This window comes from Mya arenaria, chromosome 2 (assembly GCF_026914265.1).
Source record: "Mya arenaria isolate MELC-2E11 chromosome 2, ASM2691426v1".
In the NCBI taxonomy this organism is placed as follows: domain Eukaryota; kingdom Metazoa; phylum Mollusca; class Bivalvia; order Myida; family Myidae; genus Mya; species Mya arenaria.
Window position 1 is genome coordinate 55,246,938 of NC_069123.1, and position 244,131 is coordinate 55,491,068.

A 244,131-nucleotide genomic window follows, 5' to 3' on the forward strand; every position below is an offset into this window, starting at 1 on the left:
TCATTGTACTAAAACTGGGAACAACCCAAGTGTGATCATCAAGTGTCAAGCGTACAGTCAATGGTCAAAATTCCATCTAGTTTGGTTTGTCCGGTCACACACTGGCGATGTTTTAATGCACCATTCAATTTTACAACGCCTCCCTCAGATACGGGTAATAGCGGGGACTTTTGTCCAGCCAATCAAAGATAATATCCCCGTCCTGTCGGAACAAACTGCTGGTATCCCTAGTCACCGCTATTTTCGTCGCGAAAACAAAATTACCGCATTCACCCGGCACAGCGGAGTCACCTGGAAGGTAAAAACACTACTTCCATACTTTCTCAAATAAGCCCTCATAAAAGAGCTGGAGCCACTGTTTCGCATCTGTGTATATGTGTTGCAACAAATTTTCAGCAACAGAATCCAGCGCGTAGAATGCAAATCGGCTCTGCTTCGGTGTGAGGTATGGAACGCGAAATTACTACTAAATCAAATTAAAAACTTTTTAATGGATTTGAAGAGGTCTCTTCTTATTTGTTGCTATCATTATGAGCGTAACAAATGAATTGTAGGTAGCTCGAATTCCAACATTTTGTAATTATCTATAATTTATTAAATCGATGATTCTTTTTATAACTGAGCTTTTTCATTTCACAAAAGATTTTTATATTGTTATATTAGTGTAACATGCGCTTTGACAAATATTAAGCACAGGATCTAAACGACGCAATATCACGCACACACACATTACACACATATTGAACCTCGCATTCATCATGAGCATGTTATGCGACTCGACTGGTCTTTTCTGCTCTTGGTTGAACAGGAAAGTTGTCTTGTATTTAATAATCGCGCATAATCGTGCAGATCAAATATCGAGTGGGTATTCCAAACTGAATAGCGAATTTTATAGCAAGCCAACCAATCATGCAATCAATAGTGATTTATTTCTAATACATTGTAAAACATAAGGTCACCGGCCCAAAATATCTTACAACGTTCAAAAGAAGTATGGTGAAAGAAAGAAAGAAAACTATTTTGATCTTTTTTGATACTTTGAAAATAAATGCCCTTAAACAGTAAAAGAAATATGCCGACACAAGTACGCAGCACCATGTCACCCAAGGATGTCGTTCAACAAATGTCTGTACCCACAAGAAGTGTCGAGCTAATTTCCAGTAAACAAAAAATAAAAGACCGAAAAATGAAACGACGACAAGTGCGGTCACGACAATGGACTGATACATCAGGTAAACCAGAACAACAGGTACCATTAACGACAGTGCTATTCCAACTGCCAACGGGTGCTTTTATAAATTCTTTAATTCTTAACGGCGTGAAACGTTTCGAAATGTTTTGCTGACAACAACTTTAAAGATGACATAGACAATCACTAGCAACATTGTAACAATACTGAACATTCGTACATGCTTCACTTAATATAACACAACAGCACGGCTGCTAAGAACATAACAATAAATATTGTCCGTTTGGTTGAGAGTTCAGTTTCTGAAAACACTTAGACAAGCCCTTTTACAAAACTAAGGACTGCCAAAATAGTTTTCTGAAAACTGGTTTCTCGAGGTCTTTGATGAAACTAATCACCTTATCAAACTGCGGTAATAAAACGAAGGTGCGGGGCTCTTAACGCGGCATAGACTGCACTTTGTTTCAATTAAATTTTTGTAGTAAAAGAAAAGTTATTTTTAAGTTTTTTTAATACTCCCGACGTAGAATATATGACGTAATTTATCACGTGACAAACACACACTGAATATGCAGCCAATATGAAGTAATAGTAAACTGCACAAGATTGGATATTGAGTGACAAATATACTGACAAAGTTATTGTTTCAATTTGGCGACTCGACACGTATTCTTTGCTCTTGGTTGGACATGGAAGTCGTCTTGTATTTCATAATCGCGCAAAATCGTGGAGATCAAATATGGAGTTAATATTCCAAATTATATAGCAGATTTTATAGCAAAGCCAACCAATCAATAATTCAATAGTGATTTATTTGTAATACGTAAGCCCACCGGCCAAAAATACAAATCTTTAATGAACAAAGAGTGATGTTTGTTGTTCACAAACTTTAAAGAGAAGCAATTATACAATAGATCTAAACATAACACTTCACAATTTAAAATCAAGTACATGTATATCAGTAAGTTCGTACATCATTATTATTCATAGTGTTTAAAGAAACATGTTTCAACAAAGTCTCCTTCAATCGTCTTTAAGTTTAGAGCTACAAGATATGATATAGTCGACAAAATATCTTACAACTTTCAAAAGAAGTATGGTGAAAGAAAGAAAACACACTATTGTTATATTCTTTGATACTTTGAAAATAAACGCCCTTAAAGAGTAAAGGAAATATGTCGACACAAGTAAACAGCACCATGTTACCCAATGGTGTTGTTCAACAAATGTCTGTATCCACAAGAAGTGTGGAGCTAATTTCCTGTAAACAAAAAACAGAAGACCGAAAAATGAAACGACGACAAGTGCGGTCACGACAATGAACTGATACATCAAGTAAACCAGAACAACAGGTATCATTAACGATAATGCTGTTCCAACTGTGACTCCCCAACGGTGTGCTTTTAAAAATTCTACAATTTTTAACATTAAGCGGCGTAAAACGGTTTGAATTGTTATGATGACAACACCATTAGAGATGGCATAGACAGCCACTAGCAACATTGTAACAATACTGAACATTCGCCACACGTTTCCTTTTACATAACACAACAGCACGGCTACTAGAAACATAGCAATAAATATTGCCCTGGAAGGGTATTTCTGGATGATGAAGTCTTTCGCGATTCGCAGGAACTTTTCCATTGAACCTCGACTAGTGAGACTTTCGTCTGAAGGGTTCGTAGTCTTATTCATTCTGCTTTAAGGTGGGCTAAACAAAAACATATCTTCAATCGTTAATATTTACAATATGTTTATCATTATTTAAAGTAATTTGATTGAAATGTTAACAGTTATTGATGAAATTAATCCGACTTTTGTCTTGTTGATTTGGCAAACATGTACAAGGGGGAAAAGCAAAAGCTAAATGTTAAAAATAGTTATTTGGTACCTTTGTTAGACGTGGAGGTTTTCCTTCCATCTGATTGGCGCGATATGGAGGTTTTTCTTGCTTCAGATTGGCACGATACGGAGGTTTTCCTTGCCTCTGATTGGCACGATATGGAGGTTTTACTTGCTTCTGATTGGCATGATATGGAGGTTTTCCTTGCTTCAGATTGGCACGATACGGAGGTTTTCCTTGCTTCTGATTGGCACGATATGGAGGTTTTCCTTTCTTGTTATACACGTTTTTATAGGCGAAAATATCAACGCTCAATATCCATCGAACATTAAATTATTTACAAATGAGTGTCAGTTAAAACAATGTTTGAATTTTCATTCGGTTAGAATACGTTTAACCACTACGGGTATTAATAATGCATGTAATCTGATATGAATGTGCATACAGTGGCGGCGGAACGGGTGGGACCGACTTGGTACTGTACAGAAGACACATGTGATACACTGTAAAAATTATAAACAGGTAAAGGCACTGTACAGGTAAGACAGAATCCATGTTAGACACAACTTAGACACGGTAGAGTTTATACACATGTTAGACATGGTATAGGTTAGACACAGGTAAGATACCGTACATGTTATATACAGGTAAGACACCGTATAGGTTAGACACAGGTAAGATACCGTACATATTATATACAGGTAAGACATCGTATAGGTTAGACGCAGGTAAGATACCGCTCATGTTGTACACAGATAAGACACCTGACAACTTATACACAAGTGAGACACGGTACAGGTTAGGCACAGGTAAGACACAGTAGAGAGTACTCACAGGTTAGACACGGTACAGGTTATACACATGTAAGACACCGCACCTGTTATACACAGGTAAGACACCACACCTGTTATACACAGGTAAGACACAGTAGAGGTTATACACAGGTAAGACACCGTACTGATTATACACAGGTAAGACACTCTTGTCGCGAAGAACGCCAATTTCTTATATGTTTCATGTATACCAATTATGTATGGTATAGTTTTCATTCCCGCCCAGAACCATTTAAACATCAAAATCTTTGTACTTTGTATTTCCGTCTGTAAAGGCTGGAGATCTCTCCGTCTGTAATGGACGGATATGTATCCGTCTGTAATGGACGGAGATTTCTCCTTCAGATTGGAGATCTGACATAATTATTATGCACGTGTGCTTTCGTGGGATTCTGGGCGGAGATGGTAAGACTACATATATGACAAGGTGGAGTTGTTAAAAAAACTTAACTTTGCTTAAGAACCTTGACTTTACAGAACTTTACATTACTTTATTTGAAATTACTTGGATACACATCTATTGACGAATTACATTAAATATTATGTACATTGTAACAAATACATGAAATTAAAATTACTTAAAGGTTATTCTTTCTTCTTTATTCATTACAAGCTTTCCAAAGTTACCATACAGTCCAACTAAATAGAAATGAAACATCACCACAACTGTACAGGTAATGCACAGGTAAGACAACGTACAGCTTATACACAAGTTGGACACGGTATAGAATATATACAGGTAAGACTCAGTAGAGGTTATACACAGGTAAGACATCTTACATATTATCCACAGGTAAGACACGCTACATGTTATGCACAGGTTTGACACCATACATGTTCTACACAGGGAAGACACCGTACATGTTAGACACGGGTAAGACATCTTACATATTATTAACAGGTATGACACGGTACATCTTATACACAGGGAAGACACCGTACAGGTTAGACACAGGTAAGAAACAGTAGAGGTTATACACATGTTAGACACCGTACAGGTGAGACACAGGTAAGACAGCGTACAGGTTGTACACATGTAAGACACAGTACATGTTTAACACAGGTAAGACACCGTATAGGTTTTAAACAGGTAAGACAATGTTGAGTTTATACAAAGGTTAGACACAATGCAGATTATACACAGGTAAGAAAGAGTACAGGTTATACACAGGTAAGAAACAGTACAGGTTATACACAGCTTAGACACAGTAAGGGTTATATACAGGTGAGATACGGTACAGGTTATGCACATTTAAGACATTTTACAGGTTATACACAGGTAAGACACCGAACAGCTTATACACGGGGAAGACATCGTACAGGTTAAACACAGGGAAGACACCGTATAGGTTATACACAGGTAAGAAACCGTACACGTTAGACACAGGGAAGACACCGTATAGGTTATATACAGGTAAGACACCGTATAGGTTATACACTGGTAAGACACCGTATAAGTTATACACAGGTAAGACAAAGTAGAGGTTATACACAGATAAAACACCGTACAGGTTATATACAGACCAAGACACAGAAAGGCTAGACACAGTTAATACACCGTACAGGTAAGACACCGTGTATGATAGACACAGGTAAGATACTCTACATGTGAGACACTGTGCATGTATATACAGGTATATACAGGTTAGAGACTTTACAGATTATACACATATATTTAGTATTAGTGTGTGGACAGGTCTTTACTCGAAATTAAGGTGAATCCCCAGTAAGTCATAGTTTCTTTGTGAAGGATAACATCTATGGACATGACGTTAATTGTTCGGTATGTGTAATCACCGTTATATGATCGTGTGGATTGTGATAGCAGGCACATAGCTGACTGTAAGCATATACGCAGTTGCGTAATGAACTTTTGACGGGTCTGAGTTTTTGTCATACCCCTAGCTATGCGCCTGAATAGGTTGATTTAGTTTAATGTTGTGTAGAAGGGTTAATCTGTGCTGGTGATAGATGTTGCAGTACAAGAAATAGTGCTCAATTGATTCAATATGACCACATTGACGAAATGGACTTGAAATAATATTGTTTGAAAACAAAATGTACCTGTAGGGAACCCTGATTTGCTCTTCACGGTTTGAATATCATCTAACAACATCACCATACAACATGCATGGCGTATACTATTATAATGACTCTTCCACAAAGTATACAGACTGTGGCGGATCCGTGGTCTAGTGATAATTGTTAATCCAGGGGTTGCAGGTTCGATTCGCCGCCATACCACTATACTAATCCTCTTCTGAGAGGGGCGTTCATGATGATTCCCTATGACACTGCTTAATACTGGTGCGCTTAAAAACGCCAAGGTAACTCTAACCAGGGTAACGTTCTGTCTGTGCTCTGGGCTCCAAATACCACAATGACTAACAATCTTATCGGAGCACTCGCCGAATGGGTCTTACCCGAGTGCGAGTATCATCAGTATGAATAAGCTTACACAGCACCAATATACAAACTCGTGCATTTTAAACAACATTCTGTGTGTGTACGGAAAACGGGGTGTTATTGTTTATGAAGCCTAGTGGATTTCATTTTTAAAAACACTAATCATTCAAAAATCACTTCTATAATTGATAAATCACAAGGTATCAATTAAATATTCTCTAGACAAATGGACTCCGGCAACTGATAATAACCATTATGATTTACCAAAGAAAGCTGTTAAATATTTAATAATCGTGAATATGTTTTCCTTTCTACAATTGTCCTCGCCATAACAACAAAACATTAAACTGTTTTATGTCTGAAATTGTTTAATAGATCAGTTAAATGATAACGCTGATCCTTCGTGTAAATGGAATCGTTTTTGAACGGAAAAATGAAATTCTTAAAAGGGATATTATATTTAACAATATATATAGTTTTCTGGGAGTATAAACACACTGGTATATACTTATTTCCGTGTTTTTGGTATTTCAATAAATTAAATTGTTTCCGTTTTGAAGGGACTGAATGAAACTGATGTACATGCATATAAGTTGAAAAGCACAATAAAACAGATAAAATGTATCGCCGTTATATCAAAAGGCACATCTACTTACATCTAGTTATGTAGATCTACGCGTATATATACATCATTACATAAAGCACTGTTTCCAAGCAAACAATTTAAAGAAAGTTTTTTATTCAAACGGTTTAAGCTGCGTAGGAAGATTGTGTTTGTCCACCCAAACCTTTTTTTCTTTAGAACATTGATAATATTACTAGTAAATATAGCATACTTGAGTTTATATTTATGACTTTTTCCAGAGGAGCAGCAATTAGAGCTTGTACACTGGGAGAAACCCGCGCTAGGACGTACCGATGGTAACGTTACCCTTGCAACAAAACTAGCGGAAAACTTCGCGGTAGGAACAGTGTTCACGAAGTTAAAAGCCGTAAGTGAACCCGAAGAGTACATCATCACGTATGCAAGCGTTCCAGACACGTTCAGTGTGAACAACACAGGACACGTCACCGTGGAATTTTCAGCTGCCCTCGATTATGAGTTCGTGCGATCTTATGTTGTTGCATTCGAGTGAGTCAACTGTTTATTATTGTTTGTTTTACGATAAGTTTCTGGTGTACTTAAAGGGACTCGCTCAAAGTTTGGCCCATTTTTTCCGTTAATGCATCTAAGAACACTTACATTATTACTAGTTTACTCTTTGATACCGAAATTGCAGGGAAAATACACTTGAGGTATAAACCAATATTCTGGTTTTAGTGAGGTACAGACCCACGCCGGTACAGTCAATGAAACTTGAAAACTGACAAGATCAAAGCGCTGATAGCGCTGTATGAACAGGGTTTTATACGGGTTTTCACCATTATGATTTACGATAATAAGGTGCTGATATGTTGCACAGTGAATCTAAGAGTCCGAGTGTAAAACAACCATAGGGACCGCCCCAGGTTTATTGAAGCATGATAGTAAATGAAAAATTAATATTTTATTGACAATAAAATTAATATCGCTGTGTAAGAAGGCAAACAATGATGGAGAACGTAACCAATCCGAGCAGAACTCCATCATATGGTGTTACATATGAGTATATATATACTAAACTTTACTCATTAGAAAGAGTTTGCCTATGTTATTCACAAAACAACTTCGAAAATAAAACAGATTTAAGAGAAATGGTTTCTTAATTAAAATGATGAAAAATTAAATAATTGATTTCAAACAATTGTAGATATATATACATCATATAAAGTTAGCATAAAATCTTTTATTTCAAAACTTTTTTTCCTTCATTGTCTATATGGTCAGAAACTCTCTTCTATTTCTTTATCGTCAGGTAACTCGTCAGCACGTTAGCACGTTTGTTATTCCCACGTGGGCTATCACGTGATGTTTTAAGCAGGGAAACTGTGTGATAATTAAGATCAATGAGACCATTGTTGCTTTCTAGGTCATTCGAGGTTTTAAGATGGGAATACATTTGTAATTCCTAAGCGAGGGTGGGTCTATATGTCCAGGTTACCATATGTAGCAGTTAAAATTCAAACAACAAACACAGTGTTCTTCAATATCTCTATATTCAACATTATCGAATGTAGATATAATATCGGAGCGTCATGAAAATATAAATATAATCAATCATAAGGTAATGAATAATAACATGTTTATAAGTTAACATCGTAAATAGTCTTATATCTTATACCAGGTATGTTTTAATCGTGTGCAGTGGCAGATTAAATGGCTAAAGCATATAAAACACACATATAATACAAGCGATTACATCAACCGGTACATCATAAAACAAATCATTGACATATAACTTACTGATTTATGGAATCAAACACTCCTACTCCCTCGTACACCCATGGTGACTTCTGTTTTCCATGCATGTTATCATCAGTGACCAAACCCACATATATTATTATATGGAAAGAGGCTAAAAGAATATCACGGAACTGCCATTCTCGGTTTAATTACAAAATCTGCTGATGTCGTAAAAATACATGACAAAACTAAATAAATGCAGCTGAATGAAATAATGATCATTCCAATCCATTGCTAATCCAAGACAAACACAAAAGACTACAAATGCAAATCAATACTAACCATCAGAACATCAGATTCAAAGTAAAACAATCAGGTTTTCTAAAACAAAGTAAAACAAACATCTCTGTAGACTTCGAATGTGCACGACAATCAATCAAGCTTGGATTTCCCGCTTCTTCTTTACAAAGGCAAGGCAGTGAAATCTGATTAACTTACTGCATTATCTCATTATAGGATTATCTCTCTTCGACTGTAAATTCACTTGGCTTCATCATTGCGTCACGTGATTGAATGATGCGCTTAGAGTGGATAGTAATTCTTTGTTTACGTTTCGATGTTCATTCATCTTTTGGTGCAGGGATATTACTTTAATGTTATCTTTCAAGTTCAACAGATTAAATTATTTAAACAGAAATTGCGTTATGATTGCTTCTTGCTTTGTCAAATCTATCTTGGTTATTTGAATCATAGCTTGCAATTAATATAGTCTGCACTTTCTCAAACTATATTTTTGGTGGTAAATCGGCTGGCGACATTTGTTACTATTAATAGGAATTTTCTGTTGTGAGTGTCGAGTTTGTGGCTACACAAACCTCACTCCCACAAGGACTCATACGCCAATAGAAGGATGACTTAACCTTTTAAATCGCGTTACAACGCTATTCAAAATCATAAGTCTGGGTTCCAAGTCATCATTCGATATTTTTTGGAATGCACCATTTTCTGCTGTTACCATGGAGATGTTCAAATTGGCGTACACACAGTCAATATTCAAACTAAGCTTAAAGTGATAATAACAGATGGCTGCCATGAATTGCCAATTCAGTAAAAATGTAATGTTTAAATATAAGGGTGAATATTCGCATGGATATCACTAGCGGCTTGAGAGCAGGGGGCGCACCCTGTGCGCACCCCCTCTAGAATCGTCCAAGTTTTCTTTATTTGTTCAATATGAGTGAAAAGAAGTAATAAAAACGCCAAAAATAGCACCGTTCCCGACTACAAATTGTTAACATTTTCTAAACGGCGTAACCTCTAACCAGCATACAAATAGCTTATGTCATATATACTTTCGGTTCTGAGATAGGAGAGTATGCCAAAGGTTTGCGCCACTAAGTTACGACCCCTCTCACGTAAATTGATGGAACCGCCCTGAACATTAGTTAGTTTAGTTTAAACATATTAATTTTACAACGATTGTGAAACAAGTTATTACAACATTATATTAATCACTCTCGTTGGCACGATTTTACGCGAGAGTGTGGTCTTGTGTTGTGGGGGAAACCGGAGAACCCGGAGAAAACCCACTTGTCCGGCTTGGTGACCACAAACCAAACTCACATGCGCCAAAGCCGGGAATCGAACCCGGGTCGCCTAGGTGAGAAGCGAGTGCGCTAACCACTGCGCTAACCGGACAACCATTAGTTCTTAATGTACTTTAAATTGACTTAATAACCTTAACTACTTCAAGGTCAATGTCAATTTTATTTCAAGATCAAATAATAAAATTTACCGAAAAAATAAAATTTTCCTGTTATACTGTTGTTGTTGTTGTTGTTGTTTTTGTTTTTTTATATATATGCGTAGTTTTGGTCAAAAACGGATGGCAGAATTTCAAATGGTATGTTCCTTCATTTTAAACAATACTTCAATGTAGTGGTTTAATGTTTTTTTGAAACCGCCAAAGTTGATTTAAACTTATTTTATTCAACATATACAAACAAACTACACAGAATATGCACACACACATTATAATATTGAAATGGATTGGATCGAAAGCATAGCTTATAAAGTTCTTCTCCATCAAGACTACATGCCATTACAAAGTGCTTAAGTTGGTCTGAATATTGAAAGTGCTGTTAGAATCTTGAATCTAAATGCATATGCATGCGTGTATTTCATAATGTTTTTCATGTTAAAATGCATTAATTATCTCTTCATTGTCGAGGTCAAGTTTGTTTCAAGGTCCAAATACAAATACAAAATACGCAAAAATGGGGATATCTCGCTTTTTTCTCTCTTTTTAAACTTTACCAACGCATGCTTATTTACAGCATAATTGCAGAACTGGTTATCATGAATACATATATTTTCAGTGTCAGAGTTTCTGAAAACAGGTATCTACACGTTGCATAATGGAAAATTAGAAATTGGCGTTTTCATGACTTTAAATATACCTATGTCTAAATACAAGCAGTGTTTCATTTTTATGCCCCCGAAGGTGGGTATATTAAAATCGCACCGTTTGTCCGTCTGTCCGTCCGTCCGTCCGACTCAATAAATCAGAATAGTATGGACATATTTTAAAATAACTTGCCACATGTGTTCGGCATACCAAGACGACGTGTCGCGTGCAAGAACCGTGTCCCTACCTCTAAAGTCAAGGTCACACTTAGTGTTTATTCACAATGGAATGCTGCATATAAGGACGTAGAGTATAGGTTGCCGTGTCCGGGCTGTAACTTTCCCTTGTTTATAATACACTTACAGTTACAACTTAACCCACATAACAGAGCAAATTATGGTCAATATTAAAGTGATTCTAGGGTTATGATACAGAATTGTACCTTCGTTATTATAATAAATAAAAGGTTGTCGTAGAAGTAACTATTATAAAGCCTACTTTTCGAGATCGCCCGTCTCTAAAGTATGTCAGACCTTGACCTTGAAGTGATCAGATAAGTAAGTCAACATGAAGCAAAGAATGAAATAGATACATGTTGTACATTAAGATATATACACATTACTTTAGTGTAACACTAGCACAATTTGCCATAAGACTCATACAGCAATAACAATCTTGCTACCTCCTTTAATTGGTACCTTGTAAAGGTATGAAACCATTTGCGGTGGCCGTTTCAAAAAATATAAAATAAAACCAACACCCTGAAGTATTGTTTTAAATGAAAGAACATATACTTTACTATTCTCTCCACGATTTTAGACACATATTTAACGTAAATTTAATTGAAATTTGAAAAAGGAACAGCGGATAAAACTTTATTTGGGGTATTTTTCATATCTTGACCTTGAAATGACCATGACCTTGAAAACGGCTGAAATGAGCTTGAACTTGACATGGAGAGGTCAGATATGTATGTCGGCATAAAGAATATTATGAAATAGATACATGCCATGCATTTAGATAAACCTGAGAGTGTAACACTAGCACAGTTTGCTATAAGATTACAGCAATACCAATTTTGCAACCATCTTTGTCCAGCTGTTATAGTATGGAACCATGGCGTTTTCAAACAATATAAAAGATTAACTATAAAATATTGTTTTAAATGAAGAAACAATTTACAACTCGGTCACCACATTTAGAAGAAAACTAAACATAGATTAATTTTAAAAGAAGAAAAGTAAATAGGAAAAATCAAATTTCTGGGAAGTTTTCATACTTTGACCTTGAAATGACCTTGACGTTGACCTTGAAGTGCTAAATCTCATATCTCAATTTGATGTACATTATGAGAGAAGTAATATACATGTGAATAATCACTCTTAGATATTTAATGAAAAAAGCCATATTCGAACATAGTATTTTTGCTGCAGGGCAATTGATGGCGGCCATTTTGAGCGCCATCTTGGATATTTCCATTTCGCAAGAGCCGCCAAGTGCCCAAACTCATTTTATTTTGTCATACAAAAAGTGCATTTTACAACCACATGAGTGAGCCCCATTAAGAATTCAACAGATATGTAGTTTTGTCTTGTGTGTATTAGAAAGTTTATAACTGGTAGATCTGCACACGCAAAATGGTTGAGGTTACTAGTTAGCTATTGAGATTCTCAATTTTTCCGATTTGCTTGAAACCAAATAGGCACCAGTAGCATTCACTGTTTATCTAAAAGAAGTTGAACAGCAATCCGGAACATGTTTAATATGCACTAAATCTCGAACTCCAATTTTAATGCTGCCACCAAAATAACCGAGTTGTATTAACTTAAACGCAACAGGGCCCGTAACTCTGTTCCGTCGACGGTGACGATGACGATAACTATCGAGGTTGAAGACCGTAACGACAACGCGCCGATGTTCTCCAACAACCCCACCACCGTCTATATTGCACCGGGGCTCGGCAAAGTCAAAGGTGAGAAGGACTAGGTAAAAACAAGACTTGGAATACCAACTTTAGTTTATATAACTATTTGGACTGGAGACAAAATAGCATTGACGTATAATCTAACGTGCTGCACCACTTTAGTAAAACTCACAATTACACGTTACAGATGGAATGATATAACCAAGAAGACAGAATCGGCCAGAGATTGTAAAATGGAAATCACAATATAATACCAGGATTATTGATTGTGTATATTATTACATATAGTTTTTCATCAAACAAAAAACATCTCGACCAATTGTTCAGATTTTTAAAAAAACAACAACAACGATTTAAACATAATCGTTGTTTACTTTAAAATCTTTACCACATTCGAATTCATATTGAATCACTTGTGATCTGCAGTATTTCCATGATTACACTTGTGATCTGCAGTATTTCGATTGTTACACTTATGATCTGGGATATATCAATGGTGACACTTGTGATATGCAGTATTTCAATGGTTACACTTGTGATATGCAGTATTTACATGGTTACACTTGTGATCTGCAGTTTTTCCATGGTTACACTTGTGAGATACAGTACTTCCATGGTTACTCTTGTGATCTGCAGTATTTACATGGTTACACTTGTGAGATACAGTACTTCCATAGTTACAATTGTGATCTGCAGTATTTACATGGTTACACTTGTGATATGCAGTACTTCCATGGTTACACTTGTGATCTGCAGTATTTACATGGTTACACTTGTGAGATACAGTACTTCCATGGTCACACTTGTGATCTGCAGTATTTACATGGTTACACTTGTGATATGCAGTACTTCCATGGTTACACTTGTGATCTGCAGTATTTACATGGTTACACTTGTGAGATACAGTACTTCCATGGTTACACTTGTGAGATACAGTATTTCAATGGGTACACTTGTGAGATACACTACTTCCATGGTTACACTGGTGAGATACAGTCCTTCCATGGTTACACTTGTGAGATACAGTATTTCAATGGGTACACTTGTGAGATACAGTACTTCCATGGTTACACTGGTGAGATACAGTCCTTCCATGGTTACACTTGTGATATGCAGTATTTCCATGGTTACACTTGTGAGATACAGTATTTCCATGGTTACACTTGTGATATGCAGTATTTCCATGGTTACACTTGTGATCTGCAATATTTCCATGGTTACACTTGTGAGATACAGTACTTCCATGGTTACACTTGTGAGATACAGTACTTCCATGGTTACACTTGTGATCTGCAGTATTTACATGGTTACACTTGTGAGATACAGTACTTCCATGGTTACACTTGTGAGATACAGTACTTCCATGGTTACACTTGTGAGGTACAGTACTTCCATGGTTACACTTGTGAGATACAGTATTACCATTGTTTTACTGGTGATATGCATGCTTTTTTTTTAGTTTTTAAAAAAATGTTCACGCGTGTATGTTTTGTTTAAATGTGATCACATAATGAAAAGGTTTACTATGATTTTGATAACAACGTTGTTAACTTGAACACATTTGTGAACAATCGGCCGACTTTGCTTTGGTAACACAAATATACTATATACTTTTTGTTTTGAATGTCTTACAGGTTCAGCGGTGACCACAGTAATGGCGTCCGATGTTGACGGAAACGTAAACAATGACTTGACGTATGCGATTCAAGGTAAGCCAATGCTATTGAACACAAACAAAAGCATAACCCGTCATCTTCGTTCACCTCCATCTACCATCATCGTCAAATTATTTTTCGAAGGTGATTAAGCTTCGTGGTTTACAAATGAGAACCCAGAGGAGTTCAAATTATTCGATTTTTGTTTCGGATATGTAAAAAACATATTGCTTTTTGTTTGGATTTTTTGCTGAAAATGGGAAATTTCAGAGGCTAATTTTGAAAAAAGGGTCCTTGTTTTCTATTAACAGTTAACCAACGTTTTCCGGTTATAAGCATACGCCACATACATTGTAACTGGAGAGTACGTGAGGCTCGCACGTGGGTAATTATTGTCTATTAACGATATATTACTGAAAACAAATCATATTTTAAAATAAAAAGTTTGCACTTAAATATATTTCCTGTGTTTTGAAAGAACGTTATTGCTTAAAAAAGGCAATTAGAAGTCACTATTTAGATTTTTTTATTTCAAAACTTCATCTCATTAGTGCTTAATTTCTACAACATTATATAATAGGCACAATAATTGGTCTACAATCTAAGTCAATTGTCTTTACATTAAGGTCAAAACTTAGGTTAAGCGGATATTGCCAAATAACTACCTTTCCAGCATTTAAAAGGTTATACATTACTAATTAACATCCTTATACCTTCTATGCAAATAGACAACATTCATATACATCTGCTTTATTTTGTAACAGTTCAAATAAATACGGAAATATCTGAACTATGACGGATTTACCAAATTACAAAATGAGGGCTATTTTTTTTATTGCATATAATACCTGATAATACGAAATAAATTCCGAATTTTACATTTATGTTGCAAATTTTACTCAGTAGTATAATTTTAGGTGAAATATTTCAAGTTACGGTATAAAAACCCTGTTTTAACCATACTTTGTTTCAAAGAATATGTTACAAACATTTTTGTGACTTCCCAAGAGCATACAGATCGGTTCCCCATGTTTAATTAAGTCATATATTGACCCATAAAGTAGTCTTAAGTTTCATCCTTTAACCAAATGGCTATCTTATTTTTTTCTCCTTTAAAATATATTTCTACAATTATGAAACAAATAATAGAAAACTCATTAAATTGCTTTGCTTGAGTACAGATAATTATGACAAACACGCGCGTACCTTTCCCGCGTATACACATTACGGAATACATTCGAAAATATAATTGATTATATTTACTGGTTTATGGCCGTTCCTCTGCAAATTGATAATTAAAGTATCGTAATTTAAAGGTTTTGCAATTCAATCTGTATATAAGGTTCAGGTCACATAGGACTAACAAGTTCTTGGTTAACTCTGCTGATGGAGACTGTACTATTGTCGAACCGCGCACACTAGAAAACAGCCTGGAGCGCAAAAGTGCAAGGTCAAAATAACAACAAAGAACATCAACAAGGTAAAACATCCGGCTTCCATTCAAACAACTCTGCTCACAACCTATTTGTGTGTGTTTTCGTGTGGGTCAAGGATGAAGGACATGTCTCTTGAATATAATTATGTACATTACTATACTATATATACTATAATATTTCAATGGCTGATACTTCTTATAAAGGATACACAAATTAATGTGTTTAACTACGATCTATATTTATGTACCGTGTATGCTGTTATATTTACTTGTTACATGAAAATGTATATTTATTATCCTACTGTTTGTTTTGAATATAATTCACATGCGCATATTAATATACAGTTTTTTCACTGTGCAAATATACATATTACTCTACATATGCTATTTATATCAATGCATAAACAATATTGTTGATATTGGATATAACTAAGTCAAGATGTCGTCAGGAGAGGCAGATTAAAATATGTCCATGGAATGGCAAATACTGTCATATTTTATTTGATATACTGATAAATATACGTGTGATCATTGTGCGAAACAATATTCGAAAGGTTCCATGGTATGCATAAAATACTGGCGAAAACGAAAGTAAAAGTGTAATATTAATAACAATCACCAACCAGCAGTACTTTCAGTACCTTGATTTATCAATTGACATTATTTTTCCTTTTAGCTCGTTTATTTGTTTGTCGTTGTTTTTCGAATAAAATGTCAATATAATGGAGCCTTGGTGTCAGTACACTTGTTTGCGGCGGTGTTGATGTTCTTGACAACGAGATAAAAACTGACAGCGCTCTTCTTTAGTCCGATCTGATCGTATTTATAATTAATTAACATTATCATCACACTAGCTGTAGTCATTAAAAATGATTGCGTTTATAATTTCCCGCTTAACCTTTAAATAATTCATAAATGATTTATTTCAGCCACATTATAGGCTGAAATTTGTATATCGTAGAAAACATAGCTTTACATTGCTGTGGCAGCTTATGCATGTTTATCAGCAAATCTGATTTTGGTTTTATTTCGAAATAAATAAATTCTTTAAATGTAAAATTAGCAAAAACAACCTATATTTGCTAGTATCGAATCGATCTCGGGAGCTCTACATTGCAAAACCAGAGTGGGGCCGCTGGATAACTGCGGCAACTGTATGCCATAATTGCTTTCCCACAATTATGATTATTCCAAATGTTGTCAAAACTTTGCAACTCAACTTTATTCGTGTACACACACAAATATACTGAACAAATCCTTTAACGTGTTTCATGTTGCAGGTTATACAGGTTGTAAAGTTATTAACACGAACGTTCAATTGTATACTATTGTTTTTATTACTTTGTCATCTTACAACAATCACTCTATTAAAAACATCACGATATTTTTTTTATATATATTTAATGACTTTAAACCGTAGCCTTTAAAACAGTTGATATGTTTTCAGCGGGAGACGACACGACGGCCAAGTTCGCTATCAGAATGTACCAGGGTGTTATCACAACAACAGGCGTGGAGTTTGAGCGGGACAAATACACCCTGGTGGTAACGGCGGTGGACGGGGGTACGCCGCCGCTCACTGGCTCCACCACAGTCATTGTTGACATGGGCAACCGTCAGAAAGGGCTTCGGCCAGGCCCGGTCGCTTGGATATTTTGTGTTGGTCTTATTTTAGGCATCAAAGATTGTATCTTAGGAATTTAAGTTTCATTCCTTTGTCCATATGCCGGTTTTTTACCGCTACATGAGTAGACGTGTTTTGTTGTGTGTATTCGTAGGTATTTTCATTAATTGTGTTCTCCATGACAGAACGTTTAATTACATTTGGAACGAATTCAAGGAACTTGGTCGCATTTCGATTTCGTATAGTTATAGCTATCTCTTATTAAGATTTTTTATTTCCGTATTGATGGTATATAAATCGGTTAGGTCAAAGCTACACTCGCAGCGGAACTCGTGCCTAATTTTGACATGTACCTATACCATGACCAAGATCTAGGTTGGTGGTTTGACAAGATCACTATGCATTTCTAATGATTTCACAGTAGCTACTCCGTATACTACTTTGATGTTAACAATTATAAAGCCCAAATCACATTATATATACGATTGATCGTCGACTGACGACAACAAAAGGTATTATGGTTAAAAAGGAATATAGTGTTCAGTGCCATGATTGGATCGGCTTGATCCCAATTTCGAAAAAAAAATATTGTTCCAAGTCCCGATTTTTGATTATGTTGTTTAATCAAATAGTATGTGCGACAACCCTAAGGCCTGGTCTTAAGTTTACGTTCGTATCTTTAGTACAGCGAACATTAGCAACTCATCGTCAGTCAGTTAAAAAACACTATTCGTCAAACGTCCCAAAATCTAATATCCCGCTGACCGCTACTGTAGTCAAGGCTAGGCGAACATATTCTATCTTATCAAGGATCAGGTATAAACAGGAAAACACAAATAGTTGCCTTATATGTAACAGCCGAAAGGCAACAGTAGACGCAGGTTAACGTCCCCCCACCCCCTCTCGGTGTCATCTTCTTTACACTTTGAGTTTTTGAAGCGCAATTTCGTTATTTTTCTTCGATAAATCGATGAGTATTTCCACAAACTTGCCTTCAATTGCACGAGCTGTCGGCAATTAATCCTCACTAGCTGATGTGGGGGGGGGGCACACCTGGCTTGCGCTCCACTAAATTTACCGATGTTTACTTTTTATTTCAATATAGGAGAAAAGAAGTAAAGACGTACGCCAAAAAACCCATTCTGGATTAGAAAGTGTTAACATTTTCTTGGGGGAGTACAACCGAACCCCAATTTCAACATTATAGACTAAATTAATTTTGGTTCTGTGGGAGGTGCGCAAGTCAAAAGGTTACACTCCTTAGTTACGCCCCCCTATAGTATCAAATCCTGGTCCGCCCCTGAAACTAATTTTATGGCAACGAAGTAATAGGTATCTTTAATATGCCAGTCTCTTTCCAGTGTCGGTGTTTTGCTTTCAAGTGTTTCATGTGTTGTTTCTGAGTGGGTGTCTGAATTTTAAAGGTTCTGCATACTGTAGTTTCTTTTGATAAGCGAGGCTGTTTGTATTAACACGGATATGTTAGTGCTATTATTTGATTATATATATATATATATATATTCAAACAGCATACTTTCAACTTGGTTGAGATAAGACCTATTGAGTATTTCCTGAAAAATGTTATTGTTGTTGCTATTACCCATTCTAAACGTATATATTTGAAATGGCTTGGTTATTTTGTTTTCCCTACACCAAATTTTTCAAGAGATAACATTTTAGCCCAACACAGTCTATAGCAGCGGCGTTACTAGTGTTCTCTTTGTAAAGTGTACACGTGCCAGTGTTCTGGTGATACGTCACCATGACGCAAGGTACAATGTGTGAGCACTTGCGGCAACATGACACGGCGTTTATGACGTCACTGATGGTGGAAAGTAGGTCGAACCCTGCCCTGTCTGATGTCAGCCGCTCATATAACGTTCCATTACCTGCAATCGTGAAATCTTTCTGATAGAGCACACTTATGATTATAGTACATCGGTATGATTAATAATGAAGTTATAATAGTGGTCAAAACATGAGAAGAGTTTGACTGTTCAATAAATTTATTCGGTAATAAATGGAAAATACAGTCATGAGCAATACCGTTAGATCGGTTATAAGGTGTATGCTTTGAATGTGGCAGACATATATCACGAGAGTGTGCTTACAACGAAATCCTGCCTAACAAGGCCTCGAAGATTGTCTGGCCATTTCTAGCTGTGGAACCATCAAGCTATCGCTAAGGCCGTGAGAAAACTACAGCAACCAAGAACATAAAGTTGTTTACCGTCCAAGGATGGAGCGGCAGACGGCTCTGTTGTTGTGGGAACTGTTGTCAAGGTAACCGTTGTTGTCGTTACTGAGCTAGTACTGGTAGTAGCAGAAGCTGTAGCTGGCAGAGAAGCAAGCTTGTTAAGATGGCAAAAGTACGACGAAATTGTACCTCACTCTCTTGCAAGTTTAAGTGTGTGTTTTTTAGATAAGCAATATTGCTATAAAGAAGCCTAAAATGAAACAGGTTCTAGCATAACGTTGTTATACTTGCCAATGGCAAAGGACACGTTCCCATCATAAATTTTTATCATAAAATATATTGGTTTCTTAAAATCGACCGTTAAAAGAATTCGTTGGAGGCAGATACAATTTCGCTGTATGTAGCGCAAGCAAATGCTATACAACTAAAAGCATCAAGCGATGGTGTTTCATACAAATAACAAGTCGTTTGGAACAAGCGAAATAAAAGCAAGAAAACGTAGAACAAACCGGCAGCTGCGGAACTTACTGGTTGTTGGCTGACAATTATCTACAGTGACGTTCAAATCTGAAAAGAAAGAGCCTTGTTTTACAATAATTGAACCATTTCCTAGTAACAAGCAATAATACAACCAAGGGGACATCTTGTAAACACTTTCACTTGTTTATAAATCAAAATTTGCTTCAAGCCACCTCAGGTCTTTGTTCCCTTACTGCCAAGTAGCCAAAGATGAAAAACGAAAAGTGAAATACATGTAACTGTAAATATTCCAGACTTAGAATGAATCGAAAACTGACCAAGGCAGCTGTCTGGTATGATATATACCTGAGCATAGTGGTATGTCACAGTAGCCCCATGTGACGGCGGGGTCAGTGGTGTAACACCAGGGCTGTCCTTTGGTGCCACCGGGGTCGCGACAGTGAGATCCTCGACTTGACTCTGCAATAATGAAAAGAGTGATGCAAAATCATTAATATGACTTAAGTACTCGTATGTTTAAAGCTGCACTCTCACAGATTTACCGGGTTTTTTTCAAATTTTTAAAAAAAAAATGTCTTGGAAATTGCAATTTTTGCATAAATATCTGCAAAACAGTGATAAAAGACTGCTGACAAAATAACAAATCGCAGATTGTCATATTTTCATTCCAAATTTAATACGTTATGGATTAAACCGTTGCTAACGGTTTAAGAAAATTGCATAAATTATAACTTTTGGGGCGGAAATATGAAAATCTTCAATCTGATCGTTTGTCATCAGTTTTCTATGGTTGGTTTGCAGATATTACCGCAAAAATTTGCTCGTTCCAAGACAAATAAAAAATGTTGTCAAAACGTTCAATCTGTGAGAGTGCAGCTTTAAAAGAGTATTGTCGGATATCCGACGAAGTTTGTCAAATCTTGAATGAAAATAATGGTGACTTGATTTACATATAACGCTTTAAAACTAAGTAAGACTGACCCGTTGTGTCCGGGAAGAGCGCGAGGTCCGAGTACGAGTGTGTGTGTGGCGACTGGTCGGACCATGCCTGACACGTGAAACCATGTTCTGTGCAAGATCGCCGCCCGGAGTACTGCCCTGACTGGCCGGTCGTGTAACATTCGTTCTCTGTTATACAAACATTATTGTTAAAAATGATAAATTCGGAACACTTTGGGCCATTTTCCGTCGAACACAACCTGGGTTGTATCCCGGTACATCAGTCGAAGTAGTTCGATTTTTTTATATAATAATATTAATAAACTGTCGTGTTTCAATGTGAATTGTGTAAAGCCAAGTTTTAATTGAATACTAATAAAGTGTATAATTGCATAAATAAGTATCATTCTAGAGTGTAAAGTCATTAAGATTAACTGCTAAATTCAAATTTCTACGCGATCCATTTGCAGCGTAGTCAAATGAAAATATTTCTGACATCATTAACCTTCAATATACGTCAAGGTTGATTTCACATTGAACATGACCGATGAGCTCCGATTGAAAAAAGACATTAACACTGCCGCTATGAACGACGAAGCCTTACGGGAATGGTGAAAGTTTCTGAATTAAGAGCAGCACTGTCTTTATAAAGTCAACTTGAATTATGTTTGTATTCTTTTGTTAAGTTGGAGACCGGAATTTACCCTTAATAGAGCTATGCCCGCTTGTCTTCCATTGACATGTGCTGTAATTAACCGTCGACACGAATAAAACAGCTATTTCCTATACAGTAAATAGACTAAATACTATATGCTTAATGAGATGTATTCGTCATTGTAATAGTGAGTATTTAAAAGAACTGAAGCTAAGTTTCCAATCCTGTCACCTGCACACGAAATAGTAACGTGTGTCCAGTAGAAATCTGTATGACAGCGACGGGTCGGGCAGTAGTTGATGGTGGACATGAAGCCGGACAGTAGCGCCGCGCACTTGTACGTTACCGCTGACCCCAAGTATCGCGAGTAGCCGCTTTCGAGCGGACTCACCTGGGCGCACAAGTTGTCCGTGCCAAGCATGCTGGAGAAATCTCCACAGTAGTCTACGGAAAACAGTTAAAAATCATCGAAATAAAAAGCAGCATAAAAACAGTGGTTAATCCGCACGATATTCAAATGTTTAAATCTCAATATATATATATATATATATACATGTTTACACACACAATTATTTGAGCGTGGAAAATTGTACTATCATTATAGTACATGTATCATCAATCATAACGAAGTGTACGTACTGTTAGGACATGTACCCTGGCCAACATCCATCACTGAAACACCGAACATAGAGTTAGCAAGTGGATTCACGGCCTTGGCGGTTTACGAAAATCACATTTACGTTATTACATTAAGACCCAATTTCATTAAAATCATATCGTGACGTCACTGCACAGCGTAACATGGTGAAGCATGTATCGTGACGTTCACTGCATAGCGTAACATGGTGAAGCATGTATGGGGATATGAGATATATGAGATTATTGTAGACCAAACCAATGGCGGAGAGAGGTAATGTTCGCGCTTAGCTATCTCCTGCATCATAATTTAAAAAGATGATGTCTGTTTAATATGTGTTGTTGTGAGGAGTTGTTTTCATTACATTTACATGTTTTAACTAGAACAAAACTAAAAAAAAACACTCTACCGGAACAATCCGGAATGCCGCAGAACTCCCATTCCGGAACGGCGTTCGGATCGGTCAAATAGCACCACGGCTGCCCCTTAGTGCCACCGGGGTCCCTGCAGTAGCTTCCGGCCGACGACAAACGGCCCGTGCAAACAACCGGAACCAAATAGTTAGAGTAATATAATAATATGACAATAATTATTTTGGTGCAAACCATCAAGGGCTTCACGAAAGTTATTAGGTACGGTTAGATCATTCTTCAGTTATTTAACGAGATCAAGTTCAGCACGACGATGTTTTAACTGCTTTACTGCCTTTAGCATATAAAGCTCATTACTATTTAATCATATCTAAATTTAACCACATATATCCTCTTGGTTTCAACAGTGTGTGTATACCACGTGATAGATTACGCCACAAATGCTCAGTCGGAAGGCAACATTTTGCTTCAAAATATGACTTTAACAAAATAACTTTATAATTCATTATTTGAAATGAAACGAGTTTCACTGCTACCAAGTGGTGATCAGTGTATGGTAGGGGTTTGTTGACTGTGTGGAGATTTTGAATCGGGCTAAGCTAATAAGGAGGTCTAGTGTATCTCCAACGCCAAAACAATATATACCTCCCGAAAGCTTCGATTTTGTGGGGGATAAATAAATCATAAATAGGAGCTTAATGTTGGTGATTATTGATTATATCCTATCAAAATCGATCATAATGGTTAATGGAATGTTGATGGAAGTAAATCATCATAAAATACATATACTTATCATCATGTGTTCAGTCATACATGTATGAAAATAATCCGACCTATCACTACCATGAAATGGTTTCGTACAATATTTTTGTAAGATTTGACCTAGTGACCTAATTCGTCGTCACATGTGACCCAGTTTTCTATTGTTTTATCACATGTGACCCAGTTTTAAACATGTAAAGAAGTTCATCAAGGAAAATATTCTGATCACATTATATGAATATTAGACCATACATAATGCATATAATATGTTCAAACGATTTTTATAAGATTTGAGCTAAGGGTCTAGTTTTTGACCCCAAGTGACCCACTTTTACAAGCGGTCCATATTTCATCAAGGGGTACATCCTGACCGAGTTTAAACATAATCTGAATAGTCATTACCATGATATGGTTCAAGACAATATGGACAAATTTTTCTAAGATTTGACATAGTGACCTAATATTCGATCATATGTGACCCAGTTTTATATTAATTACGTTTCATGAATATTTGAACATATATAATGCCTCTAATTTGTTCCTAAGATTTGACCTAGTGACCTAGTTTTTGACCCCATATGACCTTCTTTTAGAAGTGTTCAAGATTTGATCAAGAGGAACATTCTGTGCAAGTTTGAAAATTTTCTAATCAATGCCTACCAAGATATGGTTCCGGACGAAAGGACGGGCGGACGTCCGTAATGACGGACGGATGGAAAACGCCAAAACAATATCCCCCTCCAGAAACCTTCGATTCGGCGGGGGATAACAAAGGTTAGTCTTGCCCGGTTAATGAGCCCCGCCTTCGTTCTATTACCAAATTTCGATTAGGTGATTAGTTCCCTCAAACACTTCGTCAAACCTCTTTCCAAACTAATGTTTTGACAATGTCATATCAGACAGCGGTAAGAAGCTAAACTCTCAATGAAACTCTTGTAAAAGACCGAATGCAGTGCTATGTAAGCGGGGCAGACTTACAGGCCCCTGAATCATTGTCACTAAAATGTTGATAAAAAATCATTTTTAAATTGAACAGCATAACACACAGAAATATCAAAGTGATTTTATACTATTGTGTATAGATAATACAATTCTATTCCGAAATATCTCATAAAAACGAACCTATAGTGCTGTTCACACGGGGAAAATTAAAAGTTGGAATTTGCTGCACAGTTTTCGACTTTAGAAAAAGACGAGAATTAGACATTGATTTTTACTTGTTCGTCTTAATACAATAGTGTTTTACCAACATATCGCATACCATCTTAACGGAAATTAACTCATCGTTTCAAGGCAGTAATTAAAAATAACAAGTTCTATATGGATTAATAAAAACAAGAAAAAAACTGGACTCTAACGTGAATTCCGGTAAATTTGAGTTACATTGTTTCTTTTTTGTATATCAAAGGCACTAGACATATTCAGATGTGTTGTTTATCTCACTATGCGTACCCACAATGATTTTTATCAACATTTTGGTGACAAGCAATGATTCAGAGGCCTGTGGGTAGACTGGGCCTGTGGGTAGACTGTGCCATGGTTCATTTCAAATGATGAATAAATAGTTAAGATACCTTTGTTTCAAGTATTTATTTGAAGCAAAATATTGACTTCCGACGTTCAAGTCCCAGTAATGTAAACTTTATATCGCAATGTGACTGTTCTTTACCTTTTTGGATACCACAAGAATGATGAAATGCTGTTTTCGTAATTAACCAACACGCAAATATTTTACTGATAATGCGAACATAATTAAGCGCATAGTACGTCAAATTAGTGTTGGGCAGACGATCGATTATAATCGAAAATTGATCGGAAAGGCCTACGTCGGCAACAATCGAAAGTGAAATTTGAACAATCGATTATGGAAACAAGGAACGTAGCTGCTACCGACTACCAGTATTTTTGTCACAGAATGTTTTGGTTCTGGTTAATGCTAGTCGTTACAATGTTAAGTTACCTAGTAATGTTCTTATCAAGTCAATAAGTCACTACAGCACCTTATTACAAATGTTCTTTGTAATTCAACAGCTAAAAGATTCGTTTTCAACCCCTCATGTTTGTGGTTTAAAAGTGATTTTTAAAAAACATGTTACCGTTTACTTCTTACCATGTAAGAATTTAGTTTTCTTAGTTGTCTGAAAGAAAATGTCCTTGTAAACATATAGAATATCCAATTGCTTGTTGTACTTGTTACTGACTGATTATCAAAAAGAAATTAATGTCTTTCGTTTTGTTTATTTTACACAATCATGCATACACTACTAAATATAAGACAAAAATTGGAGCCTGTGGTCTCATGTTCTGTAATAGTAACTTGTTAACACTAAAGGACAGTTGCGTTCTGAAAAATAATGTAATTTATACAAAGAAATGTACAAACAATATTGTAAGGGAATATCGGTGCTTAAAACTGGTGTATGTAATGTATGCCTTAAAAATGACGACCAAAGATAATTAAATAACGATTAAATCGATTAATAATAGATCATTAATCGGTTTCATAAACCGATTATCGATAGTGTTTTTGCTGTCCGATTACCAACGCTATTTCAAATTACCTTTAGTGTATCACAGGGATTACGTACGCATTGGACACCAAATTTCGTTATATACCAATGATTTTCATAATTTAACTATAAAATAATTTGTTTGAATATTTTTTAAACAAAATAATCATATTAATATGTGCAATTTTATTTTCATAAACTATTTCAATCGAAAGCTTAATTTTATTAATTTGAACAAAAGGGGGACAATAAGACAATGATACGGCCATGCGTATTACCTAGATGGGTTAAGACAATGATACGGCCATGCGTATTACCTAGATGGGTTAAGACAATGATACGGCCATGCGTATTACCTAGATGGGTTAAGACAATGATACGGCCATGCGTATTACCTAGATGGGTTAAGACAATGATACGGCCATGCGTATTACCTAGATGGGTTAGGTATAGCTAAAGAACTTCAGCGAACACGTCATATATTACCTTTTTGGACGTGTTAAGTGTGTAGTAATCATAAAACAAATAGATATCATCATTAAAGTTATGGAAGTCAGAACTAGGTTAGGTACAGTTCCTACATTAAGGCATTATGCAATCATCCCGGGAATACTTCGATTTAAAAAAAATGATTATTTTAAATTGCCAACAAATAATGTTTAGTTAAAGAATAGAGGCCAAGTATAAATAAAAACATAACCGTCATTACATAGCGTAAATTTATATGACCCGTATTCAATAAAATAAGGTAGAGTAGTATGCTGACGTATCTTCAAGATGTGAAATCATAAAAAGTACTGGCTGCTTCCCATCTTTATCGCAACGACATGTTATCCGAAAGATTTAAAGCGGGATTTACAAATTTAAAATGTCGACTTAAACCACATTTATTTGATGGGAATTAACTCCTGCTTTGGTGTCATTTGACCTGTACAACATTTAGTGACATATAACCTAAAATATCTAAATAAAATTCAGACTTATCAAAGGGGTCACTCCTACCAACTATCTAGCATAAAATAACTGAATTACTGCAGTATTACAATGTCCGAACATCTCGAAATGACTAAATTTAAGCATAAATTTCCTTATATGAGCAATGCCTTCTAATGTATAAGATCTACAGTTGACTATATTTGAAGCCATTACATATGCAAATTTAAGTAGCTTTAGATATTATGTATTTCTAGTTATGAAAGATTCACTTTACATTAGACTGTAATATAAAAAAAATGTTTGGCATTAGTATATATAGTACAAATACGTAAACTATATATAGTACAAATACTTAAACAGTTTTGTGCCTTATTTATTTACTTCAGATAACCTTGAAGTTTTACCATTAAACTAAAACTTTCGCAATAATGGACGTATATTTGTAATGAATGATCATTGCTTTTTTAAGTTTACCCATTTATTGATATTCAAACTAGTTTAAATAAGGAAACCATCCTACGAAAGCTTTTTCTGAGCTTAGATGAATCGGGTCCAAAGGTCCGTAAAACAAGCTTGAAAAAAAACAAAACAACCTAGCCTACGAGTTTGGGGACAAATTATTAAAATCCCAATAAATGTGTCCAAATATTTGTATATATAATGTTTTTGTGTATCTTGATGTTTATTTTTTCTTCAAGCAGTTAATACAAATGTTTGTTCATAAAGGATTTTTTTATAAAACATTGTTTATAGTTTGATTTTACAATGATAAAGTTGGCTGGTCCATTCTGATTACGTGACCCGCCTGGAATGGCCCATGGTACAACTTGGAAACAAATTCATATGGACACATCGTCAACAATGCTGACATTTAATTCATTTTGTTTCGTCCGATTTTATTTTTATACCGTACTGTATTGTTTGATTCAAAAATATACGGTACTAGCGAACGGTAGACATACATTACAGTACAAACTATTATCCCTACACGAATTTTATTTTATTCATATGAAAATAAATAAAGATGTATAGTCTATTGACAAACTAGATAGAAGAAATGCATATATTTCAAACTGAACAATAACTTCAACGCATTAAATGAAAATGTTACCATGGAATGTTTTTAAATAATTCTAGATTTCGGTGTTGTATACATAGAGGTTGTACATACCTTGTGAATTTATCCATCGAATAGACAACAGAATGCATATCAGACGGAGACCCAACCCAAGCATTATTAAATGTTTCTATAGAGGATGGTGCTTAAAACAAAATTTTCTATATTAGTTCACTACTTTATGTATATCCAAGCCAAACGAGGTAATAAATGCAATATGAATACATCTCAGATGTTGTTCGATTATTCGCAAGTTTCTCGTGTGATGGAAAAACGTTGTGACGCCAGTGTACCGTGCTCCAACTTCCTTTCGTCACATTCATTCGAGCGTCTCACGGCTCGCTTCCGTACAAAGACTTTCTTCCAAGATGAAATTCCTAGAATGTAACACTCTTTGAATAGAAAATTGTGAGAAAACAAGATCAGCTTGACTGGTATGGCTCAATGTGCTGGTAAAACAAAGGACAATGTAAGAATGCTGTGAACTGTCGAGTTTTAATATAGTGTTTCATTGCGCTGGGTTATGAATGGCGCAAAGAAACTGTTGACTGCTGCTCTACAGGGCTACCAGATACCATTTGTTCCCAAGGAGGAAATGTCTGAGGAAATGATTGATGGTAATACTAAGAAAGAGTTTGCACCCACAAGACCGGCTGTTTATAGACCTAATTAACGCAGATCAAAGTACAATTGAGAACTACGTTTATCAAATTAACGCACTCTAATTAAAGTGTGTACCTAAAGAACAGAATACATGCCGGAAAGGCGATCATTCTTAGGACTACTATATTTCTCATGTATGAAAATAGTCGTCTCAGTTTGACATCAATGTTAATTGGAAATCTGTCTACGCCACCCAGCGGTTATTTGTATACAAAAAGTCAATGCCTATCGTATACCGGTATACCAGTAAAAGTAGTTCGTAATATTTGAATAATAGAATTAATTAATTGTAGTGTTTTAACGTGTATTTAAGGAATATTTACACTTCAACTTCCAATCCTTAAATGAACTGCATTTCGGCAACGCAACATCTTCGGATATGTTCGGATCGCAATTCATCGCATAACACAATACATGATCTTGTTATTGTTTGTATTGTGTTAGCAGGTCCCGTAAAATATAAATCAACATTTAAGAAAGTGCTAAGTTATTAAATTTCAAACGTTTTGTTGCCAAAAGTGTTTCAATTTTATGTTTAAAAGCGATTTCAAGTGGTTGAACTTTTCCCGCGTTATTGTGACGTCATTTGAAAAAAGTGTTTCCGGTAACAGTCGAGTCGTCCTATTTTCAGAATGGGTAAGAAAGGAATACTGAAAGTTAATCTTAAATGAAATGAAGTATTTTTTAACGTTTCTTGAATAAAATAATGAACTATTGGTGTAAATATAAGGAATGAATTGCGGTGTTGATGTCATTATCGGGGATATGAACGCGATTGGGCTGGTCAAAGTACGCGTTGAGTCCTTCGGACTCGGAAACACTTTACCAGAGGCATCTGGAACCTCGCCGTCTTCAAAATACCGTCCTCCTGTCCGCACTAATAGCCCTGACCGTGACGGCAAGTATCACCCGTTAGTCATGGTTGACTGTAAGGTTATATAGAATACTATAATGTATAGTATCAGTGTTCATGCATGGTCTTCCCTAGTTGTTTTGTCCGTAAAAGCAATCACCTGCCTATAGATTTATCAGGAACGATTTGTTTATTTGTACATGAATGTACCTTATAAACAAAATACAAAACTTTTAAAACACCACCTTCTTATTGATATGATACGGATACACTTTGGATGACGTCACCCTCGCTGGAACACTCGTTTGTCCCGTTGGCTTGGTTGGTGGCCGAAGCTGTGAACATAAGGGGATGTTTTTTGTGGCTATGTGCAGTGTGTGTATACCACGTGATATATTACGTCATAAATGCTACGTCGGAAGGTAACATTTTTGGTTCGAATGATGTATTAAAACAAAGATAATTTTTCTTTTTTTTTCACCATTTTAAATAAAACAAAGGGGAGTGTATGTCGCTTTAAAAGCTCCACCTTCGTTTTATTACCGGAGTTCGATCAGGTGATTAGTTTCCTCAAACACTTCGCCAAATGTTTCTTAATAATTTTGTGACAGTGCTCCATCAGGCGGCGATTTTGTGAAAAACGAATGTCCTTTTAAGAAACTAAACTTAAGCAAAGTCTAGTAAAATACCGATGGCGGGGCTATGTTAGTGGCGTAGACTGCGCCAGGTTTAATTTCAAATGGTGACTAAATAGGAAAGTTATCTTTGTTTAAAGCTTCTTCAAAATATTGCAAATCAACACAGCATTTATGATGTAAATTATCACGTGGTATACACACACACTGGTTGTGGTTAAAGAAGTCATGATCGTGTCGTTTGAAGGGATGGACAGTATAGAGGACCGTATTCATGTAGAGGATAATTGTTTGTCTCAGTGCGTAATCGCGACATATTGCACCGAGTGAGCACCAAATCGCATTTCACCACTGACATAGCTACGAGTGAAATATTTAATATTGGTGTTCACGAAGTGAAATATATGCGATCGTACACTGAAACCGTTTCCTATTTATCACATGCATAAAAGGATAAGGTGACAGGTACTTGGAGTTTGTTTGTTGTTGTTTGTGTGTTTTTTTTTTTGTTTTTTTTTTGTTGTTGTTGTGTTTTTTTTGTTTTTTTTTTGTTTTTTTTTTTTTGGGGGGGGGGGGTATATTAAAAACACGCCAACTTATATACCAAAATATTGTAAATCGGGAAAAGTCGCCATTAAAATTGCGCCCCAGGTCACCTGTATGTAACAGTGAAATATCAATTAATTATTCATTTGCCGGAAAACATATAATAACGTATAAACATGCGTGATCTATAAATGTAATATGCCTAAACGTACGTCGTGACTAAGCACTTACATTTATTGAAGCGCTGTCATTCTGGAAAAAAAACTTGAATAATAATGATAAAACTTTATAACGCGACTTAGATATTTATCATTTATTCGTCACCTTAGTGCAATAACTCAATAACTGCATAAAGAAATAGAAGCAGATATTGCGTTCTTGCACTAAGGTGACGAATTGTTCTTCCATTAAACATTATTTGATGATCACGAATCCGTACCAATTGTAACAACAAACATATTGTTTTCGTAGCCGCTTGGTCTCCTTAACATGTAGTTGTTATTGCTTGGCCGTTCGTGCCAAACACTCATCTAGCAACGACGGACACAAATAAATTCAGAAATACAAAATATAATTATCATAAATTTGTTCATTTTATTTTATCTAAAGTAACAATGAGATGTTTGTGGAGTACAAATTATATTCCGTTATACCGGGAACGCTTTCAATGAACGTGGGCGTCATGACGCCATGAAAGCGTTCGTACGGTCCTCCACTGTAGATGCGCCATCTCGATCCTCCACTGTAGATGCGCCATCTTGTTCCTCCACTGTAGATGCGCCATCTCGATCCTCCACTGTAGATGCGCCATCTCGATCCTCCACTGTAGATGCGCCATCTCGATCCTCCACTGTAGATGCGCCATCTCGATCCTCCACTGTAGATGCGCCATCTTGTTCCTCCACTGTAGATGCGCCATCTCGATCCTCCACTGTAGATGCGCCATCTCGATCCTCCACTGTAGATGCGCCATCTCGTTCCTCCACTGTAGATGCGCCATCTCGATCCTCCACTGTAGATGCGCCATCTCGATCCTCCACTGTAGATGCGCCATCTCGATCCTCCACTGTTGATGCGCCATCTCGATCCTCCACTGTAGATGCGCCATCTTGTTCCTCCACTGTAGATGCGCCATCTCGATCCTCCACTGTAGATGCGCCATCTTGATCCTCCACTGTAGATGCGCCATCTCGTTCCTCCACTGTTGATGCGCCATCTCGACCCTCCACTGTAGATGCGCCATCTCGTTCTCTGTTATATACATGTCACAGTGGAGGCGGTTCGTTATTGACCTGATGTGAAAAGGCAATACGATAAGTCATATGTGTATTCTTAATGATTTGACACATTTTCAGGCACCTTTTGTTATTCAATACAGTAACGACTGGTTGCTTAACCTTCTTAAACCGAGTTTACAGGTTAAAAGAATTATAACAATAGTTATTTAAATGTTAGCTATTTTAGTAGAGTGATTGGATAAGAAGCTGGTCATTTCAATTATATCCACAACGCAAACTGTAAAATCATACCAACATTTTTGTAATCAACGGTGCCTGAAGAAAAGTCATGCGTAATGGGTACGGACATTAATAGTTTGTTATCCGCTGAAGTACGAACGTACGATAGGTAAGGGCACATACAAGGTGAACACGGTGGCGTCATACAGAGTAAACATGATGGCGTCCTACACAGTAAACACGATGGCGTCATACACAGTGAACACGGCGGTGTCATACACAGTGAACACGATGGCATCCAACACAGCGTACACGGTGGCGTCATACACAGTGAACACGGTGGCGTCCTACACAGTGAACACGATGGCGTCATACACAGTGAACACGGTGGCGTCATACCCAGCGAACACGGTGGTGTCATACACAGTGAACACGGAGGCGTAATACACAGAGAACACGGTGGCGTCATAGACACAGTGAACACGGAGGCGTAATACACAATAAACACGGTTTGCGTCATACACAGCGAACTCGGTGGCGTCATACACAGTGAACACGGTGGCGTCATACACAATGAACACGGTGGCGTCACACACTGTGAACACGGTGGGATCATACACAGTGAACACGGTGGCGTCATACACAGCGAACAAGGTGGCGTCATACACATTAAACACGGTTGCGACATACACAGTGAACACTGTGGCCTATTACTGTGAACATTGTTGTAATATATACGATGGACTTGGCCGTTACGAAACTCGTATGGAAGACGTGATGCGTGGCCTTGAGAACAACATCCACGGTGGTATATCTTTTGAAGGTGTGGATGACTTGAGGCGTGTCCTTGGGAACAATATCCTTAGTGGTATGTCTTTGAAAGGTATGGATGACGTGGTGCGTGTCCTTGTGAACGACATCCTTAGTGGTCTTAGGTAGATTTGTATGACGTGTTGCTTGTCCTTGGGAACATCATCCTTAGTGCTATGTCTTTGGTAGGTATGGATTACGTGAGGTGTGTCCTTGTGAACGACATCCTTAGTGGTCTTAGGTAGGAATGGATGACGTGTTACTTGTCCTTGGGAACACCATCCTTAGTAGTATGTCTTTGGTAGGTATGGATGACATGAAGTGTGTCCTTGGGAACATCATCCTTATTGTTATGTCTTTGGTAGGTATGGATGACGTGGTGCCTGTCCTTTGGAACATCATCCTTAGTGGTATGTCTTAGGTAGGTATGGTGACGTGTTGCTTGTCCTTGGGAACATCAACCTTAGTGGTATATCTTTGGTAGGTATGGATGACGTATTGATTGTTCTTGTGAACATCAGCCTTAGTGGTATGTCTTAGGTAGGTATGGTGACGTGTTGCTTGTCCTTTGGAACACCATCCTTAGTGGCATGTCTTTGGTAGGTATGTATGACGTGAAGTGTGTCCTTGGGAACATCATCCTTAGTGGTATATCTTTGGTAGGTATGTATGACGTGAAGTGTGTCCTTGGGAACATCATCCTTAGTGGTATATCTTTGGTAGGTATGGATGACGTGTTGCTTGTCCTTGGGAACAACATCCTTATTGGTATGTCTTTGGTAGGTATGGATGACGTGATGCGTGTCCTTGAGAACGACATTCTTAGTGGTATGTCTTTGGTTGGTATTGATAAAGTGAGCATAGTTGGTTTTATTGATATTTTCGAGGTACGGACGTAGATGTGACAGGTCTGAATCACCTAAATAAAGATAGGAAATGCCGTATACGTCTATTAACCGTTCTACCAGCTTGAACTTTGTTTTGTTCGCTAACAAATCTCGACAAAATAGGGCAAGTCCATCTTGAACATTATCGCAATTTAAGTCGCGATGGCGTCATTTCATAATCTGGCCATTATGCAGCCAATAGGAGCGGGCCAATTTTGATAAAAACCTAAATAAACAAACACAAAATTACGTATTGCATAATTCGGCTATGCAGCATTCGTCATGATGCTTGCTGACATGTGTCATTCATGTTAATATTTGAAAAGAAAGTTAGTCATTAAGTATTAAAGCTATAAAAATAGGTAATTTAAAGTAGAAACATACTTATGAACTCTGAATATTTAACTCAATTATATCTGAGTTTTATGACCTTATCGATAAATGATCGCCAAGTAATTAAAAAAACCTACGCATGCCATTCGGAACTCCTCGGCCATTTTTATCAAAAAATGTTTTTGAGTCAAAATGGCCGAGGAGCTCCGAATGATACGCATGCAAAGATATGCCATGTATGCATGAGCAAACGTTGAATGTCACTTTGGGCCAGCCAAGAACTTTCACAAAGCTAGCAATACAGATGCCTAAATAACGAATAAGAAAGCAAGTTGTACAAGTTAGAATACAAGATGTACAAGTCAGAAAACAAAATACAAATACGAATGCAAGATGTACAATTCAGAAAAGCAAAATACAAATAAGAAAGCAAAATATCCGAGTCAGAAAGCAAGTCAAAAAGCAAGATGTACAAGTCAGAAAGCAAGATACATTTTTTATTTTATACCTTTCAATTTCCAAATACTAAATGCGATGTTAACAATTTGAAACGCAACCAAAAGGGAAACTTTTTGACTGAACTAGATGTATGTTTGTACATTCCCCTCTGGCAGTTCTTATCAAAAAACGTAAACGATTCGATTGATGAATACATAAATATATTGATACATTATTATATCATGCATTTATAGAAATAAATTCAGAAGTGTTTCATTTCGTGTGGAAAATACAAGTTTATGGATTGCATACTTTATCCCCAAAAAGCTAAAATGAAGGTATGTACATGTATAGCAATTCTTCTTCTTCTTATCATTATTATTATTATTATTATTATTATTATTATTATTATTATTATTATTATTGTTATCATCATCATTAATCATCATTATGATTTTGATTATTATGTTTGTAGAAGTAGGTAGTGGTAGTGTTAGTCGTAGTGGTTGTTGTTGTTGTTGTTGTGGTGTTAGTGGTGGTGGTGGTGGTGGTGGTGGTGGTGGTGGTAGAAAAATTAACAGATACTTTGTGGACAGGTTGTAAGCAATGAATGCCGAGACTTGGCGGGCTTGTCTTAAACAATGGTAGTCGATATTCCGTGAAAAGGTTTAAAAATTGGGGATCGAGAATTGGTAGGTGGGTTTTGTTCAGTCATTCCGAGACTTGGTAGACATGTGATAAACAATGATAGATTTTGAATAATGGTTGCCGTAACTTGGTTTGCGGAAGATGAACAATGGTTGGCGAAACTTGGTGGGGAGGTTTCAAACAATGGCTGCTGTGACTTGGTGGGCGATTTTGAATAAAGTTTGACGTGACATGGTTGGCAGGAGTTGAACCATGGTTGTCGAGACCTGTTGGACAAATGTTTAACAATAGTTGCCAACACTTGGTGAGTAGATTTCGTACAGTGGCGGTCTCGAAACCTTGTGTGCAGGTTTTGAACGATGGGGCCGCGGGACAAGGTTGGCATGTTTTAAACAATGGTTATCGAGATTTGGTGGTCAGGGTTCTAAACAATGGCTGCCGAGACGGACTTTGTTTAGGGGTTTAACACTAGTTGCCAAGACTTGGTGGGCAGGAGTTGAACAAAAGGATTCCGAGACTTGGTGGGCAGGTTTTTTACAAAAGGCTACCGCGACTTGGAGGTCAGGTTTCGAACAAACGCTGCAGAGACAGACTTGGTGGACAGGATTAGAACAAAAGGCTACCGAGACTTGGTGGGCAGGTTTTTAACATTGACTGCCGAGAACTAGTGTGCTGGTTTTTAACAATGGCTGCCGACAAAAAAGATCGCAGATTGTTATATTTAAGGTCAAAAATTGATGTTTTATGCATTTTTCTTAAACGGTTTAAGCCATAAAACATTAATTTTCATACGGAAATATGAAAATATACGATCTGGTCTTTTGTCAGCAGTCTTATATCACTGGTTTGCTGATATTTACGCAAAAACTTGCTCATTCCAATACAAAAAACAAAAAAAAAGCTGTCAAAACGGTAAATCTGTGAGAGTGCAGCTTTAAACCACTCAAATGTTTGCTTTATTATAACCAACGCAAGTTTGGTCTTTATTTAAACTACATACAGGGCATATTGCTTGATTTTATTGTATTCATTGCATATATAATCAAGTGTGTGTAATGTGCATATAAAATGGATGTAATGATGCCTTTTATCTCTCCTTGAATGCTTACAAATTGCACCAATTTGATTCTAATTCAGAACAAAATCTTTGAAAAAAAGTTTTGTTTTGCCTAGCTACGCCCCTGAGCCTGCATTGTTATATATTTCAAAGCGAAATAAATGAAAGCCAGAATTTCGTTACTTAGCAACACGGTGAATTTTTTTATGTAACTCCGACATACAAATGAATTCATCTTACCCCTACAAAGTAGAATCAGATACATATTTTTACTTAAGAAATCCTTAAATAACTGAACGTCTCAAACAATTATTTAGTGGTAACATGGACCTGGTTTATAGGTCCGTGGTGGTAATGGTCCGAGCGATTTGTACGCTCCTAAGAAATTCTGGGTGACTACGTGTATTTTACGACGTAGCAAGGAGTATCCATATCGAGGCGGGGCACGCTTAGAGGTTCGGTCTTGTCAGGTTGTGATGCATAGCGCAACATTGGTTTGGACCATCTCCGTTTTTAACGCGCGCCACTGTATATGCATTATAGCGCCCTCTCGAGAGGCTGGTAGAACATTTGTTTGTGATGCGAGCACATGCTAACCAGTGTCGCCTGTGATAACAGAAAATCGCTTCTGGATCACTGATCCGCCTTAAGGGATTCTATAATGAGCCTAAAATATATAATTTGAACGAACAATGGGTGCGGCAGGCTTTCACTTGAATACACGTTGAGAATGTGCTTCGTCGCAATGAGTTTTCCAATGAATTATGACGCAAAACAGTCCATGGCCAGAGGCTTTTGGTTTTCAATATATTCGAGTTTTCCTCATAACTTAAACTGATCAATACAAAATAGTTCATTAATTCAATTCATTACATCGTTGATTTGAAATCGTAAACATATCTATGTTGGCTTGTAATCCATAAACTTGTATTTTCCACATACAGTAATTTCGGTTAAGGCTTATCAGTACACTGGAATATATCCAAGCGATGCAGGTTAGTACTAACACATTATGTGAATATAATGCTTTAGGTATTACAATCTTTATTTATCCTGCTTTTCTATATTTAAGCAAAAAGTTCGATATTAAACTATACTAACTTTTTTGATCTCATAATTTGATACTTATTTTATATTTATTATAGTTTTATATATTGTTTTATATTTACTCGCATGAACACATAACGGGTGAATATTAACTTCAAAAACAAGATGAAAACACCAACTTTGAAAGTGGCCGATAGATTAAGAGTGTTGGGCAAAAAATGTACTACGTAAATTTTTGTAAGAGCCTCGTGTCCCGGAGTTTTGCAATTTGCATAATTTTTGCGGATCGGTTTAATCAAATATGGCATGTTTTTCGATAAAATGCCTGTGAATTTGCATATGGACGTATTCGACGAGTATGAGTTCTGATAGTCCTTTAATTCAGAAAGGACGGGACAGCGGGAGACAAACATGATACCTGTGCTTATAGACAACCGACACTTACATAACATGTTAAATTTACATCGCAATCTTGAGTAATAAATATATTAATATGTTTACGCAATATGTAAGTTTGTTTCACAATAAACTTTTAATAACGTTGCTTTAATTATCATACAATGCCATTTGTATGATTGCGTTCCTATAGTAACACCCCTTACTGTTACACTAACCTTTGAACATCAGCAAAATGTTTAACTGTTTATAATTCATAGAACGATATTAAAGTATTATTGACCGTTATTTTGTAGACAAAGTTTTTAAGCAAATGTAAATCACACAACAGTGCGGTTTGGCGCTCGCTTCTTTTATTGGAGTTAAAATACACAAGCTTTCATTATAAATGTTAATAGCAAATTTTGAATGCACTGGAGTGGAATACGGACAACACAGACAAGTCGTGCGGAGCTCGTTTGTTTACCATTTATAATACTCGGGGATGTCGTAAGAAGCACGTAAGGCAAAAGTAACGCCCCCGTGTAGACATCGCCACTTCTCCGCCTGTTGTCCGATGTGTCGTACGGACAACGTTTACCGTGCATGTACCCGGCAAGCTCTACGGGGCTTCGTGGTGTTCCAAATTCACAAGGTCATCGTGCGATGCACGAACAATCTCCACCGGGGTCCTCCCGAGCTTCTCCCGACTTCGAAATTTTCTCCGATTTCGGCGAAACATTTCCACCGAGTCTCTGAGTCTTTTATTAGTTTAAAAAAAACTCGTACAATTCATGCAAGAGTCAACGATATCCGTACAAACACCGTGCGATTTTGCCCAAAAATATGTCTAAAGGGGTGTTCTGTAACCTTTGATAAGTTTAGTTTCTTCCCTTTACTAGTGAATACCATTGATTACAAAGGTATCATTTTACATCTCTAGTGAAATATTTTAGTGTGTTGAACTCGAAATCAACATTAAAATCCAACAAAATAAGCTGATGTTACTAGTTAAACATTAGGATTTACCATTAATCAATCCGCCACTGCCCTTATTTAGACAACAGACAAATATTATGATAACTATTTTTACTATTATTTTCAGGTTCATAGAAAGAATTCCAGGCAGATACTGGACCGTTTGGTGCTACTGGCGGGGGTTGCCTTGTATCTCACATATCTTCCTCAGGCTGGAGCATGTTAGTATCTTCTTAACATTGGAAATATAAATACATGAATGTACATGTATATGAATACATGTACAAAATGTACTGTATAATTATGTATGTACATGCTTAAAATTTATTGGCGATTGGGCTATTACTTGTTACACAAGAAACCATTTGGATAAGATCAGTTAAGCTTACCTGGGCTTAACATGCTCTAAGAATAGTTGGATGTGCCACAGTGCTGACTCTGCAGGGCTTTTTCACCAAAAATTGTGAAGAGGCCTAGCCTTTTCATTTTGGGAAATTAAAACGCGTGGAATTCTGCAAATTGGGAAATTTAAATGCGTAAACATCTCGAATTGGGAAATTCCACATATGAGGATTGAAGACAACTTTTAAACAAGGGTCAAGGTATTCATATGAATCTTGGAACTCATGTTACAAAAAACAGGCTCATATCTTACATGTGAGTCTATTTTTAGCTGATTTTTTTTCAAATATGACTTTTTTTAATATGAAATGTGTACAAACACTCCACAGGGCCAAGCTTGAAAAGTCTAAAATGTATGGACTTCCAATTAACACACATGTAGATCTTATTGGGGAAGAAATCATGTCTGTGACTTCCCATTTTTAACATGATGCAATGACAAGAGAGGGAGAGAGTTTTGTTTTAATTTTTATAGAGTTGATTCTAAATCGACGGAAAGAATTGATAACAATATACGGACTAGATGGTCCTCGAATAACACTTAAATTATACAGCATTCTTTTTAAGTTAACTTAAAAGATAAACAGAATACGGTAATTTGCGCAAACAGAATATATTTTTATTGTAAATTTTTGAAGTAAGATCTTGCTTTTTGGGAATTGAAGTAAGATCTTACTTTTTGGGAAAAATATCTGAGAATGGGAATAATTTTATCTGGAAATTCGGAAAATATGCCATTTTTCCAAATTGTGAAGTACCCTTATTTCAGCCCCTAGCAAAGAAGGCGAAAAAACCCTGCTCTGACTCCTGTAATTCAGAGAGTATGCGAGCTACATACATGTATGTGTATCCATGCAAGAAATGGGTCCAGGCCTCCTGAGTTTGATCCCATGGACTGGTCTTATTCTTTTTCTTCGGCTCACTCGGCTGTGACAAAAGGCGTCTGTCATGAGACTGTGGCTATTGCTCCAGTACAGGAGTGGGATTGGGGTTATTGAGAGAGTCAAGAGCAATCACTGACTTAAGGATTTTTAATGAACAAGCCAGAATTCTTATACACATACATGCCATATCCCCCGGCGGGGGGAAAAATCCCCAGGAATTTCGATCCATCCCCCGGTCTCCCGGCGGGAGATAAAAAAAACCCGGAATTTAAAAAAAAAAAAAATTTTTTTTTTTTTTTTTGAAATTTTACATCAGGCAATAATGACAAAGTGAAACCACAGTATGTGAGTGAAACTCTCCAAAAGGAAACTTTTACAACAAGTGATCAATTAATTTGTAGTAATTATCAAAGGCAAAGAAATATTACTCTTTTGGAAGGAAGAAATTAATAATATTAATTCTATTCCCTTATTGTCTGAAAGTCATCAAAGCTGATAGAATTAAGCACAATTTTTTTTAAAGACTTTGGAGGAAGGTAAATTTCATTTAATTGTCTCGAAAACATATTTTTCCAATGACATATTTTGGTCTGCAAGTGCATTACAGTATGACATGACAGTGTATCATAAAAATATGATAAATCATGACATAAAATAATTCTGTATAATGAAAAAGTTAAGAGGTTTTCAAAGCAAACTATATGTGAAAACATTTTTTCATACTTGCGTCTAAAAATACTTTAAAATTTCGCCAACTTAGACCTGCTAAAAAAATCACCCTGAATACAATCAAAATCCCCCTGAATTTTCAGCCTTTTGAACAAATCCCCCTGAATGGTCTCCAGAAAATATGGCATGTGTATGTATACATTAGTGCTAGGCATAGGAGAAATCAACAATCTATGCAATGTACAATAAACAAATTGAGTTTACCAGTGCAGCTTGAAGGATTGACCTTTTTTCGACCTGAGCTGGTTATATATGCTCCAGTTCCAGGGGAGGTTTGAGCTAGTTATATATGCTCCAGTTCCAGGGGAGGTTTAAGCTGGTTATATATGCTCCAGTCCAAGGGGATATTTGAGCTGGTTATATATGCTCCAGTTCCAGGGGAGGTTTGAGCTAGTTATATATGCTCCAGTCCCAGGGGAGGTTTAAGCTGGTTATATATGCTCCAGTCCCAGGGGAGGTTTGAGCTAGTTATATATGCTCCAGTCCCAGGGGAGGTTTGAGCTGGTTATATATGCTCCAGTCCCAGGGGAGGTTTGAGCTGGTTATATATGCTCCAGTTCCAGGGAGGTTTAAGCTGGTTATATATACTCCAGTTCCAGGGGAGGTTTGAGCTAGTTATATATGCTCCAGTCCAAGGGGAGGTTTAAGATGGTTATATATGCTCCAGTCCCAGGGGAGGTTTGAGCTGGTTATATATGCTCCAGTCCCAGGGGAGGTTTGAGCTAGTTATATATGCTCCAGTCCCAGGGGAGGTTTGAGCTAGTTATATATGCTCCAGTCCCAGGGGAGGTTTAAGCTGGTTATATATGCTCCAGTTCCAGGGGAGGTTTGAGCTAGTTATATATGCTCCAGTCCCAGGGGAGGTTTAAGCTGGTTATATATGCTCCAGTCCCAGGGGAGGTTTAAGCTGGTTATATATGCTCCAGTTCCAGGGGAGGTTTGAGCTAGTTATATATGCTCCAGTCCCAGGGGAGGTTTGAGCTAGTTATATATGCTCCAGTCCCAGGGGAGGTTTGAGCTGGTTATATATGCTCCAGTCCCAGGGGAGGTTTAAGCTGGTTATATATGCTCCAGTCCCAGGGGAGGTTTGAGCTAGTTATATATGCTCCAGTCCCAGGGGAGGTTTATATGCTCCAGTCCCAGGGGAGGTTTAAGCTGGTTATATATGCTCCAGTCCAAGGGGAGGTTTGAGCTGGTTATATATTCTCCAGTTCCAGGGGAGGTTTGAGCTAGTTATATATGCTCCAGTCCCAGGGGAGGTTTAAGCTGGTTATATATGCTCCAGTTCCAGGGGAGGTTTGAGCTGGTTATATATGCTCCAGTTCCAGGGGAGGTTTGAGCTAGTTATATATGCTCCAATTCCAAGGGAGGTTTGAGCTGGTTATATATGCTCCAGTCCCAGGGGAGGTTTAAGCTGGTTATATATGCTCCAGTCCCAGGGGAGGTTTAAGCTGGTTATATATGCTCCAGTTCCAGGGGAGGTTTGAGCTAGTTATATATGCTCCAGTCCCAGGGGAGGTTTAAGCTGGTTATATATGCTCCAGTTCCAGGGGAGGTTTAAGCTGGTTATACATACTCCAGTCCCAGGGGAGGTTTAAGCTGGTTATATAAGCTCCAGTCCCAGGGGAGGTTTAAGCTGGTTATATATGCTCCAGTCCCAGGGGATATTTGAGCTGGTTATATATGCTCCAGTTCCAGGGGAGGTTTGAGCTAGTTATATATGCTCCAGTCCCAGGGGAGGTTTAAGCTTGTTATATATGCTCCAGTCCCAGGGGAGGTTTAAGCTGGTTATATATGCTCCAGTCCCAGGGGAGGTTTGAGCTAGTTATATATGCTCCAGTCCCAGAGGAGATTTAAGCTGGTTATATATGCTCCAGTCATGGGGGAGGTTTAAGCTGGTTATATATGCTCCAGTCCCAGGGGAGGTTTAAGCTGGTTATATATGCTCCAGTCCCAGGGGAGGTTTAAGCTGGTTATATATGCTCCAGTCCCAGGGGAGATTTAAGCTGGTTATATATGCTCCAGTCCCAGGGGAGGTTTGAGATGGTTATATACGCTCCAGTCCCAGGGGAGGTTTGAGCTAGTTATATATGCTCCAGTCCCAGGGGAGGTTTAAGCTGGTTATATATGCTCCAGTTCCAGGGGAGATTTGAGCTAGTTATATATGCTTCAGTCATGAGGGAGGTTTAAGCTGGTTATATATGCTCCAGTCCCAGGGGAGTTTTGAGCTGGTTATATATGCTCCAGTCCCAGGGGAGGTTTGAGCTGGTTATATATGCTCCAGTCCCAGGGGAGGTTTGAGCTGGTTATATATGCTCCAGTCCCAGGGGAGGTTTAAGCTGGTTATATATGCTCCAGTCCCAGGGGAGGTTTAAGCTGGTTATATATGCTCCAGTCCCAGGGGAGGTTTGAGCTGGTTATATATGCTCCAGTCCCAGGGGAGGTTTAAGCTGGTTATATATGCTCCAGTCCCAGGGGAGGTTTAAGCTGGTTATATATGCTCCACAGCCAGGGGAGGTTTGAGCTGGTTATATATGCTCCAGTCCCAGGGGAGGTTTGAGCTGGTTATATATGCTCCAGTCCCAGGGGAGGTTTAAGCTGGTTATATATGCTCCAGTCCCAGGGGAGGTTTGAGCTGGTTATATATGCTCCAGTCCCAGGGGAGGTTTGAGCTGGTTATATATGCTCCAGTCCCAGGGGAGGTTTAAGCTGGTTATATATGCTCCACAGCCAGGGGAGGTTTGAGCTGGTTATATATGCTCCAGTCCCAGGGGAGGTTTGAGCTAGTTATATATGCTCCAGTCCCAGGGGAGGTTTAAGCTGGTTATATATGCTCCAGTCCCAGGGGAGATTTGAGCTGGTTATATATGCTTCAGTCATGGGGGAGGTTTGAGCTGGTTATATATGCTCCAGTCCCAGGGGAGGGTTGAGCTGGTTATGTATGCTACAGTCCAAGGGGAGGTTTGAGCTGGTTATATATGCTCCAGTCCCAGGGGAGATTTAAGCTGGTTATATATGCTCCAGTCCCAGGGGAGATTTGACCTGGTTATATAAGCTCCAGTCCCAGGGGAGATTTGAGCTGGTTATATATGCTTCAGTCATGGGGGAGGTCTAAGCTGGTTATATATGCTCCAGTCCCAGGGGAGGTTTAAGCTGGTTATATATGCTCCAGTTCCAGGGGAGGTTTGAGCTGGTTATATATGCTTCAGTCATGGGGGAGGTTTGAGCTGGTTATATATGCTCCAGTCCAAGGGGAGGTTTGAGCTGGTTATGTATGCTCCAGTCCAAGGGGAGATTTGAGCTGGTTATATATGCTCTAGTCCCAGGGGAGGTTTGAGCTGGTTATATATGCTCCAGTCCAAGGGGAGGTTTGAGTTGGTTATATACGCTCCAGTCCCAGGGGAGGTTTAAGCTGGTTATATATGCTATATATCCCAGGGGAGATTTGGGCTGGTTATATATGCTCCAGAACCAAGGGAGATTTGAGCTAGTTATATATGCTCTAGTCCCAGGAGAGGTTTGAGCTGGTTATGTACTGCAGTCTTCTCATATGTGTTTAAATGTCATAAAGTCCTCTTTAAGGTCAAAATTGGTTCCCCTTTAAGCACAGTGGGGGAAATTGGTCAATTAGGAAACAAGGGTCCCTCTTTCATTGTTTCCCGATTGGGATTTTTTGGTCAATTAATTGCCTTATTTGGAAACAAAACAACCTTTATTCATGTACCTTAGTAAAATTGTTATATTCATAAGAAAATTTAGGCTATTATCTAGAACCTTGGTTGTGTACTAGTTAGAAATATTACCTCTCAATTTTTTTTAAATCCTCCACACTTGAGACATTGGGGTTTTAATACCAATAATAAGGCAATTATACAAAACTGACAGATATGTTTCCTGATCAGAAAACACTGAGTAGCTGTTTTCACTTCCTGGTTGGATTTGCTTCCCAATTTGTAATTAAGTCCTTCCATATCAGGACAAAACTTGAAAAATCGCAATATCTCAAGAATGGGAAAATTAAAAACATTTCTGAATAGTAGGATTTTCAATCTCAGGCTTCTTTGTTTTTCGGATCAGGCGATAAATTAACCCATAAAAAAGTTTCCAAGATAAAAACTGTAGGGGAATGCTCTTGTTTCCTTTCTGTTGAGTGACACCTGTGTTACATGGACTGTATACATCAATAAACTTTGATAATTCTAATTAACTGAGAAGCCAAAAAAATCAATATTATTATGAAGCATTTACTCTGCCCTTCTGGTGTTGTACTGAGTTGGTAACATCCTACTTTTTGCCTCATATCACAGGATTTTAGACCCAATGCCAATTTTTTGGCCAAGATGAGTTAAGGATGTTATATTATAGTTCAATATATAGTACATTTTGTGATTTTTCCTTTCAAATGCAAGGCTTGTGACTTTGGGCTGATGAACCCTTGACCTGACACATTCAGGGATTTGTATGAGGCCGGACCTGCACATTCATTCCCTACTTTCATTGTATAGATCAAAACAGGTTTTAGCTAACAAAAACAAAACACTTCAGATTTTTGGAATTCATTGGGCCATCCAATTATATTTACGCCTCAACTTCCATTCTTTAAATGAACTGCCTTTCAGCAATTGGGTTTATCAATCGATGAACGCAACATCTTCGGATATGTTTGGATCGCAATTCATCGCATAACAATATACATGAATATTTTTATCTTGTTATTGTTTGTATTGAGTCAGCAGGAGCCGTAAAATATAAATAAACCTTTAAGAAAGTGTTAAATAATGATATGTTAAATGTATCGTTGCCAGAAGTGTTTCAATTTTACCTTTTAAAGTGATTTCAAGTGGTTGATCTATTCCCGCGTTATTAGGATGTCATTTGAAAAAAATGTTTCCGGTTTCAGTCGTGTCGTACTATTTGCAGAGTGGGTTAATAAAGGATTACTGAAAGGTTTTCTTAAATGAAATGAAGTATTTTTTAACAATTCTTGAATGAAATAATGAACTATTGATGTAAACATAAGGAATGAATTGCGGGGTTGATGACATTATTGGGGATCAACCCTGCAGTTCATTCCTTAAATGTTTTTTAAGTTCTTAATCCAAAAGATACATTCAATATTTTGTAGAATTAAATTATCCTGCCTAGCTTCTGTGATATACTTTCAAGTACTGCTTAATGTTAGAATTTAATCTAATGTACTATGTTTAATTGCAAATTGTATACTGAGTGTGTATTAACCTAAATAATCAATCAATCAATCAATCAATCAATATTTATTGTTTTTGTTATTTCAGTTCCAATATGTTATGGAAACATAGATGTAATATTTGTGATGGATGCATCATACAGTATTCAGGATGAAGACTTCATGTTGATCTGTGACCTGACGGCTAAGTTATACGGCAAACTCCTCACCGATGTCAGTGACAACCTTCGAGCTGGCTTCATCATGTATGCGTCCTACGTGTACAATGACAGTCTCATTACCCTCAACAATTATTCATCTGAGACTTTCATACCAACGCTCAAGGATTTATCAAGAGTAAGAGAAGTTATTTTGTATATGAGACCTTGCCAAGAAGGCCTTGTTTCTAAGCTGTCCTGTTCAGTGGTATATTTGTAAAAATAAGGTATAAATTACATTTGAGTAGTGATAAAACGATTTTTGAGTACAATCGGTAAAACGTCACTGACATCGCTATGTAGGTGACAATCGATAGTGGTTGTCCAAAATCGATAGTGGTTGTCCAAAATCGATAGTGGTTGTCCAAAATCGATGTTGCTAATGTTACTTCTGGTATTAACTACGTATTTTTTGTTGTGCTGTAAAACTAGAGTAAATGTCATTTTTTCCTTTCCGGTAAACTCTTTTTTGAGTTCATTTTAACAAGGGAGGTCACTCTCTTACACAAATGCGGTGAATGTAAACATTTTGCTCAAAAACGTACAAACTCTCCCAAAATTACATTTTTTTCAATTGTTTATATGTGTCATAAAACCTAAATAAACCTGTCTCTATGGTGTAGTGGGTCCGGTCTTACTTGCAAATACTGGGGATCCCTGTTCAATGCATTTTGTTTTTGAAACCTTTTTTTGTATCATATGTTATAAACAAATATACTTTTGGTGAAAGTATTATGAAAATAAAATATTTTGATGTAATCATGAATATTATAGGTTATTGAATGTTAAGCTGGTTCACAAAATTTGAATATGCTTTTACATGGATAAAATGCTAAGGTAACTTACTTGATGCGGTGTGCATCATTTTGCAATTGATGTGCATTTATTAAGTATGTGTTTTGTTGTTATGCATACTAACTTACTGTTGCAAAAAGGATGACTATAGCATCACGAGTACGGATTCCAGGTTAAACCATTAAATGATCATGATGATACTATGTGTAAAGAACGTATTCCTTACTTACTATTATGTACTTTCAATTATTGTCCAAAAGTAAATCGAAATGCTTGGTCCGATTCGATTCGATTATCGATAGCAAATGGATTCCGATTTTCAAACACTACAGTTGGGTAGTAAATTAATGTTCACAGTAAACTTAAAAAGTTATTGTAATAACATCAATAGATGGCATTGTTTTATATATTTTGGAATATTTTAAAATAAAATGGGACAATTTTTTGTTATAAGACAGCATATCATCTGTACCACCCATTTTTGTAGGTCAAAGGTCAAGGACTCAATATTCATTTTTTTTTGTATTTTGGTTTGCCTAGATTGTTATATGACCATACAAAGGGGGGAGGGGGGTATAATACTCACAAATATTCACCATGAGAAGACAGCATGTCATGTGCGTGACCCATCATGTCTGTATGATGAAGGTAAGGATCACTCTCAATGATCATAATTTGGCTTGTTCCACATCGCTGTCTTGCATAACCATAATCTTCCCAGCAATTACATTCAAGGTTAAAGAGCAGTCTTTCTCAAAACGGTTCAATGATTGTGACAGTGCAGGCTAGACACTATTGGTGTTTTATCGACTAACATCCAGCTTCTTGGACTTTTGCAGGATATGCGAAACATCAAAACCCACACAGGTTTGGCGCTGCAGAAGGCTTGGGAGATTATTGAGGACCAGGGCAATGCAAACTCTTTCACCTTCGTGGTTCTCATAACTGATGGTAAATCACTTATCTATCAAGCATTATTGATGGTGATGCTATTGCATCTCTGGCATATCATCAATCTAGGGAGAGAATATTGTCTCAATTATGTGTAATTTATTTTGGTATGATTGCCCCTGATGAAGTGGAGTTATTGCTCTTCATTTATATCATTTTGTTATGGAATACATTCACATAGAAAGGATTGGCTTTAAGTGTTTAACTACTGGTTTCACTCATTTTCATTTTTACTCTTCTTGTCTATAACATTTATGTATATTATTCAAAGGAGGTATATCTTTGTATCTCAGGCCAGCCTAATGACCTTACTCTAGCGGTAGACATGGCAACGAAGATCAAGAATTGGGGAGCATTTGTCATGGCAATTGGAATGAAGGTCACTGACCTTGTAAACTTCAATTTTCTGAACCAGCTTGCCAGCTCCGGCATGATGTTTGAGCAAGATGACATCAATAATATCAACGACGAGTTCCTCTATGATGTTTCAAAGGCATTGTGTAAAGGTAGGTCATTCTGGCCCATAATGTCAGGGTTCTTATGTTGTCATGAACATAAATGTCAGTGTCTTTATCATGGTGGGGTAAAAATACAGATTAATCCCAAAGATATGCACATACAACTTTGTAATATAATGAAAATACAATAACTCATATAAAAACTATGTTTTTATATACAATAACAAGTAACAACAACAGGATTGTAGCATCAACTTCTATGACCCTAATATTCAGGGAAAACTACACAACACTTGAGCAGATAATAAGCTGCCATTGGGACATATTCATAAAGCATCTTAGTGACAATTTTTCACTTAAATAAAGTTCAAGTTGATTTTAAAGAAAACTAACAATGTTTGTACACCAATAATATGAAACTAAGCAAAAGAAAGGTCGGAACAATATATGCATATGAATAAATTTGCTGAAAAGTAGAGTATTTAGTTAATCTCTGTTGAATCTATTCACTGAGATGCTTTATTTATTCTGTCCTAAGGTTGGTTTTTCTGTGGGCTAAACTTTTGCTTTGTGAGATGTTGATGAATAAACCAAATTAGTCATATTTCAAAAAATAAAATCTTGTGCACAAATAGTCATTGACTTTTGATCATATCCTTAAAGTTATATTTGAATAATCAGTTATCTTTTAATGGGTGATTAGGCACAATCATTACATTTTGTTCATTTCAAATGGCCGAAATATTTCCTCAAGGCTATTGTGATATCTTGCATGATAATTTATGTAGTGATTAAGATCTATAAGAATAATCTGAATCCGGAATGGTGAAAGTCACATCACAGCATTCTTGTATTGCACTTATAATTGTAATGAGTTTTGATGGCATCAAATTATACCACAAGTTTTATGATTATAAATGGCATTGCTTACTGAATAGTGCTATATTTTTTATCATATAACATGATTGCCAATGGGAGTCATGTTTTCAGTCATTTAAATATTTTTTTATAATTTTGATTTTTCAAAAATCAAAACACAATGATGTATTGTACATAGGAATTGTAGAACTTTGAAAGAATGTTATGTTTCAGAGACGCAGTCTGAAAAGATTAACCCAGTAATTCCACAAGACAATGTTGCCTTTGACCTGTACTTCCTGTTGGACGAGTCGGACAATATTCTGTCGCAGGACTTAGAAATTGTTAAGCAGATGATGATAAACATACTGCAAACGTAAGTGGGTAGGAAAGGAAAGGTTTTTTTTTTAAAAGTGATTTATTTGGGAAAGTACAGAAAATTTATAAAGGCTCTCACTTAATTATGTAAAAAAAGTATATCATAAGGTAAGGAAATGTTTTCAGAAAGTTCACATATTCTCAAAATTTTCTTAATGTCACCAGATTATTTACCTTAATTTATCAGGTGTAGGATGTTGACTTGATGTAAGGGTAATGGCCTTTTCCTAGCTTGTTGAAGCAAACATTTGCTGACTTGAGGCGGCCTTTATTGGCATATGTTAAACATGTTTAAATAGCGCAGTAGTTTAATCTTTTCCATATCAATGACAGGGGAGTAAACTAACAGTGAGGCGTGCATACAGTCATCACTAGTTTCGGTCTTTCCATTGAAAGACTGGTTGAATGCATAATCCACAAAAAGGGATTTATACATTCAAAGTCAAGACTGGGCTTAAGACACAGAAAAGTTCATAGAGATACTGAATTGACCAGCATATATTTTTCAAATAACACTAAGCTCTTCAGTCTACCTTTAATATTTTAACTCGAAGCTGTATAAAAAGGGAAGTCTTATCACTGAGCTCCTTCCCGCATGATTACCAACAGTCTCAAGTCCAAGTCGAGACTCAGACTCAGGATTTAAAGCACTTTTATTTAATTTCAAGGATCCATTCACTTTACCAAAATAATTGTGAACAATTGTACAATTTCTAATAATCATAAAAGTCAGCAAATTTCATTATGAAAACTCAACTAGAAAGAAAGTTTCATTGAAATGAAGATATTGAGTTTTGGCAGTTGAGTTTGAACTCAGACTTAAGACTGGTTGTAATCATCGCCCCTGCTCATTCTATAAGAATAGACAAGTCCCAATATTAAGAGTGGAACCATGCATTAAGAATTTTGAAATGATGCCCTTATTTGATAACTCATTATAGTTCAGCAAAGGAAAAGATGAAACGCTGTAAGTAAACCTGGGATAAACATAAACAAATCTAAACAAACTTGTATGCTTGGTGGTCACAATGCTCAACAAATGGGGGCTTTCCCGTTGCTCTCAGGTTTCCTTGCAAATGAAAAAGACACATTTTACACATCATGCCAAAAAATGTGACTTTATAATAGCAGAAGTTAAACATTACTTTCCTCACAATCTTTGTAATTTTTGTGATTTTGACATTTTTCTGCTGCCTCCTATCTTATATATTAAGGGTTTTTTACCCGTTTTTTCAACTATTTTTTGGCCTGCGTCCTATCTATGCTAGCGTCCTATACATGATATAATACAGTACTAATATTAAGCAGACTTATTTTATTTTTTTTGTATCATATCATTATGTTTTCCCCTGTAGGTTTGTAATAGGGCCCAACTCAGCACTGGTTGGTGTGGCCAAATACGGGGTACAGACACTGTCTGGGGTCCACCGCATAGAGGTGACGGAGTATGGTACCTTCAACTCCCTCGAGACAGGCATTGACTCCCTCTCATATAACACATTCAACAGGAATGGCAGAAACCTACTTTCGGCTCTCAACTGGCTTAACCAGGTCTGCAGTTTTCATGTTTTGTTCTTTTAATTCTTTGTAAGGTATGAACAAGCATGCATACAAAAGCCTTTCTTAGAAAGGAGGCAAATATATAAGATAATGATTGGAAGAAGCTTTGATTTATGTTTGTGTAGTAATAATAATAATAATATACAAATACACTAAAACTCATAAAATAAATCTTCACTTTTCTTCTAAATTTTAATCTTTGAGTTTTGTTATATTTACTTATTTTTATGTTGTTTAATTTAAGATGGAGTATGGTTATATTTACTCCTTTATAATAGTCAGATATTTTGTTTAGTTTCTTTTAAATTCTATCCTTACATAAGTAATAAAATTGTACTTAGGCATCAATGGTTCTATTGTCCCACAATGCACAGCCTGTTGTTTGTATATGTTTAGACAAGTCTACAGCCGCGTTCCAGCCTGGGGCGACGTTCCGTAGTCGTGCTTCTGACCACAGGACGAGCAGACAACTCGGATGAGGCTATATATAAGGTACAGGCCCTGCAACAGCGATACAATGTCTTCTTCCTCATCATTGGTATCGGTAAGTGTGCTAGATAACTGTGCAACAAAAACATTGCTGTATCAAAGAAAAAATCTGCTTGTTATACCCCCGACAAATGAAGTTTGAAGGGGGTATATTGGAGTCACCCTGTCGTCGGTCGGTCGGTTTGTTGGTCGGTCCGTTGCAATTTACCTTGTCCGGAGCATAACTTAAAAACTACTGGATGGAATTGGATTAAACTTCATACAATGGTAGAGCATAATGAGAGGAAGTGCAGTGTACAATAACCATAACTCTATTCTTGCTTATCACTGAGTTATTGCCCTTTGTTACTTTTTTTCTGGAGTATAACTTGAAAAGTATGGAATTCATTGGAACTTCATACAATGGTAAAGCACAATTAGAGGAAGTGCAGTGTTCAAGAACCATAACTCTATTCTTGCTTATTACTGAGTTATTGCCCTTTGTTACTTTTTTTTGTCCGGAGTATAACTTGAAAAGTATGGAATTCATTGGAACTTCATACAATGGTAAAGCACAATGAGAGGAAGTGCAGTGTTCAAGAACCATGACTCTACTTTAGCTAATTACTGAGTTATTGCCCTTTAAATTATTTTTTTTGCTGTCAAATATTTTCCCAGACATTAACTTGCAAACTACTAGATGGAATTTATTGAAAGTTCATACAATGGTAAAGCACAATGAGAGGAAGTGCAGTGCACAAGAACCATAACTCTATTTTAGGTAATTACAGAGTTATGACCTTTGATACTTTTTTCTTGTCCCGAGCAGAACTTGAAAACTATTGGATGGAATTTAATAAAGCTTCATACAGTGATAGATCATAATGAGAGGAAGTGCAGTGTACAGGAACCACAATTCTATTTCAGCTAATTACAGAGTTACTGCCCTTTGTTAATTTTTCGTGTCCGGAGCATAACTTGAAAAGTATTGGATGGAATTTAATAAAACTTCATACAGTGATAGATCATTATGAGAGGAAGTGCAGTGTACAGACACCGCAATTTGTTTTCAGCCAATTACAGAGTTATTGCCCTTCGTTACTTTTTTCCTTGTCCGGAGCATAACTTGAAAACTACCGGATGGAATGTAATAAAACTTTATATTATGGTACAGCACAATGAGAAGGAGTTCAGTGTACATGAATCATTACACTATTTTAGCAAATTACAGAGTTATTGCCTTTTTCTGTGTTTTTTTTTTCAAACTTTTGTCCGGACAATAACTTGAAAACTACTAGAACAACAACTATAAAAGCGTTATTTTCTAATTTTAACAATAACAATCGGAAATTGTACAAAACAAAAATAACCCCATCAATAACATTTTATGTGTTTTCCTTTCTAAATATGTTTATATAAACCATTACTTTTAAACTAGTGGTATAAAAAAAGTAACTTAACTCATTTATAGATGGTCATAGGCAATCGTATATTCTGTGCTTTAGAACATCAAATATATCAGTATTAACATCTCAGTATTAGCATCACTGATATTGTTTAAAGCCTTTTTTCTAACTTTTAAGAACATAATCAAAAAATGAATAACTGACAATAGTCCATAAAATGAAGTTGTCATTTATAGGATGGCTTTCCAAATAGTTGACTGCAATTTCATATAAGGGCGGCGTTCGGGGGTATTAATCACCTTCAGTGATAGCTCTAGTTTAGAATTAGCTGGACATACATGCATTTCTTCCTGGAACGCTTTCCATGAATGTTTTGTTCAGAAACATTTGACATGAGTCCAGTGGATTTATAACGCATCTAAAACGAGCATTATTTCTGATGTTATATTGCTGGAAGACTTACCAGAGAATTTTGTCTGAAAACCAGGGCATCTTATCCTTCATTTGAAGGCTATCATTATTAATCACTTTGGCACAGGCATTTTATTTCTGTGCTTGATCTACTTTTTAAAGCATTTTATTAAAACTGAAGGCGTATAAATGTTGTTACAAAATCTATTATACAACTCCATCTTGTCTCCTTTCCCCAATAACACACTATTTCCCGTCACGAAACCAGGTAATGGATTGAAACACAGGAGGAATTTCCCCCACATTGGTTATACCATGTATGGGCATACTAGAAACATCGCCTGGGCTCTTTGGCTTGGCTCATGGGCTGGGCTCATGGGCTAGGCTCATGGGCTGGGATATTTGGCATGGCTTGTGGGCTTGATTCTTGGACATATTAAGGTCATATATTATTGGTTTCTTTATGTTTCTTAATATAACTGAATGTTATGTTGTTTAGAATGGAAAACATCAAATGGTAAAAAATCAAATGGTTTAAAATTTCTTGTTTTGAGTGAAATGGATACATACATGCTATGTTTCTTGTGACCATTCCAGGGGATTTGTTCAGAAAGACTTAAAATTCAGGGGGATTTTTGTAAAATTCAGGCAGGTCTAAGTAATATAAGATGCAACTATGAAAAATTATTTTTACATATTTTTTACATTTATTGCTATGAAAGTCTTAACCTTTTCGAATATAGAGATGTATTTTATAAATCATCATATTCTTATCATGTCAGACTGTAATGCACTTGCAGAACAAAACAAGTCATAGGAAAAGTATGTTTTTGTGACAATTTAATTTGCTTCCTCCAAAGTCAGTTAAAAAATTCTGCTTACTTATTATCAGCAATGATTATTTTCAGACAAAAACAGAATGGAATAAATATTATAATTATAAATATAATCTATTTCTACCACTTCCCAAAAAGTAATATGTGTTCGCCTTTGATCATTATTACAAATAAATTAATCACTTCTTGAAAAAGTTTTTCAAAAAGTTTTTTATTTTATCAAATATTTTTAAAAATATAAATTGTAATTCATGAAGTAATTTTTTCCCTTGTGGAGTTGTTTGTTTACATTCAGTTTTACTTACATACTATGATTTCATTTTGCCATTATTACTTGTTGTAAAATTGCTCTAAAAACAATTGCTCTTTTTTTGCTTTTGTTATTTTATAAATTCCAGGGGATTTTTATCCCCTGCCGGGAAATCGGGGGAAGGATCAAATTTCCGGGGGAATATTTTTCTCCTGTCGGGGGATATGGCTTTTATATGGATATCAAGAAAAATTGACAGTTTATATAGAATAATAAGACCAACTTTCAGAAAATGGATAATCTATTAATACTTTAATACATACAATTTGTGACTTTTTTGGTAAGCATATTATATGTATGCCTATAAACTTTCTCTAAACAAGGTGAAGGGAATTTATTTGATTTATTATTATTACACATTATGTAAAATAAGTGAAATGGTAATTTGTACTACACATATCATTAAATGATAAGTTGTAATTCAGGATCAATATGAAGCTTTAATATATGTGTTTAAGCTCCCATTTTTCATGGTTTATTTCATAGCTTGGTGCCTCAGATTCCTTTCAAATCTGGTCAAATCTCTTTGGATTGGCTATTTAGGTATCCTCTCCTTGGTTGCCCTGACATTTCTTCAACGGCTTTCATGAGTTCAGATATGTCAGCCTGAAAGGCCATTTCATGAGCCCAACCCATGAGCCCAGCCCACAAGACCAGCCCAAGAGTCCAGCCCATGAGCCGTCAATGAGCCAAGCCCATAAGTCCAGCCCATAAGCCCAGTCCATGAGCCCAGTCCATAAGCCAAGCCCAAGAGCCCATTTCATGTTTTCTAGTTTGCCCATATATGTCTGTACATTATTTAACTTTAATATTAAAATAATATTAATTTATTATTAAGACTGTTGTAGATTTAAAAATCTTTGTGAGTACATTTCAAGTGGTTGATGCTTCGAGATTTATTTTTAGCCCTCACTTCATTGACTAGATTTTGAGAGAAAAACTGTTTTCTCATAAGAACTACAAACCAAAGGTTAAAAAGTATAAATATAAAGACTTATTGAATTCATGATTATAAAAGTATGTATTTATGGTCATAAATATTTCATTCACATCCTCTTCATGCGTTTTTGTCATGTGACTTTTATCCTGAAGGCGAATCATGTTGTTTGAAGTAATTTTGCGAGCTTATATAAAGAAAATATGTCCTTTAATTGATTGACGACAGATGTACTTAATGACTATGCAAAACATGTTGAGGAAGAGAGCTAACAAGTAAACAAATTGGAAGTCTAAACAAGTGTAATATATTTAACAGTGCAGAGTCAGTAAGATCTTAATTACTTTTCATCCTGTTAGTTCTACAACATGTCCTTAAGGTGACTCGCTGATGTTATTGGAACAAAAATAAGTATTCCTGGTAATGCATCTGAAAAGATTTATTCTATCATTATTTTACTCTGTGATATCTTCATTGCAGAATGAAATACAGTTATAGCGTAAAAAAAAGTATTATGGTTTTAATGGGGTTTGAACCCACGCTGGTTATGTCAAGAAAAAATTAGAAAACATCCAGTTAGTCCACACAACCACCTGGTTTAACAAAATAGGTGGATTTATTGACCTGTAAAGGATACTTAGATAACATCACGTGATAATGTCAATCAACCAATTACGCAACACCACAGTCATACTTAATTTTCAATTGCTATACTTATGCTTAAGTAATGAAAATTCTGGTCTTCAAAGACAATTTTTTTAGCAAATATCAACCTTTGCTGAAGGGTTCCAGCTCTTGGTATTTTTATTTTAACACTCCTTATGATTTGCCACACTTAATTTCAAAATTAAAAAGAAGTGCATTTTACAAACCATGAGCAAGTTTAGAAATAACGAGCATATTATTTCGTGGGTTTGAGAGATTGTCGTAACCTTGGTGTCAATTTGTCTTGGACACTGGATGTGGCATAGTTATGCAAAATGAATAAACTGGGGAATAACTTAAGGGCCGGCCACAATGCCAACTTCGTTTGAAGGACCAAAATTTAATTTAAAAAAACAAAAACAATTTTTATTTAGTTTTGAGGTTCATTATTTAGCATGCATAATTCATAAATGCATTGCAATAAATGAAGCTGTAACTAGGAGTTAAGCATTTTTAAAGAACGAAGATTTTATCAGATTTCCAATCAAAAAGTATTTATCTTTTCCTGGAAATGTCTTAATACAAAATGAAAATGTTTATGAGTTAAATTTATCAGAACTACACATTCACCATTGTCTAGAGGTTGTGTGGTGATTGCAGCTGTTTTATAAAAGCTATTTGCATTTTTGTAACCAGGAAATGCATTTCATCCATTTTTTTCCATTATTGTTTTTTAATAACTATCTTATTTCAAAGGATATCATCAAGAACTCTCAAGTCATTGTTGATTAGATAGTCTGGGGCATTTTGACACAAAAACAAAGTAAAAGTATCGACAGACTTTTTCAAAAGAATGTGATCAATGGAATGCTTTTTTTATCTAAATTCTTTTTTAAAATTTGTTGAACTCCTTACTACCCGAAACATGTCACCAAGAATGTATGTTTTACTCCAAAAAAAGATTGTTCTTCAAAACTAAATAAAACGTTTTGCTGCCGATGCTGACCGTGATCTTCAGACGCACTGTACGCTGTCACATTGTGAGTGAACAGTTTCCCGAAACCGACAAGATGCACCAATCAACAATCCTTGATTTTGCAAAACTTAAATCTGACTAATGCCACAATATGTACTGTCATTCAAATGTTGCTTGTTACGAAAATGTGTTATTTTGTTAAAATAGACATTTCTATTTATTCATTTATTGTTTTTTCTTTTGCATTTTACATTTAGTTTACGTCAACCATTGAAGATATTAGCGATTTTCACAACGCAAAACATAATCGGCGTCTTAGTAAACAGTCTGTTTGACGACTTCAAACTTATAATACACTGAAAGATATTTCATATCAAACTGGAAAATTGAAAATCGGGTCGTTCGAAACATCGGTTCCCTGGAGGTTTTGGCTCGGTCCCTGGCGACCTCGAGCGATCGCAGATTTACTGTATATATATATAAATAGCAAACACCACATAAATTCTACGGCCATATGTTTATTGTTCCTCAATAAATCAGATTACCGGCGTATTTAAAATATTTAGATATTTGCGACTAAAACATTGATGCTTGTAAAAAACACGTCATGGTTAACTAATCTATATTAATGAATCAGTTTTAAGTGCATACAGATACAAAAAACAGCAACATTTTTTTTGCTCTCATCCCTCGATTTGGACAACATCAAACAATTTCCCTCGAGCTCACGTATAGGTAAATGGCCGTTATCATTATAACAGCCTCGTTATTCTAATTACATCATTACTATCCTCAGTCCACTTAAGCTATCCCCTGTGCAGTTATTTATTCACTTCATCTATCCCCAGTACACCGCCAGGGCATCAAAAGGTATGAATATCTCTGTAACAACAAAACATATGGTATTGATATCTTACACATTACTAGATAATGTAATTACAATGAAATCACTCAATTCAGTTTTTATTCTTATTTTCAATTTGTCGATTAATGTTTGAAATCGTACCACATGAATGAACATTTGTGAGCGATCATGCAACTTTCCGCGAGAATTGGGCTCTTATACAAAAGAGAAGACAAATTTCCATCATAGTCGTATATTGCACAGGGTCAAGTTATTTGAAACTCTTTGATTTTGATAAATATATAACCATAAAATACAAAAAAAATGATAGAAAACTGTCCATGTGTCAAAATCAAACGCTTATCGATTTATCACTTTTTGAGCTATATCCAGTGTCCGTTCCCACACAGTGTTACTAAGTAATGCATTTATGAAAAATATTGATAAACTTATAACAAGATCATAACCGTGTATTTAATCAAGAAAAGGGCCAAAATATTAAATGATTGGTGAATGCTAATATAAAAGATTTACTGTGGTTTACTATAATAAGTCTCATATGGTAGAAATACCATGATTTATACTCATTTCTTTGAAATTAAACTCTGTATCCTTCGTAAGAACCATTGTTTTTGACATTTATTCATCCTTTTTGGAATACACTATTAATAGTTGTGCTAAATCTTATTCGGGAGTAAGAATGCATCTTTAAAGAGCTTGTTTGGCTTTTGACAGTACTTTTCAGGAGTCTTCAACCTTAAAGGGGCTGTACTCCATATGATGAAATAGCGAAAAAAAGAAGAAAATTGTCAAAACTGACATGAACTTGGAATCGATGTGTACAATGCATTGAAACTTACTAATTGAAGTACCACATAGTTTACAATTCATTTATTTTTCACAGTTTTTTTGTGTTCTTCTAGTAAAAATGATTACTAGGTATGTCTGTATAGTAGAATTCATTTCTTATGCTTGATTGGCTAGTGATATTACCAAGTTAGGTAAAACATTTTATTAAATAATTGTCCTAAGATTTTTTACAAAAAAAAACACTTTTTTTGGTGCCAATCTGGTGTATAGTCCCTTTAACATTAAATTCTCCAGCTCAGGGAAAAGCAATTAATTTGGAATGAATGTCACGTCAACAATTAATCTAAATGCTATGTACCAGTCTGTTACAATCAGTTAAAGTTGTACTTTGATTTAGAACTCGGATACTCATTATATTCTGTCATTTGTGTGAATTGAGTGTAATTGAGAGGGCTCTGTATGATGGTGCTTTACAGCGCAATCCATAGTTGTTGTTCAAGGGGTTAAATCGAAGAGATTCCAATTCATTGTCACCTCTAGCCTTTTGTTTTCACCTCTCATGGTTATTTTCATGCAGGGTTTAAAATTTACCTCATCCTGCACAAAGTGCTCACGCTGAGTTATTTTGTTCAGTAGTTGCACGTCGTGCATTTGGTTTGTTTCTATAAAATCTAGATCTACTTTTATCATGGAACATAATAAGTAAAAAAGCAGTTCACTTACACCCTTCACTTACACCCCTCACTTACACCCCTCACTTACACCCCTCACTTACACCCCTCACTTACACCCCTCACTTACACCCCTCACTTACACCCCATTTTCAGATTGTGTTTTTTTTTTTAAAGAAAAAAGTGTAGGTATTGTGAGTGGCAAAACTAGGTCTTCAGGATTATTGCAGTTGTGCCTTAAACTGAAACTTCAGTCATTTTTCCAAAAAATGTTCAAGATATTTAAATGAAACTTAATAATCATGTTGCATGAGACAATATGGATATGTTTAACAAATTGCATAACTCTGGTTTTAATTTTTTTTTTTAAGTTTTGCTCTTGTTCGCCTGAAATGACAGTACAGACTAGCGTTTGCGCTAGCTATGTTGCGCTCAAATTTGTATACAGGCAGAAAACAAGTTTGTTGTCCTTACATAAATACATTAATTCTTGCAAGTTGTTTCATTTTCATGGACAGACATGTTGGTTTGGAACTTTGGGAGTGCAACGAAGTGACCTATGACATTACGTTTTTCTGGAGAGCAAAGTGATTTAAATACGTTAACTTATTACATGATATGAGCATTGGTACATTAAAGCTGGCATGTCGCTGGTATTTCAGGTACTGACAGTGATGTTTGGAATGCTGAGCGTAACCAGATGGCTTATGACATTGGTACGGTGTTTTGGGGGCAAAACTTCCTCACCCTGGGCGGCACAAACCAGCAGTCACTCGACTTCCTGGCTGACATCAGGACTACCATATATGACCGTGGGTTTAGTGTTCTATCATAAAATCATGTTTTACACTGTGGGCTAAGAACTATATTGTCTAAATGTGCCAAAGATATAAGTATTCACATATAAAGCATGTTTATTTATATTTTAGAAAACAAATAAAAAATATGATTTATTGTTTAAACTGGACAAAAAAGAGTGTTCATTGCCATATTGTGCCATGTAAATAAAATACTGATTGTCTTTATTTGTCATGTCTTTTTGAACAACCTTTATTTTACAAGTTTATTCTTTTTATGAGTTTAACCTGTTTATTTCAGTGGCAACGGGGACCTACAAGCCAAAGGGGCCAGGTTTGTAATATTTTTTTTTTATAGTATATCTTTAATTTTGAGTATTTTCTGCATATCATTCAGTATAATTATCTATCAAGGTTTTCATTCTAAGTGACATTGATGTTAGGGTATGTTTTAATGAAATGTACTTCAAGCGTCATCTTAATTGAATCTTGATCCAAAAATACTTCAATGAAAATGGATCTTTTGAAATATTAAAAATTTATTTCAGCTGGTTGGGATTTATAATCCCCCCCCTTCATTACCCTCTCCTAGTGTTGTTGCATATTTAAGTCTAAGAATGTTCTCACCTCAAACGACAATCCTTTCTAAGTATTTGGTAATTAAACTATTAGGTCTAATGTAGGCAGTGAGAAAAGGAGGACATTTCCTAATCGAGAATGGCTAAGCATCCGTGAGTGAGCTGCATAGTCTAGAACTATTATTCAGTGAGCTGCCATAAAAATTCTGTCTGAAATGGATTATTCATATTTAAGCCAGACATCTGAATATGCTTAAAATGCCTTCTGTGAAGCATGCGTACGTTGCATGTCACTTGTTGACCGTTTAGTGATGTTTCTGTTGGTGAACTTGTTAAAGCTTTAAAACAGTCCATTTCTAGTCTGTTGTTTTTTTTGAAAGATGATGAATGTTGTAATATTATCTCATATTTACTATGATTGTTGGTATCATAGTCAGTGTTATGTGGCAAAAACATGCATTTTTAATGTTAGCTGAAATTTAGTTTACATTTAAACATGGTTTAGTATTTGAAATTTGAAAATACTCATGATTACCTAATTTTCTGTTTGAAGGTGTGCCCCAGCGTTGGCTGGAGACATTTGATATTGTATTTCTGGTGGATGGCTCCAGACGTATGACAGCCAACCTGCACTTCGCCATTACTAAGTTCTTCATGATTGAACTCATTGAAGAGTAGGTGGATTCCTTATGCCTTCAGAAATTAACCAAACCTTTTTCTCAAAGTATTTAGATGAATATTATTTAATAAGAAAGTAATTTTCAAAGGTCCTTTGTCTGTAACAAGACATTCTAGGTTGTGGAAATTTTGCATGAAACATTGACATGACTAGCCTCCACAAAGTTTGTTTGAAGTCTTTTTTCTGATTTCATGAACCACTATAAGTTATCGGCCCATTTGTTACATAGTAGAAATGTGTGTATACTAAAGATGGATGTAGACATACTAATTGGCTAAGGTCATTCTTTACTCTTATGTAAAAGAACATTAACAATAATGGCCATTTATAATTAAAATGTGTTAAGTATTTTTTTGTCTGGACATTATTTAAATACAGATATAATTGATTTTAATGTAAATGTGAACTTAAGACCCTTATTTCTGTCTGGAATTGTTTAAGATGTGTAAGTCCAATCATGCATGGAATTGTATGAGTCTGTACAATGGTTTAATAAAATCAACTGTAAGGCCTTACAAATTAGGCTACCTGGAGTAACTATAAAATCCAAATGATCTATATGTCGTCTGCATAGAATGGGAGGCATGTTGAAGGTTCAGTGCAAGACTGGACAAAACATCATGTAAGAATAGAAGGAGTTTCATTCATGCTGCATTGTGCCTGTGATGAAGGGATCATGTTGTCTGTTTTCCCCGTTGATGTCTGTGGCGGCACACTTTCATATCCGCTTCTTACCTACACAATCTTATCCATTCTTTACCAATCTTGGTGCCAATGTATTGGAATAATATTTGAAACCAGATAAAACTATTTGAGTTATGGCCCTTGATTTGTAAACATTTGACCAAGTTCACTTTTGTCTGCTCCCTTTCTTAAGCAAGTCAAGTCAAGTCAAGAGATTATTTTGTAAATAAAGGCCTCTATTAAACATCATACAAAATGCTTTAAGTTGTGTCATAGTACATTTATACATGAGATGAAAAAGTGGACAAAAAGTGTAACTATTCTTATTCCTTGATACAATTCATAAGATGAAATATGTACACTGCTAATTTTCTTATTGTGTTAAAGTGATTTGTGGATAGAAGGGCATAAAAACTATTCAGATCATCACCAGATTCATACCAATTTAACAAATATTGGTTCCTAATATATGTATATTTTTTACAATGAAAAAAGGCATGGTATTCACAATCAATTTCAGATATATTATGGTTCAGTAGACAGAAATTGCATAATCGATCATGCAGTGCAATGCTTAATTGCCTTCCAAGTTCAATATGCAAATCATGATTAGAATATCTAAATTTAGCATATGTAATTTTATGTTTAAGTGGCATCTCTATCAACAAATATCGCTCGATGTTAAGTAAACTCTTAAAGTGGCTGTAGTGGTAACATCGGCTGGCATTACTCACATGATCGTGCCAAGTTTGAGTAAAACAGTCAATTATCCTGTCTCTAAACATTTTAACAAATAAATTTGCTCATACAAAGTATTTTATGCTGCAACAAACAGTATAATGGGGTGTTATTTTGGGGTCATCACTCGGTTAGTTGGTTGATAGGTCAGTTCGCTGGTCCTTCTGGTGGACTGTCTTTTGCAAAAAAAAATTGTGGAGCAAACTTGTACAGTTTTAGACTGATTGTTCTGAAATAGGTGCACTTTGGAGTGAACTAGTGCCTAACACTTTTGATCCGATGTGGCCAATTCGTTCAAGGGTTATGGCCCTTTAACTTTCACTTCATATCTATATGGGGGTTTACAGATGAGACTTCTGGATGATCTGGGATTTTAGAGGGATGGTTTTCATACTTTGTATACATCATAATCATCATCAAGTGAACTTGTCCCTGACACAAATTATTATTATTAAACTTTTTAAGAATATACTTTGCTACATGTACTTTGGAACATTTCAGCTGTATTTGCGAAGTAAGAGTATACAAATGTATTCTCACTTAATTATAATGAACGCTGACAGTTGGTAGAGTCATGCTTTGTTCCTTTTCCTGGTTGAATCAAGAACCACATAATTGTCCACTTGAGAGGCCTGATATGAGTGCCATGATCAAACCATAATGTCGACTTTGTAGTTATGCAAAAATATTAACCTTTGGTGTACCTTAAAATGTTCACATAAAACTTTAAAGTATGCATTCATGTTACTAGTGACATGATGCATTATAATTTGTAAGCAGTTTTTTGGCTTAAAACATTGTTGAGTTATGTCCCTTGATGGACTCAAAGGTACAATTTTTGCATGTGCATAATATTGACAAGGCTACATGCTTGAAGTCAAATATTTTCCACAGATAATGCCAAAGCATGTCATTAATTGCCACCATAACTCCTTTAAAAGGTAATTTATAGCATGTGGCCATAAACACATGGAAATATTTGTTATCACAAATTTCCAGGTTTGAGTTACTGCTAGAGAATGCAGCTGGTGCAAGGGTTGCAGTGATGATATTTGATGATGCAGGCTGGTACAACATTATCCCGTTCAATGGCTACACCAGTCGCAGTGACCTCTACTCCAAGATCAACACATTACAGCTCATCCAAAGAACTGACAATGCTGATAATAATGTTGGTGAGTATATAATCAGAACTTTTATGTGAGTATACATGTACATCCTATGTTTTGTAGCCCCTCAAGTAGATGTTAATTTCAATATACCCACAAGTCATCACAGGTATAGGGGCCAGGAGGACACTGACCAACAGGTCATCACATGTATAGGGGCCAGGAGGATATTGATCAACAATTCATCACATGTATAGGCCAGGAGAACATTTTGACCGACAACTCATCTGTTTTGAGAAAAGTCATCATGTGTATAGGGGCATAAAAACATATTTCCACATGCTGAAAATGTAGTTTTATTTTCATATAGTTGTTGTTTGAATAAGAAAGTATACAGCAATAAGCTTTTAAGTTAAACTTGATGTCTTCAGCAGTTTGCTACATTTTATATCATCAAATATAAATGGTAAACTAGTAACCAAGTGAATATATAATGACAGAGCTATTATAGTCCACAAAAAAACACTTAACAAATGTTATAAATATCATTTTTGATCATTTAGACCCTATACATTTGTCACATTTCATGTAAGTCTGTGAAGTATTTTGAATATAAGTGCAATATATCCTGGTATGGCGTTGTTAGGCAGTTCTGCTGTTTTTTGTACAATATTCAAACTTAAATCATAGACAAATATGTCATTGCTTATATTATTAACTTTTTGAAACATTCATGCAATTTATTTAAAACAATATTGAAAAATTAAATTATCAAAAGCCTTAAGTTAGCCCATGAAGATGCCGCTCTGAAACAATTTGATTGGCGGCAGAAATAATCTATCTATACTTTTGACATGTTTTTTAGAGAGAGGAGGGGTGGTGTGGGGTTGTCTTCTAGTACCGTTGGATGTTTGATACAAATTGTACATCATATGTGAAGGTTAATATGATCTGAAGTAGGTAGCTATGGCCAAAAGTCACTAATTGAATTACGGGGTAATTGTATGCTAACTCCTGGGCTGGTATTCAATATTGGACCTAATTGGATCTAAGAACGATGTAGCCAATCAGGCAGCCAATCAGATTGCATAGTATAAATAACAAACAAATCCAATAAATGAAGTGAATGATGAATGACAATAGGATTTACTTTAGTCACATATTGAAAACCAGGGAATGTGTTGCTCTGGTTTAACTATATCTCAATTAAAGGGAGTTTGTTTTTCCTATAAAGATCTCCTGATTTCAGTGTGCTAGATTTTCCTGTCTTTTTATGGAACTGTCAGGAGGTGCCAGCTTATCTAAATCTCAGATGTTTTTCTTAAATGATTAAAACTGCTATCAGAGTCCCACATATATGGCAAGAGTCATTTCTGAAGCACTGCTATCATGCAACATGACATGCAGGAAAAAATAACAGATGCTTTGGTTGCATTCAAACAAACATTTATCTTGCAATTCTATGAAAGAATTGTCAGGTTCAGCTGTTTACATTATGACATATTTGCGTGTCCCCAGGTGAAAAAATAGTACCTTTGATCAAATACAAATAATTATGTAAAGAAATACCTAATGCAATTTTAAGGCCAACTTAACTTGCTCCCCTGTATCTTTCCAATCTAAGTATATACTACAATTATAGCTAATGGAAAAATTAAGATATAAAATAAGGTATAATTCCTTTTTAATCCTATAAACTTGGTTCAGGAAAATTGAGCAACGTGTCATTAAGCTTTTAAACATCAAATTAAAATAAGCCAGCTTGTATATAGGATCTATGATGATATATATAAAGAAATTGTAACTAGACAATTACATATTTGTTTCTGAAATGCCTTATTTTACAAACATTAAACCAAAATTAAAAGTCAACATGTTATAGAATTTTTTTTTTTTTTTTACTTTTATTCAAATACTCATGGCCTATTACATGCATACAGAGTTAACAAACAAAATGCAATAATAAATTGGAATGATGAACAATGGATACACATAACATACAAAGAATGACATGGAAATTACTCTCTACAACACTACAACAAGACATATGTACAATGAACAATGACAAAATAGTTTGCATGAGAAGAAAAAAAATAAGAGAAAGAAGAAGAAACTCTATCATAAAGGGAAGCTATCAATGTTGTGGAGAAAGAAGGCAACACATTACCAAAATTCTAGCATTATTTTAAAATTTGAGAATTATGTAATGACAGAAATCTATACTATGGCACACAGGTTGTATCATTTTATAATGATTCTCACTCCATTAAAGGTATTTTCATGCACCTTTCCACTTGCAATAAGTGAAGCAAGGTCAGTAACTATATATGGCTAAAACATGTGTTGAGTTATGCCCCTTGACCAACTGAGAAAATGAGATGAGTGTTTAGGCTTGTGGTGCTCTTGCTGGTCCAATCAATTAGTGTTATAATATTTTGTTCCGAGTAACTTTTGAGTCGGCCTGTCCAGTTTTGTCAGCAACCATTTTGGTTCTATTTATACACACTTAGGTTACACTCGACCTTTTTTGAAAAAAATATGCATGCACCATGTCAGAGCAATTCTGAGAAAGCAACACAGCTAGATAAAAAATTCCACCTTAGAAATGAATGTAGGTGTAAAGAATATTTTACCAAGTTATACCAGCCGGTACCCTGATCTATCAATTGAACAAGTGTCTGCATAGCAGTTTTGTTATGAATTTATATTGTGCAATGTGGAAATGTTCGCTGCACATTGAAACAGTTGAAGATGTGTTATAATTGCGATATAAAACATTCATAAAGCTTCTAGTCTCTGGAGGACTCATGATAAACTGTGCTGATAGTTATATCCTTATTTCTCAATATTAACTCCTGCGCAACCACATGTGATCGGGAGAGGTTGAAAGCAGGAAAACACCATCTGGTATTTGCTCAACTTGTGAATGAACCTAGAATAGCAGTCTATCATCAGAACAGAACCAAAGCCTGTAACTTCCGGTTTTCCTTTGACCTTTGTCCAAGCTGTGTTTGATTAGGGATGGCTCTTTGCAGCTTCTGGACAGACTTATATAGGTTGGAAGATTATCATACAACAAACACATTGAAGGGTTTGATAGAATGCCTCATAATCTGTTTTTTTTTTCAATCCTTTATATTGAATTTTTTTGTAAAGAACCTTGTAATTTCTTATTTCATAAAGAATGCATTCTGTCTTTCAAAGTTGAATAGCTCTGTATATGCACATGTACATTTGATACAAATTCATGCCATTAAAGGAAATAAAAAATACACACAAAAAACCTTAGATGAACGTTTATTGTTAATAGAACTGCCCACAAAATGTTTCTCAGTGATTAAACACAAAACTATCCATTATTCTTTGGCATTGTTGATGACATTTTAAGAGAGCTTTTCAGACCATGGTGGTTGGAGTAATGGTTAGAAATTCATTTATTCAGAATGTTATTAGTAAACAGTATGGCTGTAATTGTTTTCTAATGGTTCTGGCTTTATTATGTATTCTGAAGTTGTTACTTTTCTATTTTAAAAAGTTCAGTATCGAATAACTATTTTCTAACTCAGGAATCTTGAATGTTAATTGTTCAGCTGAATAATATGAATATAAATGTTTTGTTTTGGATTGAACAGATTCAGAGGAGTAGTTAAAAATTGACAATACTAACTTTTTAGCATTTTATTAAAATACTTATTTAAAAAAAAAAAAAATACATGTATGCATTCAAAAAAATATATATATTGATGCTAAGTGACAATCTTTAATAGGAAGGTTATTATAAGTTCTGCTGTTTGATATAATTAATAGCATTTTTTTTTTTGGCAATATTGAAAATATAGAGCATGGATCAGAGTGTCACAGTTCTGAGCAAAAAATATCCATGAGTTAATATGAACATTTGGAGTTCATTTCATTGTAAGGGCATATAATCCTGATATTGTCTTTAGTTCATGTGCATAATGCTTTATATTGGGCCGATTGCTCAAAACTTTGTTGTTAACGTCATCATTGTTAACTCGCAAACAATATTCCTCTCTAAGATTTACAGATACACTTATAATCTGCAGTATTCCTAACAAGAGTTGAGACAACTGTTTCAGCTGTACTTGTTTTGTTTAAATACATGAGCATATCATCAACTAGTTCACTATAAAAAGTATACAACCATGTCCTTAATTCTGTTGTTAACTTTAACAATGTTCTGAACAATCCAGCCATTGTCAGAGAACCTTGACATATGTTGACTTCTCATTTGTTTTGCTTCTCAGTATCTTGACGGTGAATCAAGGATAGAAATATGGTCAAAATGATCATGTCGGTTCCGATTTGAATGTTGCAAGGCAAGCAGCTCAATACTCTGATCCGACCCCTTCTTATCTAAATCACCAAGGTTCTTCCGGCGTATCGAGCTACGTACAAACACTCGGTTAAAATTCATAGAAGAATCAAACACACCATGGCCCTTAGATCCTCTGTCACAGCAAAAACATAATAGGCTTTTGAGCTCATTTCTGAATCTTGTTCCCGAAATGACATATAAAATGATATTGAGAGCGGCATTGGTCTCCCACAATCCATTCAGCATCGGTCCCCAGAAGCTAACAACGGACACAATCGTCTCTGGTTCTAGGCTTTCCTTCAGGTATGGGAAGATTATCGAGAAAATATAGATAGGTCCACACGTCATTATGAAGGCCAGGTTCACAAAAACGAGAATCAGTGAGACTGACAGGTGGTTTGGCACGTGGCTGTTTGTAAGGTACTTCTGTCTTGAACGGTGCACAGCTAACTGTCGTATAATGATGGCATTACCTATGAGTAAAAGTACACATGGGCCGGCAAAACACAGGCAGAAGTCTACCCATGGTAGGATGTAGATAGAAAAAGTCATATATTTCTCAGATATTGCGTCACACATTTTGTTGTAGTTGTGACCCATTCCAAACAGGAAATGTAGATTTGCAGCATATACAAGTGTCCATGTAATAAGCACCACAATTTTGGCCAAATTCTTCGTACACTGGGATTTGACTTTGTATGGAAAGGTTACACTGAGTGCACGCTCGATCGTCACGACAACCAGTAACCATGATGATGTACTGGAGCTGGAATATTGCAGGAAGGTCTGCAACTTGCAGGCAAAGTCACTGTACTCCCACATAATGATATGCCACATTACCTCAAGCCAGTCACATAGTGGTCCAAACAACAGAATCAGAATGTCCGACACCGCTAGTGCACTTAAGTAGACTGCCGTTGATGATTTCCTGTTTTGTTTGCTGCTTAATATCACTATAGTAAGGATATTTCCTACTAGTCCAAGAACTGTTATCACAATTTTGAAAATTTTCTCCACCAAAAATGTTGATATAAATTCCTGACCCCCTGAAAGTGTGTAATCCAAGGCAAAGGGAGTTGTTATAACATATGTATTGTTCATTTTCATAAGAGCACCCATGATGAAATTCAGCTCTGTCCAGCTTTTAGCAAATATTTGACAGAAACATGATTGAATACCTGGTTCAGGGCACTGTCCATGTTATATTTCATAATCAATGTGATAAACATTGTCTAGTTTTCAGTATGAATGGCTTAATGAATCCTTCATAAGCAATTCCAATGGATACTGATGATAATTGAAAGTTTCACAGATCACTTCCTATGCTGTAAATGCAAACTCATTAAGAGTCCAATTACTTGTCTATTGAGCAACACTATATAGGCGAGGCGATCCTTGGATGACAAGACAGATATATGAGGGCGTATTTAGAACTCAGCATTATATATCCATCCTCTTGCAGCTCTCTTATAGCTCCTGCAAAACCCTAGCAGCTGTTAAAGAAGCCATGTTTATTGGAATTGTTCAGAGATTTTAAAACTGGCCATTGAAGGCGGACATTTGAAATTTCCATGACATTATAAGTACTTAAAAGGCGATAATGTTTCAGTTTTTATAAAAATATGAATCGGTATGCGTTACAAACTTATTATAACATGCTTATTTTATTCTATGTTATAGTTTGTATTACTCTCTCAATTGTGACGATAATGTATTTAACACAAAACTATTGTTCCAAATGATCTGTCTTTCATGAGATAATTTTCATCAATTGGATCGATTTGAAATTGTTTAATTTATTTTTCATGTAGGCCGCCATGGGAATAATCCCAAATACTGATTGTCCCTCTGTAGTTTCACTAAATGTTCACAAAAGATGGATAAATTCATATCAACCCTTTAGTGCCAAGGTGATGGAGAAAAAGATTTTTAACATTCTAGTTAAAAAAATGTTGTTGTTTTTTTGTCTTCTTCAGATATTTCTGATGTTAAAGGCACCTTTGGCTTCTTTTTACAAACATTTTAATGTTGTCAATAAATCTGAAAACATCCATAATCAGAGGCCTAGTTTGGCAGACACTATAGAATGCTATTTATTACTGATATCTGACTTTTGAATTAATTATAAAGATTATAAGTTAAAATTGTGTAGAATTGTTTTTAATGTTACATTTTAAAATGTTATGATTTTATATTTAAGATGATATAGTTTAAAACTGAAGTTTGTGCATTTACTAATGATAATGTAAAGCTGGAAATTATTGTTGTTTGTGCAATTACTAATGATTGTATGACTTCAGGGCTCGACGTTAACTTTTAAATCCACTGGTCCATTCGGACTAGTAGATATATTTTCTACTGGTCCTGACCTAATATCCACTGGTCCTGACCAAATTGATACTTTTTGATGATATGATTTTTATTCTTTGCCTGTGAAGGTTTATTATATACACACATGATGAAAATAATAGTGAGCTTTTAATTTTAATATAAAACTTTAACTGGTTAACATTACAACAATGAAACAATAGTATGAGGATTGACTAGAATATACGTTGGATTATCAGGCAGCAATAAAAGATATATAGTACATATCTGACTTGAATGTACATTAAATTTGTCAATCACATTAGCAAATGGCTTTAATTTACTATGCATACGATAAATACTTAAAAACCAAATTCAATGCTATAAATATGGACGAAATGATTTGCTAAAATAAGTTATTGGAATTTTACATCGTAATAAAGATTGACCTAATTCCGATGATTTCACAGCTATCGTAAACTGTTCTGTGTTGTTTACTTCCGGTTGCAGATGTAACGCATGCGCAAGGGAATGTAAATAAAAACAACGAACGCTGCTTGCACTGCATTTATTTGTTGGATTATACATATTGTCAGATTTAGTCAGGGATTGTGCTTAACATTTCTGATTAAATTATTTCTTCTTGGAAATTTCAATGGTCCAGTCGGACTAGCCAGAACTGGTTTCTACTGGTCCGGACCATGAATCTGGTGGTCCCGGACCATCGGACCACCGTTAATGTCGAGCCCTGGACTTGGAAGTAGATTGTATAGCTAAGAATTATTGTAGTTTGTGCATTTCCTGTATATAGTATAGCTTAGAATTATTGTAGTTTGTGCATTTCCTGTATATAGTATAGCTTAGAATTATTGTAGTTTGTGCATTTCCTGTAAATTGTATTATTGGAATTATTGTAGTTTGTGCATTTCCTGTATATAGCATAGCTTAGAATTATTGTAGTTTGTGCATTTCCTGTATATAGTATAGCTTAGAATTATTGTAGTTTGTGCATTTCCTGTATATTGTATAGCTTAGAATTATTGTAGTTTGTGCATTTCCTGTATATTGTATAGCTAAGAATTATTGTAGTTTGTGCATTTCCTGTATATAGTATAGCTTAGAATTATTGTAGTTTGTGCATTTCCTGTATATTGTATAGCTAAGAATTATTGTAGTTTGTGCATTTCCTGTATATTGTATAGCTAAGAATTATTGTAGTTTGTGCATTTCCTGTATATAGTATAGCTTAGAATTATTGTAGTTTGTGCATTTCCTGTAAATTGTATAATTGGAATTATTGTAGTTTGTGCATTGTCAACTGTGGAGCTTATCAGGGTAACGAGGGTCTCTACTGATTTCTCTTCTCAGTGCAATAGTAGCGTTAAGATACGCTAGTTTAGCACTTATTTATATACTGGACGCGGTGTGAGATTAAGGCTGATAAGAAATACAGAATTTATGAGGGTCATAAAGTTGACCCGTCCTTTTAGTTGTGATAGAAAATTTCAGTTTTGGACGATTTGAGATTTAGCTATAATTAGGTAGAGCTGTTCTTTAGGGGAAGCGTTAGTTGATAAAGTACTGAAAAAATCAAATCGTCTCTGATAAACTTACTTCTGTTACATCTTATATTCCGTGTCTTTTTGTTGAAGTCTAAAATTGATCGTTTATCAAGACATTTAATTTTGGCCATTTCCACACCTTTATTTTAAATAACAGTTTGGTATTATTTTTAGTAGCTGCGTGTAACACAAAATTGGGTGTGGAATTTCGGAAAGGAACAGCTAAAATGAAATATTAACTACAGTTGCTATCACTTAGTACTGGTCTTTAACGATACAAGTTAAAGTGTCATTAATGTTGAATTGACAATAAGACAGGTATACCCTTTTATTCCATAACAACAAAATGATTAAATGGCATTTTGACACGTTATGAAAACCTAGTGCACTCGTTACTAAAAATATGTTGACAAAATTCCATGTAACACATTTCTTGCCTAATCAAAATAGTTATTTTTACGCTAAATTTATAAACATGTTTGGTTGAGTGCAAAATGGTAGACCAAAATGTAACCATTAAGAATTAGAACTTAAGCATTACTTATGAACATGTTGACTTGATGTAGATATGTAAATTATTATCTTTGAATACCCTTATTTATTATGTTTCATAGCCCATATGTATTTCCAAAATTGCCAATGGAACTTGAAACATCAATATTTTATAAGAATAGTTTTACGTTTTAACTGTCTGTAATAGTGATTGCGATAAAAATGGGAATAAGTTTTGCTAAATATATTACTTTCTTTTTTTACACAAAAACAATATATGACATTTCTTAACTACGAATGTACATGAATAATCGAGTATCATATATAATTTCAATTATATAATAATGATAAAAGGAGAAAAATGCGATATAGTTATGGAATAATTTTATTGCTATAAATGACAAACTTCATTGCACATGTCCTACCCAGTGTCATAACCTTGCCGATGGATTATTTCTATCCTGCTGTGAATACGCCGCGGGGTGGGCCATAAAACCATTATCGTACAGTTGAATACACAACTTCTGGGCATCGATTTTCTACAAATTTTACATAAATGTTAAAAAATGACCAAAATATATTTAAAAATTATTAGAAAAGTGCATTTGAAAGAGAAAAAAATCAGCATCATAATCCGCTGGAAGCTAAGTAATCGGATGTCTATAATAACTTTAAATAGCAAAACAATTTTTAGCTCCTTCTTATTTCAATGTAACTTTTAATGACCAACAAAACCCTTAAAAAGGACCAAAATGTAAAAATCATACAACTAATACAAAACCATCATCTTCAAGGGCAAGAATTATCCTAACATGTATGTAGGAAGTAAGTTGATCTGTTGAAAGACTAAGTCGTGAAAACTGTTTAACCATATTTTCCCTATATAACTCTATAGGCACTTTGCTTCAGCGGATTTCTCCAAAGTTGGCAATGTCCTGTATATAGTATAGCTTAGAATTAGTGCAGTTTGTGCATTTCCTGTAGATTGTATAGCTTGGAATTATTTTTGTTTGTGCATTTCCTGTAGATTGTATAACATGGAATTAGCGTAGTTTGTGCATTTCCTGTAGATTGTATAACTTGGAATTAGCGTAGTTTGTGCATTTCCTGTAGATTATATAACTTGGAATTAGCGTAGTTTGTGCATTTCCTGTAGATTGTATAACTTGGAATTAGCGTAGTTTGTGCATTTCCTGTAGATTGTATAACTTGGAATTAGCGTAGTTTGTGCATTTCCTGTAGATTGTATAGCATGGAATTAGTGTAGTTTGTGCATTTGCTATCAATTGTATCCTGAGTTTAGAATGGTAGTTTATGCATTTGCTATCGATTGTATCCTGAGTTTAGAATGGTAGTTTATGCATTTACTATCGATTGTATCCTGAGTTTAGAATGGTAGTTTATGCATTTGCTATCGATTGTATCCTGAGTTTAGAATGGTAGTTTATGCATTTGCTATCGATTGTATCCTAAGTTTAGAATGGTAGTTTATGCATTTGCTATCGATTGTATCCTGAGTTTAGAATGGTAGTTTATGCATTTGCTATCGATTGTATCCTAAGTTTACAATGGTAGTTTATGAATTTGCTATTGATTGTATTCTAAGTTTAGAATGGTAGTTTGTGCATTTGCTATCAATTGTATCCTTAGTTTACAATGGTAGTTTATGCATTTACTATTGATTGTATCCGAAGTTTACAATGGTAGTTTATGCATTTACTATTGATTGTATCTGAAGTTTAGAATGGTAGTTTATGCATTTGCTATCGATTGTATCCTGAGTTTAGAATGGTAGTTTATGCATTTGCTATCGATTGTATCCTAAGTTTAGAATGGTAGTTTATGCATTTACTATTGATTGTATCCGAAGTTTACAATGGTAGTTTATGAATTTACTATTGATTGTATCCGAAGTTTACAATGGTAGTTTATGCATTTACTATTGATTGTATCTGAAGTTTACAATGGTAGTTTATGCATTTACTATCGATTGTATCCTGAGTTTAGAATGGTAGTTTATGCATTTGCTATCGATTGTATCCTAAGTTTAGAATGGTAGTTTATGCATTTGCTATCGATTGTATCCTGAGTTTAGAATGGTAGTTTATGCATTTGCTATCGATTGTATCCTAAGTTTACAATGGTAGTTTATGAATTTGCTATTGATTGTATTCTAAGTTTAGAATGGTAGTTTGTGCATTTGCTATCAATTGTATCCTTAGTTTACAATGGTAGTTTATGCATTTACTATTGATTGTATCCGAAGTTTACAATGGTAGTTTATGCATTTACTATTGATTGTATCTGAAGTTTAGAATGGTAGTTTATGCATTTACTATTGATTGTATCCGAAGTTTACAATGGTAGTTTATGAATTTGCTATTGATTGTATTCTAAGTTTAGAATGGTAGTTTGTGCATTTGCTATCAATTGTATCCGAAGTTTAGAATGCAAGTTTATGCATTTGCTATTGATTGCTTCATAAGTTTAGAATGGTAGTTTGTGCATTTGCTATCAATTGTATCAGAAGTTTAGAATGCTAGTTTATGCATTTGCTATTGATTGCTTCATAAGTTTAGAATGGTAGTTTGTGCATTTGCTATCAATTGTATCAGAAGTTTAGAATGCTAGTTTATGCATTTGCTATTGATTGCTTCCTAAGTTAAGAATGGTAGTTTGTGCATTTGCTATTGATTGCTTCATAAGTTTAGAATGGTAGTTTGTGCATTTGCTATCAATTGTATCAGAAGTTTAGAATGCTAGTTTATGCATTTGCTATTGATTGCTTCCTAAGCTAAGAATGGTAGTTTGTGCATTTGCTATCGATTGTATCCGAAGTTTAGAATGGTAGTTTATGAGTTTGCTATTGATTGTAAGTCTGTGCATTTGCTATTGATTGTATACTAAGTTGAGAATGGTAGTTTGTGCATTTCTGAAGGAATCTTTCTAATTATCAGTAAAGCTTTTGCTGTTAAAAGAGAGAAAAAGTGGTCATATAACATCATTCTGTCATTACGTGTTTATTTTTTCTCTGAAGGACTTGCGTGACAAACCTTCCTGTTTTCCAAATGAGGGAAATGTAAATGGGCATTCAGGGAATACAAATAAGTTCTTGTCTTTGTTTGTGTCAGCCATGCAATCTGGTTTTTAGAAGGAATTATGATAATTGTTCAACTATTATCATCAGGTTGAGTGTTTAAGATGTTTTTGTTTATCTATGGTCAGTTTTAGTTATCATAACTTGACTTTGCACTCTAAAAGGGTAAACTACTTATACTTTCTATCACATACCTCCCTCTTCCCCACTTTGCTACTTTTAATTAAGCTTCCTTTTCTTAATGACAAAGAAAGCTGTCACAGTTGATACATTTAGGTTTCATGTGTATGTATTTCATACAGAGGTTGTGGTCTAGGATTACTCAAAATGTACTAATTTCCACTCGCATCTTTTTAGATTGTCAGACTCTGTTGTTTTTTCAAAAATAACAATTAAGTCTGGTATTGATTACACAGATAGTCTGTTAATGGATATTAGCAATATTTCATCGCATGGCACACGTAGTGACTATGACAATGGAAAGGTACATGCTCACCTCTCATAAATCTGGCCCAATTATATCTAGAGTAATTTCCCCTGATGAACTAAGATGCTTCTGCTTGCTGTGCTCTTGTTTTTTTTCTGCTCAAGAGATGGCAAAGCAATAGAGATTATAAGTGTTTGATACATAGAGTCTGGGAACAATACCAGTATCTCATTTCTTTGAGTTTAATCTTCATAAAGCTTCTATATATGGGAGACATTTATGCTGGCTTAAAATATCAGTACTGAGTTTCCAAGGGAACTATGGGTACATTGAGCATCTTTTGTGTTACATGGCCTAGGCTTGGGCAACCTGATGGCCGGTGGTGTAGACTCTACCTCAATTTTTTTTGGACATTGCCTTATGTCATATCATTGTAAATACTACATTATTACAGATGAAAGGTTGGAAGTTTATCTAAACTCATAGGGTTGATTAACTTTCGATTAATTCTATAACAAAATATCTTACCATACATTTGTAATCATCATGGGATATTGCTCAAACATTTTAATTGAACTCATTAAGATTGCATTCATTTTGGGCATTTTGCTATTAACAATGAGAAACAATATAAAAAATATGATATGTGTCAAGTGTAGTGTTTTGGAAAATGTACTATCTGAATCAAGTTGTGTAGTCCTACCTTCACGGCTTAGATGTCACTACTTTAGTGATCCTGCTACAACTTAATGATGTTTTACAGCATTGTTATATCACACTCGGTTTATACTTAATCCAACAGAAGTTCTTTAAGGTCGTGGATCTCATTAGAATCAAGGCTTAGAACTCTTAGGGGGGAAATGGCAACTTATTTGTCACAGGAATCTTTTCATTACTGTGTAATTCTTTTCATGAATGTTATATTCCAGCATTATAAGCTTGACTATTTGAAGAATACGGAGAGCTGTTCTACTCACCCTAGTTTCAATGTCGACATTACACCTTGGTTAAGGTCTTGCATACACCTTTAAGTCATTATCTCAGCAAATACATAATGCATTGCATTAAAACTTTAGATATGTATTTACAACTATTAAACCTACTTAATTAATGAAGTTAAATAACAATACTTTGAATATAATGCAATTTATGGGCTATTATCCATCTTTTGCTTAAGGTTGTGTATGTTGTTCTCGGGAACTACTTGATGTATTGCATTGAAACTTTATACATGTGTTCCACACTATCCAACCTACCTAATTAATCAAGTTAGAAAAACTCTTTCTTCCCTATTATGCAAAGTATTGCCCTTTTGCATGAAAGCACACATAGGTTAAATTAGCTCAGCAACTACTTGATGAATTGCATTGAGACTTTATACAATGCTACTCAACCATTCAACCTACTTGAATAACCAAGTTAGATAACTGTTTTTGACATAAATGCAAATTATAACCATTTATTATTCTGGTTAAGGTTATGCACATGACCACATTTAAGTCAATAGTTCAGTAAATATATTGTGTATTACATTGAAACATGATACTAGTATGTGGTTACAATCCACCATTTTTTGATTGAGTTATGGCCCTTTTTCATAGAAATAGTCTATTATTACGATATGTAAATATTTCTATATGAGATTATTGAAAACTTTTATTGAGTTCATTTGTTTTTTAAAGCCATATTACCAATAATGTTGTTTCGGCAATCCAACAAACTGATAGTAGAACCAAATACATATCAGAGAAGTTGAGCGAGTGAAGCGAGCATAAGAAATTTTGAATTTCATACATGTACATAATTAATCTAAGGAAACCCTGAAGTCAAAATGATATCAACATTTACTTTTTACCTCCCCTCACCCTGCTTAATGTCATTTTTATTAAGTTACAGCGCTTTTTTGGGAGGGGGGGGGGGTGGTGTTTTCAAAAGGGTACTCTAGTATTGCCCTGCTACTCACTCGGCTTCTTAAGACCGGAAATACTGCAAACATACACAGTAATATGAATAAGTACATTGCTTAAATATCATAGATTATCAAAATGGAAAGAAACGTTGTGAAGATTTTAACACAAAAACTAAATTCCATGCATTATTATTTTTGAACGATATATTGCAATATGTAACATGATAATTATGCTTTTGAGATATGGTGATATATTGCTTTATGTTTTTGCTAACAAATTTTTTCAGTATTGGTTAGGATGTGAAAGTTATTTTGCCTTGTATGATGGCTCACTGCTGCCATATTAGCTGTTAAGCTTTCCTGATCCTATTTATCAGATATTTGTCTAATGTTTTTGCCTCTTTGTAATGCTCACACTTCCGGGAGATTTAAAATATAAAAAAATAATGTAACACTTTATTTTCAAGGACTCGAGGCTATGTACAAGTATTTCACAACCAATGTGCGGGAAGGAGCCAACAAGTTGGGCTATCTGATAACCCTGAGCAGCTCGACCAACAAGCTCCTGGCTGAAGCGGAGGCTAAGCGTGTGGCTATGAACGGCATACAACTCATCGTCGTGGGTATGGACGGAGCAGTCAACAGAACTGAGTTGGAGAGCCTTGAGGTGGGTAGTAGAGTTTAGTGATACTTTTAAATATTATTAGGCCAGGCTTAATATTTTCTTTGTACCCCCCCCCCCCCCCCCCCCCAGTTCAGTATTTTTCTGGAATAAATAGAGAAAAATTAAGTTCTTGAAAACTGGGTCAGACACTTACTACCAGACTTTTTACACCACTTTACAAACCATTTTGATGAAGTCATAAAATTTAGTAGCAAAACTTAGCGATAAAAGTTATAGATGAAGTGAGCCATTATTTATATCTGGTAACAACGATGTAACAGAACCGCAACAAGCAGCAAGTTTAGTTTATTGTTTATTTGTAGGTTTTTATGGAAATTAAACATTCAAGTTCAGCAAGGTATATATTTAATTTTCACAAGTACCTACAAATAAATAATAACATATATAATCATAAATGGATGAAATTGTTTTTTGTTTACTGACAAATAGGCCCCTGTTGCAATTGAACTTGTATTCACTCGCTACTGCTGATATTTGTATGCATTAGAAACTGAAGCAGTATGTCAGAATGATGAAGGTTTTAGAGTAATCGCCTCTCATGCATGACAGCCACGGTGGTGTTGTCACCATGCAGATGTTGAACATTAATTAAAAACAGTTAAAGATGACTTCCATAAATGAAAATGAATCTAAAGACTAGCACTAACATTTCCATTGTTGTCAGGCCACATAGATATTGACATGTCCTCCATGACCTATGGATGAGCATTACAATCTGCATGCGAAGCTCCTGCGAAGCATATCCATTAGTTCATTTAGGTTTTTGACCGACAAATAAGCTGTAACTATCTGGTAGGTCCATTCACTTTAATGTAAAAATATGATAGTTACCTGGTACATGATTGAATATAATTACTAGTTCTGTGCGTTACGTAGTATAGAGCAGAACTTTTGTCTTAACATTTTGGCGCACAAATATTAGTGCGCGGTTTAATCGGGTGTAAAAGTCAGGTGACCAATGGCTATTGGTTGGCGGTTTAGGCGGGATAATGTTCGTGGCGATTAGTTCTACACTCAACAGCAATCTGAACGGTTAACTTTTGCTTGAAACATGGCGACGTCCGAAATGTCAGATGTTATGGACAAAAGGGTTGAACAAAAAATCATGGAAGTGATGAGGACGAACAACCAGGAGTTACTCGGAAGCATCAGAGGGATGATTTCTAAGACAAGTGTTAACCCTGGTCTTTACTTGACATTCCTAAATTTAAATGGAAAAATAAAGAGGAACAGTATAAGATTAATTATGGGGTATTAGAGAAAATTGAAACGGCAGGGTCGCACCTCCAGGCGCAAAATTTAACCGCTGCTCACGAGGCTATAGTTCAAGCTACTGAATTGCTAAAACTGCCAGAAACTGGTGCTTTTGGCAGACACGTCCAAGTTGGGTTGGCGTGTTGTATCAGAGTACAAGGCCAATCCCATTGCAGACGACAGTGAGGACGGAAAGCGCATATACAAGGCCGAAGCTCGAGCCAGTAGGAAGGCCAAGTCGGACAAGAAGCGGCCGCGTAAGAACTAGCTGTATCGCCGAATGGAACAGCAGCCCGTATTACAACAGGCGTTGCACATCGCACAGCCGAGCAGGCAACGTCCCGGATTGTGTTTCATGTGTGGGAAGTCTGGCCATTGGAAAATGGAGTGCCTGCAGAACACAAGCCAGCAGAATAACAAGATAAGTAGTTTTATGAAAATTGCTTGGTTATTGGCGTAAAAGATTCAGGTACGAATCATCCGGATCCTACTCAACTGGAAGTGGAGAGGATAGTAAGTCCTTCTATAGGCATCAACCATTTAAAAGAAGATAGGGTGGACTCTAGCATAAATGAAGTAACTCCAGTCGGTAGTTTATAGAAACACCTAAGTAAATGGTCGGAAACGTCCGATAATCAATACATTTTAGATGTGGTTGCCAATGGTTATAAGTTACCATTTAAGGTGATTCCAGAGAGAATCGAGCTGAGAAATAATAAGTCTGCAAGGACTAATCCCAGTTTTGTAGAGGGAGAAATAGCTTCCCTGGTTAGAAAGGGTGTCGTTTCAGAGGTTAAGGAGAAACCTCATATAGTGAATCCTCTTGCAGAAGCGTATAATAGAAATGGTAAGCCTAGACTCGTCTTAGACTGTAGACACATTAATAAATGTTTGCAACTGTTTCGAATGAAATACGAGGACATTAAGGTTGCAGAAACATTATTTGAAAAAGGCACATACAATTACATGTTCACATTTGATTTAAAAAGCGCCTATCACCATATCGATATTTTCCCAGATCATTGTATATATCTCGGATTCTGTTGGGAGGATAAATGGTATGTATATAAATCTTTGCCATTCGGTATTTCCACCGCTGGGTTTATTTTTAGTAAAACTTTAAGGGTGTTGGTCAAATATTGGAGATCTCTAGGTCACAAGATTATTATGTTCCTTGATAAAGGCATAGGCGGCCACATTCACCGAACAAAAGCAATGTTAGCAAGTTCATTCATTCGCCAGTCAGTAAGAGAATTTGTTTTTTTGTTGGCAGAAGACAAATGCAGTTGGTACCCGAAACGCATCGGTAACTGGTTAGGTCACATGCTAGACTATGAATCAAATAGAATTTTCATTTCTTGTGAACGGATAGATAGGCTAGAAATAGTGATAGACTCTATAAAGTTTCAGCTCGCAAGCGATAAGCTGGATCTGGTCAGAGTGCGTTTTTTAGCAGGTATCGTTGGCCAAATTGTTTCATTACAAAGCGTGCTCGGTAAGATCATTGAAGAATGACCAGATATTTGCATCGTTGTATTGATAGTAGAGCTAGTTGGAATGCTGCAGTCAAGGTAAACGAAAACGCCATAAATGAATTGACGTTTTGGCGGGAAAATGTAAGACGATTGAACATAGAAGGCAAGTTTTTGGTATATGACAAAACCACTGAGTTTAGTCTTTGTTCAGACGCAAGCAGTTTGGGCTACACAATTCGTGATTAGTGAAGTAGTTTTTGGTAAGGGATCACGTGTAGATTTCTATCATGATGGTAATAGTACCTCAGGTTTACTAGTTGATATGGTAGTGACGTCATCAGATGACAAAACGGATTGCAGCTCACGCACAGACTGCGTTTGTGATGGTTTGCACTCGAAAAAGAGGTATTTTCAGAATAATTGCTTAGTTTATTCGAACATAGCCCCCGGAAGTGGGCAGGTGCGCTCAGAAAGCGCTAGACCGGTTGAGTCTCAGAGGTATGCTCCTGGAAGTGGGCAGGTGCGCTCAGATAGCGCGAGACCGGTTGAGTCTCAGAGATATGCTCCCGGAAGTGGGCAGGTGCGCTCAGATAGCGCGAGACCGGTCTTGTCTCAGAGGTATGCTCCCGGAACTGAGTATGTTCGCTATGTTAGTGAGAGACAGTTTCCGTCTCAAAGACATGTTCCCAGATTCGAGGCTCTTGAATGTGAGTCTAAATGTTTAGATTTATCGCAAATGAATACACACGTTAAAGTTCCTGATGTAGCAGAAAATTCAAAAGTACACGGGACTTGGTCTGATGCAGAGAAGGTAAAAAGTTCTACCTGGCGGGAATTGGAAGCTGTACGCCGAATCATGCTTAGTAATCTGCACAATTTCTATCGCATGTCCTGCCCCGGCAAAGGTGTTTGTTATTTGTAAAAGAAGTGTTCAGACTTGGTTTGTGCTGAAATTTAATTTGTTTATGATCACGGCCTTGCCATTCGGTCCCCCGGAAATATCATTTACCGTAATAATATAAGCATAAACATGTCTGTCATTTATCTAAATTGATCTATGAAATTAAACACGGCATTGAATAGAATTCCATGATAGATATGGTATTTTTGCATGTACGTGGGCTTGTTTGTCATTTAAAGACATCCAGCACATGCACAGTACAGGCCATTTATTATTTTATTTCAGGCTTTAAATAATGCATTTTAAAAAAAAATAGAATTCTATCTTGTTTGACATTTACTCAAATGCTTGGCATTTTCAATTGTCTGTTGAAATGTGCATGTAAATTTGATCAATGATATCTAAATAGGCAATTCAACCGGAAGGTGCATAAAGCATTGAATAATTAACAATAGCTAATACCATTTGAAACAAAAGCATGCGTCAATCCAGTGAAGAGTTTTATTGTGAAAACCTTTTTTACCATTATGGTTCCCCACAATACATCTTCATAATACTTAAATCACCAACGGTCTTCCGATTGTGGTAATTTGTTTCTGTTAGCGGCATGATGACGTTAATGTTGATGATATTTTAAGGATAATTTCTTAACGAGAAAATGGGTTTTACCGCAAGACATATGTAGGGACCGGAGTTCAATACTTAATGGCTTTGCAGCTGATGGCAATATTTAATCGTTTTGGTTTTGTTCTCCATTTTTGTAGTGAATGCTATTATACCCATCCTGGAGCTATGTACTGGGTAAGTACCTAAAACGGAACACCACTTAAATATGGAACACCTGTTATAAAAGCGTTTTTCCGATCACAATTGGTTTATTTAGGATTTTATCAATAAAGACGCTTGCCTTCGATACAAGTTCCAAAGAACACTATACTCCGGTAAGTATTTCAAATGTGGCTATCATTTAAAAATTTCATGTTAAAATGTCAATACATGGCACACGAGGGAATGTTCATGCTTGCCACAATCACAGCATACTGGTACAGGCTGTTTTTTTTTACTTATATCCTCAAATTTATTGACAAAAATGACAAAAAAACAAGCTGGAAATAAAATAAATTATTAATTTACTAGCACAAAACATGTAGCATTAATTTTAAAAGAATACATAAAAATAGATAATTAATTAAAATATTCCATATTTAGGTACCCTGAGGACAGAAATGGCAGTCCTTGACTGTGCGGTTAATAAAGTTCTTCTCATGCAAATTGGTAGTATCTTGAAAAATACCATTTATATTAACAAATTTGTCTTGAATCCTAGTATGCAGATAGAAAATTTTGTACTTGTGATGCCAGTCTAACTAAAATTATTTAAAAAAAAGTGAATTTGTTCCGATTTAGGTACTCACCCAGTACAGGATGCGTCCATCAAGTCCACTCCACTGACAAAGCTTGTGCTGCTTCTAGCTCCAAAATGATTGCACCTTAATTCATGAAACTTCATAGAAATGCATGTTAACATGGGCAGTTGTGCCTTTGCAATTTGTTTGAAAATTAGGACCCTTCACTTGGCAAAAAGTGGTTTGAAAGATCGTTTGTCGCATGTAAATCCAAAAGTGTTGCACCTTCATTTAAATAAGCTGCATAAAAATGTTGGTCAGCATGGTAAGTTTGAGTATTCATAGGAACATTGCTCAGTTTTATAATGCAAATGCTCATGTTGTTAGTTCAAATTAACAACAACATTAAACCATTCTTGTACCAGGCAGCGTCTAGGAATACTAACCACAGGTCTGATAGCTCTAGTTTCATAATGTAGTATTCCAAATTTGCATTTAGCTGCATAGCACTTTACCTTGAAAAATGTTGCCCTTCGGTTTATCAAAAAAATAATTCTTATAAGAGCATTATGATTTATACTTTTATTTGCACTACCAACAAGTAAAAAAAGGAATAAAATAGTGACAATTCTAATAATTATTCATTATAAACGAAACGCATGTACTCATTCATGGTACACAGTGAACTACACAATTATTTAAGGAGACAATTGTCTTGCATATGCAAGAATAATAACATTTCTGTATAATGTTTTTAAGCCAAATGTCATTTTGCTGTAAATGCTTACAATAATGATGTAAAAGTGTAAAGTTTCAAACATCATTTGAATGTTTATAGCGCGTTTTTCAACCATTACTAGTGTAAGTTGTGTTTCATGGAACATTTTGACGCAGCTTGTATAAAGAGTATAAAAGTGGCATAGCCATTTTTCACAAGGACGGAGGTTCAAGGCTCCGACATACCAGGATAATAAAGGAGATAGACTGAAAACTGTCTGTGAAGTATTGGAAGAAGCTGGTAGCAGTCTACAATTTACTGCATATTTAAGAATGATTTAACAATGTCTAATGTAAGTTCCCCATTGATACCACATCGGCTCACCAATGAAAAAAATCAGGTGCACGTTAATTCTTCAAGACATCTTGATACAACAGAGGTACGTCATGTCTTGATCACATCAACACTACCTACCGATGAAACATTGGTACATTACTTGGAGACTGAAGACAAACGTATTCGATGGTGTGGAAAGCCCTCTACTGAAAAAGGCCAAGAACATCAAATCCATGGGAAGAGTCATGTGGAACATATATATGGACAGACACAGGATGATGCTTGTTCATGTGGTGGAGGCAGGGCAAACAGTTTATACAGAATGTTATTCCAAGGTCAAACTTATTTAATGTTCATTAACAGTATATGATAAAATGCAATATTTCTCCTCTCATTTCAAATTATAGTTAAATATGTGTTAAAAGTAAGAATTTTTCTTAGTTCGTAAAGCATGGATATTTTAAAAATTAAGCATAGTATCAATTCCCTCTGCAGGTTGTTCAGCCTGAGCTGATTCATCTGATTCATAAAAAGCATCCACATCTGGTTGAGAACTTAAATTTTTTATTCTGCATCAAGACCACACACAAAGTCATAGAGCTGACCACATGCAACTTAAAATTGATGTGCTTGGATTTTAGCATGTTGAACATTCTCGGTATTTGCCAGATCTGGCGCCATTAGACTTTTTCTATTTCCCAAAATTGCTATCCTAGCTGAGGGGACCGTGAGTTTCAAGATTGTGGCAACATGAGATATGCCATTTGAAACTTTAACACGACACTGGATATACAGTGGTACTGTGATGTCTTCAGAAAGATGCCATGAAAAGTGCATCACACATCATACAGAGTATTTCAAGAAAGAGTGACATTACTGTGAATTATTAATGTTGCAGCTTTTGACATTATTATATTATCGGCAACTATAAATGATGTGTTTTAAATGTGTAAAAATACACATGTGTGGAAATCGTTTTTTTGAAATTTCATCTGCATGTGTATGAATGATCGTATAAAAGTGTGAAAAAATTGAAACATTTATGTTTTGTTGCCTGTTTGTATTATACGATTTACTTGGACAGCCCTATTACAAAGCCAGTCTCCATTATAATCTTGTTATCAACTAAACTTAAAACAACATTATGTTATTTCAGCCATTTGTGTCAAATGGTGGTCCAGTCACCATGACAACTGTTGGATCCCTGGCGTCTACCCAGGTCTTGGACCAACAGAAAAACTACGTGCAAACATGTAGGTACATTCACGAACAGGTTCCTTGAAGACATGTCACATACATGTATTTTATATGAAAATTATATTACTCCTATGCTTGTATATTCTTCAAAGAGTGTTAGTTAGATAGAACTTGGACTTGTTCTAATGTCATGTCTTGTTGTTCAAAGCTTTCATGATGGATGCTTTAGTCTGGGTGTTTCTTTTGTTGTTCTTGGTATTGCAATAGTCTGGGTGTTATAGTTGTTTGATAGGCATTGACTGTAGGTGTGGGAGTTGCTAGAGTTGTTTAGGTTTTGGTATCAAGCACATTTTTTATGGTGGTCATAAGTTTGAAATCAGAGCTTTCCATCAAACACAGCACACATGTTTACTATGTGTAGTAATGAATCCCATCATTCTGTCTAAAATCGCTTTAGTTATGCCCATTTGTGGAACTGTGATAAAATATTGAGCATTTATATTCGCTTAATTGTTATCACATTATTAGTAACTAATTATTGGCAACTAACCAGATCTGATACTTTGTCTGTAAATCATGTATTTGGTGAATTTTATAGATTTTTTTAAAAAAAATTCTGAGTACTCGAGTAGTGATTTGGTACTTGAGTACTCAATCAATCGTCCGAGTATTTGGGTACTCATTGCCATCCCTAATTATTACTATGCATGTATCATTTTTTGTCATTTGAAGATTTATTACAGTAAGTGTCTTTAATTATGACATGATTTTTTTAAGACATGCTGGTCACATTGCTGCAAAATTATGCTATTTTTATATTACCTTTTAACTTTTCTGAAATAGGCTTGTATGAGATGTTGCGATATCTTTTCTGATATTTCATTTACTCAATGAAGTATTTAATTAATGAAAAATATGCCATTAATGGTCACAGTGAGGTTGATTGAACGCAGCGCTCCAAGGTTGATCTGGGAGTAGTCATTTACGTGCCTGGCATATTATCAGAGTGAGCTTGGTCTCATGATGAAGATTTTTTGTATTAACAACAAAATAATTAATTGTAATGGGCATGTATGTGTGTGGGTGAAAAATGGCAGCATTTATAATTCACAGCTTTCCCATAGCCCTTTTCTGCAAATATATACATCTTATCTTTTGCGATGACAAAGTAATCACACATTATGGATACTGGCCTCATATCACATATTATGGAATACTGGCCTCATATCACACACTATGGAATACTGACCTCATATCTAGCATTTTGGAATACTGGCTTCATATCACACATTATGGAATACTGGCCTCATATCACAGACTATGAAATACTGACCTTATATCACATATTATGGAATACTTGCCTTATATCACATATTATGGAACACTTGCCTCATATCACACATTATGGAATACTGGCCTCATATCACAGACTATGAAATACTGACCTTATATCACACATTATGGAATACTTGCCTCTTATCACATATGCTGGAATACTTGCCCCATATCTAACATTATAGAATACTTGCCTCATATCACACACTAGGGAATATATACAGCTGCATATCACACACTATGAAATACTGGCCTCATATCACACATTATGGAATAATGGCCTCATATCACACACTATGGAATAATGGCCTCAGATCACATATTATGGAATACTGGCCGCATATAACACACTATGGAATACTGGCCTCAGATCACACATTATGGATACTGGCCTCATATCACACATTATGGAATAATGGCCTCAGATCACACATTATGGATATTGGCCTCATATCACACACTATGGAATACTGGCCTCAGATCACACATTATGAAATACTGGCCTTATATCACACACCATGAAATACTGGCCTCAGATCACACATTATGGAATACTGGCCGCATATAACACATGAAATACAAGCCTTCTCATATAACACATGGAATACTGGCCTTATATCAGATACTCTGGAAAACTGGCCTCAGATCACACTATATGGAGTAATGGCCTCATATAACACACTATGGAATACTGGTTTCATATCACACATTATGAAATACTGGCCTCATATCACACATTATGAAATACTGGCCTCATATCACACACTATGGAATAATGGCCTCATATCAGACACTATGGAATACTGGCCTCATATCACACACTATGTAATACTGGCCTCATATCACACACTACGGAATAATGGCCTCATATCACACACTATGGAATACTGGCCTCATATCACACACTATGGAATATTGGCCTCATATCACACACTATGGAATACTGGCCTCATATCACACACTATGAAATACTGGCCTCATATCACACATTATGAAATACTGGCCTCATATCACACACTATGGAATAGTGGCCTCATATCAGACACTATGGAATACTGGCCTCATATCACACACTATGGAATACTGGCCTCATATCACACAATATGGAATACTTATTTCATATCACACACTATGGAATACTGGCCTCATATCAGACACTATGGAATACTGGCCTCATATCAGACACTATGGAATACTGGCCTCATATCACACACTATGAAATACTGGCCTCATATCACACATTATGGAATAATGGCCTCATATCACACACTATGGAATACTGGCCTCATATCACACACTATGGATACTGGCCTCATATCACACATTATGGAATACTGGCCTCATATAACACACTATGGAATACTGGCCGCATATAACACATGGAATACGAGCCTTCTCATATAACACATGGAATACTGGCCTTATATCACATACTATGGAAAACTGGCCTAATATCACACATTATGGAATACTGACCTCGTATAACACATGGAATACGAGCCTTCTCATATAACACATGGAATACTGGCCTTACATCAGATACTCTGGAAAACTGGCCTAATATCACACATTATGGAGTACTGGCCTCATATAACACACTATGGAATACTGGCCTCATATCACACATTATGGAGTACTGGCCTCATATAACACACTATGGAATACTGGTCGCATATCACACATTATGGAATACTGGCCTCATATCACACATTATGGATTACTGGCCTCATATAACAAACTATTGAATACTGGTCGCATATCACACACTATGGAAAACTGGCCTAATATCACACACTATGGAATACTGACCTCATGTTCAGATGGAATTCAGGCCTCGTATAACACATGGAATACGAACCTTCTCATATAACACATTATGGAATACTGGCCTTTATTGATTGGTTGTAAGCTTAAAGAAACCTCAAATTTTATGTTTGGTCAATATAATATAACTACCGGTAATATGAATCATCAAAAGAGCTGCTGATAATAAAGCTTGAAAATATCATGAAAACCCTGCAGATATAATATGCCACTATTCAGCCCTATAGATGACAGGAAACTGAGCGGTTGTTTACATTCAGCTGAAAAGTATAAAAAAAGGTGTTCCAAGGTTTTATGTTTAGTTTGATCTCATTAGTTCTAAGTATCTTGTATACCAATAAGCAACAAATGTCATATACCAATTGTCATCGAAGAGATATTGGCAAACAATAGGAATGCACTTAAATTTTGCATGTTGATAAGTTTAAATACATTGTAAGTAATAATAGCATATTTTTTAACAGAAAATATCTGTATTTTTTTCAGATGCTGCGTCCAAAAGACTTTCTGGCACATATTGTAAGTTGTCATTCTTTTCAACTGTGACATCTTTATGCTACAGCACGTCACTCTGACCCCCTTCTAGGGTACTTAGTTCAGCTGAACAATAGTTTAGATTTTCCTTAGACTTGATTTCTGAAACATCATACTGTATCTGGAAGGTTTTGATAGCCTACAAAATAGGCATGGAAATAAAATATGTTATAACATTTTATTTAAATAGAAGAAGGGAATTACTTGTACTAATTCTTGTTTCTTCACCTTTTTCTGTAATATCATATATATATATTCATCATAGTGACAATTTTGATGAAAACACAAATGGAGAGTGTTTACATTGTAAATCCTGACTTGGACAGCATGTCAAACTTATGAGATGGCAGCTGTCACTTTGCTTGTATGTTCACAGTCCCATGGGATGGGGCGTTTGACATGATCATCCTGCTGCATGACAAAGCCGGTTATCAGAACGAGGGCTTGGGGGCCAAATATTTCCTCATGGACCTCTTCCAAAGGTCTGACTTCATTACCTTGTTTGTGTTAATAGTAAACAACAAGAACATAAATATGTTTTACCTATTGTAAGTAGTTTTTTTTTAATAAATAGAGCAGTTCAATATAAGAAAGCATATTTAAAACATAAGCGTGAGTTGATATTAAATCTTTTTAAAATATTGCAAAAAAATCAAAAGATCTCCGGCTGTTGAGATTTCAAATTGACAAGATTTTGATAGGAAGATTTACACACAGTTCTCTGACATATTGAAGCTTAATGTCAAAGTCTGTTGCTGGAAGCTGTTGTTATGAAAGGTCTGCTTACCTCCAGATTTATTGTGAGCCCGAAAGATGTGATGTTAGGGGTGATTACCTTCGGAGCTGAAGTGAACACGGGAACCAACCAGCAGATACAGCTGGGCAGCAGTCAATACCTCAATGACCTCATCCTTAAAACACTCAACCTTAACCTCACACCCACAGGTGAGTTTAACATTTAACTGTTTCTCAAGGAGATTTTCTGAATATACTGTTTGCTTTAGGCGTAATAAAAAAAAAATGACTTTATAATAATGTTACTGCACCCATGTTTATTATTGGTCATAGTGACACTGTTGTAGATCTGTTACATAGTGACCGTTGTGCCTTTTTTATGTTGCAGCGGGCACCAATGTTGATGCAGCCATGACAGCCCTAGGCACCATGTTCCAGGACCATGGGCGAGCAGATGTGCCGCACCTCGCACTGCTGGTTATGGAGGGTGATGTTGAGCTCACTGGGCTACTTGACATCAAGACAGCACTCAAGGAAAGAAGTAAGGATACTAGAATGAATGCATATTGTTGTTTGTTGTAGGCATTCCTTAAACGAGGTTTGAGATTTAAAATGTTTGCACTAAGTGTTGATCTTTATGTAAACGGATATCAGGTCAGCTCTTTAAGACAGACTTTAATTATACAATTGTGCTCATTACTATTGAAGTAATAAACATCTTGATAATCCTGCCACTGGGCTTAGAATTGTTTTAATGTCAAAGGATTTTGTGACTTATTATATAGAATGAATTCACACCATGTTTATCTGATTTACCATGCGTTCTCCCTGCAGCCCCGCCAGTGTGTACAGCGAGTGTTGGGGTGGGGCCAAGCACGAGCCAGTCTATCATGAAGGCCCTCTCATACAATGACAGCCTTGCCTTCATGATGCCCAGCTGGGCAGACATTGCCATATCGCCAACCATGGACGCAAACCTAGTCGCTTGTAGGGGCAACAATTTCCTCTTGTTTGTTTAATTAAAATATGATCACTTATCAAAGTGCTTGATTTGCATTTTAGAGCAGTATTAAGATTCCTTTGAAATAGTTACATCATTGCATTTGAAAATGGTTGTAAGATTTCTTGGACATAGTTACATATCATATCAAAGATTGATTCTTAGAGTAACATAAACAATACGTCAGTTGCAGTCTATGTAACAAAAGCATTATGTACGTTTATCTTTTGACCATGTGTTTAGTTTATATATAGTGTATATGTGACAATAATTATTAATTATTAGCTGTTCTAATTATTATTTGTTGCTGTTTGATTTTTACATGGGAATTTTCTGATTGCAGTAAATTTTTCTTTTCAGTTTCAAGAGGAGTATTTGCCTCTCAGAACATTGGTGTTCTCAGATTGCCAAGTATGCACAGTTCTATGGCTATGAGTAGATAACTGTTTTATTTTAAAGCTTTTGATGAATATCAAAGTAAACTTTATACAGAGAGGATAAAAGAGAGTAAAGACATAATATATCATTGCTTAATTTATTGGTAACCTCAGGAAAAAACATACAGTCCGTGAGAGAATAATTAAAAGAGTCTTGCTTTGCACAGAAACTCCATACTGTTTGAAATATTAATCAAACTGAATGCTTTCAACAATTTTATAAATAATAATTCCATTCGGAACCCCTCGGCCATTTTCCATCGAAAATAACCTCAGATGTATGCCTGTACATCAGTAGAAGTAGTTTGTAAAATTTTAATAAATACTATTATTCAATTGTAGTGTTTTAACATGTATTTTGATTACTAAGTCTAAATTTATTGCCATTTAAGTGTATTATTTCATAAAAAATTATTATTCCCCCAGAGTAAAGTCTTTAAGTTTAACTGCTAAATTGAATTTACTACGCTATCTACTTGCAGTGTAAAAAAAAAAAGTAAAGACATTTTAAACCATCCATATACATTCATGGTTGTTTTCGATGGAAAATGGTCCAGCTGATCAGGGTGTAATAATTCCAGAATTGTTCTCTTCTTGCAGCCCAGTGCAGTGGGAATGTAGGAATCCTGTACTTGATTGACTTGTCAGACAGTATGCTCAACATCATTGACAAAACTAAGCTCTTCACAGCAATTCTCATGAGCGGGTTAGTCTCACTCTCACTTTAATAAGAATGTTTGTGGGATTGGACCTCATATTCTCTTTTGCAAAAGAGCTCCAGGTTATTGAATTATTTGAATTCATTCACTCTTCTAATTTGAATGAGAAAAAATACCTACTTTCTACTTCAAATAATTTTTTTAAATGTTAATGTGTTTTTATTTAACACTAGATAAACAACTATGTTATGTATGCAATGTTTCTAAGCATTTTATAAACAAACAGTCCCCATGGTGAACCTTAGTTACCCTTTTGGAAATATGAAATCCAGGAAGGGCAGAAATATTGCTTCGATCTCAAATATCAGGAATAAAATATACTTCTTGCATACTGGACGATTGTTTCCGGTCATGTGACTGGTGCTGGAAAAACTCATCTTACACACCCCATGTAAGATGAGTCACGTGCAACAACGCGCCACTTCTTATTTCTTTTATTGACAGGTTTATGAAAAGTATATTATGCAATTTCAATAAAGCGCATTCAAAAATATAAATATACAATACTTTTAATTAAAATTGAAAATAAATAATCGCAAAAGCGTGAATTTTAAAGGAACTATTTGACGTCGATAGTGATTTAAAATAACTGCGCTTTTTATGACGTCAGTACACAACGTTGCATGGCTTTTTGGTGAAATGTACAAAAGTGTGTTTTCTACGTCAAGTTTTACACAAATTCATAGTTTCAGGTATGCAAGGAAAAATATCAGTCAATGTGTTTCTGATACGGATAGAAAAATCCGACCCTCGGGCACGCTGCGTGACCGGTAGCTTGGCAAGCCTCATTACCAGCTTACACGTGTGCCCTCGGGTCAGATTTTTTTATTCGTACCGGAAACACATGATAGAATCCAACATGTTATCATTCATGTTGTAATTTCACTGAAAATGTTGGCATTGAAAACAGTTATTTCATAACATTATTCTTAAAAAGAATTTTATAGGAGGGAACACACCTCCAGTTTCCAGCCCCTCATACATACTGGTAGTTAACTGATGGCAGAAAGACCTTCACATGTCCATGGCCCACTCCTGATTGTATTGTACTTATATCACACACTTTTTGCCAGCAATGTATTTTGGAAGTTTTGTTAGCATAACAACCAGTTTCCAGGGCATTATTTTTGTGAAACACACTATCCTATATAGTTTTTTTTAAAACTAAAATGCCTTTGGCATTTGTATTATGTAATCTATGTTATGTACTATAACTTGTGTTTGTTCATCAAACAATTTTTCTCCAGAGTAGTTCATAAAAATGAATCCGCTGAATGTCACAATAATGGAATAGAGGACATGTATCTGTCACAGGGCACTGATTGGCCGCAGAGTGTTAGATGGCATCAAAGTTATGGCGAACAAATTTAGAGATGAAGTATTAAGTACAAACAGACTACTTTTGGAGACAAAAGTATTTAAACAAGCATTTCACATTATTCTTAAAGCTGCACAGTCACAGATCAGCTAAGATATCATAAAAGTCGGAATAAAATATCATAGAAAAACCTGTTTCAAGAAATTATGTTTCGTGGCTGGTTGCATCCAATGAAAAATAGCGACCAAACATTGTGTTTTCCAGCCCAAAACATTCTACTTGATCATCCATTTATTTTCACTGTTGCACAGAATTTTGAAATATACTGTATGCTTTTATTGCAAATAAATTTTCAGTAATGGTTGATCAAAGCTCATGGTCATCATTCCCAAGGCAACAACTAATCAATCATAAACTAAGTGCTCATTAAGTGACATTGACAATAAAAGTACCTTGGGAATGAAACTGATTCTTAACTATTGTGGGGTCTTAACCATGAAACTTTTCTAATGTAAGACACCGTAGGTTGGCTTTTAAAGTGGTCGTAGGTTGGCTTTTAAACTCTGGTCGTATGTGCTCGCTATATTATTTAACATGTATTAGAATGACACTCAGAATTATCTGTATCTCAGGCATGAGCTTAATAATAAGGATGAGACAATAGCTAAGAGAATCACCATTTTGATTGAAGAATAGTGAAAATCTTGCATAATCTGGAATACAATCATTTGTTTATCAGAACTCATTTCAAGGACAAAATACTAGATACTTTTTTCTTTGAAAACTATTTTCATTTTTTTTTTTACTTCTTGTTTGTGAAAGTAGTACTTTAAGACATCTGTTATCTTTGCTAGTATTTTACTGTAAAATGTATCCAGAGTTGGTCTTTTTCACAATTAGTACTTCCGGTCCTGATGTTTGCCTATTGGTTATTTCCAGTATACATGTATTTACCTATTGGTGTGTGATTGTTATTTTCGATTAAATTAGATTGCCTTTAACGATTTGTTTTGCATTTATGAAATTCTTACTGAATTAATTATAATCTTTCAATGTTATTTAATTTTAAAATTTTCAAAACAGTTACCGGTACTGTTAATTTCTACACAGAAAGCTTGCATCGTTAATGTACGTATAAAATCACATTTGGAAGACATCCAGTCATGTCATAAAAAAAAAACTGAGCGAGATCAGTTACATTTAAATTTGTAAATATCGTAAGACTTGATCAATTACATTTAAATTTGAAAACATCGTAGGACTTGATCAGCTACATTTAAATTTGAAAATATCTTAGGATTTGATCAATTACATTTAAATTTGAAAATATCGTAAGACTTGATCAATTACATCTTAATTTGAAAATATCGTAAGACTTGATCAATTACATCTTAATTTGAAAACATCGTAAGACTTGATCAGCTACATACTTGGTATAACAATAATAATGTTTGTTTTGCAGGTTTGAAATGCCCAAAGTCAAACAAGGAGTGATAGGGTTTGGTACCATGGTAACATCAGAGATAGGCCTCGGGGAATATAACTCGTACTTGGAGCTGTTTATCAATTTCATGAGTCGTGTAGTGTATGACTCAAACTCTTCAACCACTGGAACTTTTGCTGCTATAAATCGTGCCAGAAATATTTTTGCAAGTTTTACACAACTGGATGAGAAGTACATTGTTCTTATTACAGATGGAAAATCTGACAACCCAGCCAATACCCAAAATGTAAGCATTGCTTAAAATGATAACGTTTTATTTTTAAATACATCCTGTCATGTGAAGTAAGAAACCTTACATTGCTATATTCATGTTCAAGTTTTTCATCATAACTAAGCATATTTTCAGTAATGTTTTCAGTAATGTCAATATGATTGTAAACTAATTTACACCCTGACATTGCTATATTCATGTTCAAGTTTTTCATCATAACTAAGCATATTTTCAGTAATGTCAATATGATTGTAAACTAATTTACACCCACTTCATGACTTGTGAATAAAATTTGGTACAGTTACAATTGAGCATATATTAAACATCGCCATATTTGAAAACCCCTGCTCAAAGCCAAATTTACTCCCTTCTTCATGAGTTTTTTTCTGATATTTTATGTTCAGGTTCCAAAAACAAGTTTTATCCCTGACCATGTCTTCACTGTCTTTGAAATCTTTCACCATTAATCTCTAATTGGTCAAGAATTCCTAGAAAGACCATTCTCCCAGTGACATTTTGTTGAAACCATACCCTGTAAAATGGGGGTTAAACGTGGGTTGTAGGTGTCTTTTAATTGCTTGAGACTAAAATTGCTGACATATGTTCCTGTTGTCTAGCCAAATGATATGGTTTTATCATTAATAAGTTGTGCCCTGTTGATAAAGCATTGAATTACTGGATATGTCAAGAAATACAACATTTCCTTTCAAAGGAAGCCAATCTGGCTCGGCAAGCTGGTATCACCATTTTGGGTATCGGTGTTGGTAGTGGCGTACAGAAGTCTGATCTTACCAGCATCACCGGGAACACCGACCTTGTGTACCAGTTTGAAGAGTCTGACCTGGAAAACGTCACTAGCCTGCAGGCACTCCAGATTAAACTCTGCACATGTATGTAAAATTCAAACTCATTGCACTTTCTCATGTTTTCCTTTCTGTTTAAATTGATTACATATTACAGTCCAATATACCTTTAATTAATGTGTTCATTATAATAATATCCTTTCCATCTTTGATAATCAACCTATTGTTTTCTTCTTTTAGTAATCAGGCCAGGAGGTAAGTGACTTGAATTGTTTATGAACTAGTTTAAGCATGGATTTGAATGATTTCAACTTTATTAAATCAAGGGTAATGATTGAATGGTAAATGAAAGTGATCAAAACAAAAAAAGCATATGATTTGTGTACAAATGAAAAAATATTAGCTGAGTATTGTTGAGTTTTTAGCTATTAATTAATGAAGCAAAATATTACTTATACTGTACACAAATCATATGCTTTTAATAATTATAGGTGCGCTGCAGCATTTAGGCAGGCGGGCAGTATGTTGTCTACTCAATTTCTTCAGAAGCTTTTGTCAAATCATCACCCAATTTGGTCAGAATGTGTAATGGTATAATATCTCGGACAAGATATCAAGCCATATTGCTGAAGTCACTCGAGAGTTATAACCCTTGAATTATAGAAATAATCTAAAATTGGTCTTGTCCAATTAATAACTTTATAAGCCTTTGTCCAATCACGACCAAATTTAGTCAGAATGTCTATTGGCATAATAACTTGAAAAAGGATGATAACCAGCTATATGACTTAACCAGCTATATGGCTTAACCAGCTATATGGCTTAACCAGCTATATGGCTTAACCAGCTATATGGCTTAAGTAACTCAAGAGTTATTGCCCTTTCATTATAGAAATCACTAAAATTAGTCTTGTTCACTGAATTACTCTAAAAGCCTTTGTCCAATCATCAACCACACCACTATTTTCGCTCAAGAGTTAATGCACTTAAATTATAGAGACTACCTCAAATCTGTCTTGTCTGATCGATATCTTTAGAAGCCATTGTACAATCATCACCAAATTAGGTCAGAATGACTGTATTGGCATTATATCTCAGTAATCAATTTTCAGCCGTATCACTTTAGTCACTCAAGAGTTATTTCTCTTTAATGATAGAAATTTGAGTCTTGTCCAATGAATAGTTTAAGAATTCTTTGTCCAATCATCACCAAACTTGCTTTAAATGTGTATGGGCAGAATGTCTTGGTCAGGTTCAATTACTTCAGTCACTCTAGAGCTATGACTATTTAATTGGCAAGAACTGTATTTACTGTCTCATGTCTCTAAAATTGGCTTAACGTACAACCACTTATCACCAGACTACGTGTCCGTAATCTAGGACAAGCATATTTTGTGACATTTTTTATAGATTAGTAAACCATAATAATGCATTACCATTAAGACCAAAGATTTTGCATTTATCAAATGAAAACTTGTATTGTTGTATTTTAATGCAGAGTGCTTGTCATGGAATCATTAAATGAAAAAAAGGTATCTAAAAGTGTCAAATGATCTTGCTAAACCTTTAGAATATAAATACATTACACAATTTTGGCGGGGGGGGGGTACCCCCAGCCAGGGGATATGGATGAAGTATATCTGTGTATTTGCATTCAGACTGCCTAGCAGGGAATGCACGTGACCCTGAAAGCCTTACGTGCAGGGCCTGTGAGATTGGCACACATCAAGAGTTGTCAGAACAGCTACACTGCACTGATTGTCCCAACGGCCAGACCACTGCCAACACAGGTTCTGTAGATGAAACGTTTTGCACAGGTAAGTCATCAGCTTGATGTTTGTTTTAGTTTTATATGTAGCAGAAAGCAGAGAGCTTTTTGGTATCACTAGAGGCAAAAGAGAAAACACTCAGAAACTGTTGAAGATATTCGCATGAGACATAATATATATGTTACCAATTGAAATATGCATGTTTATGTGTCTGAAGACCATACCTCTGGCTAAACTAATTGCTCTGCTCCTTGTTTAATGGGAGAATGCAAAAGGAGGAATGCAGGACATGAAGTAGTTAAAGTCTAAGATATTAATGAAACTTTTCATTAAATGAGCCATTGATGAATTATAAATATCGCCTACTTAAAGTTCCACTAAAAGAGGTCTTTTTGTATTATAATGTACATTCGAACTCTTTCTTTCCAAGCGAGCCTTTCTCAAGGAATATAAAAAAAAATCATCATTATCATTATGCTTAGAACTGCTATTTGGTAATGAAACAGTTGGTCTTATATAATTATCCAAACCATATACTTTTTATATTTCAAATTGACCTAATATATCTGTCCATGGTCAGATGAGTGTGCTGCAGGCTTCTTCGAATCCAACAATGTATGTGAGCGGTGTGATTTCAACACGTACAAGCCGGAGGGTGAAACCTCCTGTGTGGCCTGCCCAGCTGAAAGACCCATAACAACTTTCCAGGGAGCGACATCTGAGGATGATTGCAGACGTACGGACATGGTCTTGTTCATCTCCTTATTTCACTGAATGTACCTTAATGCAACCAGTGTTTCCCCCATGATCTTTTTGAGTGACGTTGGGTTTAACAGAGTTCGCAGGGAGGTGTGTCCCCTCCCATTTGTTTTTTAATATTTTGTTCACGGATAGTGCAGTTTGACATTTATTTCAAGATCTTTTAAGGTCATAAACTGTAAGTAAATTGCATCCAAAATGATAAGAAAACACAATGAACACAAAGTAGATAAAAAATTATGACTTCTTTGACTTCTTATAATAAATTTCATCATTTAATAATTCCTTCATAATATCACGGACCTATCACAATTAATCACAGTCATTTCATCAGTAAACACATGTCCACATCATGTAAAATTCACAGGTTGCATAAAAAGTTGACGAATCTTGCCTCATGCCCACCGTGTCTAGGCTAGGTCAAAGTTGAACCTTTTCTTTTCAATCGTTATTAAGAAATAAAAAGACCCGAATAAACAAGTTTTGAGAGCAATGACCAACATTTTGGATCATTGACTGTAGCTCATTTTTATTTTCACAGGATTTTTTTAATTCCATTTAAAGGTAAAAAACAACAACTGAAGATCAGTTGGCAAACTCATTAAAACTTCATTATTTGATTTAAATTAAAACATTAATTTCAAACCTATTGTCCCAGTTTGCAGATATTTTATGGTACTGGGTGAGTACCTAAATCGGAACAGTACCTAAATATGGAACACCCGTTATATAAACGTTTTTCCAATTGTGAGCTGTTTATTTACAATTTTAATCAATATAGACGCTTGCCTTAAATGCACATTCCAAATTACATGATACTCCGGTAAATATTTAAAATACTGCTATCATTTAAAGTTGTTCCTGTTCAAATGTCAATACATGGCACGCGGGGGAATGACTTCATGTTTTTACTTAAAATCGTCAAATTTTACTGACAAAAATGGCAAAAAGACAAGATGGGAATAAAATAAATTGTTAGTTTACTTAAACAAAACATGTAGCAATAATTTTAAAAGGAAACGCAAAAATAAATAACAAATTAAAACTGTTCCATATTTAGGTACTCCAGGGACAAAAATGGCAGTCCTTGACTGTGCGGTTAATAAAGTACTTTTTATGCAGATTGGAAGTATCTTGAAAAACACCATTTATATCAACCAATTGGTCTTGATCCCTAGTATGCTGATGGAAAATTTTGTAGCTGTGGTGCAAATCTAACTAAAAATATTTCAAAAAAAGTGCCGAAAGTGTTCCGATTTAGGTACTCAGCCAGTACAGTTTGCATTAATTAATCAACTCAAATCACATCTGATTATGAAGCACCTCGTATTAATCGGTTTACACCCAAACGATTCAGAAACTAAACAGTCTTCCTGCAGGCAAGTTAAAGATCAGTTTCATGGTTTTATGACACGTCACTTGTCTGGATTAGGCATGGCAGACCAATGAAGGCATGTCCAGATTACAGCTCTGCCTGTGAAGGCATGTCGGTACTGACACCAGGCCCCAATATCACGAAAATACTCAAGTAAAATCTCCATCTCAGTCTCAACTCTTTCTATCAAATTACAGCATCATATGATTGAAAATTGTAAATGTTTTACCCCTTTTAAAATTGCATTCCCTCATTCATTATATTGATAAACAAAATGGTCAATATTTTATAGAAAAAAAATTTAGAGCAAAAATTGTACTTGAGTCAAATTTTTTATTTTTGAGTTTTACTCAAGCATATTTTGTGCTGTAGAAATATTTTTTATTAGAATATTAAGCAATCATGTTAATCAACATAATGCATGTAAGAATGTGCTTTTAATAATAGTAAAACATTAGTAGATATTAATAATGTCATACTGTAATGTGGAAAAATGAGTTGAGACTGAGATTGAGATTTGACTTAAGTATTTTCGTGATATTTGGGCCAGACCAGGACCTTGGGGAAATACTGATTGCATTGGGTACAAGGTAGTGGAAAACTATGCATGTCTTAAATTAAACATATCACTTGCTCCTAGAAATCAGCCAGCATTACCACCATGTTTGTATTTCTTAATCGTCATGATATATTGAATAACTGCTTAAGGAGTAGATCTATCGTAGTTGTTGCCCTAAATATTGATATGGTTGCTTTCTGATTATATATTACTATACACTTGGCAGGCAATGTGTGTGGAGTGGCCATGGACCTTGTCCTGATAGTGGACTGTACCGCCAGTATAGGCGTAAACTTCCCGCTCCTCAAGATATTCTTGATCAACCAGCTTCACAAGTCAGTCAAATTACTCCTTTGTTACATTAATATTAGTCTATACAGCAAATAAATGGATTGGTATTTTTGGTATCAGATAATAATGGCTTGTCAGTTGATGCAACCATTAACGAAGCAACCTGAGTGAGTTTCAAATTTCAGTTTTAGGACGAGAAAATTGTTGCTTCTTTTCTAGGCTTTGATATGCAGAAATGAAAAAAATAATGTCAAGTGGTAATAATCCACGATGTAATATTTAATTAACATGATACTGAGTATAATTGTATAACTTTTTAATGACTAATTTATTTAGTCAATAAATGATAGCTGTTGATTACCCCTGAAATACAACCTACGAAATCTGACCAGCTGGAACAAAGTTCCCATTCACTTCATGATGATAATTGAGAGGTTACTAAGCCTTGTTCCAATGTACATAGTTTGCAAACACTCGTTCAAAGTAATGATCATTCTTTTGCACATGTAGTTTCCCATTTGCTATTCCAGGTTTAACATAGGTCTTGGCACGGACCAGACACGTATTTCACTGTTATGTATCGGAGAGGAGACAACACCTCAGGATACCAAAACACTCACACAGTCTGTTGATGCTGAATTTATCAGAAATGCTATCATGGCTCTAAAGGTATTGTGCAAAAAAGTATTTAAAGCAAGCTATTTAAGCAAACAATCTTTTCTTGATAAATTCTTTTTCTAATAACGTCATTTCAATTATAAATGACAGGTTCAGTTTAAAACCTGTCTGTAAGTTTTCAGGAATATAAAAATAAAATTGAATGAAATTCAGACAGTTTCCTTTCTGTTCATAGGGAGGAGCCATTAAAACCAACACAGCTGATGCTATCCGTGTTGGCACAAAGATAATGGAAGAGGAGTCAACGGATAAGGACAAGGCGAAGGTGATGATGGTGATCACGGATGGACGTTCCCTCAGCTACTTTCAGACCCAGTATGAGTCACTCCTAGCTAAACAGAAAGGCTTCATCATGATGGCGGTGGGAATCGGCTCTAACAGCCATGAGTCTGAGCTGGCTGCCATTGCCTCAGAAGCGAGTTATGTTATCATTGAATCCGATTATATCCGCCTTACTTCACTGGATTTGTCTGGTGATATCTGTGCAGGTTTGTGTAATAGAGGGATAATTCTTGTAAGCGATTTGTCGCATTAAAATCATCTTTATTGCATTGAAAATACATAAATGTGAGATATTCTTCGATCGTAGTTATTGCATGCTGCTTTAGTTTTTTTATCGAATTACAGCATCTTCTTTGCCTATGGTATCTCTCTGTTTGTTTGTTGAATACGACATCACTGTTGACTAAAGTCTGCCGGTGTCCTACTGATTATTTTCACCGATATCATCTAAGCACTTGTTTTCAAGCATTTTTTTGTGATCTGGATGAGTTTCATTTACTTATGTCTCAATCTGCATTTAAGTGTCTACAGTATCGGAAGCTTTCTAAAAACCTCAAGGAGTATCATCTTTACAATTAACTTTCATCTACGTATAAAACATTATATGTATGATTCGCACAATCTTTGTAAGTCTTCAAGATATAACACATGAAGAAAAGACCAGGAAGATCTTAAATGTGGATGATATGTAAACTGTTGTCATTGTCACAAGTCATTAAAAGTGGTTTGAAAAATTTGAACTGTTACTCCTGTTTATTTTAGTAAAATAATATTTATATATATATATATATAAATATATATATATAAAGATAAAATATAAATAATTGATATTATCATAAATTATATTACTGTTAAGCATTATTTATTCCTGCGTAATCCATTTCTTATTAAAAAAAATCACATAAATTTAAATTTTTCTCAACAATTTTGGGAGCAATTATCTCATTGAAAATCAGACAGAACGTTTACCCTGCTAATATGGTATTCATAAATGCAATAGTCAGTTAAGTATTCAGTGTTCACAGGTTGAAATAGAATAGCAAATATTGATACATCAACTGAATATAGCATATTTGTTTGATTCAGCTGCAACTGAATGGACACCGCTAGACGATATTACCATAAGTAAGTCACTCTCATTACGGTACTGTAAGATATATACTACACATATAATTATTCTAGAAGCGAACCCTTCAAAAGTCTATGTTTATTAATATCTATAATTTTAAAAAATCTGTTTTATCTTTGAATACATAATCAGCTTACTTAAAAATTTTGGGTCTGTTATATATAGTGCTCTTTCTTTAAGTTAGGGATTTTGTTTTGACCTCCTTTTAATCGATCAAGACTAGTAACAATGATGTATCTTCAGCACCGTGTGACGTTGCCATGGACCTGATGTTTGTTGTGGATCTTTCTGTCAGCACAAATATCTTCCCCCAAGTTAAACTTTTACTTTGGAAATTTCTTGATGAGTAAGCAGTTGATTGTCTTTGAAATATCACTCTCATTAAAATAGATATCAAAATTGAAGAGATATTGGTTTTGCTATTTTATAGCTTATAATTGAAATAATAACGTTTGAATTTTTAAAAAAAAAAATCATTTTAGTACACTTCAAATCAAACAAAATGTTTAATTCGCCAGCCTGTAATTTCAATGTGAGACGTAATCTGTGGGTTTTCAGGATTGGCGTCTCGAATGACAAGGTCAAAATGGGGATCCTCTCTTTTGGAGCTGAGATCTATGAGGATGGCCTACAGGGGCTCACTGGAAATGATGGCACCATCAGGAATGCCATGTGGGCTCAGTATATGCAAACTAAGGCTGGGACAGTAACTGGCCAAGCCCTCGTCCGGGCTAGTACTTTACTGCAGGCAGATAGTCGGGAGGCGATTGATGCGGTCATGGTGATAACTGATGGAGCATCAACCAACCACACCGACACTGTCCTAAGGTCTCAAGAGGTAGGAATATGAATGGTATACTAGGGCTATTAAAAATACATAGACACTGTACATTAAACATTTTATTGAGGTAAAAATTACATTTAAACAATCCACCAAAATCATCAGAATCTGTTCTCTTATAGTGCAAACTTTCATTTAGGTACATTGATTGTGCTTGATGTAGTTGTGAGGTAGAGCAAGTCGGCACTTTAACCTAACCCAATGACTTCATATAGCATTTGACATTGTTTTCATTTATTAAAAAGAATCAGTATTCATCTTTAATTATGCCCCGCCTTGAAAAGGCAAGGGGATATAGTAATGGTAGGCGCGATTCCGTGTGTCTGCATGTGTGCGTCCGTCCGTCCCACATTCATTTCTTTGCATCTCCTCTTACATTTCTCTTGCGATTTCTACCAAACTTTCACAGATTGATGATCATAAAGTGAAGCAGTGCATATTATCGGGCTTTTCTGATTTGACCATTTTTAAAAGAGTTATTGCCCTTTGCTTATTTTACATTTAAAATTGGTTTCTTCGCAACTCTTCTTACGTTTTTCATGCGATTTCTACCAAACTTTCACAGATTGATGATCATAAAGTGAAGCAGCGCATATTGTCGGGCTTTCCCGATTCGACCATTTTTGAAAGAGTTATTGCCCTTTCTTAATTTTACGCATTTCTTATGTTCCTGAGAAACTACCCTTACCATTTATTGGCTTTCGTTACAAAAAATGCCCCCATGAGGCGGGGGATATAGCTGTCTGTGACCGCTCTTGTTTTAAAATAAGATTTTGACTACAGAGTAATCAATTTCTTAAATATATACCAGTTAGTGTGTAGTTTTTAGCTTGACTATTCGAAGAATAAGGAGAGCTATACTACTCACCCAAGCGTCGGCGTCACCCCTTGGTTAAGATTTGCGTGCAAGCACACATAGGTTAATATCTCAGCAACTACTTGAGGTATTGCATTGAGACTTGATACAATGGTATTCAACTATCCAACCTACTTAATTAACCAAGTTAGATAACTATAGTTTGCATTTAATGCAAATAATAGGCCTTTATTATTTGACTTAGAAATTCTGGTGAAGGTTTAGCATGTAACCACTTTTAAGTCAATATCTCAGCAAGTATATCATGTATTGCATTGAAACTTTAGATATGTATTCCCAACTATATAACCTACTAAATTAATGAAGTAAGATAACACTTTTTTGAATATAATGCAAATTATGGGCCTTTATTATTAGACTTAGAAATTCTGGTTAAGGTCTTGCATGTTAGCACACATAGGACAATATCTCAGCAACTACTTGATGTATTGCATTGACACTTTATACAATGGTATTCAACCACCCAACCTAATTGAATAACCAAGTTAGATAACTGTATTTTGCAAATAATGGCCCTGTATTATTACACTTAAAAATTCTGGTTAAAATTTTGCATATAACCACATTTATGTTAATATCTCAGCACATCATGTATTGCATTGAAATCTAATCTAACAGTGATCCATGCATTGGCCAAAAAGTTTTCAATCCTTACACTGAAAAGCGGCGGAATAGTCGAGCGCGCTGTCTCTGTGACAGCTCTTGTATTTGTTGTTTTTTATGCAATGTTCCCATATTAAGCACGGCACGCTGACATAACCTAGATATTTCACATTTTTCAATTTGCATGTAGGGATTGTCAAATAGTTGAGACAGGAAATTTCTTAGACAACTTCAAACTTGAACATTACACGAATAAGTGGGTGTAAAGCTGCACATATATGTAAATATAGAGCAATTTTAAACAGAACATTTTACAGAAATGAGAATTTTACAACAATAACTATAAATTCTTGTGCCGTATTTTGACGTCAACAATTTCTGAATCTCATTTAGTTATAAAAGCTTGATTCCTAGAAAGTTTGGTTCATATTAGTTTATTATTTTTATATCTTACATACATTATTGCACGAATTCACAAAGTTTGGTAGAATCATACATGAATATATGTTTAATCACTAAAAGAATTACGTTAACACCTTTTCATAATGTGTGCTTAGTGTCAGCCTTTTATTGTTAAAACAATTACAAAAATACCAAAAAGTCTATACATTAAGTTCTCGCAGTGTCTTTTAAAAAATACCTTACTTTTAGAATCGCCAAATATTATGAAACCAAGTAAAAAACTTCATAACTTATTAACAAAGTCTACTTTTTTAATGGCCCCCGTATCAATGAGGTCTTATGCTTTCATAGGACAAGAATCCAATGATATTAGAATAAAATGGTACTTTTGAAAAAACTACCACTGCCTCTAAAATTTAAAATGAGTAACAATGTCACGTTGTTTTACAGATGGAGGATGCAGGTGTGTACAGGGTGTGTGTCGGGGTGGGCAACTTCTTCTTGGATGAGGTGAAGACCATCGCATCCACTGGCCTCAACTCTGTTGTCGTCAAACCCCTCATCAGCGAAGTCACGACCACGGACTTGATCAATGTGGTCTGCCCAGGTAAAAATATCTGATTGTTGTATTAGTGTATAATTATATAATCAAGCTTGGTTGTGGAGACAAACAAAATAAATGCATTTAATGCTCCTTAATTTATGAAGATATAGTTTGAGTTTGTTACCCAGTATATAATGAATACATTGCAAAGTTAAACACTAGTCTTCAAAGTTACAATTACCATACTCCAAAGTTACACAACAAACTGCAAAGTTACACACCATACTGTAATATTACACATTTAACTGCAGAGTTACACACCAAATGCAAAGTTACACCATATACTGCAAAGTTACACCATATACTTACTGCAAAGTTGCTCCCGTTACATCCTATACTGCAAAGTTACACCCTATTCTGCAAAGTTACACACCATGCTGCAAAATAACATATGTAAAGCAAAATTACACATGAGTCTGCAAAATCATATACTGTGAAATCATTTATATTCGTTGGCATAAAATTTCGTTGTTTGCCGAAAAAATACCATTTCGTGGGTACATGAATTCGTGGTTTTTCATTTTTGAAAAAAATCGTCCTAGATCGTCTGCATATTCTCCATGCGCTGGCCTGTGATTTTCCTCTCTACATCACTCGGTTTATGACACTCGCTAAAGTGGTACGAGATGCCAATTAGTGCATATACCCATGTCAATTATCGATTTAATTGGGAATTAAGGTCATAAAAGAAGATGTACCCTGATCATAAATACAGATAGGGGAAGCCATCGAATACCAATTAAGAATTTTGCAAACTGTGAAAACACGGAGGTGCGTATATTTGAGTAAACAAGATCATTTCAATATTTATGCACACGTTTTTGTTTAATAAATAAATTGTACGCGTTGTTTTGTACGTTGTCATGTTGGGTGCTCAGTATAACCTCAAATGTAATCGATTAATTATTTCATTAAATTAAAAAATTGAGTACCGACACTCATCACGCACATCTTGTAAACCTGGAGATTTTCATTAACAGCACAAGTTTAAACACGTGCTTCTGTAATTATGTTCATAAAAACACATTTAATTGATTTGGTTTATTATTTCTTAAAGGTAGGTATAATATATTAACAAAACAATGATAGTAAGATATACAGTGAGACAGTTATTAACGCTGTATACTGCGACTTCTGTAATGAATAAACTAGTATGTACATAACATGGCAATTGCAAAAGTGAATAAAGGGTTTATATTTCGTGGGATCTTGAATTTGTGGATCACCCAACCCACGAAAACCATGAACATTAATGCCCCACAAACATTAATAATTTCACAGTACCATTTTGCAAAGTTACATTGCAAAGAGCAAAGAGTCACACGAGCCTACATAGTTACACACCATAACTGCAAAGATTCACCGTAACTGCAAAGTAACACACCATACTGCAAAGTTACACACGAAACTGCAAAGATACAAACAAAACTGCAAAGATACAAACAAAACTGCAAAGATTCACACTAAACTGCAAAGTTACACACTAAACTGCAAAGTTACACACACTGCAAAGTGACACACAAATCTTCAACGTTACACAAAAAACTTCAAAGTTACACACAAAACTGCAAAGTTACACAAAAACTTAAAAGTTACACACTAAACTGCAAAGTTACACACCAAATGCAAAGTTACACCCTATACTGCAAAGTTACACCCTATACTGCAAAGTTATACACCCCACTGCAAAAAAATATATATAAAGCAAAATTACACATGAGTCTGCAAAGTTTCAGAACAAATTGCAAAATCATAAACCATTTAGCAAAGTTACATAGCAAAGAGTCACACGGGTCTGCATAGTTACACAACATACCTGCAAAGTTACACCATTTCTGCAAAGTCACGTACTATACTGCAAAGTTATACAATAAACTGCAAAGTAACACACCATACTTAACTGCAAGATACCCAACAAAGTGCACAGTTACTCACAAAACTGCAAAGTTACACACTAAACTGCAAAGTTATGCACCATACTGCACAGTTATGTACTAAACTGCAAAGTAACACACTAAACAGCAAAATTACACACTAAACAGCCAAGTTACACTCTAAACTGCAAAGTTTCACACTAAACTGCAAAGTTGCACACTAAACTGCAAAGTTACACCATACTGCAAAGTTACACACAAAACTTTAAAGTTACACACTAAACTGCAAAGTTATGCACCATACTGCACAGTTACTCACAAACTGCAAAGTGCAATCTAAACAGCAAAGTTACACACTAAACTGCAAAGTTACACCATACTGCAAAGTTACACACAAAACTGCAAAGTTACACACAAAACAGCAATGTTACACACTAAACTTCAAAATTACACACTAAACAGCAAAGTTACACACTAAACAGCAAAGTTTCACACAAGACTTTAAAGTTACAAACTCACAAACTGCAAAGTGCAATCTAAACAGCAAAGTTACACACTAAACTGCAAAGTTACACCATACTGCAAAGTTACACACAAAACTGCAAAGTTACACACAAAACAGCAATGTTACACACTAAACTTCAAAATTACACACTAAACAGCAAAGTTACACACTAAACAGCAAAGTTTCACACAAGACTTTAAAGTTACAAACCAAACTGCAAAGTAACACACCAAACTGCAAAGTAACCAACCATACTGCACAGTTATTCACTAAACTGCAAAGATTTTTACCATACTGCAAAAAAGTTACACATCATACTTCACACCATAGTTACACACCATACTGCAAATTTACACACCATACTGCAAAGTTTCACAACATACTGCACATTTACACACCATACTGCAGAGTTACACACCATATTGCAAAGTTTCACACCATAGTTACACACCAGTCTGCAAAAAACCCACACCCATCTGCATAAAACACACCAGTCTGCAAAAAAAAGCACCCGTCTGCATAAAAACACACCAGTCCGCATAAAAACACACCAGTCTGCATTAAAACACACCAGTCTGCAAAGTAACATACATGAGTCTGCCAAAATACACACCAGTCTGCCATAATGCACACCAGTATGCAAAATTAAGCACCATACTGGAAAGTTACTCCCTCTTATTTGATTTCAGAGAATTTTAGGTGTGCCTACAAGCTGCATGTGACCTACATCTGGTTCATTGAAGGAGCCAGTATGCTTCTCAAAACAAAAGCATTTTCAAAGGATATGTCTGACAGGTATATTTGTTTTAATTCTTTAAAGTTTCAGTAACATAACTTTATGTGCTTGTTACATGTATCTCAACTACATGTTTTGACAGGATGCTGAACCACTCTGATATAAATATAGCAAGGAATGAAATATTTAGGGCAGTCTTAATTATACCCTTATGACAAACAAAGTTTGAGGTGGTAAATGTATATTGGAGTCACCCTGTGGTTAGTTGGTTGATAGATCCACTGTAATTTTTCTTGACGGGAGCATCATTTGAAAACTACTGGGTGGAATTTAATTAAATTTCGTTAGATGGTAAAGCACACTGAGAGGAAGTGCAGTGTAAAAGATTATAACTCTATTTCAGCTCAATACAGAGTTATAAGCCTCTGTTACTTTTTCTTGTCCAGAGCATCACTTGAAAACTACTGGATGGAATTTCATTAATCTTCATACCATGGTCAAGCACAACAAGAGGATTTGCAATGTACAAGAATATAACTGTATTTCAGCTCATTACAGAGTCATTGCCCTTTGTTATTTTTGTTGTCCGGGGCATTTCTTGAAAACTACTGTATGTAATTTAATTAAGCCTCATATGATGGTAAACCACAATGAGAGGATGTGCAGTGTACTAAAACTAAAACTCTTTTACAGCTCAATACAGAGTTATAGCCCTCTGTTACTTTTTCTTGTATTTACTTGAAAACTACTTGATGGAATTTGATTTAACTTCTTACGAAAGTAAAGCACAATAAGAAGTGCAGTGTATGATAACCGTAACTCTATTTCAGCTAATTACAGATCGAGTAATTTCCCTTTGTAATATTTTCTTTTCCAGAGCATAACTTCACATAATTTATAACATATCAATTATAGTATAAACAGTGATTTAGGTACATACAATTTGTTACATAATACCACGACCATGAATATTCATGTATACCCTTTTACATTGTTAGTATGATTTCAAAATTAAAGGTCAAAATTTTGTTTTGATCTTGAATTTGTGGATAAGCCAACCCACAAAATCCACGGAAATTATGTCCCTTGAATATTTATGCTTTCACAGTAAATATTTCTGAGAAGATTTACCAGGTCTTTTTAAATCTAAGAGGTTTGTTCATCAGGTTTTAGAAAATTTATTTGATTTTGCGATTAAAAAGGTCAATTAAATTGCTAACAGATACATAATATTTAACTTATTAAGCTTATTTATTGTAAGCTTAAAGACTTATATATCAAGTTCCTGGGAATGCCATAATTCTGAACCATATTGATGCCTTATTTTGAAAAATGTAAGTCTTGATTTGTGTGTGGGTCAAATGGCTAAATTGTTGGCATTTAATAAGTTTAATCCAGAACCAGTCTCAAACATTGCTGTAATACTTCTTGTTGCTTCTCTTTCAAAGGTTTCTAAGCGTGACAGCCAGCATCATACAGGTTGGTGAAACCAACAGCCCAATCACCAGTATGGTGCAGGCTCTACAGGAGGCCATCAGCATCATCAAAAACAGTGTCGACACTGACACCATCCACAACATTGTCATCATCACTGACAGGATGTTTTCTGATATTGGAGGGCAAGATGTGCAGACAGAGTTCACAACACTAGTGAATACTGCCAAGAATGAAGACAGGATAAAGTTTACATTGATACATGGAAATCCAGCCAATGACGCGAGCCCATCGAGACAGTGGGAGCAGTTTGCCTCAGATAACTTTGCCTTCTATGATGCGGACTTCACTGTTAAAATACCGGCATGGAAAATTCAGAACAGTCTTTGCCAAGGTAAATGTTTCGAAATACACTAATATGTTTTTAGCCTAGAAAACTACTTGAAGTGACTAATAATGCAGCTAGAATCTAGTGATGGCAGTCTATGAATTATTGTCAAATGGATATTTAAAAAAATATGCCGGCCAATTACCTTCTGAATGTCTTCCTTTACTTTAATAACTCCTAACATTTTCTAAGTATTGATGGGCCCCAAGGATTTTACAGTAATTCATATTTATTTAAAAGTTTAATGTTTGATTTTCACATTTTTTACATGATTGGATAATACTTACCTGATAATAATCCATGAACACTTTGATTCATGGTTGGGGAAGTACAAACTTTAGTGACAGTTATCGTTTTTTAGCTCCACTGGCCGAAGGCCATGGAGCTTATGTCGTCACAGATTGTCCGTCGTGAGTGCGTGCGTGCGTGCGTGCGTGCATGCGTGCGTAAACTTTTACTTTAAACGACATCTCCTCTGAAACTGATAAGCGGATTTTGACAAAACTTCACAGGAATGTTCCTTTGGTGGTCCTTTACCAAAATTGCTCAAATGGTTCCGGTCCATTGCACAATATGGCCGCCAGAGCTAAAAATAGCAAAATCTTTAAACGACATCTCCTCTGAAACGGTTCGGCAGATTTTGATGAAACTTGACAGTAATGTTCCTTGGGTGGTCCTTTATTAAAATTGCTCAAATGGTTCTGGTCCATTGCACAATATGGCCGCCACAGCTAAAAATAGCAAAATCTTTAAACGACATCTCCTCTGAAACGGATAGGCAGATTTTGATGAAACTTGACAGAATTGTTCCTTGGGTGGTCCTTAACCAAAATTGCTCAAATGGTTCCGGTCCGCTGCACAAAATGGCTGCCAGGGCAAAAAAATAGAAAAACCTTTAAAGAACATCTTCTCAGAAACCGATGATCAGATTTTGATGAAACTTAACAGAAATGTTCCTTGGATGGTCCTTTATCAAATTTGCTTCAATGGTTTCGGTCCACTGCACAAGATGGCCCCCAGAGGTAAAAATAGAAAAACCTTTAAACGACTTCTCCTCGAAAACCGATGATCAGATTTTGATGAAACTTGACAGAAATGTTCCTTGGATGGTCATTAACCAAAATTTGTTAAATGGTTCCAGTCCACTGCACACCATGGCTGCCAGAGCTAAAAAATAAAAAAAACTTTATACGACTTGTCGTCAAAACCGATGACCTTTTTTCGATAAAACTTGACAGAAATGTTTGTTTGGTGCTCCTTTACTCAAATTGCCCAAATCATTTCGGTCCACTGCACAACATGGCAGCCAGAGCTATTAAAGTAAAAATTTTTTTTAAATAACTTCTCCTCAAAAATTGATGATTGTATTTCCATGAAACTTGACGAAAATGTTTGTTAGGTGGTCTTTGCTTGAACCTTTTGGCCAGTGGAGCACAGGCACTGATGTGCCTCTTGTTTGCATTACCCCACTCATTGACATGTTTCCTTTATTCTCCTAGTTCTCCAAGTTCTCTTCTTTAATACTCAGTAATAATCCTAGCTATGATGAATTCTGTGAATACTAAAACATATTGCATCATTATGTTAATTATAATTCATTCGTTATTTTACCCGTTATTTTACCCGTTATTTTACCCGCTATTGTTGCATTTAAATGCCATTTGTCATGATTTTTGTCATGATTTCATGTTAAACTTAATTTTTTATAGTTTTTTCATTTTTTTCTGTTTTAGAGCCGTGCAAGGCAGGTTGGGAGATAAAGGCTGACGGGAAGTGTGGGATGTGTAACGTTGGTACATACCGGAACAGGATGACCTCGTACAAGTGTGAGGAATGTCCGAATGACAGTACGACACCAAACACTGCATCAACCTCCGCAGCTGACTGCATATGTAAGGGACTTGGAATAATTACTGGATTGCATTATCATATTGTGATACAAATGTTTTAATACTCCGCTTCAATCAATGATTGACTGCTGAACTATTTAAGTTTCAACTTACATTAATAGACCACTTACATTTGGCATATAAGATTCATGTGACAAAACCACTGAATTTGAAAAGCTAGACAGGAAACAAATTGAAAAAAAAAAAAAAATAGTTACTGCAGACCTGTAAAAACTTTTGGAATTGTTGATTCTGACTGCTCTGGTGTTAGCAAAATAGAGTAAACATTTGAAAAAAAATATTACAATTACATTCAACAGTTCAAATTAATGGTCAGAAGAGAAAGCCAATTCTGTAAGATGTTTCTTGAGTGTCTTGGTCACAATTACCAGTATGTCAAATAGTAAATCTTGTTTAAAGAATTTGTAAACCTTTTATTTTGATTTAAACAACCACAATAATGCTTTAGCTGTTTGTTAAATGTGTGATTAAAGAAAGTTTTTTTTCGTTCCAGTGGAGAAGTGTGAGGTGCCTATGGACCTTATCTTTGCTATTGACACATCAGAGAACATCAATGACCGTGACTTTGGTTTGCAAAAGGCATTCTTCTGGTCACTTATTAATGGGTTAGTTTTTGACATTCGACGTTAGTTTAGACATTCTCCACTTAATCTGCTATGTTGCTGTTGTGTTTTTCCACCTGTATCTGGTAACAACCATGTTTAAACTCAGCCATCAACTGAAGTAAGCTGCTGGAGTCATACACCCAGGTCTCTGTTATAATTTTCTGTTTGGTTCAGACAAATTGATTGGTCAATCTAGGGAGCCATTCACAAAATAATTATAAAAGTGATATTTTCAAATATTTTTAAAATCAACTAACAACTATTCTTATTAAACGAGTACCGTAAATGACTGGGTATAAGACGATAGGGGGTATTAGACACAGGGAAAAAATCTGTGAAAAGTCCAAGAAAAAACTTTTAATCTATGTTTTTAGTTAAAAGACGCATAGAAAAGATGTCAAATTGTCTGGCATTTTCGGCCACCATGTTTGTTGACAGTGACAAAAAATTTTTTTCGTGAAAATGGCGACGGTTATCTTTAAAACCATACAATGATAAACGGTCGAGAATGAAAAGTTAAGTTATGCAAAAACCTTATATTGTACGGGTTTGTTCTGAAAATGTCAGCACAGAAAAGAATAAAGAATGTGACAAAGTGCGAAAAAACAAGACCATTATCGCAACAGTTTTAAGGATTAAAATTCGACATGTTGCATTTTATTGGGGTATGGTATGCAATGGGGCTGTTCAAAATGGGTGGAGTCCGAAGGACTCCACCAATATTTTGAACTGCGCCATTGCATACCATACCCCAATAAAATGCAACATGTCGAATTTTAATACTTATATTTACATTCATTTAAATCTACATTTCTGCTAAAATAAATTGATTATTCAAGAGCATTTTCTCTTTTTTCTTTCTCTCGTTGTTCTCAACGGTGGGTAAATTAGAACAGCTATCGCAACCTAATTTTATACCACAATGAATGCACAGATAAAATAGTTCCTTATTTATATGATTACTTTCTATCTTTTCAAGGTCAAGAATATTATAAATACGTATTATTGCTTAAAATGTGTGTTTTCGGTCCGTTATTGTGGTGTATTAAAACGCAAAAACCCGGGCGTTATCGGTAGAAAACGTGCATTATTCAGTAAATTCACGTGCCGTTAATGCCCGGTTTTTTGCTTTACATATGCGCTATCAGGGCCCGCATCATAACAATGAAGGCTGAGCGACCAGGTTTTTGACCGAAAGTTGGTCAACGATGCTAACTTTTGCACAAAAACATATTTTAGCATATATAACGTAGCTGCATACAAATACCAAAACATGAAATAAACCACATATAACTTACATATTTTCTACTGAGTTGTCTTTTCCTGGCAAGCTGATGTGTTTACTATATAGTTTTTTCTGCAATTGTTTTGACTATTAAAAGCACTAAATTATGTCTAAAACGACTAACTCCTCCGAACTGTAGTTATTTCTGTCGATTTTATTCAGAACATACAACTTATATGGACATGATTCCATTACGTCGTATGCAATGAACAAAGAAATTTCAAATATGTTTTCTCTGATGCTGAAGATGCTGTTCATTTTATCAAGAACATGTTTACCAAATTTTCAGGCTTAAATTAGTTATCAAAACAAACAATGGTTAAAGTATGACTGAATAGGTAATTAATTGATTACCCAATAGGCATTGCGTGTAAATAATCCCAGTAATCCAGTCAATTTTCGAAAAAACAACCCTGCAAAAAATGGCGTCGAAACAAAATGCAGCTGCCGAGTTATGTTGCGGCCCGAATCGAGCTTAATGTAGAACTTTTTCAATGACATCACTCATGACGCCATACAAGCACCCGTCATAGAGGTTATTTTGAACTAACTGTTTTTGCATTTTCGTGACATTTAACAGCCTTTTTAAACACCAACGTTTCTTCAACTGTTCCATCCATCATGAAACCATCTACATTAAAATCAATCAAATTATCGTTGCTTATCTTTTTTTAACTGCTCTACTGCAGATTACAGTTTTGCATGTTGCCAATATTGGCAAAAATTTTACTACGATTTCATTGAAAAAAATAGTTCCGTAGTAAATATGCCCCGCCCCTTGGTATTATTGCGCCCAATGACAGGACAGAAGTATCGAACAAACGCACGCGATATCGATGGGAAATGCCATTGCACTTTATACAGAAATAAAGTGCAATTGATAAACAACAACCATCGTTTAGGAATGAAGTGTGAATGTAAATATTGTAGTATTGGTATGTTAAACAGGTTAAAGGGAGTCGAGTTTTTCACACCTTCTCGTACAACTGACAAAAAATATTTTGACAGTGCCCAACTTTGCTTTTTTATATGCAAGTTTAAATCATTGTTCAATTCAATTTATTATTCAAAATGATATTGAATAACTTTAATCGAAAAATATTTTTGTTTAAATTATAAACGTCTTACGATATACCGTACTGTATCCCGATCTTCAACTGCCATTTTAACTGGTATATACTTGATCAATATGAAGCAAGTAACATCCTTTTCTACATATATCTAAACAAACTCTCGGCTTGAAATCGACCTCAGAAAAAAAATTGTTACTGGGTATTATACGCAGGCATTTTTTTGCATGAATTCTGAGGGAAAAAAGGGCGTCTAATACCCAGTCATTTACGGTAAACAAAACAAAGCATATAACATAAAATAACTTAAAATATTTTCATTTCAGTTCTTTTTCGTTGTTGGTCAGCCTTTTTCAGCTTAGTTAGATTCCCTCCATTTCTATATAGTCAGCCAGTTGGTCAGCCATTTAGTATGAACCAAATGACCCAGATTCTATTTTTAATAGATAAGATTCTAGATATCTGCTAGTAATCCAAAGTGTTATAGACAAAGATCCATGTCCATGGAATTGAGTACCGTATCCAAATTTATTTTCATTCATTACACATTCAATTTGAAACCATTTGCGTATTCTGCTTTTCATAATGCATAATTTCATAAACAGCTTATTAACACTATGTTATAACTGCACAACATATTATGAATATTTATTGCAGCACTACTTTATCAGCTACTCATGAAATATGCAGCTCTGTAGCTATAAGAGCAGATTGGTAATGTTTATAAGGTTGTTGACCAGCACAGTTTCACAGCGCTGGGGTTGATAATTTATGTTTGTATGACCATTAATTCATTAGATGTTAAAAATGATATAGCGATCTCAAGATGATAGATTACGATGTACGCTTATAAAAGTCTGTAGGCCTAGCAGCCAACAACCTAGAAATTAATTCTTTTTATAGCATACTGTGCATTTTACGCTGATAATATAATGGAAAAGAATGTTCTACCAACGGATTAGTATGTAATGTCAGAAAATTACAACATCAAATCAGTCTTTCATTGGAATTAAAATATCATTAATACATGCAATATGAAAAAATGAAATTTAATCAAATAGCCATGTTTCAGATTTAGCGTGGGAGAGACCCGGATAGGAGTGGTTGGCATTGGTGACCCGGGGATGAACATGACCCAGATGACCTTGTCTGAGTCTTTGAACAATCAGGATGTCCAGCTTGCCATCTTCGGCCTTGACAATGAGGCCAAAAGTGCTGATGTCGCTAATGCCTTGCAGATTGCCCGGCAGGAATTTACAGATAGGGGCCGTAACCAGGAGGGGTTTCCATGGATACTTATCACTGCCCTCGGCAACCAGGCGGCAAACTCCTTCCAGCTGCTTAGGAATGCTGCCATCAACAAACTGCTTGGTGGGTACCAGTCAATGGCAGCTGAATTAGTTTGTGCTTCTAGTAAATAAGTAACTTTATAATAAGTTATATGTAACTTCAAACTAATAACCTTGTCTAAAAAACATGATGGACATAGTTAACGATGATCTTTTGATTATTTGATCAGAAATATGCCGAAAAATATAAACTAGTCTGTGACATTATTTTCGCCGTTTGTGTATCAGGCATACACATGATGTCTATTGGAGTGGGGACTGACTACTCCACAACTGAAACAGATGCCCTGGCCTCCGATCCCAGCAAGGACAAGTTCACATATCTGAACTATGACAACCTTCTCAGTTCCTCCAAGCTATTGCAAACCAAAATATGTGATGGTAATTGACCAGTTTATAAATTCTTTTAAAAAACCTTGTACACAATTAAGACTTTGAATTAAGCAATGTTTTAAATCTGATTTCAAAGTTTTAAACTTTGTTAAAGCAGAAGTCTTAGTAAGATCTCTTCAAATAGGTTTTGAAATAAACTATGATCTCATTGAATCTATGTCTTATTGTATGAAGCATGATTATTTGTATTTACTTTTTAGCTGCCAGAAATTATAATCCAGTTGTTGACAAAGACGATTCAGCAAATATTCTTGGTAATGTTTTTCAAATAAATTTAGTTATTATTTTTTATTATACTGTATCTAGCCTCGATAACAGATGCTTGTATTGTGCCAAAAATAACACTGTAACTGTTGGCAAATGAACTAAGCATTTTAAGTCTTAAATGCATTGAATGATCGTGTCTTTAAGTTTGTGTAACCGACCCCGGATGTACAAATCAACTCCATCCAGTTACTGCTCTATTTATTCAGGTGTAACATATACAGTATACCACAATGTCAATCTGCATGTACTATATATAAATGGGTCCCGACTGAAGTTATACGAAACTCTGAAATATATCAAATTAACAAAAACATATTAAGTACAAATTAACGTTTAAATAATATCAATAATCACATATACCTTTGACATATAAATCATTAAATGATATGTCCCTCTAATGATATCAATGAGATAACTCATTCTCCTGGCATATGAAAGTCTGGCACTTCAGTCTTAAACTAACACAAATACTTTGGTAAAAATAACTAAATGATTAAAATACACTGTCATTTATTTCAATTGATACACATAATATTCCTCTGTACTCACATAAATGGCAAATAGAATATTTCACTGATAGCCATTATAGAATTTAGAAAGAAGAATGTTACCAAGAAAACCTTGTGATATAAACCCAAATGTAAATCCATCAACAATGCCAATTTAATCAAATGCTACAATTCAACTTTTACTTCAAATAATGATAAAACATCTATACTTACATAAATGTGCTACTCTATCAAGTATATCTCATCCAAACTGCTAGAATAGTGAAAACTAAAGTTTTCACTTTCCCCCAGCCAACTCTCTCATCGACCTTCTCCAAGAACAATGTGACTCAGCAAGAAACAAAGACTCTACTGCAGAGTATTATGGTTACATACTACTGATTTGTTGTCAGATGATAAAACTTATCACTTACAAGAGGGTCACATTTGGCCAAATCTAACATGTGAATTTCAATTATGGTATAACATCTATAGCCTGTGCATGGAATTCTTTAAAAAAAAACATTTGACTGCATTCATCAGTGATTTGGTGTATAATTTGACTTATCACCATCAACTAAGGAGGCAGGATCATATTCCCACAAACCATTCATACATATCCAGTTTGATATCAACAGACCAATTAAAGCCTAGACTCACGAGGACAGTACTGTTACAAAAAAACAAATCTCTTTCAAGCTCTAAAACTTGAGCGTTTGAAAACATTTCTGTGCATTACAAATTGACTATTTATTCATTGCCAACATTAAGAAAACCCTGCTAGGTTAATTTCAAACAGTAATAAGTGAAGCAATACTTTTTAAAGTTTTTAGATAGAGAATTATATGTCAGACACTAAATTCAACCATAAGATCTCCATTGTACACTTTACGATGGAATTCTTGGATCTTTATCACTAATATTGTTATTTTTAACTGTTTATGTATTAGAAATTAATTATATTGGCCTTTACCCAAGTTTCTCTTGATCACAAGAAAAGATATTATGTGTTCTGTTCTTCAACAAGAATTTTTACATTTTTTTCAATGTTTGGAAACATCACATAGTGGTCCTATATTAAATCTTCCGTGATTGGATGGACCCTGTAGTGACATGGTGATTGTGATTGTAGGTGATTGCCAGGCAAACATGGACCTTGTTATCATGCTAGACGCCTCCATCAGTATCCCGTCAACCACTTTTGTTACCATGAAACTCTTCCTAAATGAATTTGCATCCAGGTCAGTATTTGGGGATTACTTTAAACATTTACATAAAGATAATTTAAACAGACAGCATGAAACTGAAGTTCCATCAGAAAATAACTCAGCGAATATATTTTAATTGAACATTCATCAAAATTTGTTTAGCAGTATTCAAAATGTTATTATGGCGATTCTGATCTTTACCTTCCTATCGAATGGAACACAGTTCTTTGGTTTTATGGGAATATATCATGCGTATACCCGGTAATAGGATGTAAAAAATACAATGTAAGCATTGCCTTTTATTCCATTTCATATGTGCTAAACAATTTATACTCTTGCTTTCAGACTGGATATCGGTCAAAACAAAATCCGGCTTGGTATTGTGTCATTCTCCAACATAGTGCATGAGAACACAGTGTTTCCCCTATCATCCAGCAACGACCTATTGACAGTCCAGTCTTCGGGGATCTTCCTCCAGCAGCCTGGCAATATGGCTGGCACTAACACTGCCGAAGCACTTCGGCGCACCAACACTATGTTCACTGAGCAAGGTACAATCATTTCTTTTATTTGTATTCATTTGGTATTTTCTGATTTGCTTCCTCGCATTTGTCATTAGATATGCATGGAGGCAAGAGAGCCTTCAGAGATTAACATATATTTCTGTATATTTTATTCCTAATACTTTTTTTACCTTTAAATTATTATTTTCATATATATTTCAGATTCATCTTTGAAATTCTTTGTCTTTCTTAAAATAAAAATATTAAACAAACACACCTGATATTCTCACCATGTGAGACACAACATTTCAGGCCGATCCAACTCGCCATATATAATCATTCTGATGACGGATGGACAGTCAGATGACATGACTGCAACTGCTTTGGAGGCACAAAAAGCTAGGGAAAATGGTAAGTGTAAAATAAGTACTGTTTGATCATTCAAATGATCATTCAATAAATACCATTACAATGTTTGCTCTGTTGCACAAGATTCAAATGAATCTTTGAAGAACAAATTTTGTCAAGGTCAAGGAAACCATGAGCAACTGACATGAGACACAAGAACTTACATAAAATATGTGCACTAACTCAAGACCTGAGTACTAACACTGATATGAGACACAAGAACTAACATGACACACCAAAACTATCCTTATAAAGTGCACTTACATGAGACCTGAGCACTAACATGAGACCTGAGCACTAACATAAGACCTGAGGACTAACATGAGACCTGAGCACTTACATAAGACCTGAGCACTAACATTAGACCTGAGCACTAACATAAGACCTGAGCACTAACATGAGACCTGAGCACTAACATAAGACCTGAGCACTAACATGAGACCTGAGCACTAACATGAGACTTGTCAAAAACCTGAGACCTGAGCACAAACTTAAGACCTGAGCACTAACATGAGACCTGAGCACTAACATAAGACCTGAGCACTAACATGGGACATGAACAATAACATGAGATGTGAGCACTAACATGAGACCATAAGATATGAGCACTTACTTCAGACTTGGGAACTAACACAAGATATTAGCACTTACTTCAGACATGAGAACTAACACAAGATATTAGCACTTACTTCAGACATTAGAACTAACACAAGATATTAGCACTTACTTCAGACTTGAGAACTAACACAAGATATTAGCACTTACTTCAGACTTGAGCACTTACTTCAGACTTGCACACTAACACAAGATATTAGCACTTACACAAGATTGAGTACTTACTTCAGACTTGAGCACTTACTTCAGACTTGCACACTAACACAAGATATTAGCACTTACACAAGATTGAGTACTTACTTCAGACTTGAGCACTTACTTCAGACTTGCACACTAACACAAGATATTAGCACTTACACAAGATTGAGCACTTACTTTAGACTTGAGCACTTACTTCAGACTTGCACACTAACACAAGATATTAGCACTTACACAAGATTGAGCACTTACTTCAGACTTAAGCACTTACTTCAGACTTGCACACTAACACAAGATATTAGCACTTACACAAGATTGAGCACTTACTTCAGACTTAAGCACTTACTTCAGACTTGCACACTAACACAAGATATTGGCACTTACACAAGATTGAGCACTTACTTCAGACTTGAGCACTTACTTCAGACTTGTGCACTAACACAAGATATTGGCACTTACACAAGATTGAGCACTTACTTCAGACTTGAGCACTTACTTCAGACTTGTGCACTAACACAAGATATTAGCACTTACACAAGATTGAGCACTTACTTCAGACTTGAGCACTTACTTCAGACTTGTGCACTAACACAAGATATGAGCACTTACTTCAGACTTGTGCACTAACACAAGATATTGGCACTTACACAAGATTGAGCACTTACTTCAGACTTGAGCACTTACTTCAGACTTGTGCACTAACACAAGATATTAGCACTTACACAAGATTGAGTACTTACTTCAGACTTGAGCACTTACTTCAGACTTGCGCACTAACACAAGATATGAGCACTTACTTCAGACTTAGTAAGACACAAGTACTATCATGAGTACACACATAACAAAGTTATACAAGGTAAGGTTTTAACACTTTGGTACATATTGCAGGTATCCATGTGGTGGCCATTGGTTTTGGAGATGTGTTTGCCCCAGAGTTGAATGTTATTGCCACAAATAGGGAGTCAGTCACAACTGTAACCAAATTTGCTGACCTTACAGTACAACAAGTACTTGACCTTTCTTGTGCATGTAAGCTACTGTTTTATTATTTTCATTCATATTTAATTTGTGCGTCAGTTACTCTTTTGTGTAATAAGTATATTATCAGAACTGATGATGATTTACAATAAGATATGAATTTATGGTAAACTTACTGAATTTCACTAATCAACTCGAAACATATGAAGTGTTTATAATCATTATATGCGAGCATACAGTTTAAAACGCTTCAGGCATGTATAATGTATGGTAATAAATATAAATATTTTGGTTAAAATGGTTTAAGTATCCAAAAGAAATTATTTTCAATGAAACAACTGATGAAGTATTGAGTTAATAAGTACTAAGAACATTATAATACAAGCTTATTTTTAAAAATCGTAGTTCCGTAATCATATTGGTGCTTGTTCCACTACAGAGGCAGAAGCATTTTATGACAATCATAACTTTAGCCAGCCTAATAATGTATATCTGAAATTGTATACTGCAATAGAAATGCTTTTGAATCATTAAATAGTGAAAAGTTGATTGGAAGTGATTGCATGTTAAATTGATATTTAATTGAATGTGCATATAAATTAGCTGCGCATGTTAGCGATGTATTTAACTTTTATTCAGGAAACCAAATAAATATTCAAAAATAATTATTGTACCATTGAATAAAAAAGGCTGTTTATAGACTATCACTTTAGTTTTTTTTTTTTCAAACTGGTTACCACTGTATTGAATAAATGCATTGAATCAATATTTGTGATTGCAATAACATTATTTCGTAAGCACAAAGTAGATTTCTTCAGGGTCGTTCCACGGTTGATGCCACATTTTTAGTGATGTCATTAAGACAAAAATATTTATTATATGCTTTCCAGCGGTTAATAGAGATTTATCAGTGATATAAAAATGAAATTTTGCTGTTTTAAACATTTTGATGTTTCTCGCTGTTTTAAAGTTTTAGCCTGCTCTTAATTCCAAATCCATTATCAGCATGCATTAAGGGCTGGGACACAAACTTAACGATGATTTTGCACACTTTTCTGTTAAAAAAAGAAAAATGGTGTCATTTTTATATCCTTTTTAGGCATATAATTAATTAAAAACTGTTGTTTTTTCAGTTTTATATTGCAATATATTGTGACTTTGCCAATTTTGAAATATAGCTTTCGGTGCTTCGATAAAATATTATAAGCATCTTCCATGGCCGAGAGTATAAGATAGGTTTATTCTGACCCGAGCGTAGGGTGTTTTGCGGAAACGAGGTTTACCAATAGGGATGAACCTATCTTACACGAGTGGCTATGGTAGATGCTTTTTCTCCTACCTCAGTAAACAAAATTAAGTAAAAAAAATTAAGTTTTTGCTGGAACTCTTTTGTGCTTAGTGAAAATAATTGTGTATGGATATGCGATAATTCGCGGTTGTCATGGATATGGGCGCAGTGATTATGATTATGTTAATAGTCAAATCGGTATTTAAATAGTTCTAAGGAAAGTGAAACATTATTTTTTGATAGGCCCGTGAAAACTATTTTATGGTGACATTTGAAGTGAGAAATAATTTATCAGCGTTCTAAATATTGCCACAAAACAGTTTCCATGATGCTACAGATGACAGTCTTTAACAAGAGAGGTAATTACAATGTGACAACCATTAAAAAGGAGTTCCATACGGGCATTTTATCTTCGCCCGTGGGGAAGATAAAAATTTCTAGCATGGTAAAATTGTTGGCTCTACTTATCTGAGGTTGGAGAAATCACTATCTCGCACTGAAACTAACAATTATCCTCCTATATGATATACTTGTAGGTATGATGAAATGTTTCGATTTATTTATGGAAAAGCACTGTGATTAAAATGATATATATATATGTGGTATTCACGGAAAACTATTGAATGCTATTTATATTATAAGACAGAAATTTCTAAAACTCTATCATAATATATGCCTTATTTGTTTTAATAACACCGATTATTTTACTTTGTTAATAAATGTGAGCTGCTTTGGCTCTGCAATGTTGTTAAAGAAACACTGTTTTCTGTATGTGATACTAATGTAGTTTAAATGAGCATATAAACTAACATACTAATGAATCTATACCTTGTTGAAATTAAAAAAATATACGCTTATTTTTGCTCTAACCATGCATGTGCATACACTTGACATATGTATGAATATAATTTCATGTGATTAGATGATGTGCTTAATAATGTATAAGACTCATTAAAGGTGTGTTCTTCAATTCTATTATACATATTAAGTATATTTATGTCAGATCAATTTACCTGTCCTCACAAGATGAACATCATAGCTGTCTGGGATCTGGAAAACATAGACATTATCACCAAGTCCGAGCGATTCATCACTCAACTCATGGAAAGGTATTTGGAGGACCTAAACTGTTGTGTTATTTCTATAATTAAAGAAAAAATAGATCTCAACCAGTGAAATTTCTCATCGCCTCCCATAATGGATATCAGTACTGGTTTCAACCTAAAAATGGACATAGACATGATCTTACAAGCTTGCAGCTTTGGACACCATTGAGCTGATAACTGATAATTAAAAACTTAAGGAGTATGCATGTACATTTAAATAATTTTGATTTTCCCTTTGCAAATTTCCTCTTTTGAAACTAGTTTGGGATTTTGAGCTTGACTATTCGAGGAATGGGGAGGCTTTACTACTCAACAAGTGTGGGCATCCAGTTAATTGCCCAATATAATTGGCAACTACCCAATATCATGGACATATAAACCATGGATTATAAACTGCCCAATATCATGGACATATAAACCATGGATTGGAAACTGTCCAATATCATGGACATATAAACCATGGATTATAAACTGCCCAATATCATGGACATATAAACCATGGATTGGCAACTGTCCAATATCATGGACATATAAACCATGGATAAAATATAAACTACCCAATATCATGGACATATAAACCATGGATAAAATATAAACTACCCAATATCATGGACATATAAACCATGGATTGGAAACTGTCCAATAGCATGTACATATAAACCATGGATTATAAACTGCCCAATATCATGGACATATAAACCATGGATACAATATAAACTACCCAATATCATGGACATATAAACCATGGATTATAAACTACCCAATATCATGGACATATAAACCATGGATTATAAACTGCCCAATATCATGGACATATAAACCATGGATTGGAAACTGCCTAATATCATGGACATATAAACCATGGATTGGAAACTGTCCAATATCATGGACATATAAACCATGGATAATAAACTGCCCAATATCATGGACATATAAACCATGGATTATAAACTACCCAATATCATGGACATATAAACCATGGATTAGAAACTGCCCAATATCATGGACATATAAACCATGGATTATAAACTACCCAATATCATGGACATATAAACCAAGGATTGGAAACTGCCCAATATCATGGACATATAAACCATGGATTATAAACTACCCAATATCATGGACATATAAACCAAGGATTGGAAACTGCCCAATATCATGGACATATAAACCATGGATTGGAAACTGTCCAATATCATGGACATATAAACCATGGATTGGAAACTGTCCAATATCATGGACATATAAACCATGGATTATAAACTACCCAATATCATGGACATATAAACCAAGGATTGGAAACTGCCCAATATCATGGACATATAAACCAAGGATTGGAAACTGCCCAATATCATGGACATATAAACCATGGATTGGAAACTGTCCAATATCATGGACATATAAACCATGGATTATAAACTACCCAATATCATGGACATATAAACCATGGATTATAAACTACCCAATATCATGGACATATAAACCATGGATTAGAAACTACCCAATATCATGGACATATAAACCATGGATTATAAACTACCCAATATCATGGACATATAAACCAAGGATTGGAAACTGCCCAATATCATGGACATATAAACCATGGATTATAAACTACCCAATATCATGGACATATAAACCAAGGATTGGAAACTGCCCAATATCATGTACATATAAACCATGGATTGGAAACTGCCCAATATCATGGACATATAAACCATGGATTGGAAACTGTCCAATATCATGGACATATAAACCATGGATTAGAAACTGCCCAATATCATGGACATATACACCATGGATTAGAAACTGTCCAATATCATGGACATATAAACCATGGATTAGAAACTGTCCAATATCATGGACATATACACCATGGATTAGAAACTGTCCAATATCATGGACATATACACCATGGATTAGAAACTGCCCAATATCATGGACATATAAACCATGGATTAGAAACTGTCCAATATCATGGACATATAAACCATGGATTATAAACTGTCCAATATCATGGACATATAAACCATGGATTATAAACTGCCCAATATCATGGACATATAAACCATGGATTGGAAACTGTCCAATATCATGGACATATAAACCATGGATTATAAACTGCCCAATATCATGGACATATAAACCAAGGATTGGAAACTGCCCAATATCATGGACATATAAACCATGGATTGGAAACTGTCCAATATCATGGACATATAAACCATGGATTATAAACTGCTCAATATCATGGACATATAAACCATGGATTATAAACTGCCCAATATCATGGACATATAAACCATGGATTATAAACTGCCCAATATCATGGACATATAAACCATGGATTATAAACTGCCCAATATCATGGACATATAAACCATGGATTATAAACTGCCCAATATCATGGACATATAAACCATGGATTATAAACTGCCCAATATCATGGACATATAAACCATGGATTATAAACTGTCCAATATCATGGACATATAAACCATGGATTGGAAACTGTTCAATATCATGGACATATAAACCATGGATTATAAACTGTCCAATATCATGGACATATAAACCATGGATTATAAACTGCCCAATATCATGGACATATAAACCATGGATTATAAACTGCCCAATATCATGGACATATAAACCATGGATTGGAAACTGTCCAATATCATGGACATATAAACCATGGATTATAAACTACCCAATATCATGGACATATAAACCATGGATTGGAAACTGTCCAATAGCATGTACATATAAACCATGGATTTTAAACTGCCCAATATCATGGACATATAAACCATGGATACAATATAAACTACCCAATATCATGGACATATAAACCATGGATTATAAACTGCCCAATATCATGGACATATAAACCATGGATACAATATAAACTACCCAATATCATGGACATATAAATCATGGATTATAAACTGCCCAATATCATGGACATATAAACCATGGATTGGAAACTGTCCAATATCATGGACATATAACCCATGGATACAATATAAACTACCCAATATCATGGACATATAAACCATGGATACAATATAAACTACCCAATATCATGGACATATAAACCATGGTTTATAAACTACCCAATATCATGGACATATAAACCATGGATTATAAACTGCCCAATATCATGGACATATAAACCATGGATTGGAAACTGTCCAATAGCATGTACATATAAACCATGGATACAATATAAACTACCCAATATCATGGACATATAAACCATGGATTGGAAACTGTCCAATAGCATGTACATATAAACCATGGATACAATATAAACTGCCCAATACCATGGACATATAAACCATGGATTATAAACTACCCAATATCATGGACATATAAACCATGGATACAATATAAACTACCCAATATCATGGACATATAAACCATGGATACAATATAAACTACCCAATATCATGGACATATAAACCATGGATTATAAACTGCCCAATATCATGGACATATAAACCATGGATTATAAACTACCCAATATCATGGACATATAAACCATGGATTGGAAACTGTCCAATAGCATGTACATATAAACCATGGATACAATATAAACTGCCCAATATCATGGACATATAAACCATGGATTATAAACTACCCAATATCATGGACATATAAACCATGGATTGGAAACTGTCCAATATCATGGACATATAAACCATGGATTAGAAACTGCCCAATATCATGGACATATAAACCATGGATTATAAACTACCCAATATCATGGACATATAAACCATGGATTATAAACTGTCCAATATCATGGACATATAAACAATGGATTGGAAACTGTCCAATATCATGGACATATAAACCATGGATTGGAAACTGTCCAATATCATGGACATATAAACCATGGATTGGAAACTGTCCAATATCATGGACATATACACCATGGATTAGAAACTGTCCAATATCATGGACATATACACCATGGATTAGAAACTGTCCAATATCATGGACATATAAACCATGGATTGGAAACTGTCCAATATCATGGACATATAAACCATGGATTGGAAACTGTCCAATATCATGGACATATAAACCATGGATTGGAAACTGTCCAATATCATGGACATATAAACCATGGATAATAAACTGCCCAATATCATGGACATATAAACCATGGATTATAAACTGTCCAATATCATGGACATATAAACCATGGATTATAAACTGTCCAATATCATGGACATATAAACCATGGATTGGAAACTGTCCAATATCATGGACATATAAACCATGGATTATAAACTGTCCAATATCATGGACATATAAACCATGGATTGGAAACTGTCCAATATCATGGACATATAAACCATGGATTATAAACTACCCAATATCATGGACATATAAACCATGGATTGGAAACTGTCCAATATCATGGACATATAAACCATGGATAATAAACTGCCCAATATCATGGACATATAAACCATGGATTATAAACTGTCCAATATCATGGACATATAAACCATGGATTATAAACTGTCCAATATCATGGACATATAAACCATGGATTGGCAACTGCCCAATATCATGGACATATAAACCATGGATTATAAACTGTCCAATATCATGGACATATAAACCATGGATTGGAAACTGTCCAATATCATGGACATATAAACCATGGATTATAAACTACCCAATATCATGGACATATAAACCATGGATTATAAACTGTCCAATATCATGGACATATAAACCATGGATTGGAAACTGTCCAATATCATGGACATATAAACCATGGATTATAAACTGCCCAATATCATGGACATATAAATCATGGATTGGAAACTGTCCAATATCATGGACATATAAACCATGGATTATAAACTGTCCAATATCATGGACATATAAACCATGGATTGGAAACTGTCCAATATCATGGACATATAAACCATGGATTATAAACTACCCAATATCATGGACATATAAACCATGGATTATAAACTGCCCAATATCATGGACATATAAACCATGGATTATAAACTACCCAATATCATGGACATATAAACCATGGATTATAAACTGTCCAATATCATGGACATATAAACCATGGATACAATATAAACTACCCAATATCATGGACATATAAACCATGGATTAGAAACTGCCCAATATCATGTACATATAAACCATTGATTGGCAACTGCTCAATATCATAGACATATATTCCATGGATTGAAAACAGCCCAATATCATGTACATATAAACCATGGATTGGAAACTGCCCATTATCATGGACATATAACCCATGGATGATAAACTGCCCAATATCATGGACATATAAACAATGGATTAGAAACTGCCCAATATCATGGACATATAAACAATGGATTAGAAACTGCCCATTATCATGGACATATAAACCATGGATTACAAACTGTCCAATATCATGTAGATATAAACCATGGATTGGAAACTGTCCAATAGCATGTACTTATAAACCAAGGATTGGAAACTGTCCAATATCATGGACATATAAACCATGGATTGGAAACTGTCCAATATCATGGACATATAAACCATGGATTGGAAACTGTCCAATATCATGGACATATAAACCATGGATTGGAAACTGTCCAATATCATGTAGATATAAACCATGGATTGGAAACTGTCCAATATCATGGACATATAAACCATGGATTACAAACTGTCCAATATCATGTAGATATAAACCATGGATTGGAAACTGTCCAATAGCATGTACTTATAAACCAAGGATTGGAAACTGTCCAATATCATGGACATATAAACCATGGATTGGAAACTGTCCAATATCATGGACATATAAACCATGGATTGGAAACTGTCCAATATCATGGACATATAAACCATGGATTGGAAACTGTCCAATATCATGGACATATAAACCATGGATTACAAACTGTCCAATATCATGGACATATAAACCATGGATTGGAAACTGTCCAATATCATGGACATATAAACCATGGATTGGAAACTGTCCAATATCATGGACATATAAACCATGGATTGGAAACTGTTCAATATCATTGACATTTAAACCATGGATTAGAAACTGCCCAATATAATGGGAAACTGCCCAATATAATGGACATATAAACCATGGATTGGAAACTGCTCAATATCATGGGAAACTACCCAATATCATAGGGATATAAACCATGCATTGGTAACTGCAAAATATTGTGGGAAACTGCACACTATCATGGACATTTAATCAGTGGAATGGAAGTAATTATTGAGTAATGGTATGATGATTTTCTTTGCAGTTTTGGATCAGATATAGAGAATGTGTTTGTGGACCATGTGTCACACGTAGGATTTGCAATGAAGGAAGCCCATGAGAAACACATGGCCAGTACTGCCACAGACAGGACACGAGCTATCATTGTCATAACTGACAAACAGCTCACTCCAGAGGCGAAATGTAATCACTGCATTTACATTATGTTGTATTAAGCATCGTTTATTCGTATCATTCAAAATGAAATGATGAGTTTTGCCATCATTATATAATAAAACAGTTTTCTAAGAGTCATATATATATTTATAGAGTCATCCATTTATAAATAAAATGTTTGTTATTAAGATAAACTTGAACTGTCTCTCATTAATTTAAGCATCCCTCGGCATATGGTCAACAGCTTCTAAGAATGCTGGGATAGTAATAGCTGTTGTGGATACCTTGAAAACTAATGGTATAGAGAACATCGCCTCCAGCAACAAACTCAGTTTCAAGACCACGGCCTTTGACACGCTGCCATTAGTACTTGTTATCCAGAAAAGTCTCTGTATTGGTAAGATGTTAATTAAACTGTTGAGCTGCCATGACAGTTATGGTTTATTGATGCACAATGATTAAGCACTATTACATCCGTGTTAGGATGTAGATTATTGACCTTCATATTGCTACATCAGGCCTTTTAGGGAAAAAGACTTTTTGTGAAAATTGGCGTCACGAAATATGCTGAAATTGGGAAATTTTACAGTTAAAACAACAAGTTTTTCAGTTTCTGTGAATAAGCAAATTATTTAATATAAGAATCTTTTCCCTTTCAAAGACCTGAAACTGCTGAAATATCAATTCTTGAGGTGGAAATATCTATTGCAATAAATCATGACTATAATCTCTGAATGTGATGAAAATCAACGATTTCTGAATTCAATTATCCCCAAAACTTTACATCACATAATTTATTACGATGTTGAATGAACCAGTATAGGTAAAAAGACTTTCATAAAAAAAAGGGATCAGGGAAAAATATCATATATTTTGCTTTGGGAATAGGTCGGATAGTCTGACCCATGAATATTATATAAAAAGCCCGGTACATGATAATTGTAATTTGAAGTAAATAACCAAAAATATAGATTCTTAGCAATCCATCAGGCAAACTACATCAATCTTATAAAATGGAGGAAAAAAAACTAATTCAGTTCTCCCAGTATATGCACAGTCAACTTAAAACACTGTCAATGTGATATTTTAATAGTTTATGATCTGTCATTTCAGAGCCCTGCACCAGTGGATATGAAATGTGGGGTCCTGGCAACTGTGATGAATGTGTCATTGGAGAGTACAGGGATGCTTCTGAATCCTTCCAGTGTGTTGAGTGCACTGACGGGAAGACAACTCTGCAACCTGCCTCAACCCTCTCCTCAGACTGCCTCCTCGGTCAGTGATCTCCCTTACATATCACCTGATCTTAATTTGATCACAAACTGTACACACATTCACATAAAATGCTGTTAACATTGATAATGCTGAGTAAGATGCTGTATTATTTTTCTGATATGCCAAGGGCTCATTTCTCTCTCTGATAATTAATGTTAATTGCTTAAATTGTTGGTCATTAGATTTCAGTAAAGAAAGCAAATATGGTTCAAGTCATGTACTTTATGATGTTTTAATTTTACCGTGTATGTTTCTCCCATTGTTCAGATAATTGCGGGTCAGCAATGGATGTTGTGTTTGTGATTGATTGGTCCACCAGTATTGGCCCCACTGAGTTGGTTTTACTCAGAACATTCATACACAATACAGTCTCAAAGTAAGTCTCATACAGTCAAAGTAGGTTTGATTGTACTTCATTTTCGTATTGTTTGATTAAGTCTTTCTCCCCTTTGACTGAAAGGGAGAAATACCTTATTTGTCACTATTATGTCTCCCACATAAATGGAGTGACATATTGTTTAAACTGTCTGTCTGTCTGTCTGTCTGTCTGTCTGTCTGTCTGTCTGTCTGTCTGTCTGTCTGTCTGTCTGTCTGTCTGTCTGTCTGTCTGTCTGTCTGTCTGGCAGTCCGTCTGTCAGTCCGTCTGTCCATCTGTCCGCCGTTACAAATCCAGCCTTCTCAAAACCAGTCCACTTAAAGAATTTTGAAATTACTATCCTCAAATGTTCACAATATTTAAATGATGTGCCAATGTAACAACCAGTTTGGTTCAAGGTCAAGGTCTCACCTAGGGTCAAAGGTCATATGACTACATTTAGTGTCTGCTCCATATTTCTTGGACTGCTTTAAGGATTTTGAAATAACTACCCATAAATGTTCACCGTTTTGAGATGACATGTGGAGCACATGTTTTAACCAGCTCTTTTGAAGGTCAATGTCACACTAAGAGGTCAATGGTCATTTGATTATATTTTATGTCCACTCAATATCTCATCAGCTTTTTGAAGGATTTACAAATACCTTGTCTCAATTGTCACACTTAAAGGTCAAAGGTCAAATGGCTATAATATGACTATATTTTGTGTCTGCTACATATCTCTAGAACTGCTTGAAGGATTTTGAAATTAATCATCATAAATGACCACCATTAAAAGACACCATGTGGAGCACATGTCACAACCAGGTCAGTTTAAGATCAAGGTCATACTTAGAGTCTAGAGATCAAAGCTCATGTGACTTTATTTCATGTCCCCTCAATATCTCTTGAATAATTGAAGGGTTTTGAAATAACTTACCACAAATTTTCACCATATTGTGCAGATGTAAATTAAAGAGCATGGCTTAGTTCATGGTCAAGGCCACACTCAGGGACCAAAGGTCATATGTCTGTTTTGTGTCTGCTCCATTTCTTACACACTGGAAGGTTTTTGAAATAATTCCTCACAAATGTTCAACATATTGAGATGATGTCACACTTAAAGGTCAAAGGTCAATTTCAAGATATTGCAGCAATGTGCATAGAGGGATTCATCAGTTTTCCATAACAAAAGCAACCATCTAGTTCTTCTTTTCCTTCAATCAATTTTGTCTGGAGCAGAACTCAAAAACTACGTGAAGGAAGTGGTTAAAACTTTAAATATAGATAGATACTAATGTGAAGTTGTCTTTATTTCAAGATTATCTCCCATTGTTCAGTTTTACCCCACCTATTATAACTATTATAATTTATAACTACAGCTATAGTAAAAAGGTGATTGTCAAACGTCTGTATAGTCAGTTGTTCTTCAAACAATTTCTCCTAAACCACTAGTCAAATCCAAACAATCTCCACAGGAATGTTCATTGGGTAGTTCTCATCCAGATTCCTTCAATGAAAATGGTTCCATGCAGACCTCTGGTTGTCATGGTAACTAAAAGGAAAAACTTTGAAAAATCTTCTTTTCAGAAGCAGCTGGCCCAACTTTTTTTTAGATTTTTTCATTCTATTTTTAGCTCTACTGGCCAAAGGCCAGAAGAGCTTATGCGATGGTAATGTGTAAGTAGTATGTGCATCCGTGTGTCCGTGCGTCCGTGCGGTCGTGCGTTCGTGCGTCTGTAAACAATTGCTTGTGAACACGATACAATCTTCAGTTTTGATTGTATCTCGATGAAACTTGTACAGTATTTAGATATCCATTAGAGCTGGGTTCCTTTCGAAAACCAGCCAGATCCGCCCATGCATGCCTAGATTCTGGCCCTTGATAGTATAAAAAAATGCTATTGTGTAAACAATTGGTTGTAAACAATTGGTTGTGAACACGATACAGTCTTCAGTTTTGATTGTATCCCAATGAAACTTGTACAGTATCTAGATATCCATTAGAGCTCGGTTCCTTTCGAAAAACAGCCAGATCCGCCCATGAATGCCTAGATTATGAGCCATGAAAGTTTTAAAGAAATGCTCTCTATTTTTAGCCAGGTCTGCATGAGCGAATTCTATTTTTAGCCAAGTTTACATGTACATGTAAATTCAAGTCTAGAGTTAAGGGAGACAATTTGCAAGTCTAGGATTTTGAGAGACAATTTGCTTTTTGCTTCTGCAGCTGATTTTGTGAATTACTCTGCCTTGTTCTTGTTGAAAGCCCAAAGGCCATTTTTTAGCTTTAAGTTCTGTAGTTTGCGCATTCATCTTAACAAAATTGGTTGTGAATGTTTAAGTTATGCACCTGGTGTCATTACTGGCCACACCCAGGGTTCACAGGTTTGGTAAACATAAATCTGGAAAGGTTTAAAAATCTTTTTGTGTGTTCGTGGATCCATCTCAGCACAATTGATTGTGAATGTTTGTTCAAATTGATCAATGTTGTCCTAGGATGCCCTTGACTTTGACCTTTTGACCAACTTTTTTAACTTTTAAAACTACAGAAATTTTTACTATGAGTACAGTTTTGAAAGCATTTTTTTTTTGTCAGATGACTTTTACTTGGCACATATTAAAATAGTTCATGGAACTAATCTGCTTACAATATTTTCTGGGCTCAGATGTTGAACGTGCTACGTTTTCAGGTAAGCCAAACACAAAACATAAACCATATGTCTGTTGCCTTTTACCCATACATACATGCTCTGGATTGATATGACCACAAAAGCCATGCCAGTAGAGCATAGGCCCTTTTGGGCCTCTTGTTATTATTTATGTATGTATAAATTTTATTTTTTTATGATTATTTTTGTTTGTTTAACATATCAACTTCAAAGTTCATAAACTTGTTCAATGTAACAATATGCTCTTTTTTGTAAGTTGTATAATTCCAACTTTAATATCGTACAAGTTTATGTACAAGTCTTTTTAACATGACATAATATAGTCTCTATATAGCTACAGTTATAGTTTCACCTGAGGCATTTTGGCAGGTGGGCATTGTGCGGGCAGCATCCAGTCAAAAGTTTAAGAACCCGTTGTCCAATCATCACCAAATTTAGTCAGAATGTATATGGGCATTGTATCTTGGAAGAGTTTAATAGCCATATCACTCGAGTCATTGAAAAGATGCCCTTAAATTATAGAAATGACCAAGTTATTCTTCTTTTTCTTCAATGAAATTTTGTCCGGAGCAGACCTCAAAAACTACATCAAGGAAACAATTGAAACTTAAAGCATTAATAGTTTGTGATGTTAAATTGTTCACCTTGCAAGATTTTTAACTCTGGGGCATATAATAGCAAAGTTATCGCCTCTTGTTCATTTTGTAAAATCCATTTTTCGAGACAATCACCCCAAAAATACTAAAAGAAATTTAATTTCTCCCAGCTCAGATAAGTAGATCCAATAATTCAAACATGTTAGAAAGTCTTATCTCGGGCGAAGATAAAATGCCCTTATGGAACTCCTACTTACTTTGTATTTACCTCCCTTGTTGAAGAGTGTAGTCTGTAGCAACATTGAAACCTTGTCTTGTGACAATATTTAGAACGCTAATTAATTATTTCTCGCCATAATGTCACCATAAAACAGTTTTCACGCACCTTTCAAGAAATAATAATTCACTCTCCTTAGAACTATTTAAAGACCAATTTGACTATTAACTTAATCTGAATCACTACGTGCATATCCATGACCACCACGAATTATCCATACGCAATTATTTTCACTAAGCATAAATAGTTTCAGCAAAAAAAAACACTTTTACTTAATTTCATTTAACTAAGGTGGGAGAAAAAGCATCTACCATAGCCGCTCGTTAAGATAAGTTCATCCCGACCCTTGGGCAGGGTGTTTTGCGGAAACTCGGTAAACCTCGTTTCCACTAAACACACTACGCTTGGGTCGGAATGAACCTATCTTACACTCTCGGACATGGGAGATACTTAAAGTTAAAACTGTTTTACCACTGCCTTCAATATTATCTCTCTTCAACTTATCTCCTGTTTAAGGGGAGACATCAGTTTTCAAAGCAACGCTGCAAAAACAACACTTGGTGTGATTTAATATATTTGTGTAAACTGGATACTGATTAAAGAATTAAACCAATAAATAGTATAATTAAAAAAATAAAAATTATATTAAAATCAACTATAACTCATCGATTTGAATAAATGTTATCTCACCATACCACTACATTTCTCCCCTACAGGATGGATATTGGTGACGGTGTTGGCCGAATACGTGTTGGGCTTGTTCCATATTCGTCTGATGTTTTCCTGAACCAGGTGTTTGAGCTGCGTAACTCAATAGATAAGGCAGATGTTTTGGCAGCAGTCAACAATCTCCGCTATGGGGACCTGCCAACAGGTACAGACATCTGCTCCGGGGATATGACTTAACCATCTTCTTTCAAATATATTAGAAACTGATCTGGTGGATCAGAGCCAGAATTCATAAGAAATCTTATAGGCCATAGAGGTTTGTATTTGTAAGATACTGATGATATATATCTCATTGAGTAAGTAATGAATGTCATATTTTCAAGAGTGGTGCAGCCTTCTTAGTTCGTAAGATGAAATCTAATTGATATCCCACTAAAACAAACAATTTTATTAGTTATGGTTTAAAATAAGGATGCTGTTGGACAAGGGGACTGCCCAATAACTTTGGTTAGGAGTTATGGATAGTTTTGAAACTTTGTGTTTAGGTAGCTTATGTGAAGAGCTAGCTTGGGATTGGTATTGAGGGGTTTGGGTCAAGGTCAAGGTCACTTAAAATGGAAAAATGGTTTACGACCAATAATTGTAGTTAGGATTTTTGGCAAGTGAATAAACTTAGTATGTTGGTAGGGAATGTAAAGAGGTAGCTTTGGATTTATTTGACATGGTTAAGGTCAAGGTCAGTTACTAGGTATAGTAAATAGGTTTCCATCCCATAATTTAAGTAAGCATTGATTGATAGTGATAACTGATGAAAGTTGGTGTGTAGGTAGCTGATGTAAAGTGCTAGCTTCAGATTGCTTTTGAGGTGGATGGGGTCAAGGTATGGTGTTGAGGAATTATATATAGTGCTGAAACTAACTATGTACTTGGCTTATATGGAGAGCAGGCTTGAGATTGCTTTTGAAGGGGTGGGCTCTAGGTTGTGGAGCTAAAATTAGAAAATTGGTTTCTGGCTAATAACTTTTGTTAGAGTAATGGAAAATGGGAAATTAAAATTTTCTCATTTGAGTGGTGGTCAATCATCATAGGGTCTAGCACGTAGGGACTCAGTTTGTGAATTCATTATCTATTGAACTTGATGACACTCTGGCATTCTTCACTTACTGTGCCAGCTCTTGTCTTAATCTCACACAGCATATTATATTATAATTGGATAATTTCTAAAAGACCCTATTTGCAATAATTATTATTCTATTTAAAATTTATGTTAAAAGAACTTAACTTTTAAAAAGGACCAAGTTCTCATATAACAACTACAATAATTTTAATTTGAAAAAATGGCTTAAGATTGTAAAGGACTAAAAGCTACTTATACCCTGAAGCCCATCTGCAGCTCAAGAAGGTCTTATTAAAACTATTATGGCCTCTGGACCAGTAGATCTATGTAACAAACAACTTTGATTTAACTTTAAGTTTATGAGTAGAATCTGTGTGTTTTGATAGGATTGTATGTTTAATTGAACAACATTCATTGCACATATTAGGATATGTAAAATGGAATAGGGTATTGATATTTTGCACTGGGCATGTATTTCTATAATCTTAAATTGGTTTAAGATCCTTTCATAATTATGGTATGTTACTTTTAATGTTTGGTTTTGGAATTGCAAAATAATACAAAAATATGTCATTCTATCGTTTTGTTGGTAAATATATAACATGATATTATTCCAGTTATTTAACTGTGTCACCTAAAAACATACCATACACATATGGATGACTTTCTCTATCATGATGTTTGTCATCATCTGCTTCGGTTTCTAATCGATGACTTTTGAATAACATGTAATATGCATTGGTGATGGTCAGTAGATGACCCCAAACAATTATTGGGACATTTGGTCAAGGGTCCCTTGATGAGCAACACTACAGATTTGTTTAGTTCTAGTTAAATTACCGAATTCACTACATGTACAGGAACCAACACAGCGAAGGCCATAGAGGTAGCGAAGAACATGATCCTGGCCCAGGGGCGGCTCCATTCTGAAGTGGCACACACCATAATAGTGCTGACAGATGGACGCTCCACAAATACATTCAGGACAGGAGAAGAAGCAAAGAAGGCATGTGAGGAGTTTATTCGCGTGTTTGCTGTGGGGGTAGGAAGGAATGTGTACCGGGATGAGCTGGAGAGAATCAAGAGTGACGCTGACTCGATCTTGTATGTGTCTTCCTTTATGCAGCTTGTATCCCAGATCACCTTCCTTGAGGACCATATGTGTGAAGGTAACTTGGGTAGACCAATAAGTACACTTTCTATATTTGTAATTGACATTTCATGTGTCTAGCATTATGGATTTTTAGCTCACCTGTCACATAGTGACAAGGTGAGCTTTTGTGATCACAATTTGTCCGGCGTCCGTCCGTTGTCCGTCCGTCCGTCCTTAAACTTTTAGTTTAAACGACATCTCCTCATAAACCGCTTAGCCAATTTCATTCAAACTTCACAGGAATGTTCCTTGGGTCCCCTTTGAAAATTGTTCAAAGAATTGAATTCCATGCAGAACTCTGGTTGCCATGGCAACGGAAAGGAAAAACTTTAAAAATCTTCTTCTCCCAAACCACAAGGCTTAGGCCGTTGATACATGGTAGGTAGGATCACCAAATGGTCCTCTACCAAGATTGTTCAAATTATGGCCCTTGGGTCAAAATTGGCCCCGCCCCGGGGGGTCATGGGTTTTCTCTATATGTTTATAGTGAAAACTTAAAAAATCTTCTCCTCTGAACTTACTTGGCCTAGAGATTAGATATTTGTCATGATTTATCGTCTAGTGGACCTCTACAAAGTTTGTTCAAATTATGGCCCTGGGGTCAAAATTGGCCCCGCCCCGGGGGGTCATGGGTATGCTCTATATGTTTATAGTTAAAACTTCAAAAATCTTCTCCTTGGAACTTACTTGGACTAGAGCTTAGATATTTGGCATGATTCATCATCTAGTGGACCTCTACAAAGATTGTTCAAATTATGGCCTTGGGGTCAAAATTGACCCCGCCCCGGGGGGTCATAGGTATACTTGATATGTTTATAGTTAAAACTTCAAAAATCTCCTCATAAACCGCTTAGCCAATTTCATCCAAACTTCACAGAAATGTTCCTTGGGTGGTCCCCTTTGAAATTTGTTCAAAGAATTGAATTCCATGCAGAACTCTGGTTGCCATGGCAACGGAAAGGAAAAACTTTAAAAATCTTCTTCTCCAAAACCACATGGCCTAGAGCCTTAATATTTGGTATATAGCATCATCTAGTAGTCCTCTACCAAATTTGGTAAAACTATCCCCCTGGGGTCAAAAATGGCCCCGTTCCGGGGGTCACTTGTTTTACATAGACTTATATAGGGAAAAATTTAAAAATCTTCTTCTCAAAAACCACAAGGCCTAGAACCTTGAAAATTTGTATGTGTCATCATGTAGTGGTCCTCTACAAAATTTGTTCAAATTATTCTCCTGGGGTCAAAAATGGCCCCGCCCCAGGGGTCACTAGTTTTATTACATAGTGTTATATAATAAATCTTTAAAAATCTTCTTCTCCGAAACTGTAAGGCCCAGGGCTTAGATATTTGGTATACAGCATCATCTAGTGGACCTCTACCAGATTTGTTCAATTTATTGCCACAGGGTCAAAATTGACCCCGCCTAGGGGGTCCTTGTTTTTACGTAGTGTTATATAGTAAATCTTTAAAAATATTCTTCTCCAGAACCGTAAGGCCAGGAGCTTAGATATTTGGTATTCAACATCATCTTGTGGACCTCTATCAAAGTTGTTCAAATTATTGCCACAGGGTCAAAATTGACCCCGCCCTGAAAGTTATTTGTTTTTATATAGTCTTATATAATAAAACTTTAAAAATCCTCTTCTCCGAAATATAAGACCTAGAGCTTTCATATTTGGTATATAGTGTTACCTAGTGGATCTACACCAAAGGTATTCAAATTATTGTCCCGGGGTCAAATTGGCCTTGCTCAGGGGTCATTTGTTTTTACATTGTCTTGTCACTTAAACATCTTTTCCTCTGAAAGTAAAGGTCAGAATGACTCCATACTTGATTTGTAGCATCCTTACATGGTCCTCTCTCAACTTTGTTCAAATGGTTTTGTTTGGCCCCTTTTAGGGGTCACCAGAGCAAAAAATAGAAAAAACGTTTAAACAACTTGATCTTATTAACTGCTTGATGGATCTTCAAGTCTGAAGCATCCTAGCATGGGCCTCTGTCAGGTCTTTTCAAATAATTTTGTTTGGCCCCTTTTAAGGGCCACCAGAGCTAAAATTAGTAAAAAAAACATAACCTTTTCTTCGCATGAACCCCTTGATAGATCTTCAGCAAATTTGGTTTGAAGTGTCCTTGCATGGACCTCTCTTAAATTTGTTCACATAATTTTGTTTGGCCTGGTTGCCATGGCAACCTAAAGGAAAATGTCAACAATTGGTTATAATCATCTTCTTCTCCTAAACCGCTTTGACAATTTTGATGAAACTTCATAGGAATGATCCTTGGTTGGTGCTTTTTCAAAATTGTTCAAAGAAATTAATTCCATGAAGAACTCTGGTTGACATGGCAACCTAAAGGAAAAGTGTCAACAATTGGTTGCAATCATCTTCTTCTCCTAAACCCCTTGGACAATTTTGATGAAACTTTATAGGAATGATCCTTGGTTGGTGCTTTTTCAAAATTGTTCAAAAAAATTAATTCCATGCAGAACTCTGGTTGCCATGGCAACCTGAAGGAAAATATAGTCTGTCGTGTCCGCGCTGTGACTTTCTCTTATATGGACGGATTTTAAAATGACTTGCCATATGTTTTCGACATACCAAGACAACGTGTCGTGTGCAAGACCCATGTCCCTACCTCTAAGGTGAAAGATACACTAAGTGTTTATTCACAATGGAATGCTGAATATGAGGACATAAAGAGTGTTGGCTGTCATTTAGTATGATTGTTTTTTTTTCTATGCTCAGAGGCAATATAATATAACTTGCAATATGTATTTGACACATAAAGGCAAGATCAACTTTTTATGTACTTGTTCATAGCTCAATGTCACATTGGGGGGCATTTGTCACATACTTTGACAGCTCTTGTTCAATATTCTTTGAGAAACAAGCTATGTTAAACTCTTTTACTCAGGTGAGCGATTTAGGGCCATCATGGCCCTCTTGTTCAAATTTTGTGAAAATAAATAAACTGAATGACACTGTTCCAAATGTTGTAGGTTTTGGAAGCATATGTCATATTATTCAGTATGATACACATCATAGGTTTCAATTGTTAAGTGTCAGTTCTTGTTTTATGCATTGGCTTAAGCTTACTAGTTGATGTGACTTATAAGCATCAGCTTATCTTAAATGCATGTGTTTTTTAAGACTCGTACAGCTGTAGTGCAGCCATGGATATGACGCTGATCCAGGATAGTCAGGCGGCTGTTTCTGCAGGGTTCACTGTGAATGCTGATGACTTCTACCAGGCTGTAACAGCAAGGTGACTTTATTTACAGTTCATTTGCTGGCTTTCAGTTTTTAAATAAAAATTGAATGCAAATTTATGTTGAAAATTTTCATTATAATGATGATGACAAATATTGATTTTTTGGTGGATGACATGACAATTAATAGATAAATGTAATACTTTTTGCAGCTATCCGTCAGTGTTCAGACAGACATTCTCAAGCAACGCAGAACTGCTCTCCCGAATCCAGGGACTTACCAATGGCATGAGTACCAATCCTGCCAACACTAAGCTGCTCGTCCTCCTTTTGGAGGGAGACGTTACTGACCAGGCAGTCAAGGATTCACTGATTGCCTACCGCCAGGCCGGTGGTGTGGTTGCTATCATCAGTTCTGATCCAGCAATTGGACTGGCCAACTTTATCTTCATGGCAACAAGTCCAGATCACATTTTTGTAAAAAAGGATTTTGGTGCCAGGAGAAACAGCAGGTTTATTGCAAGGAAGCTTTGTATAAGTAAGTGTTTGGAATATCAAACTGGTGCTTAAGAATTTTTAAGTGCTATTGAATTTTATAGGTGATAAAACTACGTATATGTGCACCAATGTCTTGTTGTTGTTCAAATAAAATGATTTTTTTTTATATGCCTATGGAAAATATCATGTTATTTTCACTTGTCTTATATATTGACATTATATCCCATATTGATTTTATAATCTTAACAAATATTATCTATGTATATTTAACCTTATTGTGTATGTGTAAGTGTAATTATTTGTTTCCACATACATGCCATATTTCTGGAGACTATTCCAAGGATTCAGGGCGATTTTGTAGTATTCAGGTATTTTTAGCAGTTGGCGAAGTATTTCGAAGTTTCGAAATATATTTAGACGCATGTATGAAAAAATGCTTTCACATATATTTATTGCTATGAAAACCTTCAATTTTTTGAATTTACAGAATTATTTTATATATCATGATTCATCATATTCTTTTGATGCACTGTTATGTCATACTGTAATGCACTTGCAGAACAAAATCTACCATTTTCAATACAATTTAATTGATTTACCTTCCTCCAAAGTCAATTTAAAAATTCTGCTTAATACTATCAGCTATGATGACGTTCAGACAATAAAAGAATGGAATAAATATTATTTATTTATTCCATTTCCCAAAAAGTAATGTTTCTTTGCCTTTGATCATTACTACAAATAAGTTAATTGCTTCTTGTAAAAGTTTCCTTTTGGCATTTATCAAACCTTTTTTAAAATATTCATTGTAATTTATGCAGTCATTTCTCCCTTGTGGAGTTGTTTGTTACATACAGTTTCACTCACAGACTGTGTTTTTTTTTATTTTTTATTTTAAATTACGGAGGATTTCTCCCGCCCAGAGACTGGGGAAAGGATCAAAATCCCGAGGATTTTTCCCCCTGCCAGGGATATGGCATGTATACTTCAATTAAATATGAAACAGTTTCAGTAAATTCCTTCAAATACAAACACATCATGGTTTGATAAGAAAAAGAAGAACTTATTGTGAATAATTCTATGCAACTGTTACAGCTCCATGTCTGGACGGGGAGGAGAGGATGGAGGGTGGGGAGTGTGACAAGTGTAAACGTGGAACATATCGTACGGTCACTGAGTCACATGTCTGTTTACCGTGTGGCGTGAAGAAAACCACTCTTGACATGGGTGCTACACTTAATACTGAGTGTGTTCGTAAGTCAGCCCAGCATGCCTTCATTATGTTATGTAAAATTATGGTTTATACTATTTGAAAAACATAAAACTACCTGCTGTAAACAAAATTCCATTGTATAGGATCCTTATGATGGACAAAAATATTGTATTGCCATTCTGATTTTTATTATTAAACAAGTAGAAAATCATTATAAATATTCAGCTCTATACTTTAAGCACTACCACTGAGAGTCTTGCTTCTATGCCCACAGTATTGTTAAAGTTCTATATGTTTACTCATTTTCTGTACCATATAACACAGCTGACTGTAAGGCGGGGGAGAAAATGGTAGGTGACTCCTGTGAGAAATGCCCAGTTGGCTCTTACCAGCCTGAACTAAAGGACTTCTGCATAGAGTGTGAAACTGATTTTACAACTGCTAACACTGGTAGTGCTGGCCCTGATGACTGCATAAGTAAGAAATGTTTTGTTAAAGCATACATATTTTCAAACATTATATACAAAATTCAGTGCCTTCAAATACTGTAATTTGTTTTTGAAATTAAATTATTTTTTGTATCACATAACCAGATTCAATTATGCAGTTTTGATATGATATTATTATGATATATCTATGTCATATTTTCCACTCTGAATACATTTGTCATGCTCTCAAAACCACTAAGATATCCCTATAATACAACTAACCCTAAGACTAACTATGTATACATCTCTATAAGGGAGCTGCCCTGCTGGCACAAAGCGAAGTTCAGATGAGAGTTCCTGTTTTTTGTGCCCTGTTGGGACATACCAGCCCGAGCCTCTCAAAGATGTTTGTCTTGAGTGTGCCCCGAACCTTATCACTGCAGCAACCAGCAGTACCTCCCCAGACCTGTGTATAGGTATGCTGTTCACTTTCATGTTTTAAATATTACATATTCTAAATTCAAGCTTTTTGCAGTTGATTTACATGTACGTGCATTTTCTTACCAAAAACCTGACTCTCCCCAATGTATTAAAATATTAGAATTATATATTTAAAGAACAGAATATGACTTGATTATATGATCATTTCCTCTTCCTTTTAGAGTAAAAATCATCATCAGTCTTATTCCTACGCAAGCTATTGAAGGATTTTTTGCTCTTTATTTCAGATCGTTGCAATGTGAAGATGGACATTGTGTTAGTGCTTGATGCATCTTCCAGCCTTCAGCCTCTGGAGTTCACTTTGATGAAGGGATTCCTCGTCAACACCATCTCCCAGTGAGCATACTGTCATTCTGCTATGTTACAATGCTATTTTAGGCCCTCATTAATGCACATTAAAAGATTGATTATTCCTGTTTTTGGCAAGCGCCAAGCTTTTCATAACGCTTACACTGACAAAAGTTTTATATAAGTTACTTATATACTTGGATCATTTAGATAAGAAATGATTATTTTGCTCATATTATTTTCTTTGTAGATATAAGGTTGGCCCAACAGATGTGCGGATTGGCATTATATTCTACTCAAATAATGTGGCGACTAGTCCACGTCTTCGCCTAGATGCGACAGTGGACCGAAACCTAGCCACTAACATTGCCTCAAGCATCCCGCAGGGCTCCATTGCAGGATCCAACATGGCCAGCGCTATCACGGAGGCGAATAACATGATTAATGACCAACCAAGGGCTGATGCCACACACTATGCTAAGTTTATAGTTGTTGTAGCAGCAAAACCATCAGATAATTCTGTTCAGTCCATTGAGAGAGCTTCAGATGCAAAGGATGATTTTATAGAGGTGGTCAGTGTGGGTGTAGGTGGTCAGAACCAGGCAGAGGAACTTGCAAGTATTGCCTCAGACAACTCCTTGTTTGTGACATCAGCCACCTTTTTGGAAACCCTCAACCTTGACCTTCTACCTGTCATGTGTCAATGTGAGTATCATGTTTTTGACTGAGGTTTTTGGCATCAATATTGCATTTCGATATTATAGGCTAAAACCTAAATAATGTGAAGTAAAAATTAATACATCTATTCATTATGAAAATTATAAGCTCAGAAAAATTATATTAGCATTCTCGTTGAATTTTTTATCCTTTTTTTCATGAAAATATGAAAATATTATATCATTTAGTATGCTAAACTATTATTTACTCTTGGTTGTGTTAATTTTTTTATATATTTATATCCTTCAGCAATGTTCACCTGTGGAGCCAGCATGGATGTGTTTTATGTGAAGGACATTTCCACCTCCACGACACTGTCCAGTAAAGTGGACACCTTCATCTCTAACATGAATGATATGTACGTTTTTGGAATATATAGAAAACACATTCATAGTTGTTCATTAGTAAGTAATACCTGTGCAGACAATCTCACTTTCTATGAACTTATAATTATGTTCTTTCATCTGATGTCGTACTTTTCCCTAGTTTATGAGCACAAGACCATTCATGTAGCTAGTATGGGAGACATTTTTATCCTAACTCTTATTTCAACTGAATAACAATGAAGCCTGTCTATTTCCCAGGTACACTAGTAACAGTTTCACCGAACTAACTGGAACCAACCTGCAGGATGCCTTGACTGGAAACACACCTCTGGCTCTCACTGCCCCGCAGAACACCGCTGTAGTTGTCATCTTCACTGACAAAAACCCAACTTCCAGCTGGACAGCAGGGGTCCAGACCGCAGCAGCAGACTTGTCAGATAAGGGCGTGGTCATTGCTGTTGTGTACGAGAGTGATACAGAGACAACCATGGTTGGTGTTGGCTCAAATGATGATGTTGTCTTCTCTAAGAATAACTTTCATCTTTCGCCGTATGATGACGTTCTATTCAGGAGTTTATGCATAGGTAAGATGCAAGATAGTAGCATTTCTGCTGTTATAAACAAATTATTTAGAACAAGATATTTATTGAAATTATGATAATGTTGTAATCATGAGTTGATACGAATTATCACAAAGGAAAACACAAGAAGTTTTGATGTTGTTGTTTTTCCAGAGCCGTGTTCAGACGGAGCTGAGAGGGATAATACAGGAGAATGTAAGGAATGCTTGAAGGGCTCTTACCGCACAGCAACCTCTACACATATGTGCCAGGACTGTCCCGACAACCAGAGCACACAGGGGCCAGGCGCCACCTCACAGACACAGTGTAGGTCTCACAGACAAGAAATGCTAAAAGATATAGAAATAACATGATAATTATACATTGTACTTTGGCATCTTTGACCTTTCAACAAACTATATCTATATTGTCTCTGTTACCTTATCTTTAGTGGTAATCTGGTATTTCAAACATTTGACATTTGTAATGTAAGTTATTGTTAACCGAACTGTCTTTTACCATAAAAATATGTCTGAACCAACTTGAGAACAAATGTGAATCTAATTTCTTCCCAAGGTGTTCCATGTAGTGCAAGTGAGTGGCAGTGTGATAATGGGGACTGTATTGATGAGGCGCTCAGGTGTGATGGCGCTACCAACTGTGGTGATAACTCTGATGAGGACAGTTGTAGTAAGTAGCATCTAAAATTTGGGCTAGTGTTAGCCATGTAGAATCATAGTTGAGAAAATTAAGGTATTGTCATATCAAAACTTATATAAAAAAAAATTAAGAAAATAAAATCTTAGCACAAATGTACTTTACATTAAAACGGTACCATATTTTTTCCCTACACACAGGAGCTATTGTGATAGGATGGTGTTTCTTGGGTGGTCCTTTTCCAGATTCCTTCAATTAAAGTGGTTCCATGCACAGCTCTTGTTACCATGGCAACTGAAAGGAAAAACTTTGGAAATCTCCTCTGAAACTGTTTTCAAACTGTTTCAAAAAAATGTCATGGAAATGTTCCGTACATGGCTTCTATAAGTTTAAAGCCTCAGTTGGTCCTGGCAAGTTGACACTTATCATATCCCCACTCCCCCACAACCCCCCCCCCCCCCAATAACTACAAAACAACAAAATAGCTGGTGCAAAAGCCTGATAATAGAAATGTCCTCATAATTCTGTCACACATTTTCGCGATATTTATTCTGTGAATAATTTTTGCGATGTCACATGTTGTAAGCAGAGCCATCGTAGCCAATTAAGATTGACATGTTATCAAGCATGTCGCTGTTCAGATATCTTATAGAATAAGTGTATGAGTATGTTAAATAATGCGGAATTTTATACGCGGGTTAACAATGAATAGCAAAAGCGTGACAATTGTTTACATGAGAAATGGACATTGATTTTGACATCCATTTGATGTAATAAAAACAGGTTTTTCAACCTAGAGGATGTAGTATAACAAACACTGTTTGTGCAGTACAATTTCTTTTTTTACTGACTCGGTTTTGGACTGAGATTGCTCCCTCTGTCAAATATAATATCATTTGGGTACTGTTATCACATCCTAGGATAGCTCTAGTTTGGTTTACAGATTAATCTCAAACAAATGTTTGGAAATAATGACATTTTTAGTTAGCTGAAGACTTGATCTATACCATTTACATATCTTATCATTATGATAGATGTCTTTCTGAGGCTTTGTTCTGTAATCCACTCCTCAGATACATGCGTGGCTGGGCAGCGGTATGATGGCTCTACCTGTATCACATGCGAGAAGGGTACTTACCAACCTGACAAGAAGCAGACTTTGTGTCTTAAATGCCCGGAGAGATCCACTACTATCGGTCCGGGGAAAACAAGTGTTGCCGATTGCTCAGGTATAACGCACGAATATGTCGAATAAGATATAGTGTTTTGTTAAAAGTTAAAATTCTCTTGATTGATAGAAATCGAATAACTTGCGAAACCATTGAAAAAGATAATTTTTGAAATTATTGTGTCCATGAATGAATGTTTAGTGAGTATAAGACACTTGTTTCTGGACATGTGACCAGCGCAGGATAGATCTGTCATCTACCCCCATGGAAGATGAATCATTATAATGCAGCAATATTTAAAAATATTTTAAATCATATATTCATTTCTGTGTTTGATCACAGGCGGATCCAGCATTCGAAATAAGAGGGGGCGCTACTTAGGGGCGTTACCTTTTGACTTGCGCACCTCCCTCACATCTGAAATCAGGGGGGTTTGGTGGTCATTTGCCAAGAAATATTATCAATTTCTAGTCTTAAATTGTGCATTGTGAAAATATTTATTACTTGCACCCCCCCCCCAAAAAAAAAAAAAGACACACAAACTTCACACTTAATCCACTTGAGATTATGACATAATTAAGCAATCATAAGCATCCATTTTGGTGAAAAGTACAAAAATTGTGTATTTAATGTAAATTCCATCAAAATTTGGAAATTACTGTAACATAAGGAAAAATATCAATCATATAAATCTGGATAAAATTTTGATCTTGTATTGCTATCCACTACTGAATCACATGAAAAATGCATAATGTAAAATTTCCTTCACATGAATATATATATATATATATATATATATACTTATCTGACCACATATTTCTGTTTGTCTGCCTAGTGGTTTGTGATGAGTCTGGGCAGGAGCTGGATGTGACAAGTGGTCAATGTGTTGACTGCCCTGCCGGCAAGTTCCGGGATGCAAATCTTCACACCGCCTGTCTCCCTTGTTCAAATGGATGGACGAGTCCAGCAGCATCGACCTCAGTGGACGACTGTCAGCGTAAGTGGTGGAGATAGTTGTAGGGAGCTTGTAAGCCAATATAAATTACGTTACATGACCCTTTTTATGTCTTAATTATCCCCCGCCTTGAAAAGGCGAGGGGATATAGTAATGGTAGGCATGATTCCGCGCGTCTGTGGGTGCGTCCGTCCGTCCCACATTCATTTTTTTGCATCTCCTCTTACATTTCTCATGCGATTTCTACCAAACTTTCACAGATTGATGATCATAAAGTGAAGCAGCGCATATTGTCTGGCTTTGCGATTTGACCATTTTTGAAAGAGTTATTGCCCTTTGCTTATTTTACATTTAAAATTGGTTTCTTTGCAAATCCTCTTACATTTTTTCATGCGATTTTTACCAAACTTTCACAGATTGATGACTGTATAATGACGCAGGGCGTATTGTCGGGCTTTCGCAATTCAGCCATTTTTTAAAGAGTTATTGCCCTTTCTTTATTTTACATTTAAAATTGGTTTCTTCGCAAATCCTCTTACGTTTTCATGCGATTTCTACCAAACTTTCAAAGATTGATGACTATATAGTGACACAGCACATATTGTTGGGTTTTTGCGATTCGACCATTTTTTAAAGAGTTCTAGCCCTTTGTTTATTTTACATTTAAAATTAGTTTCTTTGCAACTCCTCTTAAGTTTTTCATGCGATTTTTACCAAACTTTCACAGATTGATGACTATATAGTGACGCAGCGCATATTGTCGGGCTTTCACGATTCAGCCATTTTTGAAAGAGTTATTTCCCCTTTTTTTTACATTTAAAATTGGTTTCTTCGCAACTCCTCTTATGTTTTTTATGTAATTTCTACCAAACTTTCACAGATTGATGATTATATAGTGACGCAGCGCATATTCTGGCTTTGGCAATTCGACCATTTTAGGAAGAGTTATTGCCCTTTCTTAATATGCATTTCTTATGTTCCTGAGAAACTACCCTTACCATTGATTGGCTTTCGTTATAAAAAATGCCCCCATGAGGTAGGGGATATAGCTGTCTGTGACCGCTCTTGTTCAAGTGTAAAATGGTGAAACAAGTCAGTTTTAAGATGTGAAGAGATTGATTTATTATCAAAGCTTTGATTGACTGGGTTCTAGACCTCCACCTTTCCACCATTTGATTAGCCCAATAATGCTTTTACATACAGTTTTTAAAGTTAAGACTTTGTTGTCTATTTATGCGGTCTGCTTAAACTACACCACATTAGTTTATTGTTCATACAATACAAAACAGTATGATATCTTTAACAGCGCCATGTTTGGCTGGTGAGTTCTGGAATACTGATACGAGGGCATGTGAAAAATGTGTCTCCAACACCTTCACACCCAACCCTGGCCAGATGAGCTGTTTGTCCTGCCCTGCTGGCACAACTACTGGGCCCATCACAGGCGCTACATCACAGACCCAGTGTACAAGTATGTGGCAGAATATCTTATATAATTTTGTAGTTTTCAGGTCTGAACTTTAAGTGGTTGTAAGTAATGTAGTTTAAAAATGTTTTTATGAAAAAAAGTTGTAGTCAAATAGAATTTCAAACTCAAAGCCTTATTAAAATTGTTAATATAGTTGTATAAATTTAGTACATATATTAACAACAAAGCTTTTTATAGTAAAGCCCATAACTATGGATAATTATTTGAAGACTTGTGTTATGCAGTTCCATATTTATGATTTTCTCCTTGAAAGTAACAAGACACATTATGTTACACACAAAAAAAGTCATATATATTAGTACAATTCTTGTTTAAAACAGATGTGTGTGCAGATGGGTTTTACCTTCCGGAAGGGATGACAGATAGCACTTCTTGTACTGCATGTCCCACCAACACATATAGTGTTATATAGTAAATCTTTAAAAATATTCTTCTCCAGAACCGTAAGGCCAGGAGCTTAGATATTTGGTATTCAACATCATCTTGTGGACCTCTATCAAAGTTGTTCAAATTATTGCCACAGGGTCAAAATTGACCCCGCCCTGAAAGTTATTTGTTTTTATATAGTCTTATATAATAAAACTTTAAAAATCCTCTTCTCCGAAATATAAGACCTAGAGCTTTCATATTTGGTATATAGTGTTACCTAGTGGATCTACACCAAAGGTATTCAAATTATTGTCCCGGGGTCAAATTGGCCTTGCTCAGGGGTCATTTGTTTTTACATTGTCTTGTCACTTAAACATCTTTTCCTCTGAAAGTAAAGGTCAGAATGACTCCATACTTGATTTGTAGCATCCTTACATGGTCCTCTCTCAACTTTGTTCAAATGGTTTTGTTTGGCCCCTTTTAGGGGTCACCAGAGCAAAAAATAGAAAAAACGTTTAAACAACTTGATCTTATTAACTGCTTGATGGATCTTCAAGTCTGAAGCATCCTAGCATGGGCCTCTGTCAGGTCTTTTCAAATAATTTTGTTTGGCCCCTTTTAAGGGCCACCAGAGCTAAAATTAGTAAAAAAAACATAACCTTTTCTTCGCATGAACCCCTTGATAGATCTTCAGCAAATTTGGTTTGAAGTGTCCTTGCATGGACCTCTCTTAAATTTGTTCACATAATTTTGTTTGGCCTGGTTGCCATGGCAACCTAAAGGAAAATGTCAACAATTGGTTATAATCATCTTCTTCTCCTAAACCGCTTTGACAATTTTGATGAAACTTCATAGGAATGATCCTTGGTTGGTGCTTTTTCAAAATTGTTCAAAGAAATTAATTCCATGAAGAACTCTGGTTGACATGGCAACCTAAAGGAAAAGTGTCAACAATTGGTTGCAATCATCTTCTTCTCCTAAACCCCTTGGACAATTTTGATGAAACTTTATAGGAATGATCCTTGGTTGGTGCTTTTTCAAAATTGTTCAAAAAAATTAATTCCATGCAGAACTCTGGTTGCCATGGCAACCTGAAGGAAAATATAGTCTGTCGTGTCCGCGCTGTGACTTTCTCTTATATGGACGGATTTTAAAATGACTTGCCATATGTTTTCGACATACCAAGACAACGTGTCGTGTGCAAGACCCATGTCCCTACCTCTAAGGTGAAAGATACACTAAGTGTTTATTCACAATGGAATGCTGAATATGAGGACATAAAGAGTGTTGGCTGTCATTTAGTATGATTGTTTTTTTTTCTATGCTCAGAGGCAATATAATATAACTTGCAATATGTATTTGACACATAAAGGCAAGATCAACTTTTTATGTACTTGTTCATAGCTCAATGTCACATTGGGGGGCATTTGTCACATACTTTGACAGCTCTTGTTCAATATTCTTTGAGAAACAAGCTATGTTAAACTCTTTTACTCAGGTGAGCGATTTAGGGCCATCATGGCCCTCTTGTTCAAATTTTGTGAAAATAAATAAACTGAATGACACTGTTCCAAATGTTGTAGGTTTTGGAAGCATATGTCATATTATTCAGTATGATACACATCATAGGTTTCAATTGTTAAGTGTCAGTTCTTGTTTTATGCATTGGCTTAAGCTTACTAGTTGATGTGACTTATAAGCATCAGCTTATCTTAAATGCATGTGTTTTTTAAGACTCGTACAGCTGTAGTGCAGCCATGGATATGACGCTGATCCAGGATAGTCAGGCGGCTGTTTCTGCAGGGTTCACTGTGAATGCTGATGACTTCTACCAGGCTGTAACAGCAAGGTGACTTTATTTACAGTTCATTTGCTGGCTTTCAGTTTTTAAATAAAAATTGAATGCAAATTTATGTTGAAAATTTTCATTATAATGATGATGACAAATATTGATTTTTTGGTGGATGACATGACAATTAATAGATAAATGTAATACTTTTTGCAGCTATCCGTCAGTGTTCAGACAGACATTCTCAAGCAACGCAGAACTGCTCTCCCGAATCCAGGGACTTACCAATGGCATGAGTACCAATCCTGCCAACACTAAGCTGCTCGTCCTCCTTTTGGAGGGAGACGTTACTGACCAGGCAGTCAAGGATTCACTGATTGCCTACCGCCAGGCCGGTGGTGTGGTTGCTATCATCAGTTCTGATCCAGCAATTGGACTGGCCAACTTTATCTTCATGGCAACAAGTCCAGATCACATTTTTGTAAAAAAGGATTTTGGTGCCAGGAGAAACAGCAGGTTTATTGCAAGGAAGCTTTGTATAAGTAAGTGTTTGGAATATCAAACTGGTGCTTAAGAATTTTTAAGTGCTATTGAATTTTATAGGTGATAAAACTACGTATATGTGCACCAATGTCTTGTTGTTGTTCAAATAAAATGATTTTTTTTTATATGCCTATGGAAAATATCATGTTATTTTCACTTGTCTTATATATTGACATTATATCCCATATTGATTTTATAATCTTAACAAATATTATCTATGTATATTTAACCTTATTGTGTATGTGTAAGTGTAATTATTTGTTTCCACATACATGCCATATTTCTGGAGACTATTCCAAGGATTCAGGGCGATTTTGTAGTATTCAGGTATTTTTAGCAGTTGGCGAAGTATTTCGAAGTTTCGAAATATATTTAGACGCATGTATGAAAAAATGCTTTCACATATATTTATTGCTATGAAAACCTTCAATTTTTTGAATTTACAGAATTATTTTATATATCATGATTCATCATATTCTTTTGATGCACTGTTATGTCATACTGTAATGCACTTGCAGAACAAAATCTACCATTTTCAATACAATTTAATTGATTTACCTTCCTCCAAAGTCAATTTAAAAATTCTGCTTAATACTATCAGCTATGATGACGTTCAGACAATAAAAGAATGGAATAAATATTATTTATTTATTCCATTTCCCAAAAAGTAATGTTTCTTTGCCTTTGATCATTACTACAAATAAGTTAATTGCTTCTTGTAAAAGTTTCCTTTTGGCATTTATCAAACCTTTTTTAAAATATTCATTGTAATTTATGCAGTCATTTCTCCCTTGTGGAGTTGTTTGTTACATACAGTTTCACTCACAGACTGTGTTTTTTTTTATTTTTTATTTTAAATTACGGAGGATTTCTCCCGCCCAGAGACTGGGGAAAGGATCAAAATCCCGAGGATTTTTCCCCCTGCCAGGGATATGGCATGTATACTTCAATTAAATATGAAACAGTTTCAGTAAATTCCTTCAAATACAAACACATCATGGTTTGATAAGAAAAAGAAGAACTTATTGTGAATAATTCTATGCAACTGTTACAGCTCCATGTCTGGACGGGGAGGAGAGGATGGAGGGTGGGGAGTGTGACAAGTGTAAACGTGGAACATATCGTACGGTCACTGAGTCACATGTCTGTTTACCGTGTGGCGTGAAGAAAACCACTCTTGACATGGGTGCTACACTTAATACTGAGTGTGTTCGTAAGTCAGCCCAGCATGCCTTCATTATGTTATGTAAAATTATGGTTTATACTATTTGAAAAACATAAAACTACCTGCTGTAAACAAAATTCCATTGTATAGGATCCTTATGATGGACAAAAATATTGTATTGCCATTCTGATTTTTATTATTAAACAAGTAGAAAATCATTATAAATATTCAGCTCTATACTTTAAGCACTACCACTGAGAGTCTTGCTTCTATGCCCACAGTATTGTTAAAGTTCTATATGTTTACTCATTTTCTGTACCATATAACACAGCTGACTGTAAGGCGGGGGAGAAAATGGTAGGTGACTCCTGTGAGAAATGCCCAGTTGGCTCTTACCAGCCTGAACTAAAGGACTTCTGCATAGAGTGTGAAACTGATTTTACAACTGCTAACACTGGTAGTGCTGGCCCTGATGACTGCATAAGTAAGAAATGTTTTGTTAAAGCATACATATTTTCAAACATTATATACAAAATTCAGTGCCTTCAAATACTGTAATTTGTTTTTGAAATTAAATTATTTTTTGTATCACATAACCAGATTCAATTATGCAGTTTTGATATGATATTATTATGATATATCTATGTCATATTTTCCACTCTGAATACATTTGTCATGCTCTCAAAACCACTAAGATATCCCTATAATACAACTAACCCTAAGACTAACTATGTATACATCTCTATAAGGGAGCTGCCCTGCTGGCACAAAGCGAAGTTCAGATGAGAGTTCCTGTTTTTTGTGCCCTGTTGGGACATACCAGCCCGAGCCTCTCAAAGATGTTTGTCTTGAGTGTGCCCCGAACCTTATCACTGCAGCAACCAGCAGTACCTCCCCAGACCTGTGTATAGGTATGCTGTTCACTTTCATGTTTTAAATATTACATATTCTAAATTCAAGCTTTTTGCAGTTGATTTACATGTACGTGCATTTTCTTACCAAAAACCTGACTCTCCCCAATGTATTAAAATATTAGAATTATATATTTAAAGAACAGAATATGACTTGATTATATGATCATTTCCTCTTCCTTTTAGAGTAAAAATCATCATCAGTCTTATTCCTACGCAAGCTATTGAAGGATTTTTTGCTCTTTATTTCAGATCGTTGCAATGTGAAGATGGACATTGTGTTAGTGCTTGATGCATCTTCCAGCCTTCAGCCTCTGGAGTTCACTTTGATGAAGGGATTCCTCGTCAACACCATCTCCCAGTGAGCATACTGTCATTCTGCTATGTTACAATGCTATTTTAGGCCCTCATTAATGCACATTAAAAGATTGATTATTCCTGTTTTTGGCAAGCGCCAAGCTTTTCATAACGCTTACACTGACAAAAGTTTTATATAAGTTACTTATATACTTGGATCATTTAGATAAGAAATGATTATTTTGCTCATATTATTTTCTTTGTAGATATAAGGTTGGCCCAACAGATGTGCGGATTGGCATTATATTCTACTCAAATAATGTGGCGACTAGTCCACGTCTTCGCCTAGATGCGACAGTGGACCGAAACCTAGCCACTAACATTGCCTCAAGCATCCCGCAGGGCTCCATTGCAGGATCCAACATGGCCAGCGCTATCACGGAGGCGAATAACATGATTAATGACCAACCAAGGGCTGATGCCACACACTATGCTAAGTTTATAGTTGTTGTAGCAGCAAAACCATCAGATAATTCTGTTCAGTCCATTGAGAGAGCTTCAGATGCAAAGGATGATTTTATAGAGGTGGTCAGTGTGGGTGTAGGTGGTCAGAACCAGGCAGAGGAACTTGCAAGTATTGCCTCAGACAACTCCTTGTTTGTGACATCAGCCACCTTTTTGGAAACCCTCAACCTTGACCTTCTACCTGTCATGTGTCAATGTGAGTATCATGTTTTTGACTGAGGTTTTTGGCATCAATATTGCATTTCGATATTATAGGCTAAAACCTAAATAATGTGAAGTAAAAATTAATACATCTATTCATTATGAAAATTATAAGCTCAGAAAAATTATATTAGCATTCTCGTTGAATTTTTTATCCTTTTTTTCATGAAAATATGAAAATATTATATCATTTAGTATGCTAAACTATTATTTACTCTTGGTTGTGTTAATTTTTTTATATATTTATATCCTTCAGCAATGTTCACCTGTGGAGCCAGCATGGATGTGTTTTATGTGAAGGACATTTCCACCTCCACGACACTGTCCAGTAAAGTGGACACCTTCATCTCTAACATGAATGATATGTACGTTTTTGGAATATATAGAAAACACATTCATAGTTGTTCATTAGTAAGTAATACCTGTGCAGACAATCTCACTTTCTATGAACTTATAATTATGTTCTTTCATCTGATGTCGTACTTTTCCCTAGTTTATGAGCACAAGACCATTCATGTAGCTAGTATGGGAGACATTTTTATCCTAACTCTTATTTCAACTGAATAACAATGAAGCCTGTCTATTTCCCAGGTACACTAGTAACAGTTTCACCGAACTAACTGGAACCAACCTGCAGGATGCCTTGACTGGAAACACACCTCTGGCTCTCACTGCCCCGCAGAACACCGCTGTAGTTGTCATCTTCACTGACAAAAACCCAACTTCCAGCTGGACAGCAGGGGTCCAGACCGCAGCAGCAGACTTGTCAGATAAGGGCGTGGTCATTGCTGTTGTGTACGAGAGTGATACAGAGACAACCATGGTTGGTGTTGGCTCAAATGATGATGTTGTCTTCTCTAAGAATAACTTTCATCTTTCGCCGTATGATGACGTTCTATTCAGGAGTTTATGCATAGGTAAGATGCAAGATAGTAGCATTTCTGCTGTTATAAACAAATTATTTAGAACAAGATATTTATTGAAATTATGATAATGTTGTAATCATGAGTTGATACGAATTATCACAAAGGAAAACACAAGAAGTTTTGATGTTGTTGTTTTTCCAGAGCCGTGTTCAGACGGAGCTGAGAGGGATAATACAGGAGAATGTAAGGAATGCTTGAAGGGCTCTTACCGCACAGCAACCTCTACACATATGTGCCAGGACTGTCCCGACAACCAGAGCACACAGGGGCCAGGCGCCACCTCACAGACACAGTGTAGGTCTCACAGACAAGAAATGCTAAAAGATATAGAAATAACATGATAATTATACATTGTACTTTGGCATCTTTGACCTTTCAACAAACTATATCTATATTGTCTCTGTTACCTTATCTTTAGTGGTAATCTGGTATTTCAAACATTTGACATTTGTAATGTAAGTTATTGTTAACCGAACTGTCTTTTACCATAAAAATATGTCTGAACCAACTTGAGAACAAATGTGAATCTAATTTCTTCCCAAGGTGTTCCATGTAGTGCAAGTGAGTGGCAGTGTGATAATGGGGACTGTATTGATGAGGCGCTCAGGTGTGATGGCGCTACCAACTGTGGTGATAACTCTGATGAGGACAGTTGTAGTAAGTAGCATCTAAAATTTGGGCTAGTGTTAGCCATGTAGAATCATAGTTGAGAAAATTAAGGTATTGTCATATCAAAACTTATATAAAAAAAAAATTAAGAAAATAAAATCTTAGCACAAATGTACTTTACATTAAAACGGTACCATATTTTTTCCCTACACACAGGAGCTATTGTGATAGGATGGTGTTTCTTGGGTGGTCCTTTTCCAGATTCCTTCAATTAAAGTGGTTCCATGCACAGCTCTTGTTACCATGGCAACTGAAAGGAAAAACTTTGGAAATCTCCTCTGAAACTGTTTTCAAACTGTTTCAAAAAAATGTCATGGAAATGTTCCGTACATGGCTTCTATAAGTTTAAAGCCTCAGTTGGTCCTGGCAAGTTGACACTTATCATATCCCCACTCCCCCACAACCCCCCCCCCCCCCCCAATAACTACAAAACAACAAAATAGCTGGTGCAAAAGCCTGATAATAGAAATGTCCTCATAATTCTGTCACACATTTTCGCGATATTTATTCTGTGAATAATTTTTGCGATGTCACATGTTGTAAGCAGAGCCATCGTAGCCAATTAAGATTGACATGTTATCAAGCATGTCGCTGTTCAGATATCTTATAGAATAAGTGTATGAGTATGTTAAATAATGCGGAATTTTATACGCGGGTTAACAATGAATAGCAAAAGCGTGACAATTGTTTACATGAGAAATGGACATTGATTTTGACATCCATTTGATGTAATAAAAACAGGTTTTTCAACCTAGAGGATGTAGTATAACAAACACTGTTTGTGCAGTACAATTTCTTTTTTTACTGACTCGGTTTTGGACTGAGATTGCTCCCTCTGTCAAATATAATATCATTTGGGTACTGTTATCACATCCTAGGATAGCTCTAGTTTGGTTTACAGATTAATCTCAAACAAATGTTTGGAAATAATGACATTTTTAGTTAGCTGAAGACTTGATCTATACCATTTACATATCTTATCATTATGATAGATGTCTTTCTGAGGCTTTGTTCTGTAATCCACTCCTCAGATACATGCGTGGCTGGGCAGCGGTATGATGGCTCTACCTGTATCACATGCGAGAAGGGTACTTACCAACCTGACAAGAAGCAGACTTTGTGTCTTAAATGCCCGGAGAGATCCACTACTATCGGTCCGGGGAAAACAAGTGTTGCCGATTGCTCAGGTATAACGCACGAATATGTCGAATAAGATATAGTGTTTTGTTAAAAGTTAAAATTCTCTTGATTGATAGAAATCGAATAACTTGCGAAACCATTGAAAAAGATAATTTTTGAAATTATTGTGTCCATGAATGAATGTTTAGTGAGTATAAGACACTTGTTTCTGGACATGTGACCAGCGCAGGATAGATCTGTCATCTACCCCCATGGAAGATGAATCATTATAATGCAGCAATATTTAAAAATATTTTAAATCATATATTCATTTCTGTGTTTGATCACAGGCGGATCCAGCATTCGAAATAAGAGGGGGCGCTACTTAGGGGCGTTACCTTTTGACTTGCGCACCTCCCTCACATCTGAAATCAGGGGGGTTTGGTGGTCATTTGCCAAGAAATATTATCAATTTCTAGTCTTAAATTGTGCATTGTGAAAATATTTATTACTTGCACCCCCCCCCCAAAAAAAAAAAAAAGACACACAAACTTCACACTTAATCCACTTGAGATTATGACATAATTAAGCAATCATAAGCATCCATTTTGGTGAAAAGTACAAAAATTGTGTATTTAATGTAAATTCCATCAAAATTTGGAAATTACTGTAACATAAGGAAAAATATCAATCATATAAATCTGGATAAAATTTTGATCTTGTATTGCTATCCACTACTGAATCACATGAAAAATGCATAATGTAAAATTTCCTTCACATGAATATATATATATATATATATATATATACTTATCTGACCACATATTTCTGTTTGTCTGCCTAGTGGTTTGTGATGAGTCTGGGCAGGAGCTGGATGTGACAAGTGGTCAATGTGTTGACTGCCCTGCCGGCAAGTTCCGGGATGCAAATCTTCACACCGCCTGTCTCCCTTGTTCAAATGGATGGACGAGTCCAGCAGCATCGACCTCAGTGGACGACTGTCAGCGTAAGTGGTGGAGATAGTTGTAGGGAGCTTGTAAGCCAATATAAATTACGTTACATGACCCTTTTTATGTCTTAATTATCCCCCGCCTTGAAAAGGCGAGGGGATATAGTAATGGTAGGCATGATTCCGCGCGTCTGTGGGTGCGTCCGTCCGTCCCACATTCATTTTTTTGCATCTCCTCTTACATTTCTCATGCGATTTCTACCAAACTTTCACAGATTGATGATCATAAAGTGAAGCAGCGCATATTGTCTGGCTTTGCGATTTGACCATTTTTGAAAGAGTTATTGCCCTTTGCTTATTTTACATTTAAAATTGGTTTCTTTGCAAATCCTCTTACATTTTTTCATGCGATTTTTACCAAACTTTCACAGATTGATGACTGTATAATGACGCAGGGCGTATTGTCGGGCTTTCGCAATTCAGCCATTTTTTAAAGAGTTATTGCCCTTTCTTTATTTTACATTTAAAATTGGTTTCTTCGCAAATCCTCTTACGTTTTCATGCGATTTCTACCAAACTTTCAAAGATTGATGACTATATAGTGACACAGCACATATTGTTGGGTTTTTGCGATTCGACCATTTTTTAAAGAGTTCTAGCCCTTTGTTTATTTTACATTTAAAATTAGTTTCTTTGCAACTCCTCTTAAGTTTTTCATGCGATTTTTACCAAACTTTCACAGATTGATGACTATATAGTGACGCAGCGCATATTGTCGGGCTTTCACGATTCAGCCATTTTGAAAGAGTTATTTCCCCTTTTTTTTACATTTAAAATTGGTTTCTTCGCAACTCCTCTTATGTTTTTTATGTAATTTCTACCAAACTTTCACAGATTGATGATTATATAGTGACGCAGCGCATATTCTGGCTTTGGCAATTCGACCATTTTAGGAAGAGTTATTGCCCTTTCTTAATATGCATTTCTTATGTTCCTGAGAAACTACCCTTACCATTGATTGGCTTTCGTTATAAAAAATGCCCCCATGAGGTAGGGGATATAGCTGTCTGTGACCGCTCTTGTTCAAGTGTAAAATGGTGAAACAAGTCAGTTTTAAGATGTGAAGAGATTGATTTATTATCAAAGCTTTGATTGACTGGGTTCTAGACCTCCACCTTTCCACCATTTGATTAGCCCAATAATGCTTTTACATACAGTTTTTAAAGTTAAGACTTTGTTGTCTATTTATGCGGTCTGCTTAAACTACACCACATTAGTTTATTGTTCATACAATACAAAACAGTATGATATCTTTAACAGCGCCATGTTTGGCTGGTGAGTTCTGGAATACTGATACGAGGGCATGTGAAAAATGTGTCTCCAACACCTTCACACCCAACCCTGGCCAGATGAGCTGTTTGTCCTGCCCTGCTGGCACAACTACTGGGCCCATCACAGGCGCTACATCACAGACCCAGTGTACAAGTATGTGGCAGAATATCTTATATAATTTTGTAGTTTTCAGGTCTGAACTTTAAGTGGTTGTAAGTAATGTAGTTTAAAAATGTTTTTATGAAAAAAAGTTGTAGTCAAATAGAATTTCAAACTCAAAGCCTTATTAAAATTGTTAATATAGTTGTATAAATTTAGTACATATATTAACAACAAAGCTTTTTATAGTAAAGCCCATAACTATGGATAATTATTTGAAGACTTGTGTTATGCAGTTCCATATTTATGATTTTCTCCTTGAAAGTAACAAGACACATTATGTTACACACAAAAAAAGTCATATATATTAGTACAATTCTTGTTTAAAACAGATGTGTGTGCAGATGGGTTTTACCTTCCGGAAGGGATGACAGATAGCACTTCTTGTACTGCATGTCCCACCAACACATATAGTGTTATATAGTAAATCTTTAAAAATATTCTTCTCCAGAACCGTAAGGCCAGGAGCTTAGATATTTGGTATTCAACATCATCTTGTGGACCTCTATCAAAGTTGTTCAAATTATTGCCACAGGGTCAAAATTGACCCCGCCCTGAAAGTTATTTGTTTTTATATAGTCTTATATAATAAAACTTTAAAAATCCTCTTCTCCGAAATATAAGACCTAGAGCTTTCATATTTGGTATATAGTGTTACCTAGTGGATCTACACCAAAGGTATTCAAATTATTGTCCCGGGGTCAAATTGGCCTTGCTCAGGGGTCATTTGTTTTTACATTGTCTTGTCACTTAAACATCTTTTCCTCTGAAAGTAAAGGTCAGAATGACTCCATACTTGATTTGTAGCATCCTTACATGGTCCTCTCTCAACTTTGTTCAAATGGTTTTGTTTGGCCCCTTTTAGGGGTCACCAGAGCAAAAAATAGAAAAAACGTTTAAACAACTTGATCTTATTAACTGCTTGATGGATCTTCAAGTCTGAAGCATCCTAGCATGGGCCTCTGTCAGGTCTTTTCAAATAATTTTGTTTGGCCCCTTTTAAGGGCCACCAGAGCTAAAATTAGTAAAAAAAACATAACCTTTTCTTCGCATGAACCCCTTGATAGATCTTCAGCAAATTTGGTTTGAAGTGTCCTTGCATGGACCTCTCTTAAATTTGTTCACATAATTTTGTTTGGCCTGGTTGCCATGGCAACCTAAAGGAAAATGTCAACAATTGGTTATAATCATCTTCTTCTCCTAAACCGCTTTGACAATTTTGATGAAACTTCATAGGAATGATCCTTGGTTGGTGCTTTTTCAAAATTGTTCAAAGAAATTAATTCCATGAAGAACTCTGGTTGACATGGCAACCTAAAGGAAAAGTGTCAACAATTGGTTGCAATCATCTTCTTCTCCTAAACCCCTTGGACAATTTTGATGAAACTTTATAGGAATGATCCTTGGTTGGTGCTTTTTCAAAATTGTTCAAAAAAATTAATTCCATGCAGAACTCTGGTTGCCATGGCAACCTGAAGGAAAATATAGTCTGTCGTGTCCGCGCTGTGACTTTCTCTTATATGGACGGATTTTAAAATGACTTGCCATATGTTTTCGACATACCAAGACAACGTGTCGTGTGCAAGACCCATGTCCCTACCTCTAAGGTGAAAGATACACTAAGTGTTTATTCACAATGGAATGCTGAATATGAGGACATAAAGAGTGTTGGCTGTCATTTAGTATGATTGTTTTTTTTTCTATGCTCAGAGGCAATATAATATAACTTGCAATATGTATTTGACACATAAAGGCAAGATCAACTTTTTATGTACTTGTTCATAGCTCAATGTCACATTGGGGGGCATTTGTCACATACTTTGACAGCTCTTGTTCAATATTCTTTGAGAAACAAGCTATGTTAAACTCTTTTACTCAGGTGAGCGATTTAGGGCCATCATGGCCCTCTTGTTCAAATTTTGTGAAAATAAATAAACTGAATGACACTGTTCCAAATGTTGTAGGTTTTGGAAGCATATGTCATATTATTCAGTATGATACACATCATAGGTTTCAATTGTTAAGTGTCAGTTCTTGTTTTATGCATTGGCTTAAGCTTACTAGTTGATGTGACTTATAAGCATCAGCTTATCTTAAATGCATGTGTTTTTTAAGACTCGTACAGCTGTAGTGCAGCCATGGATATGACGCTGATCCAGGATAGTCAGGCGGCTGTTTCTGCAGGGTTCACTGTGAATGCTGATGACTTCTACCAGGCTGTAACAGCAAGGTGACTTTATTTACAGTTCATTTGCTGGCTTTCAGTTTTTAAATAAAAATTGAATGCAAATTTATGTTGAAAATTTTCATTATAATGATGATGACAAATATTGATTTTTTGGTGGATGACATGACAATTAATAGATAAATGTAATACTTTTTGCAGCTATCCGTCAGTGTTCAGACAGACATTCTCAAGCAACGCAGAACTGCTCTCCCGAATCCAGGGACTTACCAATGGCATGAGTACCAATCCTGCCAACACTAAGCTGCTCGTCCTCCTTTTGGAGGGAGACGTTACTGACCAGGCAGTCAAGGATTCACTGATTGCCTACCGCCAGGCCGGTGGTGTGGTTGCTATCATCAGTTCTGATCCAGCAATTGGACTGGCCAACTTTATCTTCATGGCAACAAGTCCAGATCACATTTTTGTAAAAAAGGATTTTGGTGCCAGGAGAAACAGCAGGTTTATTGCAAGGAAGCTTTGTATAAGTAAGTGTTTGGAATATCAAACTGGTGCTTAAGAATTTTTAAGTGCTATTGAATTTTATAGGTGATAAAACTACGTATATGTGCACCAATGTCTTGTTGTTGTTCAAATAAAATGATTTTTTTTTATATGCCTATGGAAAATATCATGTTATTTTCACTTGTCTTATATATTGACATTATATCCCATATTGATTTTATAATCTTAACAAATATTATCTATGTATATTTAACCTTATTGTGTATGTGTAAGTGTAATTATTTGTTTCCACATACATGCCATATTTCTGGAGACTATTCCAAGGATTCAGGGCGATTTTGTAGTATTCAGGTATTTTTAGCAGTTGGCGAAGTATTTCGAAGTTTCGAAATATATTTAGACGCATGTATGAAAAAAATGCTTTCACATATATTTATTGCTATGAAAACCTTCAATTTTTTGAATTTACAGAATTATTTTATATATCATGATTCATCATATTCTTTTGATGCACTGTTATGTCATACTGTAATGCACTTGCAGAACAAAATCTACCATTTTCAATACAATTTAATTGATTTACCTTCCTCCAAAGTCAATTTAAAAATTCTGCTTAATACTATCAGCTATGATGACGTTCAGACAATAAAAGAATGGAATAAATATTATTTATTTATTCCATTTCCCAAAAAGTAATGTTTCTTTGCCTTTGATCATTACTACAAATAAGTTAATTGCTTCTTGTAAAAGTTTCCTTTTGGCATTTATCAAACCTTTTTTAAAATATTCATTGTAATTTATGCAGTCATTTCTCCCTTGTGGAGTTGTTTGTTACATACAGTTTCACTCACAGACTGTGTTTTTTTTATTTTTTATTTTAAATTACGGAGGATTTCTCCCGCCCAGAGACTGGGGAAAGGATCAAAATCCCGAGGATTTTTCCCCCTGCCAGGGATATGGCATGTATACTTCAATTAAATATGAAACAGTTTCAGTAAATTCCTTCAAATACAAACACATCATGGTTTGATAAGAAAAAGAAGAACTTATTGTGAATAATTCTATGCAACTGTTACAGCTCCATGTCTGGACGGGGAGGAGAGGATGGAGGGTGGGGAGTGTGACAAGTGTAAACGTGGAACATATCGTACGGTCACTGAGTCACATGTCTGTTTACCGTGTGGCGTGAAGAAAACCACTCTTGACATGGGTGCTACACTTAATACTGAGTGTGTTCGTAAGTCAGCCCAGCATGCCTTCATTATGTTATGTAAAATTATGGTTTATACTATTTGAAAAACATAAAACTACCTGCTGTAAACAAAATTCCATTGTATAGGATCCTTATGATGGACAAAAATATTGTATTGCCATTCTGATTTTTATTATTAAACAAGTAGAAAATCATTATAAATATTCAGCTCTATACTTTAAGCACTACCACTGAGAGTCTTGCTTCTATGCCCACAGTATTGTTAAAGTTCTATATGTTTACTCATTTTCTGTACCATATAACACAGCTGACTGTAAGGCGGGGGAGAAAATGGTAGGTGACTCCTGTGAGAAATGCCCAGTTGGCTCTTACCAGCCTGAACTAAAGGACTTCTGCATAGAGTGTGAAACTGATTTTACAACTGCTAACACTGGTAGTGCTGGCCCTGATGACTGCATAAGTAAGAAATGTTTTGTTAAAGCATACATATTTTCAAACATTATATACAAAATTCAGTGCCTTCAAATACTGTAATTTGTTTTTGAAATTAAATTATTTTTTGTATCACATAACCAGATTCAATTATGCAGTTTTGATATGATATTATTATGATATATCTATGTCATATTTTCCACTCTGAATACATTTGTCATGCTCTCAAAACCACTAAGATATCCCTATAATACAACTAACCCTAAGACTAACTATGTATACATCTCTATAAGGGAGCTGCCCTGCTGGCACAAAGCGAAGTTCAGATGAGAGTTCCTGTTTTTTGTGCCCTGTTGGGACATACCAGCCCGAGCCTCTCAAAGATGTTTGTCTTGAGTGTGCCCCGAACCTTATCACTGCAGCAACCAGCAGTACCTCCCCAGACCTGTGTATAGGTATGCTGTTCACTTTCATGTTTTAAATATTACATATTCTAAATTCAAGCTTTTTGCAGTTGATTTACATGTACGTGCATTTTCTTACCAAAAACCTGACTCTCCCCAATGTATTAAAATATTAGAATTATATATTTAAAGAACAGAATATGACTTGATTATATGATCATTTCCTCTTCCTTTTAGAGTAAAAATCATCATCAGTCTTATTCCTACGCAAGCTATTGAAGGATTTTTTGCTCTTTATTTCAGATCGTTGCAATGTGAAGATGGACATTGTGTTAGTGCTTGATGCATCTTCCAGCCTTCAGCCTCTGGAGTTCACTTTGATGAAGGGATTCCTCGTCAACACCATCTCCCAGTGAGCATACTGTCATTCTGCTATGTTACAATGCTATTTTAGGCCCTCATTAATGCACATTAAAAGATTGATTATTCCTGTTTTTGGCAAGCGCCAAGCTTTTCATAACGCTTACACTGACAAAAGTTTTATATAAGTTACTTATATACTTGGATCATTTAGATAAGAAATGATTATTTTGCTCATATTATTTTCTTTGTAGATATAAGGTTGGCCCAACAGATGTGCGGATTGGCATTATATTCTACTCAAATAATGTGGCGACTAGTCCACGTCTTCGCCTAGATGCGACAGTGGACCGAAACCTAGCCACTAACATTGCCTCAAGCATCCCGCAGGGCTCCATTGCAGGATCCAACATGGCCAGCGCTATCACGGAGGCGAATAACATGATTAATGACCAACCAAGGGCTGATGCCACACACTATGCTAAGTTTATAGTTGTTGTAGCAGCAAAACCATCAGATAATTCTGTTCAGTCCATTGAGAGAGCTTCAGATGCAAAGGATGATTTTATAGAGGTGGTCAGTGTGGGTGTAGGTGGTCAGAACCAGGCAGAGGAACTTGCAAGTATTGCCTCAGACAACTCCTTGTTTGTGACATCAGCCACCTTTTTGGAAACCCTCAACCTTGACCTTCTACCTGTCATGTGTCAATGTGAGTATCATGTTTTTGACTGAGGTTTTTGGCATCAATATTGCATTTCGATATTATAGGCTAAAACCTAAATAATGTGAAGTAAAAATTAATACATCTATTCATTATGAAAATTATAAGCTCAGAAAAATTATATTAGCATTCTCGTTGAATTTTTATCCTTTTTTTCATGAAAATATGAAAATATTATATCATTTAGTATGCTAAACTATTATTTACTCTTGGTTGTGTTAATTTTTTTATATATTTATATCCTTCAGCAATGTTCACCTGTGGAGCCAGCATGGATGTGTTTTATGTGAAGGACATTTCCACCTCCACGACACTGTCCAGTAAAGTGGACACCTTCATCTCTAACATGAATGATATGTACGTTTTTGGAATATATAGAAAACACATTCATAGTTGTTCATTAGTAAGTAATACCTGTGCAGACAATCTCACTTTCTATGAACTTATAATTATGTTCTTTCATCTGATGTCGTACTTTTCCCTAGTTTATGAGCACAAGACCATTCATGTAGCTAGTATGGGAGACATTTTTATCCTAACTCTTATTTCAACTGAATAACAATGAAGCCTGTCTATTTCCCAGGTACACTAGTAACAGTTTCACCGAACTAACTGGAACCAACCTGCAGGATGCCTTGACTGGAAACACACCTCTGGCTCTCACTGCCCCGCAGAACACCGCTGTAGTTGTCATCTTCACTGACAAAAACCCAACTTCCAGCTGGACAGCAGGGGTCCAGACCGCAGCAGCAGACTTGTCAGATAAGGGCGTGGTCATTGCTGTTGTGTACGAGAGTGATACAGAGACAACCATGGTTGGTGTTGGCTCAAATGATGATGTTGTCTTCTCTAAGAATAACTTTCATCTTTCGCCGTATGATGACGTTCTATTCAGGAGTTTATGCATAGGTAAGATGCAAGATAGTAGCATTTCTGCTGTTATAAACAAATTATTTAGAACAAGATATTTATTGAAATTATGATAATGTTGTAATCATGAGTTGATACGAATTATCACAAAGGAAAACACAAGAAGTTTTGATGTTGTTGTTTTTCCAGAGCCGTGTTCAGACGGAGCTGAGAGGGATAATACAGGAGAATGTAAGGAATGCTTGAAGGGCTCTTACCGCACAGCAACCTCTACACATATGTGCCAGGACTGTCCCGACAACCAGAGCACACAGGGGCCAGGCGCCACCTCACAGACACAGTGTAGGTCTCACAGACAAGAAATGCTAAAAGATATAGAAATAACATGATAATTATACATTGTACTTTGGCATCTTTGACCTTTCAACAAACTATATCTATATTGTCTCTGTTACCTTATCTTTAGTGGTAATCTGGTATTTCAAACATTTGACATTTGTAATGTAAGTTATTGTTAACCGAACTGTCTTTTACCATAAAAATATGTCTGAACCAACTTGAGAACAAATGTGAATCTAATTTCTTCCCAAGGTGTTCCATGTAGTGCAAGTGAGTGGCAGTGTGATAATGGGGACTGTATTGATGAGGCGCTCAGGTGTGATGGCGCTACCAACTGTGGTGATAACTCTGATGAGGACAGTTGTAGTAAGTAGCATCTAAAATTTGGGCTAGTGTTAGCCATGTAGAATCATAGTTGAGAAAATTAAGGTATTGTCATATCAAAACTTATATAAAAAAAAATTAAGAAAATAAAATCTTAGCACAAATGTACTTTACATTAAAACGGTACCATATTTTTTCCCTACACACAGGAGCTATTGTGATAGGATGGTGTTTCTTGGGTGGTCCTTTTCCAGATTCCTTCAATTAAAGTGGTTCCATGCACAGCTCTTGTTACCATGGCAACTGAAAGGAAAAACTTTGGAAATCTCCTCTGAAACTGTTTTCAAACTGTTTCAAAAAAATGTCATGGAAATGTTCCGTACATGGCTTCTATAAGTTTAAAGCCTCAGTTGGTCCTGGCAAGTTGACACTTATCATATCCCCACTCCCCCACAACCCCCCCCCCCCCAATAACTACAAAACAACAAAATAGCTGGTGCAAAAGCCTGATAATAGAAATGTCCTCATAATTCTGTCACACATTTTCGCGATATTTATTCTGTGAATAATTTTTGCGATGTCACATGTTGTAAGCAGAGCCATCGTAGCCAATTAAGATTGACATGTTATCAAGCATGTCGCTGTTCAGATATCTTATAGAATAAGTGTATGAGTATGTTAAATAATGCGGAATTTTATACGCGGGTTAACAATGAATAGCAAAAGCGTGACAATTGTTTACATGAGAAATGGACATTGATTTTGACATCCATTTGATGTAATAAAAACAGGTTTTTCAACCTAGAGGATGTAGTATAACAAACACTGTTTGTGCAGTACAATTTCTTTTTTTACTGACTCGGTTTTGGACTGAGATTGCTCCCTCTGTCAAATATAATATCATTTGGGTACTGTTATCACATCCTAGGATAGCTCTAGTTTGGTTTACAGATTAATCTCAAACAAATGTTTGGAAATAATGACATTTTTAGTTAGCTGAAGACTTGATCTATACCATTTACATATCTTATCATTATGATAGATGTCTTTCTGAGGCTTTGTTCTGTAATCCACTCCTCAGATACATGCGTGGCTGGGCAGCGGTATGATGGCTCTACCTGTATCACATGCGAGAAGGGTACTTACCAACCTGACAAGAAGCAGACTTTGTGTCTTAAATGCCCGGAGAGATCCACTACTATCGGTCCGGGGAAAACAAGTGTTGCCGATTGCTCAGGTATAACGCACGAATATGTCGAATAAGATATAGTGTTTTGTTAAAAGTTAAAATTCTCTTGATTGATAGAAATCGAATAACTTGCGAAACCATTGAAAAAGATAATTTTTGAAATTATTGTGTCCATGAATGAATGTTTAGTGAGTATAAGACACTTGTTTCTGGACATGTGACCAGCGCAGGATAGATCTGTCATCTACCCCCATGGAAGATGAATCATTATAATGCAGCAATATTTAAAAATATTTTAAATCATATATTCATTTCTGTGTTTGATCACAGGCGGATCCAGCATTCGAAATAAGAGGGGGCGCTACTTAGGGGCGTTACCTTTTGACTTGCGCACCTCCCTCACATCTGAAATCAGGGGGGTTTGGTGGTCATTTGCCAAGAAATATTATCAATTTCTAGTCTTAAATTGTGCATTGTGAAAATATTTATTACTTGCACCCCCCCCCAAAAAAAAAAAAAAGACACACAAACTTCACACTTAATCCACTTGAGATTATGACATAATTAAGCAATCATAAGCATCCATTTTGGTGAAAAGTACAAAAATTGTGTATTTAATGTAAATTCCATCAAAATTTGGAAATTACTGTAACATAAGGAAAAATATCAATCATATAAATCTGGATAAAATTTTGATCTTGTATTGCTATCCACTACTGAATCACATGAAAAATGCATAATGTAAAATTTCCTTCACATGAATATATATATATATATATATATATATATACTTATCTGACCACATATTTCTGTTTGTCTGCCTAGTGGTTTGTGATGAGTCTGGGCAGGAGCTGGATGTGACAAGTGGTCAATGTGTTGACTGCCCTGCCGGCAAGTTCCGGGATGCAAATCTTCACACCGCCTGTCTCCCTTGTTCAAATGGATGGACGAGTCCAGCAGCATCGACCTCAGTGGACGACTGTCAGCGTAAGTGGTGGAGATAGTTGTAGGGAGCTTGTAAGCCAATATAAATTACGTTACATGACCCTTTTTATGTCTTAATTATCCCCCGCCTTGAAAAGGCGAGGGGATATAGTAATGGTAGGCATGATTCCGCGCGTCTGTGGGTGCGTCCGTCCGTCCCACATTCATTTTTTTGCATCTCCTCTTACATTTCTCATGCGATTTCTACCAAACTTTCACAGATTGATGATCATAAAGTGAAGCAGCGCATATTGTCTGGCTTTGCGATTTGACCATTTTTGAAAGAGTTATTGCCCTTTGCTTATTTTACATTTAAAATTGGTTTCTTTGCAAATCCTCTTACATTTTTTCATGCGATTTTTACCAAACTTTCACAGATTGATGACTGTATAATGACGCAGGGCGTATTGTCGGGCTTTCGCAATTCAGCCATTTTTTAAAGAGTTATTGCCCTTTCTTTATTTTACATTTAAAATTGGTTTCTTCGCAAATCCTCTTACGTTTTCATGCGATTTCTACCAAACTTTCAAAGATTGATGACTATATAGTGACACAGCACATATTGTTGGGTTTTTGCGATTCGACCATTTTTTAAAGAGTTCTAGCCCTTTGTTTATTTTACATTTAAAATTAGTTTCTTTGCAACTCCTCTTAAGTTTTTCATGCGATTTTTACCAAACTTTCACAGATTGATGACTATATAGTGACGCAGCGCATATTGTCGGGCTTTCACGATTCAGCCATTTTTGAAAGAGTTATTTCCCCTTTTTTTTACATTTAAAATTGGTTTCTTCGCAACTCCTCTTATGTTTTTTATGTAATTTCTACCAAACTTTCACAGATTGATGATTATATAGTGACGCAGCGCATATTCTGGCTTTGGCAATTCGACCATTTTAGGAAGAGTTATTGCCCTTTCTTAATATGCATTTCTTATGTTCCTGAGAAACTACCCTTACCATTGATTGGCTTTCGTTATAAAAAATGCCCCCATGAGGTAGGGGATATAGCTGTCTGTGACCGCTCTTGTTCAAGTGTAAAATGGTGAAACAAGTCAGTTTTAAGATGTGAAGAGATTGATTTATTATCAAAGCTTTGATTGACTGGGTTCTAGACCTCCACCTTTCCACCATTTGATTAGCCCAATAATGCTTTTACATACAGTTTTTAAAGTTAAGACTTTGTTGTCTATTTATGCGGTCTGCTTAAACTACACCACATTAGTTTATTGTTCATACAATACAAAACAGTATGATATCTTTAACAGCGCCATGTTTGGCTGGTGAGTTCTGGAATACTGATACGAGGGCATGTGAAAAATGTGTCTCCAACACCTTCACACCCAACCCTGGCCAGATGAGCTGTTTGTCCTGCCCTGCTGGCACAACTACTGGGCCCATCACAGGCGCTACATCACAGACCCAGTGTACAAGTATGTGGCAGAATATCTTATATAATTTTGTAGTTTTCAGGTCTGAACTTTAAGTGGTTGTAAGTAATGTAGTTTAAAAATGTTTTTATGAAAAAAAGTTGTAGTCAAATAGAATTTCAAACTCAAAGCCTTATTAAAATTGTTAATATAGTTGTATAAATTTAGTACATATATTAACAACAAAGCTTTTTATAGTAAAGCCCATAACTATGGATAATTATTTGAAGACTTGTGTTATGCAGTTCCATATTTATGATTTTCTCCTTGAAAGTAACAAGACACATTATGTTACACACAAAAAAAGTCATATATATTAGTACAATTCTTGTTTAAAACAGATGTGTGTGCAGATGGGTTTTACCTTCCGGAAGGGATGACAGATAGCACTTCTTGTACTGCATGTCCCACCAACACATATAGTGTTATATAGTAAATCTTTAAAAATATTCTTCTCCAGAACCGTAAGGCCAGGAGCTTAGATATTTGGTATTCAACATCATCTTGTGGACCTCTATCAAAGTTGTTCAAATTATTGCCACAGGGTCAAAATTGACCCCGCCCTGAAAGTTATTTGTTTTTATATAGTCTTATATAATAAAACTTTAAAAATCCTCTTCTCCGAAATATAAGACCTAGAGCTTTCATATTTGGTATATAGTGTTACCTAGTGGATCTACACCAAAGGTATTCAAATTATTGTCCCGGGGTCAAATTGGCCTTGCTCAGGGGTCATTTGTTTTTACATTGTCTTGTCACTTAAACATCTTTTCCTCTGAAAGTAAAGGTCAGAATGACTCCATACTTGATTTGTAGCATCCTTACATGGTCCTCTCTCAACTTTGTTCAAATGGTTTTGTTTGGCCCCTTTTAGGGGTCACCAGAGCAAAAAATAGAAAAAACGTTTAAACAACTTGATCTTATTAACTGCTTGATGGATCTTCAAGTCTGAAGCATCCTAGCATGGGCCTCTGTCAGGTCTTTTCAAATAATTTTGTTTGGCCCCTTTTAAGGGCCACCAGAGCTAAAATTAGTAAAAAAAACATAACCTTTTCTTCGCATGAACCCCTTGATAGATCTTCAGCAAATTTGGTTTGAAGTGTCCTTGCATGGACCTCTCTTAAATTTGTTCACATAATTTTGTTTGGCCTGGTTGCCATGGCAACCTAAAGGAAAATGTCAACAATTGGTTATAATCATCTTCTTCTCCTAAACCGCTTTGACAATTTTGATGAAACTTCATAGGAATGATCCTTGGTTGGTGCTTTTTCAAAATTGTTCAAAGAAATTAATTCCATGAAGAACTCTGGTTGACATGGCAACCTAAAGGAAAAGTGTCAACAATTGGTTGCAATCATCTTCTTCTCCTAAACCCCTTGGACAATTTTGATGAAACTTTATAGGAATGATCCTTGGTTGGTGCTTTTTCAAAATTGTTCAAAAAAATTAATTCCATGCAGAACTCTGGTTGCCATGGCAACCTGAAGGAAAATATAGTCTGTCGTGTCCGCGCTGTGACTTTCTCTTATATGGACGGATTTTAAAATGACTTGCCATATGTTTTCGACATACCAAGACAACGTGTCGTGTGCAAGACCCATGTCCCTACCTCTAAGGTGAAAGATACACTAAGTGTTTATTCACAATGGAATGCTGAATATGAGGACATAAAGAGTGTTGGCTGTCATTTAGTATGATTGTTTTTTTTTCTATGCTCAGAGGCAATATAATATAACTTGCAATATGTATTTGACACATAAAGGCAAGATCAACTTTTTATGTACTTGTTCATAGCTCAATGTCACATTGGGGGGCATTTGTCACATACTTTGACAGCTCTTGTTCAATATTCTTTGAGAAACAAGCTATGTTAAACTCTTTTACTCAGGTGAGCGATTTAGGGCCATCATGGCCCTCTTGTTCAAATTTTGTGAAAATAAATAAACTGAATGACACTGTTCCAAATGTTGTAGGTTTTGGAAGCATATGTCATATTATTCAGTATGATACACATCATAGGTTTCAATTGTTAAGTGTCAGTTCTTGTTTTATGCATTGGCTTAAGCTTACTAGTTGATGTGACTTATAAGCATCAGCTTATCTTAAATGCATGTGTTTTTTAAGACTCGTACAGCTGTAGTGCAGCCATGGATATGACGCTGATCCAGGATAGTCAGGCGGCTGTTTCTGCAGGGTTCACTGTGAATGCTGATGACTTCTACCAGGCTGTAACAGCAAGGTGACTTTATTTACAGTTCATTTGCTGGCTTTCAGTTTTTAAATAAAAATTGAATGCAAATTTATGTTGAAAATTTTCATTATAATGATGATGACAAATATTGATTTTTTGGTGGATGACATGACAATTAATAGATAAATGTAATACTTTTTGCAGCTATCCGTCAGTGTTCAGACAGACATTCTCAAGCAACGCAGAACTGCTCTCCCGAATCCAGGGACTTACCAATGGCATGAGTACCAATCCTGCCAACACTAAGCTGCTCGTCCTCCTTTTGGAGGGAGACGTTACTGACCAGGCAGTCAAGGATTCACTGATTGCCTACCGCCAGGCCGGTGGTGTGGTTGCTATCATCAGTTCTGATCCAGCAATTGGACTGGCCAACTTTATCTTCATGGCAACAAGTCCAGATCACATTTTTGTAAAAAAGGATTTTGGTGCCAGGAGAAACAGCAGGTTTATTGCAAGGAAGCTTTGTATAAGTAAGTGTTTGGAATATCAAACTGGTGCTTAAGAATTTTTAAGTGCTATTGAATTTTATAGGTGATAAAACTACGTATATGTGCACCAATGTCTTGTTGTTGTTCAAATAAAATGATTTTTTTTTATATGCCTATGGAAAATATCATGTTATTTTCACTTGTCTTATATATTGACATTATATCCCATATTGATTTTATAATCTTAACAAATATTATCTATGTATATTTAACCTTATTGTGTATGTGTAAGTGTAATTATTTGTTTCCACATACATGCCATATTTCTGGAGACTATTCCAAGGATTCAGGGCGATTTTGTAGTATTCAGGTATTTTTAGCAGTTGGCGAAGTATTTCGAAGTTTCGAAATATATTTAGACGCATGTATGAAAAAATGCTTTCACATATATTTATTGCTATGAAAACCTTCAATTTTTTGAATTTACAGAATTATTTTATATATCATGATTCATCATATTCTTTTGATGCACTGTTATGTCATACTGTAATGCACTTGCAGAACAAAATCTACCATTTTCAATACAATTTAATTGATTTACCTTCCTCCAAAGTCAATTTAAAAATTCTGCTTAATACTATCAGCTATGATGACGTTCAGACAATAAAAGAATGGAATAAATATTATTTATTTATTCCATTTCCCAAAAAGTAATGTTTCTTTGCCTTTGATCATTACTACAAATAAGTTAATTGCTTCTTGTAAAAGTTTCCTTTTGGCATTTATCAAACCTTTTTTAAAATATTCATTGTAATTTATGCAGTCATTTCTCCCTTGTGGAGTTGTTTGTTACATACAGTTTCACTCACAGACTGTGTTTTTTTTTTATTTTTTATTTTAAATTACGGAGGATTTCTCCCGCCCAGAGACTGGGGAAAGGATCAAAATCCCGAGGATTTTTCCCCCTGCCAGGGATATGGCATGTATACTTCAATTAAATATGAAACAGTTTCAGTAAATTCCTTCAAATACAAACACATCATGGTTTGATAAGAAAAAGAAGAACTTATTGTGAATAATTCTATGCAACTGTTACAGCTCCATGTCTGGACGGGGAGGAGAGGATGGAGGGTGGGGAGTGTGACAAGTGTAAACGTGGAACATATCGTACGGTCACTGAGTCACATGTCTGTTTACCGTGTGGCGTGAAGAAAACCACTCTTGACATGGGTGCTACACTTAATACTGAGTGTGTTCGTAAGTCAGCCCAGCATGCCTTCATTATGTTATGTAAAATTATGGTTTATACTATTTGAAAAACATAAAACTACCTGCTGTAAACAAAATTCCATTGTATAGGATCCTTATGATGGACAAAAATATTGTATTGCCATTCTGATTTTTATTATTAAACAAGTAGAAAATCATTATAAATATTCAGCTCTATACTTTAAGCACTACCACTGAGAGTCTTGCTTCTATGCCCACAGTATTGTTAAAGTTCTATATGTTTACTCATTTTCTGTACCATATAACACAGCTGACTGTAAGGCGGGGGAGAAAATGGTAGGTGACTCCTGTGAGAAATGCCCAGTTGGCTCTTACCAGCCTGAACTAAAGGACTTCTGCATAGAGTGTGAAACTGATTTTACAACTGCTAACACTGGTAGTGCTGGCCCTGATGACTGCATAAGTAAGAAATGTTTTGTTAAAGCATACATATTTTCAAACATTATATACAAAATTCAGTGCCTTCAAATACTGTAATTTGTTTTTGAAATTAAATTATTTTTTGTATCACATAACCAGATTCAATTATGCAGTTTTGATATGATATTATTATGATATATCTATGTCATATTTTCCACTCTGAATACATTTGTCATGCTCTCAAAACCACTAAGATATCCCTATAATACAACTAACCCTAAGACTAACTATGTATACATCTCTATAAGGGAGCTGCCCTGCTGGCACAAAGCGAAGTTCAGATGAGAGTTCCTGTTTTTTGTGCCCTGTTGGGACATACCAGCCCGAGCCTCTCAAAGATGTTTGTCTTGAGTGTGCCCCGAACCTTATCACTGCAGCAACCAGCAGTACCTCCCCAGACCTGTGTATAGGTATGCTGTTCACTTTCATGTTTTAAATATTACATATTCTAAATTCAAGCTTTTTGCAGTTGATTTACATGTACGTGCATTTTCTTACCAAAAACCTGACTCTCCCCAATGTATTAAAATATTAGAATTATATATTTAAAGAACAGAATATGACTTGATTATATGATCATTTCCTCTTCCTTTTAGAGTAAAAATCATCATCAGTCTTATTCCTACGCAAGCTATTGAAGGATTTTTTGCTCTTTATTTCAGATCGTTGCAATGTGAAGATGGACATTGTGTTAGTGCTTGATGCATCTTCCAGCCTTCAGCCTCTGGAGTTCACTTTGATGAAGGGATTCCTCGTCAACACCATCTCCCAGTGAGCATACTGTCATTCTGCTATGTTACAATGCTATTTTAGGCCCTCATTAATGCACATTAAAAGATTGATTATTCCTGTTTTTGGCAAGCGCCAAGCTTTTCATAACGCTTACACTGACAAAAGTTTTATATAAGTTACTTATATACTTGGATCATTTAGATAAGAAATGATTATTTTGCTCATATTATTTTCTTTGTAGATATAAGGTTGGCCCAACAGATGTGCGGATTGGCATTATATTCTACTCAAATAATGTGGCGACTAGTCCACGTCTTCGCCTAGATGCGACAGTGGACCGAAACCTAGCCACTAACATTGCCTCAAGCATCCCGCAGGGCTCCATTGCAGGATCCAACATGGCCAGCGCTATCACGGAGGCGAATAACATGATTAATGACCAACCAAGGGCTGATGCCACACACTATGCTAAGTTTATAGTTGTTGTAGCAGCAAAACCATCAGATAATTCTGTTCAGTCCATTGAGAGAGCTTCAGATGCAAAGGATGATTTTATAGAGGTGGTCAGTGTGGGTGTAGGTGGTCAGAACCAGGCAGAGGAACTTGCAAGTATTGCCTCAGACAACTCCTTGTTTGTGACATCAGCCACCTTTTTGGAAACCCTCAACCTTGACCTTCTACCTGTCATGTGTCAATGTGAGTATCATGTTTTTGACTGAGGTTTTTGGCATCAATATTGCATTTCGATATTATAGGCTAAAACCTAAATAATGTGAAGTAAAAATTAATACATCTATTCATTATGAAAATTATAAGCTCAGAAAAATTATATTAGCATTCTCGTTGAATTTTTTATCCTTTTTTTCATGAAAATATGAAAATATTATATCATTTAGTATGCTAAACTATTATTTACTCTTGGTTGTGTTAATTTTTTTATATATTTATATCCTTCAGCAATGTTCACCTGTGGAGCCAGCATGGATGTGTTTTATGTGAAGGACATTTCCACCTCCACGACACTGTCCAGTAAAGTGGACACCTTCATCTCTAACATGAATGATATGTACGTTTTTGGAATATATAGAAAACACATTCATAGTTGTTCATTAGTAAGTAATACCTGTGCAGACAATCTCACTTTCTATGAACTTATAATTATGTTCTTTCATCTGATGTCGTACTTTTCCCTAGTTTATGAGCACAAGACCATTCATGTAGCTAGTATGGGAGACATTTTTATCCTAACTCTTATTTCAACTGAATAACAATGAAGCCTGTCTATTTCCCAGGTACACTAGTAACAGTTTCACCGAACTAACTGGAACCAACCTGCAGGATGCCTTGACTGGAAACACACCTCTGGCTCTCACTGCCCCGCAGAACACCGCTGTAGTTGTCATCTTCACTGACAAAAACCCAACTTCCAGCTGGACAGCAGGGGTCCAGACCGCAGCAGCAGACTTGTCAGATAAGGGCGTGGTCATTGCTGTTGTGTACGAGAGTGATACAGAGACAACCATGGTTGGTGTTGGCTCAAATGATGATGTTGTCTTCTCTAAGAATAACTTTCATCTTTCGCCGTATGATGACGTTCTATTCAGGAGTTTATGCATAGGTAAGATGCAAGATAGTAGCATTTCTGCTGTTATAAACAAATTATTTAGAACAAGATATTTATTGAAATTATGATAATGTTGTAATCATGAGTTGATACGAATTATCACAAAGGAAAACACAAGAAGTTTTGATGTTGTTGTTTTTCCAGAGCCGTGTTCAGACGGAGCTGAGAGGGATAATACAGGAGAATGTAAGGAATGCTTGAAGGGCTCTTACCGCACAGCAACCTCTACACATATGTGCCAGGACTGTCCCGACAACCAGAGCACACAGGGGCCAGGCGCCACCTCACAGACACAGTGTAGGTCTCACAGACAAGAAATGCTAAAAGATATAGAAATAACATGATAATTATACATTGTACTTTGGCATCTTTGACCTTTCAACAAACTATATCTATATTGTCTCTGTTACCTTATCTTTAGTGGTAATCTGGTATTTCAAACATTTGACATTTGTAATGTAAGTTATTGTTAACCGAACTGTCTTTTACCATAAAAATATGTCTGAACCAACTTGAGAACAAATGTGAATCTAATTTCTTCCCAAGGTGTTCCATGTAGTGCAAGTGAGTGGCAGTGTGATAATGGGGACTGTATTGATGAGGCGCTCAGGTGTGATGGCGCTACCAACTGTGGTGATAACTCTGATGAGGACAGTTGTAGTAAGTAGCATCTAAAATTTGGGCTAGTGTTAGCCATGTAGAATCATAGTTGAGAAAATTAAGGTATTGTCATATCAAAACTTATATAAAAAAAAATTAAGAAAATAAAATCTTAGCACAAATGTACTTTACATTAAAACGGTACCTTATTTTTTCCCTACACACAGGAGCTATTGTGATAGGATGGTGTTTCTTGGGTGGTCCTTTTCCAGATTCCTTCAATTAAAGTGGTTCCATGCACAGCTCTTGTTACCATGGCAACTGAAAGGAAAAACTTTGGAAATCTCCTCTGAAACTGTTTTCAAACTGTTTCAAAAAAATGTCATGGAAATGTTCCGTACATGGCTTCTATAAGTTTAAAGCCTCAGTTGGTCCTGGCAAGTTGACACTTATCATATCCCCACTCCCCCACAACCCCCCCCCCCCCCCCCCCCAATAACTACAAAACAACAAAATAGCTGGTGCAAAAGCCTGATAATAGAAATGTCCTCATAATTCTGTCACACATTTTCGCGATATTTATTCTGTGAATAATTTTTGCGATGTCACATGTTGTAAGCAGAGCCATCGTAGCCAATTAAGATTGACATGTTATCAAGCATGTCGCTGTTCAGATATCTTATAGAATAAGTGTATGAGTATGTTAAATAATGCGGAATTTTATACGCGGGTTAACAATGAATAGCAAAAGCGTGACAATTGTTTACATGAGAAATGGACATTGATTTTGACATCCATTTGATGTAATAAAAACAGGTTTTTCAACCTAGAGGATGTAGTATAACAAACACTGTTTGTGCAGTACAATTTCTTTTTTTACTGACTCGGTTTTGGACTGAGATTGCTCCCTCTGTCAAATATAATATCATTTGGGTACTGTTATCACATCCTAGGATAGCTCTAGTTTGGTTTACAGATTAATCTCAAACAAATGTTTGGAAATAATGACATTTTTAGTTAGCTGAAGACTTGATCTATACCATTTACATATCTTATCATTATGATAGATGTCTTTCTGAGGCTTTGTTCTGTAATCCACTCCTCAGATACATGCGTGGCTGGGCAGCGGTATGATGGCTCTACCTGTATCACATGCGAGAAGGGTACTTACCAACCTGACAAGAAGCAGACTTTGTGTCTTAAATGCCCGGAGAGATCCACTACTATCGGTCCGGGGAAAACAAGTGTTGCCGATTGCTCAGGTATAACGCACGAATATGTCGAATAAGATATAGTGTTTTGTTAAAAGTTAAAATTCTCTTGATTGATAGAAATCGAATAACTTGCGAAACCATTGAAAAAGATAATTTTTGAAATTATTGTGTCCATGAATGAATGTTTAGTGAGTATAAGACACTTGTTTCTGGACATGTGACCAGCGCAGGATAGATCTGTCATCTACCCCCATGGAAGATGAATCATTATAATGCAGCAATATTTAAAAATATTTTAAATCATATATTCATTTCTGTGTTTGATCACAGGCGGATCCAGCATTCGAAATAAGAGGGGGCGCTACTTAGGGGCGTTACCTTTTGACTTGCGCACCTCCCTCACATCTGAAATCAGGGGGGTTTGGTGGTCATTTGCCAAGAAATATTATCAATTTCTAGTCTTAAATTGTGCATTGTGAAAATATTTATTACTTGCACCCCCCCCCCCCAAAAAAAAAAAAGACACACAAACTTCACACTTAATCCACTTGAGATTATGACATAATTAAGCAATCATAAGCATCCATTTTGGTGAAAAGTACAAAAATTGTGTATTTAATGTAAATTCCATCAAAATTTGGAAATTACTGTAACATAAGGAAAAATATCAATCATATAAATCTGGATAAAATTTTGATCTTGTATTGCTATCCACTACTGAATCACATGAAAAATGCATAATGTAAAATTTCCTTCACATGAATATATATATATATATATATATATATACTTATCTGACCACATATTTCTGTTTGTCTGCCTAGTGGTTTGTGATGAGTCTGGGCAGGAGCTGGATGTGACAAGTGGTCAATGTGTTGACTGCCCTGCCGGCAAGTTCCGGGATGCAAATCTTCACACCGCCTGTCTCCCTTGTTCAAATGGATGGACGAGTCCAGCAGCATCGACCTCAGTGGACGACTGTCAGCGTAAGTGGTGGAGATAGTTGTAGGGAGCTTGTAAGCCAATATAAATTACGTTACATGACCCTTTTTATGTCTTAATTATCCCCCGCCTTGAAAAGGCGAGGGGATATAGTAATGGTAGGCATGATTCCGCGCGTCTGTGGGTGCGTCCGTCCGTCCCACATTCATTTTTTTGCATCTCCTCTTACATTTCTCATGCGATTTCTACCAAACTTTCACAGATTGATGATCATAAAGTGAAGCAGCGCATATTGTCTGGCTTTGCGATTTGACCATTTTTGAAAGAGTTATTGCCCTTTGCTTATTTTACATTTAAAATTGGTTTCTTTGCAAATCCTCTTACATTTTTTCATGCGATTTTTACCAAACTTTCACAGATTGATGACTGTATAATGACGCAGGGCGTATTGTCGGGCTTTCGCAATTCAGCCATTTTTTAAAGAGTTATTGCCCTTTCTTTATTTTACATTTAAAATTGGTTTCTTCGCAAATCCTCTTACGTTTTCATGCGATTTCTACCAAACTTTCAAAGATTGATGACTATATAGTGACACAGCACATATTGTTGGGTTTTTGCGATTCGACCATTTTTTAAAGAGTTCTAGCCCTTTGTTTATTTTACATTTAAAATTAGTTTCTTTGCAACTCCTCTTAAGTTTTTCATGCGATTTTTACCAAACTTTCACAGATTGATGACTATATAGTGACGCAGCGCATATTGTCGGGCTTTCACGATTCAGCCATTTTTGAAAGAGTTATTTCCCCTTTTTTTTACATTTAAAATTGGTTTCTTCGCAACTCCTCTTATGTTTTTTATGTAATTTCTACCAAACTTTCACAGATTGATGATTATATAGTGACGCAGCGCATATTCTGGCTTTGGCAATTCGACCATTTTAGGAAGAGTTATTGCCCTTTCTTAATATGCATTTCTTATGTTCCTGAGAAACTACCCTTACCATTGATTGGCTTTCGTTATAAAAAATGCCCCCATGAGGTAGGGGATATAGCTGTCTGTGACCGCTCTTGTTCAAGTGTAAAATGGTGAAACAAGTCAGTTTTAAGATGTGAAGAGATTGATTTATTATCAAAGCTTTGATTGACTGGGTTCTAGACCTCCACCTTTCCACCATTTGATTAGCCCAATAATGCTTTTACATACAGTTTTTAAAGTTAAGACTTTGTTGTCTATTTATGCGGTCTGCTTAAACTACACCACATTAGTTTATTGTTCATACAATACAAAACAGTATGATATCTTTAACAGCGCCATGTTTGGCTGGTGAGTTCTGGAATACTGATACGAGGGCATGTGAAAAATGTGTCTCCAACACCTTCACACCCAACCCTGGCCAGATGAGCTGTTTGTCCTGCCCTGCTGGCACAACTACTGGGCCCATCACAGGCGCTACATCACAGACCCAGTGTACAAGTATGTGGCAGAATATCTTATATAATTTTGTAGTTTTCAGGTCTGAACTTTAAGTGGTTGTAAGTAATGTAGTTTAAAAATGTTTTTATGAAAAAAAGTTGTAGTCAAATAGAATTTCAAACTCAAAGCCTTATTAAAATTGTTAATATAGTTGTATAAATTTAGTACATATATTAACAACAAAGCTTTTTATAGTAAAGCCCATAACTATGGATAATTATTTGAAGACTTGTGTTATGCAGTTCCATATTTATGATTTTCTCCTTGAAAGTAACAAGACACATTATGTTACACACAAAAAAAGTCATATATATTAGTACAATTCTTGTTTAAAACAGATGTGTGTGCAGATGGGTTTTACCTTCCGGAAGGGATGACAGATAGCACTTCTTGTACTGCATGTCCCACCAACACCATAAAGGTCTCCCCCGATACCATCTGTAAACCATGCCAGTCAGGGTATATCTCAGAAGATGGGCTTACATGCATACGTATGTATCAGAATGTAGACAATAGTATCAACATTCAATTGATCCATGTGTTCACCTGGCAAAAACATGATATGACCTTCAATATGTATTACCGTAAATGACTGGGTATAAGACGATAGGGGGTATTAGACGCAGGGAAAAAAATCTGTGAAAAATCAGAGAAAAAAACTTTTAATCTATGTTTTTGGTTAAAAGACGCATAGAAAAAATGTCAAAAATCGTCCGACATTTTCAGCCACCATGTTTGTTGACAGTGACAAAAAAATTTTTTTTCGTGAAAATGGCGATGGTTATCTTTAAAACCATACAACCATACTGTCGAGAATGAAAAGTTATGTTATGCAAAAAATATTTTGACAGTGCCCAACTTTGTTTTTTATATGTAAGTTTGATTATTGTTTAATTCAATTTATTATTCAAAATAATATTGAATACCGTAATTCACAAGAGTTCGGACACCATAAATTAATTATTTTTTTCGCTCTCCAAATACATAGAAAATTATCATTTTTACTTTTTATTTACATGTTTGTTTAACCTGCCTTTTTTCTTCATGTTTGGTTTTTACCACAAGTTTATTAATTTATCCGTAGTAATCAATGGTCATAAACTTATTTATTACGCCTATAAGTGTAAATCCTTCATGAAGTTAATTAAAACACCATTTTATACATGCACTGAACTGAATAAACACATTCTATCGGCTTCAGATCAAAGAGTCACACTGTGTGACGTCACATAACTTACAGTTATACCCACGAGGATCTCGTGGAGAGCATGGACATTGCTATGCAGGATTAATGTACGATTATTGCTTCATATAGTCTATATAAGTGTGGTACAAGTTTGAAAGCTTATTGGCAGATCGTTTTACAAACATGCCATGTCGATGTTTTCTTAATCCCTTGATTGCCCTTGTTGTTTGTTTAATCCTCAAATAAATATATCACACTTCCTTTTCAACAGGCAATAAATCGTTTAGGATGGGTAGTAACTAATTAAATTGTCACAGTGGTGTATACGGTTAGGTAATCTAGCCAGGCATTGTAAAGATAAAAATCAATAATCTTCGTCTGTGAAACCTGGTAACTATGAAAGTTATGATTGATGTATTTGGGAAATAATTATGGGTGTCCAAATATTTAGAGTGTACGAACTCTTAGGTGAATTATCGTAACTTTAATCTAAAAATATTTTTGTTGAAATTATAAACGTCTTACGATATACCGTATCCCGATCTTCAAGTGCCGTTTTAACCCGTATATACTCGATCAATATGACGCGAGTAACATCCCTTTCTACATAAATCTAAACAAACTCTCGGCTAGAAATTGACCTCAGAAAAAAAGTTCAAAAAATTGTTACTAGGTATTATACGCAGGCATTTTTTTGCATCAAAATCTGAGGGAAAAAAGTGCGTCTAATACCCAGTCATTTACGGTAATGTTTAATTTGCCTTATCAGTATAATAGACATGTTTACGGGAAAAAAATGTGTCTTACATGTATATGAGCAGTGTTAATATGTGTCCTACATGTATATGGGTAGTGTTAATATGTGTCCTTCATGTATATGGGCAGTGTTAATATGTGTCCTACATGTATATGGGCAGTGTTAATATGTGTCCTACATGTATACAGGTAGTGATCATATGTGGCATACATGTATATGAATAGTGTAAATATGTGTCCTACATGTATATGAGTAGTATTAATATATGTCCTACATGTATATGGTTAATGTTAATATGTGTCCTACATGTATATGAGTAGTGTTAATATGTGTCCTACATGTATATGGGCAGTGTTAATATGTGTCCTACATGTATACAGGTAGTGATCATATGTGGCATACATGTATATGAATAGTGTAAATATGTGTCCTACATGTATATGAGTAGTGTTAATATATATGTCCTACATGTATATGGTTAATGTTAATATGTGTCCTACATGTATATGAGTAGTGTTAATATGTGTCCTACATGTATATGGGCAGTGTTAATATGTGTCCTACATGTGTACAGGTAGTGATCATATGTATCTTACATGTATATGAGTAGGGTTAATATGTGTCCTACATGTATATGAGTAGTGTTAATATGTGTATATGGGTAGTATTAATATATGTCCCAGAAGTGTATGAGCAGTTTTAATTGTCCTGTCTGATAACTCGTCCATCTTCCCCTAAAATAATCTTTATCCGGGAGATTTAGTCCCCTGAAGTAGCAAAGTTTTATTTCAAATACATGTACCTTGCTTAAATTATGGCTTGAATGTTTGGGCGAAGCCAATGTTCCGTGCATACTTCTTTGCTTTAATACAAATAGTTATACAAGAAACATTGGCTTCATTGGTCCATTTCTGATGGAAATTGCTGTTAAAGAGAAATAAATGAAAGAAAAGGTGTTTGTTTACAGTTCACTTCATAGGGACATTACTCACATGGATTGAATTTAGTTATCGCAGTGGAAAGTTGGCTATAGTTAGCATTAGAAGAAGACAACAATTAACAATTAAACATAGTTAATTATTCTAAAGTTTCGAAATCACATGATAGATTTTACGTCAAATGATTCTGTATTAAAAAAATAAATAGGCAAGCATCTAGTGAATTGGCATCATTGTGCACAGTCAATGTGTGATGGTGTGAAGAAACTTCCTCTGGGTTTAAAGGTCGCTGCCATTCTATACCAATAGAAGAAACTGTTGCAATGACAGTGTTGTTTGTCCCATTATACCAAGTGTTTGAAATACTTAGCTGAAGCTACAGTTGAGAACATTAATACCTATAATATATAGCTGTTGCTTTTACAATTTGGGATGACGACACAATTTTTAGGGTTTTAGGATAGTGAAATTGGGATGACAGAATTGATGTTTATTGATTATTTAATACAGTATTGCAATTAACTCTTTATGTGCTTTATACCACTCGTGCCGATGTTATTATCCCCCGCCGAAACAAAGATTTCGGGAGGGGGATATTGTTTTGGCGTCGTCCGTCTGGTACCATATCTTGATAGGCATTGATCAGAATGTTCCCCTTGATAAAATCTCGACCACTGTTAAAAGTGTGTCACTTGGGTCAAAAACTAGGTCACTAGGTCAAATCGTAGAAAAATCTTGTCCAGAACCATATCATGGTAATCATTGGTCAAGTTATGTTCAAAATTGGTCATGATGTACCCCTTGAAGAAATATGGATCACCTAAAAAAGTGGGTCACATGGGGTCAATAATTAGGTCACTTGGTCATATCTTAGAAAAATCTTTGGAACATACTAGAGGCATTATACATGGTCAAATATTAATGAAACTTTATCAGAATGTTTTCCTTGATGAACTTTTGGTCTCATATGATCAAAAATTAGGTCACTATGTCAAATCTTAGAAAAATCTTGTCCAGAATCATATCATGGTAATGATTGGTCACGTTATGTTCAAAATGTGTCATGATGTACCCCTTGATGAAATAAAGACCACTCAAAAAAGTGGGTCACATGGGGTCAAAAACTAGGTCACTAATGTCAAATCTTACAAAAAATCTTTTGAGCATACTAGAGGTATTATGCATGGTCAAATCTTCATAAAAAAGATTGTTTTTCTTGATGAAATCTTGGACTTATTTGAAACTGGGTCACATATGATCGAAAATTATGTCACAAGGTCAAATCTTTCAAAAATCTAATGTCCAAAACTATTTTATGGTGGTGATTGGTCTGATTAAGTTCAAACTTGGTCAGAATGTTCTTTTGGGTTAAATTTTGACTGCGTTTTAAAAGTGTGTCATATGGGTCAAAAACTAGGTCACTAGGTCATATCTTACAGAAATCTTGGGAACACTCTAGAGGCAAAACATCTGCTCTTATTTCCATGAAATTTAATCAGAATGCCTCAATGAAATCTTGGAACAGTTTGAAACTAGTAGGTCATGTTGGGTCAAAAATGAGGTCACTGGGTCAAATCTTAAAAAAAACTTGTGGACACTCTAGAGGCTATATTGTTTGCAATATACCTGGACCAATCTTCATGAAACTTAATCAGAATGTTTGCCTTGATGAAATCTTAGATTAGTTTGGAACTTGGTAACATGGAGTCATAAACTAGGTTTCTTGGTCAAATCTAAATGTTACATTTTATACAATATTTTTTTTTAGTTCAAACAGTTACAATCAAACTCAAACTCATATATATATATATTTCATCAACAATTGATTTCCATTCTTTGACTAAACCCAATCAGGCGGGGGATATCAATTCAACGAATTTGCTTGTTTCAATATATTTTATCATTTATGTACATGTGCTGTACTATTAAATAACCTTTGCAATTTTCACATTGCAGTAAAATTCATCAAAACAAATATAATGGCTGCCAATTTTATTTCTGCGTCCTATCTATGGTATTAGTTGTATTTAGTCTTTTTTCCCCCTGTATCCTGTCTAAGCTAGCATTCTATACACAGTGATTTATAGTAATTTTATTTGTTTCATTAATGAAGTGACCAACATGAAATAATTTCATACATTTTACCTGTAAGAACTTGCCACAGGCAGTCAGAAATGAAAAGTGTTAAAAATGTGCATGCATAGCAACATTTTATGTATTAAGCGCTGTAATCTTCGTACATAATATCCACTTTCTGTTGTTGTTTTTTCTCAGTCGATTGTAAAGCTGGCTCCTACCAATCAACACAGGAAGGGCGTTGTCTCGAGTGTACTTTCGGCACATACCAGCCTCTAGACCATGCCAACTCCTGTATCACCTGCCCCCAGGGCACAACAACAAATGAACAGGGCAGCACTGATAGCATCCAGTGTATAGGTAGGCATGGCATTGTCACATCACAAATGTGTTAGATTCAAAGGGGCCGAGTTTCAGAGTTTTTTGTTTCATACTTTTTATGAATTAAAACACAAACATGTATTATACCTAAAAATTCATATAATAACTACTCTCAGAAAGTTGAAGATGTGCTTGGTAGTTGTTTCAACGAAATTTTCCTTTTCTTCAACTTCAGTTCCATGTGATGGTGGAAAGTATCTTGCGGCAAATGGGAGTTGTGTCCCCTGCCTGAAGGGGGAAATTAGACCTGCAGACAAAACCACCAAAGCCTGTTCCCCATGCCCAAATGGCCAGACCACAACAAGCCCGGGGTCAACTTCCTGTGTCTGTAAGTGATATTCACAGTTATAGGAGTTAATTTTAGAAGTTACAACTAAAGTAATACAGATGTATTTTATTTAGAACTCCATATTTGGTTCTCAACAGTTTTTATGGATCCAGCTCTCCATAAGGGTATGTTTCTGCACAATCTGAGAAATGATTTTTCCCCAAATTACTATACATAAGTATGTTGCTCATTAATCAAGAAAACTACTGGACTTAGAATTGATGTTGCATATTAACATGTATATCTAAACATAGTGTTCTATTCATGATTATGTTTTTGGAAAATCTTGTTATCTCAGGGAGCATCTTATTTAAATAATTTCATATACCTATGTTGGTGTGTATTGTAGTGGACTGCAAGGCAGGCAGCTACAACACTGGCACTAATTGTGACCCCTGTCCCCAGGGTTTGTATAGCGAGGATGACCTTGCCACTTCCTGTGACCCATGTCCATTGTCAACCTCAACCCTGGCCCCAGGAGCAAACTCAAACTCCATGTGTGTTGGTAAGTCTGTAGAATTAAGCAAGCAGTGGAGGTAAATTATTACAGAAAGTTACTCATATTTTGGTCTTAGAACTGGTGTGTTTATGTTATAGTTGGAACATACTTTGTGAAATTTAAATGATTAAGAAGGATGAAGCCATCAAAGTGAGAGTCAGCAAAATTATTTCACAATACGTTTTAAGTTTTTCAGTTAATCCATTGGGCAACGTATATATCGTATCACGTGGTTTTGAATGGAGAAGTACACTGTTACATGTGCTTGATCAAAATTAACTAATTTAACTGTTTTTTCACGGACATGAACGTACAATTTTTCGGACAAATAGTAACTTCAGAGTTTAGTGTTCATGTCTCAAAAGGATTTTTCAAAAAATGTTAAAAAACAAGGATCTTATAGACGAAATAAAAAACGAAAAGTGATATCACCAATTTCGGACAATACGAGTTCCTCGTGCAAAACGGACAGTGGTCAATCGAAAAAGAAAAGTAAACAAGTAGACTCGGACATTTATTTACAATCAGAAGATAACGGTGAGGACTTTTATGACTTTTATGAATATCTCGCTGCAACCATGTCATACCCTCAACCCCCCTTCATGCCCGCGTTCAGCCCCCCGCCCTCGGGCTCGCAATTCGGTTATTCGTTTCAACCACCATGGGCAACTGAAATGATGAAGGATATTAAGGAAATGAAGTCAAAGATGAAAGCCATTGATCGCATAGAAAAAACCCTGAATAATCTCACGAACCAGGTCGCCGACCTCGAAATCAAGGTCACGGATATAGATAAGCGTGTTTCGGATACGGAAACTGCCACCCAATTTGTAGTGTCCAAATTCGAGGAAAATGACTCTGACATTAAAAAGCTAAAGCAAAATTGCTCAAATCTTGAGAAGAAATGCAAAACTCTGCAATCGCAAAAGGATCAAACGGAAGAAAAGCTCGCTGAGCTTGAGATAAAGGCCATGCGCGATAATTTGGTGTTTTATGGTGTCCCCGAGGTACAGCCCGGCACGCAGGAGAACTGTTCCAAATCTATACATGGGGTCATTTCCACATACTTGGACATCCCGGACGAGTTCAAACTTGACGCCGCATACCGCCCGGCCCGGCACGGCCAGGGCAACGCTGCCAAGCCACGCCCAGGGCAACGCTGCCAAGCCACGCCCCCTCATTGCGAGATTTCATAACGGTCAGGATCGGGAGCGGGTTCGTTCCGCCTCTTTGGACCTTACTATTAAGCAAAAACTTAAGGACGGGAATATCGGGATCGGTCCGCAACTCCCCAAGGATGTCCGTGACGCCAGGAAGCCGCTCTACGACGCCATGCGCGCTGCCAAGGACGCCGGGAAGGAGGTGAAGTTCGTCGGTAAGACGCTGTACATCAACGGCCGCCCGTATGCACCACAACCCGAAGGAGACCGCTAGGGACGTCACCAGGAGTATTCCATAAATATAGCATCCTGGAACATTCATGGACTAAAACGCAAGTTAGCTGATAGTGATTTTATAAAGTTAATCCAATGTTATGACATTATCTTTCTTAGTGAGACTTGGATATCATCAACAAACACTCTCAATTTAGATATAAGTGATTACTGTTGCGAGCATATTTTCGGACGTAAAAACTCAAAACGTTCAGGACGATATAGTGGTGGAATTTCGTTGTATTATAAAAGCTTTCTAAAGGACTATATTTCAGTGATTGACAAAAATGAAAATGGACTTATTGGGGTAAAGTTGGATCATTCTATCTTCATGCACAATAATGATGTTTATGTATGTCATGCATATAGACCACCAGTAAGTAATTCAAAATCGTTTACTGCAAATAACTTGAATGAATTTGATTTCTTTGAAACCTTAGAATCAGATATTGTTAAATATGATAATCTTGGCTATACTTTTTGCACGGGCGATTTTAATAGTCGTACCGCAGATAATATAGATTTTATTATATATGATAAATATTTAGATGAAAATCAACCTTTTATTAGAGAATTTAACGATATTTCGGTAAATAGGGCCAGTAAAGACAAAGTTATTGACTTTAGTGGGCGAAATTTGATTAACTTGTGTCAGGCCACAGGATTGTTAATAGCAAATGGCAGACTAGGTAATGATAAAAATGTTGGCGATTTTACCTTCTGCTCTAGTAGGGGTACCAGTGTTGTAGACTATTTGCTACTTAAATACGATACATTTGATTTTATTGACAAATTCACTGTTAATGAATTTAACGAGTTTTCTGATCATGCCTGTATTTCTTTCGCGTTAAGTATAAATACAAACGATGATAACGATGCAACTACAAGTGAGATCCCCCCTAAAAAGGGAGAGTCCAAAATTATATTTGACAATGAGAAAATCCCGTTATTTCAAGGTCAACTCATGAGTAAGAGTGACGTATTATTGCACCTTTCCGCGTCATTGCACACTGAGCCGGTAGAGAGCGTAGTAAATGAATTCTCTGATCTATTGTTTACTACCGCGGACACGATATTTGGCAAGACCGTGGGAAAATCTAAAAGTACATATAAACAATCAAACAAAGATTGGTTTAATAAGGAATGTTTTGATGACAAACGAGAATTTAAGCGTCGGAGGAATATATATAATAGAAATAAGACTGACGATAATAGAACAAACTTTATTGCAGCGCGCTCTAGATATAATAAAACCAAAAAGAAGGCATTTATGAAATTTCGAAGAGAAGAAGGTATAAAGATAAATAACTTGGCGTCAAAAAATCCAAGACAGTTCTGGAAAAAAATAAAAGGGAGATCTCGCAAAACGAATGTACATGCGGATACTTTAACATTGGATGACCTGTATACTCATTTCAAAAACTTGGCCGGCGACGGTGTTTCGCATCCAAATAATACTCCGAGATACGCAGACCCTAACAGTTCTAACACGGCTCGAGATGTATTACTCGACACGGAAATAAATGAAACGGAAATAAGAAACGCCATAATGTCCCAAAATAATAATAAATGTGCAGGCATTGATCAGATACCAGCCGAAATTTTTAAAGCGTCAATAGATATAATTCTTCCATTTATGAAATCATTGTATAATCATATATTTCTTAATCATGAATACCCTGCATCGTGGGGTAGGGGTATAATTGCACCCGTTTTCAAAAAAGGAGATGCAAACGAGGCTAAAAACTATAGAGGTATCACCCTTATAAACACAATAGCTAAGATTTACTCGCAAATCCTACTTAACAGGTTAACCAAGTGGTCTGTACAAAATGAAAAACTTACAGAAAATCAATTTGGTTTCCAAAAGGGCAAATCAATCTCAGACTGTATATTTATCTTACATTCGATCATTATGAAGACTCTGAGTGAGAAGGAAAAATTATATTGTGAGTTTATTGATTATCAGCAATTTTTTGACCGAATTGACCACACCTTTCTATGGCAGAAGTTGTTAACTGAAAATGTAAGCGACCACTTTGTTAAAGCTCTTCAAGCAATGTATAACTGTGTCAAATCGTGCGTCAGATACCAATCGTCGTTGTCCCCCTTCTTTGAAACGACCGGACTTGGTGTTAAACAGGGGGATCCCAGTTCGCCTCTTTTGGCAATGTTTTTCATTAATGACCTAATTAACAATATTAACTCAGATTTACCCGGAATAATTACTTTGGAAGATATCAAACTTTTTCTTCTATTCTATGCCGACGATATGGTGCTCTTCGCTAAATCTCCCGAAAGTCTTAGAAAAATGTTACACGACGTTGAAACCTACTGCAACGCTTGGGGACTAAAAATAAATGTATCAAAAACTAAAGCTATGATATTTGAAAACGGGAGGGCCACGCATGTGAACTTGTATATCTACAATGAACCTATAGAAGTCGTTAATTCATTTAAATATTTGGGAATAAACCTTTTTAAGAACGGCAATTTCAACAGGTCTCAAAAAATGATTGCAGAGCACGCATCGTTTTCTCTTATTAAGCTATACCAGATATTTAATACCGTTGAATTACCTATTCATCAAAAAGTAAAATTGTTTGATGTTTTAGTAGGCTCTATTCTGAATTTTTGCTCGGAAATATGGGGAATGAATCCCGCAACGGATATAGAAATGATTCATGTGAGGTTTTTGCGTTATATTTTGGGAGCTAAAAAATCGACGAATCTCAGTGCTTTGTACGGTGAATTAGGAAGGGTTCCTCTTTCTATTTACAGAAAAGTTAATTTAATTAAATATTGGAATAAGGTTATTTCACTTAAGGACAACAGTCTCGTTAAACGCACATATAAGCTTCTACGAAGGGACGATTTCGATACTAAGACATACAAAAATAAAAATTGGGCTTCTCAAGTTAAAACTATTTTGAACGAGTACGGCTTCTCCGATATTTGGATAAATGAGTCTATAGATATTTACACACTAGAAGTAATTAAGAGGAGAATAATGGATACGTATTGCCAAAGCTGGTATTCTGAGATAAATAATTCGCCTAGACTAAGAACGTATGCTATTTTTAAGCACACTTTTATACGAGAAAAATATTTAGATGTAATTCATGAATACAAATTCCGACATGCTTTAGCAAGATTTAGAATTTCCTCTCACAGATTGGGTATTGAGATTGGCAAGTATACCAACACGCCATTAAATGACCGAGTATGTACACTATGCAACATGAATCAGATAGAATCAGAATATCATTTTCTACTTGTCTGCCCAAAATATAGAGACCTAAGAGTTAAATTTTTTAAACCATACTACTGTCACTGGCCTAATATTAACAAATTTGAAAATATTATGAATAGTTTGCTGGTCAACTGATAGTTTGCTGGTCAACTGATAGTTTGATGGTCAATTAATTGTTTGCTGGTCAACTGATTGTTTGATGGTCAATTAATTGTTTGCTGGTCAACTGATTGTTTGCAGATGGTCAACTGATTGTTTGCAGATGGTCAACTGATTGTTTGCTGGTCAACTGATTGTTTGCAGATGGTCAACTGATTGTTTGCTGGTCAACTGATTGTTTGCAGATGGTAAACTGATTGTTTGCTGGTCAACTGATTGTTTGCTGGTCAACTGATTGTTTGCAGATGGTCAACTGATTGTTTGAATGTTAATTAATTGTTTGCTGGTCAACTGATTGTTTGATGGTCAATTAACTGTTTGCTGGTCAACTGATTGTTTGATGGTCAATTAATTGTTTGCTGGTCAACTGATAGTTTGATGGTCATCTGATAGTTTGATGGTCAATTAATTGTTTGATGGTCAACTGATTGTTTGATGGTCAATTAATTGTTTGCTGGTCAACTAATTGTTTGCAGATGGTCAACTGATTGTTTGATGGTCAACTGATTGTTTGCAGATGGTCAACTGATTGTTTGCAGATGGTCAACTGATTGTTTGCAGATGGTCAACTGATTGTTTGAATGTCAATTAATTGTTTGATGGTAAACTGATTGTTTGGTGGACAACTGGTGACTGGTCAATTGACTTAGAATATAAGATGTTTTCAGCCAGTGTAATGTCTGATTAATTGTAAAATGGCAGTTCTTAATGATTAAGCACAGTACTTAATAGGAGATTTCATTGGCTGGAAATGAAGGTTATAATATAATAAGTTTAATATTTTTTCCTTATTGGATAGACAGTAATCTTCTTGCAATTTGAAAGATTATTGTTTGATTTCTGTGGCTGAATTACGTGTTGGTTTGTTTAGATCCATGTGCGAGTGGGCAGGAGCTGACCGAAGTGTCCCCAATAGTGTGTACGTCATGCCCCCTAAACACATACAAGACATACGGACAGGATGCTAGGTGTGTTGACTGCCCTGATGGCTTTATCACTCCGGCAGATGCTGCCACATCAAAGGATAGTTGTCTACGTAAGTTACTTGAGTACTAAATAATCTCTTACCATTACGGTTACCTTTTTTAGTTCTTTAATTTGCAGTGAACTTCTTTATAAAACTCCTTTTTGTCTGTAAGTGATGCTGTGTAATGTTGTGATTATACTGGAGTTTGCTATTTAGGATTTCTCACGAATCAATCAGGTTGCAAATTTAACAACTAGAAAACTATTCAATCAGCCTTTGTGTTCTAAAAAACTTAATAGAGGTTCAAACATCAAACTACTTAAAATTGACCTAAACCAAAACTTGTGAAAAAAGAACATTGTAAAATTAAGACATTATACTGAAAATAGACTGTTAACAGTTTTCAGTCTTACTGGAATGCAGAAAAGTGATCATTTAATTTAATCTGTGTCATCAGAGTTCTGTTGCAGTGAAACAAAACTTGCAAATGGGTATATATAACCAGAAGTTCTAAACCTCAGGATTTACAGCTTTTAGCTTCAGACTATTTTTCTGTTGCTTGGACACATGCATACAAAACAGCAAGAAAGTATTTGATGAATTGAAAAATAAATAAAAATGGGTGTTAGCCACTTAAACCTTATAAAGGCATGAAGCGTTCATTCTTAAACACTCACTCAGACCCTCAACTATTTTTCAGAGTTGACAATTACCAGCTGTTATAAACTCTGTATATTGAGTGACATGCCATCAAGATTGTGTACTGTACAGTAAGACTAAGTGCTAGTATTAGTTTTTTAATTGAACTCTATTGCATTCATTTATTATAATTGTCCATTCTCCTCCAACTATTGCAGCTAACTGTAGCCCAGGGAAATTCTATGATGAATCTTCTGACAGCTGCCAGTCGTGCCCTGCGAATATGTTCCAGGATGAGCATTACAAGAAGAGTTGTAAACAGTGCCGAAAGGGTTGGACATCGCCCACAGGAAGTGACGATGTCTCTGACTGTGGACGTAAGAAAACCAATAGTATTCAACATACAATATTTAGATAGACAGTTCTTATTGGACAGATGAGGTTGATTATAGTTGTTTTTCTTTCATTACTGCATTTCATTTCCCTATCTCAGCATCAAATTAGTTCCTTTAATATAAACAGTTATTTTTCATGGATTATAAGTAATTTAAAGCGTATAAATTATTCAACAAAAATATGTTTTCATTTAATTTGTTGTATAATTATTATTCATAATCTGACTATGATCAGAATAAACAAACTCCGCCTTCAATCATAAGCTCTATATTTTCTTGAATGTCAGCCGTGTGTGTTGCGGGGAGTTACTGGAGTGAAGATCTGACCCCAGACCCTGGCTGTGTGGAGTGTGCAGAGGGGTCAGCCCAGCCCCTGGCCAATCAACTCCAGTGTGATCTTTGTCCAACTGGACTGACCACGAATGGCCCTGGCCAGACACAATGTATAGGTCAGTAGGACAATCATTTGGTGTTGCATTTTGAGGAAAAGTAAAATTGTTACTTAAATAACTGATTACCTTAAGCACTGATACTTATTTTAAATAACAAATAGTTTGAGTTTGCATTTCTTATGTTAAAAGTTATTTGCTTTCTCTAAACACATTAAGTTCTACAACCTACTTCATTATTCCTAGTGAGCTGTACTGCTGGCAAGTTCTACAATTCTCTCACTCAAGAGTGTGATGACTGTCCCCCAAACACATACAGTGGGGCCGGTCAGCTGACCTGTGACCCCTGTGACATTGGCAAATCCAGCCCAGCAGGCAGTGACAGCCAGGATGACTGTATATGTATGTACCCAGTCAAAGATATGAACACATACATTGGTTCATGACTATTGTGCTTGTTGAGCAAATGCTAGAAAACTCTAGGAAATTGTCACCTTCACTACCAACCGCACTATTTTGATTAGTGCAAATAAAGTGGTTTTCGTAGTTGCAAAACAAAATTTTCAGGGATCAAGCTGTGTTTTGAGTACAGAAAAAGTGATTTGTGAAATAGGGGTCGAGTTCATACAAGTTGAATAAAATTGAATCAAATAATATTTATAGGAAGGAAACGAAGAAATAGCCTACAGAAAATTGAGTCAGCCACCTTAATATCTTTAATTACCATTATTAACACTTCAAAACACCGCTTATAGCGTTGACTCGACTTGGGGAAAATTATATGAAATAAAGTGATGGACGTTATGCTTATATCATGGCGTATATGTAAATTAGGTTAAAAATATAATGTCCGCAGTAAGAAAAATAGCAGCGGTAACCTAAATCTGCAAAAAAACGAGTGATTGATTGTGAACATGTGTTGGATATTTTTAATTACATAATTTAATGTTTATTTCAATTGAGTTTTGTGCAAAAGATCTTGAAAACCATGATAGTACTGATATAACGTATAGCTGTATAAGAATTCATGAGAATGCTACTAAACATAAGATGAGCAAGAACATGTATACATAATCTGTTTCCAATTTCCCTATAAATAGACAGCTGTTCCATCGGGTCTGCCTTCAACCTCGCTCTGGGTAGATGTGTATCATGTGTAATTGGTTACTATCAAGATGTGGCAAACCAGCTCACTTGTAAGAAATGTACACCCTTGGGTTACACTACACTAGATTATGGATCAGAAGATGCTGGTGACTGTGTTGGTAAGTAAATACTTCTAGGCAAATTCTGCATTTAAGTTGTGGTATTGAAATCGTCTTTTAAGTGGTTTCACCATGGACTTTTAAATAACAAATAGAAAGAAATAATTAAGGAATGAATTGCGGGTCATTATCGGGGTATGAACGCAATTTGGCTTGTCTAAGTGTGTGGAGTCCAAAGGACTCCACGCATACTTTGACCAGCCCAATTGAGTTCATATTCCCAATAATGACATCAACCCCACAATTCATTCCTTATATTTACACCAATAGTTCATTATTTTATTCAAGAAACGTAAAAAAATACTTCATTTCATTTCGGATTACCATTCAGTAATCCTCTCTTACCCATTCTGTAAATAGGACGACCCGACTGTTACCGGAAATATTGTTTCAAATGACGTCACAAAAACACGGGAAAAGATCAACCACTTGAAATCACTTTTAAATGTAAAATTGAAACACTTTTGGCAACAAAATGTTTAAAATAGAATAAATTAGTACTTTCTAAAATGTTGATTTATATTTTACTGGACCTGCAGACACCATACAACCAATAACAAGATCAATATCTTTAATGTATATTGTTATGCGATGAATTGCGATCCAAACATATCCGAAGATGTTGCGTTCATCGATTGATGAACGCAATTGCCGAAAGGCAGTTCATTTAAGGAATGGAAGTTGAGGTGTAAATATAAAGGTCATAAGAGCAGCAGTCTAAATGATGATGACAATAAACATGACTTACAAAAATACAATTAATGAAAACTTGATTGAACTTTATTCATACAGGGAAGGTAAATGAATTATTCAACATATTAATCTGATAAACTCTTGTTGGATTAAATGATACCGGTACTTACTGATGAAAGGGTGAAGTTTGATTCTGGTTTTGTCCACCATTAACTTCTAGATGGCTCATTATTATGCATAATAAGTCTTTAGAGATGAAAAACACAACTTATACTGTGGACTGGGTTAGTTGTAAGAACAAGAGAAGCATGACCAAACTGTTATGGGTCCAGGGGAGGGTGTGTGTGAGCGCCCTCCACAAGTTAATGGTCAACAAATTCAGAATCAAACTTCCCTCTTTCATCATTAGAATCATTTTATTCAACTATAAATTAATTAATTTTTGTCTCCAATCATTCTCTCACCAGTAATTGATTCACCTACTTATCAATCATTAATTCAAACTCGGTCATCTCATATTTTTCACATCAAACTGTAATAGCACACTGGTTTGAGGTGATAATGAAACGCATTTAGCTCATGTTAAAGAAAAACATTGAGCTCACGTTTGTAACAAACATGTAACAACCGCGGCCGAACAATCATTGCAACATATTGGTAACGTGTAGCCGACAATGCGATCTTCACGATTTTTATATTTTGAATCATCAATAATTCTTGAATGCTGTCATTTTCTAATAATTCTGTAAATTTACACCATCAGAAGACAACGAAGGCGGATTGAAGAAAAGCGTCAACAGGTTGACACAATAAAACTGTATTATAACATCTGCTACTGTTACTTTTCTTGCGTATCTAATGTATAAATTTACTTGAAATAAACAACGAAGTACATATCAGTTTGCTATAAAATTTAATATATCACATGGTTTATGTTGACCTTTGACATTTTCACGATCCCAAAAAATAAATTGTGAAAACAAATATGGCGGATACTGGACTTACCGAAAGCTAAATTACCGAAATACGATGATAATTATTGATACACAAGACAGTTATCGAAATATGCCTTTTATACACCTTTTTTTATTGTTTTTACTTTAATATATGTTATAAATACTTTACCAACCTAAATTTTTCGGCTCCGATTTTGACATTTTCCCACTGCATCCTATCTTATATATTAAGGGTTTTTACCCGTTTTTTCACCAAATTTTTTGCCTGCGTCCTATCTATGCTAGCGTCCTATACATAGTATAATATGGTAATGCGAAATTTTGTTAATCCATAGTTTTTATTTAACAGTGTTTAAATGTATTAAATTCTCGGGGCTATGAATACGACTGTTCTTAGCATAAATTATTAGTGTCATTCTGAATATGCATTATATTGAGCTACATGAATGTTATCTCTGTGTTAGTCCAATTGAGGAGTTATAAAGAGAGACAAAAGAATAATAGATATGATATATTTTGGACATTTCAGCTCCTTGTGAAGCAGGGCAATACCAAAGTACCAACGGCACATGCCTTTCCTGCCCCGAAGGGACGTCCTCAACAACTGCTGGCTCACAGTGTGTAGGTGAGTTCAGCATCGATTGTCACATCTCATACTACCTTAGAATGTGGAGGCTTGATTTGAACCTGAACTTTTCACGAATAAGGAAGCTAAACTACTCGTACTAGCATCAGTGTTGGTCATGGCGTTTGACGTCCACTTAAATTTTAGGGCAACCTCAGGGCACTTTGACCTTTAACTTCAATACCCTTCATTCAATTCACTTAATATTTCACACAGTTGTGCAGGACCATCACATCACAATGTTGTTACATATATCCATATTATCCTAATAAAAAATTATGGCACCTGACTTAGAAACTTACCTGAGTAGGTTATAGATTAAGGGCACATTGTGTCAGGTTGAAGTTTAAGGGCAAGTTAGGATTTTTACTACACTAAGTAACTTTTATACCCTTTATTCAATTGACTTAACACTTCACACAATTGTTGACGACCATCTTACAAAAAGGTTACATAACAGGTGATACTAATTCCCCGGTCTCTCACTGTATTATCCAATCTCATGACCCGTCTCCTAATTTCTGGTCCCTAGGTATTGAAATCAGGCATCGAATTGTGTTGCCGAAGCTTGGTAAACAAAATTGACAATTTCATTTTTCATAGGAAAAAAAAATGAAATGCATCATTTTCAAATTTAGTTGGTGACGTTTAATAAAAAGGCTATTTTAAAGACTATTTTTGGCCAAAATAAAACAATTTAAGAAGAGTGGAACAATCAAACACATGTCTATTTATTATTAATTGTTTACATTCATTATCTTAGATATTTACACTACATACGTAATGAAACTTAACACTCTATAATTTGATCATTTCTATTAAGAAAATAAGACTTGGCGAAAATAAGACTTAGCGAAAAGATATATCCTTTCCACTACCATAGCCCCCTAATGCAGACCCTAAATTCGGGTGTCTCCATTACCTCTATCATACTCCGGCGAAGTACCGCAGCGGTATAAACCGTACTCAAATCCTCAGCTTCGGATTACCACTATCATACAGCGTGGGAATACCGCTTATTTTTATGATCTTGTACATGTTTTGCTAAAAGCAGAGACTTAAATCTCCCAATTAAATTGCGTTAGCAATTAGGTAAAATGTTTATCAATTTTGAAACAGTACAAATTTCTAACACAATTAAAGAAATTAATTACAAACATTATATAGTACATAAAATTATATAATATAACACCCTTATTAATCAAGTTTGCATTTCACGAATTAGTGACATATACATTATCCCTAATTAGGTAATGTTCTAGTGAAAATGTACATTTTTCCTTTTAATTAAACCCTTTTAAAGACATATTAATACAATGAAATGCATTTTATTGGTTTTATTATGTAAGGGCAGTTAAAATATTCACTTATTAATAAATATGACATATCGGTATAACTACGCTCTGGTTGTCTTCGGAAAAATACAAAACTCTCATTAATACACTACAGATATGATGAATTTTGAACAAATGTGGGAATAACCGTAGACGTGGGTTGTAGTAATTTAATTGAAGACAATCATCAGTAGGTATAGGCACATGCAAAACAGCGCAATGGTAATGCTGTGATATGTAGATTGTGGTAATTTTCATCTTCGGTATTGGCTACTTTTTAATGTTTATAAAACTACTAAAGGCGAGTTTTGTAGATATAAATTGCTTCTTTTAAGAATTTGTTAAGTACATAAAGGATAATATTATGCATTAATACACTCTGGTAGTTCTAGTACAAAAATTTCATGTATATGTATTTCAAAATTGCCGGAGACGTTTAATGTTATGATCAATCTTGAAATTATACCACGTGTGCGTGCATAGATACACTATGGCAGTTTTAACTTTTGTAGTAACTCGACATAAATGTCTGTTGTTTTTCTCATAAATACGCTATGGCTAGTATTTGATATTGTTTAAACAGCAATTTTGTACTACAGTAGTAGGAAAAGGTTTTCCAAAATATTTCAAAAGTACAATGCTTCAAAAGATGTTTGAAAGGCAACGTTGCAAAATGTTTGGGTTTTTTTCGATCAATTTATGCATGTGTGTGGTTGAATCTGAGTGAATAGAAGAAATCCACATAAACACTCTCTGGAATGCCATGTGTGACTAAACTATGTATGTATAAATATGCTATTTTAGCCGTGCTTATTTTAATGCAGACATCACATTATCACAGTTTTCCAGGCACGTGTCATTCTATGTAAAATTCAGTAATAAAACAAAAAGTGAAACTTATGATTTAAGAAGTGGTGTAATATGTTTGTGTCTCTAGTTCATTGTTGTTTGGGTCCTTGACATGTACCCCTTAACAGGGCCTATTTTTTACTGTTCAACTAATGGGCTTGTCCCTGTAGTTTTCACTATATTACATAATTTTGTTTCTTTTAGTATTTACACATGCATAGAGCAATAACAAAACAATATGTTTTTATCAAATAAATCAGACAGGAATTAAGATAACAATTCTCTATCATGATATTTTACACACATGCTCATTCATTTCCCATATAAATGTATACTAATAGGACTAAATCCAAATACGGAATCACAATTACGCATTTACATCATAGGAACTTGGAGAATACATAGGGATAAAATCAAACATGACGATAATCAATAATGATAGTATTTTTTTCTCATTCAACAAAGAGCACATGTACATAAGTATTTGACTGTAACTATTACTAAAAATATCGCAAAATATGAAACAACACCAGTATAATCACAGCATGCGATAAACGAAACGGCAACAGAATCTAGTGGAGCTTCTGGTGCAATGCAATATCATCGGTCTGTAAAAAGAAATCACATATTGATGAATATTTGTTATAAAGACATGTTGTTAGCGACAATTGCATTGTATATGTGTACTTTCGAAAAATTTGTCGTCATTTTAAGCATGGAATGTTTGATTCTATAAAAACATTAAAACAAACATTATGCGTCCCTTCAGGAACAAAAAGTTGACACCTGAACAACATTTTGTTATGATTATTTCATCAATACTGTATTGAAAATTTAAAAAAAATTAATACCTGATTGATCTAAATGGCGCTTTCTTGTACTAGACTCTGAAATTCAAGATGTGCCATTAAACAGTAGAAATTATTTAATGTATGCATTTTCATGAACTTCAGAGGTCGTTCATTGTTTCGATTTAAGGATCGTTTCAAAATGCAATTATATAAAAAAAATACATTATTGAAAATGTTTTACATACTTGAGTTGTTGTTTTCTGTTCCTCGGTGTTTCTGGAGCCATAGTCTTGTTTGGATTTCATTATACATGTGCTATTCCCGCCAAAAAGTTGTTCTGCAACCTAAAAACAGAAACATTAAACATCAACAGCTGATTCAGATTTAAAAAGATGTTGTTCATGTTTCATTTTGGTAGAACATGCAACGATCAATATGTTATTAAACGTGATTATGGTTTTGATTTAACATTCTACAGTGTGTTTGTAATATACTGCAAAAAGGTATTACCATTCTCTCAAACAGTAGCCGGAGGGTTGATGCTTTATACATGATAAATCATCATTGAGATGTTCACGGCAAACCACACAAATTAGGTCCACAAATGAGCACTTTGTGTTTGTACACTGTTAATGTTGAGATGGTCATGACTGTCTACAACACCCATGTTCTTTTTTAATTAAAAAATAACTTGAGGAATTATATGCATGCTTTTTCCCACTTTCCTTTTGTATTTACTTCTTCCCTCAAAATCTTGTTCTGTCGGCTATTTATTATAGGATTGAAACATGTCATCGGGTTGCAAACATGTTTTGATTATTCCCATGCAGTGGATATAAGCTTCCGGTCCGAGATATTTCATGCCATGTGTTCCCCTCTGCTGAGCTAACTTTGCCATCTCTTTTTATGGACTGATTTTGCAATTGACCAATATTTCCTTCTGGTGTCAAATGCGTGACACGAATGTGTAGACTTTTTCCAAATTGATGTTTTAAACTTGTCAGCAAATATACAACATAATTTCATCCTGTGATGTTTTCTCTTTATTTCATAACAGCTGTTTGAGTCAACCCTTAGTAACTTCTACCTTTCGACTTAAGTACGCCTGGTAATTCCTAAGATACCCTATGACACACGAAAATTTTAAATCCTTTTTGTGGGCTTGTACGGAGCACCAACGCTTCTTGAATGGTGACCGTGACATTTGATCATTGCTTCATCGACAGCTATGTATTGATGCATGTTGTATTAAGTCATGCTGCTTTCCCATACAACTTCCATAACAGGGGTCACTGTGGTTCAAATGTAACTTTGATGCGACCTTGAGATTTTTGTCCGGTTGGTTTATTGTCTATTGCAGTGGTTTTCATGGCAACAGTGACAGCTATTTGGTAATGGATGTTCTGTTTATATATATTTGCAGTTACTATGGTTTCCATGATAACTTTATAGCGATCATGTAAGAGATGTCCGGTTGGGTTTATAAGAAAGTTATAGCTTATATTTCAACAGATTTAAAAGGAAGCGTAACAAGCGTTAAATGACCTTCAAAGGCAACGTCGCCTTTTAAATGGGTTGTGTTATATTGATTACGTATTATGTTTATACAGGAAATACTGCTGCGTAGTTTTGCATACTTCTAGATTCAAGAATGCCTGACTGATTTGAGTTTAATTCAATCATGAAATGTCTACCTTATCGAAGTTAACACACAGTCCGTAAAACAAATCTCACAGTAATACCACTGCGCAGTTTTGCTCATTTCTTAAAGTTAACAGTGATACCACAGCGTACTCTTGATAGAAGAGGAACAACATAAGCATGCTGTTTTATTAAAGCAAGTTTACAAAAGCCAGAGCCGAATAATGTTGAATGAAGATTTTTTAAGAGATACTGTTGCTTATTTTTGCATGTTATTATATTTGAAAGAAATTCCGTAGTGTAGTAACTGTTTCTAAGACAAAGTACCATAGCATACTAATGCTGTTTTTAAAATTCACAATCCTTCTTATTTTGTGGAAAATGTGCATTTTGCGGCTGTGCAACTGGACGTACCTACTATTTCGGTAAGTTTCAGTCGTCTACAGTAGCAGTAACCAGCACCCTTGAAAAATTGGTCTGCATTAGGTGGCTACAGTAGCGCGTTGATGTACTAAATTAGCAGTATTCGAAAGGATATGGGAATATGTAAGATAAGAGGCGAAAATAAAATGTTTTGCATGAATATAGGGAAACTAATTAAAACGGCGAAGCCCTGAATGGATTGAAATTAAATTGCTTTAGTATTATTCATATTTTTAAGTTAATTTACCTATTTTTACTTCTGTTACTAAATCTTACCACCTTTTATTTGCAGAATATTATATTCCCAAATGAACGTTTAATGTGTTCCACATTCAGTTTTGTTATATTTTTATTATGAAAAATAGCATAAGAATTTAACTAAGAATAAAAAGAATTATATAAATTCTATCATCTGAGGTTATGATTAACAATTACTGGTAACACTTCAAAGTGTTCCACCGCTGTCACTTGGCTACTGTTGTCAGGCGTGTCTGTCATCGCTTTATAAGAGGCCGCTACTGTTTATTGCTCGGGTATTGTCACTAAAGGTGCACGTGTCAGGCAAATTGCAATACTAAAATGCCTGGGTTTTAAACTGCAGATAATATGTTTATACTTAACCACTTAATACAGTATTTTGATAATAGAATGTATATTAATATATGCCTAGCCATATTAAAATTGATTTCCGTCCACCAAGTGGCAATCTTCTACTCTGCTCTTTGCATACATACTACATATAATTTATGACTGTGTGTTATCCAGAGTGTCCTGATGGGGAACAATGGAACTTAAAAACCCCGGAATGTGAGCCATGTCCTGTGGACAAATATAAGGGAGAGGGACAAATGTACTGTCACGATTGTCCTTCCCGCTACACTACCAGTGGGGTTACAGGCAGTACTGACATCACAGCATGCAAACGTGAGTACGCATGCTCCAAGGAGCAATCAGTTCTCTGGTTAATATTATTTTATATTTGTATGTTAAAAAAACACACTTAAATTGACTCTGAGTCCATCTTTCTGGATACAACATAATTACTTCACTACGTCAAAGTTTATAACATCAGACATATTTATCAGTATAATATCATTTTATGTTCATGTTAGCGGAGTGCACATCTGGGCAATTCTTCAACATAATTTCCTATGAGTGCGAGAATTGCTTGGAAAACACGTACCAGGATGAAGACCATATGACATCGTGTAAGGACTGCCCTCCTGGCACTCAGTACACGGGGACCGGCGCAACCTCCTCCTCACAGTGCATTGGTGCGTTATAGACATGTTACAATGAACACATTTTGTAAAGATTGTCTTCTTTAAGAGTGGTTGAATGTAAAACTGTTCAAATGTTTGACAAGTGTCTGATTTCCGCTATGGAACAGTACATGACCACTTCTGTTACTTAATCTTTCTACAGTCAAACCTGTATTAAGTGGCCACCTTTGGGAAAAGGTAAAAGTGGCTGCTTACTACAGGTGGCCACTTAGTCTAGCTATGGAACAGTACATGACCATGCTGTGGTGTGTTATATACTTAGTCTAGATATGGAACAGTACATGACCATGCTGTGGTGTGTTATAAATAATAGCAGTTTGTTTGTTATAAAAAAACTGTTATTTTGATTCTATCAAATGCACTTATTTTGAAAAAGTCTTAATTTCTATTAATTTTGTTCCCAACAATGGTTTTTATAGCAAAGTAATTTAAACCATGCTAAGGTATGCTTATTTTTGTTTTTATTTTATCACATCAGCATTATATTGTATGACTGATATTTCTTTGCTCTCCCTCCCAGCGATCATCTGTGGGCCAGGGACGTACCGGGATGGGACAGGACACTGTACAGACTGCTCCAAGGGCTCTTACAGTAACATGCCAAACCAGTTGACGTGTACCAAGTGTGGGGCAGGCTTAACCACCCCGGACACTGCCTCAAAGTCAAGCTTTGCCTGCTTTAGTAAGCTAAGTTTTGAGTTGCCATATTGCCACCCTTGACCATGTAGATTTGATGGAAAGCATTAAAAGTATCATCATCTTGCATCTTGTTAAGATTCTGAAGATTTTGTGTTCATCTATGGTTTCTTTTTCATAAAGTAAAATTATGTTCAATTTTATTTCATAGAATTGTTGTGAATGTTGAAACAGTGGAAAATTTTATTTCCTTGGTTATTGTTACAGTTCCGTGTGATGAGGGGTATGACTGGGATGCATCCCTGGAGATGTGTGTGCAGTGTGACAAGGACTCTTACCGCGGGAAAGAAGACAGCCCAACGTGCATTCCCTGCAAGTATGGCTTCCAGACTGCCACAAAGGGGGCTACCAGGGAATCAGATTGTAAAGGTAAGAGTTTTTTTCTTAAACAACTAGATGATTTTTCAGTATAAAACCTTGCTGCTGAGGTTTTTATTACCTAATTTTGGATTATAATCTCTAACCTACAATCTGCAAGTCAAATTCTGTCTTGCAACATAATAATGTCTCTACAAGGCTACATGTCCAGATAAAGTGTGACAACTTGCACATTTTTAATGTTGATCTTCAATGTTTTAGCTCCCTGCAATGCCGGGACTGTCTACAACCGAGCAACTTTTGTATGCATACCCTGTCCTGTTGGGACGTTCCAGCCCAACCCTCACATGGAGTCATGCAGTCCTTGCCCTAAGGGAACCACACACGCTGTAACTGGGGCCACCAGCCCTGACCTCTGTCAAGGTCAGATACTGTTGTTAGGATGGCAGCAGGTTTCGAATTTTTAAGCTGATATATAGATCAGATTTTTAGCTCTACTGGCCAAAGGCCAGAAGAGCTTATGTGATGGTTATGTGTACGTAGTATGTGCGTCCATGCGTCTGTAAACAATTTCTTGTTAACGCGATAAAGTCTTCAGTTTTTTTTTCGATGAAACTTGTACAGTATTTAGATATCAATTGGAGCTTGGTTCCTTTCGAAAACCAGCCATATCCGCCCATGAATGCCTAGATTATGGGCCTTGAAAGTTTTAAAGAAATGCTTTCTATTTTTAGCCAGGTCTGCATGAGCGAATTCTATTTTTAGCCAAGTTTACATGCACATGTAAATTCAAGTCTAGAATTTAGGGAGACAATTTGCAAGTCTAGGATTAAGAGAGACAATTTTCTTTTTGCTTCTGCAGTTGATTTTGTGAATTACTCTGCCTTGTTCTTGTTGAAAGCCCAAAGGCCATTTTTTAGCTTTAAGTTCTGTAGTTTGCGCATTCATCTTAACAAAATTGGTTGTGAATGTTTGTTCAAGTTATGCACCTGGTGTCATTACTGGCCACGCCCAGGGTTCACAGGTTTGGTAAACTTAAATCGGGAAAGGTTTGAAAATCTTTTTGTGTGTTCGTGCATCCATCTCAACACAATTGATTGTGAATGTTTGTTCAAATTGATCAATGTTGTCCTAGGATGCCCTTGACTTTGACTTTTGACCAACTTTATTTAATTTTTAAAACTACAAAAAAATTTACTATGAGTTCAGTTTTGAAAGCATTTTTTTTTTGTCAGATGACTTTTACTTGGCACATATTAAAATAGTTCATGCAACTAATCTGCTTACAATACTTTCTGCGCTCAGATGTTGAACGTGCAACGTTTTCAGGTAACCCAAACACAAAATATAAACTATATGTCTGCTGCCTTTTACCCATACATACATGCTCTGGATTGATATGACCACAAAAGCCATGCCAGTAGAGCATAGGCCCTTTTGGGCCTCGTGTTTGTTAACAATTGTTTTAAAAGTGTTGTATTCAGTTATAGCTGAAAAAAGTCTACAATTTTCAGTTTCCTTACATTAAATGTTTGAGTATGAATTCAATCTTTTCATGAATTCAGGATTTAGGTACAAAATAGCATTTATCCATTTCCTGTTATATTGACAGACCCCTGTGCTGCCAACAGAGAGCTGCAGTCTGATGGCTCGTGTTATCCTTGTCCCACCGGGAGTATCAAACCCGAAGACGAGACTGTCTGTCGAGAATGTCAAACTGACTTCACAACCTTCGACAACCCTGACCTCACCAGTAGGATATGTGTCCGTACGTTCATTTTGTTTTTATGGTAAAGGAGTAAATGTACATGAAAACTGTGTTTTGTCTACAAAAATGTAACAAAATTTATTATAGTGTGATCTCATTTATCACATACATGTTTATAACCATATACCGTAAATGACTGGGTATTAGACGCACTTTTTCCCTCAGTTTTTGATGCAAAAAAATGCCTGCGTATAATACCCAGTAACAATTTTTTGAACTTTTTTTTTGAGGTCGATCAAGCCGAGAGTTTGTTTAGATTTATGTAGAAAGGGATGTTACTCGCGTCATATTGATCGAGTATATACGGGTTAAAACGGCAGTTGAAGATCGGGATACGGTATATCGTAAGACGTTTATAATTTCAACAAAAATATTTTTCGCTTAAAGTTACCGTAATTCACCTAAGAGTTCGGACACTCTAAATATTTGGACACCCATAATTATTTCCCAAAATAATTTATTTTGCGTACCTAATTTTCGGACACCCAAAGGACATCAATCATAACTTTCATAGTTATCAAGTTTCACAGACGAAGATTATTGATTTTTATCTTTACAATGCCTGGCTAGATTACCTAACCGTATACACCACTGTGACAATTTAATTAGTTACTACACATCCTAAACGATTTATTGCCTGTTGAAAAGTAAGTGTGATATATTTATTTGAGGATTAAACAAACAACAAGGGCAATCAAGGGATTAAGAAAACATCGACATGGCATGTTTGTAAAACGATCTGCCAATAAGCTTTCAAACTTGTACCACACTTTTAGACTATATGAAGCAATAATCGTACAGTTATACATTAATCCTGCATAGCAATGTCCATGCTCTCCACGAGATCTTCGTGGGTATAACTGTAAGTTATGTGACGTCACACAGTGTGACTCTTTGATCTGAAGCCGATAGAATGTGTTTATTCAGTTCAGTGCATGTATAAAATGGTGTTTTAATTAACTTCATGAAGGATTTACACTTATAGGCGTAATAAATATGTTTATGACCATTGATTACTACGGATAAATTAATAAGTGGTAAAAAGCAAACATGAAGAAAAAAGGCAGGTTAAACAAACATGTAAATAAAATGTAAAAATTATAATTTTCTATGTATTCGGAGAGCGAAAAAAATAATTAATTTATGGTGTCCGAACTCTTGTGAATTACGGTATTCAATATTATTTTGAATAATAAATTGAATTAAACAGTAATCAAACTTACATATAAAAAAGCAAAGTTGGGCACTGTCAAAATATTTTTTGCATAACATAACTTTTCATTCTCGACAGTATGGTTGTATGGTTTTAAAGATAACCATCGCCATTTTCACAATTATTTTTTTTGTCACTGTCAACAAACATGGTGGCTGAAAATGCCGGATGATTTTGACATTTTTTCTATGCGTCTTTTAACCAAAAACATAGATTAAAAGTTTTTTTCTCGGATTTTTCACAGTTTTTTTTTCCTGCGTCTAATACCCCCTATCGTCTTATACCCAGTCATTTACGGTACTTGTTTTGATGCTGGTTTTGCTCAGACATGAATGTGACTTTTATTAATTATGATTTGATAAATACATAAGTGAATGACATTCAAACTTTGATCTCAGTGAGTGAGGCTTATGAAGATAGATAATCAATATGTTCCAAAATGATGAAAAAATACTACATTGGAGAGAAACTTACCAAAATTTAGAATTAAAATTACTTTGTAAAGCTTGAAGAAGCGTTCACCATCTCTGTTCAATCACTTGAGTATTTTCTTCATAAGTACAGCAGCTAACAGTATAGAACTGTTTGTTTTGTTTTGGTCTAGGCAGCCAAATCATGATAAATTCAAATTTTCTTTTACTGTGAACAATAATAATAAGGAAAAACAAAATGAATATGATGTATGTTCTTTTGCATGTACAAAAAGGTAAAATTAATGAAAATAATGATCATTTATTAAAACACCAATTTACTAATTAGCTGTTAAATATGAAAGTAAGTTATTCTCAGCATCAATAAGTGTGTGGTCATCATGTTTCAGAGTTAATATGTAAAGTACTGGATATTATGTAATCAAATGCTTCTATTATGGAAACAGCCAAAACGTAAAATGTGAACAACTTATTAAAGTTTTATATCAATGTTCATCATTTGTTTTCCACATTTGCCAGCTGATTGTGTTGCGGGCGAGTACTGGAACGGGACAGAGTGTGTTTTGTGTGGAAAGGGAACATTTACAGCGAGTCCATACAAGTATGAGTGTGATGAGTGTGATAACGGCCTAACAACACCGACTGACGGGGCAACAAACAGAGACCAGTGCTACGGTCAGTACACACTGTCAGATTGCCCCCCTCGTTGCTAATGTTCATGTTAGTTGATATTTTAAGAAAAGTAATTGTTGGTACTGATAGATTATACATGGAGTTTATTGATTCTTAAAGCAGGAGTATCTTAAATGATGACTAACGTTTTGCTTTCATAAAATCATTTCTTTTCAGAATTACATTCACAACATTCTAAATGTGCTTTAAAAAGTGGAACTTGTTTCAGCCAAATTAAACATTGCTTAATGTTTAATCATATACAGATAAGTGTCCAGATGGTTTTGAGCTGACGTTTACTGGCACATGTGAGTCCTGTCCGAAGAACTACTACAAGGCCACCGGCGACACCAGCCAGTGTGTGGCCTGTCCTGATGACCTCATTACACTGTTTTCGGGTGCAGACTCACTCAACAAGTGTGTTCGTAAGTAGGCATATCATTGAGCTATAGCCATTTATAAATAACCTAAATGATAGAGAGGACTGATAGAACTACAGGAGATGGTCCCAAAATCCCCAAATACAGTTCTTTCTCGAACGGTGCCAAGAATTGTCAATACAATCTTGTATATGACTGATAAAACATCATTTAACATGATTTAAAGAATAAACGTAACAATCTTGTTGGCCAACATGCAGTCTTAGCTGAGTTTCCCCTTGAAAAGTAGCGTGGTTTTTTTCTGAACATTATGCAAGTCACATGATTCTATCACACACTAAATTTTCAATAAGCGTTTAAGCCATTTTGCTGTCATCATCAGCATTGTATTTTTTTTCAAAAGTTTCAATTGATCAATAACATCACCAATGTAAATCTGTGTGGCTCTATATCTACGATGTTTCGCAGCAGTTTTCAGCTCCCTTTCACTAATGTACTTAAAGTGTGTATATTTAGCATGTGAAAGTCATGTGATGAGTGTTAATAAATATACAGACTCTATTTTTTAACTTATTTGGACTTACAGGGTTACTAACAGTAAATTTCAAATTGAAAAAAATATGAGGGAAAAAAAAGAGAAAACAAATTGTGTCATAAGCGATGTGATACATCAGTAAGTAAGAATCAATGCAAATCAATTTGCACTAAGTTTTGACATTTTTCTGTTTCTCTTGCAATTTTATCATCTGGTGTCTAGACACTTTAATACTGTTTTAACTTTGATACTTTAATTATTTATGTCACATTTTTCTTGTTGTATGATATGTTACATCTTTAACTAAAAGTAATGGATATTGTATAGAATTATTTTCTTACATAATACTTTGACTGTTATCATGAAATCTCTGTGTAACGTTTGTGCCCATCTCACAAACATATATGATAATTTTAGGACCACAAACTAATGTAATGAGACAATTGGCATTTAAGGTTCTTCTAGTTTGATAAACATCCTCTCAGTCTCACAGTCAACATCCTGTCAGTCTCACAGTCAACATCCTCTCAGTCTCACAGTCAACATCCTCTCAGTCTCACAGTCAACATCCTCTCAGTCTCACAGTCAACATCCTCTCAGTCTCACAGTCAACATCCTCTCAGTCTCAGAGTCAACATCCTCTCAGTCTCACAGTCAACATCCTCTCAGTCTCACAGTCAACATCCTCTCAGCCTCACAGTCAACATCCTCTCAGTCTCACAGTCAACATCCTCTCAGTCTCACAGTCAACATCCTCTCAGTCTCACAGTCAGAACTATACTGTTAAATCATAATACTATTAGAGATGCTTATCTGTATAGTTTGACTCATAGTAATAAATAATTCTGTATCCACTCTGAATAAAGATGAAACCCTCTGTTTAAGATGTTACCTCATAACAGCAGGGGGGCTTTTTAAGAAAAAAACTGCAGTATGTTATATTATCAGCAAGAACCTTTTGTTTGATGTCATGTTCATTGAACAAAAGATACCCCAACCTAACTATTTCCTGTGTACGTCTCTAGCACGGTGTGACAAGGGTCAGAGATATGACCGTACCAAAAAAGAGTGTGTACTGTGCGACACAGGCACCTTCAACCCATATGCGAATCAGTTTGATTGTCTCCCTTGTGGAACCAACATGGTCACCCTTGACAACAGTGGCAATATCATCTCCGGGGCTACATCTAAAGACCAGTGCTTTGGTAGGTTGTTATAACATTGTCTTTTGAAATTGAATTCAACATGGAAGTGAAGTCATAACAGAGTTTCATGTATTGTCTGAATTTGTTAAATTTAGCTGAAAAAAAGCCATGACTGTTTCAGAAATTTTATGTTTAAGAATTTGACTGGGATCAGTCATTGATTTAAAACATAAAATATGTTTTGACAGTACAAAGGCATTTTACTGCAGGTAATTAAGCGATAATACAAGGGCTTAAACTAGCTTCATTATGATAATGACATGTATGAATGTTTCCAAATGACATTTTGCTACTGTAGGTGACTGTGATGTGGGCACATACTGGGATGGCACAGATTGTGTTGACTGTGCCAAGGGCAGTTACCAGGACAAACTATACCAGACGTCATGTGTTAACTGCATCGCCGGTTACACAACACCAACTTTCGGCTCAGAATCAGACTCAGATTGCTTTGGTATGCACAGCAACAGAGTGCAAGACACTTGCAATTGTAGTAGCCTTGTACATGAACATTCCATTAGAAGAAACAAAAAGGACAATTCTGAAGCCTAAAGGATAAATTATTTACAAATTTTTATTTTTGATAAACCTTTTAACAATAGATGTACAAAATCTCAGAGTTGAAATTAATAAATCAGTAAAAAAAGTTAATATTCTGTATGAAATGCTTGCCATTACAAAAGAAGAACATGTAATGAAGTACCAGCTTGTGTATCTCCAGACCCTTGTGCGGATGGACGTACCTGGGATGGGGAGGAATGTGTGGCGTGTGGATTGAACCGATATCGGGACAGGACAAATCAGAACCAATGTCAGGACTGTGATGCAGGTCTGGTCACTGTTACAGACACAGCCATCACAGACGCGGACTGCAAAGGTACGACTTTGTTATATAGAGTGTTGAGTCGTTGTAATACAGTGGTATATAACTGTATTTTTCAGTACACTGATAGTAATTTCAGTTTTGAGGCAGTAATTTCAGTTTTGAGGCTTTTCAAAATATATTTTTTGTGGTTTGATCTGTCTTAAATTCCAGTTTTGTTCCATGTTGCCCTTGTTCAAGTATTATTAGTATTACGCTAAGACTGGTTTTATTTGTAAAAAAAACTATGATCTCTTGACCTAGCTCCAGAATTATGTCTCCCTCATTCATATTGTTTTTGCCCTGTCCGTCAGTCAGTCCATCAGTCACACTTCGTTTCTGCTCAATAACTATAGAACTTTTAGACCCAGGAAACTCATACTTGGTATGCTAGTTGGTCATGACTAGTAGATGACCCCTATTGATTTTGAGATCAGTAGGTTAAAGGTCAAGGTCGTCGTGACCTTGAGGTGAAGAAACAGTTACCGCTCACTAACTAAAGAACGCTTGTACCCAGGAACTTAATACTTAATATGCAAGTTGGTCATGTAGATGATCCCTGATGATTTTTTTATCAGTAGGTCAAAGGTCATGGTCATAATCACCTTGAGCTGAAAAATGGTTTCCGATTAATTACTGAATAATGCTTGCGTTCACGAGCTTCATACAATACAAACTTCGTTTACATTTTCCAAGATTAATTAACAACACTTTTTTCTCTTCACTATTTAATATGGGTAAATAAACCAAACCTCACTGTTGGTTTGTATCCAGTCATAAATTACAAATTTCATGTCTATTTATTTTTTCCCAGCTACGACCACACAATAGGGGAGACAAGCGCTATTTCAAAAAAGCAATCTCTAGTTTTCTACTGCAATGTCTTGCTCAACTCCTATTGTATATTGCATTATTTGCATGACAGTTAAAATGATACAGAAATGTTGTTGTTTTCAGAGCCCTGTGTAGCTTTCCCATCTGCTGACTGTCAATGTAAGTTGTCTTTAATTGTTGCATAGTTCATTGAAGGATAGGAATACTCACTCAGTAAATGATTAAACATTATTCAAACAGCCTTGAGCTATATCATGAGTATTTTTTGGTCGATTTTGATCAGGTTTGAAAATAATGTTCTTTTCAAATAAATAGTACATTAAATTTCATGAGGCAACATTAACACTGGTTATCTCAACTGTTTGAATGTCATACATGTATATGACCATTTGCACATTTTCCTCAGCGAATTGTCAGAAGGGCAGTTACTTTGATTTCACTGACCTTGAGTGTAAGGAGTGTCCAGTTGGGAAGTTCCAGGCCTTACCGAATCAGTACCACTGTGAAGACTGTCCACCTGGCAAAACCACGGACGCGATTGCATCTGACTCTGAACAAGCGTGTATAGGTCAGTAGGATGATTGTGTTTCCTGTGTACAAACTATTGTCATGCTTGTTCTTTTTGTTCACATAATATAAGAAATCCTTGGACAAAATACAGATAGGCAAACAATTGCCTTTTTTGTATATTTTCATATTTTTTATTTGTCCCTTGACTAGACAAAGTTTGAAGGAGGATGTATTGGAGTCACCAAATGGTTAGTACATCTGTTGGCAAATGTTTGCGAATCAAACTTTATGCAAAGAGTTATCAGTGTGTTACTTTGGTGACATTGCAACTACTGGGTAGTGGTGCCTGTCGGTTTTTCATGACCTACGGCCATTTCATCACAGAGTAATGGGCCCTTGAACATGATTTTTACACTGTTGGCTTTAGTGGAGTTTGTGGAGCCAACTTCTTCCCCAGATTAAGAGATGTCACTTTGTACACAAGGCATATTTTTTTTGTAATTTACATCCATTTTGTTTTAGAATTATGTGCCTTTGTATTGTTTTATGTATACAGCTTTTTTAGAAATATCACTCTGATTCTCTGAACTCATTTCCACCACAATGGTTATATGTGCCTAGCAAATTTTTCACTGACCCTATCTACCTCTAGTTTTAGTTATGTGCACATGAAGATCAGTTTACAGTTTGTTCTAGATTGATCTTGTGGCGAATAAGAATTAGTTTCTTTGATATCATTTTTAAACATCTTTAGTGATTTTTCTTTCAAAATTTGCCTCAGTCAGTCTATAACAGTCAACTTCAAAGCAGTGTGTGGGGCTAGTCATCAATTATGAAATAGCTTGAGTTTGTCATATTTTTATAGATATTATATTTTGTTGGCTTACAGAGGGGATTGTAGCAAAGCAATTGTTAATATCCTCTTTATATTTTTTTATGTTGATTTACTTTTTGATATGCTTAATAGATTTTATAAAAACAAACTGGTGTCATCGCAATAGTTGTTTGGTGCCAACCACTCACAGTACCATGTGTCCTTTCATTTTTAGCTCACCTGTCACTTTGTGACAAGGTGAGCTTTTGTGATCGCCTTTTGTCCGGCGTGCGTCGTGCGTCGTCCGTCAACAATTTACTTAAAAGACATCTCCTCCTTAACCGCTGGGCCAATATTAATAAAACTTCATAGGGATGTTCCTTGGGTGGTCTTCTATCAAAGTTGTTCAAAGAATTCAATTCCATGCAGAACTCTGGTTGCCATGGCAACCAAAAGGAAAAACTTTAAAAATCTTCTTCTCCCAAACCACAAGGCTTAGGCCATTGATATATGGTAGGTAGAATCACCAAATGGTCCTCTACCAAGATTGTTCAAATTATGGCCCTTGGGTCAAAATTGGCCCCGCCCCGGGGGGTCATGGGTTTCCTCTATATGTTTATAGTGAAAACTTAAAAAATCTTCTCCTCTGAACTTACTTGGCCTAGAGCTTAGATATTTAGCATGACTCATCGTCTAGTGGACCTCTACAAAGTTTGTTCAAATTATGGCCCTGGGGTCAAAATTGGCCCCGCCCCGGGGGTCATGGGTTTTCTCTATATGTTTATAGTGAAAACTTAAAAAATCTTCTCCTCTGAACTTACTTGGCCTAGAGCTTAGATATTTGGCATGCTTCATCGTCTAGTGGACCTCTACAAAGTATGTTCAAATTATGGCCCTGGGGTCAAAATTGGCCCCGCCCCTGGGGGTCATGGGTATTCTCTATATGTTTATAGTTAAAACTTCAAAAATCTTCTCCTCTGAACTTACTTGGACTAGAGCTTATATATTTGGCATGATTCATCGTCTAGTGGACCTTTACAAAGATTGTTCAAATTATGGCCTTGGGGTCAAAATTGGCCCCGCCCCGGGGGGTCATGGGTTTTCTCTATATGTTTATAGTGAAAACTTCAAAAATCTTCTCCTTTGAACTTACTTGGACTAGAGCTTAGATATTTGGCATGATTCATCGTCTAGTGGACCTCTACAAAGATTGTTCAAATTATGGCCTTGGGGTCAAAATTGGCCCCGCCCCCTTGGGGGGTCATGGGTTTTCTCTATATGTTTATAGTGAAAACTTCAAAAATCATCTCCTCTGAACTTACGTGGCTTAGAGCTTAGATATTTGGCATGATTCATCGTCTAGTGGACCTCTACAAAATTTGTTCAAATTATGGCCTTGGGGTCAAAATTGGCCACACCCCGGGGCTGATGGGTTTTTCTATATGTGTTATAGTGAAAACTTCAAAAATCTTCTCCTCTGAACTTACTTGGCCTAGAGCTTAGATATTTGGCATGATTCATCGTCTAGTGGACCTCTACAAAGTTTGTTCAAATTATGGCCCTGGGGTCAAAATTGGCCCCGCCCCGGGGGCTGATGGGTTTTCTCTATATGTTTATAGTGAAAACTTCAAAAATCTTCTCCTTTGAACTTACTTGGACTAGAGCTTAGATATTTGGCATGATTCATCGTCTAGTGGACTTCTACAAAGATTGTTCAAATTATGGCCTGTGGGTCAAAATTGGCCCCGCCCCGAGGGGTCATGGGTATACTTGATATGTTTATAGTTAAAACTTCAAAAATCTTCTCCTCTTAACTTACTTGGACTAGAGCTTAGATATTTGGCATGATTCATCGTCTAGTGGAACTTTACAAAGATTGTTCAAATTTTGGCCTTGGGGTCAAAATTGGCCCCGCCCCGGGGGGGGGGGGGGGGGGGGTCATGCGTATTCTCTATATGTTTATAGTTAAAACTTCAAAAATCTTCTCCTCTGAACTTACTTGGACTAGAGCTAAGATATTTGGCAAGATTCATCGTCTAGTGGACCTTTACAAAGATTGTTCAAATTATGGCCTTGGGGTCAAAATTGGCCCCGCCCCGGGGGGTTAGGGTATTCTCTATATGTTTATAGTTAAAACTTCAAAAATCTTCTCCTTTGAACTTACTTGGACTAGAGCTTAGATATTTGGCATGATTCATCGTCTAGTGGACCTCTACAAAGATTGTTCAAATTATGGCCTTGGGGTCAAAATTGGCCCCGCCCCCTTGGGGGGTCATGGGTTTTCTCTATATGTTATAGTGAAAACCTAAAAAATCATCTTCTCTGAACTTACGTGGCTAAGAGCTTAGATATTTGGCATGATTCATCGTCTAGTGGACCTCTACAAAATTTGTTCAAATTATGGCCCTGGGGTCAAAATTGGCCACACCCCGGGGCTGATGGGTTTTCTCTATATGTGTTATAGTGAAAACTAAAAAAAAAATTCTCCGAACTCACAAAGACAAGTAACGTCTTAATTTAAACTGGATAACATATTTAGTACACATACCAATTTTCAATATAGGCCACATACAACAATTAATAACAAATATACATATATAGTTACACACGTAAAATCAAGTAGTGACAAGAGCTTAGATATTTGGCATGATATATCATCTAGTCGACTTGTACCAATATTGTTCAATCTTTGGCCCTGGGGTCAAAAAATGGCCCCACCCGGGCGGTCATGGGTTTCCTTATATATGTATATGATGAAAACTTAAAAAATCTTCTTCTCGGAAACCAAAAGGCGAAGGCCTTAGATATTTGGTATGAAGCATCGTTTATTGGACCACTATTAAGATTGTTCAAACTTTAGCCCTGGGGTCAAAATTGGCCACGACCCGTGTTCATAGGCTTAGGTTTTCAATATTTGTATATAATAGAAGCATAAAAAAAAAATTCTCTCCGAATTCACAAGGAGCTATTTGGCATAATTCATCATTAAGTGGACCTCTACCTTTATTGTCCAAACTTTGGCATTGGGTTAAAAAATGACCCAGACTTCTAAAAAACCTTAACTACTTTGAACCATCCAGATTTCTTATCAAACCAATGTGCAATATATGACAGATGAGCGATTCAGGGCCATTTGGCCCTCTTGTTTAGCATGTTATTGCATGAAGATTAGAGTTTATTTATCCTTTTCTGTATAAGGATTACATGACTCTAAATATGATTTTTTTTTCTTAGATGTATGTGACACTCCGGGTCAGGTGTTGGAACCAGGGGGGACAAGTGCTGATGACTGTGTTGACTGCCCGAAGGGATCATACCATGAGGGGACCATCTGTCTTCAGTGTCCTCAGGGTGAAACAACAGAAACAACTGGATCCCTCAGCCAAAACTTCTGTATATGTAAGTAGTTCTATGATAGGTGAAATACAGTATGTTTGTAAAACTGTGTAGAGTAAAGTACTGTGTGCTGCATTGTGTTAAATCTAGTTGCAAGTCCTTTTGCAAGTGAATTTTTGTCAGAAATAGGGTATGGATTTGTCTCTAAAAGAGTGTTTTAGAATAGTTAGATTATAAAATTGAGAGGTAGCAAAAACAAGCTATCCAATGCCAATGCCAAAGCTTTTCATGTTTTCACCCAAACTATAGTAATACTGTTGTATGTTACTGTACCATGCTCTGATGGTCTTCTACAATGTAACTGACCTAAGCTCCCCAATACTTTTGTATGTGAATGTTTGATATCTAGTCATGTTTTTTCCTTAACTTGACCACAGCCTGTTATGTTTTTCCCTTACTGTATAACAGTATGATAGTCTGTATTATTGTCTCTTAAGTTTCTCACAATATTATAGTCTGTCATGTCCCTCCTTTACCGGACCACAGTCTGACAGTCTGTCATGTCCCTCATTCACTGGACCACAGTCTTACAGTCTATTATGTTTCTCCCTCAGTGAACCACAGACTAATAGCCTTTCATGGTTTTCTTACTAGACAGAAGTTTAACAGTCTGTCATGCTCCTCCCTAACTGGACCACGGTCTGACATGTTTTTAGCTCACCTGAGCACAAAGTGCTCAAGGTGAGCTATTGTGATCGCCCTGTGTCCGTTGTCCGTCATCGTCTGTCTCCGTCGTCCGTCGTCAACAATTTGACTGTTAACATTCTAGAGGTCACAATTTTGGCACAATCTTGAAACTTGGTCAGAATGTTACCCTCAATATAATGTTGGACGAGTTCGATATTGGGTCATCTGGGGTTAAAAACTAGGTCACCAGGTCAAATTAAAGAAAAAGTTTGTTAACACTCTAGAGGTCACATTTATGAATGTATCTTCAGACAACTTGGTCAGAATGTTAATATTATTGTACTCTAGGTCAAGATCGAATCTGGGTCATGTGTGGTAAAAAACTAGGTCACCAGGTCAAATTGAAGGAAAAGCTAGTTAACACTCTAAAGGTCACATTGATGACTGTATCTTAATGAAAGTTGGTCAGAGTGTTAATATTAATAATCTTTAAGTCAGGTTTAAATCTAGGTCATGTGTGGTCAAAAACTAGGTCACCAGGTCAAATCATAGGAAAAGCTTGTTAGCACTCTAGAGGTCACATTTATGACTATATGTTTATGAAACTTAGTCAGAATGTATATATTGATTAGCTCTAGGCCAAGTTCGAATCTGGGCCATGTGCGGTTGAAAACTAGGTCACCAGGTCAAATTGAAGGAAAAGCTTGTTAGTACTCTAGAGGTCACATTTATGACTGTATCTTCATGAAAATTGGTCAGGATGTTTATATTTATAATCTTTAAGTCAACTTTAAATCTGGATCATGTGCGGTCAAAAACTAGGTCACCAGGTCAAATCATAGGAAAAGCTTGTTAACACTCTAGAGGTCACATTTATGACTGTATCTTCATCAAAAATTGTCAGAATGTTAATATTAATAATCTCTAGGCCATGTTTGAATCTTGGCATGTGCGGTCAAAAACTAGGTCACAAGGTCAAATTGAAGGAAAAGGTTGTTAACACTCTAGAGGTCACATTTATGACTGTTTCTTCAATGAAAATTGGTCAGAATGTTTATATTTATAATCTTTAAGTCAAGTTTAAATCTGGATCATGTGCGGTCAAAAACTAGGTCACCAGGTCAAATTGAAGGAAAAGCTTGTTAGCACTATATAGGTCACATTCATGACTGTATCTTCATCAAAGTTGGTCAGAATGTTAATATTAATAATCACTAGGCCAAGTTTGAATCTTGGTCATGTGCGGTCAAAAACTAGGTCACAAGGTCAAATTGAAGGAAAAGGTTGTTAACACTCTAGAAGTCACATTTATGACTGTATCTTCATGAAAGTTGGTCAGATTGTTTATATTAATAATCTCTAGGTCAAGTTCGAATCTGGGTCATGTGCGGTCAAAAGCTAGGTCACCAGGTCAAAATGAAGGAAAAGCTTGTTAGCCCTCTAGAGGTCACATTTTTGACTGTATGTTTATGAAACTTAGTCAGAATGTATACATTGATTAGCTCTAGGCCAAGTTCGAATCTGGGCCATGTGCGGTCAAAAACTAGGTCACCAGGTCAAATTGAAGGAAAAGCTTGTTAGTACTCTAGAGGTCACATTTATGACTGTATCTTCATGAAAATTGGTCAGGATGTTTATATTTATAATCTTTAAGTCAGCTTTAAATCTGGATCATGTGCGGTCAAAAACTAGGTCACCAGGTCAAATCATAGGAAAAGCTTGTTAGCACTCTAGAGGTCACATTTATGACTGTATCTTCATCAAAAATTGTCAGAATGTTAATATTAATAATCTCTAGGCCATGTTTGAATCTTGGCATGTGCGGTCAAAAACTAGGTCACAAGGTCAAATTGAAGGAAAAGGTTGTTAACACTCTAGAGGTCACATTTATGACTGTATCTTCAATGAAAATTGGTCAGAATGTTTATATTTATAATCTTTAAGTCAAGTTTAAATCTGGATCATGTGCGGTCAAAAACTAGGTCACCAGGTCAAATTGAAGGAAAAGCTTGTTAGCACTATATAGGTCACATTCATGACTGTATCTTCATCAAAGTTGGTCAGAATGTTAATATTAATAATCACTAGGCCAAGTTTGAATCTTGGTCATGTGCGGTCAAAAACTAGGTCACAAGGTCAAATTGAAGGAAAAGGTTGTTAACACTCTAGAAGTCACATTTATGACTGTATCTTCATGAAAGTTGGTCAGATTGTTTATATTAATAATCTCTAGGTCAAGTTCGAATCTGGGTCATGTGCGGTCAAAAGCTAGGTCACCAGGTCAAAATGAAGGAAAAGCTTGCTAGCCCTCTAGAGGTCATATTTTTGACTGTATGTTTATGAAACTTAGTCAGAATGTATATATTGATTAGCTCTAGGCCAAGTTTGAATCTTAGTCATGTGTGGTCAAAAACTAGCTCACCAGGTCAAATTTAGGAAAAAGCTTGTTAACAATCTAGAGGTCACATTTATAAATGTTTCTTCATGAAAGTTGGTCAGAATGTTTATATTAATAATCTTTAAGTCAAGTTTAAATCTGGGTCATGTGCAGTCAAACACTAGTTCATTAGGTCAAATTATAGGAAAAGCTTGTTAGCACTCTAGAGGTCACATTTATGACTGTATGTTCATTCAACATCTTACTTTAACTTATATGATTTAAAGTAGCTGAAATGAAGATGATCCTTTAAAATTGTCGTCTAAGGCTGATAGGGAAGAGTTTTGTCACAATTGCCCTTGCCCTGAAAACACTTATTTCACACTTGAATTGGATCAGGTGAGCGATACAGGGCCTTCAGGGCCCTCTTGTTTTCCTTACTGGATCGAAGTCCTTTTACCTGTCATGTTCCTTCCCTACTAGACCACAGTCTGACAGTATGTCATGTTTCACACTAACTTGACCACAGTCTGATAGTCTGTCATGTTCCTTCCCTACTAGACCACAGTCTGACAGTCTGTCATGGTTTTCTTGTTGAATAGAAGTCTGACAATCGGTCATGTTCCTTCCCTACTAGACCACAGTCTGACAGTTTGTCATGGTTTTCTTGTTGAATAGAAGTCTGACAATCTGTCATGTTTCTCACCTACTAGACCACAGTCTGACAGTCTGTCATGTCCCTCACCTACTAGACCACAGTCTGACAGTCTGTCGTGTTTCTCCCCTACTAAACCACAGTCTGACAGTCTGTCAGGTCCCTCACCTACTAGACCACAGTCTGACAGTCTGTCATGTCCCTCACCTACTAGACCACAGTCTGGCAGTCTGTCATGTCCCTCACCTACTAGACCACTGTTTGACAGTCTGTCATGTCATGTTTCTCCCCTACTAAACCACAGTCTGACAATTTGTCATATTTCTCCCCTACTAGACCACAGTCTGACAGTATGTCATGTTTCACACTAACTTGACCACAGTCTGATAGTCTGTCATGTTCCTTCCCTACTAGACCACAGTCTGACAGTCTGTCATGGTTTTCTTGTTGAATAGAAGTCTGACAATCGGTCATGTTCCTTCCCTACTAGACCACAGTCTGACATTTTGTCATGGTTTTCTTGTTGAATAGAAGTCTGATAATCTGTCATGTTTCTCCCCTACTAGACCACAGTCTGACAGTCTGTCATGTCCCTCACCTACTAGACCAGTCTGACAGTCTGTCATGTCCCTCACCTACTAGACCACAGTCTGACAGTCTGTCATGTTTCTCCCTTACTAGACCACAGTCTGACAGTCTGTCATGTTTCTCCCCTACTAGACCACAGTCTGACAGTCTGTCATGTCCCTCACCTACTAGACCACAGTCTGACAGTCTGTCATGTTTTTCCCTTAATAGACCACAGTCTGACAATCTGTCATATTTCTCCCCTACTAGACCACAGTCTGACAGTCCGCCATGTTCCTATCTTTCTGGACCACAGTCTGATACTCTGTCATTTTTCTCTCTGCAGTGGACTGTAAGGCAGGTGAGGAAAGGTCTGCAGATGGCAGCATGTGTGTCCCATGCCCTAAGGACAAGTACCAGACAGAAGCAGACCGTATTGATGGAGTCTGCAAGCCCTGTCCCACTGGCAAGGGTACCAAGGGTCCAGGGGCCACCAGCATCACCCAGTGTAATGGTAGGATTTAGCTAGGATTAATGTACATACTGTCAATTAATCAATTATTTATGCGGGCTTGAAATTTCGTGGTTTTTTAAAAAAGGAAATTTGGTGGGTTCTATAATTCGTGGATTTTCATTTTTTTTGTAAAATAATCGAAACTGTGATCCTAAATTGACATATATAAAGATGCACCCACATCAAGGATATAAAATAGTGAAGCCATTGGATGTGTTTTTGCAAACTGTGAAAACAAACTCAGGGTGTTTAATGAAATAATCGATTAAATCAAACACACGAGGTTAATAATCAGCACATTTTACATGTGCTGCACAGGAGGTTGATAATAGGCTTGTTTTAATGTTCTGATAATGTCTTAAAAAATATGCATTCAAGTACTTATAATTGGCTTTAATTTATCATTGAGATTAAATGAAACATAATATAAACCATATAATAAACAGTAAAATAAACAATGATTGGAGTACTTATAAGTTGTATACTGTGACCATGTATATTCATGTGAATACATGAACATCATGTGTACCCTTTTATAAAGACATTACGATTTCAGAATTAAAGATCAAATTTCCGTTGGGATCTTGAATTCACGGATAAGCCAACCCACCAAATCCATGAAAATTTATGTCCCACGAATATTCATGATTGAACAGTATTCAAATTAGGTATTTAGGACTTATAGTACCAGTGAGATTTCTAGCAAAGATCACATTTTTCTAGGGATGGCAACGAGTACTAAAAATTGGTACTCGAGTACTCGGACAATCTTTCGATCGAGTACTCGGGTACTCGATTACTCGGAAAAATAAATTCATTTTTTGGGAAAGACAAGATCGTGTATACATGTATCGTTCATGGCGTATATTGTGCATTGGTCGTATTATTGGTCATTTTCATCTTTAAATTAGGCTTTCATTATGTACTTTAACAGAAAACTAAATAAAAGGAAAACAAATGTTGTTTCATGCTTTTAATTTTGTCTTTTTCATTTCACTTTAATGATTTTATATATAAGTATGCACTGCAAATTAGCTACAATATAGCTGGAAAGTTAAACCCGGATTTTATTCGAGCGTCTAGATAGTCGAGATTTATAATGAACATCTATCAGAATTACAATGAACGAAAATTAATAGCATACATAAAAATAATGAGCGAAATACTTTGTACTGTATTATTGTTGTTTACCTCATTAATATTCATAATTCTTGATTTCAACTATCAACCAATCAATTGTGATAATCATTGCAAAAATAGTTAAAATACGCGTATTAAGAAATCAATGCTTGTAACGGTAGCGTCCATTGTTTGGTGAAAGGGTTCTATTTGGTAAACAATAAAATTGTGTAGGTGAAAGTTCCGCTATCAAAACTTTGCTAATTGACATCAGTGCTAATTGGAAATAGGGGCTCTTTGTTGACAGTTTGCAACTCTCAACAAATTTATTAGGGTCAATTGTGTACACAGCGGGGATTAAAGGGACTGTAAATTGTTCTCTTGGCAACTAACCAGATCTGTTACTTTGTCTGTAAATCCCTACATTTTTCATGTGTTGCATGTTTGCCTGTTTTGCAGAGTTATGTGGGAGTGGCTTAGAGCTGGGTACCAACGGCGACTGTGTTGCTTGTGCCCAGGGATATTACCGGAATGCCAGTGTGCACGATACTTGCCAGGCCTGTCCGGAGGGATACTCTACCGCTGGCCCAGGTACCAGCATCAATGACTGCAAACGTAAGTACAAACTTGAACACCCTGTCCATACTGTGGCATGTTAACTATGACAGCTGGTCCGACAGATCTGTTATCAATCATAAATGAAATACCGTCATTAAATAAAATTATAATTAGTTTTTTTGACACACATACATATGAGAAACTCGTGTAAAATATATTTTTGTGTTAAGTAACGATTTAAGCATCCAATGATTATTAACATACAAATAGATTTCAAAATTACTCACAAAAAACAATGCTTGTTATTCACATTGACTTTATCATTGGACATCCTTTGATTGCCTTATTGTTTTGTCAGACAACTGTCCAGCGGGAAGCTTCTATTCGAGCTTGAGCCAGAAGTGTGAGGTTTGTCCTGCTGGTAAATATCAAAGCATGAGCCTGATGGAGTCCTGTGACTCCTGCCCCAGCTGGAAAACCACCCTACAGCCAGGTGCTACCAGCAGGGATCAGTGCGTTGGTAAGTCATAGAGAATTTGGGCCTGATTTACCAACCTGATCCTAATAGTATATAAGTGCTCATGCTGGTTGGGTGCCCCACTCCCTGGATTTGTTAGTGTCCGTGCTTGCAGTGGAGTCATGCTAAACTTTATGTGATTTAAGCTTGTTTTAGTTTGTGGACAGGCTTTGTATTTTTAAAATTAAATATTGCTATGTAATTCAGGGACACCTATTTCAGATCAATTAAGAAACATGTTCTGAAGGTGTTGCCAAAGTGTATTTGTGTAAACATTGATAAGGAAACAAAGGGTGTGAAAAGTTTGCATGATACAAACTTAATATGAAATATAACTCAACTTTAACTTGATATTGAACAGCAAAAATATTTGCTATGAAATGTTTTGCAGTTTATTCCTCGAATTTACTCCAATTTTTTTGATTAAGTATAAATTTCATGCAATTCTGGCTATAAATGAAAGGTTTCTGACGTTGAAACTGTTTTTAAATGTTGCTTAGAGGGTTTTAATGGGCATTGGGCAACTACAATTTAACTAACATGATATGTCATGAGAGAGAAAGAGAAAAACAAAAGAAAAATGAGGTATAAATTACTATTACTGGATCTTTAATGTTTCATAGTATGATTTAATGAAGAAAGCGCACATTAAGATGAAGCATAGTGAAATATGGGACGATTACTATTTTTGAAATTAAATGCTTTTTAAGCTTCACGATGCCATGATGTGTAAAAGTGCTCCTTGCCAAAAGGTATGGTTGTTGAAAACGACAGCTACTCCAATCACCATTTTTTTAAATTATTTTTTCCAATACTTCTTCACAATATATTGAATGACATGTATAGATTATGTTATATTCATATTATTAAACAGTTGGATTTTTTTTAGTTTTATGATGCACTTTACAAAAAGACCTGGTATGACAATAACTCAAGAAAATTAAAGAAGAAATGAAACAGTTTATTTATTTCAATTTATCTCAGAACTGACTATAGACATATAAAATTCTTAAATGAATAATTTAATAACTTGTTTCAAGATGCGTGTGGATCTGGATATGAGTTTGACGGTGATGTGTGTGATGAGTGCCCGCGGGGGGAGTTTCGCACGGAGAATGTACATGACGAGTGTCAACCATGCGATGATCAACACACAACTCTTGCCACTGCCTCAACATCCAAGAACGACTGTGTCCGTGAGTATACTACATTGTGTCGAGACAACATTAGTAACAACACTGTTTTATTCTTCTAGTGACTATTCAGATTAAAAACATACATCCAAGATATTTCCGTCAAACTGCTTCAATATTTTTATCCCGGAACAACCTGTTTTCGACCGCCTAAGAATTATTTACATTTCAATCATAGATAAGTGATAATAAAAGATAAATGTTTGTGTGTACCATTTAAAGCAATCATTAATCTTTCAAAAATCAAAAAAATATAATTTGTTTCAATCGTATGTTGATTACATTTTGAATCCAAAATGGCGGCTGTCACATGTTGTATTTGACCTAGATACAACCTGTTTTCGACCATGATCTTTTACTATACTTCACAACAAAAGGTTGTGCACAATATTTTTAATTTTAATTTGTAAAACTTGTTTTAACTTTTGAAAGTATTTTATTTTCAAAAAAAAGTAATTAAATGTTTACATATTTGCCATACAGTCACTTTTTAGTTACTTCTCACCACAAGAGGGGAAAAAGAATCCATCATCCCTCTAAATGACTTTCACATGGGTACAAAATGATAAATTCACCCATCATGAACGCTGGTATCACTGGTCCAACTCTGAAGGAGCCTCATATGACCTGCCTAGGCTGCAATATGTATATTTTTATGATAACTGTGAGAGCCCAATTGCAATTCAATATAGTTACATGTAGATAAATTTCATTAATTTTAGAATAAGCAACATACCATAATTATTATTTTGATGCGCTTTAAATGTTATGTACTATACTTAGAAAATGATAGGGCATAGCTTTAAGAGTTTGGTAGATATGTTAAATCTGGCAAACAAAAACAACAAGATTTTAAAGAAGTAATTTACATGTGAAATCATTCTAAATGAAGGGTTTGATTTGGCATTAATTTAAAGACTTATATTGGGGTTTTTCAAGTTAAACTGAAGTTTTTTTAACACTAGCATTCCCATTCTTTTTCAAATGAAGAAATTTCGAAACTAGGTTGTGATCGAAAATAGGTTGTTCCGGGATATATATTGTGATAAATAATGTATTTATTTTGTTTTTTAAAAGATTATAAATTGTTTTCTGATTTGTTTTACTGATTAAATAGTACATGTATTTTATAGATATCCTCGGCCTTGTGAAATGGCATGAGAGAGGGTACTGGTAGTTTATATACATGCATATAAATCATTACATGTATTTCAGCAATATGCTCCCCTGGGACATACTACAACAGCATATCTCAGGCATGTGCTCAGTGTGAGGAAGGCACGTACAACCCAGAGCCTTACCAGTCAGAGTGTCCCCCTTGCCCGGCGGACAAACCCCTCTCCATGCCTCACAGGCTCTCGTGTAGAGGTAACCTACTGTGACATGTGCTCAGATAAGGAGTAATACCTGTCTTGCACTGAGCCCCTGTACTATTAAAATAGTTACATCTGTCTTCCCCTAATCCCCTCCAACTGTTGTTTGTACTCAATAAAGTAGTTACATCTTTCTTGCACTGAGCCCCTGTACTATTAAAATAGTTACATCTGTCTTCCCCTAATCCCCTCCAACTGTTGCTTGTACTCAATAAAGTAGTTACATCTGTTTTGCACTATATCCGTTATACTGTTGCTTGTACTCAATAAAGTAGTTACATCTGTTTTGCACTATATCCGTTATACTGTTGCTTGTACTCAATAAAGTAGTTACATCTGTTTTGCACTATATCCGTTATACTGTTGCTTGTACTCAATAAAGTAGTTACATCTGTCTTGCGCTATGTCCGTTATACTGTTGCTTGTACTCAATAAAGTAGTTACATCTGTTTTGCACTATATCCGTTATACTGTTGCTTGTATTCAATAAAGTAGTTACATCTGTTTTGCACTATATCCGTTATACTGTTGCTTGTACTCAATAAAGTAGTTACATCTGTCTTGCACTGAGCCCTTCATACTGTTGCTTGTACTCAATAAAGTAGTTACATCTGTCTTGCACTGAGCCCTGCATACTGTTGCTTGTGCTCAATCAAGTAGTTACATCTGTCTTGCACTGAGCCCTTCATACTGTTGCTTGTATTCAATAAAGTAGTTACATCTGTCTTGCGCTATGTCTGTTATACTGTTGCTTGTACTCAGTAAAGAAGTTACATCTGTCTTGCACTGAGCCCTTCATACCGTTGCTTGTATTCAATAAAGTAGTTACATCTGTCTTGCGCTATATCCGTTATACTGTTGCTTGTACTCAATAAAGAAGTTACATCTGTCTTGCACTGCATGAGCCCTTCATATTGTTGCTTGTATTCAATAAAGTAGTTATATCTGTCTTGCACTGAGCAACTCCCATTGTTGCTTGTATTCAAGAAAGAGGTTACATCTGTTTTCCCCTCGTTCAGTGCTGACAAAAATTAACTATTTCTTGATTCAAAAACTGAAAGATTGCTGTCTGTTCAAGACTGGGCTTGAAATTTCATGGTTTTCAAAAAGTACAATTTTGTGGGTTCTTAAATTTGTGTATTTTCATTTTTTTGGAAAAAACAAAAATAACCATAACTGTGATCCTAAATTCATCATGTGCCAATATCTAGATATGAAACTTCAATGTCATGCAGTTCATGACACTACAATGGGACAATATGTAATAAGCGCAAATACCCATGTCAATTATTGCTTGATCAGTAAATTAAGGGTCATAAATAAGGATGCACCCACATTAAGGATATAAAAAAGGGAAGCCACTAGTGATTTAATGAGTTTTTGCAAGCTGTGAAATGTTGTTTAATCAAAAGCTGATTAAATATTTTATCAAAGAAACAAAATCAAGTGAGGACGCTCAACACACGAGGTTAATAATCAGCATGTTTAACATGTGCAACACAGGAGGTTGATAATCAGCATTTTTAATGTTCTGATAATATCATACAATAAAACTGAATGCAATAACTAATAATTGACTTAATTTATCATCATTGAGGTTAAATAATATATTATATAAACTGTATCAACAGTAAAATAAACAATGATATAGGTACTAATAAGTTGTATACCGCGACCATGAATATCCATGTGAATACATGATTGAATAACCTTAATTTTACATAGACAGTATGATTTCAGAATTGATGGTCAAATGTTCGTTGGGAACTTGAATTCGTGGATAATCCAACCTACAAAATCCACGGAATTTAATGTCCCACGAATATCTATGATTTCACAGTAACTTAGTTCTTGGTTTTTTTTATTTGTTTGCCATTAGTTATTTACTTTTGAGCACTTCATACGTAGTATTGGTTTTAAACCGTGTACATGGATATTTATCTGAAGGCTATCTGTAAACAATGAATAACAATTAAATTTCTGAAACATATCATGAAATCAATGAAATACTTAGTGTTATGGAAATCAAGCTATCCATAACTTGTGACAAGTTTCAAAAAACATTATTAAAATAGATAAATTGTAGGTTATGTATATATCCATATATTAGTTATTTTCTCAGTGCAAGACAGATAGTTATAAGCACTTATAAGGATAAAGATTTTACTAGTGATTTCTTTTGGTATTCCAATATATGGGTAGATACAGTCGAAACTCGATGGCTCAATATTCTAGGGACCGGCCAAAATACTTCGAGCCTCGAGAATATCAAGCCAAGCGGGATTTCTTACAGAATGTAATTTGTTTTTGATTTGTTACAAAGTCTTTTTTACCTCGTTTGTTATTGGCTACGCTATCTCCGCAAGAAAAGAGTATTTATTGGACATAGTTATACATCGTACAGTTCGTAACATGACTAATTCGATACTTAGGAGTAACATGACTAATTCAATACTTAGGAAATACCATTAGATTTTTTAATTTATTATAAAAATACATTTATGCGAAAACAACAAACAAGCATTTTTAAACAGTAAATTACACAAAAATAGCTTATAAGCTATATCAAAATGCATTAAAATTTATACATGGATAACAATTAGTGACATAACTTAAAGTGATGGCATGTTTATTCAAACTGTTAAACCATTTAAATTTGATAATGATTGTAATAAAATCAAGCAAATTTTATCGATAAGCGCCTTGTGAAGCCAAGCAAACAAATCAAGGTGTGAGATTCTTACCTGAACCCACGAAAATGACATCGACCCAATTTTAGCAAACAAAACAAAGAGTGAAAGTCTTACTTGGGACCGAGGAAATGACATCAAGCATGGAGAAATATGGACCTTCAAGATATCAAGCCATCCAATCGAATTTTATATGAACATAGAGTAAAAAAATATCGGTCCTTATAATCTGGTTCGAGTCAATGAGGATATCGAGCCATGAGATATCGAGCCAACGAGTTTCGACTGTACTAAGATATACTAAGATATTTGACTATCAGATTATAGTCTTGTTTGAGACAATTTATTGCCTGTAATATATGGTTACCTTTTATGAGCTACATTTCAGCAAACTGCAGCGTCGATGAACAGTGGAACGAGGCTCGCCAGATATGTAACTGGTGCACTGCTGGACAGTACAAAGTAAACGATGTGTGCACCAACTGCCCCTTGGGTCAGTCTGTTTCTAGTGAATCAGCCACCTCTGTGGATGCATGTGAGCTGTGTCTGAGTGGGCAATATCGGAACGATGCGTCTGTAGCTCTGTGTCAGCCCTGCCCAACAGACCGCATCTCCAGCATGGACAGGACAGCATGTATTGGTACATAGGCATTTCTTTCCACATATATCTATTTAATGTATTGTGTAAATTTTGATGAATGTAAATGTTCAGACTTCTGGTAAGCATATGCATGTGTTTTAAAAATAAAGGACACAAAATAGGCTTAGATTCTCCATAAACATACAATTTGGGTTAAGATGTTGTCTGCTGTTGACTTTGAAGATTCCATTGTAATTTGTATTCTTTTTCAGCTATCATCAGAGAGATACAACTTCATAAGTTTGCCATGCATATTGATAAACATAATTGAATTTTAATGCTCTCAATTGCTCACTTTACTTACCTGGTAGTCCAACTCGTGACCTTGGTCTGAAGGATCAAAGATCAGCTAAGTCCATGTTTCCAATGAAGCAGCAATTTTGTCACTAATATATAAGGCAAAGGCCATAAAATGATATTAGTCATATCACATTTGGTTGCAATCTAAAATATAATGTAGAGTTAGGCCTAATAGTATTAATATTACAGCAACTACTTGATGTATTTCATTGTGTTTTTATATAAGGCTCCCAACTATCCAATATACTTAACTAATCAAGTAAGATAATTATCTTTCATGAAATGCAAATGATCATCAGGCCCTTTTTTAGTCAAATGAGAAGTTTTGGGTAAAGCAGGGAAAAGTCAAACCACACTCTCTCTGTAACTCTGTGACAGCTACTGTTTATGTTTTTCTTGTATATTTTTATTGGAATATTATAAAAAAATGAATAGTCTCCCTTCCATCTTTTGTAAAAACATTTTTCATTGATAACCTCAAGCAGTCTATTTTGTCAATGCATTTCGTTCTTTTGTTTTTGTTTTATTTATTAATATAGTGCCTATTGAGTTTTTCTTTTTGTTGTCAGCAAATGTTCATACGGTTAAAATGAATCTTAATATAGATACTAATAAATGACTGGTTTCCCAACTTTAAAAATGCACTTCAACAAGGCTGTGCAAATATTGTCAACTTTTATGGAATCCTTAAATGGATTTTAAGAGTAACAATATTGTGCAGTTTTAAAAAGGCATGACTAATGCTGTTGTTTTAAAGGCAGTGTATTATTAAAGGTAGGATTATTCTGGATAATCTTGTGCTGCTATGTTTGTACTGGTACTTTATTTGTTGAAGTTACAAAACAATACAGTCCCACTTGGGGGTTCGAACATATACCCGGTAACCTCCCTGCGTTAACACTCAAGTTTAAATAAATGAATATTTCCTGAACATTCATGCCATCAATTCATGTACTACTGATTTTACTGAATAACAATCATTCGATTTCAATTTCAAACATCAAACGCTTATTTTGGACACTTGTGGTCATACCGAAAGGCTGGGGGGATTCCCCAAGTCAAAAAACAGTCATTGTTGCTCTGATAAATGCCATGTGTGAGACATTGTTTTACAATTTAGCTGTCACATGCACCTGAAGGTTTTTTTCTTTTATTTCACTTTTAATGATCCTGATTCATTAAAAATAACATTCCATTATCCGATTTTAGAGTCATGTGAAGCTGGAAAATTCTACAGAATCTCAAGTGGAACCTGTGTGCCTTGTCCACAGAGTACATACAACAACATGGTAGGGCAAGAGTCATGTAAGCCCTGCCCTGATGGCAAACACACAAATGGGGAAGGAAAAACTAATGTTTTGGACTGCAGACTTGGTATGAGGAACCTTTGGCATATAAATAATCAATTACTAATATTGTTAATTGGTTACTTTCATACATGTTGACATGATATCAATCATTGGCTGACAAAATTGTCTCATTTCACTACCTGTGTTACCTGAGAGTCACAACTGAAAAATGTGTTGCCCATTTGTTTTCTAGCTAAAAATGTTTGTATGAATATATAAATGTTCAGCTTAATTTAAAGAAAAATGTTTATAGACTGGTGTGACGCTGGTTATCTCTATGTGGATGCGACACGATCATGTGTGCCATGTGGTGTGGGCCTCTATCGCTCCGACTCTGATGCCACATGCCAGCAATGTCCTGATGGCAAGACAACCATCACACCAACAGCCAGCTCGGTCACCCACTGTGTCGGTCAGTTCCAATTACTCAAAGCCACATAATATCTGTCAATAAACACAGTTCATAAATAAAGTAACTATTATCATCACTCAGTGGACATATCTGTTAAAGGTCTTTTATTATTATGAGCATAGTGCAACTGCTCTTGTTACTTGATGAGTCAAACTATTTTCCACTCCTAAATGAATTGCCCTTATAACTCCACAAGTAAAAGTATTACCCAGCATTGAAATGTCATTGTATATGAAACATCTCATTAACAGGAAAGTACTTTCTCAAACAAAGATTGCTTGTTCATGTATTCAGGGTTCGAATTTAGACTCGCATACTCGCAAAATGCGAGCGACATTTACAAATTGCGAGTGACTTTTATTCAAGCTCGCAAAATTCTGCGAGTGGCTTTTTCTAGACCACAAAATGTTAAAAGGAAAGTAGAATAAACATGAACTTAACTCCGCTACGTAGTCGAGTGTAAACAGCCCATAAGTGGCATGTTTACACTACCAGTATAAAGAAGACAGTACGGAGTCACGCACTAGTAAGTTTCCAAAAATAGAACAAATACGGAAAAGGCCGAGTTTTATCTCGAATCTTTCCGGGATGCTCCGAGGCGTGCATTATACAAAGTGAATACGAATGACGTAATCACCTAGCTCAATCATTGGCTAAATTTAGGGCTTTCGCGCATTCTCCTTTGAATATATTTTGGCCCAATTGTCAAAATGAATAGACTTCGTCGATCGATATATTTCATGGTCCAAAGTATCCAAGCTACATTTACGGTTGCTTTTTTTTATTTCAAATTTATATTGTTATTGATTTTAATACTTACAGACTTAATGAAATCTGTAGCGTGCTTGTCGAATGGGTATTACCCGATGGCGAGTGTAAATATACAAAGTGAACAATGTCAAATTATTGGACAGCTTTGTTATCAAAAAGCTGCCAGCATCAGATAAGTCTTTCAGTGCCCCCCAAATAGAATAAGCCATCAAGTTCTAGTAGTTGAGTCACTCAAGCTTGATACTTTTTAATATTCATAATATGTCTTAGGTGTAAATTTCTACTTTAATTAGACAATATTATAAGGGAATAAAGCAAAAAATAAAATGCAAGTTGATTTTTCATTTTGCGAGTTGCCTCAAAATGCACTCGCAAAATTTTGCTAGTGCTCCCCAAAGTAAAATTCGAACCCTGGTATTCATCCAGTATTTTAAATGCTTAGTATCTTTGATTCTTGTGTTTGTATTGTGTACCATAGTTTGAGATTAAAAAAATAATTCTATGAAATGGCTCAGAAAATGACTACTTGCTGACAAATTTCTTTCTACTAAAATCTTTGAAATCTCAGATGCTGTAGGACCCGTGAGCTGCCAGGGTGGCAACATCTTCAATACCACAAGTGGAAGGTGTGTGCCATGTGGGAAAGGGTTCTACCGACATCCAACTCTCGACGAAACCTGCAAAAGCTGCCCTACAGGCTATTCAACGGAATCAAACATGGCAACCAGTGTATCTGATTGCAAACGTGAATGTATGCATGTTTAATATTCTTCTTTAAAACAGAAAATAAAAATCATATGACACGAGAGAAATCTGAATTTCAGTAAAAAAGCATGACATTAAATGAGCAAAAGAAATGAAAATGGTTATATGTCAAACTGCTGACATTTCCATCTATTATACCCCTGACAAGCAAAGTTTGAAGGGGGGTATATTGAAGTCATGCTGCAGTCTCTTGGTTTATTGCAATTTTCCTTGAAAACAACTGGATGGAACCGAATAAAACTTCATACAGTGGTAAAGCACAATGAGAAGAAGTGCAGTGTACAAGAACCATGACTCAATTTTAGCCAATTTCATTGCCCTTCATTGTCTGATTTCTGTTGTTGTTAAACTATTGACCAGACAATAACTTGAAAACCTCAGGATGAAGTTATTGAAATTTTATACAATGGTAAAGCACAGCGAGAGTATGTCAGTATAAAGCTATACATAGCTTATGTTTATATGTTATGATATATATCAATAAACAATTGACTTGACTTGACTAGGAAGTGCATTGAACAAGAACCATAACTCTATTTTGACAATTAGTGAGTTATTGACCTTTAATACTTTATTTTCTTGTCCAGAGCATAGCTTAAAAACTACTGGATTGAATTTATAAACTTCATACAATGGAACAGCACAATGAGAGGAAGTTCAGTGTAGAAGAACAATAACTCTTTCCGCAGCATTGTCTGTTTTATGTAGGATTTCTTACTATCTCACTGCAATTTTGTATCAGGGCAGCGTTTATGGGGTATTTTAAAAAAAAACTCAGATTTTTTTACCATTTCAACCAATACCAGTTATTTTCTATATAAAATGCTAATTGTATTTAGGTATAGCTTAATTACCTGATTGATGTTTTTGTATGATTCCAGTTCCGATAACGTCTTACCGTGTTGACCTTGCGATAGCGGTGGACATGTCCAGCAGTGCAACCCCTGCTGACCGTGACTCACTACGCACCTATCTCCAGCAAACTATTAACCAGTGAGTGTCTCAGCAATTGACCATTTATTTTAGACCATTATGAGAGGCCAGAGGAGACCCCCTGGTGTGCTTAAAACCCATGACCTCTTTGACCTACACCAAAAGACTTAATATGTTAGTCAATTATGCAAACCAAAGTGAATATTTCACTCATTATAAGCCACTCGAGAAATATAACTTTTAATGCTCACTCGGTAAAATATATTGCAATCTCACAATGAAACAATTATATTTTATATGTAAAGCGAAATATTAAATAATAAGCTCTGTAACAAATTGTATAATTTGGAATTGCAAGATTGACAACAGATTTCACAGGCATATAAACCGTTTTCTCAAAGATTGTACAAAATTTAAAAGTATGGTCATACACTTAGCTATTAATATGTAGGGTCTGGCTGATTTTTTTAAGATTGGGGGAAAAACTTCCATTTTGACCAAATAACTGTGCTGGTATAATGTATGATATTTTTCAGTTGTTTTAGAAAATCTGCAACTGTCATAGGAAATAAAATTGATATAACACAGTACTTCTTGATTGTAAATAGTTTCAGGCTGAGAATCAATGATCATGACACTCATGTGGCCATTATCCTGTACGCAAGGGGAGTAAGGACCCTCACTGACCTCCAGTCAGGCTGCCGGCTCCAGAGAGTGGTTGCCTGTCTTGACCGCCAGCTGGATGTCAGCCGCTACAACATTGTCAACACTGGGTTTGCTCTACATCGTGTGAAGGAGGTGTTTTCACGATCTGGGAGACGGAACGTGAGAAAGCACCTGCTCCTGATATCTGATGACTCCTCTAGAAATCCTGCCATGTCTCTGCATAAAGCAGATCTACTGAAGAGAGCTGGTGTTGGAATCACTTTCATAGGTAGTCATCTCTAAACTATACCTTTTTGTTATGTTCCTTACATCAGTTTTATGGCTTTCATCAAAATTGACTATTTCATAGATATGGTAAAGATAAATAGACAGGAAGGTAACAGATTCGCAAATTTAAAATTAATGGTAATCTAATCTTTATATTGAATGACAAGAACACTTTTAAAAATAATCTGCAGGCTCAGATGCCACAGAGGTATCCAGAATTGCAAGTAGCTCCCGCAACAGGTTTGTCATCACCAACTACAGCAGCATGCCCCCAGTGATGGATGTCCTCACTTCCATCCTGGACTAAACGTGAAGTATGTGCTAGGTAACAAATTTGTCAATTTGATAATCTGTTTATCTGTCAGTGGCTAATTAACTTGATTTGCTTGCGGCTTAACACAAGAAAAAGTTACGAATATACAAAAACTAGCAACAGTTGTTTTTTTAAATCTTTTGAATTTTTTGTTCTAACTTCATATTATAGTTAAAAGTAATCTTTTTTTTAAAGATGCTAGAATTTGTGTTTCGAAACAACTTTTTTTTAGTTTAAGCACAAATAGCTTTATAGTTTAGTAATCAAAAGGCCTCAAATACTTAAACAATCTTTAGTCCCTTAATTGATATAACAGGATCAATCTAAACTCAATATCTCTGATTTGGTACCATTTGTGTTATATCATCATTCAAGGAGTTTCGAGACTAAGATAATTAAGTAAGATATTTAAGATTGTTTTGAGAGATAGGGGCCAGAAATGTATATTGAACTGACTGTGTCATTTTTTTCAGGCTTCCTTCACCAGATACTGGCCAGACAATTCTCACCCACAACAAACACACTGTTTACATTAATTTCGAGATAATTCAAGAGAAAATTGATAATTGTAAGGCTTTTCATTCAGTGCCTGTATACCTGTATAAAATACTGTTTTAACAATGCCAATTCGTTGGTAAATCTCATTTTCTACATATATTTATGTATTTTTAATGATTATTTTTAGCTCACCAGAGCACGAAGTGCTCAAGGTGAGCTATTGTGATCGGTCTTTGTCCAGCGTCCGTCCGTCAGTCATTAGTCCGTCAGTCAGTCAGTCAGTCAGTCCGTCCGTCAACAATTGCTTAAAAAACATCCTGGCCAAATTCAATCAAACTTCACAGGAAGCTTCCTTGGGTGACTCTCTACAAAAAACAACAAGGGGTCACGATTGATCAACAACAACAACAAAATGGCTGACTTCCTGTTTTGCTTTAAAAAACATCTCATCTTAAGCTACCAGTCCAAATTCAATGAAACTTTACAGGAAGCTTCCTTGGGTGACCCTCTACAAAATAACACAAGGGGTCACGATTGATCAACAACAACAACAACAACAGCAACAACAACAAAATGGCTGACTTCTTGTTTTGCTTTAAAAAAACATCTCATCTGAAACTACCACTCCAAATTCAATGAAAGTTTACAGGAAGCTTCCTTGGGTGACCCTCTACAAAAATACAACAAGGGGTCACGATTGATCAGCAACAACAACAAGAGCAACAACAACAACAAAATGGCTGACTTCTTGTTTTGCTTTAAAAAAACATCTCATCTGAAACTACCACTCCAAATTCAATGAAAGTTTACAGGAAGCTTCCTTGGGTGACCCTCTACAAAAATACAACAAGGGGTCACGATTGATCAGCAACAACAACAACAGCAACAACAACAAAATGGCTGACTTCTTGTTTTGCTTTAAAAAAACACCTCATCTGAAACTACCACTCCAAATTCAATGAAAGTTTACAGGAAGCTTCCTTGGGTGACCCTCTACAAAAATACAACAAGGGGTCACGATTGATCAGCAACAACAACAAGAGCAACAACAACAAAATGGCCGACTTCCTGTTTTGCCTTAAAATCATCTCTCTGAAACTACCAGTCCAAATTCAATTTAACTTTACAGGAAGCTTCCTTGGGTGACCCTCTACAAAAATACAATAAGGGGTCACAATTGATCAGCAACAACAACAACAGCATCAAAATGGCCGACTTCCTGTTTTCCTTTAAAAAAACATCTCCTCTGAAACTACCATTCTAAATTCAATGAATTTTTACAAGAAGCTTTCTTGAGTGACCCTCTACAAAAATACAACAAGGGGTCACGATTGATCAACAACAACAACAACAACAGCAACAACAACATGGCCGACTTCCTGTTTTGCTTTAAAAAACATCTACTCTGAAACTACCAGTCCATATTCAATTTAACTTTACAGGAATCTTCTTTGGGTGACCCTCTTCAAAATACAAGGGGTCACGATTGATCAGCAACAACAACAACAGCAACAACATCAAAATGGCCGACTTCCTGTTTTGCTTTAAAAAAACATCTCCTCTGAAACTACCAGTCCAAATTCAATTAAACTTTACAGGAAGCTTTCTTGGGTGATCCTCTACAAAAAAACAAGGGGTCACGATTGATCAACAACAACAACAGCAACAACAACAACATGGCCGACTTCCTGTTTTCATTAAAAAAAAACTCCTCTGAAACTACCGGGCTAAATTCAATTAAACTTTACAGGAAGCTTCCTTGGGTGACCCTCTACAAAAATACAACAAGGGGTCCGATTGATCAACAACAACAACAACAAAATTGCCGACTTCCTGTTTTTCTTAAAAAAACATCTCCTCTGAAACTACCAGTCCAAATTCAATGACACTTTACAGGAAGCTTCCTTAGGTAACCCTCTACAAAAAACAACAAGGGGTTACATTGATCAACAACAACAACAACAACATGGCAAACTTCTTATTTTGCTTTAAAAAACATCTCCTCTGAGTTGTGGCCCTTTGCTTAGGTGAGCGTTTTAGGGCCATCATGGCCCTCTTGTTTACATAACTTGCTGTTAATGTTTTAAGAGTATATCAAACTATATTTTTTTCTATTTAATGTATAAATTGTGTGTATCAAAAGAATTATTATTTAAAAGAAAAAAGTTTGAGTGCCTTCTAGTCAAAATATGTAAATAACATTGAAAGACAATAAAAAGTTAACAATGATTCTAGTTTATTTATACTCCTAAAAAGCATCTGAAAATAGGAGTTCATATGATTTTGGCAAGTACTAGCTCCATGGTTGGCATGGCACGGCCTTTTCCAATGGTTAAAAAAAAGCAATTTTATTCTGGCCAGTTCCAATACTCCCAAACACCCATGTCTGATTAACTGTCAACCACAAGTTTCATTATAATGGTACTATGTGTACAAGCTTGTCTTGGTATAATGTGTATGAGCTTGTCTTGGTACAATGTGTACAAGCTTGTCTTGGTACAATGTGTACAAGCTTGACTTGGTACAATGTGTACAAGCTTGTCTTGGTACAATGTGTACAAGCTTGTCTTGGTACAATGTGTAAGAGCTTGTCTTGGTACAATGTGTACGAGCTCGTCTTGGTACAATGTGTACGAGCTTGACTTGGTACAATGTGTACGAGCTCGTCTTGGTACAATGTGTCCGAGCTTGTCTTGGTACAATGTGTACGAGCTTGACTTGGTACAGTGTGTACGAGCTCGTCTTGGTACAATGTGTAAGAGCTTGACTTGGTACAATGTGTACGAGCTTGTCTTGGTACAATGTGTCCGAGCTTGTCTTGGTACAATGTGTACAAGCTTGTCTTGGTACAATGTGTACGAGCTTGTCTTGGTACAATGTGTACAAGCTTGACTTGGTACAGTGTGTACAAGCTTGTCTTGGTACAATGTGTACAAGCTTGACTTGGTACAATGTGTACGAGCTTGTTTTGGTACAATGTGTACAAGCTTGTCTTGGTACAATGTGTACAAGCTTGTCTTGGTACAATGTGTACGAGCTTGTCTTGGTACAATGTGTACAAGCTTGTCTTGGTACAGTGCTTATGAGCTTGTCTTGGTACAATGTGTACGAGCTTGTCTTGGTACAATGTGTACAAGCTTGTCTTGGTACAGTGTGT

At 35.7% G+C, this 244,131-nt stretch overlaps 5 protein-coding genes and 2 long non-coding RNA genes across 7 annotated transcripts; 3 read left to right on the plus strand and 4 right to left on the minus strand.

Moving 5' to 3' along the window:
- Window positions 1-6,626: 6,626 nt before the first annotated feature.
- Window positions 6,627-19,255, plus strand: LOC128223553 (protocadherin-11 X-linked-like). Its single transcript, XM_052932833.1, has 5 exons — window positions 6,627-6,771; window positions 7,136-7,403; window positions 12,840-12,973; window positions 14,560-14,634; window positions 17,463-19,255. Exons 1-5 carry the CDS (start codon window positions 6,681-6,683, stop codon window positions 17,717-17,719), a joined length of 825 nt encoding a protein of 274 aa, XP_052788793.1. The 5' UTR covers window positions 6,627-6,680; the 3' UTR covers window positions 17,720-19,255.
- A 31-nt stretch (window positions 19,256-19,286) lies between these two features.
- On the minus strand, window positions 19,287-22,262 carry LOC128215951 (plasminogen-like; the record flags this gene model as incomplete). The annotated part of the gene is made up of 5 exons (XM_052922554.1): window positions 19,287-19,528; window positions 20,365-20,403; window positions 20,662-20,775; window positions 21,298-21,444; window positions 22,142-22,262. Coding segments are annotated over 5 exons (663 nt in total), but the record flags the coding sequence as incomplete, so codon positions are not given.
- Window positions 22,263-22,270: 8 nt separating this feature from the next.
- Window positions 22,271-23,039, minus strand: LOC128203308 (uncharacterized). The gene is made up of 3 exons (XR_008255919.1): window positions 22,957-23,039; window positions 22,550-22,582; window positions 22,271-22,354 (listed from the first exon to the last, which is right to left on the minus strand). It is a non-coding gene; the product is annotated as an uncharacterized LOC128203308 (long non-coding RNA).
- An 8,581-nt stretch (window positions 23,040-31,620) lies between these two features.
- Window positions 31,621-32,615, minus strand: LOC128215962 (uncharacterized). The gene is made up of 2 exons (XM_052922565.1): window positions 32,581-32,615; window positions 31,621-32,191 (listed from the first exon to the last, which is right to left on the minus strand). Exons 1-2 carry the CDS (start codon window positions 32,613-32,615, stop codon window positions 31,621-31,623), a joined length of 606 nt encoding a protein of 201 aa, XP_052778525.1.
- A 355-nt stretch (window positions 32,616-32,970) lies between these two features.
- LOC128215973 (collagen alpha-5(VI) chain-like) lies at window positions 32,971-104,444 on the plus strand. Its single transcript, XM_052922575.1, has 34 exons — window positions 32,971-33,280; window positions 33,573-33,617; window positions 33,931-34,046; window positions 39,098-39,191; window positions 46,280-46,527; window positions 48,023-48,134; window positions 48,428-48,640; window positions 49,685-49,826; window positions 51,184-51,379; window positions 51,785-51,932; window positions 60,365-60,514; window positions 60,801-60,833; window positions 61,631-61,751; window positions 64,178-64,353; window positions 78,888-79,087; window positions 86,292-86,388; window positions 89,978-90,010; window positions 90,402-90,507; window positions 90,819-90,970; window positions 91,149-91,301; window positions 91,595-91,747; window positions 92,121-92,171; window positions 92,798-92,903; window positions 95,697-95,964; window positions 96,662-96,839; window positions 96,993-97,007; window positions 98,411-98,569; window positions 99,102-99,257; window positions 101,441-101,549; window positions 102,036-102,174; window positions 102,359-102,671; window positions 103,552-103,590; window positions 103,838-103,940; window positions 104,153-104,444. Exons 1-34 carry the CDS (start codon window positions 32,971-32,973, stop codon window positions 104,442-104,444), a joined length of 4,926 nt encoding a protein of 1,641 aa, XP_052778535.1.
- A 2,303-nt stretch (window positions 104,445-106,747) lies between these two features.
- LOC128209002 (uncharacterized) lies at window positions 106,748-119,564 on the minus strand. Its single transcript, XR_008256927.1, has 3 exons — window positions 119,460-119,564; window positions 107,231-107,298; window positions 106,748-106,916 (listed from the first exon to the last, which is right to left on the minus strand). It is a non-coding gene; the product is annotated as an uncharacterized LOC128209002 (long non-coding RNA).
- On the plus strand, window positions 106,748-243,176 carry LOC128208995 (uncharacterized). Its single transcript, XM_052912785.1, has 112 exons — window positions 106,748-106,924; window positions 109,990-110,095; window positions 111,485-111,864; window positions 113,592-113,750; window positions 114,262-114,373; window positions 117,801-118,099; window positions 118,306-118,458; window positions 118,671-118,724; window positions 120,358-120,466; window positions 120,779-120,984; window positions 121,249-121,347; window positions 123,046-123,186; window positions 125,427-125,532; window positions 131,844-132,001; window positions 132,195-132,371; window positions 133,088-133,249; window positions 133,517-133,625; window positions 137,863-138,020; window positions 139,793-140,101; window positions 143,235-143,349; window positions 143,506-143,831; window positions 144,887-145,045; window positions 145,329-145,481; window positions 145,747-145,908; window positions 146,161-146,269; window positions 146,472-146,926; window positions 147,188-147,296; window positions 147,523-147,848; window positions 147,999-148,151; window positions 148,401-148,514; window positions 149,555-149,710; window positions 150,486-150,647; window positions 151,912-152,076; window positions 154,198-154,312; window positions 154,469-154,794; window positions 155,850-156,008; window positions 156,292-156,444; window positions 156,710-156,871; window positions 157,124-157,232; window positions 157,435-157,889; window positions 158,151-158,259; window positions 158,486-158,811; window positions 158,962-159,114; window positions 159,364-159,477; window positions 160,521-160,676; window positions 161,453-161,614; window positions 162,878-163,042; window positions 165,164-165,278; window positions 165,435-165,760; window positions 166,816-166,974; window positions 167,258-167,410; window positions 167,676-167,837; window positions 168,090-168,198; window positions 168,401-168,855; window positions 169,116-169,224; window positions 169,451-169,776; window positions 169,927-170,079; window positions 170,329-170,442; window positions 171,482-171,637; window positions 172,415-172,576; window positions 173,841-174,005; window positions 176,127-176,241; window positions 176,398-176,723; window positions 177,780-177,938; window positions 178,222-178,374; window positions 178,640-178,801; window positions 179,054-179,162; window positions 179,365-179,819; window positions 180,081-180,189; window positions 180,416-180,741; window positions 180,892-181,044; window positions 181,294-181,407; window positions 182,454-182,609; window positions 183,386-183,547; window positions 184,812-184,976; window positions 185,315-185,467; window positions 190,132-190,293; window positions 190,490-190,642; window positions 190,992-191,147; window positions 196,858-197,022; window positions 197,811-197,969; window positions 198,275-198,436; window positions 198,623-198,778; window positions 199,477-199,641; window positions 201,820-201,915; window positions 207,719-207,877; window positions 208,066-208,227; window positions 208,757-208,918; window positions 209,140-209,301; window positions 209,512-209,673; window positions 210,863-211,018; window positions 213,182-213,337; window positions 213,601-213,759; window positions 215,275-215,454; window positions 215,753-215,908; window positions 216,176-216,331; window positions 217,274-217,309; window positions 217,557-217,718; window positions 221,709-221,873; window positions 226,443-226,610; window positions 228,189-228,344; window positions 228,646-228,807; window positions 229,845-230,000; window positions 231,213-231,365; window positions 234,449-234,700; window positions 236,210-236,374; window positions 236,603-236,761; window positions 238,101-238,283; window positions 239,179-239,290; window positions 239,845-240,164; window positions 240,355-240,477; window positions 240,950-243,176. Exons 1-111 carry the CDS (start codon window positions 106,768-106,770, stop codon window positions 240,468-240,470), a joined length of 19,572 nt encoding a protein of 6,523 aa, XP_052768745.1. The 5' UTR covers window positions 106,748-106,767; the 3' UTR covers window positions 240,471-240,477; window positions 240,950-243,176.
- The last annotated feature ends 955 nt before the right edge of the window (window positions 243,177-244,131 follow it).

Excerpts from the sequence above, each read along its gene's own strand:
- LOC128223553 (XM_052932833.1), top strand. The coding sequence starts at position 6,681 with ATGGAATCGTTTTTGAACGGAAAAATGAAATTCTTAAAAGGGATATTA. Across the intron at positions 6,772-7,135 it reads CTGGGAGTATAAACACACTG|AGGAGCAGCAATTAGAGCTT; the intron begins GTATATACTTAT and ends GACTTTTTCCAG. Across the intron at positions 7,404-12,839 it reads TCTTATGTTGTTGCATTCGA|GGCCCGTAACTCTGTTCCGT; the intron begins GTGAGTCAACTG and ends TAAACGCAACAG.
- LOC128215962 (XM_052922565.1), bottom strand. The coding sequence starts at position 32,615 with ATGTTTACTCTGTATGACGCCACCGTGTTCACCTT. Across the intron at positions 32,192-32,580 it reads GACGCCACCGTGTTCACCTT|AGAACGAGATGGCGCATCTA; the intron begins GTATGTGCCCTT and ends TGTATATAACAG.
- LOC128215973 (XM_052922575.1), top strand. The coding sequence starts at position 32,971 with ATGAACACGGTGGCGTCACACACTGTGAACACGGTGGGATCATACACA. Across the intron at positions 46,528-48,022 it reads CGCTCAAGGATTTATCAAGA|GATATGCGAAACATCAAAAC; the intron begins GTAAGAGAAGTT and ends GGACTTTTGCAG. Across the intron at positions 91,748-92,120 it reads GGACGCAAACCTAGTCGCTT|TTTCAAGAGGAGTATTTGCC; the intron begins GTAGGGGCAACA and ends TTTTCTTTTCAG.
- LOC128208995 (XM_052912785.1), top strand. The coding sequence starts at position 106,768 with ATGGAGGATGCAGGTGTGTACAGGGTGTGTGTCGGGGTGGGCAACTTC. Across the intron at positions 159,478-160,520 it reads CTCTGATGAGGACAGTTGTA|ATACATGCGTGGCTGGGCAG; the intron begins GTAAGTAGCATC and ends TCCACTCCTCAG. Across the intron at positions 228,808-229,844 it reads CAGCAGGGATCAGTGCGTTG|ATGCGTGTGGATCTGGATAT; the intron begins GTAAGTCATAGA and ends ACTTGTTTCAAG.